The 288,358-nt window shown below is 37.7% G+C and overlaps 3 protein-coding genes and 1 pseudogene across 7 annotated transcripts; 2 read left to right on the top strand and 2 right to left on the bottom strand.

Annotated features, from left to right (window-relative positions):
* The first annotated feature begins 95,463 nt into the window (after positions 1–95,463).
* GRIN3A (glutamate ionotropic receptor NMDA type subunit 3A) lies at positions 95,464–249,866 on the top strand. The gene is made up of 9 exons (XM_012768941.2): positions 95,464–96,837; positions 139,791–140,395; positions 159,545–160,592; positions 195,529–195,674; positions 199,770–199,885; positions 208,314–208,465; positions 239,173–239,337; positions 240,567–240,643; positions 245,132–249,866. The coding sequence occupies exons 1-9, from the start codon at positions 96,139–96,141 to the stop codon at positions 245,469–245,471; spliced, it is 3,348 nt and encodes a 1,115-aa protein (XP_012624395.2). The 5' UTR covers positions 95,464–96,138; the 3' UTR covers positions 245,472–249,866.
* On the top strand, positions 226,159–227,017 carry PPP3R2 (protein phosphatase 3 regulatory subunit B, beta). Its single transcript, XM_012768942.3, has one exon. The coding sequence runs from the start codon at positions 226,257–226,259 to the stop codon at positions 226,767–226,769; it is 513 nt and encodes a 170-aa protein (XP_012624396.1). The 5' UTR covers positions 226,159–226,256; the 3' UTR covers positions 226,770–227,017.
* Positions 249,867–256,709: 6,843 nt separating the features above from the next.
* RNF20 (ring finger protein 20) lies at positions 256,710–283,433 on the bottom strand. 5 transcript variants are annotated; one of them, XM_012768948.2, is made up of 20 exons: positions 283,242–283,433; positions 281,943–282,097; positions 275,456–275,623; positions 275,188–275,335; positions 274,853–275,035; positions 272,270–272,388; positions 269,592–269,738; positions 269,351–269,428; positions 269,032–269,151; positions 266,764–266,943; positions 265,684–265,819; positions 264,706–264,827; positions 264,209–264,579; positions 262,962–263,079; positions 262,172–262,321; positions 260,258–260,470; positions 259,265–259,390; positions 258,957–259,097; positions 258,043–258,144; positions 256,710–257,790 (listed from the first exon to the last, which is right to left on the bottom strand). In XM_012768948.2, the coding sequence occupies exons 2-20, from the start codon at positions 282,069–282,071 to the stop codon at positions 257,614–257,616; spliced, it is 2,928 nt and encodes a 975-aa protein (XP_012624402.1). In that variant the 5' UTR covers positions 282,072–282,097; positions 283,242–283,433; the 3' UTR covers positions 256,710–257,613. The 5 variants fall into 5 exon arrangements, with proteins under 5 accessions (XP_012624402.1, XP_075864998.1, XP_012624403.1 ...); XM_076008883.1 differs by having other exon boundaries at positions 283,254–283,433; XM_012768949.3 differs by having other exon boundaries at positions 283,308–283,432.
* Positions 283,434–287,470: 4,037 nt separating this feature from the next.
* LOC105873824 (calcyclin-binding protein pseudogene) lies at positions 287,471–288,106 on the bottom strand (annotated as a pseudogene).
* Positions 288,107–288,358: the final 252 nt, after the last annotated feature.

Here is a 288,358-nt window from a genome sequence, read left to right as displayed (position 1 = left end):
GGCTAGACTTCTATTCCACGCTCCAATAGAGGTCTCTATTAAACTAGTATTGACCTCTTATGTGTTATCCAAGTGATTCTGAGAGGTTCTAACCCAAGTAGGCTAAAAGGATTTATTTATTTCTATACCAATGGCCAAACTCAAATCTCTGTGCTCTTACCTGTCTAATGCAAGTAAAGATTAACCCTAAGCATGTAATCAAGTGGAAATAAGAAGAACAAGAGAGTTTTTCCAGTGCATAAAGCATAGCTGGCAAAGTCTACAAAATCAGACATACTCAGTGCTTTCTTAGGCAGAAATATAGTTCACATGTGGGAAAAGAAAAATTATATTGGGAAATGACAGCTGAAAGTACTCAAACCTTAGTGCTTTCTTTCAAAGTTATACTTGCTGAAAATGTTGCCCAATAGATTATCTCAGAATAATAATTGTTGGTGATATAGTCAATAAACTTATGCCTGATTAATAATTACTTATATTAAATTCCTTCTGTTGAAAGAATTGGTATGATTTCTGTGTCCTGATTTGATCCTGATGATGGCATTTAAGCTAGAGGCTAGAAGCATCAACCAAAAGACTGAATAAAAATAGAAAAGTAAAAGTTCCAAGAACTGAGCCTTTGAGCACTCCAACTAATTTACAGGTTTAAGGAGATGAGAAAAAAAAGTAGCAAAAAGAAGAAAAAAATTAGAAACTAGTGAGATTGAAGAAAATCTAGATGATATGATATCCTGCAAAACAAAAAATCATATTTCAAGGAAGAGAATAATCAATGTAGTAAAGATAAAAGTGACAAGTAACCTATCAGTGGTGGGGAAAATGCTTGATAAGAATGTATTTTCAAAAATCAGAGATTATGATCCTAATATCAGATAAGTTTGAATTAAAAGGAAAATATATAAAATTAGAAAAACAGAGTGCTTTATAATTATAAAATGTACAATGTATAATGAATGTACAACAGTTATGAATATATACTGTAAATAACATTTATAAAGCAATAATCATAGAAGATTCAAAGATTAATAGACAAAAATATATTTAAAATAATAGATTTATATTTTTCTCTCTTGGTTCATAGGAAATCAAATGGACAGAAAAAATTTTTGAAAACTATCATAAATAAAAAGTAGATGTAATTGATATATATGGAGAGAGATGTATATATAAAATTATATACCTTGAATATAGGTAATATATCCTCTTTAAATATCTGTAAAATAGTCATAAAATTAATCATACATTCAACTACTAAGCAAACTTCAATAAATTACAAATTTATAAAGTGTGAAGAGTATGGGTAACTTTCTCTGATCACAAATAAACCAAGAAACAAAAACTCCTGCAACTCCTGATATGTTACACTAATGCTGCTCATCAGTATTTTCAATATTTCTACTTCTCGTCATTTTAGGACACAATAGGATGTGTTTCTCTACATCCTTGAATTCATGCTGATGTAACTTGCATTAGCCAATAAAATCTGAGCAGAAGTATTTAAGGGTGTGTTGCAGTAACCAGCAACATTCCAGATGTTTCTATGGGAGGATTAATGAAGCATAGCTTCCGATTGACCCTAATAAATATGTACTATGAAAATGAAGTTAGTGTTAACCTATCCTGAACTGACTGACCCAAACACTTGAATTTTTAAAAACTCCAAATTAGAATTACAGAATGTTTATTAAAAATATGTAATAAACACTACATATCATAACCTATGAAAATATACTTTTTAAAAAAGTCATGCTTTAAGTACACAAAAAATATTCCAAGAAGAACCTCCCTTGTAAAGTATTGCCATTAATGTGATCCAGCTTCAAAATTTGAAGTATCTCTGCCTCTCTAGTCTGAGATTCACATTTCCAGGAAATAAAATCCAGTTGACCCAGCTTGGATCAGTTATCTGACCAAGAACTATGGGGTTCAACACACAGACATGGCCTCTTCGGCTTTGGGGCAGTAAGCTGTGCTTTGAGGCCATTTCCAGAGGGGAATCTTTGTAATTTTATTACATTTCACCCCTTGGACATCTGATGCCTACAGTGACTCGACTGTCTAGTTTCTGGACTCCATTAACAGTGGCACCAAGACATAGTTGCTGGATGGAAAATCTCCACATATTGTTCAGTTGTCTCCCATTGAGGAAGTAATTGGCATTAGTTATACAGTGCAGGTAGGAAGGGTTATCACTTGAATAGGAAAGTAAATAACATACATTGAAAAATGTATGTTGCATAGTTTCTATGAATTGTCATGAATTCTAAACTGAGAGTCTCCAATTTGATCAAATTTTATTATAATGCTCGTTTCCTGTGTACATGCTATGTGACAAAAAATTGTTTTATAAAGAAAAATATGGGAAGAAGCAACATACGTTTTTTTGAATGCCTCAGTTGAAGTCATTGTATTCCAACTTTGTCTTGGCATAGATTTTTTTGTATGTCCTAACTCCTAGAACCACTACAAATGTCTAGGGTAGGTTATCCAAGCTTTTTCTCTTTTCCTTGCCATCCAAACAGAATTTTTCTCCAACTTGACTCTTGCCTTTGATGGGACAAAAGCCAGTTATACTCTTTTTAATTCAACAAGGCCCATTCTTTAAACAGCTTCCAGGAGCAGAATATGTACTCCAAAAGGAGTCATAGACATTGCTAAACCCTCTTCAGTGGCAAAAGCAGGGGGGGAAAGAGTATCCAGATGGTTATGCTGGAACTCTTTTCTCTCTTCTGGGTCTACCCAGGGATGGATTTCTGATCACACAAATGCAACTGGACTCCTTTCAAGGCATTAAATGTAATTAGCTGTTAATTGTTATCGTTAAAGAACTCTGCTGAGTGGCTATCAAGGCACCATCTGGACAGCTCATCACATTCACCAGGGAAATCTTGAAATCCCCATCCAAAAATGTGTGTGTCACTTGCAGACATTTACAATACCTGTCAAAAAATCTTTGTATCCAGTGGGAAACTTGTCACAGATGGTTGAAATTAAAGACAGAAATGCTCTTTTTGTGGGGTTGAAATTCTACTTTCGAGTATTTTTACTTCTTTAAGACAATTAGGCTTGAAGGAGGGTTAAAAAGTAAAATGTTTTCTTATATGTTAATCACTATCTATGTCATCCGGGCATTTGGTTGCAAATAACAGAATATGAATCAGATAAACTGAAGAGAAAAAGAAGAAAATTTAGTGGAATGATATTGGACAACTGAAGGACCAGCTTGAAAACTTGAGAGGTACCAAGTGAGCTCTGGAGGGCTATTTGGAAGGTAGTCAGGGAATGTCAGATAACCTTAACAAGTCATTGTATTGTGCTATTACTCGCTCAAGAGCCAAAGTCCTACAGAGAACTGTTTGGGCCAAAGAACCTGTTGCGCCAAGCCTATGTCATAGTTTTATCATCTTATTACGGGATGAATAGAGAGGGAACATGTCTTCTTCAGCTTCCACAGTGGATGGCCACTGCCTTCAAGTAAGTGGTCTCCAAATTAAGTTTAAGATACAACTATGAAGCAGATATGGAACCTGAATGCCCCAAAAAGTCAAATCTTAACTAAATGATTTCATTATAATTCAAGCCCCTATAAGAGAGGCGAAAACAACTGTATTCCAGTGATATTTGGAAAATCATTTCTGATCCAAGCATTAACTAAATCTATATTCACATTGTGTTGAGAAGGTATTATAATTTCTTTGTGCCCATGTATGCCCATCATTTAGCTCCCATTTATTATTATACAATGTATCCATGTGACAAAAACATTTGTACCCACTTAATATTTTAAAATAAAAAGAAGGTATTATAGAGAAATCTAGAGGATTTTGGATGAGGTACATTCCTCCTTATCTTTTGAGATAAATACTACAAAAAACAAATAAACAAACAAAAAAACACATTTTCTTCTCCAAGATAGAATACTGGCTTCAATAGACCATTTTAATGACAAATAATGGTGTTTTAAAAGTTTCATTAACTTTTTTCATTTATTCATTCCATATGGATCTATTAAGTTGTTTATGTGTCACTGTGTAAGGTTTTGGTGGGTGGATACAAAGTAGTATTTAGCACTATCTATACTTAAAGTCTCGGTAGGAAAATAAGATATATCTACCCAAAATAATTAGTAAACAAGGTAAAATATATACTTTGACGGAGGTCAATTAAAATTCTATACATCCTGATGCCTACTTAAAATTTCCTCTGTATACAGACAATATTCAGTTCCTAACAAGTTTTTCTGTGCTCGGAAAATAAATATGACATAAATCCAATTTGATTTTGTCCTTCCCAACTGTTATCCGATGACTTGCCAAAATGTTAGAGGCTTGTTCCTTTTACCCAGATATTTGGATATATCTTATCTAGTTCCAGCAGCCTATGTCCTCTTCCCTTTTCATCCTATTAACTCCAGTTCATCCTTCAAGATTTAACTTAGATGCACCTCCTGTGAATTCCATGATGCACACTCAATGGTTGAGGAATTCCTAATCTGTGTTCTGAACATCCTGGCTCAAGTCTTCTTAATGATGCCGCACTCTAATCACACGGGAAAGTCATGCCCACTCTGGTTCCTATTCCACTTCACTCCACTTCACTCATCCCTTAATAGAAGGAAGAGTACCAACAGAAATCAAGGACAAAATGGAGTTCTCAGAGTCATACACATAAAGCAGCATAAACCACATACCCATGGAGACACCTACAGTAGGGAAAGGGGAGGAGAGTAAATCATTATAAAGAGAATTTGATGGGAAAACGCTGGCCATGGAGATTTGAAAAGGCCCAGAAGTTCTGGACAAGTTAAATAATGACACTCCTTACATAATCCAACGTGTTTCCCACCTTTAGCATGCTTAGCTGATTAACTATCTAGTATACTCTGGCAAGACTTATGGATTAATACTGTCATTCTATTTCAGCATGAAAAAGATAGGAGAGGCTCAGGCTCTGCATCTCTATGGCAAAACCAGTGTAGTACTGGGGCCTACTATGACCATGCCTGCAAAATAGATGCATTAGTACCAGTCACACTCACCAGTGATTTTAACAGAGACTTAATATAAAGAATTAATGAATAGTATAAAAGGGGTAAAAAGGCAAAAAATAAACAGTGAGATATCACAGAAATGGTTAACTGAAAAAAAGCAGCTACTGCCCAAGAGTCCTTAAGAACTTAAAAGCTTGGAAGAAAGGTCCTAAAGAACTGGATGTAGATCTCCAAGGAAGGGGTCCTGCTAGCTGGTCTGGTATCTCAGCAGCTCAGAGGAAGGCCCCTGCAGAGCTGGGACTCAGACTTACAAAGAGAGGCACCATCTGCCTGCTGTGGGCAATCTGAGAAGATACAATGAGGCTGGTACAAGGAATATAAAAAAGGAAATAGAAACTGGAGCCACCTGCTGCTACTGGAACCAACTGCTGCTTTCAGAATGAAGTACCATTACTAGGGTGGCCCTGACAGAATTCAGGAAACAAAAAAGAAGAAGCAATCCTCTTCCCTTCTCCAGCCTTCCAATTTCTCTCTAGTTACCCATAGTAATAATGCCCAATAGGAGCCAGCTGGCAAAAGGGGACTTGTAGTTTACAGAGTTCCAGACACAGTACTATGAAGCCAAAGCTGGGAGATAAATGCTTCATACCAGTAGGAGAGTCAGTCAGTACCAGGGAAGGACACTCTCCAGTTAAAGTTAGCTTTCAGTTCTTCGTCCATTTGACCCTTTGTAGATTTCATATTCTCTTAAATTGTCACGACTTCTAACTGAGGCTGTCCCAAAGATACTGTCTGTCACAAGTCTCACTTTTAACACTTTTTTACCAGATCTCTGACATGAACCAATTTGTCAATCTTCTAGGTTACCTTGCTAGTTAAAATAAGGGGAGAGGGGAAAAACCTTCATAGACAGACACTGACGCGGCGAACAGTGTGGAGGGGAAGGGCATACCTCTAACCTTTGCTAAGTAAAGGCAAACTTATAAAATCTAACCAAAATATTATAAAAAAAATACATTTATCGGGTGTCAGGCAGGTGGGGGGAGGGAATGGGTTTATATATATAGATTATAAGTGCATTGTTCATTGTCGGGGGCATGGACACTCTTGAAGCTCTGACTTGAGGGGTGAGGGAAGGTAATAACAATGTATGTAACCTTAACATTTTTACCCTCATATTACACTGAAATAAAAAATATCTTGTTTAAAAAAATTTAAATATTCTTTAGTTTCCAGTCACAAGGCTTTCTTGATTTTTTGCAGAAATTTAGGGACCCATTTCACTCTGACCCTTTGGGTAAAGGAAGAGTTATCACACTATCTAGGGAATACTGAGCCCCATCTCTAGGCAGCTATGAACTATTATTAGTCACATTTGGCTTTCAGACATTTTTATCAATCTCTGTTTTTTAAAAAAAAACAAAATTTTAATCCCTAATACCTTTTTCTGAACAGTATTAACCAATATAGGCAAAAATGAATAGCAGATATTCCATGAGCCTCAAAAGTCTGTGCTCCAGCTAAACACTGAGCACAGTTTTATCAGCGAAATAATGATGAGTGATTTTTTTCCAGACTTAAACACAACATTGAGTTAAAAACAGTGCTGCATGACTCAGTTTTAAAACTCTTCTGACAGTTCTATCCTGTAGCTTGGCCTTAAGCCTGTCTTGCCTTTATGGGCTATCAGATTTGTTCAGGGGTCTCCAACAAGCAGTGGTCCTTAGTACCTGCAACATAGTGACTCATGATGCAGGAAACATTCTTGCCTGACTTTGAATCTACTAAAGCAATTTCTCCCTCTCTGATTTTAACAGCTAGTGTCCAGTTGGTCAGTCAAGCATGTCTACAATAAAAGGAAAATAGCTTTTGGGAAGTAACAGGGACTGCTTAGAGTAAAACAATCAACATAAGAAAGATCCTATGAGGCTTATTCTCCCTCAATTTTTAGAAAACATCTTTTATACTTCTCTTCAAATATTGAACAATATAAAAAAATCATTGTTTAATTTAATAAATTCACTTTAACAATGACAAACTAAGGCATTGTGTTAAACACAGCAAAGCAAATAGTCTCACTATTCAAAAATTCTTGACTATCTAGTAGGAATGAGACAGTTTTGTTTTCTTCATTTAACATTTTAATCTAACCATAGAGATGTAGGGGCTTACGTCCTTTCTCCTTGATTTTGTGTGTGCTCTGTGATTGTTTTAATAAACAGAATACTGCAGAAGTGCTGCTGTATCTGTTTTGGGGCCTCAGCCTTATGAAACTGACAGCTTCTACTACCTGTCTTTTGAAACACTCATGCTTGAAAAATGGCCACCATGTTGGGAGGAAGCCCAAGCAACCCCATGGAGAAGCCCACACAGGGAAGAACTTGAAGTCCCAGTCTGAAATCCTGCTGAGTTCTCAGATAACAGTCAGTACCAACTTGCTAGTCATGTGTATGAGCTAGCTTGTAAGTCGATCTTCTGGACACAAGGGAGCTTAATTCTTGATCTACAAAATCATAAGCAAAATAAAATTGCTGTTTTAAGAGATTATATATTGGGGTAGTTTAACAGGCAATGGCCACCCACTATAAAGGGCTCTGTCACCTCATGTGGGATAACATCCTCAAGACACTTTGCGGTTTAGTCCAGCTCACTAGAAACCCCCTTTATCTTCTCTTTGAGCACATACACATTTCCTACCTTTGAATAATGTATGCTCTGAGAGGAGGAAAAGGCATTGAGATACAACAGTACATTATAAGATAGAAAATTCTAACTGCCATTTCCTATCAATTACCCTTATGTGAGCAGCCATCGTTTTATATTTTCCTCTCATCTTTCTTCTACTTCTACCTTAGCAATCTTGTGCATGCCATCTTCTAGCCTCCTCACTCATTCCCACCTCGTCTCTATTTTTTTTAATCGCAACAAATTCAGAGTGAAAACTATGAACTTAAGAAGGGCGAGTGGAGCAGGAGAAGGAATGTCAAACCACCAAAAATAATCCTTCAGAGTGTTGCTCTTTTTGTTTGTGTTCATGGCTACTGGCCCATTTCTTCAGCCACTGCAGTGAAAACCACCTAGTTAAAATCGCACTCACACTACAACACTCCATACCCCTTCCCTGATTTGTTTTTCTTCAAAGCACTTATTGCCAAATACCATACTACATATTTATTTATACATCTTGCTTATTTTGGTTCATCCTAATAGAATGTAAGCTCCATGTGGACATGGATATTTGTCTGTTTGTTCAGTAGTATATGTCTATCTTCTAGAATAGAGCCAGGCCCATGTGAGGTTCCCCAGAATTGTTTGTTAAATTATTGTTTAAATGTTTGTTAAATGTGCTCTTGAGGTTATTCTCAGAATGTATCATTGTCGCTTTTGGAAAAATCTGCTCCCAGATCCAAAGGGCCTAATTTAAAAATCAAATTTTGCAACTCAGTCTACTCAGAAATGGATTTGTTTTTTATTTATATTTGTAGCATCTATTTTTGTAACACAGCAGCTTTAAAATATTCTATAAATTAATGTTAAATAATATCAAATGCATAATTTTCTTTTGGGTCTTTCTCAATTTTGGCTTCAGTCAAGTCAACTATTAATAACTAGCTAAGGAAAATAATCTTTATTGTTTGCTACTTAAAATTTTCTACATGTAAGTGAACACATTCTGGTAACTTTACTCCATATCTACTTTTCAGCATTGGGCTTTCTTCTACAGTTCCTTTTATATTTTTTAGTAGTTATTTATAAGTGATAAGAACTTCTAAGATATTTGGATGAATAGAGTGAGTGCTCACTACTATATACTAATATATACATATTAATAATATATATTAATCACTTGGAGCAACAACAAAACAAACATTGACAGAATAATTTGGACACATAGATGGGTGCTAGAAATAGCTGAACTCTACATCTTATGAATGTTCTGTTTCATCATCTCCAATAGCCCATTTACCTTAAGAATTTTTAACTCATATTTGTACATTACATCACAGTTTGCAAAACACATTCATGTTCATTGTCTTAATCCCCACACTACCAATGAAGTATTTTATCAGTTAGCTACTGCTGTGTGACAAACCAGCACAAAACCTCTATGGCATAAAACAACAGTCATTTATCTTTGCTTACAAATTGTGCTAATGGCTGCACAGTTCATCTGAGCTCAGCAGGGTTCATTCACGCATCTTTGATCAGTTTCAGGTTATCCAGGCAGTTTTGATTACCTTCACTGGGCCCCCTCACATGTCTTGGGTTTTAACTGGACAGGGTGGGCTGTCTTGACTCTGCTTCACATGCCTATTGCCTAATTTGTGCACATTCTCATGATAAAGATAGAGGAGCAAGAGAAAGAGCAGACATACATTATCAAGTCTCAGATTGCATCAAGTTTGCTACTGTCCCATCGGCTAAAGCAAATCATATCGCCAAACCAGACTTGTGGTATGTAGGAAAGGATATTTCTACAGAAACACTATTAATTATGGTCATTAATGCAATCTTCCACAAGTGTGTGTTATTATTTTTATTTTTTACAGATGAGGAAATCAAGACTTGAGGTGGTTAAATAATTTCACCAAAGTGAATCAGCCACATGACTGACCTTCTGCTCAGGTCTTCAGACTCCAAATATGTTCTTTCCTTTAACCATGTCTAGCCTATTTGTTTACATTCACAGACACTGAATTGATTGATTCCAGGAAGACAGAACCATTTTATATTAATATGATAACTCAAGAATTCTAAAAACAAAAGTCGGAATGCCAGTCAGATTTCTTACCCTTTTGTAAACTGGATAAATGCAAATCATACTGTTTTTAATTATCAGATTGCTATCAACCCTCTGGGTAAGCATTGCTTGTCTCTTCAGCTAAATTGCCACCTCCTTCAAGACAGAAACCCCATGTTCTATGTCTTTGTATTCATTTCTCCCAATGTCTGACACAATGCTATACAAGTAGTAGGTATATTACTTAGTTGATAAAACTGAAAGAACATGACGTTAAATTGACAAAGTTTCCCATTGGAGAAGTGAAAACTAAACGGAAAAATCTAAATTGATGTTGGATAGAGTTAAAGGTAAGAAATGAATTCTAACTGTGCTTACATAAGAAAACAAGAATACATTTATGTTTTATTTTTTAAAATCTTAATGCCAGCTAATATATATGAATATTTCCCTTACTTTTATTCGCTCTCAGAATTAAAAATCAACTGTGATGAACTGCCAAGAGCTAATCGATGAATTGTTTTCTTCATTGTAATAACCATCACAAATGTTGGGTTCAAATGAGGTACTCACTTTTCCATTACAAAAATTGAATCCAGATTTTATTTATTATACTTTGAGAGATAACTGAGTTATTGCCATCCTCTTTATGGCTTTTTTATTCAATAACTTGATCATACCTGGAAAAGGTAACGGATTAAAGAAATTCAAAGTTTTACCAAATATTTTTGTTTATGAGCAAGTCAGGTTTCCCCTTTTACCATGTCTGAGTAACCCTCAGGACGTGGAAGAAGAAAACAAGAAGGTAAGGTAATAATTTTCCGTGAAAAGTCTAAATAGGCCATTCTTTTTTTAGCAGTGTAAGTTTTAAAGGAAAACACCAGGTGATGCATGTTGTTTAGTTTCCATTGACAAGACCCTCTACAGAGAAAGGTAAAAGAAAAATTCTACACTGTGAAAAGATACGGTCATCAATTTCCATATTTCAGTGGAAACTGAAATTCTTTCTTTAACATTGAGTTTTAGATCTTCAATCAGAGACTATTCAAATGTATATTGGTACCTCCAAATCCTTGAAAGGGGGAACTTGTCTTTCTCATAAATAAGCATCTCAAAAAGAACCAATTTATAGTCAAAGCTAACTTCACTGTCAAAACAACAATTAAGTGGCTATATATGTGAAAAATGCTTCACATTACCTATAAATAGTTGCATACTTTCTGAAAGATATTGCAATAATGTCTGCAGATAATACTATTTGCCTCTGTCTTAGAATTATATCGACTGAATTGTTACAGATATTGATAGGGACAGGCAAACCAAACTGCTATACAAAATATGAGAAAAGGGTAGATTTAATAGATTGTTTCTCAACAATAGGACTAGGTATACACTAGAATTTTGAGTTCAGAGTTATTCTCAATCAATGCTAGTTTCTGAAAACAAAAATAATCACTAACAAGATTTTTTTTTCCCAATGTGTAGACTGGAAATGGAAGACTTCCTCTAACCAAGAATACTTAAATGAAATGCACCAGTAGAAGCAGTCTCACTGTGGAATAACAGGGAGAATAGTATAGAGCTAAGATATTTTCTTTCAAGGCTCTTCTTAAGTTTAGCACCACGTGTACTCCCCAGCAAATTAGTTACATTGATCAACACCTAAGTGCACATATAGAAATAACATTTCTTGGGCGTCGGGCAGATGGGAGGGGGAAGGAGGTGATGGGTATATACATTCATAATGAATGTGATGTACACCATCTGAGGGATGGACACGCTTGAAGCTCTGATGGGGGGGTGGGCAGGGCAAGGGCAACTTACGTAACCTAAACATTTGTACACCTATAATATGCAGAAATAAATAATAATAATAATAGCAAGGATTTCTGTACATAAAAATGAGAAAAGTCCTAAAGGAAATAAGACTTCCTATGAGAATTTTTTAATGTATAATAATGAAGTGTATTTTAAGTCATTGCAGTTCATTGCCCCCAGAAATATTTCATGGTAATAATGATGATGTTGAAAAAGATGTCAAAATTTGGTAAGATAATAACTACAACAAGCATGGTTTAATAAACTGTTTTAAGACTAGAAGACAGAAGAAATGGTTGCTGCATCCCTATATGCCAGCAACAAGCCTTAGGAAAGTCATATAAACTCTCTGGCCATGGTTTTCTCTCCAGCATAGTGAGTAGTTGTATATACATCCAATCAACAAATCCTTTCTGCCATTGAGATCCATTGACCTTTCTCTGCATGGGTTTTGGGAAACCATACAGTCAACCTCATTATTACCTTGTCTAGTTTTCATCATGCTTTAATTTATTCTCTATGCTAATTTTCATAAGTTATATAATGCCAGGGAATATTATCTCCTATTTGACTCATAATGATTATGTGGTTTTAAATCTCTAGCATTCATTTAAATTGCTTGGGAAAAAGCAATAAAAAAAGGACATTTTATACTTGAAATGCTATTATATAACGACTATGATTTTTTTTAATAAAGTCACAATTATTATAAAGACAAGTTACTCTTATTAATAATAAAATATTAAAATATTTTTCAAATATTTTGTTGCTAAAGATTATACAACCAAAGTTATACTTTCATAAATTATTAATGAATGATATAGATTAGTTCAAGCTTAGTGAAATAAAATTTGATAGGCTGATTAAGAATCAGGAAAATGTTCAGTATTTCATTCCAATGTGGGCTATATAAGTCAAGCAATTGGGTCCTACATAAATAAGCAATTTAGAGCTCAAATCTCTATTATTATATTTTCATATTTTATATTTCATATATTATATTATCATATTTTTAAAATGTGTTGAGAAGATAAAGAACAGAATCAGCAGAAAACTAGGTTATATTTGAGATTCGCAGGGCCGCAAGACAGAGAGACAGAGTCACCGAGGCTGTAATTATCAAAAGGAGTTTTATTGTCTAGCTCGAGGTAGGGTCCAAGCCCCCAGAGTGCCAGCGCAGTGGCCTCTTCTCCGGGCAGGGACCCTCCTTTGTGTGTTAGGCCCCTTTTTATAACTCAGTTGTTTACACACTGGTCATGCATCCGCCTCCACGGTGATTCTTACTTCATCCTGCCCCTGATAGGCTCTAACCTATTCCGGGTCCTAGCTGAGAGACTCCGGTTTCCGCGTTCTTTGTCTTTTTCCTCTGCATCCCATAATGTACTCATAATGCCTTGCGGTTAGCAAACAAGCAGTAAACAGAAGCTAGAAGGTGTCCATTGTCCTTATAGCCCAGTATCTTACAACTACACACTTGGCACATTGGCTCATGTATATTAAAAGGTGTTTCCCAGGATTTCAGATCCAAAGTTCAAGGTGTTTCAACTATAATATTCAAAACAAAAGTCACCACACCTGAAGTCCAGTAACAGAAGTATGAAGAAAAGGAAGGGACAAGAATAAATTCATACATGGAGAAGAATGTCTGTTATTGCCTATGTGAGCATTGCCTTACATGATTATGGAGGCCAGGAAGTCCCACAATATGCTGTCTGCCAGTTACAGACCTAAGGACACTGCCAGTGTTGAATTCGGTCTGAGGGTGAAGACCTCAGACACTAAGGGGCCACTGGTGTAATCCTGGAATCGAAAAGTCTGAGAACCTGGAGTTCTGATGTCCAAAGACAGGAGAAGACTGATGTTCTATCTCCATAAGAGAAAGTGAATCTGCCCTTCCTCCCTCTTTTTGTTCCATGTGGACCCTCAACAGATGGATGACATCCACATCAGTGAGGGCCCATTTTCTTTACTCAGTCTATCGATTGCAATGCTAATTTTTTTCTGGAAAGACCCTTATGAACATATCCAGAAATAAAGTTTTACCAGGTCTCTGAGTTTCCCTTAACTCAGCCAACTTGACACCTTACATTAACCATCATGCCAGTTGATCTGCAATAAAATCCATTTGATTACATTGAAAAATAATGACATTTTTGTTGATGTTGTTATTGTTTTTAAGAGGAGAGTTGGCAAAAAAAATATTATAGCTGGTGGCGGGTAGGTGGGGGTGTTGTTGGTAGCCCAATGGTTAGGAACAAGACATCAAGTGCTCACCTAGGCCACCAGATATTACCTCTGGATGAAGGACTATACCTGTAGGAACCCTTTACGTTTTCAAAAATGTTACATCTTCTTATCACATGTTATTTTTTATTTTCCCCTTTTCTGTAAGATCAGCAGCTAAGATATCAAAACCACAAAGTGCTGGTTGCCATCTTCAACCATCTAGGGAAGGCTAAAGAGACTGTTCTACTTCATGGCTAATTCCTGAGAAAGCAGATATCCAAGAGGTACAATAGATGATAGACCAACTACAAGGAAGAAGAGAAGATAGGGATCTAAATCTAAAAAGTAGGGAGACTTAGCTGGAGAAACATTGGGGTAGGGGCAGGCAAGAGAGTCCAGGCAGCCTAAAAATGACCATAGCACTTTTAGAAATTGATTTGAAATGAGTCCAGAAAATCAATTTGCTACAAAAGTGAAGTAGCCGTTTTTCTGCCAGAGTTTACAGCTTGATTATTTGCACACATGATATTAAAATTCTTCCATGGCCATGTTCCCTCCAGGGACTCTCCATTATGTCACACCTCTAGCACACACTATTGAAAGCCAACTTTAGATTTCACCTCAAATGAAAATGTTCATAGTTTGAATTTACAAAGTAGTGGCACTATGTCTCACAAGGCAATAACTACCTATGGGAAGGTGATAAGAAAGTTTATGTTTTTAAAATTTCTGAGATCTGATATAGCAAATCTGGCATATATATGTATATATATGCATGTATATACACAGTCATATATACATGGATATATAACACATATATATGCATACATACACAGACAACACACATTCTAGACAACTTCAGGGAAGTGACAGAACCAAAAGGTTTGCAGTATTTTCTTATTTTGCCTCTAGGAAGGATTAAATAAAATCACTTACTATCCTGCCTCTAGGTAGAACTAGAGAGAAATAACCCAGAAATTCCATTTCAAATGTGTTTCAGGGGGAAAAATTAGTTTAACCATGACTTAAATAAACATAGCACCAGCCACAGATGTTGGAAAAGCAGTATTGTCCAGGAATATTGCTGCCCAGAAAGCAGGCACTGCTGACTTTGAAGAGTAGCCTCTTGGATGTGGTTGACAAGCACACTTCACTTTGAGAAAAGGGGAAATCGCAATTGTGAAAATAGAGCACAACAGAGTTTGAAATGCTGTGAGATGACATTGCCTGAGGTAAGTAAACCAACAAACCTCCTACTATAATTGATTCAGGAATAGTAATCACTAGATTTCTACAACATAAACTAGATAACCAACACTAATTAACATACATTTACTATTTAAAACCCACTTTCCTTCCTATTTTTAGGGGCAATTGGGAAAAATTTCTTGCCACTAGATAAATATCTACTTAATGGTAAACACCAAAAACATTTATATTTTTCAAAGCATCCAGTCTCCTTTAATAATATTTAATATTATTACTAAATGTCTTCAATTCTTTAAACAATTGTGCAATTTGTGCTCTGCATAAATGCACTTGGCCAAGAGAGTGCAAAAGCAAAGAAATCCAGCCTTTATTCCTCTTCCAGTCGTGTGCCATGGGAGGGGCTGCCTCTGCCAGGAAGGAGGGACGCCTTTTTCTAATTCACCTATAGACATCCTATGAGCTAATATCAGATCTGCACCAGTCTCCTACAATGATACATAAATCTCCTTTCTCTTTCCTCCCTTTCCTTTTCTTCTGTCCACCTCCAACATTTTCTTTTATTCTAAGGCATACTCTTTGAGTTGTCAACCTATTTTCTTGGCCCCTGCTGACCTATTTCCACAGGATCTGACTTTATCCAGAGGTCTCTTGTTTTGATGTTGATTATTTTAACACCATCTATTTTAACCCCGCTATTTTTACATCTGCCTAGCCAGCTCCTTCTGCGGTAACATGGCTTGCTAGCCACAGCTCTTGCAGTGGTAGAGCACAGTCCTGACTACAGTGAAAGGCAATATGAACAACAGGCAGAAGACTGCAACCTGAGGGCAGGAACCCATGCCAGTGACATCAGATGGAGTCAGATGCAGTGTTGACATTGGTGGGAATCTCAAAAAATGCAACACTTCCTTTGTGGCCATCAGAGTCCTTGGGAAAACAATACCTCAGTGATTTCCAGAAATAGTTGCAAGAGTACTGAAGATAAAAAAGACTGGAAACTCACAATGATTAGGGAGGGTAAATCTAAAAATGTAGATGTGACCACATTTGGGAATCTAGTTTGCCTCCTAGACTGGTTTGACCTAAAAAACATAATTCACTTTTTTGTAGGAAGATTATATAAAGTATATGGTAAAATATCTTAAAAGACTAAGTTAAAAAACATTTACTTAGGCAATAACTTGTACAATTGTGACCAGTAAAGAAATTAGATTGTGCAAGTATACCTAGTGCTAGAGTATGAATTCTGAATTCACATTTGAAATATTTTAAAAAAGGTTAAAAAATTTGATATGGCATTATGGAAGGCAGACATGGTAACCTACATAAAGAGAGGGACTAGTTATAAAAATATAGCTGATGAACATGCAACAGATGGAGATTATAGGCCAGTGGATTCAGTAGGTGATACTATCTATCCTCTAGTGGGTAAGGCCATCTTTGTAGTCTCAATTTAATCTATCCTTAATTTAGGAGAGACACTCCCTAAAATTAAACAAATCTATTTTTATCAAATGAACCTTCTGATTAAATGTTGTAGGCTGTCTATTGTCTACAGGGAAAGAATATGCTGATCTGCTGATAAGAGTAATTCAGTCTTAGCTAGTTAAATTTCTCATTACAAGCAAGTCAATCGATATTCTAGTTTATATATTTCTCTATTTTTATTGAAATAAAGCAATTTCTTAGGGCCTAATTACCTCCGATTTCTGAGGACCAAATTTCTGGCCTTGCAAGGCTGAGGACTAAACCCGAAATGTGATGGACTCAACCACTGGGCTCTTTCCCTAAATGGCTCGCATAAGCTACAGCCAGGATCCCTAGTGGACATTCCAGGTTTATAATGGATTTTCCATTATAAACCTCGAAAACCAACACATGTGACTGCTAAATTTCATTTGTTTTCTGAATCTTTTGATTTGGTGTCTTCACTAAAAGTTGTTCACCACATTAGCAGTTAGGAGGCATATGTAGTTATTATAATACATAGCAAAGAAGTTAAATCAAAGAATAATTTATACAAATGCATAATTTAAGTTAAATTCCAAGTATTTCTAGCTAAGATTGAGGGTAATATTTGGTAACATAAAATAAGGAAGATCATGGAGCCAATATCTTTTGCATCATATGCAAAACATTTTTCACTACTCAATCTGGAAGTCATTCTCATTTAATCAAAACCTAGCACAGACTATAAAGTCCTGTTATATCACTAAGTCTGAGACAGAAAAACATTTTGAATCAAAAGCACCTTCAGTAAGAATATGTCAAAGTTTGTATCAAAGAAAAATTAACCATCTTAGTTTCTAATTTAAAAATCTAAGGCATTAAATAAAGAATTGAAGAGGACTGTACTTGAAGCCTTATAATAAAGAAATTACAGCTAAAGATTGGGAATTCTCTGTAATTAGTGCAATATTAAAGATTTAATAATCCCTGAAAAAAAAAAGAAGTGTATGGCCAGGTAAATCAGTACACCTTATGTATAAGCCCTGAATGAATGGGTTGCCATATGTTATACACTTCAGTTTTCACATAGACCACTAGGCAAAAATCTGTCTAATATTCCATTCTAACCACAGGGAATTTACCTCCCTACCAAAAAAGAAATTCGACTACAAGAGCTCTTAGACAGGTTTGCAGAATCATTTTCAGATGTATCTACATAGCACACTGTAGAATAAGGGAAGAATAAAAGCCTACCATTGCCTTCTGGCTTTGTTTCAGTGAAGAGCTCATATAATGCACCTGTGTTCTCAGATGTGCAATGAAAAGAATTGAACCAAATGATCCAAGGTTCCTTCCAGCTCTGACTGTCTAAGATGCTCTAAGACCCTTAGACATTTCAAGGATTAGTTGAAGAATAACCATAGGGCCTTCTAAAAATAAATATTGAAAAGACATTATATAATCATGGCAACTGAGAATTATGTAATTGAGAATTGTGAACAATCTCAATTCATAGTTCTTCATCAAATGTGATCATCTATGGTAAAATTCTCCTACCTATAACAGAATTTTCAGAGTACAGTCAATAGTAAAATATTAAATAAAGTATTTTCACTAACATCTTCACAAATACCTTTATTATCTCTTAGAATTTTATTTTTAAACTCAAAGGTTTTATTTGAAAGACATATGATAGATTTTTTAAAAGTATTTAGCATTTCCTTTTCTCCTATATAAATAATGTTTATAATATTTTACTAAATTTGGAAAATGTATAAAGATAAAAATCATTTGAAATCTCTTAGATGACTCCGACAAAGATTTGATATTCACTAATAACATCTTTTAGTCTTTTCTCAGTAAAAATAGTAAGGAGATCAGATGGAGCAAGATGGCCAAATGGAACCCTTCATTGATCATCCCCCTGCAGGAACACCAAATTGAACAACCATCCACACAAGAAAGTACCTTTAGAAGAACCAAAAAATCAGGTGTGCAATCACAGAACCTGGTTTTAACATCATATTAAGGAAAGAGGCACTAAAGAGGGTAGGAAAGAGGGCAGCCCCACTCCATGGCCAGATGGAGAAAGAATCTGTGTGCTTGGGAAGGGAAAGTGAAGTATTGTGCAACTTTGCACTGGAATTCAATGCTGCCTTGTCATAGTGGAACACAACACAGGGCCGAATTCTGCCAGTGCCTACAGAGGGACCATTTAGACCAGTCCTGATCAGAGGGTAATGCTTAGCCTCTGTAAAAGGAATCTGAGTTTAGGTTAGCTCCATCGCTGGCTGACTAAAGTGGCCTGGGGCCCAGAATAAATGTGACTAACAGTCAAGCTATAAGGAGTACAGTCCTTGGGCAAGTACTGGTCCTGTGCTGAGCTCAGGGCCAGTGGGCTTGTGATGCACATGACCTGGTGAGACACCTGCTGTGGTGGCCAAGGGAGTGCCTACGTCACCCCTCCCCCAACTCCAGGCAGTACAGCTCAGGGAGAGACTCCTGCCTGGGAAAAGGGGAGGGAAGAGTGCAGTGGACTTTGTCTTGCAACCTGGGTACCAGCACAGCCATGGTCAACAAAAGCACCAAGCAGATTCCTAAAACCCTCAACTTCAGGCCTCAGCTTCTAGATGGCATTTCTAAACCCACTCTGGGCCAAAAGAGAATCTGCTGCCCTGAAGGGAAGGACCCAGTACCTTCAGCATTCACCACCTGCTGACTATAGAGTCCTTGGGCCTTGAGTAAATCCACAGGACTTGGCAAGACTCAGTACTCTATTGGCTTTAGGTGTGACCCAGAGCAGTGTCCATTATGGTGGCCACAAAGGTGCTCATGTCACCTCTCCCCCAACTCAAGGCAGTCCAGCTCAGAGAAGACTCCTGTTTGGGAGAAAGTGAGGGAAGAGCATGAGAGACTTTGTCTGGTAATCCTAGCACTGTGAGAAGCCAAGGCAGGCTATCTTGAGGCCAGGATTTTGAGACCAGGGTGGGCAACACAGTGAGAACTTTATAAAAAAAGAAAAAAGAAAATGTGGTACATATACACAATGGCATACTATTCAGCCATAAAAAAAGAATGAAATCCTGTTATTTCCAACAACACAGATGGAACTGGAGGACATCATATTAAGTGAAATAAGCCAGGCACAGAAAGATAAATTTCATATGTTCTCACTTATATGTGGGAGCTAAAAATTAAAATAATGAACTTCATGGAGGTAGAGTGTAAAATGATGGCTACCAGAGGCTGGGAAGGGTAGCAGGGAGAACGGGAAAAAGCAGGATGATTAGTATTTGATAATATAGCAGATGACTACACTCGGTAATAATTTATTATATATCTTAAAATAACTAAAAGAGTAAAATTGGAATGTCCCTAACACAAAGAAATTACAAATGCTTAAGGTGATGTATACCCCAATCACCCTGACTTGGTCATTACACATTATATGCCTGTATCAAAACATCACATGTATCCCATAAATATACACACCCATTATGTAACCATGATAATTAAAAATAAAAACCAAAAATATTAGAAAAAGGACAAAAAATAATTAAAGTGGTCTGTTTCACTTGAAAAATAAATAAATAAATAATTCAAATTCCACTTATAATTAAGCAAATGTAGAAAATGTAGATATTTATGAATCAAAATTAAACATTCTATAAATATTCTTTTATAACTTACATTTTCCATTTAAAAATATATCTTAAGCATTTAAATATTATTAATAAACATAATTTTGATCACTGTAGATTATCTTATCCAATTCTTACTCTGTTTGTTTTTACTATTTGAATATTGTAAATAATGTATTAATGAAGATTCTTGTATATAAATTCTGCAGTGAATCTCTTTGGATATTCTAAAGAATATGTTCTTAGAGGAAAAACTAGTCAGAAAGTGCAAGGATTTTAAGGCTTCTATGCCTTTTCCAAAATTTTCTTCCAGAATAGTCCTAATTGTACCCTAGCCAAAACTGTGTATTACCAGTTTTCAAAGAATGCAAATTTTAAAATTTAGAACTGGTGACATACTTCTATTTATTTTACTTTGATTACTACTGGGGTTGAATATGGTTTTCTATATTTTATTGGCTAGTTTCCTTCTTGTGAATTATTTGTTCATGTTCTTAACTCATTTCTCTATTAAAGTGTTTGTCATATATTGATAGATAGCACTGTTTTTATATTAAGAGTATTAAACAATGTCTTCCACAAAATATTCCAGATACTTACACTAATTGGCCATGAGCTCTTTTGTAGGTACAATTTTCATTATTTATATATTTTTAGTAAAATGTCATCATTTGCTCATATATTTTTTGTTTGACTTTATGTTTAGAAAGTACTTTTCTACCATCAGACCATAGTCAATATCTTTTTCTATTTCCTTATAGTTTCCCTCTTTTGCATTTAACTCTACTTATATTGAATTTATTCTGATATAGGATCTGAAATAGAGAGTTAACTTTATCTTAATTCCAAAAACTCTATCAATTATAAAGATTATATTTGCTTACTAATTTCGTTAATTTGAAAAGCTAGTGATTTTTCCATTCAACAGATGTGCCTATCATGTTTCCTTTTCTGTCATACACAATATTTACATATTCTGTGGTCTGCACCTAGACTTTATTTGGATCTACTGCCATATCTGATTATCTTCAGGCCAATAACATACTCCTTAATTATTGTAGCTTCATGTCTCACTTAAAGAATTGCTCTGTAAATATTCTTCTTATAAGTAATTTTTAGTCATCATTTGATTTGAATTCTGTCTCAATACTTATTGAGAATGATTTTTTTAAGATTTCCCACATAGATGGGTTTGCATTTGTATGGGGGGTATAAAAACTTACTTTCTTTTCAATTTTAGCACATATGGCTAAAGAATATGGCCTATTAATTCCTGGTTTGGGAAAGTAATTGATTCTTCTTTAGCCTACTTAAAGAAATTTTTGCAAATGTCTATTGGATTTGAAAAAGAAAGTATATTCTCTGTGCATACAAAGTTTACTAGCTGTTAAGTTACTTTAGAAATTTTTTTCTTTAAATACTTTTCAAATAATTATTAGTTTAACTTATTCCTTTTTCTTAAACAAGTAATTATTTAACTCTACCAGGCACTGGATTGAATGTGAGCAAAAAGCTACATGGCCCATATCTTCAAATATAAAACTTGGATATTTTGATGTTTATCTGAATGACATATATTTCAGTCTGAACTTTGTTTTTTCTCCTCTTCTATTAGTTCTAATTGGTTTTAACTATTTTTCTTCCCCTCTAAATCCAGGTAGAGTTTCTCAGTTTATTCTCCTATCATTGATATGATTATCTTAAGATTATTCATTATTCATTCATATTGCTTTTTCCTGTCAATAATTCATTGTGGTTTTAGACCCCAGATAACCATGTCTCATATCATTAATCTCAATTTTTATCTAAGCTGATTTTCTATTTATAATTTTCTGCTATTTTTTCTTAACCATATATATTCCTACATTGTATTGGGAATAACAACCATTTGTGTCCTACAGTACAAATTTTTAGGAGTATATTTTTCTCTGAGCCTTCAGAATGTTTTGCCCTTTCTTCTGTTTTGCTTTATTCATTCACAGGTTTATTTTTTTCTCTTTACTCATATTCAAACAAGATTAGTAAAATTTAATTTTTGTCATTAAAGAAAGTATGTATTTTGCCTGTGACTTTGATCAGTTTGCCACTTATATGACTGCTGAGTTCCAGTCTCAGATCCTTCATCTGGAAGACAGACTAGCAATTTTCAGCCCAATTTCCAGTTTCTAGAAAAACATATCTATTCTATTATGTTGCACTGAGGTGTAGTCTTCTTCTACATATTCAGAAAACCCATCTGTGGAACAGTGGTCAAATAAATTATGATGTATTTACTGCATGGAATACAATGCTATTGTAAGAATTAGGTAGCTCTGTGTGCAGAGACATATAAAAGTTCCAAAGAATGGTAAGTGAACAATTAAGTTCAAAATCATGGGTGTAGTATGTTTTATCTTTTTTAAAAAATTCATATTGTACATATACATGTAGATATGTATAAAATGCACAGAAAAAGGTGGAGAAAGATGGCCAAGTAGAACCTTCCAGTCATCATCCCACTGCAGGAACACAAGCCTCAGTGCATTGAAGAAATATCTGCACTGCCATGTTTATTTTAGCACTACTCACAATAGGTAAGATGTAGAATTAACCTAAGTGTCCTTCAACAGATGAATGGATAAAGAAAACGTGGTACTAGCCAGGCATGGTGGCTCATGCCTATAATCCTAGCTTAACTAAAGAGCTTCTTTTGAGTTTGATGATGTATTTTTCTATATGTACTCATAGCTATATTAGTTTTCAATGCTTTGTAACAAATTACCAGAGTGACTTAAAACTATATACATTTATTATCTCATGATTTATCTGGGTCTAAAGTCTGGGTATATAGCACAGCTGAGTTCTCTGCAAGGCTGTAAACAGTCTATCAGCCAAGACATGGTTGTCATCTAAAAGCTCAACTAGGGAAGATTTCTCTTCCATGCTCCCTCAGATTGTTGGCAGAACTCATTTCCTGGTGCCTATAGCATTTATGGAAGCATGCTTCTTCAAAGCTAGTGCAGGGAGAGATTCTAGAGCAAGTCTATTAGTAAGATGGAGGCTTAAATAACAGCATAATTACATGAGTGGCATCCTATCTCTTTTGCCATATGCTATTAGTTAGAAGTCAGTCACAGATCCCACTCACTCTCAGAAAGGGACTACACAAACTCATGAACACGAAGAGTTGGGTCATGAGGGCCACTTTAAAGTCTGTCCACCACGATAGTCAATATTAAAATAAATACTTATTTTATTAGGATTAATATTTGATATTTAGTGATAGAAGCATGCTAAAAAAAACTTGAAGAAAAGCTGCTTATCCAAATCATGTCTACTATCTTAATGAGTATTAGTTATTATTGTATTTATTTAATGTCAATTTTAAGAAAACATAACAGCAACTCATAGACAATTTCAGAAAACTGAAAATGTTTTCCAGCAATGATTTGTCCCTACATCCACATGCAGCAATAAGGAACATGATTATTTTCATGCCTGTATCATTTTATCTTCTCTTTAATGACATATTGTAAGTATATTATCTAGAGGAAGGTGTTAAGCTATAAACAGGCAAATGATACTGAGCAAAGGGGATAATCTAATACAGATTCTTCACCTGGATAGATTTCTGACTGTGTGGTGGCATGGTTTCTACAAGTTCACATATTTATTTATTTATTCAGCAGATATTTACTGTTCATTTACAATGTTCCAGATTCTGTGCTGGTTATTAGATACACAAAGAGAATAAGGCAGCTCTTTTCAGATCTACTTTTATAATAATCCCTAAATACTCCCCTAGAAAGTTCCTCAAGTCTACTGACTTGTTTAAAGTCCACATTCTTTACAAATTATATTTTCTATTTTTATTAATGATTTGGCAAGATCTGCATTACTCTCTAATTAGCCACATTTATCCTCTTTCCTTTTCATATTGATGAACAGTGGACTCATTATTGCCTCCATTTTAGAATCATTAATGTTGTACTCTCTATTTCTTGGAATAATAGAATCAGATGACAGAAAGGGACTTCAAATGTCATTTTAGTAACATGACATTTACTAAATTAACCATCTGATCCTTGAATCTTTATACAATGTCTTGGCCAGCTCCATGTTCAGTCCATATCGAATACCTTCCATGGGAGGTAGGATGGAATAACTTCCTCTCTTCTATGACAACCTATTCAGTATGTTTGTCCAGAAAATACTTATTAAAGCACCACCATAAGCCAGGTATTCTACTAGACACTGAATATACCTTACCCCCCAGGGGGGAGCAGACAATCAACAGGAAAGGAATAAATGAAGCATAAATATAAATGGCAGTGGGTGTTTAAAGGAAGTGAACATGATGTTGTTATAGTGAAAAGCAAAGGATCTGTTTTTAAAAAACTCTCTTAGGAAATAACATTTAAGTCAAGACCTGAGGGATGACAAAAATTCAACCACGCTAGTAGTGAAGCAGCAGGAAATTGTCATGTTTGAGGAACTGAGATGAAGCCAGTGTGGCTAGAACAGAGTTCACAGAGGTGGGAGAGTGGCATGAGAAGAGAATGGAGAGGAGTACTTATTTAGAATTGAAATTGCTGTCCCTGTCTCCCAGCTGCTTTGCCCCACTTCGTCTCCCTTTGAACCATTCCAAACAGAAGCAACCTGATCTCCCTCTAAGAGGCAGACCTTCCCCATTCCCTTAAAGCATCTCGCTTGTATGTCCTGTGGCTTCCCTGCACTCTGCGAACCTTCCCCATCCTTTACCCTCCTTCCTATGACTGGCAGGCCATACCGTCAGCGTCAAACCCCAGGGCCTTACTACTTCCTGCTTCATTCCTTGGTTTTAAGAGTCTAGTTTTCCTTGAAGCATCCTCTTTAGACCTAGAGATTTGCCAACCCTCTCCTTACGGAACCTCCCTCTATAGAACTAGCTTCAGCAAAGAGCACCACCACCCCTTGTCCCAGGCACCCAACACTCTCATTTCTGATTTTGTATTCTCTTGCACCTGCTCTCCTCTGTGCCACGTCAAATCACCTTTCTTCTGTGACCCTCTGCTGCCCTCTTTTGGCCATGATCACTGTGAGCTGCTGACAAGACACTACTCCATGCATCCCCCTAGACCCTGAGGGCAAAAACCTTCTACCTTAATATAGAACACCTTCCCTGAGCACAGGCACATAAGAGTCGCCCAGACAAAAGGTACAGTCCCTGCAGGATATTCTAGCCCCACCCACACATATATCCAAAAATATATGTGTACAGGTGTGTGTGTGTGTGTGTGTGTGTGTGTGTGTGTGTGTGTGTGTGTGTGTGTGTGTAGGTATTCCAGTCACTATGACAATTTCTGGAAATATATCAGTGGATAGGAAAATCCATGTCCTTTAACTAGAATGACTTATATATATAAGCTATATATATAAACTAGATATATATAAGCTATATATATAAGGATATAGCTATATAGACTGGCAGCAATATATTTAGACAAGTGTTATGATGGGGAAATTATATGATACTATAGAAGCACTTAAAAGGGTCACATCACTATGACTCAAGAGACAAAGAAAGCTTCAGATCTTAAATTGTGATCTGAAAATAGAGATGGAAGGTGTGCCATGTAGTTCAAAGGTTGGTACGTAGAACCCAACATTGCTTGACCACTCTGCAGAAAATTGGGTGACTCACATAGCTCATGCCATCAATCCGGACCTTGGGTCATTTGTTCCACTTATAGATAAATATCCATCAAAGGATAGGACTCCATTGGCTGAAGATAACTCCCCAAGAAACATAAGTACTCCAGTCACATACAGGGTAGAGCCAAGGCTGACTATCCTGCAACTTTCCCTGCAGTTGCACCTACCTACCTCCAACCCCTGATGTGTTTAGTACCAAAGGGAAACCTCTGGTTTGCTATAGTTTCTCATATCACAATACTATGTGCTGCTTTCTGCTTAACACAATCACATATTGCTCACTTCTGTCCTAAACTTTTCCACTGTGCCAAATCCTGACCTATAAAATCCCTTTATATCCAGTCTTCTGTTTCCTTCATCCTTCTCATGTCTTAAGTTGAATTTGTTTCTCCTCTTGAAATATTGTTTTCCTGCAACCCTCTCAAAATGTTCCTCATTCTCTCACATTGATAACCAGCCATCCAGTCATATCACACTCTCCCCTCCTAGTCACCATCCATCACCATCATCTAACACATAGTCATTCTCCTCCTTTAAAGACCTTGGCAATAACTAAAACCCCATCCCCTCTGCTCTGTCCTGAGGAACTAAAGATCCAGATCCATGTATATGATAAGAGCTCTAATATGTTCACTGCTTGTGAATATGAACTTCATTTCATCCTCATTTATAGGATCTGCTCTGCATATCCCTGTATCAGGAAACCACAATCCTGGCTTCCTTTCTTCTCACCCCATACCCTCTCCCTCATAAATCTTATCTACAACTACGACTTCAATTAACATCTATGTACTAATAAACACCAAATATTTATCTCCATCCAAATATCTCTATTGAGCTCCAGAGATGCATACCTAACTGCCTAAACAGATATTCTTTTTGATGACGCAGAGACATCTAAACTCGGTGTGTCTATAAAAGAATTCATCATCTTTTCTCTAAATGGGCTATTTACCCTGAGAGTAAGACCTAAATTCTCAAGCCAGAAGTATGGGTTTCATCTTTTATTCCTCCTTTCCCAGGTCCTCTGCACAGGCACCTCAAGGCAATCTCTATGTTACTTCTTTCTCCATTTGCCATTTTTCTATGGGTCATTAAATATGAAATGTCCAATTTTGAATCAAAGTGTAATTTATTATATCTCAAACAAGAAGCAGTACAATTAATCACAGTATGCACCTAAACAGTGTTGCCATCTTAAGTGTAGCTTGCTTATGCCTGCAGTGAAGACGCCTGAAGAGGATGTGGCAATGAAATTGCAAAAGGTGTTTTCCACAGTTTGTTGAGAATTGAATATTTCTCCTTGCAAGAAGTGGTCCAAAGCCTGGAAGAACTGGTAGTCAGTGCAAAGTCTGGTGAATATGGTGGATGACAGAGAGTTTCCAAGTCCAGCCTCTGTATTTTGAGCAGCATTGTTTGTGTGACATGTGGTCGAGCGTTGTCTTGCAAGAGCATTGGCCTGTCTCTATTGACCAATTCAGGTGCTTAATCACAAGCATCCTCATCGTTTCATCCAACTGGTTGCAGTAGACATCTGCTGTAATTGATTAACCAGTTTTCATGAAGCTGTAGTGCATAATACCAGCGCTGGACCACCAGACAGATGGCACTAGTTTTTTGGATGCATATTCAGTTTTGGTCTGTGTTTCAGCACTTCATCTTTACTGAACCATTGTGCTGAACACTTGTGATTGTCAAAAAGAATCCATTTTTCATCACACATAACAATACAGTATAGAAATGTTTCGCCTTTATGTCATGACAGCAAAGAAAGTCAAGCTTTGAGACTATTTCTCTTCTGATTCTTGTTTAATTTATTCAGTACCCATCTATCCAGCTTCTTTACCTTGCCTATGTGTTTCAAAAGGTCCAATATTGTTGGAATAGTAATGTCAAACCTTGCTGCTAATTCACATGAAGGTTGAGATGGAATTGTTTCCATTATAGCTTTGAGATCATCGCATTATCCACCTTGGTGTCTGGTCACACACGTGGCTCATTTTCAAGATTAAAATTACCAGAATGGAACTTCTCAAACTATCGATGTGCTGTGTGTTCATTAGCCACATCCTTCCCAAAAACTTCATTGATATTTAAAGCTGTCTGTGCTGCATTGGTTCCACAAAGGAACTCATATTAAAAAAATAACATGAATTTCTGGCTTATCCATGGTTTCACAAAAGTTTCTCTAAAAAATTTTTTTGAAAGATAATCACAAGCCAAAACATGTGTTTGAAAGAATAAAAGATGTACCTTCACAATAAAAAAAAAAAAACAAGAAGTGTTAAAGTGAAGTGTCAGAGATATCAAATGTCAAACTTAGTACTAAGGAAATCAGACATTCCATACTTAATAACCTAATAATTCAGGTCACTATCATCCCTCCAGTCCATTGTCCTGCATCTCGTCCTGCCATCCCTCCAATCCACTCTTCACACTGCACCCACAGTCACTGTCCAAATATGCATCTTATTGCACCATTTCCCTGACTTAAAAATAAAACACTTAGTGGAACCCTTCTGCCCTCAGCATAAAGTTCAAATGCCTCAATGTGGCATAACATACCCTTCTAATGTGGCTCCTCAATAACGCTCCAACCTCATCAACTTCATCTCTGTCCTCTCAACCCCAGTAGATCCCATCCATGCTAAACCACTGTGTGGCACACTTCAGGAAGATGAGATGACAATAAGTTTCTTGGAACAGTTATAATTCTATATTCATCTAAAGCTAGAAGACTTCCTTATTATGTGTCCAAGGGTGAAAGATAGGGGTTTCTAAGGAAACCCATGTCAATGAACCCCAGTTGTGTGAATAAAGATAGCCAGATACATGTAGGTTTGATTTCTGTAGAATTCTGGTAAGTCCTGAGGGGACCACTAGAGAAAAAGGGGGAAAAATCCAATACTAACAAGAAAATTTTAGCTTCACCAGGCTCCTTAAATTATGACAACGCTTACACATGATTGGCCCAGAATTTAGACTGCAGTGAAGCATTCCTAATGGCTCAATTCCAAGGCTAATAGAGCCAAGCAACTCTTTAAGGATCTTCTATGTCTCTCCATTTTTAAATCCCCAGATACTGGCACATAATCAATGCTTAACGATATGCTGAAGGTCCCTTGCAGGGATTGTGCCCACACAACCTAAATTCTCCAGGACAATTGTGATTTCAAATATTCTCCTTGGTATTCCATGAAAATGTTCCATAAATTACAATTTTTATAAAAATAGTAATGGAAAGGATCGAGTAAGTAAGCATTGCAATAGAATTTTACATGTTAAAAGATGAAGCACTGAAAAAATTTGAGAAATCAGGGGCCAAGAAAGCATTGTGATATATCATGAAAACAATGCATACTGTCCCATATCATGCATGCCTAGGTGCATAATGTTAAATGAATATAACGTGTGGCATGCTCAGATAAAAATAAATCACACTAAGGTAACATTCTGCAAGGAGGCACTTTCCTGGTTGGCACAATCTGAGGATCAGAATTGATATGCAAAGTTAGATAGGGATTTCCTTGTTTTATTGCTTTTGGGTTTTTATAATTCTTGGGACTTCATGAAGAAATTAGTTGAGAAAACTGAAAACCTGAGTGAATTACATGAAAAGGAAACAATATACATTATCTGTGGAATTAAGTCCAACGTAGTAATTTACAGAAATTTTGACCATTTTGACCACTGCAAGATGTTTTGGTAGACTCTCATAGGCTCATTTTTTACTCATTTAATGAATATGGAGCATCTTCTATGTGTTGGGTACTGTCCTAGGTACTTGGAATATGAACCTAATGAACATAACAAACAGAGTTCTCTGTCTTCAAGAATCTTATATTCTAGCAGTGGACAGACAGTACCAATAGGCTTTATAGATTAGTAAATCACATAATATGTTAAAAGATGATAAATTTTATGCAGAAAGTAGTTTAGGGCAAAGGGATTCAGAGGGCCATCAAAGGGTTAGAGACTGTAATATCAATAGGGTGATCAAGTTTGGCTTTATTTGGAAGACAAGATTTGAGAAACCACTTGAAAAAGATGAGGGAATTAAACAGACAGCTGGGGAAACATGTTCTAGGCAGAGAGGACAGCTGCAGCAAACACCCAAGGATAAAAGGACTTTTCACAGTTGTGATTTCACATTTGTGTTTTGATTATTTTATTAATCTGGCTCTTTCCTTAGATGGCATTCTGCAAAAAAAGCAAGAACCATATATGCTTTTCTCTCTAGCATCTACCCAAGGATGCTCAGAAAATGGATGTTGAATGATTAAATAAATGAAGGAGATTAATTTGCACATTTTTCCTAGTGAACTAGAAAACCTCTTCACCAGGTTTGAATGAGACAACACTTTCTGTTCTAGTCTCTTCCAGATTTTGCTCATTCGTTCACTTTTGGCTGATTCTGGTCTTTGTGTCCAACTCCATTCCTAACCCATACTAGTCTGTAATGGGATGGTACTCTCTCGCATCAGGATACCTAATGCTAATTTGAGAAAATCTTTAGCCTCATTTTCTACCTGATAAAACTTAACATTAAGTACAAGAGTGCTTAGAAACCTTCCAATACCATCTAAATAAATGTCTGCTACAGATTACTTTTTTCCATAGGAATTCTTTTTGCTTTCTCCTAGCATGGCTGTGCAGATTCTGTTCTGTTTCTTTATTCCTTGGCTGAGTGCCTGTGTTCTGCAGAATCAGTATTCTGCTCTGCTGTTTGATAGACAGGGGGTTATCCCACTTCTTGTTGGCAGGAAGAGGAACTTCAAGTTTGGCTCTGAGCTGAAAACAGATAACACATAGAGAAGAAATAAGGTCACCACTTATCTTCCTGCATAACTCACTATTAAATATTTTCTTTACATGAATTAGCTCAGGAATTTTGCTACTTTAACTATTTAAGGCCCAATACCATAAAAGATATAAAGGTACAGTATGCTGATTAAGCTCTATGAATTCCACAGCACATATGGAAACCTGAGCAACCATGGTTGAAAGGAACACAAAATTACATTCTTGTAGTTCAAATTTGTGTAAAGTATATTTGAAAATATTTCATTATTTTATTGTACAAATAAAGAAAATGAAACAAAAATACACAAGAGAAATTTTTTAATACATACAATATGCCAAAAGGATTTTCCTAAATAATATGACTGTTTATTCATAACATTTGATATGATGCATAGTTATGATGGAAACAAATTTCACAGAGAACCAACTATACGCTAAAGTATTAAATAATATAATACATGTAAAAGGTGTCTGCTTACAATGGACACATAATAGATGTAGTATATTATCACCATAGGTTCACCTGTATGCTTAACTCACCCATGGATTAAGCATAGAATAAAACTGAAGTAAACCTTATAGAAGAATTTGATATCATTTGACATATAAAATCTAAGACATACTGGCAAGCTCTCAAATATGTAATATACAGAGACTTGAAGGTATTTTTATATCAGAATATATCTATATATATTAGATGGTATATATATGCATGTATATTTTAGATGGTGTGTATGTATATATATATATATATGTATATGTGTGTGTATAAATATATATATACACCATATCAAAGATGAGTTTGAGTTTGGTCAAATGGAGTTTGTATCAAAGGAGGAGATAATTCTGTATTGCAACATTTACATTTATCAGCTTTGCATGTTGAATAAGAGTATACTTAACAAAAGCAGCCTAGCCTCCCTGAGTTTGAAACTCATTTCTGTTACTTACTATTCCTATGTTCATGAGCAAGTTATTTAATCTCTCTGAGCCTCAATTTATTTCATCAGCTAAAAATATCACCTACCTGTGATGGTCAATTTTATATATGACTGTGACTAGATTAGGCTGCCAATTTGTTTGGTCAAAAACCAGTCTAGATGTTTCTGTGAGGTATTTTTTAAATGTAATTAGCATTTAAATCATTAGACTTTGAGTAAAGCAGATTACCTTTTATAATATGGGTAGGCCTCATATAATCAGTTGAAAACCTTAAAAGAAAGGAGAAAAGAAAACCCCCTGAGAAGGGAGGAATCCTGCCTTTGTCCTGTCTTTACATTCAAGACTGCATCATCATCTCTTCTCTGGGTCTCCAACTGCTGGTCTGACCTGATATTTCAAATTTGCCTGCCCCCCACAATCATGTAGCCAGTTCCTTAAAATCAGTCTCTCTTTCTATGCACACCCCCACACCCGCACATCTTATTGTTCTGACTCTCTGGAGAACCCTATACTCACACTTAACCTCATAGGAATATTGTGAAAACCTTTTCTCTGAAATCTACTTTGATATTAATATAGCCACTTCAGCTTTCTTGTGGTTCTTGTTATCATGTTTTTCATTTTCTATCCTTTTACTTTTAAACCATTTGTGCCTTTATATTTAAATTATATTTTATTTAGGCAATAGATTCTTGGGTCTTGCTTTTTTATCCAATGTAACAATTTCTGCCCTTAATTGAGTATTTAAAATATTTCTTTGTTTAGTTTCATATTTCCATACAGTTTCATTTTCCTTCTACCTCCTTTCATATTCTTAGAATACAAGAGTCTTTAGTTCACCTCTGTTTTCAAAAGATATTTTCACTGTTATAATTCTAGGTTGGCAGGATTTTTTTTTCTTTCAAAACATTAAAGAGGTTACTCCACTATCTTCTCACATGTATTTGTTCCAACAAGAAATCTGCTGTCATTCTTATCTGTGTTCCTCTGTACATAACGTAAATTTTTGTCTGTTGGCTTTTTAGATTTTCTCTTTATTACTGGCCTTGAGAATTTGTTTCAAATAAATTCTTTATTTTGATTTAGTGTAATTTTCTTCATGTTTCTTATGCTTGGGGTTCACTGGTTTCTTGGATCTGTGGGTTTATCTAATTTGGAAACTTTTCAGTCTTTATTTCTTCAAATATTTTTCTGCTTCTTTTCTTTTAAGAACTCTAATTACACACATATTAGGTCATTTGAAGTAATCCCACAGCTCTGTTTATTCATTATTACTATTATTACTATTGCTTTTTCCCTATACTTCTGTGTCATGAAGTTTACTAGTCTTTTCATCTTTAATACCTAAACTGCCATTAATCCCGTCTAGTGTATTTTTCATCTCATTGTATAGAAGTAAAATTTAGATTTTTAAAAATATCTTTTATGTTTCTATAGAACATAAATTTATATTTTTAAATATCTTTGATGTCTCTATTTAATATGTTTAACATTTTTCTAGCTTTTTTTTTTTTTTTTTTTTTTATTGTTCTTTTTTTTTTTTTTTTTTTTTTTTATTTTGGCATATTATGGGGGTACAGATTTTAAGGTTTCAATAAATGCCCATTCCCCCCCTCCCCCCAAAAGTCTGAGTCTCCATCATGACCATCCCCCAGATGGTGCACATCTCACTCACTATGTATGTATATACCCGCCCCCCTCCCCCCTCCCACCTGCCCAATACCCTATTACTGTAGCACCTATGTGTCTACTTAGGTGCTACTCAGTTAATACCAGTTTGCTGGAGAATATATCTGGTGCTTGTTTTTCCATTCTTGGGATACTTCACTTAGTAGTATGGGTTCCAGCTCTAACCAGGAAAATATAAGGTGTGCTATATCACCATTGTTTCTTAGAGCTGAATAGTACTCCATGGTGGACATATACCACATTTTATTAATCCATTCTTTGATTGATGGGCACTTGGGCTGTTTCCACAGCCTTGCAATTATGAATTGTGCTGCTATAAACATTCGAGTGCAGGTGTCTTTTTTGTAGAGTGTCACTGGATCATTTGGGTAGATGCCCAGCAATGGGATTGCTGGATCAAATGGTAGATTCACTTGTATCGCTTTAAGGTATCTCCATATTGCTTTCCACAGAGGTTGAACTAGTTTGCAGTCCCACCAGCAGTGTAGGAGTGTTCCTCTCTCTCCGCAACCACGCCAGCATTTATTGTTTGGAGATTTTTTGATAAAGGCCATTCTCACTGGGGTTAAGTGATATCTCATTGTGGTTTTGATTTGCATTTCCCTGATGATTAGAGATGTTGAGCATTTCTTCATATGTTTGTTGGCCATTCTTCTGTCTTCTTTAGAAAAATTTCTGTTCAAGTCCTTTGCCCACTTTTTAATGGGGTTATTTGATTTTTTCTTCCTAATTTTCGTGAGTTCTAAGTATATTCTAGTTATCAGTCCCTTATCGGATGCATAGGATGCAAAAATTTTCTCCCATTCTGTAGGCTGTCTGTTTACTTTCATGACTATTTCTTTGGCTGTGCAGAAGCTTTGTAGTTTGATCATGTCCCATTTATTTATTTTTGTTGCTGCTGTGATTGCCTTTGGGGACTTCTTCATAAACTCTTTGCCCAGGCCGATGTCTAGGAGAGTGTTTCCAACTTTTTCCTCTAGAGTTCTAATAGTTTCATATCTTAGGTTTAAGTCTGTTATCCAGCGTGAGTTGGTTTTTGTGAGAGGTGAAAGGTGTGGGTCCTGTTTTAGCCTTCTACAGGTGGCTATCCAGTTTTCCCAGCACCATTTATTGAAGAGGGATTCTTTTCCCCAGCGTATGTTTTTGTCTGCTTTGTCAAAGATGAGATGGCTATATGAGGATGGTTTTATATCAGGATTCTCACATCTGTTCCACTGGTCAATATTCCTGTTTTTGTGCCAATACCATATTGTTTTAATTACTACAGCTTGGTAGTATAGTTTGATATCTGGCATATTAATGCCTCCCATTTTGTTTTTGTTGCCTAGAATTGCTCTTGATATTCGGGGTCTTCTTTGGTTCCATACGAAGCGTAAAATTATTTTTTCTATATCTGTGAAGAATGCTGATGGGATTTTAATAGGTATTGCATTGAATCTGTAGATCAGTTTGGGTAGTATAGACATTTTGATGATATTGAGTCTGCCGATCCACGAGCATGGTATGGATTTCCATCTGTTTACATCCTCTGCTATTTCCTTCCTCAGTGTTTCATAGTTCTCCCTGTAGAGGTCTTTTACCTCTTTGGTTAAATATATTCCTAGGTACTTTAATTTCTTTGTTGCTATTGTGAAGGGAATTGAGTCTTTGATTTGGTTCTCAATTAGATTGTTGTTGGCGTATATGAATGCCTCTGATTTCTGTGTATTAATTTTGTATCCTGAGACTTTACTAAATTCATTGATCAGTTCCAGGAGTTTCTTGGTTGAATCCTTGGGGTTTTCTAGATACAATATCATATCATCAGCAAACAGTGAAAGTTTGATCTCTTCTGCCCCTATTTGGATACCTTTGATTCCATTTTCTTGTCTGATTGCTGTAGCCAAGACTTCCAGCACTATGTTGAACAGAAGTGGAGATAGTGGGCAGCCTTGTCTGGTTCCAGTTCTAAGTGGGAATGATTTCAATCTTTCCCCATTCAGTATGATGTTGGCTATGGGTCTGTCATATATGGCTTGTATCATTTTTAGGTATGTCCCTTCTATGCCTATTTTCTTAAGTGTTCGTATCATGAAAGGGTGTTGAATTTTGTCAAAAGCTTTTTCTGCATCTATTGAAAGGATCATGTGATCTTTGTTTTTGCTTCTGTTTATGTGGTGAATTGCATTTATAGATTTACGTATGTTGAACCATCCCTGCATCCCTGGGATGAAGCCCACTTGGTCGTGGTGGATTATTTTTTTGATAAGTGTCTGTATTCGGTTAGCTAAGATTTTGTTGAAAATTTTTGCATCTATATTCATTAGGGATATTGGTCTGTAGTTTTCTTTTTTTGTTGCATCCTTTCCTGGTTTTGGTATCAGGGTAATATTCGCTTCATAAAAGGTGTCGGGGAGGTTTCCGTTCTTCTCGATGTTGTGGAATAGTTTCTGCAAGATAGGTACTAGTTCTTCTTTGTAAGTATGGTAAAATTCAGGTGTGAAGCCATCTGGACCGGGACTTTTCTTTTTAGGGAGATTTTTAATTGCTGTTTCTATTTCAGCTGTTGAGATTGGTCTGTTCAGGGAATCTATTTCTTCCTGGTTGAGCCTAGGGAGGCTGTGTGTTTCTAGAAATTTGTCCATTTCCTCCACATTTTCCAGTTTGTGTGCATAAAGATTTTTGTAGTATTCATAAATTGTATCTTGTATCTCTTTGGGATCAGTTGTGATATCTCCTTTTTTATTCCTGATGGAGCTTATTAGAGATTTCTCTTTTCTGCTTTTCGTTAGCTTAGCCAACGGCGTGTCAATCTTGTTTATTTTTTCAAAGAACCAACTTTTTGTTTTATTAATCTCCTGAATAGCTTTCCTGTTTTCAATTTCGTTTAGTTCTGATTTGATCTTGTTGATTTCACTTCTTCTGCTGGGTTTGGGGTTGGTCTGTTCTTCTTTTTCCAGCTCTTTGAGTCGTTTCATTAGATTGTCTATTTGTGATCTTCTTGCCTTTTGGTTATAGGCATTTATGGAGATAAACTTTCCTCTCAGAACTGCTTTAGCTGTGTCCCAGAGGAGTTGATAACTTGTCTCTCCATTGTCGTTTTCTTCATAGAAGTTTTTTATTTCCGTCTTGATTTCTTCATTTACGAAGTAATCATTTAGTAGGAGGTTGTTTAATTTCCACGTTTTTGTGTAGAAATGTGAGTTTCTGTTAGGGTTGATTTCTAGTTTTATTCCACTGTGATCTGAGAAGGTACATGGTATGATTTCTATTTTTTTAAATTTCTTGAGATTTTCTTTGTGTCCTAGGATATGGTCAATCTTAGAGAATGTCCCGTGAGCTGATGAGAAGAACGTATATTCAGTGGATTTTGGGTAGAATGTTCTGTAGATGTCTGTCAGACCCAATTGTTCCAGAGTTTTGTTTAAGTCCATTATTTCTTTATTAATTTTCTGTTTGGAGGATCTGTCTCGTGCCGTCAGTGGGGTGTTGAAATCCCCGGCAATTATGGAGTTGCTATTAATCCATTTGCTTAGCTCCAGTAAGGTTTGCTTTATGAATCTGGGTGCACCTAAGTTGGGTGCATATATATTTAAAATTGTTATCTCTTCTTGTTGGACTGTGCCCTTCACCATTATATAATGACCCTCTTTGTCTTTTACTACTTTTGTTGGTTTAAAAACTAAATCGTCTGAAATTAGAACTGCCACACCAGCCTTCTTTTGGCTTCTGTTTGCTTGGAATATTGATCTCCACCCTTTTATTTTTAGTCTATGTGCATCCTTGCAGGTTAAATGTGTTTCCTGAAGACAGCATATACTTGGCCTGTATTTTCTTATCCATTCAGCCAGCCTATGTCTCTTGAGTGGAGAGTTTAAGCCATTCACATTTATTGAGAGAACTGATAGGTAAGGTAGATTACTGATCATTCTGTTGGGTTGGATGTTGTTGCTATGATTTGTGTCTTGAGCCATTGTAATATCTGGCCTTTAATATCTTTGGGTTTTGGTTGTTTTTATATCCGTGGATTATTATTATGATGTTCCGTGCATAACGCTGTTTTAAGTACTTCTTGTAGGGCTGGTCTTGTCTTGGTGAATTCTCTGAGCCTTTGCTTGTCTGCGAATGTTTTTATTTCTCCTTCATATATGAAGCTTAGTTTTGCAGGGAATAATATTCTAGGCTGGGCATTGTTTTGTTTCAAAAGAGTGAGAATGGGGCCCCAGTCTCTCCTTGCTTGTAAAGTCTCATTAGAGAAGTCTGATGTTATTCGAATTGGCTTTCCCTTGTATGTCACTTGCTTCTTTTGTCTTACAGCTCTTAGAAGGGCCTCTTTAGTTGATACTTTGGTCAGTCTGATGACTGCATGACGTGACGTCTTCCTGTTTGCATTGAATCTCCCAGGGGTCCTCTGGGCTTCTTGAACTTGTATATCGAGATTTTGAGCAAGACCTGGGAAATTTTCCTCTATTATATCTTCAAAAAGCTTGTCCAGCCCTTGAGTGCTGTCTTCCTCCCCTTCGGCTAAACCTATGACCCTCACGTTAGGTTTTTTCACATAATCCCACAGCTCTTGTAGACTTTGATCTTTTCTCTTGTTTCTCTGCTGTATTTCTGTGACTGATTTATTTAATTGGAAGGTGTTATCTTCAAGCTCTGAGATTCTTTCTTCTGCTTGATCCACCCTGTTCTTGAGACTTTCCACAGTATTTTGTAGTTCTCTGAGTTGATTCTTCATCTCCAGGACTTCGGTTAAAGTTTTCTTCACTGTGTCAATCTCTTTGTTGAACCTTTGTTCCATTTCTTGGAGGTTTTTTGTGTTTTCTTGGTGTTGGTTATTGAGTTGTTGTTGCAGCTGGGTGAGTGTTCTTATGATCCACATACGAAATTCCTTTTCTGTCATATTGGTTGCCTGATTTTGGTCGGTGTCCGTTTCTAGGGGGCTGGTGCTCCTCCTTGGGGGTGTGTTTTCCGTTTGGTTCTTCATATTTCCTGAGTTCTTTCGCTGATTTCTTCCCATGTCGATCAGTTGTTGTTTCTTTCCTTAGGTTATTGTTTGGGTATTCACACACCTTGTTTAGTTTCTGAGGCGTTAGGTGGTGCCTGTGGGTGAAATTGGACCACTCCCTGTATATTGAGTCAGTGGGTGCCGTGGAAAGGCTGTGCAAGATGCTGTCCCTCTCAGTAGGTGGCGTTTGCTTGGAGGAACAGGCTATGGTGTTGATTTTGAGTCCTGTTATCAGCTCTCGTTCTGGGCGGAGCTGGGTTGGGTAAGCCTGCCCTCAGGCTGTTAGCAGGGGTCAAAGTTCTGTTCTCTGCTGTCAGGGCGGGGCTGGGATGGTCCCGCTCAGCCAGAAAGTCTGGGTGTGGGGGTGGGGCTGTCTGAGACCCACAGTCTGCAGCAGGCCTCGCTTCTTTCCACCCTCCCCAACTCCGCAGCTACTCCTGAGCCTCTGCCAGCAGGCCAGACCACAAGCCACCAGGCCTCCCCGGACTGTGATGCCGGCGGGGAGGTTCCCTGCACAGGAACGCCACCTGGGTTGGGCGCACGGCCTCCTCCTGGGACGTTCTGCCCGATCCGCCCCTGGAGGCACACAGATCTCTAGGACTCCGATCCGCCCCTGGAGGCACACAGACCTCAGTAGGCTGTTCACGTATAATCCTTCTGTGCCCCGGGCAATGCTAGCCCTTGGTGCAGGGGATCTGGTCTGCAGGTCCGACCTCTGGGTCCCAGAGTTCAAACTGTATTCCCACCAGGGAGAGGGTTTCCGGTCCTAATTCACCCACAGGGAGCCCAAGCTGGGTCTATGTCTCTCAGCCTCTGAGTCGGCACCGTTTTCCTGGGAACAAGGTGCCAGCAGCACCTGGGAGGGCGGGCGGGGTCCCAAACGGGAAGGTCCCGTTCCCTGGAGGTGCCTCCGGCTGGTGGCTGTATTGTCTCTCTGGGCAGCCGCGGGTAGGGTCGGCGGAGAGGAGGAGGAGGCAATATGGCGCCTGCCGCGCGGCTCTCCGTGCACACGGAGGTGCCCGGAGGAAGTTGGGAACCTGGTGCCACGTCTGTTACAGGCTCACCGTTGGCAGGCGGCGGCAGTCTCTGGGCTGATGTCCGCAGGTCTCTCCACCCGCTGGGGAGCCCACCAGCAGTCCCGAATGCAGGGGAGGGGAAATAGCAAATCCACCTACCCTTGCCGCTGGTCTCCGGGCTGCTCCGGTGGTCTCAGCCTCCAGTTCTCCTCCGCAGCCTCCTCCCGTGGAGTCTCCCGGGGTCTCAGGTACCCCTCCTTCCGGCCCTTGTCCCAGCTTTTTGAACACATAAAATATTATAACAACTGTTTTAACATCATTGTTTGCTAACTCTAATATCTGTGTCTGATATTCTGTGTTCTGAGTCTAATATCAGTGTTCTGAGTCTCTTCCAATATATTGATTTTTCTCCTTGTTATAGAATATATTTTTCTGCTATTCAAATGCCAGTTTTTTTATAAGACGCCAAATTTTGGTAAATTTATCTTTTCTGGTGCTAGATAATTTTTATGTCAATAAATATTCTTAGACTTTGTTCTAGAATGCATGTAGAAATAGTTTTATTCTTTTGAGCCTTGCTTTTGAGATTTGTCGGACAAAACCAGAGCAGCATATAGTCTAAGGTTAGTGATTTCTCACTCCTGAGGCCAGACCCTTCTGAGTACCTTATCCAATGCCTCATGAATTATGAGGTTTGCCAGTCTGGCTAGTGGGAATAGGCACTATTTTTGGCACTGTATGATTCCCTCTAGTTCTTTCAATTTGTTCTCCCTCACCCACTGCCCCCATGTTTCCATAGTTTTCTTCATATGCACGTGCTGATCAGTACTCTGCTGAATACTCAAGGAGGAATCTCTGCAGATCTTCAAAATTCTCCGTGCAGCTCCCTCTTTCTCTGCTACTCTATCCTATGAACTACAGCTTCCTGGGACTCACCAGACTCTCATCTGTGGCTTTTCAACTCAAGAAGTCTTGTGGGGCTCACCTGGATTTCCCTCTGTACCATAGCATGGAAATGCTTTCAATAAGCTATGGAAATGATAGGGCTCACCTTGATTATTACCATCTCGTAGGGATATCTCTCTTCCAATTGCCTCATGTAGAATGTCGTATAAACTGTTCATATACTGTGTCTGGTTTGTTGGGTTTCTTTAGTTATTTAAGGCAAAAGGATAAATTTCATCCTTGCTAGTCCATCCTGGCCAGAATAAAAAGTCCAATGATGTGAAAAATCAAAAGAAAGAAAAGTGTGCTTGGAAAGAGTCCATTGAATATTAGCTATTATCATTATTATTATAATTATTATTATTATCATCACTGGAGTTTTGAGCTGTTTAGACTGGATTTTCACACAACCCTCTCATTGTATTAACTAAGTTTTTACAAATATGAGGAAAGTATAGAGCAATGAAAATATTAACAGCCAATAACAACTGGGCACTAAGTGCTTTAAATTAATTGTCCATTTAATTTCAGCCCAACCCTATAAAGTAAGGTAATATCATGTGCATTTTATAGATGAGAAACCTGAGGATTAAAATGGTTAAATAAATTATTCAAGGTTAAGCATCTTCTAGGAGGTTGATAGAGAACAGAGCCAAGGTCTGGTCTAACCCCAAAGCCCAATTTCTTAATCTTCATATATTACAGTCAGATCACTCCTAAGCAACTGTAAAAAACATCCTTGCTTCATAGACCCAACTCTTTGAAAAGGAGTTGAATAAAACTGTGTCATAGTGCTGTCAGAAATTTTTCTAACTACTAATATCAGAAAGTCATTTCCACAGACGTTATGAAAGTACAGTTTTCAGTGTGGCATTCTTGAGTTTGAAGTCCTGCTACCCAGGGCAAATAACAAATTTAACGATGTTTACTATTCTTAGAACATAGCAGATTTGCTGATGAAATTTTTAGTATGTCAATGATTAACATGGGTTCCAGCTTCAGTAGTGCAAAATGTAAAGGTAATAAGAACAATTTCATGACGCTGTCAGCAAACTGCAACCGAACAAGAATAGGACTAAAGGATAAGGGCCATGAATGCATTTATTATGCCAAATAATTCACCTGACGTCTTTCCAGTTGATACATACCTATTATAAAATATTCCATTGTTTCCATAGATATACCATATGAAAAATTAAACTTAAGGCATTCTGTGAAGTTATCTAAGACAGAATATTTGGCATGCAAATCTAAGATTTCTAAAGCCTTATCCATGAAATAATACCAATATCACACTTATTAGTTATTTTAATAGAGAAAATTTTAAAGAATAAAAAGGTACCCATAATTCTATTGTCCTCTTAACTTAAGAAAAATTAATCCATATACATGGTTAAAAAATTCAAACAATAAAGAAAAGTTCAAAAAAGTGTAAGCATTTCTCCTATGTTTCTTCCTTCCAAGCATATCTATTCTTTTCAGTTCTCCTCAATGTAATTATGATTAATTTTTGTTGTGTTCATTTGATGAAAACATAGAGAGATACAGATATAGATATACAAAAGCTTTCTTCTTAAAAATGTACTAAAAATATTTTCATTATTTTTAAGACATTTTTGAAGATATTATATTACCACATACATTCTGATTTCTATCACTAATTCAATTTATTTCAATTCCTTTTAATGGTAATGTATCCAAAATGTGCAGGCAGAAATGTAACAGCCCAGAAAATCAAATACAAATATTTTTGCTTATGTTGACATTTAAACTTTACTGGTGAAAGTGAGAAAATTGAGGATGTATATGTTTCAGTATGAGGAAATTTTATGGCAATTGTATAAATTGTCCAGATCATTAAAAAAATAAACAGTACCATCTTATAGTTGATAGAATTATAATAATATAATCTATGAAAATATTACATCTTTTATCTTTTACATTGTTTCTTTTTATTTGCTTATTTCTCGATCTTTTACTAGTGGTTCTAGCAAGATGCTCTTATTTAGGCAATCATTGGGATTTTTGTGGGAATCTTTAACTGTCTTACCTTTTGTAATATTCAATTAATGAGCCCTAGCATTAAATAACATCATGATGAGATATAATTGTCTATTTGGGAATCATTCTCTCTTTAGATAACACTGAATTTAGAGGATGCTGATACTTTGAGATGGAGTCTGCCAAGCTCCTCATTTGCCAGCAAATTAACAAACTCCTCTTTCCTTCTCCTTAAATGATTTGTCCTTGTTCTTCTGATGCAACCTTGGGGACATGTGCTGAACTTTCAGTAACAGAATTTGGAGTCCCTGGGTGAGTTTATCGGCATGCCCGTGGAATGGCAACTCATGACTGCTGGAAGAGGCAGGGAGCAGCCCTGGGGTCAAAGCCATAGGTCTTTGCAGGTAGGGAGCAACTTCTTTTTGAGGCAAAAGAGGAAGGGACAGCTCTATCAGCTGCTGGAGCCTGTTTTAGCTCTGGGGAACTCCCATCTCTCTCTCCCCAAAGTAGAAGTAGATGCAGCTCCCCACAACCTGGACTGAGTTGAGAAGAAAGAAACAGATCTGGAAGACATCTAGACAGCCTGGGCCATTTGCTTGTTGAGTAAGTTCCCTGGGGTGTACCCCAAAATTCCACCCATGTGGTGGATTTTCAGATCTTCCTGTTGATTTTGTTTCTTTTGAAGTGCCTTTGGGGAATAGAAGTCACAAGGTTGAGTGGAACTAGGGAAGCTGGTTTGAATTTGGAGCTCATTTGTGGCTCCCATGGAAAAGGGAGGACTAAACCAATATTTGGGGAGGGTTACCCAGGAAATGGGGAAATTAAGCCACCTATTTGGGAAGGGTTTTGAAACTTCCAGCCCTGCAGGGCATTTTTTGAAGGCCCAGGGGATAGGGGGATTAGGCCACCCATTCTGTTTGGGGTGGCATTTATCCCCTTTGGGTTCCCATTTGTGAAACTTCCAGCCCTATGTCAGGAAGCACCATATGGCAGGAGGCACCATCTGAGGTGCCATTTGGGGTGGCATCTATCCCCTTTGGATTTCCATTTGTTTGATAGGCCCTGGCATTTTTGTGTTGAGGTTCCCTTATATTGTCTGTTATTGGAGAGTTTTGTTGCAACATAAAGAGGCTTCATCTCAAAGTCCCTTTGGAAAAACTTTGGCTAACTGGTTAACTTGTAGCTACAAGCCCATGTGTAAAGAGAATGGTGTTACTGTAATCCAATGTACGTGCTGGAGCATGAGGAGCAGCAGCTGTTAAATGAAAATCTCCATTTGATTGATAGGTCTTGGCATTTTAGATTATTTGTGTTGGGATTTCCTATATCGTTTGTGTTTGTTTGTGAGTGTTTTGCCTGCTGAGTTTCTGTACCTATGTTTAAGATTATTGTGATAACACTTGTCTAGAGCAGGCATCCTCAAACTACAGCCCGTGGACCACATGCAGGTGTTTTTGCCTGTTTGGTTTTTTTTTTTTTTACTTCAAAATAAGATATGTACAGTGTGCATAAGAATTTGTTCAATTTTTTTTAACTAGAGTCTAGCCCTCCAACAATCTGAGGGACAGTGAATTGGCCCCCTGATTAACAAGTTTTAGGACCCCTGGTCAAGAGTGTGAGGAAAAGTGGTGGTTGATGATCTATAGTTTTTTCTGAGCTGTTGGTTCTTTTAAAATTCAGAGCTCAAATGTTCAACCTGGTGCTATAAAGTTAAAATGTTGAGTCTCAGCTCTCTGTTCAATATAAAATCTTTGTTTATGGTTTACAAAATGATCTGTGTTTATATGATTTTTGATAAATGGGATCCTCCTGCCCCTGCCAGAACTCTGCAAGCAGCCACAGTGAGGTGCTGGGCGGGGCCACAACCTGGAAGCAGACCTGGAAGGAGGGAGGACTGGCACACATGGCCTGCTGCTGAGTGGTATGTAGTAAGGGGGAAGGGGTGCCTACCGCCACTGCCATCTTAGCACCATGGGAGGGGCTGGGGAGCATGCCACCTGAACTAACTCTTTAGTCCCACGCTCAGTGAATTATGACTCAGGGTTCAGAATGTTCTCTCTCAGCAGCAAACTCAATTTAGGCCAGAGAGAACCCATAGCCAGGGCAGGCAGTTTGTATCAATATCAGATGGGGGAGGAAGTAGAATGTGCAAGAACAGCCAAAGGGTCCTTTGAGGCAGTCAAAAGGAATGGGTAAAAAAGCTGCCCCAGACTGACTTTTTGTAAAGTAGAAGGACCTTGAAAACAATTTTGCCCAAAACTGTAAGGACTCCAGGGGGCAGGAAGCCTCCAGGAAAACAAATAGTTGTTTTTGATTTTTAAGTCCAGGACTCAGATGGTAAAGAAGGGGGCCCAGGGAGCCCCCTGTCTCCAAATACCCCCACAGGAGCCCTGGGCAAAATTGACAGTGGGGATTTGATTGGCACTAGCCATGTGGACAGAAGCAGTCCAGGGGAGCCCCTTCCCCCAGCAGCTACCCCGATCCCCAGCACCACATGTACCTGGTGTTCTGTGAGCCAGGCAGGGGTGGGCAGGGCAGGTGGCAGTAAGGCAGCCATAGACAAGTGGTGGCTGAGAAACTCAACACAGCAGGCCTGGGAGGTGGACCTGGGTGAGCAACAGGAGAACCAGGGTTGTTTCAGAAGTTCACCTATGGATGTGGGGCACGGCCAAGCTCCTACTGGATGAATGCCAGGGCCTGGTGAAGTACACAGGAGACTGCCATTGTGCCTTGAAGTTCGGGCAAGCCTGCATATCATTCAGTCCAAGAAAAGAGGCCAAGCAGATAGAGAATGGCACGCTGGCAATGGACACCTTGGACAGACAGCTACAGAGATGGCTCAGCAGCTCCTCCTGCTACAGCAAGGATGTCAGAAGACACCCCATTGTCAACAGGACCCAGGAGCACACTCTGCAGAGTCCTGGACATTTCACAAGAGTGATAATGGACCCTGCTTTGCAACGGAGGCCACCCAACAAGTAAGCAAATCCCCACACCTAGAATAGAAATTAAATGTATCCTGGAATTGATACAAGAAACCCATCCAAAATGAGATAGGGTGTTGCTGCTTCCCCTCCTCGGGATAAGGGTAGCCCTTTAGAAGCAGAGTTAGGTTAAGCCTCTAAAAAATAGCTCATAAGAAACCCTTCCTAATACCCCAAGGTAAGTACAGTAATATAACCATAAGTAAAAGAGAACAGAGTAAAACTGTGTCAAATGAGTTGGTCAAGTGCTAACCACCATACATGAGTTTGCCTCTCAGGTCCCTGCCCCAGTTGGAAGCAGAGAAGTGGAAGGGACCCTGTGCAGTGCCCCTAATAACTCACACTTTGTTAAAATTGTCAGAAGTGAAACCTTGGGTCCATCATACCAAAGTAAAGAGGTGTAGCTTCCAGTAGAGGGGTCAGCCTTAGGCAATCTAAAGTATTTGTTCGAGAAAAAGGAAAAAAAAAAAAAAGAAAATGTTGATGTTTTCACTAATCTTTTTTGGTTCTGTCCATAGGGTAGAGGAATAACTCCTCAGGGAGGATTTTCCAGGGCTATCACGTCTTCTGTTGATCTGTCTTGCAACTGGGTGTGGTATCCTAAACCTGTTTGGTACAAGTATTTCTGCACGATTTCTGAATTTGCAGAAGCTAGTCTCTCGCATCACCTACAGGGTACAACTAGTAGCTCTGCACTCAGAGGTCCCATGTTTCTCTTTTCTAACCCAGCCCTGGATTAGACATTCTATGCAAGGTGACAGTCCATTTCACCTTGTCAGTCCTCATGGTTGTAGTTATTGCGTATGCCTTTTTTCACCTGGCAATCTGTACCTTTCATCTAAAACATCACCTCAATTCAGCAGAAAGTAGATGGATGACTATATTGCCCCTCGTCCCATAGATATGGAAGGGTAAAATTGACAGTGGGTAATATGTAACAGGGAGAATGGCCTGAAAAAGAGTAAAAATATTTTCTGTCTCTTCAAAACCCCCTCACCCTATTTGAGAACTAAAAGCTACATCTCTGCCTCAAGCTGTGGTCAGGAAGGGCAGCAGAGAGTCCTTTGTTCTTTGTGCCGCAGGACATGGCTCAAGAAAATTATCTAGGCAGAGGTCATGAGATTGTCTTAGCCAAAGATAGGACTATGGAATAATCAAAACCTTTAAAAACTGTACTTCTGTTCAGAAATAGGACGTTGGTACTTTGAGACGGGAATCTGCCAACTTCATCATTTGCCATCAAATTAATAAACTCCTCTTTTCTTCTCCTCAAAAAACAAAAAACATTTGATTTAGTCTCAGGATTTACATTAATTTGATCACTGATCTGAAACTTATTGACCCACCTGAACCAATTCTACTTTTTGCAAAAATTAAGAAAAAAAATTGAGACTTTGACCAGGCATGAATTCTATTTTTTTGTTTTTCTTTTCTTTTTTTGTACAGATGGGTTCTCCCTGTTACCAGGCTGGTCTCAAACTCCTGGCTTCAAGCAATCCTCCCTCCTTGGCCTCCCACAGTGCTAGGATTACAGGCATGAGCCACCATGTCTGGCTGGATTCTATTCTTAATTGCCATGATTTTATACTTATTCTCTCCTTTGAAACCAAAAAGAAATTTCGTGGAAAAAAAAAGTAAAATGGGGAGAAATTGAGATGTTCTTTCTATCCTGTTCGAGAATCAATTACAAAAATATGAATGTAGAGGACTTCCAGTAAATAATTTAAAAAGTCAATAAAGAGGCTGAAAAACTCAGTTCTGGCATTATTTGGAGTCTATAACTGATTAAGGAATAGAATTTTGAAACATCTTTAAATCCTATACTTATTTCCATTTTTCTCTGTATTACATCTTGTAATGATCAGTAGAATATCCAAATAAACAGTATTCTTGTGCTTAACAAGGACTTAGTGATGCTATCTTACTAGGTAGATAGTTTTCTAAGCCAGGTGATTTGAACCTGGATTCATATCCTGGCCTTGTGATTTAGCACTTGTCTTTGGAAAAGTTACTTAATTCTTCTAAGTCTTCGTTTCTTTGAATATGAAATAAAAATAATGATTTCCTCACATAATTGTGAGAATTATGTGAGAAAAATACACAGTGAGCATTTAGTAAAAAGGAAAGAGAAATAAATATAGAAATCTAATGGTTATGTATGTCAACTATTATCAGATATTAGGTATGCTTCTTCCATATATGGCCTCTAGTTCTTATACATGGTAGATATGACATTTTCATCTCAAAGATTGGGAAACAAGTTCAAGATAGATTGCTGAAACAAGTACACATACCTAGCAATTGGTGTAGTTAGGATTCAAACTCAGATCTTTCTAACTCGAGAGGTTTTCTTCCCATTATACTTCAGTGTCTCCCAAACAGGTCAAGTGGCTTGTGAATGTGGGCTTAGTTTTTACCAGGAGATGGTACTAAACTTCATAAGGTTATTTCTGAATGTTTTTTAAAAAATAAAACATATAAAGAAATTACACTAGTACTTAACACATAATGGGTACTCATCATCATCATTATAATCATTATTATCATGGTGTCCCATTTTGCTTCCTAAAACTCCTGTGAAGTGTGGGATTCTGTCTTCCATACCTGTATTGATCAATCTCTGCTGAGCTTCTTTTTAAAGCATATCAAAGTGGATCACTTGACTCACAGGATAGATAACTAGGAATTCTCATTCTCGTTAAATATATAATAAACATATATTATAAGTAAAATTGATGATGTTGATCTTAACATTTCATTAATTTTTCTCAAATACACACATATACCAGGTTACCCTGTTACTTCAAAGAAGCCAAACCTAAGGGAATATCTTTAAGTGAAGGACCCATCTTTGCATATACATATTAATATAAAAATATGAGGAAACACAGAAAGAGTTCATACCATTCATAATATTCAATGTATCTAAATTTATTAAGACATTTTATTTATAGTATCAAACTCTTCCTTAAAAGAATTGGAATGCATCTCAGAGCATATATCTGATTTTGTCTGATTTTGTTCCTTCTAGATCAGTGGTTCTTTGCTCTGGGGGCAATTTTATCCCCCAGGAAAATTTGGCAATTCCTAGAAATTTTTGGCTGCCATAACTTGGGGGATGGGAAGTATTACAGGCATTTAGTGGGTAGAGATTAGGGGTGCTACTAAGTAAGCATCCTAAATACACAAGACAATACCCACAATGAAAAATTACCCAGCCCAAAATGTCAGTAGTTCTGAGGTTGAGAAAACCTGGTCTAGATCAGTAGTTTTTCAACCTTTGCTGCACACTAGAATTACCTAGGGAATTTTTTTAGATGTCAGTGCTTAAGTATCCTCAAATCTAGAAATTCAAAATTAAGTGATTTGGGGTGGGCCTTGCATACATATATTTATCCCCTAACCTCAATGATTACAATGTGCTGTACAACCAGGGCTGTAAGCCACTGGTCTAGATAAAGCTAACTAGTTTCAATAAAGAATTGGAAAAGATGATTACAATGAGAGGAAATCTTTACTGGGATTTTTCCAGAAGAATTCCTGTCCTTCTCTCTCTCTCTGACTGTACCAGGAGAGTGTTAAATTTTACCAAAGATACCATTAGAATTCACTTTTTGTTATAATATGTTCCAAAAGAGTATTCTGACTCAGAAATAAAACTCATTTTAAATGAACCAGACTCAAAAAACAAAAGCAGGAACCTCAATCTCGCCCCCATAAAATATATCCCACTACTGACAGCACCATACATACGGTTTTTCCCATAATCTTCCTGTGAACATTCACAAGATTATTTTTTTTCTTTGTCTCTAAAAGGCTTTTGTTTACCTTTTTTAACTTAAATCTGCAATGTGACTATCCTTCCTGAAAATTCATCCTGTTCCTGGCTCCTTCTTAGGCTCTCTTTGGTCCATTGTTTAATTGCCCCCCATTTGGGAAACAAACCCTCTGCCAGCTAAATTTTCTCATGGAATCTTAAATCAAAGTGTGGAAGAATGTAGGGTTCCCCATTAAATATCAGTGCTTCTGAATCCCTGCAGAGTCTGTCTCTGTACAAAAGTAGCTTATTAAATTACCACGGTTATTGTTTAATGGAAAGCGAAAAGGTGTGGGAAAAGAGGTTATTTAATTTCTCTAATTTAAGTGTCTCCACACAGATTAACTTAGAAATATCACCAGGCTGAATGAAAGATTTAAAAATATACTATGGAAGATGATCTCAGGCACATTTGTAACAAGGCTGATGATTGTGAATGTTATACAATAAATATACAGATCATTCCCTCCTCTAGATTAACAACCTGACCATCAGCTGCTGGAAGTCCAATTTCTGCCAAAGAGGAAGATTATTTTAAGTTATTTGACAAAATGGTTTTAACTCCCAGAAATAAGGCAAGCCGTTTTCATGCATATCAGCTGTAGACCTTATTTCCCTCTCATGTCATATGCTTCTGCAGAGTAAATAGAAAACTCCTACACTGCATGGAACTTGGATGTTTTCTGTTTTAAAAAATGGCAAATGTAAATGGAAGAGGCAACATAGTTAGAAATTTCAGAACGCTGTTGGTTGCCATGCAGCAAAGGTAATCTCAGTAACACATATTGAGGAGAGCACAGTATTAAAAATAATGTGATTTGTAGCATGAAAATATTGATCATCAGTGCCAAAGAGAATCCAAGAAGTGTTTGAAGAAGAAATAACTTAGAGTAAATAAACACCCACACTCATGAATTACAAAGGAACTATACTTTTCTTAGCAATTTTATTTCTCAACTCCCTGTATTGGGTAAACCCTAAAGGCGTTGCTTTACAGCAGAGGTCGTTTAGGTAAAGGGCCAAATAGTAAATATTTTAAGCTTTGTGGGCCATATTGTCTCTGTCAAAACAACCCAACTCTGCCGCTGTAGTATTCAAGCAGCCATAGACAACACATAAACAAATGGACTCAACTGTATCCCAATACAACTTCAAATATATTCCAGTAAAACTTTATTTATAGACACTGAATTTTGAATTTCATGTAATTTTCACATCATGAAATAGTCTTCCTTGATATTTTTCACCCTTTTAAAATGTTAATATCATTCTTAGCTGTAGGCCACACAAAAAGAGGCAACAGGACTCTATTTGGCCCATGGGCGCTCTCTTGCTGATCCCTCCCTTATGGTATGTTTCTTTACCATTATTGAATTTTTGAAAATTTTATTAAAAATTCTTGGAAAGAATTCATGAGACTTCCATTTCTGGCAATAGGGTATTAGAGAGATGCTAAAAATGTCCTGACACAAACACCTACAAATGCTTGCTAAAATTTAACATGGGGAGGGTGAGAGAAATAGATGCTTTAAATAATTGAATGAGCTTACAAGAAAGTAGGGAAACCTGGTGAAGACAGGAACACAATGGAAACATTAATCAAGGATAAGCAAGCACCAAAGCCACTGGGATAGCCTGAAGAAAAATATGGATACCTAGGCATATAGAACTTTACAAAATGATGGACAGTGGGCACAGTGCTTCAGGCTACACATAGCAGGAAACTGAAATAAGCCACACAAAGCTCACAACAGGGGTTACCTGTAGGGAAAGAGGCACCAGAAAAGAAAGAGAGAGGCAGTCAGCAAAAGATTCACTTTCAAGGCCCATGCCTTTGTGCAAATACAGAGAAATTTCTCCCTAGTAATTTGTAGACACCAACCTGGACATAGGTGGTTTGGGGGACTGAATATAGACTATCTGACAGTTCCAAACATTGCACGTTAATAATTGCTATTTACGAGTCTGAATGCAATCACTGGCAGAGGCAAATACAAGTCTGTCAGGTAGAAGAACCCACATTTCAAGTTCACAAAATTTTCACCTAATTTTTCTTGATAAAAAAAAGATTCACGAAATGCACAAGGAAGCAAGTCACAATGATCAAGAGAAACAGAAATAAAAACTCCATTCTTGGGCAATTTCTTAAAATCTGCTTTAGTTTACTAATTCTCTCTTTCCTTGTATCTAACCTGTTGCTTAATCTTTCATTGAGTTTTAGATTTTATTAATAGATATGGAGTATTATCTATATTATCTATTAAACTAAAAGTAACTAGCAAAAGTTTTTTCCACAATTATTGAAAGATATCATCTTAAAATTTTTATTTCCTAAAATTTTCTTGTGTTCTTCTTTATAACTTTCTTGTCACCTTTGAGGGCTTTTCACTGATTTATCTTGTTTTCAATTCTTTCTTTTTTGCTTTAAACTTATCTTTTATCATCTGATAATTTCTATATAGGAAGTATTTCTGTAGTGTATATGTTGAAAACAAGATAAATCATTGAAAGGCTCTCAAGGTGCTACAGGTGAAAAATATCAGAGCGACATTAGGTAACATGAAGAACAGAAGTACAAATTCTAATGATTATCTAGCCAAAGTTCCAGGATGTCTGGAAAATGGGCATTATCCATATTATCTGTTAACCCAAAAGATATTAGCAAAAGTTTTTTCCAGAATTATTGAAAAATATCATTCATAGATCTAGGAAGCTGAACAAATCTGAAGAAAGATAAATTTTAAAAATCCACAAATACATACAAAATGAAAAGATTCCTAAAATACAAAATATAAACCAACCAGAAATAAAAGATAGATGGCCTCTAGTGTCCATGTTGGGAGGGGGATTGGCCTTAGATGGAAGGGTTCAGAAAATTCAACTCTAGTGCCAAAATGGAAAGCCAAAAATATGAGTACAGATCACTGGTGGGTGGGTAGACAGAGTAGAGGAAGCTTGTAGAAGTTCTAGTCTGAGAACAACTTTCTTCATGAAATTGGAAGCAAGGCCATCAACTGGAAGCAAGATGGTGGTTGATGGAATAATTTGGGGGTTTGAGAAAGTATGGAATAGTTGCTAGATGAGCTGAAGAGTGAATGGGATAGGAAAATATATTATGATTGCTGGCAGCATTAATAATCTTCTTGCTGATAGGTTTATGGTCAGGAATTTTAAGTGAGACCATCTAGCTTCAGAAGTACAGGAAGAAAATAGGCAAAAAGTTGAATTTAACTAGGGCTGGTTTTTTATAAACTGAATTGAGATAGAAACAAAGAAAACAAAGCTGTTTGCAATGGAGTAATTATAATGATATGGCTAGATAAAAAGTGAGAATATGAAGTCGGTGAGGGGCAATTAAAATATGGTACAAACAATAAATTTTAGGGCCCCATGAAGTATCATGATTGAAATCAGAAGAGCGGAGTGAAGAGCTTGGAAAGATAAAAGGCAGTTGTCAAATGATAAAAGGCCTACTCAAAACAGTTTATGGAGGGCTTGTAGTATTGATAATAACAAATACCTTCCAAGTGAAGACTGTGGAATTGATGAACCGGAGGCCAAGTTCATGGAAAAGAAGTACAAGGAACTGAGAGCCCAAGGATGTTGGAAGGATTTTCTATGTGGATATTGAAATCAACACAAATTAAGATGGTAATTATTGGAGAGAATGGCAGTGAACCAAGAGGTAAAATATTCTGGAAATGAGGGGTAATAAATGGTGGCAGATGACTACAGTATAGAGACAGTGGATGTTAGAGATATTAATAGATAAGAATAATTCCAAAGCTGAGTCTTAGAGAGGGGGGATGGAGACTGGTCAGTGAAGGCTGCCGTTGTAATATGCTTATCAGCATTACTGTTCTCTATCACCTAGTTGCCAAGAGCACCCCTTTCTCCCAGTTGTAACAATCAAAAATATCTCTCAACATTGTCAAATGTCCCTTTAAGATGGAGAATTACTCCAATTAATAACCATTGCTCTGTAACAAAACCTTTCCATTCTTGCTGACTTCAGTTCTTCTCCTTTTATTTTCTCATAGCTTTTCTGTCATTCATTTCCAACCGTCCACTAAATATGCTTTAATGAAGGCCACTAATGACCTCCCCATTGCTAAATTCAATGTTCAGTGTTTGGTCTCCCTTATATTCCTCCAAGCATTTGACAGAACTGATCATTCCCTTCTCCTTGAAACACTTTTCTCTCTTCAATAGCAGAATACCTGCCTCACCTGATTTCCATATTCCCTCAGTAGCTGCTACCTTTCACTTTCTCTCTGATCTCTAAACTTGATGGTGTGCCCTAAGATTCAGCCTTTTGGGGCTCTTCTCTTTTCTATTCTCACTTTTTGGTGAGATCATCTAATCTCGTAGATGTAAATGCCATCTATATATTGATGACTTCTAGTCATAGGCCTCTATCCAAGTCTTCTTCACAGCTTGGAGACTTATACAGCCAGTTACCTAATTGACATATTCATTTCCATATTTAATTGGTATCTGAAATTATATTAAAAATGAATCATCTAATGTCTCCCTCAAATTTGTTTCATGGCCTTTTGCATCCCAGTTGAAGGCAACTCCTTTCTTCCAGTAGCACGGATCAAAAATCTTGTCTTCTTTACTGTTCTCTTCCCCCATATCACCTCCAATCCATCGGAATGTTCTGTTGACTCTACTTTCAAAATAGCCTTAATATAACCACTTTCCACTTTCCTTGTTTCTACCCCTAATCCAACATGTCATCTTCTGGCATCAGAACTATTTTAGTAGTAATAGTATGCGATAGTTTCCCAGTTCATCTCCCCTCTTCCTATCTCTGCCCCCTCCAATCTGTTCTAAATGCACCAGCCCCAGGAATCCTTTTAAAACTTAACTCAGATCATATCACTTCTCTGTTCAACACCCTTGTATGCCATCCCATCCACCTCATAGTAAAGGTCAAATGTGTTATACCCTACAGAGTCCTAAATAACAAATGGCTCCTTGCTAATTTTTTTAGGCTTCATTTCCTGGTAAGATCCTTGTTAACTTTTTATTCTGGGTTATAGAGTATTTCCAAAAAATTCATGTCCACCTGGAACTTCAGGATCTGACCTCATTTGGAAGTAGAGTCTTTGCAGATATAATTAGTTAAAATGAGGTCATACTGGATTCGAGTGGGCCCTACTCAATGACTGGTATCATTATAAGAAGAGAAAACAGAGACACAGAGATACAGACACACAGAGAGTGGGAGGCTGGGAATTCCATGTAAAGATGGAGGCAGAGATAGGGCAAGGCATCTACAAGCCAAGGAACACCAAGAATTGCTGGCACCATCAGAAACTAGGAGGGAAACACAAAACAAAGTCTCCCACAGAAAGGAACTAATCCTATCAACACCTGGACTTCAAACCTCTAGTCTTCAGAACTATGAGAGAATAAATTTGTGTTGCTTTAAACCACCTAGTCTGGGTTACCTTATTACAGTGGCCCTGAGAAAGTAATACTTCTTTAATTTCAACACCTTCTGCTCTTTCCCCGGCTTAATCTATTCCAGCTGCAAGCTGCTTGCTGGTTCTTGAATACTTAGGCAGGCTCCAGCCTCAAAGCCTTTGTATTTCCTATTTCCTCTGCCTGGAATACCCTTCCCCAGATGCTTGCAAACCTCCTCCACTCCTTCCTCATGTCTGCTCCAAAGTCACCTTTGCATGTTGTCTGATATATTTAAATAAGTGCTTATAACACTCCCTTCCCTCTTTCCAGCTTTATTTATTAACCTAGCAGCTTTCACCTCCCATAAGTAATATACTTATTTTTTAAAGTGTCTGTCTCCTTGTACCATAAGGTAAGCACAATGAAGGCAAGGATTTTTGTTTAGTTTATTCACTGACATTCCCAATGTTTATAACTACGTTTATCACATTGTAAAGTGTACAGACTATCTGCAGTGTAGTGTTTTCCTGGTTTCTCACTTAGAGTTATTTTTACTCATTATCTTTATTATTTAGAAGGAGTCTAAATAATCTTTATTATTTAAATGCAGTCCATGGTATTGGGGGATGGTTGGGAGAAAGGTTAAAGTTTCACCTCTCGGAGGTGGTATATCTACATAAATTATCTGGAATTCTTCTGTAAGAAAGCCTTCCCAATTTATTTATTTTAATCATGTATTTGTATCACTTTTTACTCACGCAGATATATTTATACTTTGAGTTATAATCAATAATACATTATTTATTTTCTTGCTCAAATGTTCTAGTTGGGGCCACTGGAAACTCTTTCAGATTGACCCCTGCAATGAACTGAATGTTGGTTTTCCCCTAAAATACATATGTTGAATCTCTAATTCTCAATGTGATGGTATTAGGGCGTGGGGACTATGGGAGGTAATTAGGTCATGAAGGTAGAGACCTTGCAAATGGGATTTCTTTCCTTAAGAAAGGGACCCCAGAGAGCTCTCTCGCCCTTTTTCCACAATGTGAGGATGTAATGGTTTGCAGCCATTTGTAAACCAAGAAGTAGCCCTCACCAGACACCAAATATTTTGGCACCTTGATCTTGGACTTCTAGCTTCCAAAACTGTGAGAAATAAATCTTTGTTATTTAAGTCACCCAGTTGATGGTATTCTGTTATAACAGCCCTTATCGATTAACACAGCCCATGTGTCCTGTTGACATACCTTCATTCTTTTGTTTATTCAGCACTTCCTTACCATCTGGCACTATAAGATGCCCCAGGTTCCTGTTGCATTATCCTTGTCCATTCTTAGAATCAGCCATATATCCAAGCATAGTGGGAGAATTTAGTATGTCTCTCTCAATAATTAGAAAACAAAGAAGATAAAAAATCAGTAAGAATGTAGAAGATGTGAACAGAAAAATAAAGGAGCTTGATATAATGGACATATATAGAACATCACAATGAAGAATTACAGCCTTCACATCTTTCCAAGCATGGGATAAATATTTGTAAAGATTGATGAACTACTGGGTCATAAATATCGCTTCAATAAAATTCATAGAATTGTATCAAACAGATGACATTTGCTGAACACAATGTAACAAAATAGGAAGTTAATTATAAAACTATAACTAGACAATCCTACACAGTGGTGGAAATATAAAAGTATTCCTTTAAATGATTCATAGGTCAAAGAAGAAATAATAATAAAAATCTTAAAACATTTATAGTTGAATACTAATTAAAATATGATATATTACAACTTGTTGAATGCAACTAAAGTAGTACTTGAGGAGAAATACAGAACCTTAAACACTTTAATTAAGGAAAAAAATTTCAGTTAATTCTCTAAACATACAAAGTAAAACATTAGAATAAAAAGCATCAGAATAAAGCCAAAGAAAGTAGATAGAAATAAATAAAAGCTAGAGTAGAAATAATGAAATGGCCACCAAATATGGAATAAAGAGATAAGCAAAGCAAAATTTTGGTTTTTGAAAAATATGAATAAAACAAAAAAACAAAATTAATCAGAGAAAGTGAGAACATATTAGAGAAAACACAATATAAATATTAGGAGTGAGAAGGGAGACAAACCAGAGATATAGCAGAGACTAAAAATAAGTAAACATTATGAATAATTCTCCTTTAAATCATAGATGAAATAGTCAACTTCCTGAAAATTTTAACTTACCAAAATTGATTCAAGAAGAAATAGATCATCCTAATAGTCCTATAACCATTAAAGAAATTGAAATAGCTAAAAATCTTTCTATCAAAAAACCCAGGAAGTTCAGATAGAAATTCAGATGACTTCTATCAAACATTCAAAGACAAGTATTACACAAACTATTTTGCAACATAGAGAACTCCCTAACTCACTTTATGATGCTAATATAACCTCCATACCAAAACCTAACAAAGACAGAACCTGAAGACAAAATAAGAGTCAATTTGAACATGAACATACACACACAACAAAATCATTTTAAGCTTTAGTAAACCAAACCCAATAATGCCTAAAAAAGGATAACTAACCATTACCAAATTGGTTTATCTCAGCACTGCAAGCTAGTTTCATAGGAGTAATCAAATAATGTAATGCACCATGAATGAATTAAAACAGAAAAATTATATGATCATCTCAATAGATGAGAAAATTATTTCTGAAAAAATTCTTTTCCTTTCATGATATTTTAGGAAATCACAGAAAACAAGGCTAGAAGTAATCTTCATTAACATGATGATGGGTAGTTATCAAAAACCTACTGCAAACATACATAATGGTGAAATGGTGAAAGCATTCTCTATTCTATAAGATCAGAAACAAGATCAGAAACAAGATCCCTAATTTTTTTTTTTAATTTTATTTTAGAGATGGGATATTGCTCTGTCACTCAGTCTGGAGTGCAGTGGCACAATCATATCTCAGTGCAGACTCAAACTCCTGGACTTAAGTGATCCTCCAACCTCAGCTTCCTGAGTCTCTGGGATTATAGGCATGAGCCACTGCATCTGGTTTACTATTACTAATTCTATGCAATCTTGTATTAGAAGTCCTGCAGTGCAGGGTTTAAGTGAAAGTAAATGAAAGTTATAAGGATACGAAATGAATAAACCAAATTGCCAATATATGCAAATGCTGTAATTGGCTCTGTAGAAAACCTAGAAAAGAGGCAAATTTTTAGAAATACTAAAAGATTTTAATAATATCACTGAATATAAAATCAATACACAAAAAATCAATTGCATTTTTGAACACAAACAACAGTTTGAAAATGTCACTTTAAAATATAACCATTTATTATAGCAACAAAAATATAATGTACCTAAGAATAAATCTATCAAAATATGTGCAGGACCTTTATAAATAGAACTATAAAACTTTATTGAAAGCTATTAAAGACAACCCAAACAAATGGAGTAATAAGCTATGTTATCGGATAAAAAGACTCAAAATCATAAAGATGTCAATTTCTTTAAGTTGATCTATGGATTCAATGCAATTCCAATCAGAATCCCAACAGGATTTTTTTTTCTCATGGAACGTGGCAAGCTGATTCTGGAATTCATAGGAGAGAGAAAGAAGCCAAACTTATACAAAACATTTCTATACAAGAAGACATGAGTTATGGACTATCGATACTTTATCATAAAGTTTTATTATGTATTAAGTCAGTATGCAGATTCAGCAGGGCTGGAAAAATAGACCAATGGAACAGAATAAAGAGCTCCTACCACACATAAATGGAAACTGATTTATCACAGATATAGTATTGCAGAGCAGTAGGAAAAGGATATACTATTTAATAAATGGTGCTGGGACAATTGCTTATTCATACAGACAAAATAAAATTGGATTGTCATTTCACATGATATACAAAAATCAATTTCTAGAGGATTAAAAATAAATGTGAAATGCAAACTCATAAAATGTTTAGAAAACAATATAGGAGAATCTTTATAAAGGTATGGTAGGAAAATATTTCATGAAGGAGTCAAAAAGTACAAACTGTGAAAAAAGGATTAATAAATTTGACCATATTAAAATTAAAATTAAGACCTGCTAATTAGAGAGGGAAAATATATGTATATGTGTATGTATGTGTACACACATAAATATTAAAGGAGTAGTAGGCATAGAAGATAAAGATCTCCAAATCTGAAAAATTTGAATAGGCGTTTCATTAAAAAGAAAGCACAAATGGTTCATAATCATATGAAAAGATGTTCTATTTCATTAATCATGATAAAATGCAAATTAAAATCCCAAATCTAAGCTTTATATTTTATATATTCTTTTATTTGTATGATGAAGTTCACAAAAGTTTATTTTTTAAAAAGAAAAATCACTCTAGAAACAAGGTAAAGACCTGACTGGAGAAAGGGGAAGCCAATAGATTCACAAAATCACTACCACAAGCAAGAAATAATGAATGACTAAACTCTTAAGGCAATACTAATGAGAGAAACAGGAGAGGGCATAGCAGTGAATGATATCAAGGAAGATCTTATCTATTTTATTTATCATTTATCCTTAGGACCTACAGTAGTAACTAGAATACAGTAGACATTTAATGAATATTTGCTAAAATAGTAAATAAATGTAATGGATGAGAAAATATGAGAAATATGAGAAATAAAATATTCAAAAGCATATATAGTGACTGTTAAGTTATTTTTTCATTTTGTTACTTTCATAGGTATAAAATTATACCTCCATATATTTTCTTTTAATTTTTGTACTTGGATGAATAAAGAGGGTGAACACTCTTCCATATGTTCATAACTAAGGAAGTAGAAATCTGCCATATGTTTGTTTATAATTGTTAATTGTATCTCTCTTTTTCATGAATTATCTCTATGTCTTCTGCCAATTTATTTACCAAACTTTTACTATTTTGTAGGATAACGTTGATGTGAATTCTTTGTCTTTCATATTACACAAATATTTCTAAATTTATTGATTTCCATTTTGCTTTGGTTAAATTAATTTTTATTTTACAACTGTTTTAAATGTTTATATAGTTGAATATGATTATATTTTTCTAAGTAATGTATAGAAAGTATCAGCTCCCCAAAATTTAATAATTCTATGCAACTCTAATCAAAACCAGGTAGATATGTCTAGAAACTATCCAGCCATTGAAAAAAAAAAAAAACCCAGGTAGATAACAGTCCAGATTTTCTTGTTTGTCTTTTATAGTTATTTCTTCCATCTATTTAAGTTTCCATCTATTCAACATACTTAAGGTAGAAATTTGAATTACTTTTTTCCCAGACTCCTCAGGTTTTCCTCATTTCACAGTATTATCACATAAAAAATTATTATATAAAAATCAAAGTCATTTCCTGAGTTTTCCACATTATTGCATTAATCCACATCTCTATTTCTGAATTGTAGCTCTCTAATAAATTGTGATATCTGTTTTCTATTCTTTCTCCTTTGCTGATATCTTCTTCTTTTTGCACTTTAAAAATTGCAAATGAAATAAAAAAAAGATTTTTAAAAAATTGCAACTTTCTCCTCAGCGCTCTTCTTCATCTTTTGCATTCTCATCCATCCTGTACTTGTACTGTCAATCATATCTCAACGACACCAACATCAAAATCTGTAACCCAAAGCTTTTTCTGAGCTCCTTATTCATGTATCCAATGGCCAACTGGACATTTATTTAACATGTGCTAGAGGGTCCTCAAGAGTAACATGTCCAAACAAAATCCATTTTCCTTCCTTGTTTTCACAAACATATTTTGCCTCCTACGATTACTGTTCTGGGGAAGGTAGCACCTTTGCTTCAGTTACTTGGGAGTGAATGATCCAAAACCTGGAAGTACACTTTTCCTTTTGCTTCACTACAAACATCCAGGCAATCACAAAATTTTACCTATTCTGTCTCTAATTGCCTTTCACATAATGAAAACAGCAACAGCAATATCTATCTAGCTCTAGGGTAAAAAAAAAAAAAGTGCTAAGCTAAGCATTTTAATATATTATTTCATTGAATTCTCATAGCAACTTATGATAATGTGTATTAATGGCTCCTGTTGCATATATGAGAAAATGAAGACTGAAAGAGTATGCCAGGTCAGGCCCTTCACAAACAGGCATCGGGACAAGATTAGCAAGAGATTTATTGGGAAAAACGTGTGACAGGGAAAATGGGATTGGGAGCCAGAGGAGGCTGGGAAAGGTGTCAGACCAAGATGTCACTTCTGTGAAGGATGGAGAAAGGAAGGAAGGTTGAGTAGGAAATTCTTAGACTGCAGTACAGTCCTAAGAAAGTTTTGAAAAGCAAATGGGGAGTCCTCAACCTAAATTCACTGTCCAGAGGGTGACAGAAAATTCACCATCCAGGCCCCAAGAAAGGGCCTGTTCTGGTCTCCCTGCCATGTTCAGTCACTGGCCAACAACAGTCCAGGGAGATGTGGCCTCAGAGGGAATGTAGCGATGGATTTTGGAGCACAGCAGCTGAGGCTGCTACAGTCCCTGCAGCCAGAGATCTGAGAGACACATTTTCATAATCACCTAGCAGAGCATAAATAATTTGCCAACATTTCATGGATGAAAAAATATGAAGCCATCATTCCAACCCGTGCAGCACGACTTCACAACTCACACCCTGACCACCAGGCAAACCTCCTTCCATCACTCCCACTTCAAAGGATATTGGAACATACATCCAACTCCTCTCCTTATTTCCAGCCTTATTTCCCAATCCATCCTTCCACACAGAAGCTAAATAACATTTCCTAAATCATAATTATGAATGCTACCCACCTTCTCAAAATTATTCAATGCCTTCCACACTCTTTCTTTCAAAACAAAATCTAAAGGTTCTAACACAGCATGCCTCCCCAATGATCTAGTCTCTGTCTACCTCTCAAGCCTTATTTTCTGTCACTTTCACTGTTTTTCAGGTCTGCAAAATTATGCCTCTTTTCATTCTTCACTCATCCATTCAGTAAGCATTTGTGAAAAATCTACCACCTGTGAAAATTCTGTTTTAACAATAAGAAATTGACCAAAGTTAGAAGATGTCCCTATTCTCATAGTCTTTAAAGTCCTTTTCATGAGATAATAAGCAGCAGAATTAACAAATTCAGAGAGGGATAAATGCTATGAATAAAATAAATTGGAAATATATTATGGGAGTAATGGGACTGGGAAGGTAGTCAGGAAAGGCCTGTGATAAGAAGTCAACATTTTGTAATCTGGAGGGAGAACCCAGTAGGAGAGAAAACAAGAGTCAAGGCTATGAGAAGGAAAAAGATGAGTAGCTTCAAAACAGAAAGAAGGACAGTGTGTTGGAAGAGCAGTGGGTGGGGAGAGTGGACCAAGAGAGATAAGGAGTTTGACACTGTGAAGCCAAAAGGGGGTACCAGGCAGAGGATTGGCATAGCAAGATTTGTATGTTTTAAAAGGAGCACTTGACTACTGAGCAATAAGTGCATTATAGGGAACAAAGATAGAAGCAGAATTTGTAGGTTCCTGGGCATACCACATTTGCTCACGCATCTCTGTTTTACACCTTTGGCAAAGTTTTGTTAATCCTTGAGATCTCAGCAAAAATACTAGCACCTCTGTGGTGCCTTCTCTCATTCATTCAGGAAGATCTGAGTACTCCTGCCTCCAGAATCCCATTGCATCAGATGGAGTCCAAGCAAATTGCCAGAGCCCACTATCCTTTAGAGAGACCAGAGAATTGTGTTTATATTATTTTCCTTTATATACTAGAGAAAACCCTGGTACTGTCACTCTGCCCCAATTAACTCCAGCTCCTCTAGTTGAAGCTGGATGAAAGAATGAGTTGGCCTTTTAAAGAGGTCATAACAATTTCTATATAAAACCATCATGCTAGGACAAATGTATACAAAAACTCAGCATTAAAAGGAGAGCTTTCCAATGTCAAGTGCTAAAAGAAATGCATATGTAATAATATTTTCGGGATTTTGTTTGTTGCTTTTAATGCTGATCTCAGCATTATGTAACAGACACCATCCTGGGTATCTACTACTGTTATCTTACTGGAACCTTCAAATAGCCCTGAGAGAGAAGTCTGCCCACTATAGTCCGCCCACTGTCAACACCAAGTTGATTTCTTTAAAGTACATCAGAATTTTGACATATTTATAAAACTAGTGCTTCCCAACTTTCCAGTTCAGTCTCCAGCAAGATGTAAAGTATATCATTGATGGCTCCTAATAGTAGAAATATTTTTTCTCTGACTTTCCTAACAAGTTTTCAATTTTTCTCTTTTGTCCTCAGGATACTCCCTTGTGGATTTTTTTCATTTTCTAGCCATGGTCAAACTCTAATCCTTCTCACAGGCATCAATACCTATATGCCAAGCCCATAGACAAAAAACAATTTCTTTCGGAAGCTTCCTGATGGGCATCACAGTGGACTCACAAGAACCCATGTTGGGAAGCATTATGGAACCTACAAAGCATTGCACCAGTTCCTCCAAGCTGCAGAATGACAAAAACAAATCAACACAAGTTGAGTGTTTGGAATTAAAGGGACTCTCCAACCCGCTCCCTTAAAAACCAGTTGTAAAGCTGCACCAAAACTCTAACAGTCTAATTTTGAAATGCATTACAGGGAAAACTCACATTCTTTGGTTAACTCGTGGCACTTCCCCTTCACCTGCCTCCTAATGACCAGGCCATCCATTGCCTCAGTGTCCAACCATCGCGACTTTGAGTTGCCGCAAATGAGAAGGCCTTTGCATAAACACGGTTCCCTAAGTAGGAAAAGCAGCATAGACTCACCAAGTTGTTCAGGGCCAGCTGTCAAATCAGAGATGAAAGGACTGATTTTTAGGGGTTTGCAGAGCAGACGAGGAAAACACTTTTAAGGTGCCATCAAGGTGCAGCTGTCCTTGAAGAAATGGCTTCCTGACAGCTGCCGATGCCTGCCTTCCTGCCAATGTTTAATTTCTCTCGGAGAGCCGGGGCTTTAATTAGGTTCCTAGGGCAGTGAGCTCTGTATCTTTGACCTTATCAAGGATGCAGGATTTCAAAGCACAGGCTTAGATAGGTCTCCCTTCATTACTGATCAAAAGTCTCCCCAGGAACCCTCCTGGGCTCAGACTTCAGTTCCTCGGAAAGCGAGGCTGCCTTTTCATGCTTCCTTCTGAAGGGTAGTCTTACAGCAGCATCCTTGTCATTGCCCGACTCTTGACAGGAGAAGGGAGTGTTTAGGATGCAAAAACTAAATGCAATTCATATAAGCAACTTTATACATCTGAATGTTCTTGCGTACATCACTGTGAAGGCCGCCTAATGTTGGCAGAGGTTTGTGTCTGCCTTATTGACTTGATTTTCAAAAGTGTAACATTCTGAGTTGAAAAAAAAAACAAAAACCAAATCCCTGTAGTTGAGTACTAGGACCTTACTTCCAAACTGGTTGGGAGTATGCAATTCCTCTAAAAAAGACAGATGTTGAATTTTAATAATAGAATTTTTTTCAGCATGTAAAATTAAGCATACAGCATCTGCTTTTACAATACCAGCATCTGTTTCTTTGACATCTCTGCTTTCCCTTCTGCTAAATCCAACTGTGAATTTGGTATAGGATCTTATATATTTAAGGAAATGGATGAAATTGTTCTTGACATGCTGGATTCTACAGGGCCAGCCTGAACGAGGCTATCAGGGTTAGACTCTCGTTCTGAAAGAATAAAAACTTCTGAGTCACTCTTGTTCATGATACTCAGGTTTCCAATTGAAAGCAACAAATGCAAAATTTTTCAAGGAAAGAGTTATATCATTTACAAATGACATTGTGTGTTCTGAGGCTTTCTTTTGGAAAGCTTTTTGAAAAATTGTTTAAAAGGTAGCAATTGAAGACTGTTATTAACAGTATCACTTGGTATATGTTATTCACATAACACCAAGAAAATTCACCCAAGAAAAGAAATTTCCTTGATGATAAGCTTTTATGAAAGACATTCAGAGAGACTAAAATCACTAAGAACAGAATATAGTAAATATAGTAAGAAGAAAATTATCATTAGATAACCATAATGATCTTGTATCGACGGAAAGCAAACGCTCAGTTCAATAACTGTCTTCCCAATGCCCTACTCTTCCACATCTTTAATTTTCATGTATTTACTTATACATTCATCAGATGTTATTAAAAACTAATTCTGTGTTAGCAAGGTTAGGTGTTAGGTATATAGAGATTACTAAGGCAAAACTTAAGCCATGACTATAAGGTCTAGTGGGGAAAACATATTTAACAGATAGTCATGCAAGCAAAGATATTATTAAAAATTCTATTAAGGGCTCTGAGAAAGAACTACAAAGTGTTCTAAGATAAAGCAAAGGAGGTTATGTATTTTAGAATTATTAGTCAAGAAAGACATTAAAAGGAAAGGAAGTTTAACCAAAAATCTGAAGAATGAGTAGAGAGTAAGGTCTTTAAAGGGGAAAAAAACTTAGGGTGATGCTTAAGAAATTGAAAATATCCAATGTGGTTAGAAAATGTAATGAGTAAGAGCAGAGAAAATGAGATGAGACTGATGAAAGAGAATTGGATCCATGTAAATCCCAGCAAGTGTTTCAGACTTCCCCTAGGTTCAGAAACCCCTGTTGATTTTGATCTGTGAGAACGAGGAGACCGCAGAGCAGAGAATCACTGGCTCACTGACTGGTGGTACAACCTCACTGCTGGGCTTACACTGCTCATGTGCCCATGGCCACAAGTCCAAACTTACATCCCAGTTTGAATAAGAGGTCATCTGTCATTTCCCCCTTGATGGAGTAGTCTTATAATTAGGACTCCCATGACTGTACCCAGTTCTGCTAGGCATGAAGTCAGCCCAGCCCTGGCAATTCTCCTGAGCTGGCCATCAAACCTCTTTACCATGGTTGAGCACTCTTCTAATCTCTGGGGTTACAAAAAACAGCCATTCATTCAAGTTCCTGCAGGCAATGGAAGTGGCACATGGAAACCTGGACATCGCAGAGACTTGTTTTGGGTCCATGGCAGCTGCATGAATCCCATGCCTTTTACAAAACTCAGCTACTCTCTCTCAGCCTGCATCTCCCTGCTTCTCCACGTGCTTTGCCGTCTTCCACTCCATCTCTTTCCTATACCTCCTGTGTCTAATGCCCATGGCTTCTGCTCCCTCAGAACTTTGCCTCTACATGACTCTGCCATATTCTATTGCAGAGGTCCTCAAACTTTTTAAACAGGGGGCCAGTTCACTGTCCCTCAGACCTTTGGAGGGCTGGACTATGGTTTAAAATAAACTATGAACAAATTCCTATTCACACTGCACATATCTTATTTTGAAGTAAAAAAAATAAATGGGCAAAAACACCCACATGTGGCCTGTGGGCTGTAGTTTGAGGACACCTGTTCTACTGTATTCTTTTAGAGAAAGAATCTAATATACTCAATTTGTCTTTTGCATCAGGCCAATTTATCAATTGCTTGACCTTGGATTAGTGTCATCTTTTAATCTCATCAACTATGTCCCCAGGGCATACAGCCTGATATCAAAAAACATAGTTGCCAAGGGGTTGTCTGTTTAGAATAGATTGTATTGATAGCATGGCTGCTTAGAAAGAACTGTTTTAATTATTTAAACACTTTTTACCTCAATTTCCTTGTTTGCAAAATGAATGCAATGCCTCCTTTTACATGGGTGGTGAAATCATCTAAAAATCTAAACGTCCCATACTGTGATTCAGTTATTATTGTGCCTAAAATATCATTATTATCATTATCAAATTTAAGACATAACAACAAAATCTCATCACATTGATATAATATATTAAGGGAGAAGGATAATATCTGTGGCCTTTATTCTTTACTTTCAGCATCATCTTTCCTTCTTGTTCTTGTATCATGTATTATAATATATATCTATATCTCTATTTCCCTTCATTAGACCATTAACTTGGCAAATATTTATTATTGATCCAGGCACTATGCTAGGAATTTGGCATGCTACAGTGGGAAACAGACTGGTCTCTGAATGCAAGGACCTTATTGTCTTACCAGAAAGGCAAACAACTAAAAAGCCATACCTATAGACAGTGATAAGCACGAAATAGCTTCATATGTCCTTGCTAATACAGAGAAGTATCATTCATGGAAGGCAGTGAGCCTGGTAATTCTTATCATCATCCATTCCAGTCGATAACACAGTCCTGTCACCTACAGAGGTTGAGTATATGTTTGATAAATTTAATGTTCTGGAACCCAGCCAGGGAAAAGATACAGTCCAGTCTGAAAATAAGAGGAGGAAATCTCAGGGAGAAGACCTTTATCAAGGTAGAGGCCACTGCCAAAGAGTCAAGTGTTCAAATCAAAGCAGTAATCAATGGGGTAGCCATTTTGTAAATATTGAATAGATCTTTCTGTTCAAGTGATGAAGTAAAGGTCAAACCACCAGCAAAAAAGCACAGAAATAAGGGTAAGTGGAGGGCATTTTTCAGATTAATAACTCAAACACTCAAATACTATATATCTTTAATAGCATTCTTCTGACACTGTATGTGTGTGTCTGTATATATTTTCTATAAATGGGAGTAATAGGCATATAGTAAGCATCTAATATGTATTAGCTGTCATTGTTATTATTAGTAGTATTGTCTCTGGACTGCAATTATGACGTCACAGTGAAGAACCAAGCCAAGATTTGAGAGGCTTTTTACATTATATTATGAAAGCTGCAACATAAACTGTGAACAAAGAGCAAATTATTTGACTCACATTGTAATTGAATCAGGGCTAAAGTGAGATGTCTCCTAGTGGGGGCTACAAAATCATTTTTATTTCCCTGATTGCCTTTGAAAATGATCCTGTAAACATATGATAGAAACAATAAGGACCAAGGTGGGGGTGACAAAATGAGCTATATTATGTAAGAACAATGAATGTCCCTTGTTTTTAAATTTCCAGGAATGTGATACATTGCATAACTGTTGTTTCACTTTCATTACATTCCATTATATTAGGAAGGTTATTGGTTAGTTATGCTGAGTGCTTCTTTTCATTATCCTTAGAGCACAAATAATAAGTTGATTTTCAAACGGTAAATGCTTTCTTTTTAATCAAGTTTTTGCCAGAGTGGAGTTTAAGTTCAAGAGTTGTTATTCCTTTAAAAATCTGTTTTAACAACACAAATCACTGTGGTTTCTAAGCACTCTATTGCCTCCAAATCATGTTAACATGTGCGCCCAGAGATGTGGGTTTTAGGCCAAATCTTATAAATCTAAATGACAAAGCAAAGTTCAGTGACTATAGCTAGAAAAACAAATATTGTGAATGCCCTGACTTGAAACACTTCTGGTTATTTTAAAAGATCATGCAGACAAATGTGAAGATACTTTATACATAATTATTCTTAAATTACTGGTTCTGAAAAGTACAAAGAATGTCTTTATTGGATATTGGCCTGTGTGCTAATTTTTTAAATATTATTTTATAAAAATAAGATCCTCATAATTTAGGAAGACATCATATGAATCAACTCTTGGCTTCATTGAATTTGATTGCTTGGGAGATTTAGAGTACTATTTAGAATAATAGTATTCAATTAAATGATTAGCCTAGGGTCCACTATCGAAGCTAATGGTAGAGTTTGTATTGCATTGCTTTTTCCAAAAATTCAAAATATACTACACTGTATTTTATGACTCTATATAATATTTGACTAACATTGAGAACTTGATGAGTCTAAATTCTGAGATGGCAAAGTTCCTTGTGGTAATATCTAGGGTTCCCATTTTATCAGATTCCTGAATCTTCCCTACGACACCCTGTGGAACAATCATCCTGCCTCTGTTTGAACAACCCCAAAAGCAAGGAAATTTCTACTGCTAAAGATATCTATATCTGAAAATCCCCTTCTAAACTAAGTCCAGAACCTCTATAGCTTTCCTCTGGGGGAAAAAAAATGTCCAAACAGTATCAAGTGATTACAACTGAGTTCTCCTTAAGTCCCCCTCTTCCTCTTGGTTTTTTCTTTGGACTCCTGCAGCCACGGTTATACCAGCCTTGGAGATTGTACCACTCTCTCATGGCTCTGGCTCTGGAATACATGACAACCTTCTCTCCAAACACTTTAGGATAGTTGAGCTATATGAGGATTTCAAATACTCTTGAGTGTACAAGACACACATGTAGAGTCTATGCAGATTACAGCCTGGCTCCTGTCACAGCCAGAGCTCTTCTTGCTCCGTTTATGTCAAGCCTAACAAGACAATGCTGTCACTCCTTTCTTCTACTTCCACAACACTAGATCCCCAAAAGCACCTGGGAAGATTCCAGTGGCTACAGAACTAAAAAGGTGGCCTGTGGGCTATGATGCCTTGAGCACAAAACCCCACTCTCACCAACGCCAAAAATCGACCATCATATTGACAGAAGAAGGGGAAAAGGAGAGCATTTAATGAAGTAGCAATAAAAGATTCTAGAGAACATCTGTAAAATAGTGTGTCATGACCATACCTGGTCTGAGAAATACACGGGTAATTTGGGAGACTTAGGCCACTTTAGCAACAGTGTCCCATGTTCTGGTTTTTAATTTACCATAAACATTTCTTGTGTTTCCCTCATCCAAATCTCTAGCATCACATTCACTTTATTTATAGTTTTTTTTTCCCAGGAAACTTCTGGCCTGGAACCTGGGAAGCATTTCTTACATTATTCCCACCTCTGCCTCTTGGATATGGGACAGATTTCTTCTCATATCTTGACCTCCTATACCTCTCAGTTTCAGTTGACTGCTACTCCCTTTCTCTAGTAGTTGAAGTGCTTCCTAATAGTTTTTCGAAGTACACAGTATTTGGAAGCTCACCTGGTCCATTTTGGGATCATGGCTTGGCCTGAGGTCAGAAACACAATATCATGGAATATCGAGGGGCTATAGATGGGCTCATTAGAGGTAGCATTGGGAACCATTGAAGAGACCAAAGGAACATCTGAAGTCCAAGGTCTAAGCTTATTTGGTATTCAGGTGAGATAGCTAGCTAAAAGGAAAAGAGTAGATCCAACAGTTAGAGGGCCAAGTTGGGCAGCAATACTGGCAACTGGGTAATATAGATAAAAAAGTAGTGTGCCATGGGGCTAGGGAAATTCAAACAAATTATGCAAAATAATTGTTGCTATCCCCATCACTTAAGTTCACTTTGCCTTGGAGATGATGTGCAAACACCAGAAATCCTTTGGCATTAATTTCCCTTCATCACAGAATAGAGTCTCCTGAGTAGAAAGAAAAAGACTGGAGAATAATCCTCATCTATAGTTCTCTTTAAAAGCAAATGAAACAGGGAAATATGATACGGAAGATACAACTCTTTATAAAAAAAAGACATATTTATTTGATTGATGATTGATTTTTTTAACGTACAAAAAGAAAGCTGTGAATGTATTTGTATATGCATGCTTAAAACCTTCAAACAGCAGTGTCTTCCCTTTCCAGATACTTTTCCCAAGATGGCTCCTACTCTATTTGATGTCTATGTGTGTGGCACACATGTTCAGGTAGAAGTGTGTACTGTTGCATTTCTTCTATAGGTGTCTTTATTTATTTTTCTAAAACTTACTTTTTCAAATTATAATACTTTCTGTCCAGAAAGTATCCAACCATTGTTAATATAACACGAACAATTTGCATGGCTGGATACTTGCGGACAGACCTCTTATATCTTGGGGCTTTTCAAATTTCAGTACATGTGTATTGATCGGATTGTTTGGAATTGCTGAATATATGGTGTTCTACCAAGGTGGACACCATAATTTATTAAACTAATTATCAATTGATGGATGTTTGCTCTTACTAACAATGCTTTGGTAAACATCCTTCCACTTACAATGTCCACATTGAATATTTCTCTAAGATAGATACTTGGAAGTGGAATTGCTGTTTTATAGATTACACATAGTTAAGTTTTTGCTAGATACTTCCAAATTGTCATCCAAAAAAGGCTATAGCAATTTATACACCCAGCAGCAAAGCATAAATATAATTTCTCAGTCACTTGTGACTTCCTAAATATCAATCTTTTAAAATTTTGCCAATTTGTTAGGTGGAAAAAATAACTTATTGCTTTATTTATATTTTCTTGACTATTAGGGTTGAACATCTCTTCATAGGTTTATGAAGTATTTGCATTTCTTCTTCTGAGTCATGTTCCTTTTTACTATGTATCTTCTATTGGATTTGCTTTTCTCCTGAGAAGACAATTAAAAGAACTGGGCTGTTAGGGGAAGAATGATAGATACTTCAATGGGGAAATGAATTCAAGAAAGGAAAGAGAAATGTAGCAAGCATACCTTACATTGTTACTGTATTGTACCCAAAACCACCTGGGCTAAGCATAGTCAGTGTCATCAGCGATAGAGTAGATTTAATGCACTGATATAAGATAGTTAGAATGCTGTATGAGTTTCAATTAATAGTGTTTCAGGTAACCTTTGATAAATTACTTAGCTTATCTGCAGGTCAGCTATCCCATCTGTAAAATGGAGACAATTTTACCTACCTGAGAAGGTTGTTTTAAAGATTAAATGAAGGCTGGGCATGGTGGCTCATGCCTATAATCCTAGGAGCAAGCACTCTGAATTCAGGGATCTAATGACTCTGGATATGACACTAAATATCTATTCATCACGCTAGAGTCCAGGGTTCAAAGACGTGGACTAATTTTATCAGATATCTAATCAATGGACATCATAAATTAACTTGTTTCTTCTGCTCAAGGAAATGCCCCCAGTTAATAAATGTAAACATTAAAACTATTTTAAAGCTGTAAATAATAAAAGATGTTGTAAATAGTAGAAAGAATCAGAGATTGTGTTTGTCCTCTAGACCATAAAGTGAAATCATGAATTTTCCTAAACTAAGACAGCCACATAAAAGTGTGCCTCCGTGCCCTTCTCCTGCCACTTCTAGTCTACGCTTTGTATGTGCAGTAAGTTATCTTTTGTTTTCTTTTTTAAATTCTGTCTTAATATTTAAGATTGACACATCCTCTGAATTATTCCTGGAAATTTGTTTTTTGGTATTGTGACCTTTCAAAGTTTGACATATTTGTGTCTTATTGCAACCTTGCAAGGGATTTTCTATGAGTTTAATTTTAGTTGTAGGATTAATTTTGAGTATCAGGTCCTTGCAATTATAAAAATATATCAGCAGTATAAGTTTTAACAGCATTTTGCGCATATTTTGTCAAGTGAGAAGAGAAGAGATGGAAAAGAATCAGGTTGTAGGAAATTTAGAGTCAAAAGATCTGCGAATGAGTATCACCACTTACCAGCTAGATGAATCACTGAACTTCCTTTCTTATATTTATAAAATAAATAACTGTGAGAAGGATTAAAATGATCAAGTGTGTGAAATTTCCCCATAAACAAAGCTGACACTTTGCAGTGCACACTGTGTGCCAGGCACTCAGCTAAGTGCATTACATGGATCATTTCATTTAATCCTCACAACAACCCTGTGAAGGAGGAATTATTAGTTGCATCATTTTACAGATGAACAGCTTAGAGAAGTTAAAAAATTTGCCCAAAGTTACAAAGCTTGTAAGTGTAGTAACTGGGGTTTCGAGCTCAGCACTAACTCCAAAACTAAACTTAATCACTGTTTTATGCACTACTCTCCTCTATGTTTTACTGGCTCCTAAGACACATGTCAGCACAAAGTAAGTTTTAGCTGTTGTACCCGTTCTGACTCTACAGTTCTGTGCTTGACAAGGATTTTTCTCAATAGACTAGTATTGCTTGCTAAAACACTGTGCTAAGTGTTTTACATATGTTTTCATTTAATCCTCCTAACAGCTCTATATTGTAAGGTTATCCCCATTTTACAGAGGGAGAAAATGAAGTATAGAGAAGTTAATTGAAATCCTCAGAATCACACAGCTATTTTTGATGGAACTACAATTTGAGCCCACATTTACCTGGCTCCAGGGTCCATTCAGATAAAGACAATGCTACAGGGGGTAACATCTTGTTTGGAGGTTCAGTTCTAAAGTCAGCACATAAGGCAAAAATTGTATATGATCAAAACTACCACTAAAAATCCCTTTAATCACAGATCAAGTATTATATATGGTCCTATTTTATACTGTGTTGGAAACCAATAAGTTCAACACCAGAAATTTTTCCTCCAGGATTAGAATAGATTGCTGTTTCTTCAATTCAGCACAGATAAAATAGTTTGTGTTTAGAGGCTGTGTTTTTGAAAAGTATCTTTAACATAAGAATCATGCCCTGCTTGATAAAGTGTACATATTATAAGAAGTAATTGGAAACTGAAGTCAACTGACTGAATAGCAAAATAATGTCTTCCATCTCATATTCTCTCTGGGGCATAAAGCCATCGCATAAAATAGCTCACCTATATTACTAAATTTTTACATTTTATTTTTTCTTTTGAGCACATATAATGTGCTTCTACAGTATGCTATGAGGCCACATCAAGGGTCAGGACGAAATAGGGTCACCATTAATGATTCACATAGGTTATGAGTCCTGAAGTGGAAGTTTTTGCCATAAATCTAGTAGGTACTTAAGTATTAACTAAATTTGAAGCTCACTCTTCCTCTTATATCCACTTGGCTCATATTTCTGTTTTATAAAATTTAATGAACTTTTCTTATTTGAGCATAAGTTCACAAGTGCAGGAACATTGACTGTCCTGCTAATCACTTTATCTCAGAGCCCAGCAGAGTAGGTGGAACACAATAGCTCAACTCATAAAATTTTTGTTGGCCAATGAATGAATAAACAAATAAATAATTATGTTCTCTTTAAAGTTAGACTCTTGCTGCAATGTCAGAAAAAAACCATAATATTTTATGGAGTTAATCTTCACTCAGTTTAAACCTCTCATCCAGAAGTCCTGGAGAATGCAATCTATTTGATTTCCTGGACCTCTCCATATTGTATACACTTAGCATTTTATTATAGAAAATGTTCCATAAAAGTAAGAGATGGAATCAATAGTCAAATTGCCTGAGTTCATATGCCTTGGCACTTTAACCTCCCCAAGCCTCAGTTTTCTCATCTGTAAAATGAGTAAGACAATAATTGTAACTAACATTTCTTAAGTATAATGACTTTGTGTGTTACTGTATCCTAAATACTTTATACTATTAAGCTCATTTAATATTCCTAGACACCTTATGAGATAGTGTCTATAAGGATCTTGTTCAGGGTTGCACACCAAAGACTCAGGAAGCTGTGCTGGCATTTTATGTACTTTGACTCCAAAGCCTGTGTTTGTAACCAGTTCTTTATATTGCCTTGCAGGGTGATCACACTTAAAGTGGCCAGCCTCATAAAACATTAGGCACAGTGTTCAATGCCTAAAGAGGTCTCAATAAAATGCATCAATAGGTCTCAATACATGCTAGCTCTGGTCATTAATAATAACAATGATAATATAATAATTGTGTGCTCTGTATTCCACAAGGCACATGGTAACTGCAGAAAATACTGTAATCAGGTCACCCTATCCCTCCTTCAAAACAGAGACCTCAGGATCCCAGTGTACTAGATGGAGTTCTCCAAAGAAACAAAACCAATAGAATTTTCAAATGGTCCCCAACTTACAATGTTTCAACTTATGATTTTTAAACTTTACAATGGCGCAAAAGTGATATGCATTCAGTAGAAACCACACTGTATTCATATGACAATTCTGGTTTTTAATATCCATACAATATTCAATAAATTAGATATTCAACATTTTAGTGTAAAATAGGCTTTGTGTTAGATAATTTTGCCCAGCTGTAGGCTAATGTAAGTGTTCTCAGCACATTTAAGGTAGGCTACACTAAGATATGCTATTCAGTAGGTTAGGTATATTAAAGTGCATTTTCAGCTTACAATATGTTCAACTTACAATGGGTTTATTAGGCTACAACCCCACCTTAAATCAAGAAGCATCTGTATATTAAGATATTTATTATGAGGAATTGACTCACATGATTATGGAGCCTGAGTAGTTCCACAGTTTACTGTCTGCAAATTGGAGACCCAGGAAAGTCAAAGCTGTGGTTCAGTTTGGGTTTGAAGTCCTAAGTACCACAAAGGCCCCAGTCTGAGAACAGGAGTAGCTCAGTAAACAAAAAGAGAGTGAATTCTCCCTTCCTCTCCCTTTTTGTTCTATTCAGGCCTTCCACAGATTGGATGATGCCCACCTCTATTGGAGAGGGCAATCTGCCTTACTCAGCCTACAGATGTAAATGCTAATCTCATTCAGAAACATGCTTACAGACACACCCAGAAATAATGTCTGGCCAAATATCTAGGTACTCAATGATCTAGTCAAGTTGACACATATAATTAACCATGACACCCAGCTACCAGGAATGTCAATGGCTGATAACTCATGACCAAGTCACATTCTGACAAATGCCCTCTGATGAAGGGAGCAAACTTGCCCAGGGTTCACTCCCCCTCTCTTGAGGCAGCCCTCTTCCAATGCCTGGTAGATAAGGAGCAACGGGCCTGTCCCTTTGCCTCAATTTGAGGCTCCTTGTGTGATCCACTGAGTCCTCTGTCACACCTATACCACCTTCTCCCTCTGCTCCATCCTGCTTCCCTCACCTCCAACAAATGCTATTCCTAAATACATTCCCCAGTAAATTCCCAGCATGCAAATCTTTATGTCAGAATCTGTTTCTGTAGAAGCTGAGCTAAAACTGGACAGAAGACTACACAGTGCCTCACAGCTTCCTGAAGACACAGGGAACACCACGAATGCTTGGTGTCTCACAGAGAATTGTACCCCAGATCTCTCACAGACGACAGAGGGTTGGGCTGTCCCGTCATGGGCCTACTCTGTTCTTAACATCATTGTTCCCTGTCTGTTATGCTATCCTCCTATTTCGGTATTGATTCTGTTATAAAGTTTTTCATTAAAAAGCTGATATCAAAAGTATATAAAATTGCTTCAAAAGTATAGCCTCAAGTCATCTACTATAATGAAAATAAATAAAGATATTAAAGCATGCCAGAATTATAGTTTCTAAGGAAATCCAAAATTTTATCCAATTTAAAATGTTCTTATATATTTTTTATTTTGGTACCAAAATTGGAGCATCATTTTCAATTTTTTTTTTTTTTTTTTTTTTTTTTTTTTGAGTCAGAGTCTTGCTCTGTTGCCTGGGCTAGAGTGCCATGGTGTCAGCCTATCTCACAGCCTAGCTCACCTCAAACTCCTGGGCTCCAGTGATCCTTCTGCCTCAGCGTCCTGAGTAGCTGGGACTACAGGCATGCGCCACCATGCCCAGCTAATTTTTTCTATATATTTTTAGTTGTCCAGCTAATTTCTTTCTATTTTTAGTAGAAATGATGGGGTTTCACTCTTGCACAGGCTGGTCTTGAACACCTGATCTTGACGGATACTCCACCTTGGCCTACCAGAGTGCTAGGATTACAGGCATGAGCCACCACGCCCTGCCCAAAGTAATCTTAACTTTACTTATACACAAATATCAGCTCCCATATTTGTAACTTAAAAACTCAACTTTATGTTATTAACAAAAAGCTGTTAAATCATGCAACTTCCCTGAATTGTATTATAAACAGAATCTCCATCTCAGACCCATCTTTGCTGGAGCCCAAGTAAGGCTGTAATTTCACAAACTATGGGCTAGTTGAATTGAGCTTCTGTGACCTGTGCCCAGCAGTCTACAACCTCCATAGGTTATACGAAGAGTTATGTATAGGTTAATGGAATTAATGGAAAAGAAAGGGGGAAAAAATCATTCTTTAAAGCCTGAGTACAAAAACAAAATGATTTACTTTTAATTATGGCTAAAGATTTACATGGGTCAACCCACACTCTGGCAAGTGATATTGTTTCACTTGACAATTGATCAAGTCTGACTGGAATATTAATTTTTGAGTGACCTTGTATTAATATTCTTCTGGAAATAAAAAAAAACCTGTATAGATACAAAAACTACAATGAGATATCACTTAATTCCAGTGAGAATGGCTTTTATCAAAAAGTGCCAAAACAAAAAATGTTAGCATGGATGCGGAGAGATAGGAATACTGGTAGAGTGTTGGTGGGACTGCAAACTAGTACAACCTCTATGGAAAGTAACATGGAATTATTTCAAAGAGCTAAAAGTAGATCTACCATTTGATCCAGCAATCCCATTACTGGGCATCTACACAAAGGGAAAAAAGACATTCTATAAAAAAGACATCTACACTCCAATATTTATAGCAGCAGAATTAACAATTGCAAAGATGTGAAAACAACCCAGTGCCCATCAATACATGAGTGGATTAATAAAATGTGGTATATGTATACCATGGAGTACTATTCAGTCATAAAAATGGTGTACTAGCTTTTGTCCTAGATGGAACTGGAACCCATACTTTTAAGTGAAGTGTCACAAGAATGGTAAAAAAAACACCACATGTACTCAGCATTAAATTGGTACTAATTGATCAACACTAATGTGCAAATATGGGAAGTAATGTCCATAGGGTATCAGGCAGGTGAGAGGAAGGAGGAGGGGATGGGTAAATTCACACCTAATGGATGCAGTGCACACTGTCTGGGGCATGGGCATGCTTGTAGCTCTGACTCAAGCAGTACAAAGGCAATTTATGTAACCAAAGCGTTTGTACCCTCATAATACTCTGAAATATTTTTTTTTTAAAAAAACTGTGTATTTTTTTCCTAGATCCAAACACTTCCACATGCGACAATGAAGTAATTTTACACTAATTGGCTAACTGAACATGTGATGTGATGAAGTGATACTAACAAAGCGCAAACATAAGAGAAAGAAAAGAGCAAACACAAGCTGTCATCTCAAGATGCAATCCTCAGTGGAATGCAGCAGGCATTTGCCCATGAAGAAAAGCCCTTGGTCTTCCATTTGGAGGTACCCCTCAGCCTATTTTTGGTACTGTTACAAATTTAAATTGGGAGACACAAGGAACATTTTGCATATGGTTCTCACATCTAAAGGGCTCTTCTCTAAGCACCCACAGACGCTCTACAAAGGAGTAGTTTAACTACCAAAATAGAGTGAAGCCTTTCTGCATTTCCTTATCAGGAAAAAGGAGTGTCACAACCATTAACATGTGACTCAAGGTGTAGAAGCACAGACTTCACCACTATACAATTCATCCATGTGACAAAAAAATTTATACCTTCTAAATCTACTGAAATTACGCAAATAAATAAAAAGAATGAACTATTCACACAAGGCAATTCTTCTGAAGAGACTCACTGAATCAGGATTTGGATGATTCAAAGGGAGAATTCTACAACAGCAACTGTCTCGGCACAGTCCAGCAAACCCAGCTGTGATGAGTGCCCGTTCCCACACAGAACCAACCATAACTAGCAGTTTTATTTTCACTGGCAGCTACTTTTATGATTCAGATGTCCCCAGTTCCTCAGTTGGGTTTTCCAGGGCTGCTAAGCAATCTTTCTATATTGTCTGCAACTTGACTGTGTAGCAGGGAAGGTGGTATATATAATAAGTAACTGACAAACCTCCATGCACTTTTGCTATTCTTTACAGCTACAGGTATGTAGGTCCTTGTGTTTGGGATTAACTGTTTATCAAGCTTCTAAATCTTCTGGCCAGCTGCAGTGGCTCACGCCTATAATCCTAGCACTCTGGGAGGCTGAGGCTGTGGATCGTTTGAGCTCAGGAGTTCGAAACTAGCCTGAGAAAGAATGAGACCCCGTCTCTACTAATAAAATAGAGAGAAATTAGCTGGACAACTAAAAATATATAGAAAAAAATTAGCCTGGTGGCACATCCCTGTAGTCCCAGCTACTTGGGAGGCTGAGACAGAAGAATCACTTGAGTCCAAGGAGTTTGAAGTTGCTGTGAGCTAGGCTGACACCATGGCACTCTAGCCCAGGTGACAGAGTAAGACTCTGTCTCAATAAATAAATAAATAAAATTTTTTAAACCTGCTACATTTTGAGTTCAGGCCCAAATTTAAATAATAACAAAATAAATTCTTTTACTTTTTTTTCAGGGCTAATGATCTTAGAAAAGTTTATGAAGGCATAAATTAGATGTTATTTTTAGATAGAAGACAATTCTTACACATCAGCATTTAGATGAATAAAAATTATTCAGAAACAAATCGTTTGAATAAACCTTAAGATATTTATGAATGTATAAATTATGAGAAAAATAAAAGGAATCAAAATACTTTTAATTAAAATTATTTAATATGCTGTGATGCATATTATCATTATTGAGTATTCCTACCTTAATTTAAACGAGCCTCCTTTTAATATGTTTACTTATCACAAGACATACAAATAGAATAATTATACACTAAGTTGTATAAAACCTTTAGAAAATATGATGGCAATGAGGATTCAAATGCTAAGAGCCAGATTAAATGTGTAAGTAAGTGACCTCTGAAGTCCTTTCAATCCTAGCAGTCTAACATCTAGAAGTTGTTTGCATTCTGGTTGAGTATTTCTCTCATCCAATTTAATAAGTTGAGATAAATGCATAATGCGTCATTTGCACATTTCTTTCTTAATTTAAATAGAATATACGGGACAGGGTGGAATTGATTTATTGTTTGATTGAATTTTTATTTTCTATTTTCCACAAAGGATTTGAGGCAGCTGGTAGTTAAAAAAAAAAAAAAAGCACAAAATGCAGTAGCAGAATACATATGCATGTAAAGCACAAAATCAGGAAATTGATACAAAAGAGAAAAATAATGTCAACACACTTGGTTTACCTGAATTTCTAAGTTGGCACTGAGGTTCCTGCTAAAGATAGTGAAAGACAGTGAAATGGCTAAGTTAGGAGATCAAGAAAATCTTCAAGCTCATTTCCAGCAAATGCTTTAGCAAATTATGTTGTAGCAATTAAAATAAAAGACAAGTATGTAATATTAGCCATACTTTATTACATGCAATTCTTCAAGAGAATGAACTAATGTAATCCAAGTGTGCAGGTTTGTGGTGATTCAATCTAATTGAAGGGAAGAGTTAAATGATCTTTGCCCTTTTTTCACACTCTGTTGAAATGCAGTGGTGCTCTCAAAAGACTTTCGAGTTACTTAATGCAGTTTGCCTACATACTGAAGCCCTGTGCTTTTCAGAGCTCATTTTGTTTTTTATGGTATGTAGAGTTTCTGTTTTCAGTCAGTAATAATAATAGCTAACATTAATGGAGTGCATGCTAAGTGCCGATGTAACAATTCAGGTGTTCAGAAGGTTTCTCCATTCAAAATTTGAGCCTTCTCTTAGATGTAGGTCCTAATATTGATATTTGACCCCACTCTTTCCCCTCCACACACCACACTGTTGAACTTTCTCTTTCTGAATTTGCCAAAAGCACCAGTAACATTCCCAATCACTTGTCACCTGAACACAGGGAAATATGTATTAGAACATTTTTACCTAAGATTGGGTCCCGGCTAAGACTTAGCTGTCTAGTTGGCCACAGTAATGAGCTCATCTGTATATCACAAAAGGGAAGACAGTGACTGTCACTTTGGAGAGACTGTCTATGTCTGTAGGCCCTGACCCTAGCACCTATTACCAAGTGCTTCTTTGTCTTATTTATTTGTCTGTGGGTGACGGTTTTTGTTTTGTTGTTCTTGTTGGTTTTGTTATGAATCACTTTTAAATTCTTGCAGATTGGCAGAGGCAGGTGGGAAGGAAGGCCAGAGCTGGAACCCCTAGTGGCACCTGCCACTTACTCATGTGACAGTCCACGTGTGTAATATATCTATTCTTCTAATTGCTACAAAGGAAGTAAAATATGGTTAATTCAGCTGTTACTTAGTCTGCTGCAAGTTGTAAAATTCTAATTTGCCAATAGTTAGTATATATCTATTTTGAATAAGGAAATTCAGAAAGGTACCAAAGAGTTAAGCTTTACTTATCATCCAAGGAAGACAGGGTCCCATTATCTCTTTATGCACAGAACCAGATCTATTTTCTTGGCTTCAAAGGTTCACTTATTAAAACAAAGACACGTCTGAAATTCAATACAATGTGTTCAAGACAGTAAATGCCAAGGGTGGGTGGTGTGTGTGCCCGTGTGTGCTTATGTGTATTTTGAAAACTTTACCAGCCCCCAAATTATTTCCCTGGGCAGTCTTTTTGTGGTTTCCAGGTAACCTAGAAAATACCAATTAATCCTGCCAAAAGGACCTTAGAAAATATTAAGTACCTCATGAAGCCAAAAGACAGCAATGAGAAAGAATAATGTGATATCTCAAGCTTACTTCAAAAAAAGTACCATTGGACCAGGTTAGTAGAGGTCACAGAAGTCTTTTCTCATTATGGAAGCTTTCGATGTCCATTTTTGCAGGGCCTGGTTTTCTTTCTAACATCCATGATATCAAGCAGCATCAACTAAAATTCTAGATGTTTCCATTCATTAAGCTGTTCTGGAATGAAAACTGAAACTTTTATATGAAAAGGCCCAGTTTTGCTAAGTTTTTTATTCCATGATGGGAATGTGAACTATAGAGGCTGAGAAAACTGTGAATATGCAGAGTATCCAGGGGGTTCTAAAAGAAAGAAACCAACTTCTACACAAATGTATGACCATAACAGCCATTTTGCCTTAAAATAATGTCAAATCCCAAAGTGAATATGTAACAAACTGTTTGTTCAGTTTGCAAGGTGGAAGACACGGTGAAGGTGAAGAGAACAGGAATTTAAAATACCTGAGTTTTAGTTATAATAGGCTTGGGCAAAAATATTTAAACACATGTATTCTTCTGTAAGTTGGACACAATAAAAAAATTCAAAAGTTTTTGTGTGAATTAAATGAAATAATGAGTGTGAATGTACTTTACTAGCATAAGATAGTGTATGAATCTTATTATTATTACTTTTTAAAAGTTTGTTCCTCTTTTCTCATTATCTCTTCTAATCTGCTACAATATAGCATTCAGGTTTGTTAGAATGCCCTGAGTGAAAGTTGGAAGTGTTCCTCTATAAATAAAATGCAAGAAGGTCAGAGCATTGATACCCCAATGTGTATTTTGGCTCCTTTGATACGTATTTGCTTATCTTTTGGTTCCTAAATATGTTTCAAATGTGAGAGGTAGCTGAGTAACTACTTGCTAGATTAGCTGTACTTTAATTTGTGTATCATTGTTTCACTTTATAATATGTAAATATGTAACTACTATTTTTTTAAATGATAACTATTTCATATTAATATTCCTATCAATGTTTAAATGAAGATTTTTACATATAGAATTGTAATGAATGCGTATGCAATCTATACTTGATTTTTTTCCATATGTGATTTACCAAGCTAAAATTTTAACATTCTTATTTTAAATGACTGAATGAAATTACATATAACTAATAGGCCATGAGTAATTATCCCCCTATTGTTAAATATTTATATTGCTTTCCAGTTTTCTACAACATTGAAATTATACTGTTATAAATATTTTTATTTTATACTTCTTAGTTTGTCTTTCTTTTCTTATTTCTTTTTTTTCTTCTTTGTTTTTTGATATTAATTACCATGGATGGGATCATTTTGTCAAAAAGGATCAATAGTTGTGTGGCCCTCTACATGGGTTGCTATCGTGATTTTATTATCAGCATGGGAATATTTCTATTTCTTCAAAGCATCAACAATGTAACCTTAGGTTACATTAGATACTTATGTACTCTGATCTATCTATTTAAGTGTTCTTGTGTGATAATATTTCATTCTTTGCTGTAACTAAAGCATATTAGGTAAAAAGTGAGTATTCTCAATGTTGATATGCAAGCTTCCAAGAAGCAGTCATTAAATGATAACAGCATTCTCCACTGTTTTTATGCATATAGACAACAATTAAATTTTGAAATATCACCTGTTATATTTCCCTTCTTGATAATTAATTTTTTTTTTAGTTATATAACCATCCCACCATTAAAATTAGAGAGAGTAAGGTTTATTATTTAATTTAAAGGAAAACAGAGAAATTAGAATCATATTCTTGGCTTTTTAGCTCCTTGGTAGACTTTTACAAAATGACAGCAGAAGATTATATTTTCAAGAGCCAGGCTTGAGAGGGAAGATTTTCGTTTCTATTTTTGTTTTGGAATTCTAAAAACCTTGAAAGATTTAGAGCCCAACCCTTGAAAAGGTTGTAAATTTTATCCATAGATGGATTGAAAAAGCATGCATGATGATGTAAGAGTTAGCTGGGAGAATAAAAATGTTGCCAGTTGGCAGGAAAAAGAATTAGAGGGAGTGTGACTACAACTTTTCTGCAGCAGGTATCTCACAGTGCCCAGCTCTTTGCCTCATTTTGGGGTTTGTGATGGACAAACTTCAGGGTGGTTTCATTAATCCCCTCTTCTTCATGTCCATCCCTTTGAATGATCCATCTCCTTGAAAGGGGAAGGACCTGTTACTTGACTCTAACCAACAAAACTGTCAAGTTAACAGGATGCCACTTCCATGATTAGGTTACGTTTTGTGGCAAAGCTGATGGGACATCACTCTTACTTATGTAAGACTATCTTAGTAGAGATTCTTCTCAGGGGATTTATGGAATAAATTGCCATGTTGGAGAAGCCTACATGGAAAGGAACTGCAGGTGGCTTCTAGGAACTACTTGTGGTCTCTAATAATTGAGGGCAGCCAACAACCAACAGCCAGGGCCTTAATTCTACAACACCAAAGAACTGCATTCTGCCAGCAACCTTAATGAGATTCTTCCCCAGTCAAGCCTCCAGATGAGAATACAGCCTAGTCAACAGATTGATTGATTGGTGATACCCTGAGAGAGAATCCAGGTAAACTGTTCCTGGACTCCTGAACCATGGAAATTGTTATGTAATATACATGTGTTAATTTAAGCTGCCAAATTTGTAGTAATTTTTTACTGCCTTCGATAGAAAACTAATACAGGGTTGAAATCTTCGAGAGGGAAACAGGTACGTTATATAAATGCCCAATTAGGTTAAGAGAATTACATATTAGAAGAAACGATTCTTCAATAACTTGGAACATAGCCCATCAGATTGAGAGCCTTATACAAAAACCTCAAGTCCAACAGGCCCCTAAGATATTAGAACAGTGGCTAAGTAAAGGGTCCAGAGATCTGAGGGCACCCTCCTCAATGTTGCATGAATGAGTCTCGGGAAATTCTCATAGCTCCCTAAGAGAGGTACAGAGTGGCTGAAAGAGCCAATGGCCCAAAGAATCCTGGAGTTAGAACAGGGAGGATGTGGTCCTTAAGGCTTCAACAGAAGATTCAGGTCTACACCAGGATTCACCAGAGCAGAGAATTATCCACAAAGCTAACTCCCTTCCTCTAATATCATGTCAATTCATAAGCCCACTTCTGTCCTAGAAAAAAGAAGGAAAATGGGAAAGCAAGAACCCTAAGGAACTGTGCTTAATCCAAATGAACTACATTTTTTTAAATTGACCTATTTAAGTTTTCTACCATCAGTAGAAATGGCAATTTAAAAGCTCAATTAAATTTTAGTGATAGAGAAGTAAAGTAGCATTTTTGCAACCCAAAATGCCACCCACTTGGGGACCATATAGTTTAGAAACCACTATATTTACTAAGACAAGTAGAAAATATATATTCATGTGTCTATATACTTCTTAATAGTCTGTTTTGGCTCTATTTTATCCTTTTATTCTATTTTGTGATTTCTGGCATATACTGTATTTTTCTATTATCTAACATTTTTTTTCATTGGTTCTTTTATGTTTGGTATCCATACAAAGAACCCAATTGCAATTAAGGAAGCTTTATTCCTTCTATCTTTTTAGTGCTTTGTTCAAATGATGAAATTCTCCAATACCAGTGAGAGCTCAAAGCAGAGACCTTTTTATCTATTTCTGCATTCTATACCAACATCTATCATCTTCCTAACTCAGAGCTGATTTGGTCTCCACAAGTGATGTATCAACAGTTATTAAATTATGAGTCTTCTCAGCCTTTATCTTAACTCTGGACACTAAAGAAGACTTTGGCTTGAAGTCCTCAGAGTACTGTCAACAGAATTGGACCCATTCTCTTGTGGTTTGTTAAGCAGAATCAGGAAGAAAACTGTAGACCATGAAAGACTAGGAGGCCACAGGCGATGGCTGGGGAAATCTTCAAACAGAGAAAGATTGAAATATTTTATGTATAGTTTAGAACTTTAAAAAAATGTGAAAGCAGTTGCAATGAATAAAGAAAATGGACAGGAGAAATGACAAAAAAATAAACATTACTGTGATGTATATATTTCTTTGTGCTATTTTTAAAATGGAAATAAAATATTAATATTTGTTATTTCAAGATTATTTTGAGACTGGACATGTTCATCTTAAGGTAAATACCACTGATTCTCAGCACTATATGAGTGTATGGAATTTTTTTTTCATATATTTTTTCAGCATATTATGGGGGTACAGATTTTAAGGTTTCAATAAATGCCCATTCCTCCCTCCCCCCACAAGTCTGAGTCTCCAGCATGACCATTCCCCAGATGGTACACATCTCACTTATTATATATGTATATACCCGCCCCCTCCCCCCTCCCACCTGCCCAATACCCTATTACTGTAGTACCTATGTGTCCACTTAGGTGCTGCTCTGTTAATACCAATTTGCTGGTGAGTATATGTGGTGCTTGTTTTTCCATTCTTGGGAAACTTCACTTAATAGTATGGGTTCCAGCTCTAACCAGGAAAATATAAGATGTGCTATATCACCATTGTTTCTTAGAGCTGAATAGTACTCCATGGTATACATATACCACATTTTATTAATCCATTCTTGGATTGATGGGCACTTGGGCTGTTTCTACAGCCTTGCAATTATGAATTGTGCTGCTGTAAACATTCGAGTGCAGGTGTCTTTCTTGTAGAGTGTCATTGGATCTTTTGGGTAGATGCCCAGCAATGGGATTGCTGGATCAAATGGTAGATTCACTTGTATCGCTTTAAGGTATCTCCATATTGCTTTCCACAGAGGTTGAACTAGTTTGCAGTCCCACCAGCAGTGTAGGAGTGTGCCTCTCTCTCCACAACCATGCCAGCATTTATTGTTTGGAGACTTTTTGATAAAGGCCATTCTCACTGGAGTCAAGTGATATCTCATTGTGGTTTTGATTTGCATTTCCCTGATGATTAGAGATGTTGATCATTTTTTCATGTGTTTGTTGGCCATTCTTCTGTCTTCTTTAGAAAAGTTTCTGTTCAAGTCCTTTGCCCACTTTTTAATAGGGTTATTTGATTTTTTCTTGCTGATTTTCGTGAGTTCTAAGTATATTCTAGTTATCAGCACCTTATCAGATGCGTAGGATGCAAAAATTTTCTCCCATTCTGTAGGTTGTCTGTTTACTTTCATGACTATTTCTTTGGCTGTGCAGAAGCTTTGTAGTTTGATCATGTCCCATTTATTTATTTTTGTTGCTGCTGTGATTGCCTTTGGGGACTTCTTCATAAACTCTTTGCCTAGGCCGATGTCTAGGAGAGTGTTTCCGACACTTTCCTCTAAAATTCTAATAGTTTCATACCTTAGGTTTAAGTCTGTTATCCAGCGTGACTTGATTTTTATGAGAGGTGAAAAGTATGGGTCCTGTTTTAGCCTTCTACAGGTGGCTATCCAGTTTTCCCAGCACCATTTATTGAAAAGGGATTCTTTTCCCCAGCGTATGTTTTTGTCTGCTTTGTCAAAGATTAGATGGCTATATGAGGATGGTTTTATATCAGGATTCTCACATCTGCTCCACTGGTCAATATTCCTATTTTTGTGCCAATACCAGATTGATTTAATTACTACAGCTTTGTAGTATAGTTTGATATCTGGCATATTAATGCCTCCCATTTTGTTTTTGTTGCCTAGAATTGCTTTTGATATTCGGGGTCTTCTTTGGTTCCATACGAAGTGTAAAATTAGTTTTTCTATATCTGTGAAGAATGCTGATGGGATTTTAATAGGTATTGCATTGAATCTGTAGATCAGTTTGGGTAGTATAGACATTTTGATGATGTTGAGTCTGCCGATCCACAAGCATAGTATGGATTTCCATCTGTTTACATCCTCTGCTATTTCCTTCCTCAGTGTTTCATAGTTCTCCCTGTAGAGGTCTTTTACCTCCTTGGTTAAGTATACTCCTAGGTACTTTAATTTCTTTGTTGCTATTGTGAAGGGAATTGAGTCTTTGATTTGGTTCTCAATTAGATTGTTATTGGTGTATATGAATGCCGCTGATTTCTGTGTATTGATTTTGTATCCTGAGACTTTACTAAATTCATTGATCAGTTCCAGGAGTTTCTTGGTTGAATCTTTGGGGTTTTCTAGATATAATATCATATCATCGGCAAACAGTGAAAGTTTGATCTCTTCTGCCCCTATTTGGATACCTTTGATTCCATTTTCCTGTCTGATTGCTGTAGCCAGGATGGAATTATTTTTAATAAATACAACATGCTGAGTGTGTTCAAGATTGTGCTGGATCATGCAAAGAGTGTGAATCTTCACTGTGTGAGGTGGCAGGTGACCATGTAAGTGCTTGGCCTGAATGTGGTCTCTCCAGAATACACTATAGTGAGGTTTGAGAATTTTTTCATTGACCCATAAATTTCTGATCTATCTTTGGAATATTTCTCCCAAAAGTGAATGGGATATCTCTAATTAAAGTTTTTCCCTATGGATTTAGACATGTATATCAGTCATTTTGCTGCATATTAGGTAACCACAAAATCTTGGGGACATAAAACAGCATTTATTTTTCACTAACTGGTTTATTGTTCACTAGGATCAGGTGGACTTGGCTTCAAGCCGCAAATGTGTTCAGGTCTGTTTACAAGCCCTCATGGTCTTTGGACTAGTAGCTATCTAAACAATGTTCTTTGAATGAAAGACAGGAGCTCAAGAAAGGAAGCCCAATTGTGCAAGCACACTTCAAGCCTTTGCATCATGTCCACTAAAATCTCACTGGTCAAAGCAATGGGTTGACCAACCTCCAATTCAAAAACTACACCTGGCATACACTACACCTAGCATAAAGTTATATTTTTACTACAGAGGAATGAGGATTTGAGACTAATAACTCAACATATACATTTTGGTAAATTATATTTTTATTATATGTTATATTTTTAATTATACTAAACATATATACATTGCTAAAGCCTTTTCTAATATACTCATAGGATTCTGTGTAATCCTCTCATTATCATCATAATTTCTGATCTTGTAAAAAATATGGCCAAAGGTTATATTGGCTAGTTTCTTTTCTTTAAACCATATGCCCTGACTATCTATGTAGACAAATGAGACTTGTTAGCATTAGCATAACCAGAATGAAATGATGTATAGAGAACCTATAGACATTATTAGTCACTTGAAAACTGTGGAAGCAAAAGCAAAAAAGCTATAGGAAATGTCCCCTACCCATCCCATACACCTACCCATGTCTGCACCACTAACTGTGGATGCTGTCTTCTACCTATTTCTGGCCACCCACTTTTGGAGTGAAGATGATATATTTTGGTACCGAAGACAATACTAGTTAAGAAAAATTTTGTAACAACAAATTTAAGCCCCAGGATGAAGAGGCCAATAAACCAGGAAAATCACACCTTGATTTAGAAAGCAGGAAGGAGCTAGTAGAGAGACTTAAAGAAAAAGATTGAATAGCTGATACAGTAGAAAAGGAAGCTTACTCTTTCCAAAGACCATTTTTGAAGCTCCACAAAAACATTACTGTGCCACCAAACAGGTGAAGGACTTGAGGAAGAAACCACACCAAGACAGGAGGAAATTGCAAATTTCCCAGTTAGAAAATGTGAATGAAGATTAAGGCATGCATGGCCATTATAAACAAATGGACAGTTGACTGCTTTAATTACCAGAAAACCTCAGCCCTCAGCTTAATGGCATTAAATGTCAGAACCAAATTGGGGTCTTCCCTGTGAGCAAATCAAAGAAGAAACACCAACCTACACAACACCCACTCCTCCATCTGTGGAGGCAGTAGTAGTAAATGTTGCCTCCAAGTTTTGACTATTATAAAAGAAATGAGATTTTAGTTCTGCATCTGCCTAAAGCTATAGAATCTTGGGCTATCCATTTATTGACTCTGTCTCAGGCATCAGCTATTTTTAATTGATTTTAAATATATTAATTAAATATATTAATATGTCTACCCTCTTCCTACTTAAGAGAGAATGGGGAAAAAATTGTGCAAAAATGCATTAAGCTCCTCAAAAACAGAAGTGTCATCTCATTTCACAATGCAGTAATCATTATTATTTACATCCTGCCTCATCCAAATCAGTCTCATTACACCAGCATTTTTAATGGATGGAAATGTTTTCCCATTGAGTTCTTGGTAGAGTTCCATGTGATCATAAGCTAATCACTGCTGCTATTGTTTCAGTCTTGACCAGTCTGGTCTCCATTGTGTGTACTGCAATGATATAATGTTGGGGGGGGCAGATTGTGGGGTTTTTTTAACCTAATGATGGCTCTAGACCTAAAGAAAAAGGCATGGTTTTTTTTTTTTAAGGAATTTCAGATTCCAAAGGAGGTCATTTCTTCTTCAATAACAATATCTAGATGACTAGCCCTTATTTCAGGGTGATTTGGTTCCTAGAAAATTCAGCACACTGAAATTATATCTCTGCCTGCATCAATAGTAGCGCCTAGAAATGGCATGGAGAACAATCTTATTTAGCAAAAGCTCATACATCATGATATGAATCATATCCAAACTCATTTTTGAGTGAGGTAGCTTTTTTACAAAATAGATTTAAGGGGAACATGCGTAATTTTGTTACATGGATATATTACCTAGTGGTGAAGTCTGGACTTTTAGCGTACCCATTACCCAAATAGTGCACATTGTACCTAATAGGTAATTTTTCATCCTTCATCCCCCTTCCACCATCACAACTTTTGGAGTCTTTAATATCTATTATTCCACTCTCTATGCCCATACAGAACCATTGTTTATCTCCTTCATATAAGTGTGAACATGCAGTATTTGACTTTCTGTTTCTGAGTTATTTCTCTTAGGATAATTGCCTCCAGTTCTATCTATGTTACTGCAAAAGCCATGATTTCATTCTTTTTTATGCCTGTGTAGTATTCCAGGGTGTATGTATATATACCACATTTTCTTTATCAAATCATCAATCAATGGACACTGGGGTTGATTTCATGACTTAACTATTGTGAATTGTTCTGCAATAAGATACAAGTACGGGAGTCTTTTTGATATAATGATTTCTTTCCTTTGGGCAGATATCCAGTAGTGGGACTGCCGGATCAAATAGTAGTTCTGTTTTCAGTTCTTTGAGAAATCTCCATACTATTTTCCATAGAGGTTGTACTAATTTACATTCTCACCAATAGTGTATAAGTGTTCCCTTTTCAGTAAGCTAGATAATACCATGCAAACTCTTCAATCCTTTGATCAAGACAAAAGTCTTGTCAATTAGAGTATTTGAAAGAGAGCTTCCAGTCTGCCTTATAAGAGAGTAAGGGCTTTCCTAGAATTCAACTTTTTTCAGGGAGAACATTCTAGAAGCATCATTCCAAATCATATAGATTTTCATATATTAAAATATTCCTTGATATCCTGAGTATGTGGTTCCTGCACAGAGACCCAAAGAAAGATGAATTATAAAAGAATATTCCCAATGATATTTAAAACTGTAGTGAAGATAGGAGTCATTTCACACATGAAATAAATAAATGATATCTGACTGTATGTTTTGTGTCCCAATAAGAAAATCAAAAATGATAATGATTCATGCCCATTTATTTATAGTATTAAATAGTAAGGAAATAATTTCCTAAGATCATCTTAAATATTAAAACTTTTGGAGTTTTCATTTATGCACTCAGATAAGTAATAAATAATTAAATAACTTTGTAATTATGTTCATCTTTGTGTACTAGTCAGATAATGGTTCTAGAGTCATCCAGGCCTGGTCATAATGCTTCCATTCATGCTGGAAGTGGAGATGAAAAGAGCATGGACTTTGGAGAAGGAGGATCAAATCTGGGTTTGCTTCCCAGTTCTCAGCAAATGACAACCTCGCTAACCCTCAGTTTCATCGTCTATAAGATAAGGATAACAGTCTATTCATGAAATTAGAAGAGTAGGTATGTCAAGGACCTGATATGTAGAAATCACTCAAGATAACAGCTCTAGAATAATGAAGATTTCATAATCCTTGAACCTCTTCTTTAAGTCTTCCTTCAAGTCTCTTTCTAAAGAAATAAAAATTATTTTTCTTAAACAGATGCTTTGACAGATGTGAAGCATGAGATCCATGAAGGCAAATAAGCTTTTAGAAAATTTCCAAATTCTCTTGGCTGCAGTTATAAAACTAGTGCTACAAACTGGGGAAAAAAAAATCCTTTAAAAATGTCCCAGTCTGTGGTAGGCCACATTTTATTCCATAATTCATTTGGATAAACACTAAATTGGAATAATTGTCACATACAAAAGAGAGAGAGGGATTGAGAGAGACTGACATATTAGCCTCTCCAGCCTTATTTGAATTCCCTTTAGTGTATGGTTTAGGGAAGGAATCAGGAAATCCAAACACTCAGCTAATAATCCTGGTGGATGTTGAAAAGGCCAAGCACTTGTCACAACTGATAACTGACTCCCCTGACAATAACTAGAATGAGGACACCACAATGTTCTTTTTCATAGCTGAAAGGTAAACAACTATTGGCAGCTTCTAGTTTATAGATAGGTGATAGCCCTGGCTTGAATTTGGTTTCTTGGGTTTAGGTGATCATCTGATGCAAAAGAAAAGACATTTTTCCTTTATGTTTTCCAGTATCAAGGCAAAGCCTAGGCAATATTTTAAATTAGACAAGATAAATTTTTGCTTCCCTTTTTTCACCCCATTTCCTTATTTTCTAATGCTCCTTTTCTCCTGCTTCCAGTCCCTTGGGCCACCCAAAAATCTTTCTGTGAGATTCCACCTGGGTCATGTATGCAATATGCCTGGCACATAGAAATCACTCAAGACAAAACTTTAGAATAATGAAGATTTCATAATTCTTGCCCATCTTCTGAAAGTCTTCCTTAAAGTCTCCCATGTCCCCCAAATCCTTTATAATGCAAAATAAACTTCTTATTTCCCTTCTCTCCATCCAAAACTTCAACAGGATGGTACTTTTACAACAATCAGCATGAAATAATTTGTACCAATCTGTGATTAACTAACAGTCCCATAATCATGAGAGTTATTTGCTTTTTTAAAAGAGGATGATTATGACCAAATCGTAATGCCTAATTAGTAGACTGTAGGACAGTGTTACAAGTATCAAGTCTATATTGGATTTTTTTTTAATTGGGAGAATGAGAAAAAAATAATTAGGCTGGTGATAGATGAGTCCTCAGGGTCTGCTCCTCTAAACTGACCTGATTTTTTCTAGTTTCATTCCCTCCTAAAATTCGGCTACCATAGATTCTCTAAAAGCTCCACATATTTTTTTGTTTGTTTGTATCCAGAAGGATTCCCATAACAACCAGGTCTTTGACAATAGAGACAAAGAAGTTTATGTATAAGAGTGCATAATTTGGGTTTACGGGTATATATTAACTAGGGGTGAGCACATTTTTCATCTGAATATTGATACAAACCTGCATAGTTACTATTGTAAAAAAGGTTGACCCAGAATTGGAGACATGTCATTTAATATTATTGTCATTTACAAAAACAAAGCTAGATGTGGATGCAACTTGTAAAATGTCAAGTTATAGGGAAGAAAAAGGATAGTTTTCCATATCATTATAAATATGTGCCTGAACTGGTAACCCTACAAGAAGCCTCTGATTCCCACCGAACTTAAAATGTTCATAGGAGTCTGCATGCTGCCATGTCTATAAAGACGATTGCCAAGAGCTGTCACCACAACGAAAGAAGAAGCTCCAGCTTCGAAAGATTAAATGTCATACCCAGAGAGAAACAGTGCTGAAAAGAGAATCCAAGCTTCTAATCCTCATGGCTTCTTTTACTGTAGTCTTTCCTGAGCTGCCTCCAATGTATCTCAGCTTTTAGTCCACCCATACCAGAAAGCACAGATGTGCACAAAAGTACATTTTAAATTGTGAGCATTTGGATTTGTTTTTGTTTGTTTGACTCTCCAACACGAGTTCGTGTATCAGTAGTTCTCATTTTAAATCAGGTAATAAAAAGAGTTTCATCTACTCTGGGTGAGCTAATTTTGAAATTTGACTGATTTTTGCTACCAACAATGCAGCTGGGATGAACTTAAAATTTTGAAGCCACACTGTCCCTCACTATGTGATGACTTTGTACAAATAACTCAACTTTTCCCAAATAAAATCTCCTCTCTTTCAGAATGGGAATAATCACACTAACCTAATAAAGTTGTTTAATATGATTTGACAGTAATGTTAATTTTCATGTGGATTATTGCAATAGCCTCATATTTCCTTTTCTGGCTTCTGCTCTTATCTACTTTTCATCAACTATCAATAGAACAGTAGAGTGGTCCTGTTAAAACATTACTTTACCACTCTTCTGCTCAATCCACCTGCCCTCATGCCTTCTATCCCACTCAGAGTACAAGCCAAATTCATTAGCTTACATTGCTGCCACCTCTTCATTGCCTCTCTGACCTGCCACCACTCTTAACTTGGATCATTTTGCTGTAGCCACCATGGACCCCTCACTATTTTTCAGATGCTCCAGAAATACTTCTGCCTCAGGGCTTTTGCATTTACTGTTTTCTCTGCGTGCAAAATTCTTGCCTTGAGTATTCACATGAATCACTCTCTCACCTCCCTTTAGGTATTTATTAAAAAGTTATCTTCTCAGAGAGTTTTTTCCTGGCTTTCCAATCTAAAATTACAAGCTACCCTCCTAAAACCACCTCTTTACTGCTTTATTTTACTCCTTAACACCAGCTAACGTACCTTACATTGACTTATTTTATGTTTTATTGTCTGTCTCTCCCACAAGAATGGAAGTTCTATGCTAGCGTTTTGGTCACTCATTTACTGTGTGACTTTGTGAAGAGGGGAAGACTCAACTTCTCTCAACTAGAGTTTATTCATCTATTTCCACGATGGTCCTACAACAATACCTAACACATAGTAGGAGTTTAACATGTGGTCATTGAACTGATGACTAAATCTAAAAGAGCTTTGAAAATCATGAGCCTTGGCATATGAAAAAGGAGGAGACAGAGAAAGGAAAAAGAAAGGGAAAATGTGGAGAAAGGAGAGAGTAGAATCATGTCAGAAATGCTTAGACTACAGTGACATGGAAAAAGAGAACCAAGAAGCAAAAGGAAAAAGGAAGAAGGGAAGAAAGAAAGGAAACCAGTGACCAGTGTAATTGAAAAGCCCAGCAAAGAAACCAAAGGAAGACAAGAAAGAAGGGTAATTTGTTATTGTCTATTCAGTATTCACAAGATTTAAGTATAGCTTTATTATGACCTGGGCTAGTGTTATCCTCAGAAATTTCGGAATCTCTTTTATGAATGACCATTCATTCCCTCAGGGTAGTCATGAACTTGTTGAGAGTCCTAAAGTATACACAGTGATTCTAGGATGGCATTAATAATCAGATCAAATGATTCTCTATCATCACATATTTTCTTGGGAACCTGATCTGAACTTATGTGTAATGCCAAGTACTAAAATTGCCACACTGAGGCATGATCTTAACCTGGAATGCTATACTCTTTTAATGCACACATACTCAAACTCAGACAAATACACTTCCTTACTACACAATTAGTAGACCCTCAATCTTCTTGCAATGCAAGGATCAGAGAGTTCTACACTTTTCTTATTCAGATCTCAATCAGTGGAATCCTCTGGAATATGAGGGAAGTTGCAGTAGGCTAGAGGCAGCATATCTCCATTCATGGGATGCTCTCCCAGGCTCCAGGAAGTCCTCTTCCCTCCTGATTCAGCCCCTACCATGATTTTCAGTTTTCCCTCATGGGAGCCTTTTCTTTACTAGCAAACCCATCTTGCAAAAACTATTTTGAATGTCTGGTCAGTTTTGCTCTGAGACGTCTTTAAAGGTCCATGCTGACGAAAACAGTGTTCACTTTGCAACCTTCTTGGGATTTTTATTTAGCTAGAGCCTCTTCATCCCAGGATTTAAAGCATGATGAAAACTTTAGCTCATGAATCAAAACAACTCTCCAGAGCTAAAAGCTAGCTGTATTTGCATAACAATTTAGCAGATCCAAACTGCAGGGCAAGGTCGAGTGAAATAAATTGCTAAGGTCATGCTTCTCTTGAAGTGGTATTACATTCACAATTGCTGGGCCCCCAGTGCTTGCTCCGCCCCATGGATCTCTCTCCCACCCTCCTCCTAAATGATACTGTGGCGTAAAATAAAATAAAATTAATCTACTGTATGTGTGCAAACCACAGGCCTGCCCTTAACTGTTTCCTTTCCTTCCAGTTCCAGATTATTTAGATCATGGAGGAAAAAGATTAGATCATGACCTATTGACCTCACTGTATTAACATACAAATGAAATAACTTAGTAGAAACAATGATCTGGGGACTCTTGGTCTAAACTGGGAACTACTGTTGACTTTATTTGAAATTCTAAAAGTACTTTGAATCTCTTTAGTTTATTGAACAAACAATTGCATTGAACTCACTTTGTTTTAATTCTGAGAACCTGAAAACGTAAGGATCCTTAAAAAACGCAAAGGCTCACATACCAGAGAGAAGGCAGCTGGGGAGATTAAATGTGTAAATAATTCTTGCTTTAATACCCTTAGCTAGAAAAACCTTTAAAGTGACACATCGAGAAGCTCCTTAAAGTCACAGCCTTTTTGAACCTATATCAGTGAACCACTGGATTTCAGATGCCTGGGACACGACTCCGAATTCAGAATTCTCTGCGGCTCAGAGTCATTTCCCTCTGAGGTCTCAGGAAATTTTGCAAACTGCGGCTCCCGGCCTTTTGAGGGGAGAGGACTTTCCTGGGGCAGTGGATGTGCCACTCGGGGATCTCACCAACAGTGGGCGTTTAGCGCAGCCAAGCGACAGGCTGGCGCCAGGGCGCAGCAACAGGGAGGCGCCGGCTGAGGCGGGGAGAACTTTGGCGCTCCGAGCAGAACCACCCTTTGCTGGCCAGTCGCGTTGCTCCTCCGAGGAAGCAAGCTGCGGTGGCGACTGGGCAGAAAAAGAACGAAAGAAAGGAAGAGAGGAAGTAGCGAGGGAAGAAAGAAAATGAAGCCAGCGCTGGGGGAGCCTGCAAGAGTGTGGCCGACAGTGGAGAGAGGCGGATTTGGCTTCTTTTCCGCACCCCGGGCGTGAACGCCCTCTCCAACGCGACCCCAGGAAATAAGTGGGTGACTCTCAGGCGGAAAAGGAAAAGAATCCAAGTGAGAGCGTTGCTCCTCTGTCACCCTTGCTCCCTTGGAACTCCGGCTGCTTCTCAGCCCAGTCGCCTCTCGCGCCGGACGCAGTGCCCGAGGCGCCCTGCAGATGGGGCGGGCAGGGAACAGGCGCCCCAGCCGCGGGTGACAGGCGTCCGCCCGCTGCCTGCCCCGCTCCGCGCAGTGACCGGGCGGGCAGAGGATGCCAGGCGGAGGGACCCTGGAGCGGGATCTGAGACTGCCAAGGGTGCGCTAGGCTTCAACTTGGATGGCCCGGAGACCGCTCCAGCTCCTGGGACCGCTTCGCCGAGTCCAGTGAAGCCGCGCGCGGGACCTGGAGGCGGAGACCTTAGGCGGCAGCTGCAGAGGGGCGAGCCGGGCGCAGAAGGGGGCGCGCTTTCTCCCTGCGGGTCTCAGTAATGAGGAGACTGAGTTTGTGGTGGCTGCTGAGCAGGGTCTGTCTGCTGCTGCCACCGCCCTGCGCGCTGGTGCTAGCCGGGGTGCCCGGCTCCTCCTCGCACCCGCAGCCCTGCCAGATCCTCAAGCGCATCGGGCACGCGGTGAGAGTGGGCGCGGTACACTTGCAGCCCTGGACCACTGCCCCCCGCCCGGCCAGCCGCGCTCCGGACGGCAGCCGGGCAGGCACCCAGAGGGATGAGCCGGAGCCAGGGACTTGGCGGCCCCCAGCACCCTCTCCGGGCGCACGCTGGTTGGGGAGCACCCTACATGGCCGGGGGCCGCCTGGCGCCCGGAAGCCTGGAGAGGGAACTAGGACAGAGACCTTGTGGCCGCGGGACGCCCTCCTATTCGCAGTGGACAACCTGAACCGCGTGGAAGGGCTGCTGCCCTACAACCTGTCTTTGGAAGTAGTGATGGCCATCGAGGCAGGCCTGGGCGATCTGCCGCTCTTGCCCTTCTCCTCCCCTAGCTCGCCGTGGAGCAGTGACCCTTTCTCCTTTCTGCAAAGTGTGTGCCACACCGTGGTGGTGCAAGGGGTATCGGCGCTGCTTGCCTTCCCCCAGGGCCTGGGCGAGATGATGGAGCTCGACTTAGTCAGCTCAGTCCTGCACATTCCAGTGATCAGCATCGTGCGCCACGAGTTTCCGCGGGAGAGTCAGGTGAGAGGAGTCTGGCGCGTGCAGTGGAGATGGGCGCAGCTGGGGGCAGGGGCCGTAGTGTGGGCAGAGAAAAAAAGGGCCCAGTGACGTCCTGAGGGACTTGGTGTTTTATAACTTTGATATTGTTTAAGGATGGGACCATATGCATAGGGGATAGGTAGAAGGACCTCAGTAGAAATAGAATAAAACACTTTAAGAGTGGACGAAAATAAAATGCGAGGTGGGGGTCGTGGGTGGAAGGAAGTGGGGAGAATGCATGGGCGAGGGAAAAAAAAATCTTCACGTTGTGACCAGCTGGGAAAAATCTTCTAGATGCCCCACAGAAGCAGAAGTCGATATTCAGGACCGTGGAGAGCGGTCACGGTTCTGAAGACAAGAGCAGGGTCTGGGGGTGGGGTGTCCTGTCTCTCTGCTGGAGTCTTACTCTCAGGAGAGGAACTCTGAGAGCATGTGTTGGAAAAAGCAGCATCTGCTCTCTGTGACTTCAGAAGGTGTGCCTGAGCCTTAGGCGTTGGTGTAAGGAAGGAGACACATCCCTCTGAATTCCTTTGAGTAAATAGAAAATCTGCAACTAGCACAGAAGAAGCAATAGGTATAGAAGAGTGGTTAATTAGTTTGGGGTACTGGAAAGCATTAGAAATACGTAATAGTGTAAAAACGGATGGGTAGATTCATTTGAGGATTGTTTCTTTGTCCCTACTTTCCTTCTATGTGACATAGACTTGGAGGCTGGTATGCAATTGCTGTGTTGAGCTCATTCCTGCTCCCATTATCTAAGAATAAATGAACGTGAATCTAATGATACAGTTTTTTATTGCTAAAAAAAACTAAGTATATTTTTAATAAAAGAAGCTATTTGTGAACTTAACTATTGACAAGTAATAATGAGGAGATAAATATTTAAGGACAAAATAGGGTCCTTATAGCAAAAGGAGTTTTCTGCATTTTATACATTACTTTTATCATAATAACCAGTTGTATTAAGCCTTGCACAAAGTATTTATGAAGCAAATAGGTAACTGGCATTGGCCCCATTTCAAAGATTGAGAAACTAAGGAAAGTTCTGGAGCTTGATCAACATTGGTTAGTGTACTAGTAAAAGAGTCCAGACATTGGAGGATTTCTAACTCTACATCATTTTCACTGTATTCCTTTAGCTTGACACAATATATATATTTCTAATCTCTCTTCTTCCACTTTTGATATATATGCAGAGGAAAGAACTAAATTGAATAAGGGCAATATACAAGCCAAAAGTTTGATAGAATCTATGCATAAAATATCAAGGGAGTACTAAAGAATCCTTTTTCTAGAAAAATAAATCTTACATTTTTAATCTTAGGAAGGGTGAATACAAACTACTTTCAGCAGTTATCCAGAAGATTCCTATTTAATGCTGAACTATAGAGATTTGATCTGCAGAGTGCAGGCTAATTAACTTTTATCTAAAATATTTCTGTCACCTGAATCTGAATGACTGTAGGCAGCAGATGGGAAGGCATGGAAAACACAGGTGCACAATGCTGCCAATGGCCAAAGTGTTATAAACATGAAATTGCATCCATAGGGTGCATCATTATTAATATCCATGAGGAATCAGACCTAACAAAATGCAGGAGTCAGCATCACTAGCTTCTCATCATTGCTGTCTTATTACCCAATACTTCATAAGTTGCCAATAATGGTCACAGTCTCTAGACTCCTTTCCATTTGCAGATTGTTTGGCAAGAGTCTTAAATAGCAAGACTTCCCCCCCCCAAAATTAGTGTTTCTTAGTTAGAAACTATGTGTTCCATAATGGATGTGAGTAGCATATAGCACATTACAACAAGAAGATCAGGAAAACCATGAAGCAGAATCTAGAATCAGTAAATTTTAAAGCTTTAAGATGACTGAGAGAATAAAGTCCACCAGAGACAAACCAACAATAAAATAAATACTCTGCCAAGCACATTTACTTCTGCATTTCAATTCAGAAACATTTCAAATCACTGTTGTCACTGTTACTTTCATGGTACACATCTTGAAAGGGAAAGATTATTGTATTAATTCAGATCTAATTTGTCTAGTGACAACACTTTCTTTCATCTCCCTTTGTATCTTAAATTCAAACATATCTAACTTGTTTTATTTTACTATGTCATTTAAATGGCATTCTATAATATTTAATATTAAGAATGTCTTGCTCAATGCCAAGTCACTGTAATATGTAATTTTAGGATATGACCATAATCTGCTTTCAGCAAAAATAGTAACTGATCTTTCTCTTGCTTCTCCTTTCACTAATACACTGATGTGATTTAAAAAAAAAACAAAAACTAAAAGGATGTCAAAGTCATTCCACACAGTAAATAAAATTGACAATTTAGCCACTGTCCTCAAATTCTACTGCCCTGTGACTTAACTTGTTGATTGTGTCAATACCTGAATAAAGGACTCTAGAAGAAAGTGGACTTATTCATATAACCAAGTAAAATAAAATTGTGTCTCTTATTCAAAAAAATAAAAATTGCTTTTACAGCAGGAATAGCAACAGCTGTTTTCTCTCACTTTCTTTTGGGCTGATGATTTCTTTCATATGAAGGTTTCAATTAATAAGTAATTGTGTTGGTAACATCCTGCCACAACCCTTGAATGGAAGGAGATACCACCAAGATGATCAAACCCCTAAGAAAAGCATAATAGTTTCATTTCAACATACTATTTATTCAAAACATAAACACATAGGATCATCAGCTTGGAGGGGACCAACTTCCCTCAGGCAGGGAAATTCATTAAAAGTTAGTTAACTTTTAAAACGTATGTATATTGTCACTACATTGTAAAAGCTTAATACAGCATTACACTTAGGATGGAGTCAAAGCATGTTTCCATCAAAAAAAATCTGACTTCACTATCACACTCAAACCCCCCACTTGCTGCTAACCCATTTTATTAAAATGATCACTTCTTAGTTGTAAATTCCATTCCTATGACCTTCAAATAATAATGTTGCATATGGACCTAGTTCCATTTAAAGTTACATTAAGTTCCTACAGTTATACTTTCTTTCTCTTATCTTTCCATACTAGTTTTTCTTCTAGAGGTTTTAGAGGGTTTATGTAGTTTCTTCAAAGTTACATTCTTAAAATTTACCTGCTGAGGAGGTGACAAATACACATTGTTCTAAAATATATATCTTATGTTAATTCCATTTCAGTTCCATTAGGCAGAGTTAATGAAGTAATATAATTGGCTTAGAGCCAAACCGATGCAATTCAAAAGTGACTGAACTCCTATTTTCAACTCTTATTGAATGTACCTACCACAATTTTGCCTGTTTCATTAGTCATATATACTAACAAATTAATATATGATTTTTTGCAATGGAAATATAAGTATTTTAGATGGTCCATTTTCTCTGCCAACACAGGGCTGAGTACTGAAGTCTGTTTATTAGAATTTGGCTAGCACAACACTACTTTTGTATAGCACAAGGAAAGAATGATGAAATCACTACATAACCTGGTTGCCTCATGAGGGGACCAGGAAAGGACATTTATTTTTTAAATATCTGCTCTCAACTGTGTTAGTTTTCCTTGACTTGCTCTGTGCAAAGCACAGCTCTCTCTCCTCTGGGGGAAATGTATTCTTCTACAATTTATGATGAATGGCTGATAATAGCACCTAATTGTTGCTCACTTGAAGATAAACGATTTCAAATTAAATGTCAAGTGATGCAAAACTTTTCCTAGTAGTGATCTTTTTACAGATTCTTCTTGAAGACAGAGACATGGGATTAATTTGGACGTCTTTTTTAATTTGGTAATTTACTTACAATATTTATTTATTTTTCTAGATACATAGAAGAGAACTAGCAGACACTGTGTATTGAGCAATTAGTCTGTCTCTCCCACTTTTCTTTGTGCTTACCACTGCAGCATCATTTATTCTATAAAGAATATATTTGCTTTTGATCTTACCTGACCGTTATATCTTAGAGTTAATTTGTGATTGAATCAACTGAGCTATCTAAAGACCAATTTCAGTGTCTAATTCCTTAGTCTTTTATCTTTTGGTATTGAAGAAAGCACAATGGATTTTGTACCATTAGATTTTATTTCATGAATATCCCCAGTCAATTCAAATCACATTAGTTAAAAGAACACAGTGTAATAGAAAGTATGTGAAATCATAATCAAAAGATTACCAGTCTGCCTCTGCATCTTACTAGCCATGTAATCTTGGGCAAGTGACTCTATCTCTGAGCATCTACGCTTACCAGTCAAAAGAAGGTACTTTACCATGTTGACAGAGCTGTTTTGTGAATCAAATGAGAAAGTGGAAGTACTTTGGAAAAATTTATAGTGTAAACCAAATAATGAGTGGGGAGGTGTTGGTCACGATCTGATAAGAATCAATTAAGTCCTAATTCTCCATTAGCAATTACTAATCAAAATGGGATGTGATTTACACACACTATGTCTCCATCCCCCACCTTTTTCTTTACCCTCCTCCTCATTTTTTTCTCTTAGAAAAAAGTAAGTAGGTTTAGCCACAAAAAAAAGAGAAAAACCTAGATTCCTAAGTAGGTTGCACACTTGCCTAGGAAAAGAAGTCATGCCCTAGTACTGTTTCTGTACCAAAGGCAACTGTTTACCTATGACACACCCAATACAGCTTCTATAGCCTTAGGTTTTGCCGCAAGAAATTCAATAAGATGCCCAAGGTTTTTGAGAAATGTTGGCCCTTCACATTGGCCTTAAGTTTCTTCTATAGGCAAACTCATCATCCATTAAGAATATGGCCACACAGAGTCTACCCCATCTCCACCCCTTCTTCACCAACTCTATACTAAGCACACATTGGCTCATTCAGATTTTTTTTTTACAGTAAGTCTCCCTTGATAAAGAAACCAGTGTGTTGGTTCATACTGTCAAAGCTCCTTATCTCATCATGGACAGATAACAGTTTGCAAACGAGCCACTTTGAGTACCATTGCCCTAGACAACTATGTGGGGCTCATAGCAAGGTGTTGCTCACTTCAGTGGCACCACTAAATGTAGAGATGAGAAATCTCATTGTCTTTTCTCCTGCCTGCTCTAGTTGCTGCCATGTGCACAGAGAGTAAAGGAACTATACAGCCCCAGAAATGTGATGCCAAATCTATAAAACTAGATGAGAAAAAAGAACATCTCTTAGCACCTGCCACATTGTTTTATGAGTGAATGCGTGAATGACAAACTAATAGAAATCTTTAAGCCATTCAGTTGTCTTTCTCTGATATTTTCTATATGGGATTGTGGGGGGAAAACGAGCCATTGGGGGAAAGGTGAGCTAAAAGTTGAGCCAACTCTCTCTCCTTCCCTCAGCCTGACCTCAGCCAAATTCTCAGATCTTTTTCTTAACTGTGTAAGATTCATGCACTTTTAGGGAACACTCTCCACTGTGTTTGAACTTTGGCATTGAGGGAGCAGGTTGGTCCCTGGCCTGGGATGGTATTATCTCAGCAGGAGAAAACCCTGATACTAAAAGGCTGGTATCTGATAGGCCAGGGCCCGTGTAGTGATAGAGATGAGTTTGCAAGGGTTCAAGTGGTAAAGAATTAGGCAGGATGACTCCTTCTTTAGTTAGTCTGAATTATGTTTCATCATTATTCACTTGAAGCATAGATTGAGGAAAAATTTTAATCATATATATTTTTGTAGCATTTATGTTTTTCAAGGCTTCCTCCTAACATCCCTGTAAGGTAGATATCAATGTATAGACAAAATGTAGGGAAGTAGGAAGAAGTATGCATTGTAGGACGTGAAGAATCATCAAGAAGAAAAAAGACCAATGGTTCCTTCTGAATTTAGTATATTTGTTAGCCTACAACCAAAGAACAGACTGGATCCATGACTGCTTTTATAATAGCCCAGAGGAAAGGATAAAAGAAAGATATATCTATTTCCGGGTTTGATTGCTAAAAGTGTACTGTACACTAAATGTTAAACAATGGGAATTTAATTAATTAAATCCTGATGTATTTACAATGGAATACTGTGCACTCATTCAAAATAAGGATATATTTATTGACACAAAGAGGTAAAGACTATTTACAAAAATATATGCAAAATGCAACTTCATTTTGGTAAAATATAAAGTCTGAAACTTTATAAAAATGTTAATAGTGATTATAACTAGATGGTAGAAGTCCAAATTTTTCCTTATTCATGCTTCTATATTCCTAAAAATTATGTATTACCTATACAATCAAAAAATAATAAGAGAAAAAAGGTAATAGGTATACCATGGAATTCTACTCAGCCACAAAAAACAATGTTGATCTAGCCCCTCTTGTATTATCCTGGATAGAGCTGGAGTTGATCCTACTAAGTGAAGTACCACAAGAATGGAAAAACAAGCACTGCATGTACTCACCATCAAATTGGTATTAACTGATAAACACTTAAGTGCACATATAGTAATAACATTCATCAGGTGTCAGGAAAGTGGGGGAGGAGGAAGGAATGGGCATATACACACTTAATAGGTGCAGTGCACACCGTCTGGGGGATGGAAACACTGGAAGCTCTGACTTGAGTGGGGCAAAGGCAATCTATATATAACCTAAACATTTGTAGCCTTATAATATGCTGAAATAAAAAAGAAAGAAAGAAAAAAGAAAATTACAAATTTCAAGAGAAATAAATTGTTGATCATATTTAAATTTATCAAAGTCCTTTCTCATCCATTTTATCATTTTATCCTCACATTTACTTTGTGAAGTAAGAGGGACAAATATTATTGCCTTCATAATGCAAATGAGACAATAATAATATCGATGAAGGAAAGATAAGGTGAAAATTAAGAGACTATGTTTTTGAGACTCTCAGAGCTATGTTAGAATCTTAGCTGTACAACTTACTAGACATCCTACCTTGGGAAACAAGCTTGATGTTGTCTCCATGTTTCAATTCCTTGAATCATAACATTTTAATATCTCCTATGTTTATGGTGAGGACTACATCATATGTGTAATATACTGAACACAGTATCTAGAGCACAGCATGTTCTGATGATGATGATGATGATTGTTCTTTTAGCACGAAGTGTTGATATGGCAAGATTAATATAGAAATAATCAGGATATAAATGCAAGTATTTTTGCTTGTTTTCCAGAGAACTTCTATATGCATTTTCAATATATGCATAATATTCAGGCTTAGAACATCCAGTTCCAGCAAGCAATCCAGAGAAAAATGAAGAAATATGCTGTTTTTAATTTTTTTTTCTTTTGAGAAAGGGCTCTTGCTATGTTGCCCAGGCTGGCCAACTTTTGGGCTCAAGGTATCCTCCCTCTTCAGCCTTCCAAAGCAGCTAGGACCACTACCCAGCTGAAATATGCTATTTTGAAACCCCACTTAGAGTTCTGGTTCACTAAAGTGCACTTGAAAGTTAAGTGTATGTAAAGTTGGTCCACAGTGAAGTGAACTTTGAAATCTGGTTTTAGAAAGTTACTTCTTTATATGGGTTCAGGATGGTCGAATTTTTACAGCAGTTATGTCAGAGATTAAGAATGACGTTGTGGTCTATTAGACAGTATTAATGAGGAACTCACATATTTTTCCTCATCTACTACCTTAACATCTCATAGGAGGCTCTGAGGAACTAAACTCAAAAAATGATAGAATGGAAATGATGGTTTCCCTTCATTAATAAATACATTAATGGACTGTTTCATAGCTCTTTAGAAAAAGATTCGGTTGGAACACACATCTTGGGTCTCAAGTTTCTGTGGCATTTCCTAGTTCTAAATTTTGACATCTATCACCTTCCGTCTGAGCAAATAAAAGAAGAAAGTGGCAGAAGAGATAGAGGACAAGAGTCTGTGGTATACAAATTGGCTTATTTTGCTGTGGTAGGCTGAATATTGCCCCCCCCCCCAGATTCCCACATCTACCTTCTATGGCAAAAGGGATTGAAGATGTGATTATGTTTAGCATGTTAGGATGGGGAGGGTATCCTGGATTATCCAGGAGGGCACAATGTAATCACAAGGGTCATTATGAGAATAACACAGGAGTCAGAGTCAGAAGAGAAGGTAATATGATGACGTGGTGAAGGAAGCAGAGATTGGAGTGATGCACTTTGAAGACAGAGGAAGGGGCCATAAATCAAGGAATACAGATAGTCACTAGAAACTGAAACAGCGAGGAAATTGATTCTCCAGTTAGAGGCTCCAGAGAGAATGCAGCCCTGCCCATACCTTGACTTTAGCCCAGTGAAACTGATTCCAAACTATTACCTCCAGTCATAAGTAATGAGAAGAAATTTGTGTTGTTTTAAACCACTAAGTTGTTGGTAATTGGTTACACCACCATAGGGAACTAATGTACTTGCCCATACAGTCTCATGCCAGAAGGTGGAAAAGAGATAGAAGGTGATCTTGACCTCTTTATCCTGGGAAGGCAGGTTCTATTTCACTTTCTTACACACTTTGCAGCTGGAGAAAAAATTCAAGCAAGTTTGAGCTTGAGTTCCTGTCTTCTAAGACACAGTGATTCCATCCATTAGTAATCACAACCCAATTGATCTTTTAGGCTTTTAGTTAGAAAGGGTAGAGTCTGACTTGACATGGATCAAGTATTCAAAAGTTTCCCCTTTTTCATATGGGCTTTCTCTGTATCAGTGCAACTGACTATGGGTACCTTAACCTAAAGTTTAAGGGACAGTAGCATAGCTATATAGTAAGGCTTATAAAAATGTGACACCCATAAAGCAAACTCTTTGTGTTTTATTGAATGCTGACTATATCAAAACTGTTTGATCCACACAACTTTGAGGGACTTTTTAAATGCATATTGCTTTTCTGATTATAAAAGTAAAACACATGCACTATTATCCATGCATGTCCACAGATATCCCTGAATAACATTTTGATGTATTTTATTCTCTCAAGGCTAATGGTTTAGCAACAGTAAGAGTACAATTAAGGAAATCCCTATTGCCACCCTAATGAGGCATTGGCATCAAAGAATAAGAGAAATAAGAAAGTCTTATATTTTTATTATTATCATTTTTTTATTTCAGATTATTATGAGGGTAAAAATGTTTTGGATACATAAATTGCCTTTGCATGGCCCAAGCCAGAGATACAGGTGTGCCCATCCCCCAGACAGCAAGCCCCACACCCATTCGTTACGAATTTACCCATCCCCTTCGTACTCATCCCCAACGAAGAGTAAATTCGATTTACTCTTCCACACCCGATGAATGTTACTTCCATATGTGCACATAAGTGTTGATCAATTAGTACCAATTTAATGGTGAGTACATGGGGTGTTAGTTAGAAAAGTCTTATTTTAAAAATAAATTTCTGAACACTCAAATTTGACATGGCTTTTGAAACTTAAGCATTCTGCTATTTCTGTATTAAAAGGTGAGATTTTCTTTTGTGTTTGCAGTCTATATTTTCATCACTCTGCAAGTGGCTAAATCTGTACAGTTCCAAACAATAGCTCAGCCTGTATCTTTTGGTAACATTCTTAGGAATGACTTAGAAATGAGACGCCACTACTCTCTGAGAGGTGATCATTAACTAAATTTACTGAACATTAGTACAGTACTAAGCACTTTTGTGGCTGCACAGCCTACATGGAATTTATTGGTCCTTATTGTATTAAAGGCCTCAACTAGAAGCCAAACAAAAATTGCGTTAATACTCTCCAGATTAAAAAAAGTTTTTATTTTTAGAAACAAAGTTAAATGCTCAGCATGTCTTTATCTAACAGAATCACAATCTGGCTCTGTTATGAAATGCTATTTATTCAGTTCCAACCAGAGATTCATAAATGAAGATTCCATTAAACAAATAATTTGCTTCTATATATTGTGAATGTAATAGGAGCAGGTATACACACAGATTCACACACAGATATTCTTGGTGCTAGAGCACTTAGTTTGAGTCTTGTCACACATTGTGTTATACACATAAAGAATTACTTCAATAAGTATCTGAAAATGAATAAATCTATATTTGAATGAATCCAGTGTGACTTCACCTGGTCAGAGGCACAGAGAGCCATCTAGTGGTCCCCAAAATATAGCTTTAAGATGAAGCCTCCTAAGAATCAACCTCACAACACAGGAAGGGATTCAAAGCAGCTATTAATTCCTTCCTGGTCTTTTGCCTGTGGGAAATCTAGGTTAATCCATCAAAGAGAAGACCTTCTTCTGCCTTCTACTAAGAAGATTCGACAACTTCTGCTGTACTGCCAACATATCTATACTTATAAACAATAAAGCAAGATATCTCTAAGTATGTGTCCAGAGGGGTTCGGAGAAAAATGTGAAGGACTCTTACTAACTTTAGAAATGCAGAATAGTTAATTTTTTAGTAGCCGTATTTAGTATCACTTTTGTTCATAATGCACTGTGAAAAGATGCAGCCATTTTATTGTATTAAGCACATCATTTATTCCTTTATTTCTAATTACAAAAAAAATGTATGTTCCCTGGGAATAATTCTGGAAGTTAATAAAATGCCAAAGAATAAAATTAAAGTCACCGATAAATACTCAACCTGAAGATCTACACATATGTGTGCTTTATAAAATTGGATCATACTATTTGATGAATTTTCTTTTTAACTTGGCCATACAATATAGACATCTTTCTATATCATTAATACTTTTCTCCATTATTTTTAAGATAATTTGCCTTTAAATGGGTTGTTTCATGATTTGTTAATCTAGCCCCAGTTGTTTAAAATCAGATTTGTTTCCCCATTAAAAAAACAAATAACACTGCTCCTAATGGGACCTTACCAGACTCTCTTCCATAACGCTTCCCCAACATTCTTACAGCCGCTTACGCCATAATAGTAATTCACAGAAATGAAGTGGGGTACACCATCCTTAAGAGAATGTATCGAATTCTCCAGGTTTTGTGAATATAGTTCAAAAAAGCATTCCATCCCTCACTGACATACCAAGACTCTGACATGCCTCCCCTATAGGCAGAGAAATATATTAAATAGGTCAATAATTATCAGCAAATCTACAGAACCTGATCCTCAAGGCCTTACACAAACATGTACAACTGGCTCTTCCCAATTTATGACATTCTGTTGAGATATAGGTACACAGAAAGCACAAAATTTCTAGAAGTTGAAATGTATGATTTTTTTTAAAATCAATAAATGTAAATCACTGTATTAAAGAGCATTTATTATATATCTATACAGAAAGACAGATATATACCCAAGTTGTCATGATTTGCAGATGAATTATGCTCTAATTCAGAATTGATTTTTCCATTGAAACAATGTTATCTGTGCTTTTTAAGACCTCAGGCCAGGCTACCAAAGCCTGTTTGTCCCATTATATAGCACAACTCCAATATTAATAGTTTTATAGTCAACTAAACCCCATCTGTAACAGATTCTTTCTGTTTGACACCAAGGGGATGTGGAGTAGCAAGGAGAACTGGAAACATGGCTTCAAGTTACAGTTCCCAAATCACCAGTAGAGCCTTGAAAAACCTCTCTGAGCTTCAGTTTCCTTCCTTATAAATTATAAACAGTCACTCATTCAACAGATATTTATTGAATGCCGACCATGTTATTTTCAAGAATTGATAAGGTTTCAGTGAGTTAATGTACATAAAAACACTTTGTAAATTCAAATTTAAAAAATAGGTAAGAGGCATTGTTATTGAAACATCTTTTCCTTCAGGAAAACTCATTCCTATTTCCAGTTTTGGAGAGCCAGGATACATCTTCCTCAGGACTAATTTGGCAATAGGAACAGCCCATCCTTGTTCGACTCTCCTACCAATGACCAGAGTGGTCAAACTGTGACTTCTACGTGGTCAGCAGCAGTTGGACATGGAGGGAATGAGAGCAGAGTGTCACGCTTCCCAAACAGGGACTTAAAAATGTGTTTATCTTAGATGCTCCCATAGTCAGAAAGAGAACCCAGTGAACTCAGCAGCTCACCCTAGGTCTGAAGATAAAAAAGAGAATTTGGGGAGCTGACAGGATAGGAGGACTACAACCAGAACACAAGTTAGAATTAAAAATGATTGGGAAATCAATTATTAAAGCTAGGATTGCCAGTTTATATACATTAAGATTTAAGATTGCAGCAATTTCTAAATCAAGCTGCATAATGGGTTGGGATAGTGGAAATGATCATATCCTATTCTTTTTTATTTAAGCATATTAGGGGGGTACAAATGTTTAGGTTACATATGTTGCCTTTGCCCCACCCGAGTCAGAGCTTTAAGCATGCCCATCCCTCAGATGGTGCACACCACATACATTAGGTGTGTATATATACCCATCCTCTCCTCCCCTCTCCCATTTGCCCTGCATCCGATGAATGTTATTACTATATGTGCACTTAAGTGTTGATAAGTTCTAACCTTCATTCCAAGTCCACCTTTAACACATGCATTGCAGCAGCCACCTGAAAGACCTTTGCATCTCCAGCTCTCAGAACTGCTTCAGGATTTAGCCCCAAGCCCAGGCCAGGGGAACCATTAGGACCTCCTTGCAGAATGAGAGAGGGAAGTAACACTAGGAAAGACCAGTGATAAGTCAACAGCTTAACCATGGCTATACCATCTCTGCCTACAGTACTTCAGTGGCCTCCTAACTAACTTCCCTGCCTCTATTCTTGGCCCCCTCTATTCTATTCCCCAAGCTACTGTCAGGAAGAGACCCAGTTCACTAGCCTGTTTAAACCATTCGCTACTCCCCCCAAATGACAGCAGTGTATCCCAAACTTTAGGCATGCGTGCATTGCCTTCATAATTTTTGCCATGTCTCTGTGTTATCTATTGCTATTCAATTTTTAAAATTAATTTGCTGTTTTAAATAAATTCATTTTTAAAAATCTTTTCATCACAATGTTAATGAAAAACCAACACCACTTGCCACAAATAGAAGTTAACTGTAATAATAAGTACACAATGCAAACAAAACAATTCTAGCTACGTACCCTTGCCTGCTGCAGGTCTGCACCTGAGTCATTTTTTAATAAAGGAAATTTCCAGGTGTTACAGACGTGTTAAAGACATACTGACACCAAACTGAGGCTTTCTCCTTGACTAAACAGACAGATTAAATGCTAATTGAAAAAGGATTAAGTTTCTCACTATGTAATTCAGTGTTATTAATGTCAAGTCCCTAAACAACATAAAATCATCTCATAAACTGCCTACACTCTGCCAAACACTAACTTAAAAGATGAATTCTAAGCATCTTAGTGCAGCATTCAAGACCCTTCATTATCTCAGCCTTGCTTACCTCTTCTCCTCATTTATTCTTGATAGTAACCCTCACTCTTTGCACTTTCTGCTCCAGCAAAGCCTAAATGTGCTCACTGTTCCAAGCCTTGGCACATGCTGTTCTCACTGCTTGGCATGCCCTTTCCTTTTGGGTCTGCCCGAAATCCTATTCAACCTTCAAACCATTGCTTAAACATCACCTCTCCTGTGCATGGTACACTGCCCACCCTTCCCTTACCACAATCAATCACTTCCACTACTATGTGACTTTTCTACCTTGTGCATTTGTCTTTTCTAGTTCTATCACAGAGCAGTGTAATTATTTGTTAACATGTATGTCTCTCTCTTCTTCACTAGACTGACCTGTAAACTCCTCGCCCAGTGTCTGGCTCATAGTAGCTGCTCCATGCCTATTGACTAAACTGAATTAATGGTCCATTTCCATCCCTTCTAGCATAACAGAGCTAAGTAACACCTGAGGAAAACTCACCATCTCTCAAAGTGGGGTGATGTGAACATTAAGGTGTGTACTGCCTAATGAAAAACAGTCCTCCCTCACTGTGGTGGATAGAGTTCATGACCACCCAGAATTTAGTATAAGATATAGAACAAAGCTGGAAGAGTAATTCCTTGGGGAACTTGATTTCAAAGGAAATAGAAAACCTGTTTCTACTGCCCTATTAAACTCTTCATACTTCCTTCATTGTCCCCAAATCATTTTTCAATTTTCTATAGACCACAAGTGACAGAAAATGACATTGTTCTCATGTCTTTGAGCCATTGCTCTCCCAAACACTCAATCCCCCTCCAGCCAATTTCACCATATTGTGTAGCCAAGGATTCTTGACATTTAAAATTAGAGAATGTCAAAGTTGATGAAAAGTAAAGTTACTGGAAATAATCATCAGTGAAAATGGAAAAATGCTGGAATTGTATTTTTTATCTTGTCATCTCCTGTCAAACAAACTATCAGGAAATCAAACAAAAGTTCAGATTTGCCTAAGATTAGCCAACTCTATTCCTAGCTTCCCATTGTGCTCACTGCTTGTCTGTCATTAAGTAATAATTCTTTAGGTTTCAGCCACTGAGAGTGGTGGCCATCTGTGTGTTGACAGCACCCGTATAACTTCAAAATATAGATTCCCAGATTTATCAAATTTGACCCCCAAGGGTTGGAGCATAGCAATCTCCTTAAAAACAAACAAACAATTTCACAGGTGATTGTTTCCACAGGTGATTCTGATATCATTTGGGGGGAATGACATTATCCTAAGAATCTCATCTAATGTGGTTTTCAAAATGTGACTAGGACATACCTGAAAAATAAAATCACATTTGGTAAATTTAAAGTGTAGATATTTGGCCTCCCTAAATTCCACTAAATTATATGCTATTTTAGTGCATCTAATTGTATGCCTCATAGCTGCATTTTTTTAAAAAAAGAAACTCCTCAGGCGATTCATGTATGCACAGTACAGGTTGAAAACCAATGACCTGGAGCAGAGATCTCAAACTCAGATGACTTATAGGGGCCAGGAAGGTAATGGAAATATGAAAAAGCAATCCCAAATAATACAGTACAGAGTAGCAAAATTGTGTGTCACTGAAGAGGGCCTGACCTTTCGAAAGCAGCCAGCCAGCCACGACTCAGCTGCAACCAGCTGTTACTCACAGGGAACATTGCCAGATATTCTGACTTTTCAAAGGAAGCTAGACTGAATTTTTTTTCAAAATGTAAAAATCTCCTTAAATGTTGACAACTCACTCATTCACTGTTTAAAAAACAAACTTCGTGCCTGCAAGTGCTGGAAGGTCACCAGTTCGACACCCTTTGGAACAGGAAACGTCAAGGCATTTGTAGCAGACAAGCATTAACCAGAAATGCCTCAATGCCTAGCTAAGGAACAGGAGGTGCCTAAGCCTGTAACCATAACGAGCATAGTTCCTTTAAGGTGCAGCTAGAAAGAGCTAGAATGAGTATATATTGTAAGGGATAGGTGGATACCCTCATGTGAAAGCAAGAGAACAAGAGGGGAAAAAAGGCACTAAAAGATAATGAATGTAATTCATTCCATTCATAATGAATGAGTCTTAGAAACCTTACTCATAAAATTGAACAAATGAGATAATGGGAACTACTCATAGTGTTTGGGGTATCAATTAAATAGAATAGTTTATATCAAGTGGATTAATGACAGCATCTGACATAGAATATGTATTCAATTATTGAAAATACTAGTTTCCTTATTCTCCCTTTTCTTAGATCTCTGTTTCCAAAAATTCAACAGGCACTAAAGAAAAACAAGCTCATGGAAAAAAGCCAACAAATTCCTTTGATTTTCATGTGCGTGTTTTTTGTAAAAAATAACTGATAACATATCTAGGATGAGATAATTAACAAGATAGTGATAACAAAGTAATTCAAGCCCCTCTTAAGAAATGTCATTTCAAAATAGGAAATTTTTTTCCCTTCATCACTGAGTTTCTTCTCTATCCTGTTCAGTGTTTCCAAATCTTTTGTAAAGGAAGTTGTTAAATAAGAGGTCTCCAGAATTCTCGTGGGTAATTGGGAAAAAGCTGATAAAATTCTGGACCAGAGTGGCCTAGGAAGATTGCCTTTACTTTATTGCATTCTGTTATATATTGACTTTTTTAAAAAGTAATAATTTTTACATCAAATAATGTAATAGTGATGTTAAACAATGTATTTACAATTTTAAAGACCAATAATTTCACCACCTTAACACACATTTCCTTCCAATTTTTGTTTTCCTGCATACATGTTTTTATCTCTGTGAGATTGCTGTTTTCTGTTCTATTTGCTGTTATAATCCAAAGGCCTATCATAGAGCCTTGCACAAGTAGTCACTCAAATATTTAAGGAATGAATGGCCTTCTGAAATTATAATATACAATCAACTTTGTATTTTGCGTAGCTCACTGCCTCTGTGTCATGAAACTTTTATAAGTCTCCATAGACTTCCAAATGAATCATATTTCTCTATCCATTTTGCTGATTTTTTTCTGATTATAAAATCAAAAAACTGTAAAAGCTTAGAAAAAAGTTTTTAAACCCACTATCCAGAGACAGTCACTCTTAACTTGTGATATTGTCTTTTAGTATTTGTTATATTTAACTTTTTCTTTAAACATGGAGAATTTCTATTCAGATTCTTTCATTTAATACAACATTGCTAGTGCTCTCTCACATAATAGAGAGCCCACTGTCACCATTATTTCATTAATTGCACATTTTTACAGGCTATTGTATATGCCTAGAATGTTGACGTTTAAGATTTTTACAATTTTTGTCACAAAATGTTCCACAATAAAGGTCTTTGTTCACAGAATCGTCCACTTTGTAAATTATGTCTTTAGCATAGATTCCTGAAACAGGAAAATAAATACTAGTTAATTAGAGTATCTCCAAGGATCCTTTTATTAGGGGATATATGAATGGCATATTTTCTACATCCTTATATATTCCAGCATGTCTTTGTTATTTTTCTTACAAATAAAACACAAACCGACAGAACATAAAAATTCTTTCCCAAACAAACTCAGCTAGATATCACTTCACTGTCATTGGCCATTTAATGTAGCAGACATGAGGAGCTCATGATATTAATATTTATCTGTTACCTTTTTAATTGTTTTTATCCTTAGTGCTTGACAATTTTTTTTTAATTAAAACACTTTGGTTGTCAAGGAGGATTTGGGTCATCTCATCAAATTGAAACTTTAACTTCAGAAAATTTTTCTTCAGATATGTCTTTGATAGGTACTTCTGTTTCTGTTGTTATAGTTACTATGGGTCACTATAATTCTTAGTTGGTACTCTCTTGTTTATCCCCCATATCTAGGTGATGAAAACCAGGTAAATTTTGAAAGTGAAACAGGGGAGCTGATAATATTTGTATGGGACCATAGGCATAAAACAGGAACTAAGTACTAACCAAGACAGCCACCCTGCTCCTCCTTTCTCTTATTTACAGGTCTTGATCTTTTTGTTCTGTATCCTGGAATATATTCTTAATTCTGTCTTCCAATTCACTAATTCAATGTTTTGCAATATTTAGCATGCTTATTATGTTTCCAAAGCATAATTTGAAATCTATTATTAGATTTTCAGTTTCCCTGTTTCTTTCCATATAACACTATTCCTTTTCATTCCATCCTATTATTGTCTATCTCAACATGTTCTCCTCTTATAAATTTTTCATGTTTCATAAAAGTCAAATTATCCTGCCTGCTTATTGTATGAATGCCAGGATTTTTTTCTTTTCCAATTTTCTTTTGGCTTCTAAATTAGATTATTTTTTTAATATGTCCTTTCTCTTCTTTGCTTTGTCCTGCAGCATTTGTGAAGGGCCTGTGTTGGTTTTTTTTTTTTTTATTTTTTTTTTATTTTTATTTTTTTGTCAAGATCAGGAACTTCATGGGGGAAGACTTTTTATTCTCATACTAAGAAATCTATGCATGCCTTCCGTTTACCAACAAACAGGCTGATTAGACTGCAAATTGCCTAACTTAGGATTCACTTATGAGCTGGCTGAATCTCCTTCTAATGCATGGGTGTGGACTCTGGGTTATTGTACATATTACCAAAACCGAACCCCAGTCCTTAGCAGTCAGCAGGCACATGACGTGACTCTGCGACACCAAGCTGGAAATGGCTTATCCTCTGAGGCATTGCTTTCTGACCAGTGGTTCTTAATCCAGTCCCTCAAACCAGTCAGCTTTTTCAAAATACATAGCCAGGCTCTATCCTAGACTTCCTGGATCAAAATCTTAGGAGATATAAGGTTTTATATGTAAAAATTTCCCAGATATTTCTGATGTGCCCTCTTGGTTGAGAATCACTGATCTGAACCAATTAAGTGCATTTTTAAAAAATGATAGCTTTCAGTTTGCTTGTTTATTTAGGTGATTTCTGATTCTGCTACTTCCTATAGTGCTTTTCCTGTGGGAATTAAACCTCTTCTAAACACACTCTTCTTGGATATGCAGTTTCTGTCTATATTTATGAATAAAAATGCTCATCAGAGGATGGAAGTGTTCAAATTCCATTCTGACTGCCTCAAAAAATAGCGTCTATGCAATAGAGAAGCTGTGGTGACTCTTCCAATTGAACTAAGTGACAGAAGGGAAAAGATGACAATCTTTAAAAGAATTAAGAGCCAGAGGACCCAGATTACATGGGTTTGAATCCCATGTCTGCCTATTACTAGCTAAATGCAACTGAGTAAATCATTTAACCTCTGTATACTTTGGTTTCCTCATCTATAAGATAAGAATAATAGTACCTATCTCACTGAGGCTTAAGGAATATTAAATGAAATAATTTATAGAAAGTGTTAAAGATTGCCTGGTCCATAATAAGTGTTCAAGAAATATTAGCTATTATCATTGTTGGATACAATATCAATTTCATATTTTTAAAATTCTAATTCCACCTATTTGTAGTTTGTGCAATGTCCTTCCATTCTAGCAATAAGCTGATTGTTAGTAGAGGTTTTCAGAATGGTGAACTTTCAAATTTTTGTGTCTAATTTGATATTTTAGTGGAAAGTTGAGAGATGCTGCATCAGATCGGTTCCTGCATTTTATTGGAATTTTATGGTTAAGTTCTAGAATGGTAATCCGTCACTGTAATTTTGGGTTGAACAAGAAGTCAGTCATTTCAGGTCTATCCATGCTTTCATGCCATTTCCTACTCACTGCCTTGTCTACCTTATTTGTTCTTCCACTTAGTTCTGGGACTTTGGAGCAGCCCTGAAGTGGTGAAATGTATAACCTGGTTTAACACATGCCAATACTAACTAAGCTAGTCAAGTCCAGGAAGAAAGTTGTTTTCTGCGGTTCAGAAGGACCCTGCAGGTGATAGTCACTAAGAGACAAATTTTGGTCAAAACTAAGATCTTTCTAGGCTGTCCAAAGGATTAAATAAACTGTTAGAGCTGAAGTGAGACCTTTTGGGGGCTTTGGGTCCAGATCTTTAACCAGCTGGCTGGTGTTGGTATTTCTGAGGGCACAGGATAAAGTGGTTCAGCAGGTCTTGGAAAATCTACACTGGATTCAGCTACTGCCCTCGAGAAGGGATAAAGGGATGAAGAAGCATTGCTGGGATGATGCTTGCAAGAACTGCAAACAGACAGAAAACCCACAGGGAGCAAGTGGAAAACACACAGGAAGAAGCCAGCACCTCTCTTCTTCAAGCCTTGGAGTCTCCCCACGTGGCCTCTATTGGCAGAGCCTACTAGGACCCACCTGGCAAAGCAGAAATGTGGTTTGTTTAGTAGTCCCTCCTTCTCTGAGGTTTTGCTTCCCAAGGTTTCAATTACCCATAGTCAACTGAGGTCCAAAAATATTAAATGGAAAACTCCAGAAATAAATAATTCATAAGTTTTAAATTATATGCCATTCTCAGTATCATGATGAATCTCATTCCCTACCACTCTGACACACCCAGCATGTGAATCATCCCTTTGTTCAGGGAAATCAGGCTGTATAAGTTACCCACCTATTACTCATCCATATCACTGCTCTTAACGTCCAACCATCATCATTATGGCTTGATGATCCTCCTTCTGATATCATTAGAAGGTCAGTAGTAGCCTAACGCTAGGTCACCATGTCTACATTATTCACCTCACTTCATCTCATCATGTAGGCATTTTATCATCTCGCATCTTCACAAGAACAAGGGTGAGTGCAGGACAATAAGATATTTTGAGAGAGAGGGAGAGACCACATTCACACAACTTTATTGTAGTATATTGCTATAATTGTTCTATTTTATTATTAGTCATTGTTGTTAATCTATTATTGTGCCTAATTTATAAGTTAAACTTTATCATAGGTGAGTATGTATAAGAAAAAATGTAGCATAACTGCTCAGAGCTATGGAGACTGGGAAATTTTCCAATTTATCTGAACTAAACAGGTAGTCGAATCAGACAATTCAAACTTCAGAAGAAATATGCTAATGTAAATTGTTTGCTTTGGCCATCTACTTTGTCTTTCAGATTGCCTGGAACAATGCCTGGTTGCCAGTTGACTTTATGCCACATAATATCACTCTAATTGCTTGCCAAAATGTCCCCCTTGGGTACCTCACCAGCAGTTGGCTCTCCTAGGTAGCCCCTCCCTTAGGAGAGCAACTTAAGTAAACTGATTATACAATTTTGCCATAAATAGAAATCCTTGAGTTACAATATGGATCTATGGAACAGGGTGGATATTGGAAACTATCAGCCTACTGCAGGTCTCACTAGTAGAGATCTCTGTTTAGAGGACAGATTACTGCTCTTGACTATAGACTTGGGGCATCAATCACCTGACAAATCCTAATATATCCACTGATGCCACTGATATCTGCAAAATATTACCAATATTTACAAATACTTGGCATTCTTCATATAACAATAAATGAATTCTTATCTTAATTGGTTGTTATGTTTGAGATTAAAAATAGTAAGAATTCTCTGAGATAGATTTATTGGAATATAAATTAGCTACTCTCTGTCATTTGAGATTTTTTTGATAGTTGAGACTTACAGCCTTAATTATCTTAGCTCACTAGTTTCCACTCACCCACCTCCACTCTACCTAATTACCATTTATCTACAAATACCTCTCCAGTTTTTAAAGACTGGTCTGATACTACCTGTACTTCAAATCTAATACCTTTATATTTCCTTCTCCCAGACCCCTAAATCACTGGGATACACCCAGAGTTCTCTAAAACAGAGGATTTCCATGAAAAACAATATAGAAAAATAATAGTAAAAGTCACATATTATATGTAGAATAGGTTTAAGTTTGGAGCATCCAAACTGTACTTTTTGAAAGGCCTTTTACACCATCTTATTGGTTCATCATAAAAATACGATCCATCATTCTCTAACAGAGTCTTTCATAACTGAAAGAAGAATAGGTGTAGTGTGGAGTTAAGGTATAACATTTCATTCCCTTGGGGTCTTGGGTACAGGGGCGAGCCTTTTTTGTACTTACATAATAAAAATCATCATTCATATTTGATACGAATTTTACAATTTACAAAGCAATCTCAGTCACATAACCTCACATACAGATAACAACCTACAACTCCTGAAGGAAGGTATTATTCCCCCAAATTACAAATGAAGAAACTGAGCCTCAGGTGGTTGATTTTACCAAGTATTAAAAAAGAAAATTCTGATTTTAAGTCCAGTCCTCTCTCCTAAATCTCTGCAGATCCTGAGATTCTTCTTCTGAAAGCTTAGATGGCAAGTATGTGAGCTGCTATGACACCAACTTCAGAATTAAAAGGTCCTGATTTCTCTCCTGAGACTGTAATCACTCAGGCTCTGCTGTCTCAACAAAACCAGGGATATTCTATCAAAGGTCCCATAAGCAAAAAGTTGTACTCTGTCTCAATAAACACTATATTCTTTAAAGCTGCCTTAGCACCTTAAGACTTTATTATCATCTGAAGTTGCTGAGGTGGATAAATAATGAAACTTGTTTTTGACCAGAAAAGATTTTATTTGAATTGAATTTTCTGAGACCTATTTGACCTTGAATATATATTAACATATTTACCATTAGCTTCCTTTACTTATGTTCAGCCTCTAGAAATGTTAAGCAACCCATCTTCCTAGCTGCAAAAGAGAAAAATGTGCTTAAAGACCTTGAATACAGGTTATGGCTGGGAATATGTGAGCATGCTGTTAAAAGAGTGCCAAGATTCATAGGAGCATTTTGAAATTGCCTGTGTGTTATAATCATTTTAAATCCTTTTCAAAGGTATCTAAAAACATTTACAACAGTTAAAAACTTAATCTTGAGCTTTCCACTATTATGTGGGATTCACAAAATAAGTCCTATGACATATTCATATGTTGGAGAGTTACTGAAAAATGTTATGTAAGAGTCTGCAAAGTTACTTTGAGGACTTTTAATAAACATCTGGGAGATGGTAGTGTAGACTTGATAATGTGAGAGGTAGATGCTCACTCATCTAGCATAAAAATGTCAGGTTAGCCATAGAAATTCATAAGATAAATCATTACTCTATTATTCTGAAGATTTATGCCTTGAACAGAGATGATAAATTTAACTCTGGATCTCTAAGCTAAAATGACTCATTATTATACTTGTATTATAATGATAATATAAACATAACCCTCTCATAGTAGGTATCACATAGATATTTCCTAGGCCACATTAATATCTTGACCTTGAGCTCATTTGAGGGGCTAAGCCACAAGACCCCATCTCTCCTTTTGTAGAGAGCTTTCTACTCTTACTATGGTTTAACAATACTATCAAATAACCCTCTCTCCCTAGTGCCAATGGAAGAAAACATGCTTTAGTTGGCTCTATCTATAAAGTCATCACAAAACCACACCATCTTGTTGGAAAATAAAAGACATATGATGCTAATCTACCCAACACAGAATAACTCATTGCCAAGATAAAATAATGTTAAATCCCTGAAAATCATAAGATCCACTTTGCTATTCAAGTCTTAAAATCAAATCACATTAGTTGCTTAGTGATCCATTGACTACTATTAGTGGCCATTCACTGACATGGCCTCAGGACCCTTTAGAATGAAAAATACATTACTTTCATCAACTCATTTTATACTCTTCATCCAAATTGTGACCTTGTTCTCATTCTCCTTTTATCTAAGTCTATTGCATATTTAGTACCTCCATACTGCCCCTGGACCTTTTGCACTGAGAAACTCCCCTTTTCCCTCGTTGATAATAGGCAGGGTGCAATGAGTCAACATTAAGAGGAAAATCTTGCCAGAGAACTATCAAAAGAGAAGTGAGCAACTTCTGGGTTCATGCTTCTTTCCACTCCCTTCCCCAGCAGAAACATTAAGCATAAACAATTGTAGAACATAGCTTTTTCTAGGGTGCTCCCAAAAGAAGGTATTTCAAGAAGGAAACAAATGTTCACCATTCACTAATTCCAAATCCTTAGGATGTGTTGTTTGCCAGAGTTAAGAATAAAAACAATTATCTTGATATTTACTGTGTTAAAATTTGGGGCATGTATATAGTGTTAAAAATGTCTCTGTTATTACTGGGAACAACTGCAAAAAGCTAAAACAAAACAAAATCAGAGTTTATTAAACTATAAACATATTAAAACTGGTTTACTTTTTCAATAATATGACATCCATATATATCCATTTCTTATTTCTCAGTAGCTTCCAATCTGGACTATGTTAGAGGACATATGAAGAAGTCATCACCAGGGCAACCAAAAGGGAAGTTTTTTTAACTGTGCCAAAAACATGCAGAATCAAACAATAAAGTAGCAATAAGGAAGAGCAGTCAAATGGGTGTATTTAGGAGTTGGGTTTGAATTCCCTTGCTAAAGCCTATTAGATATAAACAATAATTAGTGATAATGAATTAAGCTAGCTATTATGTTCCCCCAGTTCAGTTCATTACACAATTACCAGGGACAGAAGAAAAAACATTTTTGCTGATGTTGCTACAACCCTGGGGCTACTTATGGACTATTGTGCATAATGCTATACTCTGTAAGACAAAATATACTGCTGGGAAATTTTGCACTGAATTTTTAAACTGCTGTTTCCACAGTTGACATTTCAACATCATGATTGTTTACTCTCCTGGGAGTAACTTGCACAGGTACTGGCATCTTTTGCAAATTTTAGCAACGGTTGAATAATTGCTTTGGGGATGTTTCTTGCTTCTCACGTGCTGATTTAGTCTTACCACCTCATTAGAAATCTGTGATTTCTTTTCTGAAATCTGTGCGTCTCATCTGCAAGTGAGACAGGAAAAAAAGGAGATCAATCTACTTAGACTTGAGAGACTATAAAACTCGGTCATTTGACAACACATTCATTCTCGTTCTTTCTCTTGGTCTCCCTTGTGTGCAACATTCTACATTGTTAGATAAGTGCTGGGGTGAAGAATGAAATCTGTGTCCAAGGTACAAATTGAAGTTTCCTGGCCCATCTGGGAATTAAATGAGCTGTTGCTTAGAAAGAACCTACATTGACCTCCTCTGGCAGCACACTCTAGTGCTCTGACACATGGACAGTGAGGAAGTTTTTCCTAATGACCAGCTTTAAAAGGAGAGGCACTATTTCCCTGACATTGTTTACTATGTAAGTGTCATAAATTAGATTCAATAATGTCAGTCTTTGCAGTGTCCTGATTGCATAATCTGATTATGTCTCAAATACCTCCAATCCCTCACCAACAATGGCTTTATCTATAAGTGGCTAGAATGGGTCACAAAAGAATCAGAACTAATATTATTCACTTCTTACGGTTACTGTTGAAGGTCTCAGAAATTCACATTCCTCCTGAAGACAGATGACAGCCACCAATTGAGTTCATTTAAGTGCATCTGACCCACATTCATTTGTTCTGACTTGGCAGTACGTTCAGCAACAGCAGAGACTGATTACATTGCAGGAAGTGGAAAGGTCAGAAGAATGAATTAACTCCCAAATTGTCAATGAGGAGTTTTTATCCGTATTCCTTTGAAAAGTAGGTTCAAGTAATATTAGGTAGGGCAGAATGGGGCTATAGGGAATAAAATATAAAAAAATTAAATTATTCCCATCTCAGTTCTAATATCTAAGACAATCTTCCAATTCCCCAAACCCCAGGTCACTTCTTATATTCCTTACTTTAGGGTCATCGAACTTATCATTATAATTATGAATTTACCTGAAATGATTCTTGCCACTCATTTATTTTAACTGTATCACCAGGCAGTAAAATGTAGCCCTTGAAAATATGGACTCTGAGGCTAGGCACTGTGGCTCACACCTGTAATCGTAGCACTTTGGGAAGCTGAAGCAGGAGGATTGCTTGAGCCCAGGAGTTGGAGGTCTCAGTGAGCTATGGTCAAACCACTGTACTCAATCCTGGATGACAAACACAGACCCCATCTCAAAATATATATTTCTAGAAGTCTGATTTCTGAAACCCATCTTGGCTTCTTACTGGTTGTGTGGCATTAGTTTTTTCCTCTGTACAATGGGGTTATTAGTAGTTTCTATATCATAGAGTTGTTATGAGGATTAAATGAGTAAATAATTGTAAAGCATTTAGAACAGTACCTGGCACACAGTAAATATGCATCCAATATAAGTGTTAGCTTATATTGAATGTATTGTTTTATTAATATCTGTCACCTCCTTAAAACTCCTTGGAGGCAGAAACCACGTCTGTTTTGCCCATTCCTATTGCATTCCCAATACAGATGCTTACAATGATGTTGCATCCGAATAAACTCATAACTTGAAAATATCCTAAATTGAAAATGCATCTAATATACCTATGCTACCAAACATTATAGTTTAACCTAGCCTCCCTTAAACATGCTCAGAACACCTTTGTTAGCCTAGAGTTGGCAAAAGCATCTGGCAACACAGTACTATACAATGTAGAGTATCGACTGGTTACTCTAGTGATCCTGCAGCCGACTGGGAGCTTTGGCTCCCTGTCACTGCCTAGTATCCAGAGAGAATCATACTGTATATCTCTAGCCTGGGAAAAAAATTCAAAATTAAAAATACAAAGTATGGTTTCTACTGAACATGTATTGCTTGTGCAACATTGTAAAGCCAAGAAGCCATAAGTTGAATCATCCTAACTCGGAGACCATCTGTATATGTCACAGTGCCTGGCACATAGTGGGAATTCAGCAAATATTTTCAGAATAAATCAATAAATCTAAAATATATTGCCTAAAAACATGAGTTACTCTAGAAGTGAATATGACCTCAAACACAAAAGAATTAAGTTGGGCCTCTGTATGACATTATACTAAGATATGGAATAGACTAAACCTATTCTACCAGGACATCTTCCATGAGAATATTTTAGGAAACATGATTTGATCCACAGGAGACCCAATCTTGTACTAAAGAGCTATCCCCTAATGAGGCTTTTTTTAAGTAATAGCTAAAATGTCTCATCTGTTTAAGACATTAGCCAAGCAGCAAGCTGTTAGAATATGATGATAATGGTTTCTAATGCTTAGTAAATACAGTGGCTTGCCATTATTATGTTCTTTTTAAAGGAAGCCCTTTGGCTTGTGCTTAAACAAAAGAGAAAGACAGAAATAGAGCCACAAAGGAGATAAGTGATAAAGAAATTAGAGACCGAGATACAGACCAAGATCAAGATTGAAATGTTGACAGAGATCGAGAAAAAGGCAGTAGCAGTGAAAGAGGAAGGAGCAGACTGGGATGGATGGAGACAGAGGTACCAAAGAAAGACAGATTTCCACAGGTCAGCTCGAAATGATTAATAATAAACTCCAAAATAATTCCACTGGGACAATTTCCAAGAAATGTGTTATCAATCAAAACATGAGCTTTTCAGTAACAAGATACCTTTTGGTACATGATGCAGAGACATCCTGCATGAGCGAGTCAGTCAGCCACCAAACACCACTGAAATCATTCTAGGCCCTGGGGACACAGTGAGGAGCAGGTGTCTGCACCCTCTAAGGACTTACAGTTTAGTAGTGAGAAATTATTCAACAAACTCATAAAGAACTATGATAATTTCAGCTATTGACCAGTGCTCTGAAGAAGATAAAATAGCGCCGTATGAAGCAGATGATGGATTTGATGGTGGGGATGCGGTGGGAGGCTGCTAATGTCAGGGTGGGCAGCTCTTAAATGTGAGCTGAGACCTAAATGTGGAGAAAGACTCAGCCTTGCAGAGACCTGGAGGAAGAGCTCCAATCAGAAGGAGCAGCAACTACAAGGCACTGAGACAGCAGTGAGCTTGAGCATCCTGGCTTTGCAACCATGTGGGTGGAATGAGTGAGGCTAGAACAGTAGGCAGGGCCAGATCATTCAGGGCAGAGGGCAAAGACCTTGCATTTTGCTTTAGTTGCAATGGGAAATTAATGAAGTGTTTTAAGTCAAGGAATATGTGAATTTAGATTTTCTTTTTTGTAAAGATCACTCTGCCTGCTATCTGTGCATTGAACTGATTGCTGGGCAGGTAGTGGTGGAGGCAGGCACACTAGTGTGTCTGTCACATTAGTATGTCACTGTAGTCCAAGTAACAGACGTGGAGGCTTACTTTAGAAGCAGTGCAATGATCAAAGTGATTGGATTCAAGATATATTTTGGAGTGAATGAGACTTAATGATAGATTAAGGTGTGATGTGAAGAAAAAAAGGGATTAAAAACTGACTTCTTAGTTTTTTGGCCTCAGGGATTGGTGTGGGTGGTGGTGCCATCATGGTGACTGGGGGAGGGCTTTGAAGAAAGTGGATTTGGCAGGGGTATCTCAGGTGGGGATAGTAGAAAGAAAGTAACATATCTCTTTGGACTTGTTAGGTTTTGGATGCCTAACAGAAATCCTAAAGGAAGCATCAGGAAGGCAATACAATATGCTAGGTCTAGATGGGAGAATAAAGGGTACAGGTGGTACCTAAATTTAGTAGGTGGGGGTGGAGATGAGAAGAGAGGCAAGGACAGAGCTCTGGGCACATCACATTTAGAGAAATGACAGACAGAGAAGAAATCAGCTGGTGAGATAAAAAGAAAACAAGGCCCATGGGACTGAGAAGCCTAGAGGATGAAGTGATTCAAGAGGAGTGAACAACTGTGCCAAAGGTATTTAAAGATGTGTCACATGTAGACTGAAAATCAACCTTTTCAGCAAGATTTGGCTATTCATTGGCTTAATAAAAGTTGTTTCTGTGGATGGTGAATGTAAGGGCCCGATTGGCTAAGAAAATGTAAAATGAGGAAGTGGAAATTTTAAGTATAGCTAAATCTCAGACTTGTACTAAAAGAAGAAAAAGGAGTAAAATACAGAATAGAAGCGGATGATATTAAGTCTATCTACCAGCTGATGAGAGGTCTCAGGGTAGAGAGAGAAACTGCTGATGCAGATTCCAGAACAAGGTCACTGAGGAAGTAAGAGAGAGGAATGAAAAAAACTCCCCGTCATTTGTATAATTGAAAGTTGCTGTGTACTCCAGGAACGAACCTCACGTCACTTCATGGCAATCTGAACTTTATTTCCTTGTTAAAGAACAAACATCTTCACCTTTCCAACATATACACCCAGTGATGAACCAGAGTGATCCGGGACAAGGAGACAGGAGAATTTATAGTATAGTCGTTCATGTTTCCCTCTCCCCACCCTCCATGTCCTCTATAGTTGTGTCTCTAAATTCAAGTAAACAGAAGCTTGCTCGCTTGCTTATGTAAAATACTAAGGTACTTTCTGTGATGCATAATGATAAGAGGTATGTTATTTTAACTTTTAAAATCTAGATAAAACTTCTGACATCTTCCATCATCTGTCCTCTTCCTTCCCTTAACATCGTCTTCTTTATTTATTGTTATTTCCATTTTTACTTCACTGGGCTACTGTTCTGTGTCAGTCACTAAGATTTCAAAGTCGTGTCTCCAGTTCTCTCACTGAAGAGAACAGATAATAACTGAGAGGTTGACAAAATAATGATACCTTCCTATATTGAATCATGTTTTAAATATACATCAGTGTTGAGCGTTTAAACAAATTCAATTATGAATAATGTATAAAGCACCATAAATATTTTCCTCACAACCATCTTTGGCGTAAAGAAAATGAAGGCACACGTTGAGTTTGCGCATATGGTGATTCGCTTGTATTTCTAACCAGTGCCTCAGGCACACGTGTGCTGGAGTAATTCTGTCACTCCTCTCTGCATTCAGGTGCCACCTTTCTGATTGACAACAGAGAAGATCTGTGTCATCTGAAAGGATAAGATTTTATGGGAAAGCAGATAATAATTACTCCTGCCTCTAGAGAGAAACCACATTAGTTAACTCAGAAGGAAAATGCCTTCTGAAAAATAGACACACTGTTCAGCCAAAGGTCAGCCTTCTCTGTCTAAATCTAAACTACACATCACCACTTACTCATTTATTCATTCAACCAACAAAGCTCCTCCGTGAGTCTGTTATTTTCTGGGCACCATTACTTAGAATTTTGCTATTAAAAAAAAAAAAAAAAGCATCACCGACCCTGAAACAGTTCAGAAAAGGAGAGAAATGAGTAGACTAATAATGACTATGCCATGTAATAAGTGATTGCGGGATGTACAGAGTGTGGTGGACCAGGAGATAAACGAGAGGCAGGCAATGTAACTTGGGACTAAGGCAGGTCAGGGTTGTGTAACTGGAGATGTGAAGTTGGAACACAGCCTTGAAGGATGACTGGGAGTTAGCAAGGCAAAAAGAGAGGCAAAGTGTGTTCTGCATAAAGAAAATGAGCTACCCATGGAAGTAGAAGCAGGAGAGCTTGAAGCACTTGGGGAATTCCAAGGTTTCAGAAGGGCTTACAAGGCCATCAGAAGCTGAGATATGTTTAGACAATTGAATAAACAGGACAAGACAACATTGCTGTTGTGCTTCAAAGGAGGTATACACAAGAGCTAGCATGCATAGAGACGTAATAGTCTGCTCTGATGGATCTCACATAATCTGGGAAAGGAGGCAAGAGATCCTGAGTCTCTGGGATTATCCATAACTCAAACAAGAAAGACATAAAATAAAATCATCAACATTGTGAATTTAGCATTTTGAGATGCTGGTCAGCAATTCTGTCTTTATCTGGAAATACAGTCATGCAGTGCTTAACAGCATGGATGAACCACATACACGGCAGTGGCTCCATAAGATCAAGACTAAAACATTCCTACTGCCTAGTATTTACTATATTATATACTTTTTATTATTATTTTAGAGTGCACTCCTTCTATTTATAAAAAAAAAAACATTGAATACAAAATAGCCTCAGGCAAGTCCTTCAGGAGCATTCCAGAAGAAGGCATTGTTACCTCAAGAGTGGCAGCCCCATGTGCGCCATTGTCCCTGAAGACCTCCCAGTGGGATAAGAGGTGGAGGTTATCAACCAAAAGGAAGAAACTGGGACATAAAATTAAATTTTAAAGAGTTTACTTGACCCAAGATGAGGACAGCTGCCTGGAAGATTCAGAAACAAGTAAACTTGCACGTGAGCTTTGGTACACACAGATTATTAAAGGCAAAAATGGGGGGGGGCAGGAATGGGTGGATACAAAGTTGGTTGTCAAGAATTCCCATTGTTTTACAGAAATAACATTGATTAGTTGTTGGCTATACGTTGTTTAATTATAGGGCATGAGTTATGATGTCCAGCATGTGGCATTGTTAGGTTAATTTATAGCCACTTACAGTGGCAGTCATTCTAGAGTCTACATAGCAAGCTCAGCTCAAGGGGGGAGGTAGGATGACGGCTGTCTCATTCCCATGCATCTCTGGTCTGATAATTTAGAGGAGGATCACATTCCACAGATAAAAATGTTATTTTTTTTTCTCAATGTGGAAGACATTGATATTGATGATCCTGACCCTGTGTAGACCTAGGCTAATGTGTGTGTTTGCGTCTTAGTTTTTAACAAAATTATTTAAAAAGTAAATAATAGAAGAAAGCCTATAGGATAAGGAAATAAAGAGAAAATATTTTGATTAGCTATACAATGTATGTTTTACACTAAATGTTCTTTCAAAAGAGTCAAAAAGTTAATAAAAATTAAAAGTTTCTAAAGTACAAAAGTTACAGTAAGCTATGGTTAATTTATTATTAAAGGAGAAACACTGGTGTGCAGTGTTTTTTATTTTATTTTATTTTATTTTTTTGAGACAGAGTCTCGGTCTGTTGCCCAGGCTTGGTGTCATAGTGTCAGCCTAGCTCACAGCAATGTCAAACTCCTGGGGCTCAAGTGATCCTCCTGCCTCAGCCTCAAACTCCTGGGCTCAAGTGATCCTCCTGCCTTAGCCTCCCAAGTAGCTGGGACTACAGGCATACGCCACCATGCCTGGCTAATTTTTTCTATATATTTTTAGTCAGCCAATTAATTTCTTTCTATTTTTAGTAGAGATAGGGCCTTGCTCTTGCTCAGGCTGGTTTTGAACTCCTGACCTTGAGCAATCCTCCCGCCTTGGCCTCCCAGAGTGCTAGGATTACAGGCATGAGCCACCACACCTGGCCATGTGCAGTGTTTATAAAGTATACAGTAGTATACAGTAATGTCCTAAGCCTTCACATTCACTCACTACTCACTCACCGACTCACCCACAGCAACTTCCAGTCCTACAATCTCCATCATGGTAAGTGCCCTATACAGGTGTACCATATTTTTAGCCTTTTTACCACATTATTACTATACCTTTTCTATATTTAAATGTTTAGATACATGAGTAATTACCATTGTGTTACAATTGCCTACAGTCTTTAATACAGTAACATGCTGTACAGGTGTATAGCCTAGGAACAATAAACTATACCATATAACCTAGGTATGTAGTAGGTTCTACCATCTAGATTTCTGAAAAGATACTCTTTGGTGTTTGCAAAATGATGAAATCGCCTATCAAAGCCTTTCTTAGAAGGTATCCCTGTTGTTAAGAGATGCATGACTATAGTAAGGACCTCTCAAGGTCTCTGCTTTCTTTGTGGTTCTGAGCCCTCTGGACTGACTTAAGAAACATAATAGTCTTTAGACCATTTTAAAGCCCAAAACCTTTTAGTGTAATATGCAAGAGTTTCAAAGAAAATAATGCAAATGGGTGTGAAATAATGCTTACAAAACGAATATATTGGATAGAAAATAATTTCCAGGATCCATAAAGTAAATCACATGTAAACCCAGAAAACTCATTTGATTTGATTCTGTTTTACATTAAACATATTGCTAATTAATATTTCTGTGCTCACAAGACATGATGATTGTATATGTTTGACATAATAGAGAAGAAAAGCTAGTAAATTCATAAATCAGTAGTACTCTTCCTGTCTTTCTTATAAAGGGCAATTATCTGTGGCTTAAGCACTATAGAGAGGTGTTAAAGTGTACAAATTTTAGCTGAGCCTGAAACTTTCCTTCAAAATTTTGGAGATAAAAGTAAGCATAAGTATACACTTAGACATATTAAAATTTAGTCATATTCACTAAAGATTATATTGAAGACAGACCATTTAAATTAAACAAATTATTAACCTTTGTAAAAGAAAGAGAAATGCCTCTAATTCACTTCTACCCCTTAATTTGTGGTGTTCTATAAACTGTACAGGAGTTTGAAGTAAGTGAGTTTTAAGTTGCCTTCCAAACCAAATGACAAAATCTTAAGGCACTAATTGGCTTCTGGTGGATTGTTCAAACTTAACATTTCTGCCCTGTCTGATTATATTAGGTTTGAGTGGATATGGGAATGATTTGACAAGTGAGTTCACTGCAGAGCCAGATGAAACTCAAACCTTAAATTTGAAAACTAGCCAACCCAGCCTTTTTTCATTTCATATTTCATGAAAATGCTCACATAGACCTTCCTGAAAGAACACAGACCTGTTTATTCAGGATTCATTGTCCTGGTCCTGAGGTTACCAGAACTGCTTAAAGAGCCTTTGAGTTTGATCACTAATTCATAGGAAAATACTGCCTCTGTCACCAAAGACCTTAAGAACTAAATTCAACATTTCCAATGTCTTCTTACTTTCAACCAGGATTTGAAAGGTACAAAGAATTAATTATACGAATGTATTCCTAGCGATGCAAGTGAAATAAAATGTCATTGCAGCAAAGCTTAATCATAATTAGTAGATCACAGTTTTGAAATAAGATGTTAAAATGGAAATGCACTGAGATACTGCTTAATGGCATGCTAGTACTATTTAATACCATTTCTAGTATTGAACTGGTCAATGTCAGGTAGCAAGCAATGAATGTAAATCAATAAAAAATTTTGAATTCTGAAATGAAATCAGAAGCCCTTATACTACTAAGCAGATTTAATAATTATGAAATTAATTTGGAGTGATAAATCAATATGTATAAAAGGTGTATTACATCACAATTACTTTAACCATGGTTTAAATATACAAAGCATGTCCTTATATCAATTTTAAAAATGGCTTAAGAGAAAAAGTTTATGTCAACTGTGGTATCAGTTCTAGAGGGTCTTTAAAATAGAAATAATCAGAATTTAGCTGAGTTTTCATTCTTAATGCAATAAAGCAAATTAGTAATGTGACATAAGCTCTCTTTATAATGGTTTCAGGCTGCATTGACATAAAGTAACCAAATTTCTGTAGGAAATTTAAAGTGCATACTACACAGTTTAATTATCTGGTGCATATTTCAATAGTTCCCATTATAAGAAAATATGCTCAAGTTTGTCACCAAAAATGTCTATAACAATAGTCTGAATGTTTGATAAATTTTAATTATCTTGTAAATTATCTGCCTGTGTATGTTCTTTCAAATGTTACTGAATTTAACCAAAACCTAGGTGTTGAAATAGGAACTAATCAATCCTAAAGCAACATCTTTATTCCAAAAGTTCTTAAAATTTAATAAATAATCTTGCTGTTTATAAAATAAAGATGAAAAGGTTGACATAGAATTTGAAAATTATATCCCATAGCAGAAATGCCTCTTGACCTCTCTCTTACCCCTAGCTAGGTTACTGATTCCACCATCCCTACAGTCCAAGAAACAGATATGTAAATGCTTATGCCTTCTATTTCTATGGTGCTCTCCACTTCATCAAGCATGTCCAAATGCATAATATCATGTGATCCCCACATTGCCCTGAAGTAGTTGGTTGACAATTTTATTCCTCTGTCATAGTTGAAAAAATGGAAATCTAAAGTTCCCCAGAAGAGTCCTAATCTCAAAACCAGTCCTTGCCCTCCGCAATGCTGCGAAAGCTGATCCATTTTGCCCATAGGATGGTCCTCGATATATTTTACTCTTAATTGAGACAAAATTGTAACATGCTGGTTATGCTCTCTCTTTAGCTCAAAACATATTAAAAAGAACTGCAAGGGATTAATGAAGGTAAGCACACTGACATAGCAAAAAGGGATAGTAGATACCTAACACCGGCACAAAAGAGAGAAAATTCATTTTCCAGAGAGGCTCAAGAGCTCCAGCATTGCCACAAGCTCAGCTCCACTTTCGCACTCAACACGGAGACCAGCCACATCTGTAGCCCCTGAGCACATTATGATATTGACAGCCAGGCACAATGACTGGTGTTGACATCAGGATACCGTGAGTCATCAGGAAAGGATCAACTATGCCAGCACAAGGAAGTACGCCAATTAATATTAACAATAGTTATAATAAGGCTAATATATACCAAACACTTCCTGTATTTCAGGCACGTGGGGAGCTTCCCTGATTGTCAGACTCTACCTTCTTCCAGCCTCCTTGTCTCTTCTCACTCTTCTATAGTCCTTGACTTCCATGTGCAGACTTGGTCTTGCCCCAGAAACCAGGGCTAGTCCAGGCAGGGGCCAGGAGATCTATGAAGATATTTGCCTTATAATCTAAAATTCAAAATCCAAATCACCATTCCTTTTAGTCTGACTGTGGCTTTGGGCCCTATTTCTCGCCTACTAATTCCTTATTCCTGATCTATCCCTCAAACTGTATCATCATGCTGATAATACTACTCTCTACCTTTTGAAATCCTGAAGGAAAATACATATTGATCATTTTCACCACTGTAGCCTCAGCATCAGTACCCAGCAACTGGCACAAAATAGGTGATAAAGTGTTTGTTAAATAAACTGAGTGCACCACCACGCTAGCCCTTGTGTGTCAGGTCTCTTCGTATAACCTTCCTAATCTCAGCAGCACAGTCACCATCACTGTAAACTTCTACTTGCTGGGCAGGTACTATGTTCTGATGCTTTGGATACATGACACTGTTTAGTCCTCGCAAACTCTGTAAGGTAGGTAGTATCATTTTCATTGCACAGAAATAGAAAATGAATCTCTGTGAGGCTAATGGATTTTCACAGTCGCGCACACACACAACTGATAAATGGTAGAGCAACAATTCAAATGAACATTGAGAGACTCTAAATAAAGCCACCCTGTTCTCTCTTCTAGACTCTCCTGAAAATTGAAGTGACTTTCTGAACCCCAGACCAAGGTTTTAGACTTTGTTATTTATTGATAGTATTTCCTGATATGCCCACATTTCCAGTGACTACCTATCCCTCCATCACCCTTTCCTGTGTTGAGATATCTTTCCTAAACTGCCTACTTTCCCCAGTTACCAAATGACTAAATATCTTCTGGAGCCACACCCTCTTGATCAAAGCCGTCCCATCCCCAAGTATGCCAGTGGCAGCTGTTAGACCCCAGAGGCTGCATTTGGGTGGGGTATAATTTACATAAGTGGGCTGAGAGAATAGGACCCGGAGACTGACAGTCAAAGGCTTTCAGGATTAACAAGGGTTAGGTGAGAGAAACAAAGTGTAACCATCCAGAACAAAAGGTAGAGGTGGGGTAGAATATAGAATGAGTGGAATTTCAATAATTAGGTGGAATTAGAATGGAAAAAAAACTACGATGAAGATCCCAGTGCAGGAAGCTTGAGTGATTGCCACTAACCAACCTATTATGCCCCAACATTTCTTTCTATAAATTTGCCTGGGGCTCGGGTGGTTTGAGTTGACTCAAGGGTACAGTCTCATGCTCCTGCTATTTCTTCTGCCTGAAAACATGCATATTTGTATCCATGGCCTGGCATATGATGGTCTTTCAACACATGTTTTGTTGTATGACTAAATCAGCCAGTTTTCTTTGAATACAGTAGAGTTGTGCATGCCAAACTTTTTCCTAACTGGGACTGAGCCAGTCTACCAGTGTCTGCTCTATTCCAAGAGGTGGGCCCCATTCTAGATCTCCACACCCCTCAGATTTCCCACACTGCTGCAGTGAAAGAGACCACACCCAGCATGATCAGCAATAATTATGCCAACTGCACCATGCATCAATAGTCCTGCCTTCTGAAGCATTTATTGTATTGATTGTACTACTCTGTTATGTGTTGTACTACATATTAGACACTCAAAAATCCTGAGGGATGTGTCCTAAGATCTTTGTTGACATGTCCATACATAATGGCTGAACACCATTATATAGTTTCAACCATGAAATTCAGTAGAATCTAATTGAAAAATTTGAGCTTTTCTAAACTTTCTTATTTTACCAAGCACAAAACTGATGTCATTAATTATGCAACTATCTTTGTTGTTAATGAATAGATATAAGTTTTATCACTTCACAAGAGTTGCTATACATAGGGAGGATGAGGGAAGACAATAGCTCGGAAGCTATGTGCCCATGTTGGCTCCCCAAAAAGGTTGTACCCAGTGGTCCCCAACCTTTCTAACACCAGGGACCAGTTTCATGGAAGCCAGTTTTTCCTCAGGAGTGGGGGGGGGTTGCCACCTCAGCTCTGGCTCAGATCATCAGGCATTGGATTCTCATGGAGAGCGCAACCTGGCTCCCTCACATGGGCAGTCTGCAGAGGGGTTCAGGCTCCTGTGAGGTTCTGATGCCACCACAGATCTGATGAAGGGGTTCTGGCGGTGATGGCAGCTATGGGGAGCAGCTGTGGGTACAGGTGGGGCTTCCTGCTGCTCACCCTCTTTTGTGAGTCTCCAGTTCCTGGCCAGCAGAAGAGGACCAGTGCTGGTCCATGGCCGGAGGGTTGGGGATCCCAATTCTAACCCATGCCTTAAAACATCTTAAAAGTAACTTCATTTCACAGGCCTTTAGGATTACTTGCAAAGAAATGAAACTGTAATTATTAAACCTACAAATGTCAAGGGTCTACTTCACATGTTGTTATTATCAATTAGAGGGAGCAGTATAGAGTAGTGGTGAAAAGCACAGCCTCTCAAGTCTGACAAATTGGGTTTTGAATCCAGGCTCCATTTCTTAGTAGCTGTGCCACCTTGGGAAAATTACTCACTCTTTCTGAGCCTCAATCTCATCATCTGGTAAAGGAGGCTGATCATTGTAGTCACCTCCATAAAGCTGTTGTAAGGATGAAATAAAACAATATGCCTAATGCACTAGAGGCATCAGTAGGTATTAGCTTTTCACTTGCATAATTATTATTAAATTACAATTTCTGGGCAGGGATTATGCCTTATGTTTGCCTGCATCCTTAATACAACTATAAAAACAGTTAATTTATTTAAAAGCCTGGGCTTCTAAAGGAATCACCTTTAATTTTCAGAATAAAAGACTTCTATATAATGTAGGTCAAATGAGGTATGAGCTAATGAGAAACAGAAAACCTCCTGCAGCCTCTTTGGCTGAGGAGAAGTGATAGCAGTGTAGAAAGCCTCTTCTCAGCTTCTCCAATGTGTGCAGTAATCAATCAGCAGACTGATGAAAGGAAGGGAATTTCATCCCCATTAAAAGTAGTGGAAATATTATGCTTACTTGAGCTTTCCAAGCTTCCACCTAGCTCATTTGGGTCTGATTGCACAGGAATGAGTTCAGAGAATTTTATTTTTTTCTCTGCTCTTAAAGTAACCTCAGCCTGGTAGCCTATGTTCTTCTGTCAGGGACTATCTCTAAGCTCTCTGGCAAGCTCTTTACCATGGTCAATCTTGTTTTTGAAAGCTTTACTGATCTAGAAAGTAGCTGAATCTGTGCTATCTAGGAGAACAAAGATTGATGAGGAATCTCCAGAAGTTGTCACCAAAAATTCTTTAACGTGTAAAGCGGCACTGGAACTTGTTGCCACAAAAAGAGTTTTTGAAGGTGGGAGCAGAGGGGCCTCTGTGAATATTTACTAGTACCTCCCACATAAATAGCCTCTCCTAACATGAGATGGAACTTCTGTTTTCCTGCTAAGAAGTTGGTGCAATTGTTATTTTTATATATACCTATTGCTGAGACTGGAAAACAAGAGAAAGGAAAAAGAACAGCAGCAAAGAAAAATATTGTATTGCAATCGCTTCAGCAAACACTTCTAACACGATGACTAAACTCTACAAGCGTAACAGCTGCCGCTCACTGGGCCCTCACTGCACCAGGCCCTTCCATGCATTATCACATTCTTACATTTAATTATCATAATGAATCTACAAAGTAGGAAGTAGCACTGTCCTCATTTTGGAGATGAGGAATATATGACTCAGAAATACTAAATGACTTGTAGAAGGGCACACAGCTCATCAATGATGGAACCAGACTTTAAGCATATATTGCCCTGACCACTAAGTCCTAACCACTATACTGCTTCTGCTTACTGAAGAAGACAGTAGCCCCATCAGCAAGCACAGCTTGGGACTTAAGTAAAAACATCACAGACACTACTGAAAAGGACAATGCAGAATCAAACAGAGGGAATACAGAAGCAAGTGGTAGCTCCAAGCATTCATCTGCGACTAGACAGATAGTACCTGGTAAAAGAAGAATGAATGGTCAAATGAGACCACATTTTTAGTTAAATGTGTATGCTTTTATGAATCATTACATCTGTTTACCTATGTGGTGATCAATTGTTTCAAATACATCTCATTTTTTCTAAAGACCCAATTCGAGAGTGCTTGTACTGTACAAATACTTGCACTTGCCTAGTCCTACTAATAATAATTACTAAATGAATATTTCCTAGGATGCTCTCCTCCCTCTCCTAGTCTTGCCACACCTTATTGGTTTCAATTACAGTAATTTTTATAATTTATAGGTATATGAAGTGTTTATTTGTCCAGTTACTTACATATTGTCTATCTCTCACCCATTATATAGGCAACAAGAAATACCTTGTAGAAGACATGGCTCATAGTAGGAGATTAAAATTATTTTTCTAGATTGAATGAGACTGTTCAGTGAAGAATTCTATTTCCTTATTGACTAGTAAATATTCTTTCTATTTTGGGAACATTAACTCTTTGCCTGCCAAATTTGTTGCACATATTCTCTTGTTTTTCATGTTCCTTTTTTATTTATGATAGGTATTCAAAGCTAGAAATAAGGTGTGTTGTGATATTTAGCTTAATCTTTTCATCATTATCATTTCTTCTTATCATTGTATTTACCTATTTGATCTTTTAAGGATTTGATACATTTTTAATTCTTAGATGGTCTGGAATTTATTCTTAATATATGATATAATTAGGAATTTAGCTCTTATTTTTGTAAATAATCTTCTCAAATCCTAATCTCATATTTTTTTCCATTTTTTTCTGATTTTTAATGTATATTAATACTTTTGTTCTATTTATTTATCTTGTTAGTACTTCCCTATTTTAATTATTATTGCTTTATAAAAACTACATTTTTAACGTGATCTAATATCCTCTAAAGCAAGGCCTAGCACTTTTTTTTTCCAATTTTTTTAGCATTCTTGCCTGATTTTCTTTATGTGAAACTTTAATATTTTAGTAGTTATAAATACACTCTGACCCACAGCAGGTTAACCAATCTTCTCCCACACCATTGAATGATCCTCTGACACTTTGAACCAAATTGCTGGTGACTGATCTCCCTCTCTAGCTCTGCACTTGCCTCAGGATTTCACTCCGTGAGTGCATGGCAGCGTGGACATTCCCCGTCCAGACTTCATGCCCTCTGCTTTGGGGAATTTCAGCCTCTAAACTAGTGTAGAAGCAAATGATGATGAAATAAAACCCCAAAAATCAATATAGTGGAGTAGAATGTCATCTTCAATAGAAATGAAGATTCGATTCAAAGTGTAGGAAAATTACATTTGGAAATCTTCTAAATTACCTGTTTGGTTTAACATATATCACTTTGTGTATACAATATGTATAATAATATGTAAATATTATAGTACATAACATATATAATATATAAAATATTAATATAATAAATAATACACTCATTTAGAGGAGTGATAATTGTCAGTCCTATTTAAATTCATATTTTCTCTCCCTCTACCTTCATCTTCTGAACCTGTTGGTTTTAAAATATATAAATTGAATATACTTATGAGAAGCCAGAAGCTACCTTTAGGATATTATCTCCTGGGTTTTGACATCTTTCTCTCTTTTGCCTCTCATATTTTATCACTAAATTCTTTTTAATTTTAAAAAATCTTTTCCCATCGCCCTCCCTACTATTACCAACAGTAGCTTCCAGTTCAAACACTGAGCACCCAACCATGATCCTGGAAGGCTTTTCTCCCCCTCCCTGCTGAATGTTTCCCAAAAGTGACCCTTCCAAAGCTCTGTTTTCAGCATTACAAGCCTTGCTCAAAAGCTGAATTCCAAAGAACAAAAGACAAATTTCACTCTATCTGCATGGTAGACAGAGGCTTCCTGCTTCTTGAGTTTTCTGTCATTAGATCTGATTTAAGAGACAAACAATGTGGAAATTATTTTTTAAATCTTTATATCTTCTTTCAGGCCATGGGTCTGCTCTTTTGCAAACAGCAAATCATATGTAAGACACACATATTTTGATGCTCAGTAAGTCTAATTTTTGCCTCAGATTTTAACAAAAGTTTTACCATCAGGCATAAATTTTAGTGTTAGAAGACTTTATATAGTTGTGAGGGTGCCTCTGCCATTATAAAGGGAGAAACTGGAAGACACTGCATCTAGGGCCACTGAATAAATAATATATCATTAGATGCTTCTAAACTATTATTTAATAAGTATTTGAAGAATTGTGTCTCTTAAGGCTGTGAAAAGATTAACTTCAACATCTGGAATTTCTCAGCGGGATTGTTCATAGGGATGAATGTAATTAGATGAATTAATCATTGCCCATTGGTGGGGGGGAGGGGTCTTCACTTCACTCTCCTGTCTCTCTCACACCAAACACATTTGTTTCTCTGTCTGGTGCTAAATGCTCACTATGATTAGCTAATTTAACTTCTTATTAAGCCATGGGAGAACAATCTCATCCCTGCCTCCTAAGCCATACTATTGATTTTGAAATTTGTCCTATGGGTGACTTAGAGATTATGGTGCATGAGAATAATATTGTTATATTTGTGTTTTAGAAAGAAAACTGGCAACAGAATAGGGAGCTGAAGCCAAGAAAACAGTTGGGAATAATTTGTTCCTGCCAGCTAAATATAGAGCTTGCCTTCCATTGCTCTTTGCTTCTAGAAGAGGGTTAAGACAGAGGAGGAAATTAAAAAAAAAGAAAAAGAAAAGAAAGGAAGGAAGAAAGCTGAAAGAGGACGACAGAAAGAACTCTCTGGAACAATTTATATAAATCAAAAGGAGGAGTGAGGACGTGAAGCTTCCATTCCTCTCACCTCAAGGTCCTGCCTGGTATCTCAACCCTAGAAACCAAAAGCTACTACAGGAGACTATCTCCTGGGTTTTGACATCTTTCTCTCTTTTGCCTCTCACATCTTATCACTAAATTCTTTTTAATTTAACAAAACTTTTCTCATCATCCTCCCTATCATTATCAACACTAGCTTCCAGTTCAAACACCGAGCATCTAATCTAATCAGTATCCTGGAAGGCTTTTCTCCTCCTCCCTGTTGAATGCTTCCCATAAGTGACTCTTCCAAAGCTCTGTTTTTATCATTACAAGCCTTGCTCAAAAGCTGAATTTGGAAGAACAAAAGACAAATTCTCAGAATAAATTTTAAGACTCCATCCTACCTACTACCCAGAGTGCTCTCATTTCCAACCTGCAGTCACAGTTTTCCTCCTGCAGACCTCCTTAGAATCCTTTTTTTTTTTTAAATTCTACACATATCAAAATCCTTTCAATCCTTCAAAGAGTTCAAAATTCAGCTCAAATCCTATTTCTTGTTACAAATTTTTTTGGTAGGTAGGGACAAGCCACACTTTTTTCATTTAATACAAGGACTTGAAATTTTTACCAAGAAAGCCCTCTTCATTTCTCAATGCATATTATTGATTTGAATTTTGGCAGGCTCTCAAAAATAGCCCAGTAGTTCCCAATAAAAATATATTGAGTTCAATTTCATCAATATTTATTGTGTACCTAACATATGTGAGGTATTGTGCTAAACATTCTCAGGATACCAGTATTAAATGATAAATATGCCAAATGTCTGCCCTTGGGAACAACAATTAAAAAATTTATTCATTGAAAGAGTATTTCCATTTCACCTATATTATTAACAATTTGCAACTTTTCAAATAAGAAACTCTTCCTCTGTTGAGTTCCATAAGTTGATGAAATTGTGATGGAAGTTAACATAAATGTTAAGTGGCACACATTTCACTTTTCACAGCAAGAATCCAGGCTCAGCAGACACAGAATGTAATCAAGCCTTTAACATTGGACTTTACACTTAATTTTGATGTACAGATTGCTAATTATTCTCTATATATTAACAGTACCTTCCTCCTGAGGTCAGAAGTTTAGGAAACTGGGATGCTGCCATCTTCCATACCACCCTTACACAAGCACCTGCACTGTGTTAAGATTTCTCTGCTACTAATTTTTAAATAAAGCAAAAGAAATTTCTTTTAATTATTTCACCTGAGAGGAAAGTTTAACAAGTGAGTTGTTAAAAGCGATACTAAGAAATGGATCCATAAAGGAAACTGTCTATCAGGAAGTAGACAAACCTGACCAAATGTATGACTGTGTCACCCCTGATACTTACACCAAGAACCATGTGTCCTCTGGTACTCTTAGCAAAATTATTAGGAAATCAACTGTAGGGAATTAATAGTTCCATTAGACAGGAAGCATAGTTTTCCAAAGTATGGAAATGTTATCCCAGAGGTATTTCAATATCACAGGGAAAAATAAAGGATTAAGCCTTATAAGAAAGCAAATATATATCCTATGTTATATATTGTCTTTGGCCAGTGCTTTCTAATTCTTCTTTTTCATATCTTTAAATACAGAATCCCCTTCACCTACAACTGAGTTTAGAAAATTCATTAAGTTCTGATGCTGATGTCACTGTCTCAATCCTGACCATGAACAACTGGTACAATTTTAGCTTGTTGCTGTGCCAGGAAGACTGGAACATCACCGACTTCCTCCTTCTTACCCAGAACAATGCCAAGTTCCACCTCGGGTCTATCATCAACATCACTGCTAACCTCTCCTCCACCAAGGACCTCTTGAGCTTCCTGCAGGTCCAGCTTGAGAGTTTGAAAAACAGCACACCCACAATGGTGATGTTCGGCTGCAACATGGAAAGTATCCGGCGGATTTTCGAAATTACTACTCAGTTTGGGGTAACACCCCTTGAACTTCGTTGGGTGTTGGGAGATTCCCAGAATGTGGAGGAACTAAGGACAGAAGGTCTGCCCTTAGGGCTCATTGCTCATGGAAAAACAACGCAGTCTGTCTTTGAATACTACGTACAAGATGCTATGGAGCTGGTTGCAAGAGCTGTCGCCACAGCCACCATGATCCAGCCAGAACTTGCTCTCATTCCCAGCACGATGAATTGCATGGAGGTAGAAACTACAAATCTCACTTCAGGACAATATTTGTCAAGGTAGGATACAAAGCCTGGGTTATGTCCCCATTCATAGGGCTGTGGCAGGTAGTAAACTTTCCATATCTATTCCCTTGCAGAAATCTTAACTCTGAGTAGCTTTAAACTCTAATACTAGTTCTTAAAGGATTTCTGGTTACATAAAGCTAGTATCTCATGATCTGTTATCTATAATTTGATCTATAGCCTTTTAAGTGCATGGATAGGCAGAGCACTCAATTCTGCTTTTAAATCTTGACTTAGCCCCTCACTACCTGTTGTGTTCCTGGAAAGTTATTTAAAAGCTCTAAGCTCTATTTTCTAATTAGTAAAATAGAGTGATATTTAATAGCTTGATGTAGTACAATAAAGATACCATGAAATTATATACAAAAAGTATCTAATACCATATTTGGCTCATAATAGATGCACAAAAATATTTCTTTTCTGGCCTACTGCTTTCCATATCAATAGACTTAAACAAATCTCTCTAAATCTATACAGAGAAAAAAATAGTCAAGCAAGAAACGAACTTTTCTTTCTCCTCCCAGGACTTGAAGCTAAAGGCAGTAGGCTAGAGTAGTGGTTAAAGGCATAGACTCTGGAGCCAGACTCTCTGAGCTTGGTGTTCAGCTCTGCCACTTACTACTTGTGTGACTTAATCAAGATCCTTAACTTCTTTGAGCCTTAATTTCCTATATGTAAAATGGATATAACAGTAGACCCTATTACCCTTTCAATTATTATGAACAGACAGATAGAAAATAGAGGGACCAATGGACGGATAGATACAATAGGTGAGTAGACCTAAGAGTTTCACAAGAGTATTATTATTATATATATTTACATGTTTTATTTTCTATATAAGTAATTGTATATGTATATTTTTAATTAAATACCTTTCTGATTCAGTACTTCAATCTGATTCAGAAGGTAGTATGAAAATGCCCATTAAAAATAAAGAATAACCCATCATATGGAAATGGTTTTCATGATCCTTGGAAAAGGGAAATATCATTAACAGATATTTTATAGGGGTTTAAATTTTCTTCTGGAAAAGGCCCACCTTAAGTCAGAGAGGGTTAGAGGATTATTGCCATCACAAAGATGAAGGTTTACCTGTAGACGAGGCCCCATTTTTAGTCCTCTTGGAACAATGATGTCTGACTATATTAAGGAATACAAGGCAACCTCATAGTGTCTTACATTTAAAAAAAAAGACATGAATATTTGATAAAAGTTCAGGGGATCCTAAGAATTTTACATTTAACATTTAATTCTACATATATGGATTGAACACCTACTATGTAAAAGGCAATGTGCTAAATGTCATATAGATGGACAGAGTTAAAGACCAAGAGCAGCCTATAAATTCCTTAAAGAATGTTAATAATTCAAATTTATTTATTAGAAATTTATTAATAAAATTAGATGTTCTATCATTTGAACTTTTCAATTTTCCCATATTGTATCTGAATTTCCACAAGATTAAAGTCTACACATATTTTATTTCACAGCCACTATCCAGATTTAATCCACTATTTGTGAACTACCATGCAATTGAGGCTCAGGATTTTATCTCAGATAGGAAACAGTCTCCTTCACAACAAATATTTAAGCAAAGCTTTGATTTATCATTTCAAATAGTCATTATTTTGTAAGGACAGTCTTAAACAGCAGACAGGAAAAACCACTTATGAAAACTACATTGAGTTATTTAGCATCTTTCTGTCTCATGTAAAATGGAGGGCATAAGAAAAATGATTCTGTTTGGATCCTAAAAACGTTTAGAAACTACAGGGAGGAATATTTGTTGACTTCGGTTGTATGTACTTTAGGGTCTCATTTTATCAAGATCAAACTGGTCTTTCTGGCTCCTGAAAGTTTAATTTATATTAAAATTATGTGCCTCCTTCCGCAAGGGTCCCATGACATTTTGTACATAAAATTCTATGGTGGTACTTAGCCCATTCCATCATCATTATTTGCCTATTTGTCTGACTTCTGAGCTAGAATATAAATTCTATTAAGCGGAAACACTATTATTCAGCCTAGTCCAATGCCTAGCATATAGCAAACACTTAATGGATATTTATTGAAATTGACATAGCAAGAAAGAAAGGCAACTTTCTATTATATTTACATCCTCCATCATCTGCTGCTATAGAAGAAAATGGCTGGTTGGTAGATAAATATTATCTAAATTAAAAACATGCTAGTTTTTTAAACTTAAAATTTCCTAGATACTTACTGACTGGTTTGCATCTTATTTTCTTTTCCTTCCTCTTCCTTTTTTTCTTTTCTTTTTTTTTTTTTTTTTTTTCGGTGGGATGTTAAGTTAGTAGATAGCCTCTGCCCTCATGGCTGTTTATTCCATAAACTTGGAAGGTTGTAAAAGAAGAGTGTGAGGTTTGGAGCCCAGCAGTAATTCACAGTGTGTAATGGTCAATGAAAATATTTTCACCCCTATGGATAAGTTTGAAATGAACTCAAAGAACTTCAGAAAATATGCCTAGGACTTATCATTATTATTATTATTATTATTGGCAGGGTCTTGCTCTGTCTTCCAGATTAGAGTACAGTGGCAGGATTATAGCTCACTATAGCCTCAAATTTCTGGGCTCAAGCAATCCTCCTTCATCAGCCTCCCTAATAGCTGGGACTACAGCTGTACAACACCACACTTGGCTAATATTTCTTATTTTTTTTATAGATACAGTGTCTCGATATGTTTCCCATGCTGGTCTCAAACTCCTGGATTCAAGCTATCCTCCTGCTTTAACCTCCCAAAGTGTTGGGATTACAGGCAGCAGCTACTATACCCACAAATATGCCTAGGACTCCTGAAACTCCTGAGGGTTACAGGCAAAGAGAAAGTTTGAAAGTGTTCAGGAAAGGGTCAAGGGAAGTAGGCAAAGCCCTGGAAGGAGTCTTTATAATGAATAACTGAAAAGTTGCCTTAAGCCATAAAACATCTGTGGATTTTTCATCATCTTTATTTATTTTGTTTAATGCAGTCTTTTAGAAAGTTATTCTCAGTCCATAAGTCACATCTGCATACAGTAATTTACTTAATTGTTCCTAAATTTTATAAGGCTGACCCTACTTCCTCACTGCATAATGAAAGTCAGGAAGATAATGAGCCATGAATAGCGGGGTGTCAGAGTTATGCAAGCTTTCATTCCTCACACAGTCATTTTCAGTTTGTGCAGACAGAATTGTTAACATCTTAAAATGTTAATGAAATCACCAAAAACATGGCATTTTCAGCTTGGCTTTTAGACTAGAAAAATCATTTCTCATGGCAGACTACATAGATATAATTACAGGGATAAGAGCTTTTATTCTTGCTAGGTCCTCACATGCCAGAGTAAATGTCCATCATAACTAAATGTAGAAAAAAAAATTGGGGGAACAAGTTTATAGCATGATCAATTTGTTTACAAGTTGTTTTATTAAATGTCAATTGTTTGGAGCAATTATAAGTGGTATATTATTTTAGTAACACCTCCCTAAGTACATATGCATGGGTGATTTTGTCCAGCCAATAACCCTTTGTTGAACCAGGGTGAGGTAGACAAAAGAAGACTTGAATTCTGCCATTTGGAGCTGACAGTCTAGTCCAGGAGGTCAAAAGTAAGTAAATAGCTATAAAACAATGGGATATATGATTTTTAAGAATAGGGATATATTCAGATACAGAGAGAAGGAAATAATTAACTCTTGAGATTTGGTAATGAAGGAAAAACACTGGAGTTGGATCTCAATAAATGAATAGGGCTTCTCAGGTTTGGAACAAATTCATAGGCAGTGGAAATGGCATATGCAAATTCACCAAGATCTGAAAGAGAAATTTAACACGGTTGGAGCATTAAATGCATATGAAGAGGATTTGAGATGATTCTGGAAAAGTCATTAATTTAATAATATACCACACAGGGCTTTTATGCCAAGCTAAGGAGTTTGCATTTTATATGCATCAAGGATGTCAGCTGAATGGCAGAACATTGGCCATGACATATTTACAAAATCATAATCCTGTAACAAATTAACCAAATAAAGTAATATAGTATAAAAGCCTTCCAAGTAATTTTTAAAAGCCATTAGAATATAAAAGTTTTTATTTATTTTTCAAAATTGGTTTTAGCCTTGCCCACATTTACTCCTTGCTGCATTGTGAACACTGAAATCTGGCGAAAGTGAATAGGATTTTGAGGATCTACCTGCTGTTCCTGGGATTAGGATTTGCACATGCTTATCTGAAGGCCCTAAGTGCTAATGAATTCATTGTTTCTAGAGAAAGAGCTCCCTGGTTGAGTTAGTCATAGTCTGGTCAAGGGCATTTATCCTTTTATTAAGAATTCCAAAAGTCTAGACACTGACAGACACCTTGTTCTTGCACTGAAAAGTCCCTGATTCTTTGACTAATTAACCACAGTCCTGATAGTTTATTCTAGCTACTAAGTAAGCTGTAGAATAATCTTGCCTTTTTTCTTTGAATAGTTTCTACAGTTCTGTTCTGTATCTCATGAGAATTATATTAAGTAGGCAGTGATTAATTTATGCATGCATTCACAAATATTTGTTGAAGTTTATGAATATTAGGTTAAGCTTTTGGCTGGAAACACAAAAAATAGAGGACAAGGGGCCTTGTTCTTATGAAGCTTATAGCCCCCTTCTTCTGTTCTTTCACCAGAAGAGGATATACTCATCTAATTATTAATAGTTTTATCCATTTTCATTGACTTGGCTGTTTGGCTATTATTCTTCATTGGGACAACATCCATTCTACCAGTGATTATCCTCTGGCACTTGTTGGCATTTCTAGGCACCCCCTCAGTTGACCCAGAAGCAGGGTCTAACATGTTAGAGACTCTCTCCTCCAAGCTATGTTCATCTTTATGCTTACATGGTCAAACAACACCAATAATCACTGGCCTTTTATTAATAATATTCAGTAAATGTTTTAATTATTGATTCTGCACATATTATTAAGAACTTATAATGTGCCAGGTATCATAAGGCACTAGGAAATCTTCAGGAAAAAAGATTAAGACAACCATTCAAACAATCTAACATATAAATTAATTATGATCCCCAATTCATTCCTGGACATTAGAAGAGTTCCAGAAGAACTTGGGCCAGCATGCTATAATTCTAATTTTGAAGATTCCTGTCTACCATCACCATAATTTAGTGGCATTGTGACCAAAGCAAAATTATTTAAACTCTATAAACTTTAATTTCCTTAACTATAAGGATATCTATCTCAAAAAATTAGTATGCCTAAGTAATATGCTTTAAGATCATTCAGCTAGTACCTTGTGGAGGAAGATTTAAATCAGTTCATCTAAATCCACATTCTGGGCTCTTTTGGAATTAATATAAATCTTCCTTAATTGGGATCCTGTTACTTTGTAATTTATTATTCTTTCAACAAAAGGGTATATAAATCAGCAGGCATGATTACCCATGTATAAGCATTCTCACTCTAAGGAACTACCAAGCCAAACTGGTTAGTCTGTATGTTTCAACGTGTATTTAAAAGAAGTGCAGTTGCACTGAACATGGAAGCCAGAGATTGAATGCTGCTTAACGTTGGTTCCCTAGAGCCCCAAGGGGAACACATTGTTTCTGGGTGACCCAGTATACCCAGCTATTTATTACTCCTAGGTTAATTATCTCTGCTAGAGCTACTGAGGAGTTGATACTTCTAGAAAACACATGCCTTGGTGTCATGAATCTTAGGGATCAACATTTAAGGTATATGTCTCCAGATATTTCCAATAGGAACCCCTATCACTAGACTAATTTGGCCAAAATTCTTTTAATTTACCCATCTATCCAGGCCACTTAAGTCATGCAAGGTTGAGTCTGAAATTTTCACTAAGTCATGAAGGGACACTGGAAAATGTGTATTCCCTCAAGACCCTATTTTGATGAATGTGGCTTGAATTTACTTCATCTAAGATCCACCAGGTTTCAAACTGTGGAATTTTTCCAAATTAGGAAAGCGTCCAAGCTTTTATTTGCCTGAGAGGAAATTGTATCCTTTGTTGACTTTTTTCACTTTGTATGCATCTACTGTAAAATTTAAAAATATGCCAAAAAGGTATAAAGCTATAGAGGGTAATACTGCAACTTTAGTCTGAATTCTAGATCTCTTTCTCAGGACCACAGCAATCTCCATACCATGTAACCTTTCGGATGGATGCTTGGCTAGTAAATACCACATAATGTCCCATGGCCACAGCAATGCCAAGGCAATACTGGAAGGGATATCAGCACCTTGGCTAGCGCCAGACCAGCTCCAAAGAGCCAGAATGAATTAAGTTGGGATATTATACAGAGTGACCAGGAACAGTTCAGGGTGTGAGCACAGACCGTAATTGTGGAGAAGAGTCAAGGTTCATACCAAAGAGCAAAAGATAAGGACAAGAACATAGGCATATGGAACAGATAAGACTGTTGTGTAACACATGGGAAAAGAAAACAGAAAAAAGTGCCAGCTTGCCAGTCACAACACATGGAAGCAGGAAAAAAAGAATGGCATGTCCATGTGTCTGATTTCTTGATGTAGTGAGCCCTCTCACACACACTAATAGTAATGCAGCCCCAAATATGTGTTAAATTATGACCCAATCACATAGACTAGTATTTTTCTTCTCTTGGGAAGAAAGTTAAGAAGGGCAGGAGCTCTCCTTCCATCCTACAGGTTTACTTGTAACTAACTAAATTTTGCAGTAATTGGCAAAACATAGACCCAAATGATTCATATATGTGTAGGTATAAATATTTAACATATCATTAAATTTATGTTGCCCATTAACTGATAGAAATCTATTTTCAAAGATGAGCCTTGTATGTTGTTTTAAAAGATGATGTAATCAGTGATTACAGTGTGTGGGGCCGTCTGTTCTGAGAATGAAAATTTAGCAATTTCCAATTCCTATTAAATTCCCTGTCATCAGAAATGTTTCTCATTGAACTAACTTCTATTATATTTTTGGCGAGGCGCAGTGGCTTGCACTTATAATCCCAGTACTTTTGGAGGCCAAGGTGGGAGGATCGCGTGAAGCCAGGAGTTCAAAACCAGCCTGGGTGACATAGGGAAATCATGTCTTTATAATAATAATAATGATAATACTAATTTCGACTTTTGATACTATCCATTATTCAGAAAAAAAATGTATTGGAATTTTAATGCTTCAAACAATCTGTAAATTGCAAATGCAAATGCTTGCTGGCTTATTGAGTCTCATTCGTCTTCTGGCAAAGTAATGAAGAGTTCTTTAAGAGATAACGTGTCTGGTTTGAGCAGAAGACATGTGTTTAATTGCATTTACCCCACGAATATTACTGAGCAGTTACTCTGGCTAGGCACTGTGTTGTGCCTAAGAGTCAAAGATGACTCAGCATGATAGGTGCTTAGATGAATGCTGAAGTTTCTTTCAGATTGACAACTGCAATGTTACGAAGCATAGCAGTAGGAAAGGGAGGATTTGTTCATGCCTAGCAGCAACTCTGTGGAAGATGCTGTTGTCCAAATGTAGAGTTTATCAAAACTCCATGCCTTTGAGGATCTCACAGTCTAAAAAGTCAAAGATGAGGTTAATCAACTGCCAAATACACTTCAGTGTACGAAGGAGGATTAGAGAGGACAGCCAGGGAGTCATTTTACATACAGCTCAAGAAATCATCTATATGTCATGTTTAATTTGGGGAGCTGCCCCATGTATAGGGAACAAAATCAGGCAGAATTGGACCATAGGTAAGCTCTGTGGCTAAAATGGCCAGATCCATGTTATCATAAAAGGAGGCAGATACCACGGGGCTCTGCTTCTGTGAAACAAGCCACAAAGTGAAGCTGAGATAATAAAAACTGGCCACGTGAGTAGAGAAAGGTTCTCCAGGGTTGTAAGAAAAGCAGGAAATGGTAAAAGAGAAATCAAACAAACAAACAAAAAACCTCAAAAGGAAGTAAATAGATGGATTTCAGAGAGCAGAGGGAGGGGAGCTGGAGAGACAACAAAAAATAAATTAAGTAAGTAAGGACGATCAAGAGCCAATTTAAGAAAAGATTTCTTACTCACAAGACAGAATATTGGCTGTTTCCTTTGTACAACGTCCACCAATAGCAAAAGGGGGGCGAGGAGGGGAGGATAAGGGAGAAGAGAAAATTCAGAAAAATAAAATAAGAGAAAGACTATTAAAGAAATAATTAGATAACTGTAGATTAACCCACATACCAGAAAATGCTAAGAATACTGGACGGAAGAGAAATAACCTAGAGCCAGAGGAAGAGATTTAAATGATAATCACTTAAGAAATAAGGAAGTTTAGGGAAAAACCCCGAAACATTAAAAAATATCACATATATGAATTAAAATACAAAGAGGAAATATAAATAGTTAAGAATTCACACACCTGGAGGTCTGTGGAGGTTGTGAAATATCAGAATTGAGTGTAAGATTTGTAAAAGACTATCCCAAGAGAGAATTATTTGGAGCTCTTCAATGGAAAAAGCAGGAAAAAAAACTATATAAGTGTGAGCTTGTGACAAATGCAAAAGTGTAGAACTTTGGAGGATGTGAGTTTTTGATTGGAAGAGTCACTATAGATATGAATCACATGAAGAAAATATGGGATTACTGAACATCTATGGATCTCTTCCCAATTTCCCTCCTCTCCCAGAAAAAGAAGGAAAAAGGGGAACTTTAATATTCCTTGGTCTCATAGGAAAAGAACTTTATCGAGAAGAGTTTTGTTTCTTTGTTTTTGGTTTTGTTTGGTTTTGTTTTGGTTTTGTGTTTTTGCTACATATCAACAGTTGGTAGGGCCGGGCGCGGTGGCTCACGCCTGTAATCCTTACACTCTGGGAGGCCGAGGCAGGCAGATTGCTCAAGGTCAGGAGTTCGAAACCAGCCTGAGCAAGAGCAAGACCCCTGTCTCTACTATAAATAGAAAGAAATTAATTGGCCAACTAACATATATAGAAAAAATTAGCTGGGCATGGTGGCGCATACCTGTAGTCCCAGCTACTCAGAAGGCTGAGGCAGTAGGATTGCTTGAGCCCAGCTGTTTGAGGTTGCTATGAGCTAGGATGACACCACGGCACTCTAGGCAGGGCAACAGAGTGAGACTCTGTCTCAAAAAAAAAAAAAAAACAGTTGGTAGATCTGGAGCTAAATTACAAGTGACCAAGAAACAAATATTTAGATTCAGTGATTCAGTGCATAGGAGCAAGTAATCCTAACAACTGAACCCAGAAAACCAAACAAGAATTAGGTGGTGCTAGTGGGAGGGGAGTTTGAGAGAATGCCACTAGTAGTAATATTGTTAAACATTTCTAATCAGGCAAAGACAAAAAAAATCAAAATCAAGTTCTCATAGGCAAAAAGAAAATTGATAGAGCTTTATGGAAGATGAGCAAATTTCTCATTCCTTGGGGGGAAAATATTAAATATGATGAGATGATCATGGAAACAGAAATTCAGCTCATTTTTTAAGCTATAAGAAGATGAGAGTATAGGTTTTTTAAAATGATACCAAGAAAGTTCCCAAGGGGAAAAATAAATTTTAAGGCTGTACAGAGCAAAATAGATATTCCCATGTACAGATATGATTAATGGAAGGCAACAAGAGGGAAGCAAAGATAATAGGGCAATTTAAAAGAAACAAAAACACAAATGAGAGAAGTAGACATATAAAGACAGAAGTTGATGAGTGAAAAAAGATCAAAGTAGAAATAAAAATATGATCTATCAACAATTAGAGCATGGAAGAAAACATTTGAGGATGACGATGCATTTAAATAACACAAAAGTAGATTGATATACTGCCAACATGAAGAATGAAAACAAGATGATTATTACAGCACTATTTAAAAAGCAAGAAAAAATATAGATTTCTAATAAACATAAAAACATAATATTTATAAAACTATATGCTGACTAAGACAGAAGAAAAATCAAGGGACAATGATTCCTAAAGTCTTTAAGGACAACATTATATAACTTTAGCAAATTTTAGAGCAAGTTAAAAAAAAGTAAAAATAGGACGTGAATAATGCAATTAATCAGATAAATTAAGATAAACATTGCAGCTAACATTTCACAGAGTATATACTCATTTCGATTAGCACATGGACTATTTAACCAAAATGACAATATTCAAGCACCCAAAATAGGCTATAAATTTAAGCAGCGGATGTATATATGTCAAAGTACAATAAACCAAAGCTCAAACCATTTAAAATTATTAGAAAATAACCTCCTGTATCAACACAGGACATCTAAATCAGTAATACAATTATTAACTATTTAGAAAACAAGAGCTTAACATACCAAAATCATGTACATGTAACCAAAGCAATAATTATGGTTAAATTAATAGATTTTAGTGATCAAATTCTAAAAAGAGAAAATGAATAAATCAGTGAAAAAGAGAAAATAATCATGGGAAATAAGAAGAAATAAATTTTAGATTAACACATAAGACATATGATAAGAAATCAAAATAATGTAATCAATAAATCCAAGGATCACTTCTTTTAAAGAAGTAATTAAAACAGACAAATCTCTTAAAATCTCATCTAAAAATAAAAAATAACATACTGATAAGTGATCATAACATATGAAAACAGACTTTTCTAATATAATTATATACATAATTATAATAAATTTGGAAATGTCAATAAAGCTGATGATTTTCTACTAACATTGACAAGCAGAAAGTTTGATTAGACCAAAAAGGTAACAGATACCAAATTGCCTACCACCACACACAACAGAGATTATTGTTTTAAAAAATGCCTGAACTGAATAATTCATTGATATAATGTTTCAAATATTTAAGAAACGGTTCCAGCAATATATATCCTATTCTGATAAAAAGAAAAGATAATAAGTGACCTGATTCTGTGCCAAAGAGTATTTATTTCATAATTCAAGGTTAGCTATTTAAAAAATAATTTCTGTTACTATGTATTAGATAATTTGTCCTAAAAATCATGCCAAGAAATTTTTATACATTATCACAATTTAAATACTATGACAATCTAAAATAGTGGTCACAAATTCTAATGCCAGACATGTAATATTAATGAGCAGGGTAGTACTTGGAACAAGTGCATGTGCTCCCCGTGTATGAGGATGGTACAAAGTCATGCCCCACCCAAAGAGGCAGCCACTCCTCAGCTCCAACAAATTGCTATCTTTCAGGAATATAGGCCCATTGCTAACAGATGTTTTGTTTATTTTTAATTTTTTTCAAAAAAATCTAGTTTTATCATCCATCAGTTTTTAAACATTGTCTTAGAAGATTATTAAAAATATTGTCATCAGTCATAAAAAACATGTATGTTGCAAAACTGTAGGCCACTATTACACAACTTTTGATCTAAAAAAAAAGGAGGCATTTCTGAAAATACAGATCTATCTAATGTATATATTAAAAGACATCTAAAAAGGACAAGTAGAATAATATTTCTTAAATTGCTAAAGACTATCTATACTAAATACATGTATACCAAGCAATATGGCAGCTAAGATATAAAAAAAAACAAGAGAAGATAATTTTAACACACACACACACACAAAGTGAGAGATTTGTATATGCCATTTATCAGATCTACTAAGAAAAAACACCAAGAACACAGAAGGTCTAAGAAACACAGTCAACAAGCTTTATTTAATATGTACAACTAGAATAAATTATTTTCTTTTGTCAATTGAACATTTACAAGAATCAATTAAGCATTTGGCCACAAAGGAAACCAAAGTACATTTTTTAAAATAAAAAAATAAACATTTTATAATCTATTTCCTCTAATAGAATTAGGATAATAAAAAAAGATAATAATTCTTAATCACCAAAAAATTAAAGATAACTCCAAAATCAAAAAGGAAAACAAATTGAAATTATAAACTATCTAAAAATAATTTTGAAAAGAAAGCTTAATACTAAAACATAGTTTATCCTATATTCAATGATATACAGTCATGCACCACCTAACAATGTTCTGGTCAATGACACACTGCATGGAGGATGGTGGTCCCATAAGATTATACTACTGTATTTTTACTGCATCTTTTCTATGTTTAGATATATTTAGATACACAAATACCATTGTGTTCCAGTGGCCTAGAGTATTCACGACAGTAACATGCTGTACAGGTTTGTAGCCTAAAGGCAGTAGGCTAGACCATATATCTAAGTGTGTAGTAGGCTACATCATCTAGGTTTGAGTAAGTACACTCTATGATGGTCACACAAAGATAAAATCGCCTAATGACACACTTCTCAAAATGTATCCCTGCTGTTAAGGGATGCGTGACTGTATTTATAGCCTTATTTTATTTATATATATTATATTTTTATATGTATTATATTATATACTATATATTTTATATATATTTGTGTGTGAGTGTAAAGATGGGGTATCCCGATGTTGCCTAGATTGGTCTCAAACTCCTGGCCTTAAGTGATCCTCCTACCTCAGACCCCCAAATGCTGGGATTACAGGCGTGAGCCACCACACCAGATTTGTATTTATAGCTTTAAATACCTCTAATATTGAAGAAAAAATTGTGAAAACAAATATGTCCTCATCTAAAAAAACTAGAAGTTAAAGAGGTAGAGGGAGACCTAGAAAGAAAGAATTAACAAAATAAAAATTAAAATCTATTGAGGAAAAATCCTTAAATTAGCATAAATGATATTATAGGCAGCTGTATAGGGACAAATTTTGAGAAAAAAAAAATCATTTGCCAAAATTGACCCAGAAAATCTGAAAGCTGAATAGAAGATATTGGAAAAGTGATTAAAGAATTACCATTTGTTAAAAAGTGCCAGGCCTAAATAGATTTACGACTGTCTCCTGCAAACTCAAATAGAAAAACAAAAGACTAATCATTTCAACTGAAATAGATCTAAAAAAAATTTCTTATGAAAGTCCCTTGCTTTCTATGCTTTTAAGAATACATTTGTCTCATTTTGAAAATACGATAAAACCTCTCTCAAATGAATTATAGGGGAAGAGTATGATCAGATCTATTTACTTTTAAAATGCCCTAAATGAATTGAATCAGAAGAGACTTTCCACAAATTCCCTATCACATCCACCCACCTACTCACCCCTGGGTCTGACATTCTCCCTGTCTTCCCTCTTGGCTGTGCTTTTCTGTCATAGCAAAGAGCATTACACCTCCACTTGCACCTTAGAGCACAACTTCCTTTGCCTCCTCAAGGGCTTTGTCCCGGGAATTCACCCCCTCTCTCCTGCAGCAATAATTTTTCTATTTCTATAGTATCATTTCCATCAACATAAAGCCTGTGGTTTTTTCCCCATCTAAATTCAAAAGATATATATACATATAATCTGTGTAAATACAGATATACATGTGTATAATGTGTATACATACATATTCATATAGATGTTTACTTGATTTTTCCCTTCCATCACTACCCCAATTTTCTCCCTCTTTTTATAGCACAATCCTCTAAAGAGTTACCTTTAGTTTCTCTCTTCCCATTCTCCCTTGAATCTGCTCCACTGAGGTACTTGGCTCCAACACTTCACAGAAATCACTCTACAGAAGTCACAAGTGACCTACACATTTCTAAAGCCAATGATCAATTTTCAGTATTAATTTTACTTGATCTGTTATGTCAATTTGGCATGCTTGATCACTGCCCCCTTCTTGAATCACCTTTCTTATTTACTTGGCTTCTAGATCATGTCACAGCTTCTTGTTCTCCTTTGTCTCTCGTTATTTCTTCTCAGTTTCTTTCACTAGTTCTTCCGTGCTTGTGCTACCTCCAAATGTTGGAGTGCTCCAGGACTTATTCGTCAGACCTCTTCTCATCTGTAATTGCTCACATGGTGATCTCATTTGATCTCTTTAGATACCATGCATAGGCTTATGGTTTTCAAACTTGTATCACTAGTATAGACCCTTCCTGAACTCCAGATGATCCAACTACCAATTTGACATGTGCATTTGAATGTTATAAATTATCTCACACTTAACATTAACAAAATTGAACTTCTAATAGCTCTCCCTCACTTCAAACTGATTTTCCTATAGTTTTCTTATCTCAATTAATGGCAGCTCCATCCTTCCAGTTGCTCAGGACAAAAACCACAGTGGCATCCATGACTCTCCTAGCAACCGTATCTGAGCTATCAGCAAATCTTGTCAGCTCCAGCTTCAAAACATATCAAAATCCAACAATTTTTTCCCACCACTACTGCTACCACCTCAGTTCAAACTACCATCCACCCTCCTTTTTCTGGGTGTTTGAAACAGCCTCCTAACTGGTCTTTTCTGCTTCCTTCCTATTAAAACATAGTTATATCACTTCTCTGCTCAAAACCCACCAATGGCTTTCCATTTCACATAAAGAAACAAAGCCCTTACAATGACCCACAAAATCCTATTGTCACCAAATCTCATTCGCCTATAAATTTTCTCTGACCTCATCTCCAAATCTCTTGCCCCTCATCCCCTCCTCAGACATGTCAGACACAATCTCACTTCAAGGATGTTGGAGTTTTTATTGCCTGTACATGGAATGTTCTTTACCCAGATGGCTAGCTCCTTTTCTTTCTTCAGCTGTTTACTCAAATCTCACCTTCTCAGAGAGGTTATTCCTGGCCTTCCCTGCTTTATTTTTCTTCCTTTGCACTCAGTGCTAAATAATATCCCATGTATATTACCAATTTATCATATTTATTATGTCTCCTTCAACAGAATATAAGCTGTAGATTGTTATCTTCATTCACTACTATATCTCTAGCTCCTAGAACAGTGCCTGGCACATAGTGAGTGTTGTGGAATGAATAAATGATTGAGTGGATGATGTGGTGCTCACTTTTTGATGGACAAGTACATAGATTCTTTAATTAGCAAGTCAAGATTTTGTGTACAAATATGGCTTCTAAAATAAATCATGAATATATTAAATACTGATCTTGCTTATACTGTAAACTGTCTCAAAAACATTTAAATAATTTACGAAGTACAGATTTTATCTCAGTTGTTGTCCAAATCAGCACATATTCTTAGTAACATAATTGGGAGCTTTTAATATTAACTAATGAGCCTCATTCTTTTAAGCAGAGTGGTACCTAGGGAGGTTTGCTTATAAAAAAGCTGAATACCTGAACTGCTTTGTTAAGCACTCACTGCATGCAAGGCGCAGTGCTAAACTAGTTTCTCACTCAGAGTGAGATCCAGACTTTTGTCATACCATGACAAAGGTATTGTAATACCCTTCTACGTGATCTCCTGGTCACCATCTCTTCTTCTCTTTATGTGCATTTCACTTGCTTCCAGATCAATATTACTAAAGCAGACCTCTAGTTATGTCATTATGTTGCTCAGAAATCTTCATGGCTCCCCTTTTTCTACTAAAACAAAATCCAATCTCATAGTCTAATTGCAATCTGCTTTTCCTGTATTATTTCCTAATACTTTTCTACCCTGCTCTCCAATCAGACTGCTGTGCTGACCACTCCCTTTTACATTTCCCTCTTTCTTACCTTGCTTCATACATTCCTGACTCTGGAAGATTTGTTTAGAGTTTATATCCAGGCTGGAGCAGTTATCTAATCAGCACAGAGAATGATGGTATTCTTCTTCCCTCTGATCCAGGCTCTAAATGTGTATTAAAGTAACTTAAGATTTTCTCCTTTTTCATACCCTTGTTGCTCTATGTGCGTACATCAAGTTTATATTAAACTAAACACTGCAAGTCTTATTTATATGACCTTTTGTCAAGCTGAGTTTCACACATGCTTAGTAAGGCTTGTGGACTAAACACGACCCAGTGCATTTGGCTCTCTTAATCACTGTCTTTCTTTTTGAAGACTGAATATCTCCTGGGTATACTATCTCCTCTCCACTTCTGCTACTACTTTAGCCCTGGAAACCTCACGCCCCTTATGAAACAAGCAGGGAGAGAGGAAGTGAGAGAGAGAAGGACCATTATTCCTCACATGTAGAATCATGTTCAGCCCCCTCCTCCTTTCAAACTATTTCCTCTAGAGCCAGCAAGGAAAATAATTCATTCTAAAATCAAATGTAATGATCATGTCCCTCCCCAGACAAAATCCCCTGAATGGCTCCCCATTATCTTCACTGTGGCCTCATTATCTTCAATGTGGCCTGTGCAATTCATTTGCATCCTCCTCTCCAGGCTGTTTTTCATTTCTCATCATCACACAGCTTGCACTCTTTGTCTCTGGCCTTCGTACACGTATCTCTCTGGGTTGACAGCCTCATTTCCCAGCTTCTCCTCCCAGCTTACTGTAATTCCTTTTCCAAGACTCAGCTCTGGCACCTCCTCCTCCAAGGAGCCTTCCTTGGCACCCCAAAGAAAGAGAATGTGCAGGTTCCCTTACTCCTCTGTTCCGGTGGCACCAGGTTTAGCTATATCATGATGCTCATTGTTACAGTTTGAATTGCCTTCCCACTTTCTTTCTTCCTGAAACTTAGACTTTGAGCTCCTCAAGAACAATGAGCTTGTCTTTCATCTCTGCAACCCTAGTGCTAAGAACAGTGCTAAGTATTTGTATCAGTTTATATTGCCAATAAAATTATTCATGATTTTTTTTTGCATGTTTATTCAAGAAGAGTCCTGGCCAAGATAAAAAGGAATGTGATAGATTTCAATGTAAGCAAAAGCAGGATTTCATTCTTCTAATCTTGTAACTAAGGTAAATAAAGAGCACTTAAACTTTGCAATGTGTTGTCATCCCATTAGTAAAGGTGTCTATAAGTAAAAGCTGTCATTGAGATTATTCTAACTTTTCCTCTTAAGACTAAAAATAAAACAGTCATAAATAATCTGTCATAAATGGTGATTCCCTGGGACCCAATTTTTTGCTGTCAATTGCACAGTGAAACAAGTATTGGGTTTTCTCTGCTAAGAAAATTGGAGACATTCAGATCCTCATTTGCTTTCTTTGGCAAATAACTGCCTCAAAGACAACTGAGCACTGTCCTTCTGTTACGCTATCTTAAATGTTATTTAAAACCAATAATCAGGAATAGGTTTTACCGGAATGAGAGAGTTGCATAAACTCTGAAAGATTTCTGAAGATTCCTAATGCCTTTTTCTGAGATGGTTTAAGTATATATTTAGTCAGAGGTAATCTCTCAAGTGCCCATCCAGTTAAAAATCTATCATTATTAAGCTCCAAATATTCTTAAGATAAATGAAGAGCTCCTCTTTCCAAAACTTTCACCTTACTTTCCTGATCATTAAATTGACCAAAACAAACTAACCTATTTACTAGTCTATTTTATTCCCTGGGTTATGTCAGCAAATGTGTGGTTGTTTTAGCAAATATAAAAGTAGGTTTCTTATCAGAGATAAGTAGATTTCTTATCAGTGTAGCCACCCTTCCCTTATAGTACCTAGGTAATTATCAATTGATTAATCTGTATATTTTAATGATTTGGCTCCTTCTCTAAAGAAGCAGAAAACTTCTAAAGTCTAAGAGAGCTGAGACTTCATTACTTATCGCAAAATAGCATTTAAGTGCTAGCATCCCACTGGTGATTGCTAATATGAATAATTACCATTACATGCAATCTACCAAAATAAATAGTTTCATTACATTTAGTGATAGTAGCATCTTCAAATGTGATTTACATTTGTATCTCTAATGAAAATTAGTATATACTTCACACTTTTTAAAAATTTTTATGGCCCTTTTGTGGCAACATAACTTCTATATGCATTTGTAAATTAGGGAATAATATTTATGACAGCCAATGGGTGAATGTGTTTTGCTGAGAGCCCAGACTTCTATCATCTGGTTCTTCAAAATACCTACTATGTTACATTCTTCATTTCAATTTAATTCCTTTTAATTTGAAATGTGTCTTTAGTACATACTATGGGTTTGCCATAATGCAGTACTTTGTGTCTTCAACTAGAAAAATTATAATAAAAGTCTTGGAAAAGTGGCCTGGAAACAGCTCTGATTTAAGAAAACTTGAATGACATTAAATAATAGCTACCATATCTGGAATATATGTTCCATATCAGAAGGCATGGTATGTTCTTTACATCAATTATTTCCAACTCTTGTAATGAAGTATTATTTTCTCCATTTGCTGATGACAAAACTGAAGCATGGAGTTAAGTAAATTGTCCAAGGTCAATGCTTGCAGGGGACTAGGCCAATATTCAAATGTGGATGTGTCTGATGTCAAAGTCTGGGCTTTTACTTTGACACAGGACCTCATTAAGGTACCACAAGCTCATATGTTACCTCTTATTGACTTATCTTCCCAGACTCAAGAAAGACAGAGGCTATGACCAAGCCAAATCAGTCTAGCTTTCCTGTCTAGTCTGTATCAGAACAACATTGAAACCGCCCTAGGTCACAGGGTTAGAAATCAGTTAGTAATTTTCCTTGATTTGACTTCTGGTAAAAGCTCCCTAGAGGCAGGGCCAATTGTTTTTCTCTGATGACTTAGAGGGAGAGTAGCCTGAAGCTATCCTGAGAACTGCAAGTTGATTTATCATCTTTTCCTTTGTTCCACGGTTGATACCCAACATGCAGTTTCCACTGGCTCATGGGGACAGATATGTTAATTGTTTCCACTCTACAAAAAGAAACACTGGTAAAAATATTTGGCTATTTTTCAATGCTCTGAATGCAATTTTTAAGCAATTATAAAAGTATGTACATACTTATTAAAATTCATTCCTCACAACAAAAAATATATATTTATTGAGCAAATATAGTGGCAGTCAAATGTAGTCAACAGTAGAAATTGGACACGCTAAAGATGCCAAGAACCTCCATAGCTTGAAAAGTTGTGAGAATATATACTTAACAGTTTACAACAAGAAACAGTTAACATGTCTCTTAACTAGTAATTAAAAGGTTTGGGATAAGATCAAGAGTCAAGCACCTGATCAAGGTGTTAGAACCTAAGGGTAAGATCTTATTATCTCAATGAAATAGAATTGTACTCCTAGAATTGTACTCCATTTTATTAATTCCTGAAGAAATTATAGGCAATGTCATTTTTAACAATAAGTAGAGCATATTTTTATTAAGACAGAGAAGCAAAGAAGGACAGTGCTTCCTGTCTTTGGCCTCACCTCTCTTCCTTACTTCTTGCCTTTGCTCCTCCTTGCCAGGTTTCTAGCCAACACCACTTTCAGAGGCCTCAGTGGTTCCATCAAAGTAAAAGGTTCCACCATCATCAGCTCAGAAAACAACTTTTTCATCTGGAATCTGCAACATGACCCCATGGGAAAGCCCATGTGGACCCGCTTGGGCAGCTGGCAGGGGGGCAAGATTGTCATGGACTATGGAGTATGGCCAGAGCCAGCCCAGAGACACAAAACCCACTTCCAACACCCGAGTAAGCTACACTTGAGAGTGGTTACCTTGATTGAGCATCCGTTTGTCTTCACAAGGGAGGTAGACGATGAAGGCTTGTGCCCCGCTGGCCAGCTCTGTCTAGACCCCATGACTAATGACTCTTCTATATTGGACAGCCTTTTTAGCAGTCTCCACAGTGGTAATGATACAGTGCCCATTAAATTCAAGAAGTGCTGCTATGGATATTGCATCGATCTGCTGGAAAAGCTAGCAGAAGACATGAACTTTGACTTTGATCTCTATATTGTTGGGGATGGAAAGTATGGAGCCTGGAAAAATGGGCACTGGACTGGGCTGGTGGGTGATCTCCTGAGTGGGACTGCCCACATGGCAGTCACTTCCTTCAGCATCAATACTGCACGGAGCCAGGTGATAGATTTCACCAGCCCTTTTTTCTCCACCAGCTTGGGCATCTTAGTGAGGACCCGAGACACAGCAGCTCCCATTGGAGCCTTCATGTGGCCACTCCACTGGACAATGTGGCTGGGGATTTTCGTGGCTCTGCACATCACTGCCATGTTTCTCACTCTGTATGAATGGAAGAGCCCCTTTGGAATGACTCCCAAGGGGCGGAATAGAAGTAAAGTCTTCTCCTTTTCTTCAGCCTTGAATGTCTGTTATGCCCTCTTGTTTGGTAGAACGGTAGCCATCAAACCCCCGAAATGCTGGACTGGAAGGTTTCTAATGAACCTTTGGGCCATTTTCTGTATGTTTTGCCTTTCTACATACACTGCAAACTTGGCTGCCGTCATGGTAGGTGAGAAGATCTATGAAGAGCTTTCTGGAATACATGACCCTAAGGTAATACTTCCTTTTACTCTGGCTTTCTTTATTGTCCATTATAATTCCACATTTTGTAGTGTGTCCATATTCTTCCATCTAATGCAAGAATATTCTTTCAACCAACTAAAGAGATTGCTCTAAAAGTCTGTGTCCTGGTTGAACTAAATGCTTCATGGTTTTATTAAATGAAAAAAAAGAGTAAGGAGTTTCAAAAGTGATTTTTCTAGAGAATGTCTTTCTAGTAGAAATATTGTATCTATTAGTGCACCTTTTCATTGTATTATTTGAACATCTGATAGAATGACTATTAGGAAATAGTCTTGTAAGGCATTTTCACCCAAAGCAGACCTTAAAAACTGATGAATTACTTCTCTTGGGAATTAATTGAAATAAATAGGGGGGTCTGTATTTTAAAAAATAAAGAATTTTACCATTAAAAAACATGATAAAATGGAAAGAATTAACATTTCATTGTAAGCACCCAAAGTCAACTTCTAGGGAACCCAATGAGTATAGAACAAGCAGTCCTGAACAAACTGAGGTAGCAGGACTAGCTGTACAGCTGGCCACCTGGGGTTGAAGGGAGAGTGCCAGCAGCCCAAGGATATTCAAGAAACTGTGTCTATCTGGGCTGTCTTTGATATCCTAAAGATCTGACCCTAAGAGTGGAAAGGAAAGGAAGTGTGGAGTGTAGGTAAACAGGGAAAGCAGTGGTGATGCTCAGGTAAGTACATCCATGTCTATATTCTCTCTGGATTAAACCAGGGCCCCTCTCAGTGACTAGGGGTATAGAGAACCTAGTCCAATGCAGTGGGATTAGAGAGGAGGGGTCTGTCAAGGTCCAAGGTAATTAGAAGGAAACTCAAGGAAGTACTACAGTACTTATGGATAACAGGATGCAGATCTTAAGCAGAAGTGCATTCCACTGTGTAGGACATACCTAGTAGAGATTAGAGACAGCTTCAATTCAATGGGAACACTCAGGACATACCATGTTTAGAGCAACTAAGCAGAGCATTTCAAATTGTAAAACACTCACCATGCCTTCTAAATGCCCCTTGTCGCACCAAGTCTCAATGTATTGAACCATTTACTATAAATTTCTCTAAACACATAAAATTAATTTCATAGAACATCAACAAACAGGACATTTGTAACTATCTTTAGCAAACGATGGAGTAGCCCAGAGAGCTGGTGGCAGCTTTAGAGAATACTCATAGATGGTTTCGATTAGGATCTAAGTTCTGTTTTGCAACTAAAAGAACATAAGAAATTTGACCCATATACTACAAACTTCCTGAGCAGTGACATGAACCTCATGAGAGGATTCAGCTAATAATGCCTCACTGGCTAAGCAAGGATTTTTATTGCTTCTTAATGAATACTCGGGGCTTTATGTTATGAGCTGGAATTCAGTGAACACAAATAAATTCATTAGCATAAATAAATGCATCATCCTAAAGAGAGATGTTGGTAATGCTTCAGCATTCACATTCTGTACCAGCATTAGCAGCCTTTGTTTATTCTTTGCCCCAATAGTCCTGTAAATCTCCTGAAGGTTCACAGTCTCGCTAGAGAATTACTCAGATTTTTTTTTGTGAGAATCTTGCCAATGTGACTCCTAAACTATAAATGCAAAATGAAAAGTATTCAGTCCAATCTAGTATAAAAAAAATCTAATATATGCCTATTGTGCAGATTTCAGACCATTATCTTATGTAGAAAACTGAACACAATACTGACTAGAGTTTCATTTATCAGAAACAAGGGTTGCCAAAATTATTAATAAGTTATGGATACTGTGCATGAAAAACCTGAAACAGTGATTATACTAAAAGATTAAAAAGAAAATTGTAAAGATAAACTATACACAGCAGTAAAACTATTTTTAAGCAAAATGGAATGATCATTCCACCCCAGAATAAAGAGGTGAAATTTCTAGAAATCTAACCCAGCCCACAAGACAAAGTCAGCAGAAATGGACAAAGTCAACATTACATTAAGTCAGTTCTTAATGAAGTTGGACAAGCTTAAATCTAAACCATTTTCAAAGTGAAATGACAAATGAATTTCCACTAAGATTCCCAAAAATGTATATATATCTGTACTAATGTTGTTTCTATCTTAAAATCTCTCACTTAGAGGTTTTTTTTCCATAAAAAGACACCTAGATTATCTGGCTGAGTAATATTTACCAGGACTTTTGGAGAATAATGTTGATGACAGAATTTTTTAATTTTCGTCCACATAGGTAGTATTATATAGACTACATAATGTCCTCACTCTTCCACAGGGACATAAAATAAAAATGATTTTAATACCCTCTTCCAGTCACTCAGTATCTATTCTTAAATATACTGTAGTTACTTGCGTGAGTGCTTTTCTCTCCTACCAATGCTAACTTCCTTGAGGAGGACTATACCTTTTACATAGACTAAGTGATATAGAGAAATTCAGAGTTACATAAATCAAATTATTTGACTTTAATCAAATAGGGAAGAAGAAATATAAACAAAAGAAGGAACAACCTAAAAAGTTATAAATATGCCAAAGTTTAGAAACAGAAGTACTGTCAAAGTGCAAGGAAAAGATGATCACCTTCAACTCAGTGCATCAAAGGAAAGCTTGCTTAACAAGGTAAAGGTCATGCTTGTTATTGAATAGTCAGCATTTGAACATGTGTACCAGGGGAGGAGAAACGAACATTCCAGAAGGAGCAGAAGGAACTACTTGGAGGTGGAAAGTATAAAGCACAATTAAGATACCACTAAGTGTTCGATTTAGACACAACATACATTACAGGAAGGAAAGGAGGTAAGGTCTAAATCAGAAGAAATTAAGTTTAGTTAATGCAACAGAGAATCTTTGATGTCAGGCTAAGAAAAGTGAACTTCAATAGAGATCCGTTGCCATTTTTGAACAATAGAACAGCACAGAGTAGTAGTCTCTATTTAAAATGACTGCTTCAGTAGCAGCAGGCAGACAAGACTGAAAGAGAAAGAAAATGAACAGAGTGGAAGTTACAGCTATGGTCACTGATAGAAAGAAAAAAGGATGCAAGAAATATTGCACAAATGAGTAGGACCTGGCAATTACTTGGATGGGAGAGACAACAAAGAGCCATACCTGCAAAGCCACAGCCCTGAGTGTCTGAGAAAATGATGGTACCATTCAAGGAAGCAGAAAAGACAGTGATCGGTTCGGTTTCACACATAGCATTTTAAAACCTGTTTTGAACAGCCAGGTAAAATCCAGCAGACATTTGGAAATAGGAGTGAGACTGAAGCTAGAGGGAAGCCCGGGGTGGGGAGGCAATGCTGTGTATTAAAGCCCTAGGGGTATGAGATTTCCAAGGGAAAAGGTGATGGAAAGAAAATAGCTGTTTGAAGGAAAGCACGATCAATAAGGAGTCCTGGGGTACTGAATAGGGGATTTGCAGGGAGATGAGGTGAAAGATAAAGAGAAAAAGGTGACCTGTAGCAGCCACACAGGTCCATGAAAGCCACTCTATAGACTGAATTTTGATTTATTGAGAAGATTGGTATCACCCTACCTACCATGCCTAGCTTCTTGCTGGTGGTTATCAGAAAGGATAGAAGTGGATCAATGAATAAGACAATGAGAATTAATGTGTATATGTGTGTGTATGTGTGTGTGTGTGTGTGTGTGTGTGTGTGTGTGTGTGTGTGTGTGTATTTTAATGTCTGATGAAACTAGGCTTATGTGATTTAATTTTTTCTGGTATTTTTCAAAATTCCATTTTCATTTTTCAAATTCACATTGATAACATTTTAGTTCTGATGAGGGAGAACTTATTGTTTACATCAGAGTTACAGATCTCTGTGGTTCTTTTGGGACATTTGTGGGAGGTTTTGCCATAAGCTAGAAAATCCCCCAAATCTGAATGAGAGGTGACATTTTATGTGGAATATTGGTCATACTCTGCAGACTCTTCTGCTTCTAACTCCTTGTCTCATTTCTCTTCATATCCTGTCATTCCCCTCATCTACTGGATATTAGGATGGCTTGCCATTTTCACCCCATTTTCACTACTCACAAGTCTCCTCATTTAATTCATCTCACATGAGTTGTCCTGTGCCTCCCCATTAATGGTCTTAACACATTGACTGCCATGTGAGTTGTATTTAACTCAGGCTAGTTTTAACCCCAGGACCCAATGAAGCAAAACCCTGCAATTGGTTCATAAAAATCTTGATTTTCTTAGTTACAATTAATATTGGCAATTTAATTCTAAAAACATGAATTGCATTGCATATAACTTACACACAGAAAATAATAAAAAGTAACAAATTAGAAAGGATCATTTTGTTTTAATAAAACACTATGGCCCCAGGGAAAAAATGTTTTTTTCTAATGTGGCAGTCAATGTGTTAAACACCTGCCTTCTCTCCTTCTCCTTTAACTCTTTGGTTACCTTGAGATAATCTCCCCAAATCTTTGTTATAATTGTGTGTCCTAAAGCTTTGAGAATGATAACTTCCAGACTTCCTTAGAAGCATTTTATTAAGAAATGTGGTCCAAGGAATTGATGCCATTAGTTCCTAGAGGCCATCTAGGCACCCCAAGTCTGAAAAAGAGACTCCCCCAAAGTTCCATCTACTCTTTCCTTAAAATGACTTTTCTTTTGAAATAGAATAATATTTTATAATTATAATTGTAATATATTTTAAATTATAAGTGTTTTCTTATTTTGTATAAATAGTTTCTATTTCTAGCCCCAAATTTTGGCTATTTTTTAAATATTAGCCTTAGAATCTAAACACCACTTGTATTTCTCTGGGAAGATATGTTTGTATGAAAACCTATCGACTTAAAAGATTTGTGATGATCTGTATTTCTACATGGTCTGTCTACAAATTGAGTCCTGTCTGAGTAAGTGTCTGTAACTCTGATATCAGATAACTTACAATGAATGTAATAGCTCCATTTTTCTTCTTGATCATAATTGTTTAGCATTCTGGCTATACATTTAACACAATTAATAAAACTGTTAAGAATTAAAAGGGTGAATATTTTATCACCATTTCAGGGCTGAGATTCCTTGGCTTCAACCAGCTACTTTGAATCAGAAATAAAGTTAAAAGCAAAAGGCTGTGCAAGACAGACGAATTTATGATTCACTACATGTTGCTGCAGCCAAGGGAGGTTGAAATCTTTTTTCCCTGATAGGGGGTCAGAGGAAAGAAATAATCTTGTTGCTGGCGGCTCCTGCAGATAACCCCAAGGGAGAAGAACTGGCCTGCTGTGCAAATAAGATTCAAGAGGACGGTTCTATCCTCGCTTAACTATTTTTGCCAGAATAATTTATTTTACACTAAGAGTAATATATATATCTTCTCACAGCCTCCCACCAACTCATCTGGGAGGCAAGCTCCATGCATCAAAGTGGGTGGGCTCTTGAAGCATGAGACCATGAAAGCAAGAATTTATGAGTGATGTATTTAATAGAGCTTATTTGAGTATTTCCCTGACATAAAACTAGCACTACTCATTATAGGTGATGCTGAAATTAAAGTAGACAGATGGAAGCAAGCACCCATTGCCTCATCATTCAAAGTCATTTCCTTTTAGCATTTTGGGATGGTTGACAGATGGATAGAAACTGCAGTATCATTTTTGTTCGGCAAGGTCTCCTTTTGGGTCTATGGTCTGAGGAATAGATCTGGGCATTCTTAGAACCTTCCAGCCATTGACATCTGCTCTTCTGGGATATGAGACGAGATGAAAAAAATCACTTCACAAAACAAAGTTCACTGAAAAATAAAACTCCATCTCCTCTCATAGAGCTGAATTTGTCTGGCTAAAGAGACACATGAGCACTCAAATGAGCTATTTGCTGATTTTAATGGACTTTCTAGTACTTCTTTTCAGCTTCTCCACCTTTAGCCCTGAGTATTTAATACAAAAATAAATAAAAGAAAGAAAGAAAAAGAAAATATCAGCTTCTTAGAGGGAATAGGAGGCTAGTGTGCCATTGTTGTACAGGGAAAAATGACAGTATTGCTTTAGGAAAATAGTCCTAGTGAACATTCAAGTAAATATTAAAAATTAAATAGACATGCTGTGAAGGCAAGAGCAAATGTTAACCAGAAATATTAAAGCAAGGACATTGGCATAGCCCTAGTATGAAATGAGAGGCATTTCCCAAAATAATAAAAGCCACCTTTATTGATCTTCATATAACAAGCATGTGGCTGCCCAATAAAACATATGAATTCATATAATAAAAGCTGGCCATCAAGAAGGGGGAGATGCCATAACTCCAAGGCAAATAAAACACTGAAAATGGGATTTGAGGTGAGAGGAAAGGAAACTTAACTACATCAAACCACTCATTCTTTCTTTACTTCATCCAGTAACAGCACCTTCTGTTCCAGGCACCATGCTAGGTGGCTAGGAATTTAGGAGTAAGCAAAATAGACACTGTCCTTGCAACACGGAATTTAGTGAGAAAGAAAGACATTAATCAAGAGAGCACGTAAGTCAGCCAATGATTAAAGCCATGCTAAACTGCTGTGAAGGAAAATGCAGTGTAATCTGGGAGCTGTGCAGGAGATCTGATCTGAATGGAGAGTCAAAGGCGCCCCCATGGGGAAAGAAGTTCTGGCTGAGATCTGAAGGAGGTAAATGAGACAAAGGGGACTTGGCGGGGGTGTCACAGAAGAGCACTGTGGGGTGACGGGGCAGCATGTGCAGAAGCCCTGAGGCACGAGGGAGGAGGGGGCCATCCTGACCACTCCATCATGAACTACAAGATTGGAAAGCCAGAAAAGGAGAACAATGGGAATCAGACAAGTAACAAAGTAGAGGATTTTGTTCACCAGACATCACAGAGGGAAAACTTCTCAAAAGAAGAGAAGTCCAAAAAATGCCATGGTCTGGGAACACTTCCTACCATGTACTTCCAGGTGGAAAACGTAACAGGAGAAATATCCTATTCACTCTAGCCACAAAAATTCATGATAGAACATAGAAGTACCCTCTATAACAATTGTGTTTAAAAAAAAATTTAATGTAATAAAAGATGGTTTGGACAGAATAACCTACCATATTACCAAATTGGAAGATTGAATATTTAAAGATATCAAAATTTCCTTTATTAGTAATATAGGTTTAAAGCAAGTCCAGTCAAAATCCCAAAAAGCTTTTTTGTTTGTTTGATTTCTGAAACTTTTAAAAATACATGTTAATCTTATAGAAAGACTCAAGGTATGTTTCTCTAGATATTGAAATACTTAATATTCATTGACCACTCCCCATATGGCAGACACTACTATAAGTGAAGTTAATATAGTACTGCCCCCCATTAAGTAGTTATAGAGGTTAAATAAAATAATCCGACTAAATCACCTTGCATAGTGTCTGATACCTAGGGGGCACAAAATAATAATAATAGTTAAAGTCTTGTCAGATATTAATACCAGTAAAAATTATATTTATCTTGAACAATTTCTCCCTCTCTCCCCCACCTCATTGTCAAGGTGAACTGGGTAAATGTCAAGATTCCTTTATTAAGGTAACTTCTTGAGAGTAATTTGGAGACAAATTGCTTGGCCACTAATAGCAGATTTATTGTCACTGTGGAAACAATATTGTTTCCTTTTTATTAGTTCACTCTATTTTAATTTATGCTATCTTGTATTGTTTGTGACCTTTAAGCTGACTTAAATCTTTTTAAGAAAGCAAGGTATATATAAGTAATATAAAAATCAAATAAATAAATAATATTAACAGTAATCCAGTAAATAAAATTGACCAATAAATATAAAAAATGTTAAATCTTACTTGTAATTAAAGAAATGCTAATTAAAACAGTAATGAGATGATATTTTTAGCTATCAAATTAGGAAGTTTTTATTGATAGTTCTCAGTCTTGGTGGAAACGCATTAAGACTGCTGTTGGGAGGGTAAATTTACAATATTTTCATAAATCATTTTGGCCATTTGTTTCAAAAGCCTTAAAAGGGTTCATGTCCTTTCACCCTTGACCTTCACTTCTAGGAATCTGTCCAAAAGAAATAATTTAATATGTGGACAACAATTTATTGCAAAGATTCACTGTAACCTTACTCAAAATAGCAAAAACTTGGAAACTACATAAGTGTCCAGTATATAACACAATTAATTATATTCCTATATGCTATAAAAATGTAGTTAGTAGAGATGATTTTGAAGAGCCTTTTAAGATGTCAAAAAATCAAAATGTAATGTTAGGTGAAAATTCAGGTTACAAAACCATATGCTACATTTCTAATTTTGTAATGTATACTTACATACTATAAAGAAAAGTGACTAGAGGAAATGTATAAAATATCATAGCATTGCTATCTGGGTAGTATAATTAAAGGAAATATTTACTGTATTATTTCTATCCCATATTTTCTACAATGTTTATGTTACTTATATAATGTGAAAGTGCTTAATAAACCAAGTGAGAATGAGGATAACTCAGACATGAGACAATAGTTGTGGCAACAGCAACAGTCACAACAATATTTGCTGTATCTGTGCTGCTGCTGTCTAGAGCCTTTCAAGTCCAGGTAAGATGAGTTCCTCAATGAGTAACACTCCCACAGTAAAATGTTTACATTTCAAAGATACTTATACTGTCCATAGAAACTTTCAGAAGTAAATTCCTATTCTCACCTGGTTTATTCTCTTCATAGGACTTAATCTGTTCATTGTCATGTTACCTATTTGTTTGTTAATTGTCTCACCACTTTGTCTTGCTTACTCCTGTAGCCTCAGAACCTAGCACGGTGTTAGGTGAGCAGCAAATATTACTCAGTAAATGTTACTCAGTTCATCAATGCATGCAAAATGGCAGCATCGTTGGAATAAGGGTACAGGGCTGTGCAGCAGCCATTCCTTTGAAATCAATGTTTTTTATATGACCTTTCAAAATCATTCTCACACTAGGTGGTATGGAATAAATAGAAGGAAAGCTCAGGTAGGGGGCAATGTACTATGATATAAAGGACAAAGGTCTGGCATTGGACACATTTGTTTGATGCCTGATTCCATTACATGTTAGTTTGTGAAGTTCTGAAAGTTACTTAGCCTCACATGGCCTCTGTTTCCTCATGTGAAAATTAAAGAAGATAATGATGCAACATATTCAGCTGAAGTTCTGATTCCATCCACTACTAGATTATAAACTCTGTAAGAGTAAAAACTAAATCTGTCTTATGCTCCTGTATCCCTAGAGTCTTAGCATATGGCAGTCACTTGTTGAGGTAAGTGTTGGATAAATAAATGGACTTTATTTCAAGACCAAGCAGAGGTGGCCAACATGAGACTGGGAGGATAGAGGTGGAGCACCTCTCACCTGCAGTTGGAATTATGCCCAAGGCTGACCTAGAGTGTTTGAGCCAGGAGATTGCTTTGACGGTCTGGTTATATACAAAGAAAACCTAAGACCGTAATGCCCATAGTGGAGCAGGGCTCAGAGATGTAGGACCCTTGAGTGGGAAGGCACTCTGAGGGAACATGAGACACATAATGCTGCCCCAGCCTGGATGGTTCTGGGTCCCTGGCAGATTATAGAGTTGGATCAGAATATTTTATTGGCCCAGAGTAGGTCAGACACATAGTAAGTGACGATTAGTAGGGAGTTGAAAAAATTGGTATATCTCTTCCCTTCTTGAATGTTCTCCAATTGAAGGAACTTTAGGAAAACCACCAAGACTTTGCTAATTCAGGTCGATAAGTTGAAAACTGAACAAGTGAGCATGTGTGCTATTATTTCCTCACCTACTTCTAAAATAATTTTGAGATAGCATCTTTACAGAATTTTTTAAATAACTGCAGTTTTATTACTCTCAAATAGATACAGTAATTCATACTAACTGCGGCGAAGTTTTTTCAATTAGATACCCTGCTGAGTTTGCTTTAATGAATGTCTAAGATCATTCCCTTCATTTGAATACAAACCGATAATGTGTCAAATTTGTACAAACCCTTCTCTTAAAATAGGGGAAAATTGGCTTATAACCTCGTTTACCTTATTAACCTTCTCAGCAAGCATTCTCTATACATAGATACTTTTCTATACCAATGAATATATAATAGGGTGTTTATAAATATCCACATATATCTTATATAATTATAAACAATTACCAGTATACATGTCTATTGACTCTGTGTTCACAAAGATACATTTATATTATATAAAAAGTTAATGCAGGTTAAATGGAAATACATTTGGAATAGGAATAACTAAGTAATGATAATTTTCCCTGTGAAGAATCTTATTTTAATATTCCAAAAATATTTATCTGTGTGTGAAGAAATTGCAAGCAATCCCCCAAAGGGGTTCCTTTTGTGTCTAAAGTATAACTATTTTAGCTCTACCACCGCATTAAGTTGAATGCTAGATTTAGCTTCAACTTGATATTTTGTTCCTTAATCAGGATCTAGTGTGATCCAACCACTGGTGTTTCCAGTGGCAAGTCAGGAATCTTAACTGAGTTCAAGATCATGGTAAACTCTATCTGGAAAGTTTGGGCAATTAGGACTCAATTTTCTCGATTGTAACTAGAAACAACCCTGCTTCAGACAACTGCACAAATATATATGTGTCATATATATGATGTTATTCATAGCTTCAGTTCAGAAAGACATTTTGCCAGAATCTATAGTATTTTTTCAAACTCAAGAAGTGCACTTACCACGATATTTTATCAGAAAGCTGCTTCGTAAAAAATGCCCAATGACAGAAAATTTTAACAATGTCAACCAAAACAGAACCTATCAATGTTTCCTTAAATTACATTTCAAATGGGTTTTTTCCCATGCGTGATCTGAAAACAGAATTAATGGAGGTAAATCCTTTGGCAATTAAGAATGTAAGTCAGTATAGGTGTGTATACACACACACACATCTCCTATGGTTTATGTGTTTAAAATGATGATTAATCATCACCATATAGGTTACAAATGACTGCCTTTGCTTCATAATAGACCATAGATACAATTTCAAGAAGAGAAACTACAAATATCAATGTCAACAAATAATAACATTTGTTAGGATACCTGCTATATTCTAGGGATTATGCTATATGCTTTAAATGGATTTTCTTCATTTTAACTTTATACATACAGATGAGGAAACTTGGCTAAAAGAAATTAGGGATCTTGTCCAAGGCCATATAGCTCATATGTGATAGAGGCAGGATTCATAGCCAATAAAGTCTGACTGAATTATTCCTACTCAGTATGTCATTTACACATGCAGTAAGAATGTCCTTCCCAAGCTGATTTATTCCGACCAGTCCTTTCCCCACCCCTGGGACTTAGGCAGGGAAAGCTGCTCACACCACAAAGATGATTCAGGGGCAGAGACTGCTGCTGAGGCTGTGACATTTGAATCTGTGCATATACGTTATAGGATTTAGTATGGGATAAAGCAGGGGAGAGACACAGATGCAGGAAGAAATAACTCCCAGCCCACACCATCATCACCATCTCTACTACCCTGCCCAGGGAAGAATTCCAGCAAGAACATATCCTCTGGATACTTCATAAACTAAGAAGCTGTTTATCGGCACAGGGTCTTCTATCCACCACCACGTTGTCAGTCCCAGATGCTGCCCCACTCCCCTGCCACCACCCCCTGTGAAACGGCAGCTTCCCTTCCTTCTCCTTCTCCCCTGAGTTAGACATCTCCAGATGAAGCTGCAGTGTCTGAGTGTGGACTCTGGTGCCAACTAATCTCCCAACTGTGAAATCCCTCTATTGCTACTTCACTCCATCTTTAGCACTGCTAATACTCAACTCACATAAACTTCACTCAAAGCATTAAGTCATCAAGTGTTTTATACTATTCAAAGGCTAGAAGTCATCTACAGTCATCGAGAGATTGGTTAAGTACAGTACATTCCTTCATTGGAATACAGTATTGCTGCTAAGACAAAAAAAAACTGAGCTAGGCGTGTATTAGTCAAATAAAAAAAGTAGATTATACAAAATATGAATATAAAATAATATAGCATGTAAAAACATTCTACTGACATTTTTAGTTTAAGTGAAGTGGCGCACATGTAAAAGGGTTGCTCACGACTAGAATATAAAGATGCCAGAGGCACCTCGAATCTCTCTTGCTTCTACAGATCTGGAAATTTCTCTAATAGCTATTTCTTTATATTAAGAAATTTTCCTCCAGAAGACTCCTACATATACTGCCTATATTTTAAGATACAACAAATGTTCCCTGAAAGATGTGAGACTTCGGTTAGTTTCCTATAAGGATTATTAATTTAGACTAGATGGTTCTGCTTACATGGAGAGCAAATAGAATATGTACCACTGGACACTTTGATGAATTTCAGGGAGATGACTCCAACCATAGGATTTATAGAAGAGACCACAAAAGAAGGCAGCCAGCACAGCTTCCTGCCGAGATTCACCTCCCTATCGCTCTGCTTCTCATAGCTCAGATCACTTTCCCTTGTGTTCAAACACTGCCCTCTTCCTTGCTTTTTCCTCAGCCAGGCTCAAGAACTAATCTTATTCTTTCAGGGAGAATTTAAGATGCTCTATCTGGATCCTCTCTCCTCCGAAGTGTGGTCCAAGAACCAGCAGTTGTGGCATCTCCAGGAGCTTGTTAGAAATGCAGAATCTCAGATTCAATCTCAGACCCTACCTTAGAACACTCGACCAGAATTTGCACTTTAATAGATCCCTGGGTATTTTATTTTGTACAATACAATCAGAGAAGCACTGCTATAGGTCGGTTCCCACATGACCCAGTATCAGGACACTCTTGCTGCAGACCTCGCTCTTATCTTTTACCCTTGAATCTGTGACATGTTCTAGGACTAAACTTTACCCTCCATCTTATAATTGGCTCTGTGCTCTGCTTACAAGAAGCTCCATGTTCCAGTGACTTCCATCCTGTGAGCCTGCTTAGCTCTAACCCTGTCTTAGCATCTTGGAGATGAGATGTTTGACTCAGGGTCCTAACTTGTCAGCTACAATTTTAGCCCAGCTGGTTGACATGTTGGATAATGAACCTATACAATTTTCTTATTCACTGTGCACCCATAATTCTCCCACCCTACTGCTAACCTGATCTATACTACCTCTGTGCCTAACCAACAAGCACCAATCCATCCTCTAAGGAATTTCAGAAATGATTCCCTTTTTTAAGCCTTTTTACTCTTGCTCTTTCCTCTGGGGACGTAGTAGACAGCTTTATCAGCTTCTTTGCTGAACCTTTATTAACCCATTTCTCACCATGGTCTTCACACCTTGTAAATCAGTTGATAAATCACTGTTGCCAGCTTCTCTGGAGAGATGAAAAGTGCTGCCCTTGTATTCACATAATTTTACCATTGGCATGCTCTTACATGGGGCTTTCATCTACAACTGAATGCTGAAAGAAGAAAAAGTGTTACAGACTGGAAACACAAGCTTTTATCCTGATCCAGTGACTTTCTTTGCATTTTTACATGCTTTTAGAAAAACGGCTGTTTTGCTTACTTACATGACAAATGACTAATAATGACACACATCATTTGCAAAGCCCTCTATTGCCTCCCACTTTTGCTCCAGCCCCTCGGTTGATTCCCAGCATCTTTGTGAGGCAGAAAAGGCATTTAATACTAGAGGAGACTGAGGCCCAGAGGAGTTAAGTAATTTTTCCAAGGTTCAAGCTGCTACTTAAACCCAAGTTTTCTAATTTCAGATTCATCACAATTTTCAGTACGATGTGCTGCCTCATATTAAACTATATTCAAACACATATTAGGCTAACAATGGTAGGAATGCTCATGACTCACAAAGCTTTGCTCAGCATTTCAAAAGTGTAGTTTGAGGAAAAAGTAATTATCAGAACAAATAGGAAATTCATAATGTTTTCATTTAATTACTGCTCAATGCACATCTAGTACTTGTGAATTACCCTAAGATTTTAGATGGTTTAAGTTTCAGGGAGATGAATATTTTCCAGATCAAATATGAAATCAAGCAGTCACTATACTGAGCACCAAATGAATTCCAAGAATGCAGAATATATTTTGCTTTGTGTCATGTACCAAAAGACTAATAGGCAGCAAGGGCTTTCAGGGTTATAACTTCAGCCCAAGGTTCTGGTAACTACATGAAATCCTTGAGTGGTTTATGATATCATAAGGTGAAATTATAGCTCCCCACAGGCAAAAGTTGTTGAAATGCTTTCAGCCAGTGAGTACCATAATTAACCTGTCTTCTATGGCAATTATAGGAAAAACTGTATTAAATGCTTAGTCATGTTGACTAATGACTTTAAATATAGAATTTTTTTTAATGAGAATGACAGGCAGGAAATTCATTCATCCCTCCAATCCATAAATATGTATAAGCCACCATTTGTTTACCACTAAGATAAAGGCTAGGATTACAACAGTGGGCAAGTCAGATCCCTAACCCCATCCTCAAAGAACTTGTATTTCAGCAGGGGAATTTAACACTAAATGACCATAACCATGAGACGTGTGTAATGATGATGTATTAACAGAAACCTGATCAACTGGGGTAAGATGAGGGGAACAAGTCAGAGAAGCCTTCTTGAGAAAGAAAACAGGAACTCTGAATGATGAATCAGAATTATAAAGGAAAAGGGGAGAGGAAAACAGATAAAGCAAATGAGAGGGGAATAAAAAGACCTTGAAAGGAGAGGACAGAGATCCAACCTTCCTCCAAATGATAGGAAGAGCTATGTGGATAGGCTATAGGAAAAAGTTGGAAAAAATTAGAAAATAATGTATAAAAAAATCTAGCCAGGACATCAATGATAAATATGTATATAAATTTCTCATTATGTACACACATATACAATATATACATATATTATATGCAAATATTACATGCCATGTTTATAACATATTGTATATAGTATAAGCATATCATATCTATAAATTATATGTATATGAGAAATATAAAGTACATGTAATATAGTACATATGTGTATTTTTATACATGTGTATGCCAGAGCAGAATTTGCAATGATAAAACACCAAGCCATTTTCTATAAAATGTTTCATTTTCAGTCACAAGAAAAAAGAATAATTTAAGATTTGAAGACTACAGAAATAATATGCAAAGGGCAACTAATTAGGATGACAAAATCAGATAAGATCATAAGACAGTGTATTGAATAAAACAATAGGTACAGGATTCTAGAAGAGATCAAGAGGTTATTTAATGTGAAACCTTTACCTAGTGAAGATGTCATTCATTTTGGAGAAGAATACAAACTTTACCACCAAATGAAAAAGCTCAGAAAGAGTTACTGAGCACACAATTTATCTCTCAATAATATTTAAATATCATTTCAAAAAATTAAATTATATTATTATTTTTAGTGATAATACAATTTCTATCTGTATTGCATTTGCAGTATCATGTATTTTCTCAGCTTAGGCACTAGGTATACTTACAGTAGAGAGTTAGCATAGTTAAATATAAATAAATCATCTAAAGTCATACATATAAAATAAAAAATAGACATAGGGTTCTATTTCAGAATATCAAACTATATCAATAATAGGTAGAAAAAAAAATTAGAGACACAAACCAATAAAACAAAACACTTACTTAAATATGTGTTCCAAGTTCTAAATATAGATCCTTGGATATAGGAAGAATTCGTTTTGGTTTTATGGTAATTGTTAAATAATTCTGCTCCCCAAAAGTTGGTTTCTCTAAGAAAGCAACATTATTAGAAAATGTCTCAACAAGGTGCAATTTATAAGAGACACACTTAAAACAGACCCAAAGCTAAAAAAATTAAAAGCCTGATTAACATAGTTCAAAAAGTATAGAAATTATCTTTAAATGTATTTTAGAATTCATACAAAAATAGTAAAAGTAACCTAAATATTTATTCCCTCTGAGAATCTGTGTGCTAAGTATTACAATGAAACTATAAAAATAAAGAGATATTTTAGCCATTTCTATACTAAATGCTTTAATATAGTTATGAAAAGAATAAATATAAAAAGAAAGAATATAAATATAAAAAGAAAGAATCTAGCCCTTAGGAATTATAATTCTTTTAAAATCCTACTTGGATATCATTCCTGAGATAAGTGACATGTGATGACTGAAGTTTTAATAGCCATTCATATATGGAATTTTTATGCATTAATAATACTTGGAGTAAAAATGAACAGCATTTTCCAAATATAATATCCCCAAAATAAGACATTTGTGCAAATATTTCATTTTTAAATATCACCTTGGGCTGAGTCTAACCATGGAAAATTTTAGCTCAAACGAAAATTCTTCCTTCTTCCCATCCCCCCCTAAAAATATCACAAGGATGTGAAAACAGAAGATTATAATGGAAGCTGTCTTGCAACATTAACTGCAATGTTCATTCCCCTAAAAGCCATAATTCATGGCTGCTCTGCAGCCTTTTTCTTTCAGCAATTATGCATATTAGAGGAAAGTTTGAATACATAAAAACTAAATGCTGATAGAAAAATCAAGCCTCATAAAAGACACATTTACTTGACTAGTTTTCCCTGAAGGAAAATGTGAGAGCTAACTAAGCTGTCCCAGTCCAAGGTGTCCCTAGTCTAAGGCAGTTGGGAAAAGCATGAGAATGACAGCTGCAGGGCACTACACAGGGCTTACATCCCTGGTCAATCTACTGTAGTCACTCCCTCGGTAGGGGACAGCACCTTTGATGGGAGGGGGATGTTGGGAAGTACTACTGGCTCTCCTGGGAATTTAATGCAAAAGTTGCTTTTTTCAATAGAAAAACTGGTACACAGAGTATCTCAAATACACTCTTATTTCATTTTCCCTTCTGAGATTTATGAGATATCATGGAAAGCACCTCATGAGAACCACCCCAAGCCATTTTGATCACCTTTCTATTTCCAGAATCTAGTATATAGAGCCTGGCACTTAATAGACATTTGCTGGGAAAAAAAAGGGGGGGGGGAGATCTCTAAATCCTATTTCAAGTGAGAAATCATGGGTTTGAATCTTGTCTGTACTGCATAACTGGACTTTGTGACCCCTGGGAAAGTTACTTAATTTTTCTCACCTCATATTTCTCATATTTCTCACCTAACCTCATATTTCTCACCTAACAAACAGAAATGAAAGTAATACCTACTCATAGCACTATTCTTAGGCAATTATGAGATAATGTATATAAAATCTTTGAGCACATTGGCTGACCTGTATCAATGCTTTGTAATTATTTGTTAAATCTAAATTCTCCATTTGCCTGTAATTCCAGAGTTGTAAGTGACCAGATGAATGACAAAGACAAATTATACCAAATATAAGGGCTGAGGATCCACTCTAGTTTTTTTTGTTACGCCTCTAACAATAGGCCAAGACCAAATGCATCCTTGACTTCTCCAGAAGAATTACAACCAACATTCATAGCACTCAGGATTTATGCTTTGACATGCATCTTTAAAATAAAGCCTGTGACCATTTATAAATGGGAAATCTCAAGCCCAGAAGTATTACCAAGGAATATGAAATTTATTTGTAGAATTTACAGACTTATAATAACCCTCCAAGCAAGCAATAAATTTTAAAATCTGAAAGACACTACACACACACACACACACACACACACACAATGAACTTATTGTGCTCCTCATTATCAGATTAATAAATCAACCAGCAAGCTATTCTCTGTGCATAGTCTGTGGAGGATACAAAGTATTATACAAACAATCCTTGTCCTCAGAAAATATATAATCAAGTTAAAATTAAAATGTTGTAGAAAAACTAGGAAAAGAAGAGTGTTCACCACAGAGTATCCAATATGTATATCAGTATCCCTGATCACCCTGTCAAAAGTAGCCTCCCCACCTGACTTTCCATCACATCATACCATTTGTTCTCTTTCTGTGTTTAATTTTTCATTATCTGTAATTATCTGGTTTGCCTTGTGTTAATTGTTTTTCTCCATAGGGGTAGAGACATTTTCTGTATTATTCATAGGAATTACTAACTGATACAGATTATATATTAATGGATTCTTTGTTCTCGAACCTATCTCCTGACCCAGGGTCTCTAATTAACATGGCAGGTAAGATCAAATCTGAAATATGCTTGAAGCATTTTATCAACAAATCATTAATTTCTTCTTCCATATTCTTCTTTCTACCAATTAATATAATTCCCAAAATATCAATGAGGCACTATTATGGGTTCTAAAAGACTTCAGAGAAACATATTTCCTTGAGAAATACATACAAGTAAACAAATAATACACTATATTGTGATTGGTGAAATAAAATTATGTGAAAAAGAGACGTGATACCCAGAAGGATAGTTAACTCCTCATTAGAAAGATCAGAGAAAGTTTCTACAAGGAGATTGTACCTAATAAGGTTTTAAAGGAGTAATAGTTTACCCAGGAACCAGAAATGGCAATTCCAGATAGAAATAACAGCATATGCAAATTCTAAAAGGCAAGACTAAACTAAATGATACAAGCACTAGGCTTAGTGACCAAAGATCTTGGTTCAGTTTCTGGATCCTCACTTACACCTGTTACACCACTGTATCAGTTACCTGCTTCTACAATAATATCATATAACAAACAACCACAAAATATCAGTGGTATACTCCAAAAAGCATTTATACATCTCACAGGTTTGCCAGGTTCAGCTGATCTAGTCCAGACTCACTTACCTATTTGGGGGTCAGCTGGCTGTTGGATGATACAGGGTGGCTTCAATAATTTGCTGGAGTGATGTGATTCTGCACCATATGTCTCATCCTCCAACATGCTAATCCAAGCATGTCCTTATCATGATGCTAGTAGATGGCTATAGCACACAAAGAAAGGTATGAGCACTTTTCCAAGACTCTGTGTACATCATATCTGCTAACATTCCAGTGACCAAAGTGAGTCACATGGCTGGGACTGTTAGGGGTGTGAATATAATAGGAGAGAAGAATTGGAGTCATTAATACAATCAGTTGACTCCACCCACTTAATCTCTCTAAAGTTTGGTTTTCTTTTCTATAAATGGAGAACACAAAAATTCCTCCCTCCTGACATCCCAAGCTGGTTAAAAGGAAATGTATGGAAGATTTCTTGCAGGCTTTTAGCAGAAAATAAATAGCCACAAAAGTTATCATGGAAATCTGAAAGATTGATGTCACTTTGTTCATGTGACTAGCACATCAGCTAGTCACACATTTAAACTTTTACTTCTATTTCATATTCTTGAGGAAAAAAAAAATAGTCTCAAACAATGCTAGTACATTTTCCAGACTGCAATCCAAAAGGAGCATCTAGGTTGAGCCCAGGTATGCTTCAGTGATGTCAGCAAGATGGCAGAATAGAAAATTACCCAGCATCACTTGCCCCATGAAAATATAAGAAACTGTTTGAAGACAAGAATACCATCCTGAATATATCATAACTCAGAGGAGAAGCAAAGAAACCCCCTGGGCCAACAGAACTTACAGAAGTCACACCTAATACAAGAAATAGTTACTTCAAACTGGGCCACCCCTTCCCTCAAACCAGCATAACACCACTCACAGAGAATTTCCCTAGGCTCATGATTGCCAAGGTGAGATAAGGGAATTGGAGGTGGATGTTTCATCTTCCCACCACTATGGGAATCTTCATGAAAAGCCAATTCTGGTCCCATGCCATGGTGCCAGGAGAGCTGAACCACCTGAGATTAACGGGAACTAAAAGTGGAGCACTGCTCACAGTGACTGATGCACAGATCTTGGTGGCTCTTCAGCACTCCAATCAGCAATGACACCATGTTGAAGAGACTGACAGGCTCCAAAGTGCTACAGGAGACACAATTTGCAGGATGGCCTGAATCTCTATCCAGGTTTTCCCCAAACCCTAGATGCTTATGTGGAGCCTTCCCCAGGCCCAGAAACAACTAAAATGTCAGGATTAAGTTTCAGTGCTCATATAAATCTTTTCCAGAGTAGAAAACAATGGCAGGATAGCAATATAGTTCTAGGGCAGCATTTAAACTCCAGTGCTTAAGATAAGTCTTCCTCAGAATGGGAGAAAAAATATCAGGACAGCAATTTAGTTCAAGAGCAGTGTTTCAAGTTCTGGTGTTCACTGTAAGTATTCCCCAGATGGGGAAACAAAGTGCAACAAGTTAGTTCCAGTGCTCTCTACAAGTCCTTAATAGTCCAGCATTTAAGTTCTGATCCAAAGAAGTAAAGGTCTAACACCACTAAAGAGTACTTCGAAAAATTGGAGAAGATGGCTGTATCTTCAAATGCATAAGGCATCAATGTGAAGATGAAAGGATTGCAAAAATTCAGGGACATATGACATTACAAGAAGAAACCAATAAAAACTCAACAATGGACCCAGAAGAGTTACAGATTTACAATATGTTTGACAGAGAGTTTAGAATAAACCTCTTAAAGAAGTCCCAGAAATCACAAGAAAATACAAATATAAAACTAAATGAAATTTAGAAAACAATCCAGGAAAAAAATTAGAAATTTGACAAAGAAACAAACAATTGAAATAAAAAAAATATTATATTCTTTATTTCTAGAATTTCTAATTGAATTAGAAACTCATTAGAAATCTTTGACAGCAGACTCAATTAAACAGAGGAAAGAATTAGGGAGCTAGAAGACAGACATATGAAATTACCCAATTAAAGAAACAAAAAGAGGCCAGGTGTGGTGGCTCATGCCTATAATTCTAGCACTCTGGGAGGCCGAGGCGGGCAGATTGCCAAAGGTCAGGAGTTTGAAACCAGCCTGAGCAAGAGCAAGACCCCGTCTCTACTGAAAATAGAAAGAAATTAATTGGCCAACTACAGATATATAGAGAAAAAATTAGTAAGGCATGGTAGAGCGTGCCTGTAGTCCCAGCTACTCGGAAAGCTGAGGCTGAAGGATTGCTTAAGCCTAGGAGTTTGAGGTTGCTGTGAGCTAGGCTGATGCCAGGGCACTCTAGCCCAGGCAACAGAGTGAGACTCTGTCTCAATTAAAAAAAAAAAAAAGGAACAAAAAGAAAAAATGAATAAAAAAGAGTGAAGAAGGCCTATGAGAATTATGGAACAACATCAAGTTTACTAACCTCCACATAATTGAAATTCCTGAAGGAAATGAGAGAGAAAAAAGTCTAGAAAGCACATTTAAGGAAATAATGGCTGAAAACATCCCAAATCTAGATAAAAATGACAGCATCCAGATACAGGAAGCTCAGAAGTTACCAGTCAAATTCAACCCCGAGATGAATTCTTCAAATCACATCATAATCAAATCAACAAAACATCAAAGACAAAGAAAAAATAATCAAAGCAGCAAGAGAAAAAGAAATATATCACATTTAATGAAGCTCCAATACAGCTTTCAGTAGATTTCTCAGAAGAAACCCAGCAGATCAGGAAAGCGTAGGATGCTATATCAAAAGTACTGAAAGCAAAAACTTCTAGCCAAGAGTACTGTACCCAGAAAGGCTATACTTTAAGCATGAAATCAATATAAATACTTTCCCAAACAAACAAAAGCTGATGAAATTCACCAACACCAGATCTAAATTACAAGAAATTCTAAAGAGAGTTCTTCAAATCTGAAAGAAATGGATGCTAACATGTAACATGAAAACACCTGAAGGTATAAAACTCACTGGTAAAGAAAGAAAACAAATTCAAAATACTTTAATATTGTAATTGTGGTCAATAAACCACTTAAATCTTACATATTAAGACTAAAAGACAAAACTATTAAAAATAACAATAACTACAACAATTAGTTAAGAGATGGCAATATATAAAAGATGTAAATGGGAACATCAAAAAGGCAAAATGGGAGGGGGTGTTAAAGTATAGAGTTTGTTTTTGGTACTTTTCTTTGCAATCAAAGTTAAGTCAAATAACCTGTAATAATTATAAAATTGCTTTGCAAGCCTTGTGGTAAACCCAAAGTGAAAACCTGTTACAGATACACTAAAAATAAATAGCACAGAATCAACATAAACTATCAGAGGAAATCACTTAGCCACAAAGTAAGACAGTAGGAGAGGAGAAAAGGAAGAAAGAATTTACAAAACCACCAAAAAACAAGTAATGACACAGCAGCAGTAGTCAACGGTTACCTATTATCAATAACCTTTAGGGTAAATGGATTAAATTTTCCAATTAAATGAATATTGATGTATCAGACTATGATTATAAAACAAATAACTACCACTTACAATTACTTTTTTAATCAAATGAGATCTATTTAACTTATGTAATTATGTAAATTAACACCATATATGTTTAGGTTCTAAGTCAACTTTTCATTTTTTCTTTCTCTGCACTTTGGGCATTTTCATGCAACCAACCCTTAGTTAAGAATCTGCTGCTACTGTCCAGTCACCAGAGAGACAGTTCATAGAGCCGATCTGCTCTTCCAGTTTTTACCTAGCCTGTTTCTGCACATGAATTATAAACTTCTCATTTTATGCTCCTAGTTCGTTTGCTGTGAGGATTACCCAAACAAGGAAAACAGAACTGCCATTCAGGTTAAATTCCAGAGGCAGCACACAAGTGTAATATGTCAAATGTGTTTATGACATAGTTCCACTTAGCTGTCTAATCTTGGCCAAATTGCTTAATCTTGCTGATCCTCCTTTTTCTCAACTGCGAACTTTATGAATCATTGCATGCTTTTTTTTTTATTGCTGCATGAAAATTTTCTCAAATTTTCAAAAGAGAAAGAGAAAGAAAATGCCTTCTTTACTCAGCTGACTGCTGCCCTCTGATGCTTGGCTCGCAGAGCAAAATGCTACTTTAGTTGTGCTGCTCTTGTGATTCATTTAGCAGGGGCAAATGTGCTGAACAGAAAAGAAAGATAAGCAAACATCAGCTTAGTCATAAACCGGGAGATGGTCTCAAGTGGAAAAGCTGGGAGGAATGCTACAGGCAGGAAGAGGAGCAGAAGGGAGGCATCCTCTCCTCCTGAATGCAGCTATCTAGAATAGATGCCTGAATCTTTGAGGACCCCTCTATGATAATACCATTGATTCTCTGAGCATGCCAGAGCAGAGACAGATTAAGTATTCAGCCATGGCAAACAGAATTATGACATACAACCAAGTCACTCCTCAGGGCTAGCCTAAGAGAAAAATAAAGAGGAGAGGAATTCTTATTTCACTGGTATTCAGTAGTTTATCTTTCTGTTTGTTTAAGGGTTTGCTTTAGCAGCCTAATAGACTGGTTTCCTGGGGTTTATGCTGTGGAATTGCTGACCTTTAGGTTCAATCTCCTAGTGATACTTTTGCACCCAAACCACCTTGAATGAAGGCCAAATTGGACATGCTTTAATATTTAATCCTTCTGAGTTATATAATAAAAACTGGCATTTAAAAGATTCCTGTGCCATGAGGATTTGGGTAGCTATGCCAAAAGGCTTACATCACTTGACTGCGGGTAAATTTATAGCTGTTTTCACTCATTTGCATTTAATCAGCCCAGAATTGCTGACTCTAGGTTCGGCAAGGACCTTCCTGCCTGCTCAGCCTGCAGGGTACAGTATGCTGTTGGTGATGGGCAATGACTCAAGTGAGAAGTTTGAGTTCCACAGTCCACAGGTCATTTTTCACCTTGAAGTTTGGCTGTATAGCAAGTCAATTATATAAATAAAAAGCAAGGGTTATTCTGATGCCATGGGCTTAAAGGAAGCTTCCTTTTTTTTTCTGTAAGAGGCTGTATAGCTTCAGTTCTGACCTCAGCTGACCTAGTTCAAGCCCCAATTCTGCCACTTACAGTGGAATCACATTGTAAAAGGGATTATAGGTCTAAAGTAATTGCATTATGACCACAATTACCTTTGAAAACCCCATGTAAGACAGTATCTTACATGGTCTATGGGTTTTAAAGTCAGTTCATAAGTATGTATAACAACTGTCTCCATCAATACGGACTGAAGAACCTAGGGAAAGGTGTTTCATGTCCCTGAGCTTCATTTCCCCCATGTGTGAACTGAAGTTATTAACAGAACCTACCTCATAGGGGTATAGCAAGGCTGAAACGAGATGCTGCATGTGCAGGGCCAAAACACATAATCAGTACAATAAGGGATAGCTACTAGTAGTGCCAGATTGTTATGGGCTAATTAAGCTCCCACAGTGGGCTGTTGGCTCCATGTACAATGGCCAAACCCTTTACATTAGCCATTTTGCAGTTAATTGGAACTGAGACTTATAGAAGTTAAGGGAATAGCTGATAAAGCCAGAAATGTTTGTACAGTGCACTATAGTGCTCCAGAACATAAGCTGTGGAGCCAGCTGCCCATCTCTGCCCAGCTTGCCATTTATTGGCTCCATAAGCTTGAACAAGTTAGTTAGCTGCTCTAAGGATTTTAAAAGTTCATATTGATAAAGCATTTAAACAGTGCCTAGCACATGATGAACTTCATCATCATCATCATCATCATCATTATTATTCCATGCTTCTTTGTGTGGAAACACCAGTAGTGAAATAATTAGTCCTACATGTAAGGGAGAAATGGACTTAGCTCCACAAGATTACCCAAAATAAAATGGAATTTCAATAGGATTTTCAGTAAGACAACTAGAAGGGGCTCAGAGAACCGAAAAGCAGAGACTGCTCCAGATGAATAAAATAAAGAATACATTGAGGCCCGTGTCAGAAAAGAAGCAAAACAAAATGACTTGCAGGGAAAAAAAGGAAGAACAGGAAACAAAGATAGATAGATAGAACATTTGGTAGATAGAACATTTGTAGCAGAATAGGAATGATTCCTTTGTAGAAATTCTCTAATTCTTTGCTTTGGACTGGTCTCTGTAGTATCTAAAGGCAGATACTTCACTTGAAGACCATGACCCTACTCTGTTATTACTACAAATGAGACAGAAAAATACTGAGGACTTACAGAGGCTCGGTAAATGAGGACTGCAGTGCTATTATTTAGATGTTGCTGAACAAATTTAATTTAGAAAATTACCCCCTAGAGAAGAAAATAAATACTGGAAACTTATGATTTCATAAATAGTAGATGGGGAAGTGCTGTTGAAGATAGGATACTAAAGAGAAGATATAAAGGACAATTATTTTTATCAGCCATAGTCATGTGGGGAGGTGACAGATTGTATTTTGGACTGAATTGGGGTTTTTCAAGTTCACTTTTGCATTATTTATGTGACCTGGAACAATTCCCTTCTTCACCTTTCTCATTACAGGCCTAAATATCTTCTTTGTATAGATCAGGAAGTAGAATAATGTCTACATACAAAGGCTCTGGAGTCAGACTAAGTTCAGAACACTCCTTTACACTTATTGGCTGAGTTACTGGGGCAAGGCTCATTTTTTGGTGTGAAAATTGGATATGATAATAAATACTGTGTGGTTTACATTATATAACCCATACTAAGGTGTTAGAACAATGCTTAACCCATGGGAAGTACTTAATAAATAAAAACTACCTGTTTTGTTATCTTTAAAAATAAATGGAATAGTAAAAATAAATAAAAATAAAATATATATTTATGTATAAATATATAAATATAAATATACATATAAATAAAAATAAAATAAAAAATAAATGGAATAAAAATAAATATTTGTACTGGCTTAATATAAATTAATACTGACTATTATCATGCTACATAATTTATGTGGAGAAAGTGTCAAAAAAGAATTCAATACTATAAAAATATGCAACACAGAAGGTTGGCTTTTACCTAGGCTATGGTTCCTAGGCTGTGAGTTTTAAGCACCAATAAATTTATCAAAGACATTTTTTAAATTGGGGCGTTTAAGTGTTCTTGGCTTTTAATTTTGCCAGCTAAGGACATAAAACAAAAACAGGAAAAAACCAAACTACCATCTGCTATTAACATCATTATGTAAGAGAAAATATATTTTAGCACCAAAAATGTAGCAATAACATGATTTCAGAATAAAGGAGGATCATTTAAATGAAATAAATTTAGCTTTTTGAAAAAAAAATAAATAAATAAAAAATAAATGGACTAAAAGATCTCTAACATCTCCAGTGACTCATGTTTCCTCTAGCCTGAGCTCCATATTTTAACAGCCTCATGATTTTATCTCGTTTCTAGATCATTCCCTAGCCCTCACCTGTAAACCAAGCAGAGTGGTCTACTCAAGTGATAAAATGGCCCATGTAACAGCTGAAATCCATGTGAAGGGGTGTGTGTGTGTGTGTGTGTGTGTGTGTGTGTGTGTGTGTGCGCGCGCGCGCACGCGCGCAAGAGAGGAAGAAGCAGTGGCTCAGTCCTCCTAGAGCCACTACTCAGATCACTGGATGTTGAATACAAATATTTGAACCCATAGGACACAGGGTGACTGTTTTATTTGAGGAAACTTAGCTCATCCATCTAGCTTGTTTTTTTTTTTTTATCTTTTATGAATGAATAAAACACAGATATCATCAGACTGCTTGTGCCTTGTGAATGGAATAATATGCATGGGTGAGTTTTGTAAACAGCACAGTTCAAATGTTGCTGTTATTGCTGCTGTTGCTATAACTATGACAAACATTTTGTTTAAAAACTCAAAGGGTATGGGCTGCTTGTCTTATTTCTGTAAACTGGCACTAGTCGTTTGGATTAAATTGATCATAGATTTGAGGAATGTCAGTCTTATCTATAGCTTCTGAAAGAAGAGAAACCTTTCCTGAAGGCAGTTATATATTAGAGAAAAATAATATACTACCAATTATAATATATACTAGATATAAGTAAACTAAAGATTAATAGTGCAAGTTCTCAGGTTTCTGAATTCATTTCCTTGATCTGCCATTGTCTGGTTATGTATCTTTGAGCAAGTTGCTTAGTTACTCCAAGCTTCAGTCCCTCCATCTTTCAAATGGGGATAATGACTATATTACCATTGAGATGCTGGGAGGATTAAATAAGGTCACCAATTTAAGATCTTGGCACAGTGCCTGGAATGAAGGAGGTGCCCAGTGAAGGGCAGCTGTTATTATTAAGATAATAGAAGATAAAATATAGAAATAATATTAATAAACTCTAGCTTTGATGAGATGGCAGATACAAAAAGTCTGAATCAAAAGAATGATGAACAGAGAAAACTGCCAAAGAAGAAGAATGAGCAACTAATTCAGCTAAAGGAGTAGGTGTGCCATGGCCAGTTTTCATAACCTCAAGCCTATGGAGGCTGCTCCAAAAGCACCTGCCCCTGGGACAGAATTCTAAATTAGTCTAAGTGTCATATGATAGCTTCAATTTGAAATTCCGTAACCAGAGCCTTCATATTTCTAGTCCAAGAAAGAAACAAAGCAGTGTAGTCGTCAAGACCTCCAGCTGGGAGATTGATACCCCAGTGGGGTTAGAAATAAGGTGTGTCATCATACTAAAACCTAAATCTGAGCAGTGCCAGGAAGCTTTCTGGCATTTATCAAACCTGCCTCTGTGTATCCACCTGCAAAGGTGGCTCTTCCTAAGTGGCCATTGGAATTTTAGAATAGAAAAGAAAATTTGATATATGAGAATCACAAAGCTAGTTAGATTCATATAGTCTATACCAGAGGCTGACAAACATTTGCTGTTTGGGTCAGATAGTAAGTATTTTAGGCTTTGTGGGCCTATGGTCTCTTTTGTACCTACTCACCTCTACTGTTATAGTGCAAAAGTAGCCATAGATCAGGAGGATTGCTTGAGCCCAGGAGATTGAGGTTGCTGTGAGCTAGGATGATGCCACGGCACTCACTCTAGCCTGGGCAAGAAAGCGAGACTCTGTCTCAAAAAAAAAAAAAAAAAAAAAAAGTAGCCATAGACAATGTGTAAATGAATGGGCATGACTGTGTTCCAATGAACTTGATCAACTAAAACAGGTAACATGCTGAATTTAGCCCATGGACCAAAACATGCTAACCCCTAGTCTGTACAAAGGACTTGATACAATGACTCAAGTTGTCAGAAGAAACTGGGCTAAAGCTCATACAAATCAAACATGATTTTGTGGAATGTTGTTGACTAGTGATTAGCTGACCTAAAGTAAAGGGCTTCAGACTGGAAATGAAGGAAGAGGCAGTAAACTGCTTAAATTTAAGTGGAAGTAGTAGCTTCTGTAGAAGAAAATCAGAACAACATGAAAAAGAATCACAGCATAAGATGGACTCTGTAATTCACATTAGAAAAATACCACATGGGGCTCAGTAACATTATCTTCACCCTCATATTCCTGTATTCTAATGTTTAGAGCAGGCGTCCTCAAACTACGGCCCACGGGCCACATGCGAGTGTTTTTGCCCGTTTGTTTTTTTACTTCAAAATAAGATATGTGCAGTATGCATAGAAATTTGTTCATATTTTTTTAAACTATAGTCCGGCCCTCCAATGGTATGAGGGACAGTGGACTGTCCCCCTGTTTAAAAAGTTTGAGGACCCCTGGTTTAGAGCATGAGAAATAACTAAGGTAAATCCACAGGACAGTCCTAATGTGACTCTCATCCCTGTGTAATTATCAATAGTGCCCCCTTTTAAAGAAGTGTCCTAGTTTGCACTATAAATTACATGACCAAAACTATAAAACCATAATGATTTAAAACTGTAGCACAAATAGGTATATGTGATCTAAAGTTTTTCCAAGACTTGTACAGTAATACAAATCTGTAATGTTAGAATATAGTGCTAGATAAAAGTACCTTAAGGGCTTCAAGTCCGACAGACTTGGTTTCAAATCTAACTTTATCACTTTTGGCTGGTCTTAGACAATGCATTTAATCTCTCTGAATCTCAACTCCTCCTATGTATTAACAAATAATAAAAGTAGCAATCCCAGATTTAAATGTATTAACATTAGTAAGTATTCAAAAATGTTAGCTGTTATTTTATTATTATTATTATTCAGATGGAATAGATTAGTTGGGCAGGGACATAAAGTCACCCTTTATATACACAAACTATGTCTCAAGAGGAGTGTTTCCTTGTCATTGGAAACATTCAAGCAGAGACTTAACAGGGACTTAATAGTGATATGATAAATAAAGCCTTGCTATTCAAAGTCTGGTCCATGAACCATGGCATCAGCATCAATTAGGAGCTTTTTGACACAGAATCTCAAGCTCCAACTTAGACCTAATGAATCAGAATACATTTTTAATAAACCTCAGCTGGTACATTTAGACTTGCTATAAGAATTCAGACATTTATGGATGATTAGATGTGCAAAGCCCTTCTGAACACTGAGACCACCTGATATTATAGAGCCCACAAGTTTAAAGTGGATAAAATAATGCCATGGAGAGGAGTTATGGCCTCAATACCTATTATATCCCATTCCACTGGGGAAGTTAAGAATGACCCTTCCCACCCAGTAACAAAGAACATTATACCAAGTCAAATGACGACATTCCATTGAATATTTAAGTACCAATCTCAGATAGGTACAGATGTAGACCTTAAATGAACACACTCAAAATTGAGATTGTTTTTTAATCCAAAGCATCTTGCATGTAGTTTGATTATTTCCTGAGTTTACCTCTATTTGTTTTCAGCCACTTCTCCAATTTCTGGGTAATGTTTGATTATTTTTCATGTAGGTGCTCTCAGTAGAGTTCAGTATTCCATTAATATTGAACAATTCACATACAAATAGATAGTTTAACCTTAGATATTTCCCCAAGGTCTAAAGAGATTGATGCAAATATAAATAGAATTGGAAGAGCTGGTAAAGTATTTAGCTGAAACTTTAAAGAAATGTTTCTCTCCCTGGGACTCCCTGGCGATGGTTGTAATACAGCTCAAATGCTTTAGCTTTCTGCTTACTTTTATCCCCTCTCCTTGATGCAGGCTTTCTGACATCCCTGGCTGTGTGAATTACACACAAGGTGGACTATGCCGGCCCACCGGGTTACATCAATAGCTTCTTAGATCCCTTTTCTGATTCTATTATTCTGTGACTGCTGAGTACCCCATTGTTATTTTCTATTAGAATCTCACACAGAAATAAAAAAGAATATACTATCTTGAAATAATTAAGGTAACAACTAAAGGGAAAAAATAATTTTAAGGGAGAAAGAAAGGCAACATGAGATATGAAAAATCTGTAATATATCTAACCTAAGAGAATTTCATGTTAATGATTTAATTATACCAATATTTATCAAACATCTACTTTGTCTAAGCACTGTGTTTGTTACATAATAATAATAATAATAATAATAAGAGCAGCTAACATTTGTTGAAGACTTATCACCATATGAATGAGTTAGGCATAAGTCCCACCTATAATCTAGCAGGGAAGGCAGACTGAACAAATAATTCCAAGTGTTGTCAGTGCTATGTGAAATTGGAGGTATCTTGGGAGGGTGTTATAGGTGGCCTGACCTAGTCTAGGGGTCAATGAAGGCTTCCCTGAAAAAGTGACATCTAAGAGTTAGCCAGACAAAAAATGAAAAATAGTAGAGAGGAGGAAAATGAGCATCCCAGGTAGAGTGAAGACTATATGAAAGAGTTCTAATCAAGCAAAAGGTATATGTGGGAAGAACTGAGAGAACTGGCTAAAGCTTGAGGGCCAGAGGGAGAATGGGGAGAAGAGGCTAGACTAAGAAGGCAGATGCCAAATCTTTAAGGACTGTAGTTAGAGGCCATATGAGGAGTTTGGACTTTATTCCAAGGGTAATAGGGAGCCATTGATGGGTGTTAAGCAAGAGAATGACATTTACCAGATTTGAGTTTTAAGATTATTCTGAGTGGATTAAAGGTGAAGAAAAGGAATGTATGGAGGGCAGAGATGATGGTGGTTTTAACTAGGGAGGTGGCAGTGTTCGTAAAACAGCTCCAAGGTAGAGGGGTCTCTGTCAGGCTAATAGAATACTTTTCTCCTGAAGTCAGATTATTTATTAACTCTTGAAGGAAGTTCCCATTCTCAAAATCTCAGTACTGTTGCCTTCACAGAGCCAGTGAGGCAGATGTGGGAACTGATGAGCAAATGCAGCATAAAGTCATACAGAGGAAAAAACACAAAGGGGAAGTCCTCCACCAGAATTCTGAGCCTGGGTCTGTTGGTTCCTGACTCCTTCCAATACTTTGGGGAAAAAATGATGTACTGGGGCACTCGGCAAGGAAAATGAGAACCAGAAAGGCAGGTGTCTCTAAAAACAGGTCATAGGCCATAAAAATATTGTCACAACATAATATGAAATAATAGACTTATGGAAGAAATTCTTTTCATATAGGACACAAAAGTATTTTAATTAGTTATCCTACAGCCCTTTTACCTTAGAGAGAGGGTTTACTTAGAAAGCTTGAGTTGTGAACTATACTGTTGGAAGTTTTTGTGCTGAGTGGGATGACGAAGCTCTCATCTCCCTCTGGGTTCAAAGAATAGTTATCAATTGATCAATCATCAAGCATTTTATTGAGCAAATACATGATGAAAGGCATTAGAAATACAGTGATAAATTAAAATTGACATGATCCTTATTTACATAGAGCTTCTAGTTTAGTGAAGAAGCTGAGTCTAGATACACATGTGTAATCATGTGATTATACAATTAAATTTAATATTGCCACTGTGATAAGAAAGAAAGATATGTGTACTCTAAGAACTTATGACAAGAGGATCAGGCCTAGACAATAAGTTAGGTAAGTGTTGACTGAACTGAGAGTAAGTTAAAGGATGGAAGAATCATGCTAAAATGAATTAATCTGACCAACAGATACAGACTATGTGTCAGGTGCCAAGGGTCCTGATAGGTAACTGCGATATGCAAATGCATGAAACGTGGTCCGCAAGTTAGGAGAAACAGCATGGGCTGAATCCTGCTAATTGCTAGCTGTGAGAACTGGTGTTCCTTTACCCAAACCTCAGTATTTTAATCTGCAAAATAAGAAAATAACATCTATCTTTCAGGATTATGGGGAGGATTTAAAAAGCCCTTAGCTCACTGCCTGGCATATAAGTAGCAAGTGTTGTAATGATCAGAATGAGGGAATCAGTATACTGTAGTGTCAGAAGCAGTGTTCCGCAGTGGTCAAAAGCTGAATGTCCCCTTAATATTTTGAAAAAAAAAAAAAAAAAGCTGATGTTTTCTATCAGACTGAGCTTGAATCCCAGGGCCAACAATTACTAGCTCTGTGACCTTGGGCAAATATAAAATTGTTTAATCTTCAGGTTTTTCATGCAAAAAGAAGATAATAGAAATATCTACCTCGGGTTTCTTGGTAGGTGTAGCGGCCGCTTTTCGCTCCTGAGGTTGGTAGCGAAGGAATGAATAATTACTCAAACACATAGTGTTTAGAGAGAAGGGAAACGGCCAAAGTCTGAAGGAGAAAATGGCCCCCTCAGCTCAGTTCCCGTATTTATTTCCAAGGACACGTGCAAAGGGTCAGGGCCGTTTGCTAATTTCTTTAACAACTTCCGTACAGGTCAGCTGTTTTCAGCTGACGTTTGCACACAGCAAACAAGCAGCTTCGGGCAGGTGTTTTCACCTGACCTTTCATTCACCCTGCTCACGTTCTTTCTATCCAGCCATCCTTTCTTCTAGGCCCAGCCCCCACAGGCAGGATGGAAGAAGATAAGGCATGGAAAGATGAAAGGTTGATTAAATATTTTGGCTACATATTTTGTATGTAAAAGGGGCTGTATTAGCACAGATAAATAAGCAGTTGATTATTTTTGTTGTTATTGTTCTGGGTAGGAGGGTGAACCTAGGTAACACCAAAGACTTCTCATAGAAAATTTTGATCTAACTCTTGAAAAATGAATAGGTGTTGGACAGACAGAATGCTGATTGATTTGACTTGCTCAAGCTGTAGGACTGCAGTTTGCTGTTATGAGAATTGCCAGGGGAATTAAAGGCTCAAGGAGAATATTTTTAAAAGGCTGATGAGTTCTTTCTAAAATAATCTTCATTCCAATTGTTGCTGGGAGGCAGGATGATGTGGTAGGTAACAGCGTGGACTTTGAAATCAGGTAGACATGGGTTCTAATCCAGTCCCTACTACTTACAGCTGTGTGATCTGAGGCCCGTTACTTCACTTCTCTGAGCTTCAGTTCACTCATCTTTTACAGGAAGTAACAATAGTGCCCTCCTCATGAAGCTAGTATGAGGATTAAATAAAATAATCCAGGTAAAGTGCTAAGTACCAAGTCTGGCACATAATAAGTATTTAAGAAATGTGAGCTATTGTCATTATTGATGTTGCATTAAGGATATACAGCCATAAAACACTGGGATTTGTTCAGTGCATGGAGCAAGGACATTAAATGCAAGGGTATGCTGTATCACCTACTCAACAGTGAGGTATCCAAAGAAATACCATGAACTACCAGGTGGCAAGAGTTCCTATATGGCAGTGACTGCGGATATTTATCTTTGTGGCTCCAGTGACTTTGAGAGTGGTACATGGTAGGCTCTCAATACATGTTGAAAAATTAATGAGTGATTTATTTTGCTGATTTAAAAAATAAAGATTTTTCTACTTATACATATGATACATGTTTCTGTAGACAATCCACAAATAAAAAATAAAAAAATCAGTAACTTCACCACCAATGAGTTTTCATCCAAGGTGTGGGCATGTGTGTGTATAAAATATATATGAGAAATGACAATATTTAAATAAATATAAACATATTTAATTTTGACCATTCCATATAAAATCTTTTTTCCACTGATCATATGAGCATTTGCCTTGTTTTACTAAGTCCACTGATCATATGAGCATTAGCCTTGTTTTACTAAGTATACTTCACAAACATGACTTATATATTACATGACATTCTATAACGATGTGCCACATGGTTTATTTAACTATTTCCATACCAGTAAACCTTTAGTGTGTGCCAAAACCAATTCGTCTTCAAATATATGTTATTTGTTACCATATTCCGTGAGTTCTTTGGGGGTTGTATACAACTTAAAAATATAATTATTTAAAAAAAAACCTGTATATTATCTCCCTCCATAGAAGAAAATTACAAATACATATTTACATAATATATTGCATCACGTTTCAGAAGGTTAATAAACTCCATGAAGCCCATCCATAGATTCTTGTCCCCAGGGCTTCAGGTCAGAACCAACAATATAAAATATATTAATAGAAAGCAGAACAAAACAGTGCAAAGACTTCATTGTATTAATTGCAGAGACTAAAATATTGCTGACCACAGTAAAGTGGCCCAATCCCAGTTCATGTTTTAAATAGTCTGTGTTTTAGATTCCACATTAATGCTTCTCTACAACTTTTGTTGAATAATAATGGGTCACGTGATATATCTTTATTGCCCTTAGTGACAGAAAGTCTCTGCAGGACTCCCAATGCACAGTCTTTTCTCACTGTGAGGTCTTGCATCCTAGAAACCTATGACACTATTGGGTCTACTCCCGCCACCTTTCCCCCATCACTCCTAATTATCTTACATACCATTCCATTTGAGCAAATATACATCTTGACTCAGCGTTGGATAATATAGTTACTTCAAGGAAAGAGAGCATATTATAATAACAACAAAAATAAATTCAACAAACTTAAAATGTAATATAGCATAAAGATGGATCAACACAAAAGTGATGTATTCACAGCAATCTCAGGACTCAAGGTTTAACTTGGCCTTTGTGTAGCTCTAACCAAGGAGGATCATAATCTTTATTATCTGAATCGTATACTTTGATATACAATTTACAGTAATGAGGCTGATTCTACATGCCAATTTGTACAGCTTCTAAATAATTCTAATAGGTTCTCAATAAAAAGCAAAAAACTGGTTTTATATTTTGGGTTTGTTGTTCCCATCTGTTTGCTTCTGAAGATAGAACAATTTCTGATGTAAAATCTGGGATATGAAAGGGCATATACCTATGTCAGCTCATTTCTATGTGCATGTTTATGTCTGTGGGTGTTAGCAAAGTTCTAAATTATTATTAGGTTTCAAACAGTGATTGAAAAGAAAAACTTTGAAAGCAGTTCTAAGAATAATTTATACTAAAGCCATTTGGTTTTCTCCTTCATAAGCTGCACCATCCCTCACAAGGCTTCCGCTTTGGAACTGTCCGAGAAAGCAGTGCTGAAGATTATGTGAGACAAAGCTTCCCGGAGATGCATGAGTATATGAGAAGGTACAATGTTCCAGCCACCCCCGATGGAGTGGAGTATCTGAAGTGAGTGTCACCCTCTTGCATCCAAAAGTTCTCACTGAATACAAGTCATTTAGATACCAACGTAGTGTTTGTTAGCTTTTGAAAATGACAGATAAATATACCCACTATGTGTTCAGTAACACCTCAGACTGTGTGAGATCCGGGAGGCAGTATGGAATAGCATGTATTTAATTATGTGACCTAGATTACTAGTTACCTGCATCGTTTCAAGTTGGCAGCAGCTTTGTTCCAAGAGCCAGTGGGACCATTAGTGGAGCAGATGGTGGGGGAAGAAAATGTCGGCTTGGCATCGCTTGAGAAAACAATGATGCTGAAATGATCAAACACACAGGGAATGTAGCCAGAAGATAAAGTGTCCCAAGGCAACTCTTTCCTGCACAGTGAATCTCTGAGCCCATGGAATGCCTCCTCTGGCCACAAGGAAATGGGATTTATCTTAGAGATTTCCCGTAGAAAGGAAATAAGATAGAAGGCAATGTTTCCCATGCCTGTATCCTTCTCATCAGAATTTATGAGAAGCAATCTAGAGAAATCACATTTCCATGGCAGATTATCAGAGCCTGTAATCCAGTGAGGCTGAATGCAAAGGCGGACGGTGCAGGCATGGGTCTGCTCCTGTAGTGTGCCTGGCAGAAGGGATGAATGGCTCCTGATAAGCCCCGATGCACGAGGGTGAGCAGTCCTCCCTCTCCTTCCCCATGGCATCAGGACAATAACAGACATCCAATCCTCCTATTCCTAGAATGATGCAGTATCAGGAAACTGGTTTTTCCATGGTCAGCTGTGATAATCTCCCCAAAGGACCTGCCACCTCAAATTATTGTTTAAGAAAAAGAGAAAATAAGTAAATAATTTCATAGCACATAAGGGCTCTGTCTTTCTCAAGGGCTTTCATAGTAGGCCACTGAAACAATTTTATGGACTTTTAACTGTAGCTTAGAGAGAAAACGTTGTTCTCTCCTATTAGCAAAGTTATATATGATGTTTAAGTACAGTGAAATGCCACTCTTAATTTTGTAAGAACATCAAAACATTACAGCCCCTCTCTGACTTGGAGTGTAGAGCTCCTTTGCCTCCAAGATCCTCTTCTGTATCCTCTTCTTCAGGCAAATTCATGGTTGAGGGAGAGAACAAGATTTCAGGGAGACAGCCATGCCTTGCAGTTCGATAGGAATGGCTGACAAACTGCTGGCATGGCGAAACGCTGGCAGGGTGGAAAGGATGAGGTGAGCCCCTGCTGCAGTCCCCAGGAGCTCCACTGCACTCAGGGTATTCATGCATTCCAGGGCCCACCTGAGAAGGTCCCCATGCCCAGTGGTGGTCCCATCATGGCCTGCAGAAAACAATCATTAGGAAAGTAGGAACAGATGAAGAAGGCCCCAAAGAAGTAAATCTTCCATGGTAATGCAGCTAGTCAGTGGTAGAGTCAGAACTAGAACCAGGTCTCTGGCATCTAACTACTGCTTCAGCCTACTCTAGGCTGAACCATGATGGAAGAGTAGGTCCTTGCTGTTCAAAGAACAGTCCATGTTCCAGCAGCATCCACATTCCAGTTAGTATCTGGGAGCTAGTTAGAAATGCAGTATCTCAGGTCCCATCTCAAACCTGCTGTATCAAAATCTGCAATTTAACAAGCTCCCCAGGTGGTTCACTGATTGAAATTGGAACATAGGCAGAGCTGATCATGAATGCCCTCTCACTTCTTTTCTCTGGGCCTTCTCTCTCTACCTTTGGCTTAGTCATTTCCTGTGTGCTTAGCCACCACTCCAAGTAATCTCGGTCTTCATGTCACCCCACTGGCATCCCAGAGCTCCGACCTGCAAGGCACATCCCGTGGAGTTGCCTATACAAGACAGGTTCCTATGTGCAGAACTTGTCCTTCCTCTCTCCCGTGAAAATTCCTCTGAGTTTAGTGTTACTCTCTCAAGGTCCGACTTTCTCAGATGACAGTTTGTCAATAAATTCATCCCTATCAAAATGCTCATTTATTTTAGTATGTTAATATGTTACTGGTTCTTTTTGTGGTATGTGATATGTATTTGCAAATGGATGCTCAAAGAAAGACAGATCATGATTCTATAATAGAAGAAACAGCTGGAGGCCCTGCCAAGTACAATGGTGATTCAGCCAGTCTAAAAGCTACTTATACCTGGATCACACCCGGCCACTTCCTCACCAGTGACTCAGGGTTCCTTGGGAGTCTGTGAGCTGATTGCTTCTTGCCTTCTTATACAACAGAAACTTATGATAGCTAACTGTACTTTGGAGCCCCAAATCAGGAGTAGTTATTTAAGGATACCAGTAACACTAGACTTTAGAAATTATTGGTTCAAAACAATGAATTGATCCTCAATTTTTTCTATGATCATATTGCTATCACAAATATTTGTGGAATATTAGCAAATGGTAACTTGTTGCTATGTAGCTCCCAAGGTACATTCTGCTACGGTGGCAATAAAACTTTGACTGGAGAAACAATTTTCAGCTCAATTTTGGTTTTACTGCCAGGATTGGATTCCATTAAGTTTCAACTCCCAGGAGACAATTCACATCCCCAACCCTTTCTGAAGCTTCCCACTGCTGTGGAGCTGGGAAGTGCTTTCCTTTTTCTTGAAGTTAGACATAGGCCTCCTTGTAACTCAAATCCAATACCTCCTGGAAACAGGGATGAATTTTCAATTGGCTAGTTCACTTCCTGAAAGAGTAGGAAAAAGGAGCAATGGTCATTGGCATCAAAAAGGGAAGTTGATCTACTTACTTTGTGTTCCTATGTGGCCCAGGCACAGCCATCCATGTAAAGATGTGTTTCGTGCCCAGCGATAAATCTTCCAGGTGTCTAGGGATGTCTTTCTCATTTAAATTTTTGATGTACCCTAGCTATATTCTACTCTGAGCTTAGAGGACACTCCTCTGTGTTGAATTCCAGCAGCCTCATTCCCGACTCTAAGAGAGGAAGGACTAAGCTCAGATAGAATAGAGAATTGTTCTCTTTGCAAACTGTTTGGACAACTATGAGAGTAGAAAAGCCTTCCTTAAATGGATGTATGTCCTATACCATCCCAAAAAGGATTTGAAGTGGCTGAAAACAAAGAAGTCTTTTCATATATCTTAAACAGTTCCCTTTAAAATTCCTCCTTCCTTGCCCCCTTTATAAGTGGGAGCTTAGCCTGTGCTGAGACATTGCCTTCATCTGGACCGTTTCTGTACCTTTGTTCAAAATATGGGAAGAGTTTTATGAATGATGCCCAAGCTGTCTGATGGCAGCTTGAGTCCAGCCCATTGCCAATTCGTTAATACAGCCCAGGGACACCTACCTTAAATTATTCTTGCCTGAACTGCCTACTGGGATGGGAGTGGAACATGAATCTCTGGGGATATATTAATAAATCAGGTCAGTAAGATATATTACATAAGCTTCCCCTTCCATTTAGTGAATGCTAACCTATGGACTTTAAAGAAATCATAACTTCCTTTTCCCCAAAAGTGCTATATCTCTTATATGTATTGCCTTAATATCTACTCCTAAATATAAAGTAATATTTGATTTCTGAAGAATATGATAGTGATCATGACAGAAAGAAATAAAAATTTCAGTGCTGATTAATGAGACTACCTGGCTCCAACACTTCCTAGCTATGTAACTTAGGTCAAGTTACTTCAATTCCCCGGGCCTCAATTTCATCATCTCTTATGTCATAGTCATTATGAGTGATAAAATGTACAGAGAACCATAAACACAATGCCTAACACAAAGAAGCTGCCCTGACAATGGAAGAGAAATGAAACTTCTTTGTGCACCTTCCTATTCAATTCAGAGTTTCTCTGGCTTTGTTGTTAGATTTAGAAATAATGAAAGGGACTGGTAGATAAACCCATTTGAAAGACATCATGGTCTCTTATAAGGGTATCAGTTTCCCCTGGTCTGAACTCTAGAGGTCGGTGAGATGCCAACAAAGCTGAGTCAGCAGCTAGCTGGCTTGTCCTGCCCTTAATGTCCAGCTTTCTGTCCCCTAAACAAAAGCCAGCTGTCAGCCTTAGCACTTCCTGTCCATTAATGAATCATTTTCACTTTTCTTCTCTTGGTCTTAAATATAGGAATGATCCAGAGAAACTAGACGCCTTCATCATGGACAAAGCCCTTTTGGATTATGAAGTGTCAATAGATGCTGACTGCAAACTTCTAACTGTGGGGAAGCCATTTGCCATAGAAGGTATTAATCAGTCACCTTTGATACACTTTTACTCAGGATGTGCTCAGTTTGCCAGCCTAGCAAGTCACAAATGCCAAAGTCAGAAGCAAAGAGCTATTCATCTTCCCTTGTTTTCGTTTTCAATTCATAAGCACTTAGCTATTAAGTTGCTGAAGTTAGGAATTTGTTTTTCACCTACTCAACAAACATTTATTTACCCAGTTGTCAGGGGAAAAAAAATCATGGTTACCCAAATGATGTTGCTTCAGATATCTGGGAGTAGTGGCACAGTGTAATAAATGGGAAGTCCATTTCTTATACCAGATTTATTTAATCTGTATTTTTTTAACAGCCAAATACTGTAGTGAATCTGATGCAAAACATAGAGTGATTATATTTTACAACTGGAAAGACTTCAACATTGATCTAATCTAATCTACTCAGTTTCCACACAAGAAAGCCCAGGAACATTATATCACATTTACTTAATCATATAATTAGACAATAACACTAGGATTAGAAATCTAAATCTCATAGTTCTTACATAAGTATTCTTCTACTAGTTGGAAAATAAGTAGAAAAAAAATGTTCTGTAGTTTAGTACCCTTTAGGGTCCTAAATAAAACCTTATTTGGGACCTCAGGTTTGCCTTTCTCCCTACTGGCAGCAAATTTTTGCTTCCAACTTGATCAACCAATCAATCAAACTTTAGGACCAAAGAAAGATTGCTTTGTCAGTAGCTTCTTTCATTTTGAATGACAGTTGATATATGGAGCTGATAGTTTGAACCAGCAAATTTCACATCTCCCAATTCCCAGCTTCTCTTCCCTGCGAGTGCATGCTGGCTCTCAAGACAGCCATGCTCACTTGTCAGAAAACACTTTGGCTTAAAACAATCCCGTGGGGGTGCCCAAGTCCTATTTCCAGAAATCTGTACTTTCCTGTATGTTAACGAGGATATCAAGGCTAATCTGATTCCAATTTCCCAACCACAGTTGGTCTCTGTCTCCCCTAAACACTTCAGCAGAATTTTTTACTTTAGTCTTTGTTTTGTGATAAATGAGACTGTAATAGCTGATGCTGTTTCTCTGAGCCTTCTCCTAGGAGAAATCAGTCTCCTCTCCAGGCAACGTGACCCCCACCTGAACCAAGGATGGAACTCAGGATGAGAGACAGTGGTAGTGGTCTTCTATTAAGACCACAGTCTGGGATAGCAAAAGCAGAAAAAGAAAAAGCTAGAAAACCAAATGACATTCAGGATATAACCTCATTTTTATGTAACAATGGAAAAATTCCCAATTTTTGTGGCATCTGGGGATGTTACATTTTATTTCTGTCCTAGATCCACTGGGTAATTGAGGTCCCTTCTGCTATTAGTAGCTACTAACAATGAATCATCTGCAGAGGGCAGAAGAATGAGGGGCTCCATTTTCCACCTTTGTCTTCAGGGGGCAACCCTATCTTGTCAAAAGACAGTGGTAAGATGGCTTGTTTGCCTCTGCTAGACCCCAGTGCCAGATGCCACACAATTAACTCCCCACTGGTTTCCTGTTTATGTTTCCATCTGTGCTCCTGAGACTTACTTAGTGTCTTGCGGTTCCCGTCATCTCTAGACACACCACATTGTTTTCAAAGGGGATAAGCACAAAATGGCGCATGGAAGAGCTCTCCCTGCAAGGGAGCAGGAAAACTGCAGATTTTAACTGAGAGAGTTAAATAATTGTTGGTTTATTCTCAAAATGATGGGGTACAAATCAGAAAATTTACTTTGCAACTGCGCCTGCCAACAAGTTCACAACTAAAAACATAACTCGATAAACCTACAAAGGGAGGATACTTATAAGTTATACACAATAACGTGACAGAGATACTATTAAAAGTCTTATTTTTTGTATTTTTTATTTTTATTAAACTAGCTAATTGATGATAGTAGCAAAAGTCTTGATTGCTGCTTTTTAAAAAAATGTTAAGCGCATAGATTTTCAGGGAAATATTTCTCTCAATGAAAATTTTGAAAACATTGTATGGTTTCGTTTAACAACATTTAAGTTTTTGAATTTATTAAAATGTGAACTTTATTAAGTTAGACTGTATAAAACAAAATCATCAAAACAGTTTATGAACAATACTTTTCCCGTTTAGCTTACAGAAATGTTTTATATGACTACCAGTACCTCTTCACAGGGCCCAGTACAATGCTAGGCATATGACAATTATGTAATAAATAATGTATTATCTATTAAATAACTCATTAGGTTGGATTTGAAATAAGTACCTAATTTACTTACTAATGTAGTTAACCAACAGCATTCTCTTAGTTTGCACATACTTTCCCAAGGGTTTAAATGATTTCAGCAATTTAGACAGGAGAGGAAACAGAGTGCAATGATTCCTTCATACTGAATGTACCTTCATTGTACAAAGTATTGATAGTATACCTACTCAGTTTGACACTGTTATGGTCTGAATGTTTGTGTCCTTCCAAAAATCATATGTTGAAAACTACTTCCTAATGTGACGGAATTAGAGGTAGGACCTTTTGGGAGGTGATTAGGTCACGAAGGCTTTGCTCTTATAAAACAGAATTAATACTCTTGTAAAATAGGTCCAAGGAGCTCATTCATTCTTTCCAGCATGTGAACACAGAGCAAAAAGGTGCCATCTATGAACCAGAAATCAGGCTTTGGCCTTCACCAGACACCATATCTGCCAGCACCTTGATCTTGGATCTCCCAGCCTCCAGAATTATAAAAATAAATTTCTCTTGTTCATAAGCCACCCAGTCTATGGTATTTTGTTACAGAAACCTGAACATACTCAGATAACTACTAAATACCCCTTCTAATCTCACCATTCTTCATTTATTGGACTTAAAAAGTAAAAGAAAGGCAAATGAGAGAGAGTGGCTCCACACTTAGTTTGAAATTCTTCCTTGAGTATTCATTGATGCTAAAGAGTATGTGGTAGAACAAACCAAAACTATTAGGAATTCAAAAGCATGTGGAAAATTTCTGGTCAAATTTAAATACCATACACCAAGACACAAATACATATTGCTGGGGGGGGGGGGTAGAAGGAATAAAGTGTTGAAATAAATCAATACACGTCCCAAATGTATGCTTCGGAGTTAGCTGACAATAACGGTCAAACAAGGAAAAAGAGTAATGTAACTGCACAATAATGACTTTTGACCTTTCTGCCAAAGACATTTGCCTATTTTTAAGTGTGTTCTTTTACATGCTTTCCAATAATTACTTAAAACAGCACTTGGAATGGTAGCTCAGGAGTCTGAGTGCTTGGGTTAGAATAGAATTGCTGTCGCTAACTGCAAAGTTACTTAATCTGCTCTTCCTGTTCCTCTTCTACATAATAGGGAGACAAACAGTGCATCTATGATAGGTTGTAGGATTAACTAAAATAATCAATGTAAAACATATACTGTAGGAACATGCCTGGCACATGGGAAGTGCTCAGTAATTTATTATTATTCAGTGTATTGAATTAATACATTGAGACCAATTCACTATACAGTTCTCCCAGGATAGCCTCCATAGGTCTCAGCTTCTCCCACACATTTCTCTCTCCACTTTGATGTGCTGGGGATAAGGGAAATACATTTTTAAAGTCTCCTTTTTAGTTGGAACCATTACAATATGTTCTCAACCATTGTCTCAGAGCAGCTAAATATGGTACTCCAAGGACAGACTGCAAAACTGAATAAATCTTTCCTCCTAAAGCCTTTTTAACCCTATCTGAGATCTTATTTTCAAAACATCTATTTCCAACCACAGTTCAGGAAGATTCTTTCAGTCTATGAATTTCTAACTATACATTTGCTAGCCTCAATATATTTCCACCACTTTTAGTTGAGTAAAGCTGATATATCCATGGGAAAGAGATCAGGATTCTATTCTGAAAATTGTTCTCTTGGGCTATTAAGCTGTATCCAATTTCCAGGGTGCCTGATGCCTTCATCTTTGGGGTTGAAGGATTCCATTTTGCTTCATCCATCAATCACAAAATAGTCAACTCTGTCTTTATTACAAAGCCACGTTTCTAATGATAATGAAAGCAACTCGGGCTGCTAAGTTGAGTCAGCAATTTAAAAATAAGAATTCTTTGACCAATGAACATGAGCAAATCTGGAAAGCAACTGATAAAGAAGACAGAAATAAAAACCTGAACATTTTACTATTTTATGTTTCTGAATAAAATGGATTTTTATATCTTTTAACAAATGCCTCTTCTCATCACCACATAATCTTTTCCTACTTTTCCCCTCATTCTGTATGCACAGATTGTTTTAATTAGCTAATAGTAGTTATTATTAATGCTAGAAATCATTAAAATATCAATATTTGATATATGTATTAAAATATAAAATTTAAAAGAGTTGTAATCTATTTTTAGCAGTCAACTACAAATTACCGTAGACATGATGGAGTGGAATGATTTAATATTTATTATTTCCTTTATGGCAATTTTTTATAAATGTCTCTATAATTTCAACATAGGTTTTATTCTTAAGGAAATTTTAATACATTTGTTGTAGTACCAAAATTCTATTCTTAGAATAAGTAGACTTATCATAAGTATGAATTTCAAAATTTAAAAAACTTCCCTTTTCATGTAGTTTTGTCTTATCTACCAAAGATACCACTATCAAAAATCACCCCAGTTGCCTCTCTCATCCTCTCATCTGGTAGCAATTTCTCAGTCCTCTGAACTTCCACAGTTTTATCTGTTCTCCTCATTGTGTCCTAGTCATTATATTTTTTCCTTTGTTGAATGTATGCCTCACTCATCTTTTTTTTCCAAGAAAAATCATGTAACTTTCTCCCATGTTACATAGTCTGTGTATACCTCATCTCCCTCATCTCTCATCCCCCTCATCTCTCCTCCTACCTTAAGCTTCTTATGGATGGATTCTGCGCTGTGTCTAATTCAACTGGGTAATTTCCATCACACTTGGCAGAGAGCCTGGCACAGAATAAGCATTCAACACATGTTTGTGGAATTAATGGATAGATGAATGGGTGAGCAATAAATGTTTATCAAATGAAAACAAGTCTGCCATTATTATGCTAATATGGTTTGGAATTATTAGATTTAAGAGAATTTTTTAGAAGAAACAATATGATTCGTGAGGGTCCTTGTTAATGAATTTCCTCACCTATATAATCATATACAAGTTCTCACACTGTATCTATACAACTTACTGAAAAGTTTTTAAATAAAATCTGTGAATAATATATACTTGTTTCTGCTGAAAACAAACTACCAGTTTAGATGATTGTGGTTTTTTTAATCAATTACCTAGTTTGGGGGATTACATCAATATGCCTACAGTAATGGGGCCCATATCAAAAGGGAGGAAACAGGTCAAGTATTCCCTTGACTTGGTCGAATGTTGTAATGAACATGGTGGAGACAGAATTGGATTTAGAACCAAACAGACCTACTTTCAAATGCTGGCTTTGCCAGCTACCAGCTGTGTGATCTTGGCAGTTTATTTATTCAATCTTTGTCTCTAAGTAATACATACTCTGGCACAGGTTCATGTAGGGATGCATGTGGAATAGTGCCTGGCACATAGTAGAGCTCAGTATGTCCTAGTTCTTATTATTAGAATCCCAGAATGATTTAACTGAACTATGTGCAAATAATCTTGTTCTAGCGAATAATCTTGTTCTAGCGAATAATCAACAAAATGGGGTAAAGTATGTAAAAAGTTTCTTATAGAGCAGTACTTAGTGTATCAAAGCCCTCAATAAATATTAGAAGTTTTTGTTGTTGAAAACTACTGCCCTGAGGAAGAAAAACACATTAATATTCAGCCAACCTGGTTAATTATTCTGACCATCAACTCTCTCCTACCAGATAGTCCCAAGTCCTCCTACACTTTATTCTTATATGTACCAGTCTTCTTTCTTGTGGAGCCTATCTCAATTATAATAAATAATCATTATTCTGTGCATTGTTTAGTATCTCTCTTCCCAGTAGAATATACATTGCATGACAGCAGAAACCGTACCTGCCTTGGTTACTGCTAAATCTTGACCACTTAACACGGTGCCCAGTCCCTCAGGATATATTTGTTGGATGAATAAATGAGTGAATGTGTGAGTCAGTGACTTGGTATATAATATTATTATATTTGTGTCCAGTACTGTGCCTGACATGTAAATAAGTACTGAATAAATGTATATGCAGTTGAATAGTCAATAGCATTTATTATAAATTTCTAAAGAAAACTGGTTACTTCCTTATAATAAGTTACCCATTCTTTAAAGAATGTTATTTAAAGATAACATCAGTGGAAGAAAGAGCTGCCCATCCAAAGTCTTTTATTTTCAGTCTTTCCTTTCAAACCAAAACTACTAGGCACAAAACAAGCACTCAAAATAGCTCACTGAATGGAAAATTCTAATCATGCTTTTGACATTGTCATCATTTCCTTGACTCCCCATTGTTAAGGAACAAACAAAATCATCAAGAAAGAAAAAACATACAACTCATAAAAACCCCAAATTTTTCCACATTATTTATTTCTTCTCTTTTATTGGTTATACACACATCTCAAGCCTTGTTATTGTTCTAAAAAAAGATTTATGTATCTGCATTAAAAAAGGATCAAAAACCAATGTTCTTGGAATTGAGTTATAAGATAGAATAATTATAGGAGTTATTTGTTCCCATTAAGTATCTTTGGAACCTTGACAGCCTTTTAATCTTTGTCTGTGAAAAAGGAACTAACCACATTTTTAATTTTTCTTCCTCAATCATGTTGAAGGCAAAAAATCTTTTATTCACTATGCTATCCGACAGCTAAAAACAAAATGTAGTTAATTAGCCTCTTTGACATGGCTCACCAAAGAGATTAACAGTGTAGTAACATTGTGGAAAGCAAGTAAAGCCACACAGTGTGAGGATACAGAGAGTCTAAGCTGTCTATTAAAACTCTGACAACAGGCTGGGCACGGTGCCTCCCTAGCACTCTGGGAGGCCCAGGGAAAAGGATTGCTTGAGCTCAGGAGTTTGAGACCAGGCTGAGCAAGAGCAAGACCCCATCTCTACAAAAAAATAGAAAAATAAACAGGGTGTGGTGGTACGTGTCTGTAGTCCCAGCTACTTAGGAGGCCGAGGCAGGAGGATAGCCTGAGCCCTGGAGTTTGAGGCTGCAGTGAGCTATGATGACACCAACACACTCTAGCCAGGGCAGAGAGCAAGATTCTGTCTCAAAAAAACCAAAAATACTCTGACAACAAATTAATTCTATCTTTGTGCTCTTCCCCCATTCCTTCCCCTGCCTCCCTTGCCCTGAGTAACCACTATCCTGGATCTTTAATTTACCATATCCTTGTTTTTTTTCTAAATATAGTATTATCACATATATATGTATTCCTAAAAACATATTGTTTTGAATATGTTAATATTTATACAATGAATTCGTGCTGCAAGTAATCATCTGGGACTGACCTTTTTTCACTCTATAGCATATTGCTAAGAGTCATCCATATCATTACATCTAGTTCCAATTCATATATTTTTCATTATATAATATTCCAACCATATAAATATTCCACAATTTATTTACCCATTCCCCTGCCAAAGAAAATTTGGGTTGTTGCCAAATTTTGCTTTTATGAACAGTACGTCTAAGAACATTCTCGTACATGTCGTCTGCTATGCTTGTGGAGCAGTTCTTGGGGAACGTTCTTAGGAGCAGAATTATTGGTCTTAAAGTATGTAAATGTTCAACTATACAAAATAATACCAAACTGTTTTCCAAAGTGGTTATATCAATTTGCATTCCAATAAGCAATATATAAATGGTCTTAGTGATCCATGTCTTCTCCAACAATTGATATTACCAGACTTCTTTAGGTTTGGGGGTAGTTGGTTTTTTTTTGGGCAATTGAAGTTAGTTCTTATATGTTCTTGTTGATAATTTAGTTCTCATGCTGTATTGTATGTTCACATTGTCTTATTATACAAAAATAAATCAAAAAAAGTAAAAGAAGTTCATGTGTTAACAGTGATAAAATAATCTCATAAACCAAAGATTATGATTAATCCAATTCTGTGTACTGAAGGTCCAGAGGAGGGATTCTGAGAGAAGTGGATAGAGAATCCTAACCCTGGTAAAGACCTCAAAGAATGCTTCTAAGAAATGCTTTGAAGGGAAGGGCAGAAGATCTTGACATAAAATGTTCCACCAGTACACTGCACACAACCCATTCCTCTCCTTTTCATACTCATCTCATTGACTCAGAGATGCAGCCAATCTAAGAGTAATCATATCTTTGAGTCCTTTGAAGAAAAGATGATGAAAACTCACCATACCCTTGTTGTCAGATATGATGGCAATATCACCCAAGTACAAAATACAGTGACCTCCTCTCAGGAACAGTGTAAGAAACTCATCTGAGATTGTATTTTCTCCTAGGATACGGCATTGGTCTCCCACCCAACTCTCCACTGACCTCCAACATATCCGAGCTAATCAGTCAATACAAGTCACATGGGTTTATGGATGTGCTGCATGACAAGTGGTACAAGGTGGTTCCCTGTGGCAAGAGAAGTTTCGCTGTCACTGAGGTATGGAAATGCTGCTGATAATGTTGACACTTTGACAGCTCTACCTTAAAGAACATAAGGAAATGCTGATACCTGTGCCTCATACTCCAGACCACTGCATTTATTAATACTAAGACTCTCCATGATACTTGGATTACTTTTCACTTCACCTGAAAAGTACTCATTCCTATAGGAATTTGCAGTGAGTTTGTCTTTGATGTAAATGTGATGCTATTTTGATGAGTTAATGTCTAAATTCCTACTTTTCCCCACAACCGATATTCACAAATACAGAAGAAAGGCTGTTCTGAATTACAGCAATAGTGTCTGACGTCAACATTAACAGTGTTTGTTTTAATCATTAATTGCTGGTTGTGATGTGTATGTCAAGATATCCTTCAATATATAACCAATGCTTTGCTAAATTCCCAATGGTGACTATCTAGGGATAAATCCTCCATAAGTTTAGAAAAACAGACACACTTTAACTAGTACTTCTTAGATTACAGAACCATAGATTTTTTTAGAAAACTGAAAACAACAAATTCCCTTCTTTAACAGTTGGGAAACTATTACACAGAGGTACGAAGTGATATGCCAAAGGCACACAAATATTCAGAATATGCTTCTTTTGGTTGCAATATTCTGCCTTTACAACGTGATTAGAAGTAAATCTACAAAATAAGGCAGAAATTGAATGATTAAAATAGGAGACTGAAAGGTATACTCAGAAACAGGCTCAGATGTTTAACCCTTTACATTCGGATGTCAAGTGTGGATAATGTCGAATAGATAATGAGAAAAAAGCAAGTGAGTGCAAAGGGTTAAAAAGAGAAGCCAAATAAACTTATACAAGGTCATCCTAACATTAAAAAAAAAACTTAAAGCCAAAAATAGTATCTTCAAATAGATTCTGTTTGCTAAGAACTCACAAATTTGTATTTCAACACAGCCTCTTCTTCTGAGCTCCAGATCATATAGGAAGGTATTCCTATTTGACATCTCCACTTGAATAACCTATAGGCATCTCAAATATATCTTTTCAAAAGCTGAACTCTTGATCTTCCCTCCTAAATCTGCTTTTCCTCCTGTGCTTCACATCTTGGTAATGGCACCTCTGGCCATCTAGTTACTCATTCCAGAAAATGGCAGGGAGCCTTAATGCCTCCCACACTTCACCTTCGGCTCTATCAGCAAGCCATATCTTTTCCTCCTATGAAACATGCCTCAAATATGTCCATTTACTGTCATCTCCACTGTCATCACTCTAGTATAAGTCATCATCTCTCACCTGGACCACTACAAAAGTCTCCTAACTAGCCTCTCTGTTTTCACTCCTGCCTTCCTCCAATTTGTTTTCCACATAGCAGACCATTATTCTGCTCAGAAGCCTGCAATGGCCTCCCATGTTAATCAGGACAAAATCTGAAATGTTGGCATGGCCTACAATACCCTGTGGGACCTGCCCCAGCCTCATCTCATGCCACTTTCCTCCTGGCTCATTACAGCCCCACCACAATGGGCCTTGTAGATGGGGATACATCAGTGGCTTCCTACCTTGGGGGCTCTGCACATGCTGTTGCCCCCTCTTCCTCAAAACTCTCCCCTCTGACATTTGTTCAGCTAAAGCCTTCACATTATAAACTTCCAGCTAAAATATCCCTTCTTCAAAAAGACATCTGCACTCTCCTATTTAGTGCAGCACTATTCACAATAGCCAAGATTTAGAATCAAGATTTGGATGAATGTTCCATTTCAGTTTCCAGGATAAAAGAAAAAAAAAAAAAAAAAGATTTGGATGAATGGATAAAGAAGTTGTAGTACATATACACAATGGAATGTTATATATCCATAAAAAAGAATGAAATCTGGATGGAACATTATGCTAAGTGAGATAAGCCAAGCACAGAAAGACAAATCTCTCATGTTCTCACTCATATGTGAGAGCTAAATATTAAAAACAATTGATCTCATGGAGACAGAGAATGGAATAATGGTTACCAGAGGCTGAGAAGGGTCGCAGGGAGGAGAGGATAAAGTGGGGATAGTTAATGAGTACAAAAATATAGTTAGATAGATAGAATGAACAATACTTGATAGCACAACAAAGTGACTATAGTCAACAATAAGTTGGAGCATATACTTTAAATTAACTGAAAGAGTGGAATTGAAATGTTCCTAAAACAAAGAGATGATAAATGCTTGAGGTGATAGATACTCCAATTACCCTGATTTGATTAACTCACATGATATGCCTCTGTCAAAATATCACATGTACTCTATAAGTATATGTGACCATTATGTACCCATAATAATTAACAATAAATTTTTTAAATAAAATAATAAAAATAAAATCCCCCTTCCTCAAACCCTGATAATCCTTGACCAGTAAAAATCATATCTCCCTTTATAATCTCATATACCTCATATTATTTCATAGCACTTGTCATAATTTATAAATTTCACTATTTTTAAATATACATTTAATCAAATTGTTATTTTTTAGCATATCTCTTCTTCATTATACAGTAAGAGCTCTGGGGGAGTGGGCAAAGGCTTTGTTTACAATTGCGTTCTCAATGCCTTGCGTATAGGAGGCCCTCAATAAATAATCATGGAATAAATGAATAAGAGAGACTGAACAACATACCTGAGAAGAAGTTGGGGAGCAGAAGGTAAAAGAAGAATCAGAAGTGACATTAGTAGTGTATTGGGATGAATAATGCCCACCCAAATTTCGTGTCTACCCAGAACTTCAGAACACGACCTTATTTGGAAACAAGGTCTTTGAAAAGGTAGTTAATTAAGTAAAGATGAGGCCACGCTGTATTTGGGTGCGTCCTAAGTCCCATGACTGGTATCCTCATAAGGAAGTCATGTGAAGAGAAGGCCTTGTGATTGGAGTAAGTAGCTACAAGCCAAGGAATGCTAAGAATTGCCAGAAACTATCAGAAACTAGGAGAGAGGCATAAAATAGATTCTCCCTCAGACCTCAGAGCCTCCAGAAGGAAGCAACCATGCTGACACATTGATTTCAGACTTTTGGCCTCCTAAACTGTTAGAGAATCAATTTCTGTTGTTCTGAGCCATCTAGTTTATAGTAATTTGTTATAGCATCCCTAGAAACTAATACAGACAGACAGATAGACAATGATGAATATAGATAATAGATAGACAGATGGATAGATAAACAGATAAAACAAGGGCAAATAACTCCAACTAGAAGCTGAGGCAAGCTGGTCAATGCTTTCGGCAACTAAGTATACCTCTGATCTTCCTGGAAGCCATGACAAAAAGATTGTAAGATGAGTTGGGAAGTTTTTAAATCAGAAAACAAAGTGGAAGTGAACCTATCTTTAATTCTAACTTCTAAAATAATTCTTTTTTTAAAAAATGACACCAAATCACAGAGTTGACAATATTTATAAGAACCAAAAATATTGCTTCTCTAATCCTTATATTGATGCTTCATAGAAGTTGAAGGCATGATGTTAGATGTGACCCAGTGAAAGCCTCTTGAGGGGCAGTGACATGCAATTCATAGCCTCTGTTTCTTTATGACCTACTCAAGCTGTTTCTGAAAGCTTAGGCCACCTGAAAAAATGGACTTGCTCATTCAACAATATTTATTGAGCACCCACTATGTGCTAGACATTGTTCTAGATACATTGGATATACCATTTAAAAAAGAGACAAAGATCCCTACCTTTGAGGAGTTTGCATGCTAGCAGGAGGAGACAAATACATAGTGGACATAGCACATAAGTAAATTATTACTAGTATGTTACAAGGTGAGAAGCAGAATAGGGGTGGTGACAGCCATCATGGAAGGCCTCATTGAGAAAATGATCATTGATCAAAGATTTGGGGGAAGCATAAAGGAAAATGGGGACATAGGGAACTAGCAGTTGGGAAATTTTAGATGTAGTCTGCTGGAGACATGGAATAAGGGGGTGATATCAGGATCAAGTGGTACTTGTTAGGACAACCTTGGGCCCACATCCCAGGTCAGCTGAATTCAAAAGGGAGAGAGAAGTAGGAGTGAGGAGAATGGAGGAGAGGTGTGTCCTTAATTGGAACTCTAGAGACAGAAATAAAAGAGAGTACTGGTAACATCCATATGTGTACAGAGATAGGAGGGCCACCCCTATCCTCAGGGAAGATTATGAATACACATAGAGTTATTCAGTCTATACTGTGGCATATCCTGGTCTGTGCAGTAACACACTGTTCTAGAACGTTGCTCACCTGTGTCCATGTAAGCAGCAATGCATATCATGGTGCACTGACATATTCATCTTGATCAACCTAAGACAGAATTTCAGGATCATCAGAACCTAAAGATAGATCATAATTAAGTGGAAATAAGTGTCAGCTCATTGGCTGAGCTTGGTCTCCTGCGCAGAGGCCCTTTGCCTGGTGCATTTCCCATGGCTCAATACACTGAGTCTCCACCTGCTTTTTTTTTTAACTTTCTCCCAGAAAAGGTCAGAAGAAAGCAGACTTTTAGTGCTTTTCTTGCCATTCCTTCTGCCTCAAATGCCAGGCACTGCTGGGCTGTGTTAGTGTAGGTGGAGAAACCAGGATTGGCTTTGAAACCAGACAAGCCATCTCGGAGGCCTCCCTCTATCATGAGCTTACCTTTGGCAAGTCATTTAATCCAGCTCAGCCTCAGTTTCTTCATCTCATCAGTGGCTCCTGTGAGGGGTGAGTAAATTGGAAGTTTAATAAACATGGCCCTCATTCTCCCTCTCTTCCCAGGGGAGGGGTGCAGGGCAAGGAGCAACAGATGCAGGCATGCTCTGGGTGGCTCCTCTCCCACAGGTGCTCTTGGCCCTTGAGGAAGCCATGCCTTGGCTTATTTCTGACCTTACTTTCCATTTTGCCAGTTAGTGTCTTAGTCCTTGTCTGCTGCCACAGAGGAATTAAACACCTTCTTTCACTCTGAAAATATAGTCTAGTCTGGATAATGAATTATACGATCACTGAGTAATAAAACATGAAAGATGCTTTTTTTTCCCGTGTTTCTGGCAGTTGGACATTAATACTTGGCCCTGCGTGAGAACCTTGACCTATTCACCTCCCATCTCTTTGCAACCCCAGAGCTGTCGAGCTGCAGTTTCCCTGGAAGATAAACTCTTTTTTAAAAAATTCCAGGGCTTTACCTGCTCCCCAGAGTCACCTAGGAAATTGCAGGTCCAATTCTGTAGACCAGACCTGGCAATTTTGGAAAAGAAATTTGAAATTGACTTCAGATGTTTTCCCACAATCCTCTCAGTGCACCTGTGCCTCTGCCCACGGTGGACTCATTGGCGAACAATTCCACTGGGGAAAACGTATGGCAGGGTATAAATTTCCTTCATTTTCCTTTGACTCAGCAACAACACACAAAAAAAATGTAATTTTTTCAAGTCCCTGAGTGAATTTAAGAGCTCCAGGGCAACAGTTTTATGAAATCTGTTATTCACAAACCAGGAAAGCAAGGCAGCAGACCACACTTTAGCAAGCTCCAAAATTCTTCAAGGAATTATTAAGATTTATGATGATACCTCATTTTGTAAATCTCCTTTAAATAATGGTTTGAATAATGTACCTTTTAACCAAATGGGACTAGTCAAGAAGGAAAAAGAAACAGTGACCTTGGCAGGGAACAGATAGCACACTCCAATGGTCAGAGGAGAATTTCAAAGAACTTATTTGCAAAAGTATGGTTTAAGAAAACCAACAGAGATAGTGCAGTCTCCCAGGCCAAGTAAAGTGAGGGTGCCATTAATTGTGCCTGGGGTCAAAGGAAAAAATGAAGAGAGCCATTTCCTAAACCCAGGGGACATGGGAGAGGACTTTCTAGGAGCTCTGGCCATTTGGTTAGTGGTACAGCCATCCCACAGTGACCCAGACAGAAGACAGCCAGGCAATAAGAGCCCAACCTCAGGCTCCTCCCACCCTTGCATCTTCCACCATGGCCCTAGGTCAAGGGAGCCTATCGACGTGGTCCAGAGAAGTCAGCTTACCAGAGCACAAAGCAGGATAAAGATAGGTGGAGAGTGGATCTAGAAGGGCAAAAGAATGTCCAGCACTGCCCCTCGTGGCACATGAAAGGGGGTGGGCCAGCCACGGGACAGCATCTGCAGTCTGACCATCTGAGGATGAGAGCACTCTGCACCGCCAGACAGGGGGCCAGCCGGGAGGGAGACAGATCATGACTTGCCCCGGTCAGGAAGGAGAGAGAAGTCAGCCAAGTCCACTGGAATGACCCTGGTCTTGGGAGTTGGACCCCCCTGGCTCTACCATGATGAGGCAGCTCCATGTCCTTGAGAAAACTACAATACTTAACCTCTCTGAGCCTCAGTTTACTGCATATCCTACTGCGTTGTTACAAGGTTTTCTGACTGAATGCAGGAGTCTCCTCTTGTTGTTAAGTACTGAGGGAAGCTAATATGTACTGAGCAAGAGACTAAGCATTGGAGTGAAAGGAGCTCTATCCCTGGAACCCAGAGGCCTCGATTGCATGGGGCGGGGAAACGGAGAAGCATATTTGAAACAATCTGAAGGTAAATCATTAAACTTTTCAGTGATTTTATTATCAAGGAAAGTGCACAACAGGAAACGTTGCCCCATTCTTGCACTTACCCCATCCCTCACCTCACCCCATTCCTGACAACCAGCCCCAACCTGACCTTTGGTCCATTCCTGATCCCTCCTATCCTCGGCCTTCCCCGAACCTCACTCTTCACCCCCTAAGGAATGGGGGTCCCCTAAGAGATGGAGTGAAGGTGTCTGTTCAGCTCATTATGAGGTCATTTTAAAAGCAGATGTTTAAATGGTTTGTTTTTTTAGAGCACTGTATAGGTGCAAAAGTAAATATAACTATGGTATTGAAACATCCGCATCAAAAAAGGCACATGAAAATGTCATGAACCCAAATAACTGAACCTCTCTGAGTTTTCTCCTCTGCATAATGGAGGCTCAGTATAAGGAACAGAGGTAATGTACATAAAAGTGCCTGACACAGAGTAGGTTCTGCATGATTGGTAGCAATCATACACTTGCCCTGACTCTGCCAAAACCAATTGTATGACCTTTGAAAAATCACTTCACTTCTTTAAACTGGTTTGCTTGGCTTAAAGAGCCATGTACCATGGCCAGCAGAGCTGTGATTTTCAAGTAGATGCGTTTAGAGTAGAGTCCTGGCCCACCCAGAAGAAGATACGGATCCTGGGACACAGCAGACAGTGACCCAACTGGCCTCCAGCCTGGGCTGTTCATCCCCCAGCCTTGATTCCCAAGGACCACCAAAATGTGCACCTGATATGTTGATGTGTGTTCACCTATTCATATTTATTTAATGAGGAAAACAGAGATTACTAGTAGCAAATCCATTCTTACCCATTAATTTTTAGGTGGAGAAAGGGAAGGATTAGTCACTTATATATTGAAAGCCAAAGGAATCACACAAGACACATCAAGAAGTTACAATTCTGGTCAGTTTTCTGCCCAGTTTACCTTTAATTCATATTAAAAACCCAAAGGGAATGGTTAGGGCAATGGGGGAAGGCTAAGTTTTAATGCAGTCTTTCTTGCTCTTGACAATGAGGCCACATCTCAACACCCTACTGCCCCTCTCTCATTCCTACCCCTTCCCTTTTCAATTTAAAATGTCACTGTCTGCTATTCAACCTGAGGAAAGTTATGGCGAGGCAAGGAGAGTTAATGACTGTGAATTGCTTTAAATTGAAAACTCGTGTATGTCAGGAGCCACCTTGACAGCTGAGTGCTTCCCTTGGAATAGCCTAAGTAATTAAGTTTAATATTTAAGCCAAGCATAAGGTCAGATGGAACCCATCCAGGCAGTGCTTTCTGAAAACCTGAAGAAGCACAAAGCTGTGCATATGTCCTTTTTATGACATGAAGTAGGATTGGGCATGAAGAACGGGAAGCCAGTCTCAGAAAGGCCTCACCTTCCTCTACCCTGTCACCAAAATAAATTCACTCATACATTCATCCATTCATTCATACACCCATCCGCAAACGTGTTTTGAATTCCCATGTGCCAGGCCCATGCCAGGTGCAGCCCATGCAGAGATAAATACAGAGCTCACAGAGAGGGAGAGACAGACTTGTGAGCAAAGCCCCTATTCTACACTGCCACAGTGGTAGCAAGAGAAGATACAAGGTACAGCAATGACACAAGCAAGACCCTGATTCATTCATGGAAGAGCTAGAAAGAGCCAAAGCAGACTTTCTAGAAGGGGTAAACCCCGCAGGGGGAAAAAACTTCCAGGTAACACATGAGCAAGACATTGAGATATAAAATTATAAGTGATACAATTTGTCCTTGCCCTCCAAAAACACTGGACCTGATCATGCTGGATGGACAGAATTTGATGCCCTATTTATATGCACCTATTATGGGTCCCCCCTCCCCCAAGGGTTCTAAAATTACAGGTGGCCACTTCCCCTTGGCCCACTTGTTATGCAGCCACAGCTAGACTCACAAGTCAATTACAAGCTTTTAACCTTTCCTGAATTCAGTCTTATAGCCTCTGTATTACCGTGAGGTCAAAAAGTTCAGCTCTGGAAGTGACATACCAGGGTTTAACTCCCAGCTCCACCACTGTGTGCCTATGCCAGCCATGCAGCATCTAAAATTTCAGATCTTCTTCAAAACTGGGGATAATAATAGGGCCTGCTTGAAAGTGTGAAATATATTTAATAAGATTGTTTATGAAGAATACCTGGCTTAACAAATGCTCCCTCCTCCTTCCCTGATTATAGAACTATGCATACAGAAGAAAAAATATTTAGTGAATAATAAGCACACACAAGAAATTATAGTTAATACACCAACTTGGATCCATCTCCAAAAAAGCAGGAGCATCTTATCATTACAAGCATCTTATAACTCCAACATTAAAAACATTCTTTTATTTAATGCTTACATATTTACAGAACCGAAGACTTTTTTATTGGGAAACTTGAGAAATGCATGATTCCAGAATTTTCCACTTTGCAAAGTACCAGGTTAACTAGCTTTTATAATATTGCACTTTTTTCTTCCAACTCCACATCTAGATATGAGTGGGAAAACATGAATAAAATGTATTACAAACCATCAGGTTGCACCTAAAACAGATCTTTACAGAAACAATAGTTAACTATCATCTTTAGCACATGACTGCCACACTAGAAAAAAAAAATTCCCTAGGGCCATTGTGTTTTATTACAAAAATAGAATAAAAACTTTGACAAAATGATCCTTTCTAATTTAATTAAAAAATGTGGGTTTTTTAATTGTTTTCTGTGGGTGAGTTATATGCAACTCACAAGGTGCTAAAATCAATTTTTACACTGCATGACAATTGAGTTGTATGTGACTCATAACATACTTATTAAATTTGTTTCAAAGAATTGAGTCTTCCTATGTTTCACGAAGCCCCAGACTCAAAACTAGTGTGAGTTAAATACAACTCACATGGCAATTAATGTGTTAAATGTGGTCAATGGTATTTCAGGGTCAGGCCACTGGGTGGGCAGGCCTGGGTCTGTAGTTTTGTTTTCTGTCACCCCACATGATCACAAAGTTAGGGCTGCTTCTCTGTTGCTCTCTGGCTACTATAAATGACAGAAGTTTGAATTCTGATACAGGGAAAACGAATAACAGCAAGTGTCCCCTAGACCACAAACTGTTAATAGTTCTTGCCTTTCCCCTGGTTAAATTCAATGAACTCATGAATATTTATGAAACGCTACTTACTATGAAACTAAAAGGTACGAACGGTGCTCAAACTGATTAGGACTATGGCAAGAGACAGTCTTCCTTCAAATTTTTTAGACTTCCATGCACTTCAATCTGTGGGGAATCGCATGAAAATGGGACTCCTCCCTCATCTCTGTTTCCTGTGCAAAGAGTAGTTGCCTCCAGACTGAAGATTCTGGCTTCAGAAAACAGAGAAAGTGCAGAAACATGTGAGGATTGCCATCTAGTGGCTCTCATGTGCGGTGTGACAGAGCATTGAGTGAGCAATCCTTTTTTGTCCCTCACAAACAGCATGCACCACACAAACACCTCACAAACACCACGTCTAGAACTGTGAGAAATCGCCCCAACACTTCCTCCAATGCATCTGAGGACAGCGGTCCCCATGCAGGATGGGAGTTGGTAGAATTCCAGGGCGCGTTGGACGAGAAGGCGGCGTCACGGAGGAAGCCTGGAGCCCTGACAGGGGAGCCCCTCTCCTCACACAGCACTGCCGGCTTCCGGCAACATGGACGCGCGGGGATGGCCAGCCCGGGAAGCCAGTGTCTGCACATTTGGAGCCTCTCTTTGGCCACCTCCTTCTATCCCTCCATCCAATAAGACCTCAGGCCTAGTGTTAGGGGTTGAATTGTGCCCCCCCACCAAAAGATGTTGAGGTCCTGATGTCCTAACCTCCAGCACCTCAGGATGTGGTCTGGTTCGGAAATAGGGTCATTGCAGACGTGATTGGTTAGGTTGAGATGAAGTCATACTGTAGTAGGGTGAGCCCTGAATCCATTCTGACTAGCGTCCTTGTCAGAAAACTACCAGCCAAGAGCAGTGGTGCACGCCTGTACTCCCAACTACATGAGAGGCTGTGGCAGAAGTCGTAACAGTAACTATCATCTTTACTGGAGGATTGCTTGAGCCCAGGAGTTGGAGTCCAGTCTGGGCAACATAACAAGACCCCATCAAAATTAAAAAAAAAAAAAAAAAAAGACCACTACTATGCCAAGACACACATATGGGGAGAATATGTCAGACAGACAATGGGGAGAATATTCATCAACATGGGATGATGAATACAGAGATTGGATTTATGCAGCTGCAAGCCATGGAATGCCAAAGATTGCCGGCAATCACAAAGAGCTAGGAAGAGGCAAGAAAGGTTTCAGAGGGAGCATAACACTGCCAACTCCTTGATTTCAGACTTCTAGCCCCCAAGACTGAGAGACAATGAATGTCTGGTGCTTTGTTACAACAGCCCTAGCAAACTGATACACCCAGCCTTTCATTTCTAGTGCCTCTTTAATCCTATCTCAGGCCCTTGTTTTCCAGACAAGCATGTGTAGTTGTCACCATTCCCTAGATGCTCTGCCAGCTGCTGGTGCCCTGCCTTGTTCAATCTACTCTGCACAACACCAGATGAATCTCTCCAGAATCTGATTCTGATTAGGTCACTCTTCTGATTTTAAAGCCTGTGCTTTCTCTACCAAATAGAAACCAAATTTTTTAGCCAAACATTCAAAAGCCTCCTTGGTCTGGTTCCTTCCAGCTCATTTTCTGCTACTTTGCTCGAGTACTTCAACCACAATCAACAACTTGCTGATACCCACACCTCCCCTCTTCCCACATCTGTGATTATGGGACTTGCTTCTCCCCACATTGCCCTCAGGATCAAACACGTCTTGCACAAAACGTAAAAAGCCATCTATCTTTCCCTATTTGTTCCCAGCAAGAAGTAAATTATCAAATCTCTGAGTTCTTTAGCTCTTTACCCTCACCACTTTAGGGACATCTTTTGTTTTCCATCCTGTGTTGTTATCAATTATAACTCTCGAATGCCTCAATTCGCTCAGGAGTCATAAGCTTTCTAAGGAGGGACCATTTCTGAATGCCCTCAAACCTTTACATGTTAAAACATCCCTGAATAAATGATGCCCTGTAAGGAAAAAATCAGTAAATGTTGCCCTTTCTTCAGTATCTGCAGAATGGTCAGACTCTAACACCATGCACTTCCTTGACTTTCCTGTTTCAATCACACTGGCCTTCTTTAAGTTCATCCTCCTACTTGTTTTGTTCCTCCTGCTTCTTTAAGTTCATCCTCCTACTTGTTTTGTTCCCCCTGCCCTAGTGCCTTTGCACATAGAGTTCCTGGAACACTCATCCCTTCCCAGAACACCAGCTAACTTTTACTCCTTCAGATTGCAGATCAATCATCACTTCCCCAATGAAGGTTTCCTCTTGTGCAAATTCTCCTGGTACCATATACCTCTCACCTGTAATACTCAAGGCAGATGTTCCTTTCTATCTATGAACATGATACTTTGGTTAATGTCTACCTTCCCTACAAAGCTACAAGCTCCATGAGAACAAGGACAGCAGGAAAAGTATCCAGTTAAGTCACTATTGTATCCCTCTCACACAGTACATGCTTGATAAATATTTATTGAGAAAACAAATGAATAGTTGAGAATATCTGCATGTGTAAGGATGTGAACAGTCTACTGGAATTTTTCAGATAAGCCCACAGTGGGCAATAATTATAACCTCTACCATTTTTGTACTTACTATGTGCTAGGCATTGAGCCTAGTTCTTTGTTTAATCCTGAAAATGACGCTATGAGTTAGCAATCATTGTCCTTGTTTTACAGATGAGTGAACAGTAACTCAGACAAGTAATTCTGCCCTAGGCCACAGGTTTTTAAACAGCAAAACTTTGATTTGAAACCACACACTCCAAAATTCACATTAAATAAGCATCCCAGTACAATGAAAGAAAAATAAGTGGATTATTCCTAATCCTTTTGAATATACATGATAAACATAAAAGACTGACCAGATAGGGTTGCATCCTTAAAGCCATACTGCTTATTAAACAGTAGGTTTCTCAAAGGCAAAACTATATTTCTCAAGGAACTGTTCCTTACTCATCACAGAAACCCCACCATTTGCCATAGAGCCTGGCACACAGTATGGGCTCAATATATTAATATATTTGCAAAATGGATTTAAACTTTAAAGTTTGTCACATCCAAAAAAGATAAAATACATATAGCCAGAGTCCAATTTCTGCCTCAGAGAAAGCAAACAAAGATGTAGGAAAGGGAAAAGAAAGGAGGGTACAAAACATATTGAGCACCTACTGTATGCTGGTGCTATTTTAGATGCTTTTTAAACATTTTTCAATTTAGATATTACCTCATGTATACCTACAGTAAGGCTTAACACCATTATATTTTGTCTTATTTCAGCATATTATGGAAGTACAACATTTTAGTAATGTGAATTACTTTTGTACAGTTTGAGTCAAAGTATAAAACACCATTATATTATTCCTGCATTGCAGTGGAGAACCCTAATGCTAAGAAGCGGGTCAAACTCAGGGCTATGTGGGTCCACGGTCTATACTGTGGCTAACATCAATTCAGTTAGATGTTAAATATGCTGACCAGCAACGCTACAGAAAGGTGAGAACATCCAGCCAAAGGTCAGGGACCATTTGTGCAGCTCCTAGAATGGCTGTGTGACCTTGTTCAGGAACCCGGTCTCTTGACTGGCTTCAAAGATGAAGCTTTCTTTATATGAGCCTCAGGTTTCATCAGTTCCATTTCTGTTGGTTTTATTTTCCCGTGTCAGTTATTTTTTGGATGTGACCATCTCCTAGTTCTTTATCTGAAAACCTTTGAGGAAAAAAGAAATGACTTGCTGAAATAGAAGTGCCGTCAGGCTCCCAGTTCCTTCCAAGACAATCAGTCAACACTTTTAATTTACTTACTGCAGTGAACGTCCTACAGTCCCCATCAATCCGCAGTGATAAACAGGAAAAGTAACAAATAGTGTTTTCCATGGAAATGACTAAGAATAATGGCCAGAGAAAATTGAAACAATGGCATTGAGTCCTACAATAATGCTGAACTACAAAGTTTATGAAATTAGAACAATGGGAACTCAACTTCCCATTTACTCCAGATCCAGGGAAACGTTACATCCTCTACAATGCAGGAGTAAAGTGATTCTGCTTGTGCACTTGAATTATTTCAACAAAATGGTACCATCTTCTTCGTATTGTCAGTTCAACCATTCAATTAATTAACTCTTGTGACAAGATTTCTCCTATTATGTAACATTTCTATGTACATTCCCTCATCTGACTTTCACAATAGCCACAAGCAGTAGGTGAATTGTCACTATTTTAGAGATGAGGACACTGAGGATTCTCTAAGAGCTCATAGGTAATAAGGGAAGAGCTGAGACTGGAACCAGGTCTATTCTACTCCTGTGCTTTCTCTACTACCCCTCACTGCCTCCTAATAACACAGTCACATAGAGGAATACAGCTTACTAAGAGATTCCACGCTGGTAACTCCTTTCTACATAATGACCACCAAGGAATTACTCAGGAGGTCAGTGAGGAACCCATACAAATACCTGGTGGGCCACTGATGTCAGTTGCTACTTTTCTCAAGCTTGCAATGGGAAGTCTGCCATCAGTCCTCAAAGATCTGTGAACCGGAGGAGCCAAAGTTAGTGCTGGTAAGGTACTTAGAGCAGTGTGTGCATACTGTCACCAGTATACCAAAAGGAGTACACAAAAGGAGTGTTTGTTAAATGGACATACACACACTTAAGTGTCCAGCATGGGGAGGTAATCTTTCTTTAAAACATCATCTCTACTAGCAGTGTAAATAATAATAAAATTAGTAACAGGAATAATGATAATGATGTAACATAGTGGCTAACATCAGCATTAGTCTTCATAAAATTGTCCAAAATGTGTATTATTAGCCCTGTTTTTCAGATGGGAAAACTAACATCAACCAACTTGTCCAAAGTCTTACTGCTACTAAATGGACAGTTAAGATTGGATGCTTGGTTGCCCTATTCTAAATTCTTTTCATCCCATCATGCTTCTTTCAAATCTAATTAATTCAACCAATTGGGATAATAATTTGATCATTAAGTATTTTACCCTCCAAACCTTTCTTTCTCCCTTTAACTGTCAAAATCTGTGTTGTCTAGTATGATAGTAACATATAGCTATTGAGTGCTCAAAATGCTGAGTCCTATTTGAGATGTGCTGTAAATATAAAATATATACTTAGCACAAAAAAGTAAAATTAACTCATTAATAAATTCTAATGTTTACTACATGTTGAAATGATAACACTGGGTATATTTGGTTAAATTAAATATATGATTAAAATTAATTTCACTTTTTGCTTTTTTAATGTTGGTACTAAAAAATTTTAATTACATATACAGTTTTTTTTTTTTTTTTTGAGACAGTCTCTCACTCTGTTGGCCAAGCTAGAGTGCCGTGGCATCAGCCTAGCTCACAGCATACTCAAATTCCTGGGTCAAGCGATCCTCCTGCCTCAAGCTCCTGAATAGCTGGGACTACAGGTGTGCACCACCAGGCCTGGCTAATTTTTTTTATTTTTACTAGGGATGGGGGTCTCGCTTTTGCCCAGGCTGGTCTCAAACTCCTGAGCTCAAGCGACCCTCCTGCCTCAGCCACCCTGCATGAGCCACCACACCCAGCCAAATTACATATATAATTAATATAATATTTTTATTGGACAGTACTGCTTTAGATTATTATTTCAAGGTCTACCTACTTTATCTTCACATACTAATCTCAGAAAGAGCTAACTAAGATGAAAATGTTTTTGTCTTTGAATTATTTGCATGGCATGGACACGAGATGTCCAAACACTGAGTTCCATGATATCTGTCAGATTGTTTTTATTTTCTACCATAATCCATAGCAAGAAAATACATAATATTGCAAACCCAGAACATCCCAGTATTCCTTTATTATACATATACTTCATTTAGTTTTATATATATACCAATATAACTAAAATAACATCATGCAGTAATAGTAATTTCCCTTGCTAATGATATTTTCTGTTCAATGATCTGCTATTCTATTTTTTATGTTGCTTTTAATCCACCAAACTAACTTCACTAGCTACTAATATGTAGCAACCTACAGTTTGTAAAACTCAGTAGAGTGCTTACAAGTGAGATACTGATTCTGTCTACACAGAGGTGAAGGGATATTTTAGTAAATAAAAAGACGGACCTAGCAGAAATGGATGAGCTAGTGGAGGCCTGTAGCTATAGCAGGTTCTGTGGCCTGTTCAGTTGACAAAATTGAGGGGATCTCATCAGACTAAATGCTTCCTCCCTCCTATGGAGTCAGACCTAAATGGACATATCTAATGTCCATCTATTCTTCTGTCTGCTCAGCATCAACCCTTATTAAGGAAGAGCAAGTGCTTCTTTTGGTACCTGCTCTTCCTACCTACCACCCCCTCCCAACCCCAGCTTCAGCCATGAGGTTCAAATAGAAGCTCACACATGTTATAGGCCATGTCCAATGGCTTAGGGGTAGGAACTCAACCCAAGTGAGAACAATCAGGGCCTGTACTTGGGATTTGTAGACATATAACTAGAATAGGGGAAAGTTAATCTTTTCTGATGATAAAACCCCCATAGTCTCAACTTGGAATCTATTAGTGGTTGTGTTCTCTGCCATACAAAAGAATTGCTTTATCACAGGAGAGAATGAAGGAAAGAGAAGCAAGGTGAGAGATGCAGAGAGGTCAATATGCCCAAGTCCTTGCAGGGCCAGCTTCTTGGGTATATACCATGCAGTCACACAGGGTCCAATACCTGGTTTAATGCTCTGCTGTGACCATCTTGAAATTCTTAATGATTTTCAAACTAAGGGCCCTGCATTTTCATTTTACACTGGGCCCTGAAAATTATGTAACTGGTCCTGAGGCCTTGGTTCCAATTGTTCCTTAAGCCCTATGTGATCCTTACCCTTCCTAAGACTGAGTTGTTCAGCACTTCTTTTGATTATGTGAGATTCTTCCAACAAATTCTCTTTTTTGCTAAGCTTCTTAGAGGTGGGTTCTCTTACTTGCAGCCAAGAATCTGTACTACACTGTAGTCAAAGACATAAGATTAAGCCAATAATGCAATCCCAGAGACTTCAATCTACTCCTTGGTGTGCCCAGAGAATAGAGTTCTCTGAGAGCACCTTGCAGCCATTCTCTGTTCTGCAGGACAGCTGCCAGGCACCAAACTACAAAGATGAGGATTGGGCATGAGATGATGGATTTGAAGTCATAGAGTAATAGAGACTATGTACCTAGGACCTGTGTCCTCTTAAAAAATGTTCCGAATTCAGGAATACATTAGTGCCTGTAGGTGATCCAGGTAAGAAAGTCTGTGTGATATCTGGGTGGTCTCTTACCAAGACTCTGAACCCCATGTCCTGGAAACGTTACAAAAGGATGTTAGTCCCAGAGAATTACAGGAAATACATATAATTTCAATGCTTTGACTGTCATCTTGTTTAGTCCTTACACTGGGCCTGTACATCAAGCATAAGGAGTCTTTGGTTGCAGATCAGTCATTTGACATACATTTATTAGCCTCATCCTGTACGTCAGGCACTGTGCTCCCTGGATACTGCAGTGAATAACACAGGTGTGTCCCCTTGGGGTTTACTTTCTCAAGAGAAAAAAGTGAGGAAATGAGAAAATAAAATAATTGCGAGGGAAACGGGTTATAATGGAAAGCTACAAGGGGATTGAGAGAAGGGAGAGAGTAGGGTTAGGTAGCCCAGCTCTTCGCCTCTGCCTCTCCCGGGCACGCTCTGGCTAGCTACCCTTCCCTCCTTCCCCTCCCATCCCCTCTCCCTTTCCTCCCTCTTTCCCTCCCCTCTCCCTTCCCTCTCTCCCCTTCCCTCTCCCTTCCCTCCCTCCCCTCCCCTCCTCTCCCCCTTCCCTCCCTCCCCCTCCTCTCTCCCTTCCCTCCCTCCTCCCTCCTCTCTCCCTTCCCTCCCTCTCCCCCTCGTCTCCCCCTCCTCTCCCCCTTCCCTCCCTCCCCCCCTCCTCTCTCCCTTCCCTCACCCAGCCCCGCCCGCCTGCGTTCCCCTGCCCACTGTCCCACCCGCGCACCCACCGCCCACGGGCGCAACCGTCCCCGCGCGAGCCCCTCCGCAGACGCCCCTGCTCGCCTCTCCCACCTGCCAGCCGTTGTCCGGGGCCCACGATGGGAAACGAGGCCAGCTACCCGCAGGAAATGTGCTCCCACTTTGACACTGAGGAGATTAAAAAGCTGGGCAAGAGCTTCAAGAAGCTGGACCTGGACAAATCGGGCTCGCTGAGCGTGGAAGAGTTCATGTCCATGCCCGAGCTGCAGCAGAACCCGCTGGTGCGCCGGGTGATCGACATCTTCGACACCGACGGCAACGGAGAGGTGGACTTCCGGGAATTCATCCGCGGGACCTCGCAGTTCAGCGTCAAAGGAGACGAGGAGCAGAAGCTGAGGTTTGCGTTCAGCATCTACGACATCGATAAAGATGGCTACATCTCCAACGGGGAGCTGTTCCAGGTGCTGAAGATGATGGTGGGGAACAACGTGAGGGACTGGGAGCTACAGCAGCTCGTCGACAAAACCATCATCATTCTGGACACGGATGGCGACGGGAAAATATCCTTTGAGGAATTCAGCGCTGTGGTCAAAAGAATGGAGATCCACAAGAAGTTGGTAGTAGTTGTGTGAGCCTTTTTCTTCAGAACGCCACCCAACAACAACTTTTGCTTTCTAATCTCTTTCAAGATTTGCTCAAGACGTCCAGCAACGCCCTCTCTGACTTCCCTGGAAGTATTTCTCTTCGTGAAGCCACATTTTCTAACACGTTTCACCACCCATTCGGTGTTATTAATTCTTCTTCTCTCGGTGATTTGGGATAACACCCTGAAGTGGGGAAGAGCAAGATAAAGGAGCATTGGTGGGAAAAGAAAAGGAAATAGCTTTTATAACCCTATTTTTCTTTGTTTTGATTCAGAGATCAAACTGAAAAAAATCTTTAAAAGTTCAAAAATAAGAAAATATGCATCTTTGCCTTTATTTTTCATTATTTTGTATATGGGAGGAAATTCACAATTTTCGTGGGTGTTAGGTGAACTGTTTTCATTTACTTTCAGTGGTTAGGTATCTTTTGATGGATTGCCAACTTCCTACAACAGATTGTAGCAACAGGGACAAATACATTTCTCTTTGCTGGGCATCTTTTAATCCTTGGGAAGAGAAGTCCATCTTTCCCCTTAGCAGCGTGCCCCACCTTCTCCACGATGCACCCAGAAATCCCTGAGCATGTTTTAGGGGTAGCAGTCCAGTTGGGCTCCTCCTGTCTCATTGCTCCAGCTCCCAATAGAATCTAGCTTCAGGGTGCTTTTGAGAAATGCTAAATCTGGATTAAGTGCCCAGCCCAGCTATCAACCTCAGTGGCAGTGGGTTTTCAGAACTGGTGGCCCATTCCAGTATTAAGTTCAGCAAGGGGATTTCCAGTCAAATAGGGCAGAGACCATCCCAAAAAGTGCTCTCACTTCCAGTACTAAGGCCCTCCCAGTAAGACGGAATGGGACAGATTCAGTCAGTCTTCCCATGGTGCAGAGGTAGTTAAGATTGAGGCTGCAGGGGGCTCTCCCCAGGGTGCTGAAGTGGTGCTGCTTCTGGTTCTCAGAGATGCAGAGACCGACAAGCATGTCTCTATAGCAGAGGTGAATACTGGCTACACTAGCTAAGCTTGGTTTTGAAAATCAGATCTGGGGTCTAACAGGAAAGCTGGGAGCTCTCTCATCCCCTAATGTGACATTCGGCTCAAGAGTCCTTCACACCTTGATAGATGCCCACCCAGGAGTGTGCTGGAGCCTGTTGGTCCTGGGCCAGATCTAACATGTATATGTCTCTCCCCACCAATTTATGTCATGTTAGTAGCTTTAGGTTGGCCATGTGAGAAAAGAAAAAAAATGTATTTGTTTTGTTTTGGAAAATTAGTTTACCAGTGTCACTGCCTGCACTCCAAATGTTACCAGCTCTCTGAGGCCCTACATAGTGCTGTCATTCTCAGAGCATTGACTGTCCTCAGAAGAGCAGGGCCAGGATCGGTCCCAGTGTCTGCCACTTTACACCCTTCCTCTGTCTCACAGAGGACCACTCCCCATTCAAGGTGCTTAAAGCTCTCAAAACACCAGGACAACAAGACATACTCTCCCTACACTTTTTTAAACAAGTGATACCTCTCAGGTGATTTTTCTCAGGACAAGATCTGTTTCAAGGAGATTTAGTATTGTTATATTTTGAAGAATCTGGCAACCAGTCTTCACCAAAAAAAAAAAAAAATGAAAAATAAGTCCACAAATTTATTCACTGGCAGGACACTCATTTACCAAGGCACCATGCCACTCTTTTTATATAATAGATCACTTAGGAACCACAAATGATAGGAATTCCTATCCCTTTAATTCCTTTGCAGTCCTAAAAAATGTATTAACAATCAGTAAACATTCCCAACCCTGTAGTGATGTAATGATGTGAATCATAACTCCATTTCAGGGCAACATAGTTCAAAGACTCAGACACACTCAGGTTTAGATTCAGTAGTTACAACTGGGTTGTTATCACAGCCACTTCTTTTTAGCTGTGTGAGCATGAGCAACTGACTTAGCCCCTCTTGTCTTTCCACCTAATTAAGAAGAGGATCCATCTCAGGGTTACTTTGAAGATTCAAAAAGATATATCATGCAAAGTACCTCAAATACTACATTCATTCTATTAATTCCCTTCTCTCTTCCTCTCATTCCGTATCATCAAATGTTAAAGGACACATGAGGTCTATTGGTTCCTTCTGTACCCTTACTTAGTTCTGAGCCACACTCATTCTAAAATTAACTGGACATTTGTGCAATTCTAGCCCAGAAAGAAAACAATGGGAACAACGTCAAGGAACAACATCCATGCCCCCTCACTATGCAAAGGGGACCATAGACTTCTTGGCTGGAGACCTAGAGAAAGTTTAAAAGAGAGAGACTCATTTCTAATCCAACATATTTCACCTTGTGGAGGAAATTTTACATGAGGAAAGTGAGCACATGTCATGCTAGCCAAAAGGAGCTCTTAAAAAGAGACATTGTTTATATGGCCTGAAATGTGCACATTAAAATATGGAAAATTTAAAATTATGATCAAGGGTTTGAAACATGTTGGATTACATGTTCAAGTTCAACAAAGAGAGGAAAAATATTTCAGCTTCTACAGTGACTGGAATTAAAAAGCTAATTGCTCAGTCAGTCAATCTAATATAGCCACCCACAGCTTTGTGGCAATGATCTTGAACCAAGAGCCTATTTCTGGCTTCAGCACTGAAAAGATCTGACCATGGATATTAGGGGAAAAGAATCACATTTACGTCTGAGTTAGAATGCTTTGTTTTTTCTCTAAGTTAATTGCCAGTTGCCAACAAATATAGTTCTGTGCAATTCCTTGGGGTAATAATAAGAGTTAACATTTATTGAGCAATTCTCCCATAACTTTTGATATAACATTTATTATATCATTTAATCTTCACAACCTCACTGTGAGGTGGGTGCCATAATTTCAGCATTACAGATGATGCCATAGATCTAGAATCTTCTCCAAAGTCACCCAGGTGGTAAGAGGCAAAGCAAGGATTTGAACCAGGCTTTCTGACTCAAAACCCCAAGCTTTGTTTCCACCTCATTGCATTCCTTCTATTTTTGTGGGTCCTATATTTACCTGTCTCAAATTATTTCTGATAGTCTTATTAATGTAATCAAATCAAGCTTCAATTTTCATAACAGAGGAAACTGAGGCCCAAACAGGTGAATTGCTTGTCAAGCAGCACACCCCCTTTCGTTCTATGCATTGCAAAGAAACAGATAAATTAGGCAAGATAGTTTTAAGTCATCTTCCATCTTCAACTCATCCTTTTTACTTCAAAGCTATGAACCCTTTTCCCAGTATGTTGTAGATGTTTCTACAGGTGACAATATTTAAACTGCGAACAGCAACCAATATGCTTTGAGGCTATAAAGATGAGCAACAGTATGCTGTCACGAATTTTATATTAATGGACTGTGTCTGGTCTCTACCGTGTGTTGCAATCCTTAGACCATTATACACTCTTTCTGAAACAGAAAAAAAATATGACCTCAGCATGGTTGGTTTATATATTCCAACTCTATTATGCTTTAGAAACACTATCATGGAAAAACCTTCCAGACATTTTTTTAAAAATTACAAATTCCATTCTTCACTTATGCTACTGATTCTCTGTTAGGATGCAGAGTAGGTAGGTAGATTGACTATGGGGTTTTATCTATTTTGCATGCTTTGAAAAGGAGAGGCCCAGATGTTAAGATAGGGTGTCACCATGGTCCAGGAGCAGGGCCACTAGACTGAGAATCAGACTAGACTCCTGCTGAATTGGCTGCCATGCCTATCCCAGTGGTCAGTGACTGCAAATTTATAAGTCATGCATCATGTCACTTTTAAAAGAACTAGCTGACTCATCATGAAAAAAAATAACACCAAAGGGACACCGGCAGTAGCAATAAAGCTGTGTAGAGCAGAGGACAGTATCTGACAGCTCATAGGATAAATCTGACCCATTAGAAAATATTTTATTATTAATATTTTAGAAAATAATATCAAATTGTTTTTATATTTATACAGAATGGTTATATTCTATTATTCTACCTCTGGAAAATATATATACATATAGTTCAGAAGAGAAAATAGAAAATTGAAATTGTTTTTATAGTAAAAGGATTATAGGTAATCTCACATTTGGTTTTTAAAAATATTTTTCTGAGTTGTTTTAAAAATAAATTAAAATTTTCAAAAGACTGCACAACAGAGCTAATGCAGCAAATTAAGTACCAGTTCCAAGCATAAAAGATGGTTGCCCAAGTTTAGAAGGGACGGGACTCCCAAGGGACCCCAAGACACAGGGACAGAGGGGGCATCTTCTCAGCAACATGGGCAGCGCCGTGTTGAGGAGCCACTAACCAGTTTCCAGGTTACAGAAGGCAGATGTCTTTCCCCAGCTCTGGGAAAGTGATGGGAAGTTCTAGCAGCCTCTGAGTGCTGTCAAAATCCTCTAGTGTGAGCACTGCAACTTAGGCTCATGCAGTGTCTCCCTGGAGTTGGCAAATCATCTCCTCTTGTGTTTCTTTTGTTAAGTGACTTTTCACTCTGTCTTGGTTGATGAGAAAATTCAGGATTCTCTGAGCGAACCTCTTCTTTCTTCTTCTTCATGGTTGTGTTAAATGTATTTTTGTTTGTTTTTGTTTTGGAAACCTCAAATGATTATACCATACAATCTTACCCCAGCCTCTCCAGACTAAATCTCTTCCCTAGAAACTCTGTCCTTGGTACCTCCAGGCCCCACACTTCCTGCAAGTATCCATCTCCTACCCCTCTCCCCACAAAAGGCCATGTGTATAGTATAGACACAACAATGAATCTGAGAAACTTTTTTAAGCTACTGATCTTCTGGGAAAAATAATCACGAGCCAAAAAAATAAAATAAAATAGATATCAGGCCTTCAAAATTAGAAACAGCATTTGCTTCCTTTTCCTGCTTCCTGATATGTATGAGTCATCAATATTTCAAAAGCACTATAGCCTTTCTTTTCTTTGCCTTTCACTAAAATCATTTATTTCTCCCCCAACCCCAGTTTTTATTTAAGAAAAAAAATTTTTTTTTTGAACATCAGGATTTGTGTTTACAAACTTGGAGGAGATCATGCAGAGCTTAATGCACTAGATCACTGAAAAACAAAAGGATTTCCCCAGGTTCTTGTAGTCATTTTGCTCTGGGGGACAGTATTTAATAGGAACTCTTTAGAGTACTTGTAACTAAGTTTCTTTTCAGATATATGCCTCATTTAACAAGCATTTAGTGAGCACCTACTGTACACCAGGCTTCTAGACACAGGCAAAGAAAGGCACAGCCTCACCCTGTCAGAGAAGTCTTCCTAGAACAGACTACATCCATTCATTTCAGTGTTCTGTGTCAGAAAAAAGTCTACCTCAAAAGAGGTTATGTTCACACCTGAGAGCTAAAGGATCTTAATCCTCTAAACACTACATCTATCAAGTCAGATTCTTTGGCTACAAGCAGATGAGGCCTCAGGATCCACAGACTCAGGGATATTAGTGGCAGGCAGAACCTAGAGGACTGTGTCTTTGGGGCACTGACATTGGAAATGACTCAACCCCAACCACTTTTTTTTTAATTGTTTTGGTTTGTTTTTGTTTGTTTGTTTGCTTGTTTTATAGAGACAGGGTCTCACTATATTGCCGAGGCTAATCTTGAACTCCTGGCCTCAAGTGATCCTCCTGCCTCAGCCTCTCAAAGTGCTGGGATTACAGGTGTGAGCCACTGCACACAGCCTCCAACCACTTTTGATGCGCAATGTCTCCGCTTCATATCCAAATTGGCCTACCTTGGGTCACAGACGTGGCCCCATGACCAGGGAGCATAGAATCTGTGATTGCTGGACACACCAAGACCACACAAAGTAGGAGGAGGGCAGCTCCTCAAGGAAAGGATCCTAGGAAAATAAAATCAGTACATACTCCCACAACCAGCTGGAATTATTGCATTCAATCTCCAGTGCATTACTTTGTTAATTTTAAATATATTGTTGTCTCCTTTCCAACATCAGATCCCCAGATCAATGAATACTAGCATTATCAGGTCAAGCTGGCAAGTTCTTCAAGCCCTCTGGGCCTCAGTTTTCTCACCTATTGAGAATACCCATCTCTACCCTTCTCCCTCACAGAGCTATCCTAAGAAGCCTCTGAGATATGAGTGTTTGGGGGGAGAAATACATAAAATATTCTAGCTTTAATATGCTTTCATTCATTCATGTAAAAAGTATTTGTTGAATGCCTACTTTGTGCTAGGCACCGTTCTAGGCAATCAGGGTATTCTTGGAGCAAAGTGGACAGAAGTTCTGGCCTCCTAGAACTTACATTCTACTCAGGAAGGAAACTGGGCAATAAACAAATACATATAATGTCAGGTGAGAAATAAAGCAGGGCAAGGGAGATTGTGTCTGAGAAAGGAGGAGAATTTACCTTTTTAACCACAGTGGTTAGGGTAGACTTTGCTGATGGGTGACATTTGAGCAGAGGCCTGAAGGAAATGAGGGAAAGAGGAATATTGATTCCTGGCAGAAGAGTTTACAGGCAGAGAACAGAAAATGAAAAGACCCTCCAGCAGCAACTTCTTGATACATTTAAGGAACAATAAGGAAGCCCAAGTGGCTGAGCAGAGTGAACAAGTGAGAAGAAGGCTGTGAAGTTAGGACACGTGGGAATAGATCTGTCAAGGCCTTATAACCTACTGTAAGAACTCTAATATTTACTCTGCATGAGATGGAAAACAATCGCCGGGCATTCAGCACAGGAATGGGAAGTCATTGGATTCTGGATGTGCTTTGAAGGTCAAATCCACCATATTTGCAGACACACTAGGCAATGGGATGCTAGAAAAATAAAAGAGTCAAAGGTGACTAAGCATTTTGTCTATGCCACAAGGATAGAGATTTATTGAAATGAGAAAGACCATATAAGGAGCAGGTTTCAGAGGGAAAATTAGAAATTTGCTTTTGATATGTTAAGTTTGAGATGTCTGCTGGATACTCAAATAGGTAGTTAGGGAAGAAAAGTCCCCAACTCTCTGGGGTCATTGGCATATAGGTGATGTTTAAAGCCATGAGTATGGATGAGAATGTGAGCGTAGCTAAAATATTGAAGGCATGCCAATGTTTACAGTCAGAAAAATGGGGAAGAACAGAGAAAGAGACTAAGGTAGAACAAAGAGAGGTATCCCCAAAACAAAGTGAAGACATTATGTTAAAGAGGATGGAGTAATCAACTGTGTACAAGCTGCCAATATATGAATAACATAAAAATTGACCATTGGGTTGGCAATGTGGAAGTCATTGATGACTTCAACAGGAGCTGTTTGACAGGTGATGGGAGGGAACAAAAGCCTGATTGGAGTGGATCCAAGAGAGAGTGGGAAGAGAGAAATTTGAAGCTATGAGTATAAAAACCCTCTTGAGAACCTGGGAAATTGGGTGGTTGCTCTATGTTGGGAGGTGTGGATTGGGCACAAGGGAGACTTAGCTACACACCATAATCAGTAACATCTAAGGCAAATGATGAGTGAAATACTTTAACTGCATTTCTTGCAGGAGGCTTGAAAACTAGTCCCTTATGTAGCCAGTTGTCAGATGTTTCAAGTGTCCACATCTGAACAAAATGCAAAGCAGGGTTTGGGCAACAACAAAATTGGTAGTCTTGACCTCTGCATGTTACTGGAAGCACTGATGATCTGGTCCAAGACCACACTTATGATAGTACAGACACCTCCTTTATCTGAATCTAGTCTGTTCCTGGGAATGTACTGCCTAGTGAATTTCCAGATGGCAGAATCCCTTTCCATTAGTTTAAGTGGGAAAAATAATAAAGCATCCTACCTCATCCAAAACCCAAAAACCCCAACCAACTTCCCTAAATATCATTACAACACTCTTAGACACCTATAGGTGTTTAATATCGTAGTGCAGAATATATGGATATATGACAATACACCAAGAATTTCTACATAATAAAAAGCATTTAAAACACCAATTATTTAATGCATAATTAGTGGGTATTCCTGGATGCAATGTGAAGAGTACAGTATCAGATATGAACTGATTCCCCTCCACAGTGTAATACATATGTGCATATATATGTATATATACTAATGTAAATTAATAAAATAAAATGCTAAAGAAACATAAGGAGTATAAATAACATATAGAAAAATGAAATTAACAGGATAATTTTTTGAATGTTACTAATTAAAGAGTTGCCTGAATGAGATGGGGTGTGCTGGCGTAAGCTTGTGGAGGACCAAGTGAAGCCATAAATGCCTGAGATTTGGCCCTGGCTAAATCTTGGCAGAGTTTTCTCTCCTTGGCACTTGAGTCTCTGGAAGTGTGTGGCTGTGAGCTATCAAATGAAGCTTCAGATAAAGCAATAGGATAGAAAAAAAAAAAACCCTCAAAACTTATGTTTGTTTGCATTCTTTTGGCTTTCATTTACATAGTGTTTCACAGTCTGAGACTGGGTTTGTGATTGCATTTCTGAATGTGCTTCCACTCACATCACTTGCAACTGCAATCATCATTTCGTCTGCATCGCCTAAACTTATTTTAAAGATTTGACATTAAATGTTCATTATGCCTCCCCTTCTTCTTCCTCTGACCAATGATGAGTGTCAAGCTGAGCAAGTTCCACTGGATTAGAAAAAGTTTTCACTTAATAATGTGGGGAAGATGCACATGTCTAATGCATAATACATTTACCCGTGATCCTAGAGGAAGAACAGCTGAATTGCAACTGCAGCCGTACATCTTATCACTCAGACTCAGACACAATTTCACTGGTGCTCACAGGCAGATTATAGTGGATTTTCAATTCCAGTGGTGAGCTTTGAATAGAAATTTTTGGTAGTTATTATAGTGAATAGACAGTGAAAATTCAGTCAGCAAAGGATACCTGTAAATATTTGCTCGAGAAGAAGTACGGGCTTTGACATTACACAGTCCTGGATCTGCAGCCTAGCTCCCCAGTTATTAGTTTGTATGATCTTGAGAAAGGAAATTAATCTCTTTGAACCTCTGTTTTCTCAAGTGTGAAATGGGGATAATTATACTTCACTTACAGGGTTATTGTAGATCATAACATGAATATATGGTGTCTGGCACACATTAAATGCTTGATTAAAAAAAAAACAATAACTACTTCTACCAGTCTATTAGCATATGGGTGTAAACAACAGAAATTTAAAGAGAGACATGTATAATATAAACTGAATACGGCCTATTTCTTATTGAGGTAATTAGAGGAAATGAGACTAATTATTGTTATACACAGGAAACAGAGAAGCCATGTGCTTAAAGGCAAGATGACTCACTATAAATTACATTTTTCTTATCTTGGCAGTATCTTATAAGAAACAGTACTTGTCAGTATCTTATAAGAAAGTGCCTGTATGTTTAGAGTTTTACTGAATGTTTGATGATGTTAAAGTCCAAAATGAATTTTCCCAGTTTGTTCCTAATCTATAGCAATAATTCATTGAAATCTTCTATAATCGCCATGTCCTTACACATTAAAATAGGTTCAGACCAAGGACTATTTTCAAACACATTTGTATGTACTTTCTGGAGGTTAGGGTTTATACAGCTGGTCACTGTTTGTACAGAGATGTCCCAGGAAAAGCCCTAGAATCTCTGCAGCCCTCAGGGCCCAATGAACCTCCTCACTGAACCCTTTTCCTAGACTGGCTTTCTCTCTTCCCTAGGGCTGGACTTCAGCCAGCATTCCCAGGTCATCTGCCCAGTTTTCCTGCCTTGTGTCTCAGTGTCCCAGAGCTGGTGCATGCTCTGAGCCTCTCCTCAGCTCTAGTCTGTTCTTCTCCAGGGATCCTAACACTGGTTTTAAGTCACAGCCACTGCCTGAAGTACTGTCATGAAAAAGAGATTCCATGACCCAGGCTCCAGCAAAGCCTAAAATCTCTGAGCTTTGCCTCTGAGTCCTGACGCCCAGATTGAATTCCCCATGCCCCCCAGGCCTGAACCATTCTCCAGGATTGGGGTGGACAGAGGTGGGGAGAATGAAAGAAAGAAAACCCCTTAAAGAGGGTGGGAGGATCCACTTATATCAGATAAAGATAAATGAGGCAGTGAACAGTGTGGGCTCTGGAGACAGATTACATGAGTTTGAATCCCAGCTCTAACCACTAGCTGTGTGACCTTGGACAAGTTACTGAACTTCTTTGTTGCTAAGTTTCTATACCCACCCATAAAATGGAGGTCATAACAGTATTTACCACATAGGTCGTTATGAGGATTGGGCAAGTTGCTACATTGATAAAGTGCTAAGAACTGTGCCTTGCATATATGAAGTGCTAAATAATTGTCAACGATAATGATGCCCAAAAGCCTCCAGCCAAGGAATGACACCTACACTTCTTAGAATAGCATCCAAGGACTTGCCTCAGTGTGGCCCTATTGCTCCCTACTAAATATCTTAGTCCATTTGTTCTGCTATAACAAAATACCTGAGATTGGATAATTTATAAAGAACAGATATTAACTTAGTTCTGGAGGCTGGAATTCAAGATCGATGTGCCAGCAGGTTTGATGTCTTGCTGAGGATACAGTCTCTGCTTCCAAGTTGGTTCCTTCTTGCTATATCCTCACATGGTGGAAGGGTGGAAAGGAAACATAAAGAACTAGCTAGTTCCCTAAAATCCTTTTATAAGGGCTGTGCTCCCTTCCTGAGGGCGAAGGCCCAACTCTTAATATCACCACCTTGGGGTTTAAGTCCCCACATATAAATTTAGGAAGAACTCATACATTCGAACCACAGCACTACACATGCCTTGAGCACCCTCCCCTAAACTACAGCAGTCTATTTCTCAACTTCCTACACCTGTGAAAGTCGTGTCTTTTCTCTTTGTTTATGCTACCCTCAGCTTAGTGTGTTCACTTTCCCTACCTTACCTCCCCATTCTGCCTCTCTTATTCAAATCTTATCTCATGAGCCAGCTTATCCACAAAACCCAAGAAACATGGATCAAGTGTATCATGATGGCATACACGTTTGCTTTCTCCCTAGACTAAAGCTGCTTACAGGGAACTAGAACTTCCTTCTATCTCCATCCCATAGTATGCAGAAGAGATGGGTACACCTGGTGCATAGTAGACTCTCAATACATTAATTTTTTTTCCTTCTGCAGCAATGACTCTTGCCATTGATGTCAGGGACTGAATAATACCTATTGCAGAGTACATGTGAGGTTTTCTTAGCATATTGTTCAAGTTGAATCTCTAAGTTTAAACCATGATTTGGGAATCAAGAGTTACCATTCAGGGCACACACACAGATTAGATAGTCTGCAGCATGTCTGAAGAATAAAGAAAAGTTGGTGGTTTTATAAAAAGAAGAAATGCTACACGTTGTTTTGAAAGAAAGTTCATTGGCATTAGTAAAGTTTTGAGGAGCTGGCAAGCCCTGATGGGTAGGGGATGGTGGTGGGTACAACACATCTTACAGTCACAGCAGATTGTTTAGTAGCCATTAGATAAAACTGGTTTCAGGTTATAAAAGGCAGTTTAAGCAGCTGGGCTTTTGGAAAAATTAACTCTTGGAGCAGATGCTATGTGCTGAGAGAGCTTTTGTCCCCTGGCCACCTGACTCTGATATAGTTGGGTATGGATAAGAATGACCCACTCTGTATAATTAACTTTTACAATATGTAAATCTCATAGCAAAGTGTGTCCACATATAGTTATTGTAACTGTTGTTATTGCTGCCATTTTGTGGTATAGCAGAAAGAGCCCAGGATTTAAAGCTGAACAGAGATGGACCATCTCTGTCATCTAGAAGATGGGGATTATACTACCTGTCTCAATGCAAAACAACTGGCAAAAAATAAGCAACCAATAAATATTAGGTTCCTTCTCTTTCGCCTCTATGGCTGCCTAATTTGTAGTCTGACTTGATCTACTACACCTCTCTGGTCTCAGTTTCCTTATTTGTACAATGATGGCATTGAACTAAATGATCTCCATGTTCTGTGACAGATTCAAAGTCCGTAATTACTGAATTCATCATCTTTTCCCCTTAAATCTACTCACTCTCTGTCCCTGAGGAAGATTGTTTCCTTGATAGAATGTTTGAGCATATTAAATTGTTTCAATTCCCTTACTCTCTCTCTCTCTAAGAGACTGGAAGGTGGTGCAGACCCAGGACCCTGGTACAACTCCAGGGACAGTTCCCACAGTGGAATCAGCATGTGAACAGCACCCCAGGCTTGTGCTTCTCAGCAGCCCTCAGTCCAGCACTAGAATTCCTTTCACAGCTCAGTACAGTGAAGTTCACAGAACACACTGGGGAAAATAGTCTCTAGCTTTCCTTAGGTCCAGAAAAAAAGGAATCTCAGTCTAAAAAGAAAAGGAGTGAACAAGCATTGGGTCAAGTGGGTCATTGCATTCATGGCATTTTCTTTCCTGTTCTATCACAGACTTTGCAAATGGGCATCAAACACTTCTCTGGACTCTTCGTGCTGCTGTGCATCGGATTTGGGCTATCCATCTTGACAACCATTGGTGAGCACATAGTGTACAGGCTGCTGCTACCACGAATCAAAAACAAATCCAAGCTGCAATACTGGCTCCACACCAGTCAGGTGAGTGGCACAGGTGTCTTTCTCCAATATTCTTAAACTGTAGAATTCCCAGTGATGGGAGGATCCAGAGCCCTATATCAGACGGACGAATGATAAATTACCACAATCACAAGGGTGGTATAGGCACTCTGATTGTATTAATAGAAGAAGGGGTTCCCTCTATCCCATTAATTCACTTTCCCCTTAAAATAAGCTATCCCCTTCCTTTCTTATAACCTTCCATTGTCACCCATAATAGAAGCAATAGAACCGTTTTTAACCAGGCTTCACTTAACAGTGACAATCTGAAAAAAAATGGTGTGAAAGATTTGTTTCCTATATTCTTTTCTTACCAAAATTGAAACCCACAAAATAAGTTTGAAGTCTCAATTCCCCTTTAAGTGACCCCACTTGCCTCTGTTCTCTCAGCTTGTCTCCTGGTCTGAGGTTTGAGCCCCACTGGTGCCCAGGTCAAGCCTCACAGGGCCGCAGTTCTTTCGTGAAATCCAGACACCAACACACTGATTTTACAGGGAGAACTGAAACTGTTGAGTGGACTGGCAATTCGAGCACACTTGTCTCTACATCTCTCCCTGAAGGAAACTGGCGTGGAGAGCCAAAATACAGTCAGAAGTCTTCTAAATGACAGACAAACTCTAACTGGGCAGTTTCACCTGCCACAGAGATGATCCACCCTGGCTTCCCCTGTGATGGGCTCCCTCCTGCCTCTCAGTGCACCCAGTTCTGCCCCATTCATGTATTCTCGCGCTGATCCCCCTCACTTTGTTAACACAATGCTTTTTCTTTTTCTAGATAGGTCTTCTCTATTATATGCTAATAGGATTAGTTTAATTCTCAAGTCCGTCTTCCCTTCTTTGTTTTGGTTGCCAAGAAGTTCAGGCTTAAGTTTTTGATTTATCTTTAGCAATTGTACAAGACCTTTTGCCACACATTCGTTATGATGGAGCCACCTTATGTCACATACCGTTTACAATCCAGGGCATTTCTAAGCTTTCTATCAGATCACTTTCTTTTTTCCTCCAGGAAGAATAATAACCTATAATTAGAATTCCTGTGCTCTTGAGATTTGGGGCTAAATGTTGATCTGTTTTTAAGGCATTCCTGGAAATTTGTTTAAAGTGGTCAAAGTTTGAAGTGACTACATACATCATTAAGTCTCAAGTAGTGTTTTGTCCCCTGACCTATGTGTTTCTAATGATCTCTGCCTGTGAATCTGTTCTCTCCATCAGAGATTACATAGAGCACTAAACACATCATTTGTAGAGGAAAAGCAGCAGCGTTTCAAGACCAAACGTTTGGAAAAGAGGTAAGTAGAGGCCAATGCCAGCTGTCTTTACATTTGCTAAAAGTTTAGAGATGTAACTGTGTAATTATTTAGATCAAATCAGGACAAATTGTTGATAAATAAAATAAGTATAAATACATGTGTTTTCAGATAAATAAAAGAGATAAAATAAACAATAAATATGGACATTGACATGCAGTACAGGCAATAATACACTGTCATGGGTAGGGTGTAGGCGTGGACTCTAGAGTCAACCATCTGGATCCAAATCCTGTCTCGACACTTACAATACATGTTACTTTGACAACTTGTTTATTTAAACTCCCTGTGCCTCAGGTTCCTCATTTGTGAAATTGAGATAAAAACAGTGTCTATTTCCTAGAGCTGGTATAAAGATTAAATGAGATAATACATGTAAAGCCCTGAAGACAAAGCAAATGCCTAATAAATATTAGCTATTATTATATATGAAAGACTTCATTCATGAGCAGTGCAAGCAATTAATTTCATGTGATATCATTTGGGCATGTTTGCACTCCCCACCCCTTTCCAGCACTCCTAGGAATATATTAATAGTATTTGAAATATGTACCAGACATGTCCTGCCTAACCCTTTGTACTCGCTTTTTTCTTGATTCCTTTATTCTACTCGGGATTTAATTTTTTAAATACCCCAGATTTTACAAAGCGCGGCAGTAGAATAAAAAACTGGAGTTTCTTTTCATACAAACTTATTTATTTGGATTTTTTAATATTTCAAATTATTGATACATTCAAAGAGTAATTTTAATCTCTATAATTTTTGCTAACCGTGTTGAGTCATACTCGACATCCAAGTGCAAAGGGTTAAACCATTTCCTGGCATTCTTCTACCAATTCCCTAGGAGAGAGCATCTCATTAATAGGAATTAACAAGTATTTAATGCATCAGTGATATTTGAACATTGAAACCCTGCACCTTCACCACAGCCAGCCTGTGGCTGACTGGTGCCTTATTCACGGTGACTAAAGATGTCAGAAGCTTTTGGGTCTGGTTCCTGACTGGCCTCTGTTGCCTGCTGCCTGGGGCAGCCCTCCTGGTTCTTTCATACTCCCAGAGGCCTCGGACAAGGGCATCAGCTCCAAGCAACTCTTGTCATCTATGGCATATCCTCAGCTCAAAGCTTGGCTTTCTGGATAGTTTTAAAAGCTGATATTCACACCTCTCATCATAACAAAAGAAACGGGGATGGAAAACATGATTTTTTTTCATTGTTTGTATCTCCTCTGGGACTGCTGCCATCCTCTTCTCTCCAGTTTTTGCATCTAGCCTGTCAGAATCATTTCCATTATTTCTTACAGGCTCTCTTTCCAGTCAATGAGCACTCCCCAAACCCCTCTCAGTCTGTGGTTTTCCTGTGTCATATTGCAAGTCTGTTCCTGACAAGCTGTGGACTAATCAGGTCACAGCTGTTCCAAGTCATGTTACATATATTTTTTCTATTTTAACATCAATTTCTAACCAGAAGAACACAACAAGACAGCAGCAAAGTTATCATCTTACAATGGCAAAACATTTGTGTTCCAGCTACAGAAACGGAGCCCAGTGATCCCATCTCCTACTGTGATGTGATTCATATCCACATATTTCTAACTTAAATCAAGAACCTAATGTGCCTGTTCACTCCACTTACCCACTTTTCTTGGCGGATTCCCTTCCTGAACCCCCTATTTTGAGAAGGAGCTAAGGCAGAACTTGTTCTCTTGCTTTATCTTGGGCCCACATTTCCTGTGCCTACCTCTCTACAGCCCAACATTTACAACCTTTTAAACACAATGAGTGTTTGGGGTCCCACAGCCTTCAGGTCTCTTTTAAATGGTCCAGTGGAGCATTGAACCTCTTTGTTATATAATTGCTTCACAGAAGCCTATTTTGCTCATTTATAATGTTAAAAAACAGTTCATTCACTGGTCACATTACACTCTAGGAAGGCTTAATACAAAACACAACCTAAATGTTATTGAGGCCAAGATTGTAACCCCCTCATTCGTTGCAATTAGACACTAAATCTTATATTCACCATCTGTCACCTGACACTCATAAGTAGCCCAGAACCACACAACAATGAGCATAGCATTGGTGGCGCATGCAACTAGAGTTTGCCATGGAGTTCAGCTTCTGTTTATTCTTCTATATTACCAGATAGATATATAAAGCTTTGAAGATAACCAGATTGGCTATCTCTACTTACCTGATCACTGTGGTTGCCTGAATAGTCCAAGAAAATGTGCAGATGCTCAACTCCCAGGATTTCCCTGCCACGAATCATTCTATGGTACTAGAGAGTTAGGTCTGAGAACACCCTCTCCCTCTCATTCTTGCAAATGCCCTACTTGACATCACTCCCCTATGCTCCATATTTACTGAATGAATAAAATACATAAATGAATGAATTGCTAACATAAGAGTTTGAGGAAATGTTAGGGGAAATTGTGGTCCATTGTATAGAAGCAGATGTTGCTCCTTATTTAATGCAGAGAAAAAGTGAATATTGCAAGAGACTAGTTACAGATAGTGCTTAGTTCATTCAACATGTGATTTCAGGGACATTTTGGTCTATCCTTCACCTCACTGGCTTCCCAATAGAGCTTCCTTTTCTCTTTTGTTTCACTCTAAGGCACACAAAAATTGCAAACCATATAACAAACACCACAAATAAGATTGCTTTGAAATTATTCAAACTCAGTAAGAAAAGATTTGAAGGGAAAATTAAGGGGAACTGTAAAGCTGGAAGGAAAATTATAACTGTATCTTTTTTCTGATTTAAGTCTAAAGCCTTCTAATTCCTTATAGAATTTTACCCAGCCCAGGACACATGAAAACTGAACTCTGGTGCCCTCTGCTCACTTTTGATAAAGAACTACAGGGTGGTTTGGAGTGTGTTTGTGTATTTTAATGGCTTGGGGCATGGATCAGTTGGTCTTTGCCATGTGAGAAATCATCCCAATACTTAACGTTTTAAACAACAGTGAGGTGCTTACTAATCTATGGTTCAGCTGTGCAGTCTGCTGATCTGAGCCAGGCTTCGCTGATTTGGGCTGGGTTTGCTCATACGTCTGCAGCCAGCTTCAGGGGGAGGGGAAAAGCAGCTAAGGGCTGCCTGGCCTATGATGGCCTCAGCTGGGTCAACTGGGAAGCCCAGGGACTCTCTCCACATGGTCTTTCACCATCCAGCCGGCCAGTCTGGACTTGTTCACATTGCAATAGCAGGATTCTGAGACAGAGTGGGAGTGTGCAAGGCTTCATAAAAGCTTAGGCTTAGAAATGCCTCCCTGCTACTTCTGCCACTTTCTATCAGCCAAAAAAGTTATGAGACCAACGCTAATTCAAGGGGAAAAGAAACCTGATAGGGATGAGCTGCGAAGTCATATTACAGAAGGGCATAGATGAAAGGAGGAATGGAGGTTTATGACCACTTTTACATCAAGACTTTATTATCCTTCTCCTTCCCCTTTGCCCTCCAGTTCCCTTCTCCTCCTGGCAAGTAAGAGCCCAGGAATAAAGTCGATTCAGTTATATGCATGGAAACGAAAACATGAAGACTTAATAGGGTGTTTCTATTTTGCTTTGTCCTGTGGTAGATTGCAAAAATGGTCATAATCCTCCTCCTCCTCTGCCTAGGGTAAAAGAAATCAGAAGCTACGCTGCTTGGGGCTTTAATCTGTTCTTGTAGCAAAGAAGTCCTCATTGCATCTAAGTGTCAAAGTGTATTTCAGATACCGGTTCACCTCCTCCTATGAGTCTCTATCAGCAACTCTCTTGCTGTCCAGTGTCATCTCCCCACAATGGTATAGGTGGTACAACGCAAGCCTAAAACAGGATTGCAAATCAGGTTCTATTTGATTTTCATCATCCCAGCAGGAACCTGAGAGCTTCTTTTATTTTTTTAAGCATCAGAACAGACCTGTCATTCTCAATCCACATAAAATCATCCCTACAGTGAGAAACACTTTGCTGAAACCTGTGGTTTATATGCTTTTATTCTCCCTAAAATCAAGTAGTAAACATTGGAGTGGTCCTGTGGGACTAAGGATGGGCTGTATTATAGGGTCTATCAATGGGCTGCTGCTTAGCGTCCAACATCTGAATAAAAGATTTTCACTTTTACTAAGGCACCATCTTTATAGCCCACAGAATATTTCAATGCAGTGCTGGTCTCTGAGCTTCACCCACAGGAAGGGAATATAAAGGCACAGAAGAATGTGCCACACACCATGCCATCAGCCTTCCTTCCAGGTGATTCCCCATTCCAGTTTCAGAGCAGCATAAGACTTGATAAGACCTTGAATTTCAGTTCAAAGTTCATGGCTCCTTTTGTCCCCATGACACTCTAGCAGGCAGTCTGTCCATGAATTTGTTACTTCATCCCCAAATGCATATTATTCACATAGGCAATGGCTAACAGATGGAGAACAGCACTTTGAGAGCTGCAGAATGGAAAGTAAATCTAAAATGTCTCCGCTTCCTAGGTCCAATATGGGACCCCGTCAGCTCACCGTGTGGAATACTTCCAATTTGAGTCATGACAACCGACGAAAATACATCTTTAGTGACGAGGAAGGACAAAACCAGCTGGGCATCCGGACCCACCAGGACATCCCTCTGCCTCCAAGGAGAAGAGAGCTCCCTGCCTTGCTGACCACCAATGGGAAAGCAGACTCCCTAAATGTATCCCGGAACTCAGTGATGCAGGAGCTCTCCGAGCTCGAGAAGCAGATTCAGGTGATCCGTCAGGAGCTACAGCTGGCTGTGAGCAGGAAAACGGAGCTGGAAGAGTATCAAAGGACAAATCGGACTTGTGAGTCCTAGGTGATCACACTGCTCCCCTTTCTCAGTTCCTGGCATTCCTCTGAGCCCTTGAGACACTTTGTAATGCTCTTTTGTAACTACTGACACAGATGTGGGCAAGCTGAGGGCTAGGTCTTCTTAGAGGTCAAGTCTGCTCTCCCTAGCCTAACATGCGGCAGCAGCTCTCCCAAGCTCACTCCCTAGGTCTCCAGGATAGGGGTCGTTTTCATAGCAAGAATCTTAAATTAATCAGGAGTAAGCTCTTTGTAAGGGATCTGTGAATAACCAGGCAATCCCAGCTCCTTTCAATCTTTTCACCAGGTGCCACAGTAATATTTCTGGTTTTTAGCCCTTTCTCTGCACTGTCAACAAGAGATAAAATTGTTACTCATACCTATGTCTTACTGGTTTATTGGTTTTAATCTTAATATAAAAACAGGATTATCCAGGGTTGTAGGTTTTGATACAACTCCCCAGTCTAGATTTGTTCCTACATTCTGAATGGGGAGCAGGGTAAGAGCAAAGTACCCCACTCTTGGAAGGGGTACTGAAGTCATCAGTATCACGGCAGGCCAAGGATTGACTGGATCAGGCAGGAGCCATGTGTTTGAGGTTCTGGATCTCTGACTCCGTCTTAACATTTAGGAGGAACATGCTTACATGCCACTAGGAAAGGAGACAGGGATATGGTAAGTGAGGACAGAAGATGGGCAGAAGAGGTATTAAAAATGCACAGCATGCTTTTAGAACAAAAGCTATCGGCCAAGATGGCAATCTGGCTAAGGAATGAATAAGACTATATTTCTAATCTAGCTAAGCATCTCCACTATAATGTGTGCCTTTTATAAAGGAAGAGAGAGAGAAAAAAGCAAAGAAGGTTGTGGCCTTAAGATGGACCTGGAATATGCCTGCTTATTGCCTATAACACGATATGTGGGCTGGCACTTCGGGTTAAGTGAAACGTTCTGCACACCATATACTAGGCCATTATCAGATCCGCAGTCACCTATCTCTTGGCATAGAAATCCCAAAAGTGAACCTGCAGCCTGTGAACATCACAAGTTCAACCTTCAGGAATCTGCCCTGTGCTTTGCAAATACTCACCAAATCAATCTGCCATCCTCACACTCACTCATCTCTGAGGAGCTATGAACAGGTTAGGTCCCATCTAATTATCCTCCAGGCCCCAAATAATTCCCCCAAAGACTAATAACCCAGCTGCCTCTCTGCCTAGGCAACCCTTTCCCAGAATACAACTGCTTGGCCATGTAGAAAGGGAAAGGAATATGGGAATTCTAGAACTTCAGTTCCCAAATGTTAGTGTACGTAAGAATCATCTAGGGCAGCGGTCCCCAACCTTTTTGGCACCAGGGACTGGTTTCATGGAACACAGTTTTTCCACAGTCTGGGGACTAGGGGGAGAGCTCAGGCAGTGATACGCAGCCGTTTCCTAACAGGCCACGGACTGGTACTGGGCTGCGGCCCGTGGGTTAGGGGTCACAGATCCAGGAAACTCATCAGAATGCTGATGGCCAGAACCCTACCCCATGGATTGTGGAGAGGGAGTCTGGCAGTAGGCTCAGAAACCTACTGCTAACCAGTATCCCCAGGTGACTAACACAAGTGATCCAAAAATTGGCCTTCCAGAAACACTGTTCTAGAAGTTTGGAGGAATTGTGAAGAGGGAGACTTTGAGAGTTTTTTTGTTGTTTTTTAGCTTCAGCACAAATCTGATTCTCCTTCCACATCCCCACTCCTCCCACTCCCAGTACCATTTAGGACAAGATTTGTTTATCAATTACTTGCTTTGTCTACTTAGTACTCAATTTGAATACCTACAATGAGTGCACTCCCAGTGCCAAGCACTGTGATCTTTAACAGCTGCAGGTAATTAATTGGAAAGGTGTCTCAGTCACAAAATTTCTCCCCTTACTTTTGGGTAAAACATCTGCATTTCCACCAAGAGCTACTTAGTCCCCCAGGGAAAGATAACACCTTAAGCAGTAATTAGATAACACCTTAGCAATTAGTTAATTGGCTGAAAAAACCCTGGAGTGAAGGTAGGCTCAGAGATACTGATAAGGAACATGTGGGAGGGCTCTAAAGTTAGACTTAACCCCACAGATCAAACAGTTCAATGATGAGGTAAGAGGTGAGCCCTGAAAACAGAAAAGGACAATTCTGCCTTGAAATGCCCTATACCCCTACATCCTCGCTCCAGTCCCAGAAGTAGGTATGCAGCTGCCTTTGGAAGATTATGCCCCTTAGCCATCTCCACCCATCTGCAACAGACAAGGATGCTGTAGATTCTGCCATTGTAGTCTGCACACCCCTTAACCTCTGCACAGCCTAGAAGTCTGATGTACAGGTGTACCTCAATTCACATTACAGCCATGCTCCTAATGTTGTACATGGACATTTTTATAACTCATATTCCGACTGTATTTGAGAAGCTGGCTATTTAAGGGAACCCAGAGGTGAATTCTTTTGTAAAGTAAAGAACCCTTTTGTAATGCAATTAATTATCCCTTAATGTATCTGTTTTGTAAGTTTGGGTTTTTGTATATCGGGTTTACCTTAAGCTTCTCTACTGAGGCATTCTGAGCAGTGGTGATCACATGCCAGACCGAGCTGCCTATCCACAGAGTAGATGACCAGTGCATGCTCCTCAAGTATTTTCTGGGGAACTACCTGGCCAAAACAGCAGCCAGGATGCAGCAAGAAGCAGCAGGGACTGAAGGCAGACTTACTGCCATCAACATTGCTTGAAATGCCTCCACGTTCTGAATAAAGAAAAAAAACAATTGCTTGTGGTGAAATGAAGCAATCTTCATGTTAAATAGCAATGGTTATTTTTATTGGTAGTAATTGAACAGTGTTTTGCAATTTGTGAAACAGTGTGTTGTGTTTTGTAAAAAGATGTCATGAGATGGTGGGTCCTTGAAAACCTCCTTTCTGTTCTGCTCCACCTCTGTTCTTTCAACTCCCCTCAGGCTCAAAAAAACCACAAAAGATCAGAAGCCTTCAGGTGGAGGGTGGTATTTTGGTAAAGGAAAGAGAGAGCGATGCTACCTTGCCTCCTCTCCTGGGCTCTCATTTCATGAGATCAGAAGGCCCCCATTCTCTTCCAAGCTCTGGTGCTGGGAAACTTGGAATACAACAAACTCTGTCACACACCCTAACCCTGTTTTCCAAGGGGGAATTCCTGGCACAAGCAGCACACAGTAAAGCATGACTGGGTGAGTTGGAACAGATATAGCTACTTGGTTCATGTAAATAAGAATAGTAAGAGTTGCAGTGAGTGTATGCCTCAAGGTAAAGGAGAAAAAGGATTCCCCCCAAAATTGAAAACAAGTTGGAAGAATGACCAGGACAGCCAAGTGAGGCAGTCACAGGGACGTAAGCAGTTGAGGTCTTTAATGTGCCTGGAGATAACTCTCCATTATCCATGAATCTTGCTATTGCACAAATCCTATACAGGAGCCACTGCTTCCCTTCCAGACAGAGAAGTGGTAAGTGGAGCAAGTGCCAAGCAGAACAGACTGTATCATATGGGTAATAGACTTCTCAGTGTTAGTGCTGAGTCTATTAGAGCCTTGGAGCAAGTGAAGCATTTCCTTGGTGTAGCTAAAGAATACAGGGGAAATTAACTATTTTAGAGCCTCTTTTCCTCCCAACTCATATTTTTGATAGGCAAACCAGAAAATCCAACCAGTTTTCAGAAATTGCTTTCTAGTCATTAATACCACTTCACTATCTACACTGTTTAGTTATTCCTTTCTTTACCCACCTAAACCATTCATCTAATCCAGGATTCCATCACTCTTTTTTTTAGGTTACTAATCATTTTATGAAAATAATGTACTTATAAGTATTTTCTTAAGGTTTGTGAAGAGTATTTGCATTGTGTCTTCATTTTAATGTGTTTGCAATCGCTCCGCTCCAGGAAGAACGGAAATGCTGTCTTGTGAGCATGAAGTGAACAGGCTGTTTTGCTCCAGCCACTTTTCTTGTACAACCACGTGGATGGACTAGATGTCCTCAGGTCTTTTCCATCTTTAGTTTCTATGACTGTGGAATAAATGTTCAGATAGAAACTTTACTTTGGATGGACTGCTGGCATTGTCTTTGGGGATTCAAATGTTGACATGATACCAGCTCCTTCCTAACAGGAGACCCATTAATATTATGGCTTATGATTGTTTCCTTAGCATAGTCCAAAGAAGTAACACAAGATATGGTGAGAAAACTCAGAGCCTATGCATCATGAAGTGGAACTGAAATGGCTTCATCTGAGAAAGACATTATAGAAAAAAACCACAATATTCAAGGATCTCTAAAAATTCTGCCCTGATTACACTTCATTTAGTAATTCAAAAAACATTTGCTAAACAGCCTCCATTTATGTGCCAAGTGCTAGAGACACAACAGTGAACAAGATGGGTATGGTCTGTAACTTCAGAGACCTTCTCACAATCTGACCTTTTCATAACCTGTAAACAGGCAATACTACAACAGCTAACATTTATTGGGCACTTATTACAAATCATGATCTCATTTCATCTTAACACCGTGAGATAGGTACTATCAATGTATTCTAGAGCAGATAAAGGAGATCTCTAGAGAACAGATGAAAAAACTGAGGGTCAGAAAAATTATATAACTTGCTCAAGGTCACACAGCTAGTAATAGTAGTAGCAGAGATCCATACAACCACACAATATTGAGAGGACTCTAATCATTGCCTTACAACTTCCTCTTCTTCCTCTAATCCCCCGTTAGTCTTTCTGCCTCATTACCTCCTGCCCATGCCTCAGCCTGGCCCCCAGCTCCACAGAACACAAACGGAAGCTGATATTATAACTGCACCCGCATTGGTCCATTTAACTCAACACAGCACTCCCTAAGTCTCACAAAAATAGTGTATCTTTTCTTTCTGCTTTCTAGCCCAATTGAGAACTGGTGCAAACACGGTTACAAACCACTTAGCAGCCCTGTGGTCTCAGGCATCTCAGCAGTTTCTGACAATCCAGGCATTTTAGCTGCTGGCAAACTTGCCTTCAGAATATCCCAGCCTGATGCATTCTTTACACACATTCTTTTGGAGTAGAACCAATTCAAATATCATAAAAATATAAACCTATTATAACCTAATTCAATTGCTGACTTACCTACCTTTTTTATATCATTCAGTCATTCATTTTTTTGGATGCCTATTTGGAGCCAGGCATTGGGCTAGCTGCTGGAGACAGAAAGATAAAAAGAATAGATTCTGATCCCATGGAGCTCAGTCTAGTGAGGGGACACAAACTGGCAACACTGTGGGGTGTGTATTCTGATAAAACACACACACCGGGTGCTATGGGAGCAAAGAAGACACTTACCATGTGTGCACACATACATGAGGTGTAGAGATTAGGTGGTAACAGGCATCCCATATAAAAGAAATAGCATGTGTAAAATTTCAGATTTAGGAAATCATGGCAATCAAGAAACTGGGAACTCAAATAGTTCATTATGACAGAAATATAAAGCTCAAGGTAGGTGACCAGCTATAAAAACTGGAAAGAGAAAAGCAGGGGCAAGATCACTGTGCTAAATTGGATTTGTGTTCTGAAGACTGTGAGAACCATTAAAGGATTTTAAACTGAAGAAAGAGAGATTAAAAAGACCAGGATCCACACCACTAGGTGGAGCTGGCCATCACACACACATTTTGTTCATTTGCAGGGCAGTGAGCAGATAGATAAAGGTAATATTTTCATGTTATGGAATGAGTTGGCCATGGCATCATTTAACCAGGACAGACAAACTAGAGATAAACATGGATAAACACATGTGACATAGATTTCAGGGAGGATGTCAGTCTTATTTTTTCCTGGATATAGGAAGAAAATGTAGGCGGGAAACAAAATTTGACCTATCAATTTATTTTCAATAATAATAATAGTATTTTATGAGCATTTACTAGGTGCCAGGCACTATGCTGAATGTCTCATATATATTGATTCATTTCATCCTCAATACAACCCTATGATATAGTTATTATAGATGAAGAAATAGAAACACAGAGAAGTGAAGTAATTTACTAATACATGGCAGAGCCATACTCATACAAATCTGACTTCATAAGAAATATACTTAACACAGTGCCTGAAATCACAATAAGCACTCAACAAATGCATAATAAGATTGAGAGAGCAGGGAGAAATCTAAGATCCCTTTGGTTCAATTCTACTCCACAACAAGGTGCTAAATGAACTCTTAATGAATTTCAGAAACAAAATGCAGTCCTAATCCAGGGCCTGACAAAGAGAACCTACTTAGATTAGAACTACCAAGGATAGTTCTAATACTATACTAGGTTTACACATCTTCAGAAAGACTTCAGAATGACTCAAAATATTTTAGCTTATTAACTGCCTGGTGACAAGTACTCTATTGGTACAGGTCTCCACTCAGGATAAAAGAAGGACAGTGAAGGTCTGATAGTCACATTTCAATTCTGTGGCTAAACTGAGTGACCATGGAGCCTCATCTGTAAAGTAAGGACGTAGTTTGAGGTCCCTTTGAGCTCTCACATCCTACCTTTCAAATTATTCCATTTCATACATTTCTATAACTTGAAATCCTTAGAATATATAATTATATTAATGTAAATAAACCTTCCCTCAAAAAAAGGTAATCTACAATAAGAGAAGCCTCAGCTGTCATGGGCTGCCTCTATAGAGGTGTTTCTTAGTTTCAGAATTTGTAATAATTCTTTACCACCACAAAAGAAATTTAAAATGCAGCCATATATTTTAGAATAATCCAAATTTGAAGAGTTACCTCAGTATATGAAGAAAAATTGTTTCCATGTAGGGAATGAAAAAAAAAAGAGTAATACGGTTTGAATTCACACACTGGCCCAATAAAGATTTGGCAGCAGAAGCATGGAGCTGAATTAAGTTACTGATGGAAACCTTTACTGAGTACTCTGTCTCTGCTAGATATTGGGATTAAACTATTAAGGCACTGTCTTTTCCATGTCCTAAATTTAGTAATTGTGAAGTATGCTATAAATAAGACCTTAATAGCTAACAGTAGGAAGAGACCAAACTCGGGCAGAAATTCCCAGAAGTAAAGCTTAATTTTTCTATTGTGATGGGACAATTTTTAAGTATTTCCATGACAGGGATTTCCTATTGTGTAAACCCAACACAACATGCACAAAACCCACCAGTTTTCTACTTAATCTCAGTGTAGCTGTCTTACCATAAGTCAGTCAAATAGACTGTTGTAATAAGAACTAATCAATTTTTCTGCAGACTCACTGGGACTTGGGTTTATCAATCAACTGAGAGTCCTCAGAAAAATGTCTTAAGCAACAATATTTAAAGGTATTCCACAACAGCAAATAAAATGGGAATAAAGGTGTGAGCATTATATGCTTCTTGCAATAATAAGTATCACCGTCTAAAACAGATGACCGTTTACTTTCCAGAATCTTCACAATATCAAATCAAGCAGCATGCACATTATACTATGTGCCAGAACTCCTACTCTTGATGAACAAGGATGTCTGAAGATCTGGGCAAGAACAAGCAAAAGCAAGGAATCGCAATGGAAATTCATATAAGAATGCAATAGCTAGCAAAAATAGCTCAATACCTTTGAAAAAGATTGCTATAGTAAGATAGAAGGTAAGGACCAAGCCATATAGCTAAGACATGTGCCTCAGAACGCACCTGATTTTGGTCAAAATTGCTAAGAAATTTCCAGAGTAACAACAAAAGAAAGCAAAAAAAGGGGAGGGGGCATGGGAAGAGGATCTCTACAAGATCTAAAATTCTTTTTAAAAAATGGGAAGCCTCTAGTACTTCTACAATAATCTTTGAAATTGGCATTTATAGGTATTACTTCTTTTTAACATACATATACATGTGGTGCTTGTTTTTCCATTCTTGTGATACTTCACTTAGTAGAAAGGGCTTCAGGTGCATCCAGGATACTATAAGAGGTGCTAGTTCACCATTGTTTTTTGTACCAAGTACTCCATGGTATACATATATGATATTTTATTAATCCACTCATGTATTGACGGGCACTTGGGTGGTTTCCACATCTTTGCAATTGTTAATTGTCCTGCTGTAAATATTAGAGTACAGATGTCTTTTTTATAAAATATTTTTTTTCCTTTGAGAAGGTATCCAATAATGGTATTGTGGGCCCAAATGGTAGTTCTACTTTTAGCTCTTTGAGGTATCTCCATGTCACTTTCCGTTAGAGGTTGTACTAGTTTACAGTCCCACCAACAGTGTGTGAGTGTTCCTATCTCTCCACATCCACACCAACATTTGTTGTTTCGGGACTTTTTGATAAAAGCCATTCTCAGTGGAGTTCAGTGATATCTCATTGTGGGTTTGATTTTCATTTCCATGATGATTAGAGATGTTGAGAATTTTTAAATATGTTTCTTGGCATTAGTCTGTCTTCTTTTGAAAAGTTTCTGTTCATGTCTTTTGCCCACTTTTTAATGGGGTTGATATTTTCTTGTTGATTTTCCTGAGTTCTGTATAGACTCTAGTCAACCTTTTATAGGATGTGTGGTATGGCAATATTTTCTCCCATTCTATAGGTTGTCTGTTTGCTCTCATGATAGTTTCCTTGACTGATCAGGTCCCATTTATTTATTTTTGTTGTTGCTGAGATTGCCTTTGGGGTCTTCTTCATAAATTCTTTCCCTAGGCTGATGTCTGTAAGAGTTTTTCCAACATTTTCTTGTGGAACTCTTTTACTTTTTTTGAGACAGAGTCTCACTTTGTTGCCCAGGCTAGAGTGACTGCCATGGTGTCAGCCTAGCTCACAGCAACCTGAAACTCCTGGGCTCAAGCAATCCTTCTGCCTCAGCCTCCTAAGTAGCTGGGACTACAGGCATGCACCACCATGCCTGGCTAATTTTTCCTATATATATTAGTCGGCCAATTAATTTCTTTCTATTTATAGTAGAGACGGGGTCTCACTCTTGCTCAGGCTAGTTTCGAACTCCTGACCTTGAGCAATCCACCCACCTCGGCCTCCGAGAGTGCTAGGATTACAGGTGTGAGCCACTGTGCCCGGCCTCTTGTGGAACTCTTATAGTTTCACGCCTTAGGTTTAAGTCTGTTATCCATCATGAGTCAATTTTTGTGAGAGGCAAGAGGTGTGGATCCTGTTTCCATCTTCTACATGAGGCTATCCAATTTTTCTAGCACCAGTTATTGAATAATGATTCCTTTCCCCAATGTATGTTTTTGTCTGCTTTGTCAAAGATCAGATGGCTATATGAGAATGGTTTTATATCTGGGTTCTCAGTTTTGTTCCATTGGTCTATGTCTCTGTTCTTGTGCAAGTACTAGGCTGTTTTAGTTACTATAGCCTTTTAGTATAGCTTGAAGTCTGGTAAATTGATGCTTCCCAATTTGTTTTTTTTTGCTTAAGATTGCCTATACAGGATCTTCTCTGGCTCCAGATGAAGCATAGAATTATTTTTTTCTAGATCTGTGAAAAATGATATTGGTATTTTAATAGGGATTGCACTGAATCCGAAGATCATTTTGGGTAGTATGGACATTTTAGCAATGTTGATTCTGCCAACTCATGAGCATGGCATGGTTTTATATCTGTTTATGTCCTCTGCTATTTCCTTTGTCAGTGTTTAGTAGTTCTCCCTATAGAGGTCTTTCATATCCTTAAATATATTCCTAGGTATTTTATTTTCTTTGTTGCTATTGTAAAGAGTATTGTGTCTTCAATTTGGTTCTCAGTTGGATTGTTGTTGGCATATAGAAATGCTGCTGATTTCTGTACATTGGTTATGTAATCTGAGACTTTGCTGAATTTGTTTATCAATTTCAGTAGTCCCATGGCAGAATCTTCAGGATTTTCTAGATATAAGATCATATTGTCAGCAAAGAACCATAGTTTGACCTCTTCTGCCCCCATTTGGATGCCCTTGCATTACTTTAAAGAAATTACCTTTTAAAGTTGGATCAAGATCTGCAAGGCTTCAAAATTCCTTTAAGAATATGAAACAAGCTACTACTAATGTATAAACAACATTTGGTATGCTATTTGGGGATATTCCTGAAGCCCATTCATTGACCTCTTCTGTAGTGACAGAAGGTTACTACCAAAAAGGTAATCACCACCGTTTTTGGTTATTATCTGAAAAATAACTTTGAGAGGTCACCTTGTATTTCCTGGACCTCGAGCTAGTTGGGATTGAGGTTTCTCCCTGCTCTTCTCAACTAGAGGAACTTCCTCTAAATCCAGCTTCCCATGGATCTAGCGGTTTCTCTCCACAGCATTCTATGCGCCACACAGTCCTCTGGTGCTGGGCAACTGGCTTTCCCAGGCAATTGTCATAAACCCAAGCCACCTGCTGTCCAAGTAGTCTATTTACCCCCAAGCCAACAAAATTATGTTCAACCGTGCCCTATAAGAAGAATGAGTAGCAAAGAGAAAGTATCCTGTACTAAATGCAAACTCACTATGTGTGAAAAGGAGCAGGGCCTAACCCCATCATGGTTGTGTGTATATGTTGGGCAGGGGTATTGAGTGATCCATGACCTCTCTTGATGACCTTGTAAGGTTCTCCAGTTAGACTCATTCCTTAACCCACATCACACAACTCTGTCGAATTCATCACAAATCCCACTGATTATAGCTAGTGACCACAAAAGGACATGGAATTTTCCCTTACCAATTTTCTAGGACAGGTGGTGATTAAAAAAGATCTACTTTGCTAACACTAGGTTGTAAAAAAGAAAAGAAAAAAAAAAAGATCCACTTTATACAACCCTTACCAGAGATATGGAAAACCTCTGGTTTGCTGGTTACTATAAACATAATACAAGAACTCTCAAACTAAAGCACCAGGCAGCATTATATTACCTGAAAAATAAATCACAATCTCTTACCTCCACCCCACCATAGTAAACAATGGAAAAGAATTCAGTAGTCAAATAAATTATTATTATTATTATTTTTTGACTACCTATTCCCAAGTTCTAAGTCAACATCTTTTAGGCATAATTCCTCCTCAGAACAGACTCAACAAAACACCTGGGAGAAAAGTGCTTCAATTAATCAAAGAACTAGACATTTTAAACACAGCCATCTCTTAATCTAAGCTAATTATTTCTGCTCATGAGATCTGATTTCAGAACAGTAGGTATAAAATCAATTAGTAATTACAAAGACAAAAGTTTCAAAGAGAAACCACAAACACAAAAGTAAACTGAATCTTGCTTTAATTGAAGCTTTTGGAGTATAAGGTCCTACAGAAATATTACAGAAAATCTTCTGGAAACAGGGATCACAAAAACCCCCATGGAAAGAAGGATGAGAGTAATTCATAGCTCACCAAGGCATCTCTGTATAGTTCCCAGAGTACCCGCAAGACCTCTTTACCATCTCAGGCCTTTTCTGCGCCCTCTCCAGTCTTGATTTCATTAGAAGACAAAAGGGGCTACATTATTTGAAATCATTCCGGAATTAAGAAATTTAAAGACTTTAAGCAGAACATTCAAAACTTAAATAACTTTAACAAGAAAACTAGCTGACCTTAATAAGTTTCTTTGCTAGTAAATGGGAAATGGATTGAACCATCCTGGACATAATTTCATCAGGGCTTCAAACCATCCAGGGAAGAATGGCACAATTATACCATTTTATAATAATCCAAGTTTATAAAAAGTTTACTACCCAAATCAAGAAAAGTTTGTGTCCATGGCTAGCTTATTTCTAAAAGATCACTTCCCCCCAAATAGTCATGTTTCCACTTTGTTTCCTTCTCTATGTCACAAATACCATCTTGGCTTCTTCAGGAGGAATGAATACAGTGAGCCAGAAAAAGAAAATGTTGAAGTCTAAAAGCAGGAAATAAACAAAGCTGGTAGGGAAAACAAATAAGAGTTGCTTGTTTCTAATTCATTCTAAAACCCAAGATTTGCATTTACCAGTCCTTTCTGCTAAAGTCATCCACCTACTGGAGAGGAGAGCCTCGACATGAAATCTGTGGAAGAAAGGCAGTTGACAGAAAAACTGTCCTGAAGATGACTGTCAAGGAGAGAAGAGGTAGAGGATCGGTGGTTAATGAATAAGTGCCTGTCTAGCCAGCTCCTCTTCTTAACTTGGGTCAACCAATATAGATGCGATGAAAATCATTGGCACCAAAAGCAGCATTACACTTGGGACATTTGCGCTGGCGGGTGTCGTAGCGTGTCTTCACACACTCAAAGCAGAAAACATGAAAACACTTGGTAAGTACAGCATCCTTTTTACGCATGTTACAGCATGGACAGGTCAGGCGTGCCTAAAAAGAAAAAGAAGTCAGAGCTTAGCAACCATAAAGGTTTGTGATCCACACGGCTCTCATATATAAACAAACAACCAACAAGAAAGCCCACAAGGCACTAAGACAAGAGTACCACTTTCCACCACTTCCAAAATAAACAATTCTCTGGTTACTGTCATGTAAAGAAGTGTAGTATTTACTCTCCAGTCCATTCATAGGCCACTTCAGACCTTGACAAAAAACACAAATCACTGAGGCCGTTTTTCTAACCTTATAATCTTTAATCTCCTCCATCAGAATCTCATCACATTTGGGTACATTGTCTGGTTTCTTAGTGGTCTCCAGCTTCCTTCGAAGTCTAGAGATGTCCTCCTGTGGTAGGATAGCATACCTGTTAGACACACTTCCCCAAACCTGCCATTTGGAAGAAAAATAATTGCTCCAACTTGAACTTTCTGTAGTGGAAAGAAAATACTTTCTGTCCTTTCATGTCCAATTGTATTTTAGAATTGTAGAAATGTACAAATGGCAAGATATTTTGTTTCAGAACAGGTAACTATAATCATATCCCCAAATTAGAGCTGAATGTAAGTATTGCCAATTCAGTCCTGTGAAAACACAGTCTAAGAATTTAGAGGCTAGACCATTTTATTTTATGGTAACTAGTTTTAGGCCAAAGGTAGATTGGTTTAAAATAATTTACAAATTTGTAAGAAAGGACAGAAAGGCATCATGAGAAACAGCTGGCAAGACAAAAATAGAGAAATTGTGGGAGAATTTTTAAATCCTCTAATATTGCTACATTGCTACTTCTTTAAAAATTCACTGACTTATTCATTTAATAAATATTTATTTCATGCCTACTAGGTGCTAAGCACCAGAATAGGCTTTGGGAATAAGGCAGTGAAGAAAGCAGACTTGATCTCTTCCTTCAAGGAATTTTTGCATATTAGCAGATCCATATTTGTTTTAACAGCTACGTATACTCCTTGGTAAGGGTGTATAATTTATTTACCAGTACCTTAATGATGGACATTTAGTTTTCAGGTTTTTTTCCTATCACAAAAAGGAAAGTAGGAAATGATATACATTAGACCAATGACTCATTCATCATATGGGTCACTTCAGACCTCAGAAGGTCTACATCCAAAGGTGAAATGTAAAGAAAAGACAACTGTTCTTACCTGGGCTCGTTTGAAATTGAACATATCCTTTTCTTTGGTAACACTGTTCTCCACAATCTCATCTTGAAAATCATGTAGCTTCTTCTGGGCCAACTCCAATTGTGTTTTGAGGTCATCTGCAAGCTGGGCTGCCTCCATCGCCTATATGGGATGTACAAATAACATCATCTTATTACCCTTCTTTCCCATGAGACAAAATATTAACCCAAGTTCAAGGAAAAAAGCAAACCTATTATTTCATCAATGTTACAGTTCTTTGCTCCTCTGAGACTAACCATCACTTTAGATTACAGAGTACTCAATCATACCTTGCGTTTATTCATCTCTAAGGCTTGCGTCCTAAGACCCAATTCCTTCTCCCCTGTGCCAATGTTGCTCTGTAACAGATGCTCCTTCTCTTCCAGTTTCCTTACTACCTGTAACTGGGCATCGACCTTTGAAGAAGAAAATCAGATTTTTTTTTTTAACAAAAACGGAAGACCAAAACAAAATAAAAAAACAAACACCTGACTATTCTCTGTTAATCTGTGACCCACAAAATGCAATGTTAGGAATCTCAAACTACTACGGATTTTATCCATAAACGCTTTAAAGTACATCAAGGCTACAAAAGTTGAAAGCTTCACTTTTAATATAAAATATTGCTGAAGATTCAAATAAGACTGAGAAACCACTGAAAAGATTCTTCTCAAAATTGCCAAAAATAGGGGAATAACAATAACAGATATTTATCTTTTCTGGCCATCCCAATGCTTAAAACCTGGCAATTCATACCAGAACATATAAATTATGGCTTAAACAAAGTCCAAGCATATCTCTTTCAGAATGGCTAGAGGTTCTAAAGCAGTCTTTTTCTTGAAAGTGGTGCACAAAGTAGAATCAAACAGCATCAAAGGGTAAAAAGTAAAATCATTCACACTCACTTCCTAACCCCTCACCCATAAACTCATCTCAATATCCAGAGGTTAACCATTCTCAAAGTTTATCACATAGCCTTCCAGAAATTTTTAAAATACACTGCACTTGCACACACACACATTTTAAAACAAAAGAGATAACAGAACAAATCACTATTTTTAGACAGTTTCACATATTAGCAAATCCATATTTGTTTTAACAGCTACACTGCACTCTTTTAGAGATATACAATTATAGGGATGTATAATTTATTTACCAGTACCTTAATGGTGGACATTTAGTCATCAGGTTTTTTTCCTACCACAAAAAATGCCACATCATTCTTTTACATGCAGAAAGCACCCTATTTCAACAGAATAGAAAGCTCTATTCATCCTAATTACCTGAGTCTTCAGAGTCAAAACCTGGTCTGCCAGCTCCTCCTTCTCTTCTTTAAGCAACTTATGGATCTGATTGGACTTGATCCGCTCTGACATGAGCTTGAAATTTGCATCATCCTTCTCCCGCAACTGCTGCATCAAACGAATATTTTGCTCCTGCATGTCTTCAAAGGCCTGGCCTGTGACATCCATCTCAGATAGAAGTGCTTCTTCCTCCTAAAATAAACAGGGAGAGACTTCATTTTAAAGCAATCTTCTAACTCCAAAGAATGAGCACAGGAAACTAAACTTTCCCTCTGTTCATTTAGATATAAATTAACTTAGTGATAGAAGAGACTTAGTTTTAAGAAGCTTAGTTTTGCCACTAGGTTAGTCCTAGGTATACAGAAGAAGTCCTATTAAGCTGAAATCACTGGCACCAATTGTTGATTTAATACTCATTAGTGGATCTGTACTCAAAGACAGTTAAAGCAGATATTATACATACCTTAATCTAGGCAAACTGATCAAGCAGCAGCTGATTAAGAGAACCTCTATAATAAGACTTACATTTTTCTCTTACTTTTCCACAATTAAAATACTGAATTTAATCTACAGATTTCCCTGCACTTGCAAACATCCAAAGTGTCATAGCAATCTGATAGGCGACGAATGGTATCTAACAATAGCTTTAATTTACACCTATAAGTGAGAATGAGCATCTTTTCATATATTTAAGAGCCATTTCTATTCTTTTATGTGAACTACTCATATCTTTTGCCTATTCTTCTACTGGGCTGTTGGGTTTTTTCCCTATCATATTTTAGAGATTTCTGTATTAGAAAGATAAGCCCCTTTGTGAGAAGAATGAAAAATTTTTTTTCTTTTTTGTCATTTAATCTTTTGGCTTTGGTAACAGTGTTTTCTGTTGTGGATTGTTTTTTTTTGCCATGCAGAATTTTTATGTCCTTTTTTTTTTAATAACTCAACATTACCATCTTTCATGTTTTGTAGCCTTTGATTAATAATTAGAAAGATCTTTTCTACTCCAAATTTATAAAGGAATTTACTTGTTTTCTAGCTTTTTGATGGAGTCATTTTTTAATACCATATCTATGATCCATCTGGAAATCATCCCAATGTAGAGTATTCAAGTACGTATCCAATTTTTTTCTAATACCATTTTTAAATTTTTATCCCACCACATTTAACAGCCTTCCTTTTCCCCACTGATTTAAGACTATATCTGTAGCATACGTTAAACACCCATGTGTACTTTGACTTCTTTTTGGAGTTTCTATTCAGTTCCAATAGTCTGTTCAGTAGTCCCAAGCTATTTTACCTACTGCAACTTCATGTTTTAATACCTGGAAAAGACCCTTCTGCTTTTCTTTTTAAATTTTCCTCATCACTCTTATTTACTTTTCCATATGTACTTTAAAACTAGTTTGTCTAGTACCAAAATAAAAAATAAAACAAAATTTTATAAATATGCATTAATACAAAATATCTAAGCATATATGTATATATAAAAATTTATATAATTACATATTTATTTATAAGCATAGTTTTCTTAGTTTCATATATTTATAATCATAATGTATGTAAAATATTCTATCTTGATTTTCATTTTATACTCATTATATCCCTTGATTCCAGGTCAGCAGAGAAAGAACAGATCCTTAATAAACAATGTCACAATGTTTGAACAACTGTCTATCCATTGGAAAATAAAAGTAAATTTCCTGCCTCACAAATACATAAAACAAAATAATGACAGAAAGAAAGATTCCAATGTAAAAACAAACAAAAAACATATAGGAGAAAAAAATATTAACAAAAAAAGACTTGAATGAAAGAGCAAATTTCACTGGCAGTAACTTACTCACAAAGTAACATTTACTTAATAAGTCAACTAAATAAAGAAAGTGTGCCCACCTGCTTGGCCATGGCCAGTTTCTTTTGCAGGTATTCTATCTGCTCCTCTACTGCTCGGATCTTCCTCAAGGCATCTTCATCAGCCATTTTTTTGTTCTCTTTCTTCTCCTTATCTTCTAGATCCTTGAGTCTTTGCCTTAGATCTTCCAACTACAGGAGGAAAGGAACCATACAAAAACAAAGAATAAGTTATTTACACATTTTCAAAAATCAATTAATACTGTGCACAGATGGAGGGCCCATAACACCAAAAGAACCTTTACAGAAGTATGGAACAAAATAAATTATATATATCACATTATAACATTGGAGGTTTTATTTGGGCTTTTTTTTTTTTTTTACTGTCCAAAAGGTGTATAACATTGTTTTAACATCACTCCATTCCAACATTAAACACTTCTTGAGCAACATTTTTTAAGGAGTACACATCTATCTTTCTTTAGAATAGTGGTTATCACCCTTTTTTCTAGACCCCCAAATTTTAAAAGTATATAAAATTTCTCCCAAAAATAATGAGAAAAAGAGAATCATTATAGCAATGATTCATACAGGTCAAGCAAGGAATAAAGCGTTTGTAAGCCTACTCCTAATTCCAGTAATTCTGATGTAATCTTACCATCTTGTGAAGAATCTTAAAATATCTACTTTAGATGGCCTTTGAAAGAGTAGAAAATGTTGCAGTTAAACACTAACTTTAAAGATAAAAGAAACTACCTCCTTGAGAAGTATGAAGGAAAACCCCACAAATGAAGATTTTAACCATAAGGACAGGTAATGGCAGACAGATTACCTCTGCCTTAGACTTCTTTTCAGCTGCCATTAGCTGAACTTTGTCTCTCTGTTCCTTTGGGGCAGAGCGGTACATATCTAGCAACAGCTTCATCTCCTTTTGGCTTTCTTGTGCCTTCCTATGACAGTGGTGGGAGAGAGAGGTGAACAATGTAATGAGAAAACAGGGCATCAGAGTAAGGTAATTTTGAATTGAGCAGTATATTTTAAAAGTTTTATTTATACTTTATATCACACCTAAAAGACAAAATTTTATAGACTACCAAGAGACTTTTGGATATACTTAGAAAGTACAGAAAAGTAAGCTGTATAAAAGAATCATTTCCCCTTTCAGACAAAGTTCTCTAATAACATTACAAAATAGACATCTGCCTATTGCATAAGCAAATTTCTATGGTCCCAATCCTTAAAAACTCAGATTCGGTAGGTCTGGGATGGCATCCAAGAATGTCTTTAATAAGTAGCTCAGATGATTCTGATACCACACTTATTTGACAGTTGAATAATTAATCATCAGCTGAAGAATAAAACATCTCTTACTAAATTATTAAACCTCTTAACTATACTTTTATATACAATTTCAAGCATTTGAGCACAGTGGTCCATCAAATACAAATAACAAAGCATCAGCTATTAAAAATGAGGAGCAAGAAGTAACCAGTAACTGCGTTCTATTGTAGAAGTTATTGGTTATGCAGGAAGAAAGGGGCAATATATGAGGTTATGACAAAGATAATGTTTCACTTGGTTAAAGGTCTATCCTACAGTTCCAGTGCCTGTAGGAGTAAATCTAAGAAATCTCTTAAAAAGATCTGGCACTAACTAGTTAACTATCAAGCAAATAGATCAGATACTGTTCAAGTTACAGTGATACATACGTGCTCCACTTAGTATAACTGTAGTTATAATTAATGTCAGCAATCTGCTCAAATCCAAGAACGACCAGTAGTTAATTTCCAGTAATTCTCAGGAGTATTACTCTAATCATGACATCTCTTCCTTTAATTTGGATTCATGAAAAATAAGGCTACAATGACCAGATTTACTGATACCTAACCACCGAACCAAACTACACAATGGTCATGCAGGCCATCCTGGCTATACACTTGACCAAGAGCTGACACCACATTAATTGTGCAATTTAAAATATTACAATAATCAGACAAGAAATGCCATCAACCAAACATTTCATGCATAATGTCCTAACCTTAGCTTCTGAATCAGAAACACTCTAAATATTGCACTTACTTGAGTTCAATCTTTAATTGTTTGATAATTTCTGCTTCCTTTTTCCTTCCATCATCATGTTTGCCTTTCTCTTTGTCCTTAGCAGAATCTCTCTCTTTTTCTGACTCTTTTAGTTTCTGCTTCTCTCGTTCTCTCTCCTTTTCCTTCTCCCGTTCTCTTTCTCGCTCCCTCTCTTTCTCTCTCCTTTCTCTTTCTCGCTCTTCTTCATCCCGTTTGGACTTAATTTCATTAGCATCCTCCTGAGCTGCCTTCGATGCTGAGGACTGGGTGGATAAGTCCTCAGAATCTTGTTTTAGTTCTGTAGGCTCGTCCTTAGCATCCTCAGTACTAGACTGAGACTGAAGGAGGGCACTGCCACTACGCAGACGTGTCTGGAAAAATAAAGAAAAAGAAAAGAAAAACACACATCACGTATGGTAACCACATTGTTTACCTCATTCAAAAGCAGCTTTATAACCTTAAGAGCAAATAATACTTATTCTACTCCTCCAGGTTACCTTGTTCAGGTCAGACTGGGCTTCTCTCAGTTTCCGCTTATACCTAAGGACTTCCCCTTTCAGCTGGTGATTGTGATTCTGGAGGCTACTGATGAGGTGGCGCATCTCCCGGTTGATAGGGCCTTAAACACAGCAATAGCAATATTATAAGGAACTGTGACAGGACAAAGGCACAAAGAAACATCAGGAACCACTGAGAAACAGGGAGAACTACCAAAAGAAACAGTCTTTCTCAAAAAATGAAAACAAAACTGCTCAACTGGAGTTAAAAAACAAACATCCAGGATGTGAACCAAAATGTGGGTTTGAATTACAGGATTTAAGGCACCTAGGACTACTGAGTTCAAGTTAGCATTAACAAATCCTTGGGAATGTTAGGTAGGAATACAGAGGAAGGGAGAGGAAGACATATTTTGTCTATGATAGGAAGATATAAGAACTGACCAACCAGAGAAAGATAGAGAAACCACAAACTGGTGATACAGTCAAGGCAACAAACAGGGTAAATGAGAGCATACACACTAAGGGGTTTCATGTGTCCTCAACTGACTTGGGGCTCATTACCATCTAATCAGCATAGCAGTTTTGATCCCCCCCATGGGCTTTCTTAAAGGATTATGGGAGGATGCATGCACACTGATTAAAAGTTATATAAGAGAACCTGTGAATCACCCAAGGGCAGGAAGTGAAAACTCCACTTAGAAGAAAAGAAGGGCAGCCTCCTTTCTAAAATCATGTGTATACTAAAAACTCAGGGTTGCCTCCACTGGTGGAGATAGACCCATGCCCTCTGTGGAACACACTGTGCTTAATAAATCTTGCTGTGTGGCTTGTTTACATCTGTTTGGCCTGCTCATTTATTCCATGCTCATTTATTCTCAGTAATCATTCTTCGACACTGAGATAAGAACCAGGAAACACATGTTGTGTCTTTCAAGGAAGGCATAAAACTGCAGTGTGAAATGAGAATAATTATACCTGCTTGTTCATTGGCAGCAAGGGTCTGCTCAAATTCTATCCTCAGCATCTCATACTCCTTGCGGACCTGGGCCAGCGTATCTTCTAGCTGGATCACTTCAGTCCTCAGCTTCTTATGAAGACTAACCTCATCTCGCTACATAGAAAAAGGAATCAATCAAAACCTCTTATAAAAATGTGGAAATGTGATATTTTATTATTCTTTCTCTTAAATTTTATTTATAAGGATCTAAAAATAGAAAAAGAAAATGCCAAGAAAAGGATGTATTACTCTGAAAATTTCCAGTTCAATCAATACTTAACACTAGATACCTACAATATACTGATTTGGAAACTGACAAGAAATAAAAGAAATAAAGGAAATGGTCCCAACTCTGAAAACATTGCAATTTAGTTGGAGAACTAAACCATAAAAGAGCATATAAATATATATAAAGTAGTATTCAATTCACTGGTCAGGCATATATTAAAAGATCACCTACTATAAACATTACATTATGGACTGTGGAAGATACAGAAGCAAATATATGAATAATAGTTTCTATCTTTAAAAAAAAAACTATCGACAGGTACCATTATATGCTATAATGTCATGGAAGTAGTGATGCTGCCTCTACCCACTATTTTCCCTTATATACACAAGCTCCAGCCATGATAAACTATTTGTCATGCTCCCTTACATTTTTACACTTGCTGTTCTCACTGCTGGAAATGCCCTTCTCCTACTTTTAACAACCAGTAAACTTGTATTTATCCTTAAGATTCATACTTCACTTTCTTATGTGGAATCAGGAAGGTTCCATAAATTAGATGGTCTGTCTCCTCTATCACCGCACCTTTTCGATATGCTGCTACTATACCACACTGCATTCTAATGGATACTATTCTCCCACTACTATGGAGTAGAAGATCCATAAGAGGAGGAATTCTATTATCTCATCTGTGTACACCCACCATCTAACAAAGACCTACAACCACTCTATAAATGTCTGCTGAATGAATGAGATTAACTGCACTTGAGAGAATAGAATTGTAAAATTTGAAGCAGAAAAGCTCATATACAGAAGATAAGTCTGTTACCTCAATGAGCTCAACCTGGCGCTGATGGGTTCCCCTGGTGCCATGAAGCAGGGTCCGAGCCTCATCCAAGTGTGCTTTCAACTGTAGGCTCTCATTGTATAGGACAGAGAACTGTGATTGCATGCAGCGATATTCTGGAGTTTCCTTAACCACTTCTTCCACTGCACTCCGCAATTCCACCTTAGGATGGCCCACAGATAAGAAAGTCAGAAGCAAAATTTAGTATCTGTGCCTCAGATGCTAGACAGGAAATAAAATTTTGAACTCACTGATGTCCTATACAATTCAAATTATTTTTATAAAGATTATGAAGTCTATCTACTCATTCCTCTAGTTATATAAAATCTACCCCAAATTAAATTAGCCCACCTAAGAGGTGGCACCTGGATATGCTGTATTCTTCTTCCTCAGAATTGTTTTGATGTGTTTTACATTACATGTCAACCTGAGCCACTAGACAAGTCTTATTAAATCTGTCAGATGCTAATTTTAAAAAAATAGTTGAGAAGCCTAGTAACTAACTTGTTCTCTTCATTAACAATCACAGAGAAAAATTTTTTTGGCAGGGTATCAAAATTAATTATGCTTCTCCTAAGCAACTGTTTGCTTTAATCACTCAAACACTTTAACTGATTTAACTTAGGGGTTTTTTTGTTTTTAATTTTTCTGTTCAAACATCTTAATTCTTATCTATTTACCTAGTAACAAATCAAATTATAAAAATACAGATGGCTATGACTGAAAGAGGGGTGAGCAAGACTTCCAGAATCCCCTTGCTTCCCCTAAGGATGTGAGGAGAAAATTCTTCTGGACAGGTTTGAAAACAACAGGATCACATTACTGTGTTTCTTTCTCTGTTTTGGCAGCAAGAAACTGCAGAGCCAAATCTGTGGATCCCTCTGGCAATTACTGACACGTGAGTGGTCCGCCTTGCCACAGCATATGGATGCCCCTTGCATCATCTTGTATACAAGCCCCACTTTTTAATCCTCACTCAATTTTATCCCACTCCTCAATTTTCTCAACAACTCCTAAGTCAGAGCACCATGATTTACTCTTTGAGGTTGGTTTAATCCTTTCTAGAACAATGCAGGGTACAGACAGTAAGTAAATATTTAAATAAATAAGCAGATATATCAACAAAACTTACATTTTTCTCCCCCTCCCAGCTTTATTAAGGTATAATCAACGAATTAAAAATTATACATATTTAAGGTACACAACATGATGTTTTGACATACACGTATACTGTGAAATGATTACCACAATCTAGCTAATCCAATTTTTCTACTACCTCAGTTACCTTTTTTTGTGTGTCAAGAACATTTAAGATCTATTCCCTTAGCATATTTCAAGTACACAATATATTTTTATTCACTATAGTCACTATACATTAGATCTCCAAAATTTCTTCACTCTGCATAACTGAAACTTTGTGCCCTTTGACTAACATCTCCCCATTTCCCTCTTCCCTGGTAACTACTATTTATCTACTCTCTGCATCTGTGAGTTTGACTTTTTTTGATTGCAGATGTAAGTGACATCATGTAGTTTTCTGTGCTTGGCTTATTTTACTTAGCTTGTCCTCCAGGTACATGCACGTTGTTGCAAATGACAGGATTTCCTACTTTTTTAAGGCTGAATAGTATTCCATACATATACAAATATATACATACATACGCACGCACGCGCACACACACACACTTGTTTTTTATCCATTCACTATATATATCTTTCACCTCCTTGGTTAAATTTATTCCTAAGTATTTTATTTTTTTCATGCTATTGTAAATGGTAGTTTTCTTAATTCCTTTTTCTGTGTAGTTTATTGTACTGTATAGAAATACAACTGATTTTTGTATGTTGATTTTGTATCCTACAACTTTACTGAATTTGTTTATAGTTATAACAGTTTTTTGGTGGAGTTTTTGAGGTTTTCTATATATAAGATCATGTCAGCTGCAAACAGAGGTAACATTACTTCTTTCATTCCAGTTTAGAGGCCTTTTATTTCTTATCCTTGCCTAATTGGGTGGCTGGGACTTCCATTATATTATGTTGAATTAAAGTAGTGAAAGTGGATATCCTTGTCTTTTTCCTGATCTTAGAGGAAAGCTTCCAGCTTTTCACCACCAGATAAATGTTAGCAGTGAGCCTGTCATATATGGCCTTAATTATGCTAAGGTACATTTTGTCTACACCAAATTTGCATCCGAGTTGATCAGCAAAAAGTCTGATTTTACTGCCCTTCAAAGATGTGTCTCTTACCTTCAGCTTTTCATTTTGTGTACTGACTTCCTCAAAGTCCTGCCGAAGTTTCTCCAGCTCACAGAGACGATTCTGAGCCAACTCTTTGTTCTCCTCAAGCTCTGCATTCATTTCCTCAAACTGGAAGGAAGCAGGAAAATAACAAAATGAGAGTTAAGAAAAAGGGTTATTAAATCATCCCCATCACTAAGCTTCCTATCTTTCCTGATTCACTCTTACAGCAAAACCCCTCTTTGCCAAGTGTGAACACAATCCTAAGTACCTAGGCACAAGGCCTGACACCAAGTCAAAAAACATGTTCTGAGTCACTGGATTTTACCTTCCGGGCATTGATAGTGATTGTGCCGCCATAGAGACTGCTCCCTGCTCCATACACCTTATAACCTTTCGAATTCACCTATAGAGAAGACAAAGATTTTTCAGGGAGAGACCCTAAGACTTTATTATCAACATACTTTCAAAGGATCAGTTTTTTCCCCAACCACCTCTCCCCAAGTTGCTTCTTTCTGAGAAGACTCCTTAAAATGATTCTAGTCTCTATACTATAAAAGAGCACTGACCCGTTCTAGGACTTCTGCTAAGTGTCGGTTAAGTCGCTGTTCCCTCTTTCGAATTTTGTCAATATCCCACTGCAGGTCATCAATCATGGACTCCAAGACAGATACTCGTGACTCAGCTGTCTCCACTTTACTCTGCAACTTGGAGAACTACACCCCAAAAACAGGCATTCAGAAAAATACAGCAAAAAAAAGACCTAGTTAGAAAATGAATGACTTAGTTCTGGGGCAGTTACAATCATGAAAACTATAAGTCTGAAGTCTATAAGAAGTCTTCACACAAGGAAAAGACCACTTAGTAGGCAATAATTTGCTTACCTCTGAAAAGCACCATTTCCTAGACAGACCACAAATCCATCAAAAATGTGTATTTTTTAAGAGAAAAGATAGTATCTTTCATTTTATCAGACAAATATTTTAGAACATAAAAATTCAAAAAAGACAGTTATCTTTACACTCCAAGTTTCTCTCCCCACACTCCCATAAATGATAATTGCGATACTGTGTTTCCCCAAAAATAAGACAGGGTCTTATATTTATTTTTCCTCAAGAAGACACCCTAGGGCTTATTTTCAGGGGATGTGTTATTTTTTTTTAAGTACGGTCCAACAATCTACATTTATTCAAATATAGTTAAATCATCTTCTTCTGGAACATCATCATAACTCTCCAAACCCCGAATTCCATCCTGAATTTCTTGCGACTCTATTTCCTTTATAACCATTGGCCCCAATCTCTCATGTCAAGCAATAGAGCTCTCATGGGGCAGATGAGAAGGGCTGCTCATCTTCTTTACTACTCCACAATGAAATGCATAGGTTGTGCAGATACGCTGCGTAGCCACGCTCATCACTAGGTCTTATTTTTGGGGTAGGGTTTATATTGTGCAAATGCTTAGAAATCCTGCTAGGGCTTATTTTATGGGTAGGTCTTATTTTCGGGGAAACACGGTAGAACAAAAGGAAAATGTCCATTTTCTTTTTTAAGCCAACCCCAGAGCAATCTAGAATTGGATACTATAATATAAAGACAAAAACGTTTGCTGTTCTCTGTTTATTTAGGAGCTACACACTAGCTAACACTATTTCGTGTTTTAATTACAAAACAGTTACATGTTCACATTAACCTATATGTGCCCTTTGTGTTGGTTGTAAAATATGGCCCCAAAATTCTTTGATAGTACTCACATCAAGAGGTAGAGACTTTGTTCATTCTTCTTGAAACTGGGTCAACTTTAGTGACCCAGTGGAAATAGCACTATATAACTTCAAAGCTATGTCAAAAAGGCCATACAAGTTCTACCTAGTGTTCTTGGGATTCTCAATGGAAGAAGTCAGCCACCATGTAAAAAGCCCAATTCCCTGAGACTGCCACGCTGGAGAGGCAACCTGGAGGCATTCCAGTGGACAACTAAGGTGAGCTCCCAGCAGCAAGCAGCACCAGTCAATCATAACAGTCACCTTGGACATCAACCCAGGTGAGCAAAACAATGTGCCTCCAGGTTAGCAATGCTATCTGAGATTTGGGAAAGGGCTAGAAAAGAAAGACCTTTCCATCTTGGTAGCACCCAGTTTATATTTTACAACATGGCAGAATGTTATTCCTCCTACTGCATTCCAATTTATTCATAAGTACTGCTATATTCTAAGTCCTTTGAAGGTCCATGAGAATCCACATGACTTAATAAACTCCCCAGATGATTCTCATGCAACCAGCCCAGCATGAACCTTAACAGTAGAGTTTAGGAAACAAGAGCATATGAGGAACATGGGCTTTGACGTTAAATAGACCTACATTCAAAACACAGTCCATTACTCTCTTTGTGGTTCTTAAAAAACACACACACAGAGAAACACACACACATAGCTCAATCACTTTCTAGCCACGAGTCCTCAGACCAGTCACCAACCTCTTTGAATTTGTTTCCTTCGCAGTTAAGTGGGATTATTTTACCAACAGAGATAATATTCATAAAGTGCTTAAATGCAAGGCACTAAGTAAATTGTAACTATTAAATTAGTAATTAGCATGAAAAGTCAATGGGCAAATTATAGGAGGTCAAAGTTCCGTAGAATAGCCTTTGAAATAAACCAAAATGATAATCAGGAGTATTAGAAGAGTCTTATTAAGGCCCATCATCACTTTATCTTGATTATTTTATATAAATAAATAAATGCACAAATTTTGGCATGGTTTGATCATGGCAATATTTGTGCCCAAGTTTACACTGAAAATTCACATTCTTCAGGTTTCCAAGACATCATCAATGCAGTAGTTTCTAGTTAGTCATTCTGTACTGAATTTTTACCAAGCCATTCCTCAGTAACACTGTATTAATACATGGTCTTTTATCCTTGGGTAACTCATTATTTGGAGGTTTGGAGTTTTGTTGTATTTTGCAAGATTCCATATGATGGCATTTTTTCCCTAAATACTAAGATTCTAAAATGTCTATTTAAACAGAAGGGTAGTCAAGGGGAAATAATGAATTATTCTCTTCTTCCCTTAACCTTTCCTCAGATTTTGATTTCTCAGAGCTGGCTGCTTTAGCCTGGTCTGCATGCCCTTCAATATAAAAATAGGCCTTCTAGAACAATGGAACCTTTAAAGCACTCAGAATTCTGAGTCAATGTCTGCCAGAGGCCACTAGAAACAGCCACCTCTCCTTTCTGGGCAAGTACCTCCTGAGACATGGTGCGATGCTTCTCCTGAAGGAGGTCTGTCAACTCCTGTAGCCGCATATTCTCTTGCGCAAGAAAGGAATTCAGCTCTTGCACTGCTTCGTCCACTATCAGATTATCTGGGAAAGAAGAACTGTACTTTAATTTAGTATCTATAGTATTAAATTTTAAAACCGTGTATTCCACCAAAGCATTAACATACTATCTCACTTCCTTTTCCTCAGAACTTCAAGAATAGGCTGGTTTTTTATATACAGGATACTTATATTAAAAAAAAAAAAAGTAGTAGTAGTAGGCTGGTTTTAATCACCTCATATGACAGATAAAGTACCCAGAGGTTAGATGACTTGCTTAAGGAAATGAGTCAACTTGCAGCCTACAACACCTAACTCCCATCCCTTTCTATAAGGCCAAAATGCCACAAGAAAAGAAATCGAGGTTCTATAACTTTACTCATATAAGACACAAACCCCCCACAAATTACATTTCAGAATTGAAGACAGAGGTATCTCTAATCAGTATCAGACCTAATAGCAATATAATTCTATTTCACAAGGCTGTCACAAATTCCTACTACTAACACCAACACGAAATACCTCTCTGTTGGGAGAGAGAAGGGGGGCAGGGAACAGAATTTCCACCCTTAAATAAGCATCTATAAAATCATGAACAATAAAGAGTATAGATTCACTTATCATATTCTAAAACACTATGCTAGGAGCACTCCTGAAGCTCAAAGACCAAAATGTACACTATTTAAAAAACAGGTAAGTAAGTCTAAAGAACTTATTAAACCAAGTAAATATGTTTAAAATTAGAGTCATAAATAGAGTCCAAATAGAGTCCAAATCCAAATGTTATATTAAGTGAAATCATATACTCTCAGGATATATATCACCCTTTAGAGAGAGTTATCAGGAAGAAACTTGTGCTCTTTCATGACACCTCTTGGTATCAATCTTAAAAACAATACGGAATAGGTTGGTCATGCAATAGCTTTTATGATTTTCAATCTAGGACTGTCCATTAGAATCACTAGTGAAATTTTTAAAGTAGACTTATCCCATACCTACTGCATAAAAATCTCCATGAGCAGAGCTAAAAACAATATGCTCAGAAAATTCCTAAGGTGATTCTGATTCATAACCTGAGTTAAAAACTAGGGTCTGAATTTTACTACTCCTCAATATCCTAAGCACTGAGGACAGTACCTAGAATATAATAAACACTCAATAAATATTTAGTAAATTACTAAACAAGCCTATAAATGTAATTCTTTTGAATCAAGGACCAAACATGGGGGAAAAAATGAAATTCCAAACAAGTTACAGTTCATGCTACAATTCATACTTCACATTATCTATATCTCTTAGAAAGCTCAGCTTATCAATGGCAATTGATATTGTAACAATATCTCTCACAATTCAACTAGAGCCAAAAGAGAAAGAAGTATATGTGTATATATAAAACACAGCTTGTTCATTCATTTTTCCATCGACTAAGCATACATTAGATACCAGATGCAAAGCCAGAAACTGAAGAAACAAAGAGTAAGCCAAGGCACTGCACCAAGAGGCATTAGTTTAGCTGAGAACACTCAAGTGAATGTAATATATGAATACAAAAGTCACAGAGGACATCAAACACATTGTTTATAATGCCTATCTTTGAGAAGTGAGATGGGGGTAGTAGTCTACTTTTACGAATTTCTGATTTGTATATTTTAAAACAAATGTCTGTTTTCCTAATAATAAAATACAGAAATACACACACACACAGTAATGGAAAAGCAAAAGAAACTCTTGCCCACTAAATTTTCACAAGCATTCTACATGCCTGCTGTTTAATTTTGTTGATAGTTCAGCCCACTTCCCCTTAAAAACAAAATTACAGAATACAATTCTTGCTTGTCCACCTAATGGTTCAGCCTCTAATACATTCAACTTCTATCTTTCACAAATGAATTGTTAAACATCTTAATGATAATCTGGGAAATCAAATAATTTTGTTTCAAATAGACATTTTTCCATACATAGAATATTTTCTATTTTATCCTGTTAAACATAGAGATCATCTGACAACTCTAAAACCTAAATCAACTTTTTTAAAACATTAGCAATAACAGAAAATGAAAAACAACATAATTAAAAATTGATTTTCTGAAGTCAAAATTCAGTATCTAATAAAACATTTTTAAATAACATAATGGCTTACTTAAAATATTTATCATTAATAAATCAATAGCCTATGTATACCATATAAATATCCAGAAATCAGAGCTATGTCTTAAATCATAAAATTAACTCTGCTGTTTACAAAAGTGCCTAATTAATAGAGTGTATCAGAATGGAGCTGATAAAATCTTTCCTTAGCTTCTTAAAGGAGTGTCATGTGGCTTGAAATGTGAAGCATTAATAAATTACTAACATACTATAGTAATGACATTACCAGTAATGTTGAAGATTAGGATTCCAAGGAATTTAACTAAAAATAAATATGTAAGTTTCCAAACTATAAATCAGCATGCAAAGGTGAGTTCTTATTCCTCCCCCACTACTACCAGCCTCCAGGTTCTTGCCTCACCTCCACTATTTAACTTCCGGGATAGGAGCTCCACTTTTTCTTGCAATTTATCATAGACAGTCACAATCTGGGATACGGCTCGGCGGGAGGACTCCACACGCTCCTGCAGCTGAGATTCCATCTCTTCACTAGAACTGCTGGCCAAAGTAGCAAGGAAAGAGAAAGCTGGCTCTTGCCCTTCCCCTGAGAACACAGGGGGAAAAAAAAGCCCCCAAAATTATAAAACTGGAAATAACAAAAATTCATTTTTTTCTCCAAATGGAGAGCCTCAAAGCAAAGCTCTACTTCAAAAACCCAGATAGCATGAAGTAATAGAACGCCTCACACTCACTCACCTCTCTCTCGGTCATCTTTGCGTTCCTGATTGCTATCAGAGTCTGGTTCTGGTTCAGGCACAACCAGGGCTTTTCTTTCTGTTAGTAGGTCTCCCAAACCCTGCTCCAGATCATAACGTTTAAGGATGATACGGATGTTTTCATCAAACTGGAGAAGGGTAGGTGCAATTATGAAAAAACAAAAGGGTACAACTTTGGAAATGAAGACAGTAGTAAGGAGAACTAAAATGCTTAAATAAAAATCCAAGCAAATAAACAAGTTAGCTACCTGACTCCAGTACCGGTTGACAATCAATAGTGAGGCATCATCAGTGGCCTGTCGTCGTTCCAGTTTTTCAATGTGCTCACGGAGTTCATCTTCAATGGCCTGCCGTTGATCCAGCATTTCTGCCAGTTTGCGATTTTTGGTTTGCAGCGTTCGAATGTCTAACTCCTCCTGCCCCAGGAAACCAATCTTATTAGTCTCCACCAAGAAATTAGACAAATGAATTGTTAAACTCAACAAAGTTACATCACTTTGTGAGTTATTTCCAATGAATAAAGCTATTCATCTAAAAAAAAAAACTTACAAGAAATAATTAAATAAGAAGTAGAAGCAGAAGTGATAAAGGAAGGGGTGCATGATGATATGAGGAAAGAATAACACAAACAAATACACTAGAACCTCAACCAAACTCATCTCGTTGCTCTATTCACACGCACATCCACAAAGTAATGCTACTTTGAGGCTCCACCCCGCTACTCCAATCAATACTATCACCTATCTTCTAGGCACTTTATTCATTCAAGACTTGGGCACCTGGGTCCTTCTCTGTCTATCCCAGTTCCTGCCAAAACATCCAGTCACTTCAATATACTTATACACAAACCATCTAATCCTCAAGCATCTAGGCCGTCAATATTCTGAATTCCTTAACTCCAATGATTATCTCCCCCATCGTGCTTCATTCGTGCATTTCAAAAACCACATCTTAGATTCCTGCCATTATCTGAAACTGTGCTGCACATGAAATCTTAAATTTCAACTTCCCACTCCCTGAATAAACAGCATTTTTCCAGGTATCTCATGCCTCTACCCCAATTTACCAGTCCCTTCACCTATTTTGATCTCCAGAATTTTGAATTCTCTCCTTTGTCCCTTGCAGTCCCCTTCTGTCTATACTATCTTCCGTATCTTGACTATACACTCACGATACATTCCTTCAAACATCTGCCTATCAGCTTCCTCATTTCTCTGCCTTAATCCTTTTCTTCAACTCCTGTTAACAAACTCCAATCTGAATTAATTCAGATTATCTAACTATTCCATTTGTATACCCAGTACGCTGAGACTTCTAGATTAAGTTCATTAAACCAGAAAAAACGATGCCTTTACAAAATGAATTCCTAACCTGAACAGATCTTATAATTTGTCCAAAAATGTTTCTTTAACAAGTGAGCTATCTCCCACTCTCCATCAACGCAATATCAAATTCCACCAAGCCCTGGCCCCTTTTACATCACACTAAGCAGATGGCTTTGCTTCTTATTTCAATGAGAAAATGAAATCATCAGACAGGAAGCTCCTTAATTCTCTATCTCTTTGACCCATTCATACAACTCATCAACCTATGCACACATTCTTAAAACCTCAACTTGTGCTCAGGATCCTGTCCTCTTCTGTTTCTACAAACCCCTCACTGCATCAGTAATTTCACTCTTATCAATAGCTCATTCCCCAGGACAACCTGGGGAGGAGCCAGGTAGCGGGGGGGAATATCACAGACAACGAGCAGCATGTAGAAAGGTTTATGTTCTTACTTTACCCGGAATTAATGAAATTAATGAAATGAATATTTTTAAGTAAAAACTATATATAAGACCACCAATTGCATGTTTCACTTTTATTTTCTGTCTTTCATTTTGGGTAAAACATTCCTGATAATGCCAGGGTAGTCAATAGTTTCCCCACTGTACCAGTTTATTAATACTATTAATTATCCTCAAAATATTCTCTGAACACTGCCTTCCCCTTCTTGCTTTAACTGAAAACTGCATGAGAATACTGTTTCCCTGCAGGCTTCTCCAGTCATGGCTATTTCCCTCCCACATCCCTTGAAGCCCTTGGTAGATGAGTGTCCTCCTTATTTTCCACTGCACTTCCAGGCCATTATCCCCCCTTCCTCTCTAAAACCTCCTAGCTTTGAAGCTCATGTATTTAGTCTATACCACCTGTCACCTTGCTTTGAGGAACTCATCTATAATTGCCCACGTCTTTTCCCCACACTTCTCAGAGATTTAGCACCTATCTTATTACCACTCTCTCCAGTACTACTCCTATCATAATTCTTAATGATATCAATTTCCATATAGATGATCTTTCCTGTATCTTGGATCATCAAGGCATTGACCTCCTCTCCACTGATGATCTTGTCCTCTACCTCACTGAGTCACCAACTCCTATAATTAGTCTTACATATACCTATATGTCCTCTATAAGCTCAATTTCAAATAACTAATTCTCCACAACTACCACTTTTCCAGCTCACTCTCTTCAACAATTTTCAACCTACAAATCAGAATCTACAAACCATTGGTCCTACACCTTTCCCTGTCCTTCACTCCTCTCACTTCCCCACTTCCGTCTTTACCAAACTTAAATGCCATGATCAGTCATTAAAATCACTCCCTTTTACATGCTTTCTTCTCCTTCCTTCATCATAATTATCTGGTAAAAATCCCAATCCTGGTAACATCCAACTCTCCACCTGCTCCAAGCCTAGACCCATGCAGCTAAATGCAACTAGAAAAAATAAAGCAGCATAGCATGCTAATTGGTTTCACTTTAAACTCATGATCACAAATTCAAGTAGGCCCTAAGTACTGCCTAGCAACCCTACATCTCTCTGGCCCATTCTCTCTTCTAGATGACTACTTCATACCTTCTCCTATCTCTTCAAACCTCCAAAACTTCCTTACCCATCCTCACTTTCAGATGAGTCTTGCTTCTGATTTCACCAGGAAAAAAAACACAAGCAATCATAAGAGAATGCCCACACCTACCTCCCACAACCACAGCTACTGACCTACCTACATCAGAATCCATATCCCCTGCCTGTCTTCTTATTGTTATAGATAAACTGTCCCCCCTCCTAGTTAAGGTCAATTCCACAACTTGTGATTTACATTACAGTCCCTCTCATCTATTCAAGGACATCATAGTAACTATCTCCTCTTTGCTATATCATCAATTTTATCCTCTACCAAATCAGTTCAATCAACAGATAACATGCTGCTTATCTCCTACCTTAAAAAGCAAATAAACAAAAACCTTCCCTTAACCCTACATTTCCCCCTGGCTATTGCCCCATTTTCTTTGTGCTGTTTTACAGTACTTCTCTAAGACATTGTTTCTACCCTCTTTTCCCTAATTTCTTTCCTCTCATATTCTCTTAAGCTCACTGCAATTAGGCTTCCATCTGCATTACATAGGTCTTCTGGAGTCTCCAATGAATTCTCTGTTGCTAAGTATAACATCTCATCCTCCCTTTACTCAACCTGTTGGCAGCCCCTGATAAACTCCTTGAAACATTTTCTTCATTTGGCTTCTGGGACCCTACTCTTTCTTGCTGTCCTCCTACCTGATTGGTCCCTCTTTTTTTGTATCTTTGATTAGGCTCTTCTCATCACAACATGAAAATGTTACAGTGTACCAAGTCTCTGTCCTCAGATCTCTTCTTTGTCTATGCTTATTCCTTAAGAGTCTCTAGTCTCATGGATTTAAATACCACTTATGAAATGATGATTCCCATATGGACAGCTTTAGCACTGATATCTCATTATTAATATCTCAAACTTACATGTTCAAAACCAAATCAAACACATGATCAACACTCCATGACTCCCAAAAATCTGCTCCTCTCATATACCATACTTCCCTAGCTCAGTAGGTAAAAACTCCAAATCCCAGGGTGATCCTCCCTGCTATCTCTCGTACATTTCATTCAGTCCATCAGCAAATCTTGCCAATGCTACCTCCATGGTGGCCCAAGCCACCATGATCCCTCATTAGGATTACTACAAAAACCTCCGGTAGCAAACACTTTTGTGCCACATCTTGTCAGTCTTCCAGATTTCAGCACAGTTGTGGTGGACAGCTCCATTCACACCACCAGTGATCCAACTTCAAACATACTTTATGAGTCTCTTAATCTTTCTGTCCCACAATCTCAACTGACTCATTACAGCAACCTTGAAATGCACAGGAGTTATTGCCTTGAAAGGCAACTTTCAAACAACCAGGGCAGGGATCAATGGATACATGTCTCAGATCCCTACCTTTGGAGAGGTCAGGTTGAGGGGGGAAACTGGGTGACAAAGAATTAGGGAACAATTCTGCTAACTAGACTCCTGCTTATAACCCTTGCTCCTCTATGGCCTATTCTTCAAACATAAATCAGACCGTGTTACTCCCCTATTTAAGTCAGTCCAATGGCTCCTCATTGATCTTCTGGATGAAGTCCAAACTGAGATGAGTACTACGTGCTTCCCATAGAGTATGTGCTTACCACTGTGAACATCACATACCCCACTCTACTATAACAGTCTATTCCTTTGTCAGGGCCACACTACAAACTGAACTATAGGGGCTTTCCTCAGTATAAAGCACAGTGGCCAGCAAATGGCATATGTTCAACAAACATTTATATTTACTAAGTGAATAATAAATGCCTTTGGAGTGCATGACTGGAGGCAGTGCTAAGTCAAAATCACCTCCTGGCAGCATTATAGAGTACTAGAACCCCAGACAACCTCAGAAATGACACTTCAGCCACAACCTATCATGAATTTTCCTATTATTCCAACTCTGAAAAAAAATCAACCTCCCTAAACCTTAGCCTCAAAATCAAATAAGTAATAGATGTGGTTTTTTTTTTTTTTTTTTTTTTTTTGAGACAGAGTCTCGCTTTGTTGCCCAGGCTAGAGTGAGTGCCATGGCGTCAGCCTAGCTCACAGCAACCTCAAACTCCTGGGCTCAAGCGATCCTCCTGCCTCAGCCTCCCCAAGTAGCTGGGACTACAGGCATGCGCCACCATGCCCAGCTAATTTTTTCTATATATATTAGTTGGCCAATTAATTTCTTTGTATTTATAATAGAGACGGGGTCTCGCTCTTGCTCAGGCTGGTTTTGAACTCCTGACCTCGAGCAATCCGCCCGCCTCAGCCTCCCAGAGAGCTAGGATTACAGGCGTGAGCCACCGTGCCCAGCTTATAGATGTGGTTTTGTAATCTATTAAAATGTAAAGTATTTTAACATCATATTCCCCAAAGCAGAGTTCCAAGAAGCAGAATCTTAATCCAGATAAAAATCTGTAAGCTTTTGATGCCTAATGGATATATAACATTATTAGGAGCTTTTTGTGTATAATACCCTAATGAGATTGTAAGCTCCATAAGAGGAGGATAATATCTATTTTATTCACCATTATAGTACCTAGCCTAATAACTATTAATAGCTCATATTTATTGAATAATTACTAATTTTTTTTGTTTGTTTGGTTGATTTTTTTTGAGACAGAGTCTCACTCTGTTGCCCAGACTAGAGTGCTGTGGTGTCAGCCTAGCTCACAGCAACCTCAAACTCCTGGACTCAAGCAATCCTCCTGCCTCAGCCTCCTGGGTAGCTGGGACTACAGGCATGTGCCACCATGCCCGGCTAATTTTTTCTATATATTTTTAGTGGGCCAATTAATTTGTCTCTATTTTTAGTAGAGACGGGGTCTCGCTCTTGCTCAAGCTGGTTTCAAACTCCTATGAATAACTACTATGTTAAAGGCAAAGTTTTAGCCCTTGACAGGGAGTTTCACGCCATCTTCACAAAACCTAATGTGGAGGGTACTTTAATTATATTTTACAGATAAGAAAAAAGAGACACAGGAAGACACAAGGTCCTGCAGCTGGGAAGTGGTACAGCTGAAAGTAAACCCAACGCAGTCTGGTCTCATACTCTCACCCTTCACCACACACTCTCAAAGATTTTGCTACACTGCCTGCCTCTTAGAATCTGACACTGGAATTTTTCAGTCAATGAAAAAATGAATGTCCATCTTCCCACTACTAAATACGTTAACCACAGTTAACCACTTCAGTACGGCGCTCACCGGCGCAAAACCTTGCCCACAGCCAGCACTCATAGTCCGCACAATAGTTTATGCTGTGCATTGACAACGAATCCGTTTTGCTCTTGTGTGATGAGGAAAGCTTTAAAGCACTAAAAGCTTGTTTTACTTTACAGGCAGCTTTACTTGTAAATCAGAATAGGTAACATAGACATATATGTTTTTATTACGTTATTTTTAAATGTTCACAATTTTTTTTGATAAATGAAAAATTAGAAAAGTCATATCACAGCTGTCAGCTAAAGTCAACGCTCGGCTGTGCGCCTTCATATCACAGCTGTCGACTAAAGTCGATGCTCAGCTGTGTGCATTCATCTGTGGCTATCAACTATAGTCGAGGCTTATACTGAAGTGGTTAATGCTGCATCAGGCACTAGTCGCTCAAAAGAATATAAGCACACCTTGAAAACATAGATCAAATATCAATCTACCTCTCCTCCAGAACTGACCACATCATTTCACCTACTTTTGGCCTGTTTTATTTCCCTCTTCTTTTCAAATGGCTTCCCCTCATTCCAGAAGGCTTCGATAAATTTTTAGTTTCAGGTTGCAACTGACAGAAGAAAAGCACACTTTCATGTCATTGTTTCCTCATACCATTGAAGAGACACCCCCTAGCTTAATTGTTTCCACTGTAGTCCCTGAATCTTCAACAGCTGTCTTCTTCTCGGGAGGCATGGATGTGCCCGGCTCTCCTGCTGCTCTTTTATTTCCAATTCCTGACATCTTGGCATAAGATGATAGCTGTTTTCCTGGTGGGAAAATAAGGCAAAAAAAGGTCTTACTGAGATAAGACATGCAAAGAGAACAACAATAAAGAGAGGCCATTTATGATGTAAAATCTAGCAATTTTTTTCCAGCCAACATTTTAAGCTGAATCCATTAATTCTACACCAATACCACCGTTTCCAAATTCTTCTTGGAGAGAAAAAAACTAAATTGTGGAGTAAACATCAAGGCAGAATTCACATGACCATAGATTTCTAAATAGGATGCTGATAAGAAATAAGACAATGGGCAAAGGATGAAGAGACCAAGAATAACTCTCAGGAATCTCTCTTCCTAAAATGCTGAAATCAGAAAAGGACAGTTAGATCATGAGATATTCATCCTACAGTGTTGGAAGAATCATAAAACTGAAAGAGATCTGGGAAATGTCTACTAAGCCATTAATACAGGACATGTCAGTTATCATTTCTGAGCCTCAGTTCCCTAAACCAGTAGTAACTACAGTATATACTTCGTACGCTTATTACAGGACTGGATGATATAATTATAGAAAAAACTTAGAACACAGGACATAAACAAAGCATTCTGAACCACCAGCTCTCCTTTTAAGGCCTGCAGTGTCTCCCCTATTTCCAAATGCTATCCAACTATTCTGTGCAAACTTAGGTAAGTCAGGTGTGGGCGTGAATCCCCAGTTCTACCTCTTAGCTAGCCATGTTGCCTTGGAAAAGTACGAGTTCTCCAAGAGCTTCGGTCTCTTCATCTGCACAATGGAGGCGAATATATTCTTCGTCTGTCCTACCTGCCTCCCAGGGTTTCGGAGCTCAAAGGAGAAGGAACGGATGCTGAAGCATTTTGGCTACTTTAGAAAGCAACCCTGCCACTACCGAGACTATGACCCTACCACCAAGGAGACTACAAAACGACTCTTCTTCCAATTCAAACTCCAAGAAGGGCGTATCAGCCTCAACAACCTGAGTAGGATCTCGCCTGGAAAGAGAAGAGACAGAAGCGAAGCAAGGGCTGCAATCCCACTCTCCTGGAGCCAAGGACCCCAACCTCAGCGTGGCTAGTTGCAGGCCCGGGAGACGGGGGCCCCAGAACTGAAGAGGGTAGAGATTCCCGAGGGCCCGTACAGTCCCGTCACGCCCTAGGTAGGGATCTAACCTGGGATCTAACCTGGGTTCTTTTAACTCGCGCCGCCGCGACGCAGAACGCGCGGCAGTTGCTCACCAAGGCCAGCGCAGCCGTGTTACTTCTCACCCCTGACCCGCGGGGAAGACAGGGCAAAGCTTCCGGGAGGCGGAACCAGGGAGAGGAAGAAGGGAGAGAAAAGAGGAAGTCGCTTCAATCTTGCCCTGGACTGTGAGACCCCGCCGGGCGGAAGTGACGTAAGGCGAGGGCGCCAGCGACCGGAGAAAGCGCCGCCTCACTAGCTACGCTTGGGAGGGGCGGGAACCGCTACCAGCTAAAACCTCTGGGAGTTTCCGGGCCTAGCTTACGCCGGATTGGGGAGCATCTGACTTTTGTTGATTTGGTGGCCGTTGTTCCTGCGATCTGGTTTTTCTACAGAGTTAAAGTGCCTTGTTCTGCTACCTGTCATTGATCTGCCGAGACTCGTTCAGACTGCAGTGTGGCGGCTGGTCCCGTCAGTCATTGAGCAGGAAAGAACTAGCCCCAGATACCTAATGAGAATGTTCCTTAGAGCCCTTTCATGCTAAAATGAAGAGTTCTGGAGAGAATCTAAAGGATTTGATGTATTTCAGGTCTTGTAGAATTTTCTTACAAGAAACTGTATTCAGCTCTGTCTTCACATTATAATCATGTGGGGAGTTTTTGGTCCCTCTAGAGTAGGGCCTGGATAAAGGCGCTTTATGAAAAATGTTCCTCTCATTCCATCCCATCTCCACCCTCTAGGTTCTGATGTGTAAATAGGATCGACAACTACCATTCTTGTGCTTTGTGCTTTTAGGGAGCAAGAAATTGACCAGGGAAACCATAAGAAATGCAAATCAACTTAGTCTCTGATTTTAATACTAGTATATTTTAAGCTAATTAAGCATTATTTTTGTTTGTTTAATCACAAACTATTTTCCGTTCAGTTAAACTAAATGTGTTTTAAGATAGGAAGGTAATTAATCTAACCTATCAATAAAAAGCTGTATGCCTTGCAGAGCTGTGATAAACTACCTAATAGCATCAGGTAACAGATAAAGGTCCAGATATAAAAGAATGATTGCTGTATCTTTTTTAAAAATGGAATTTATGCATCTTTGGGGGGGAAAAATCAATCCACATTGGATTTCTAGTAGCATGATGACTTTGGTCCCTGTACCTCCTAGGTCTTACCTGTAAATGAAGTAAGACAGTGAACACTGGGAAAACAAGAGTTTGTGTGGTGCCTGGTGCTAGAACACCTTTCCTAACCTGGAAGTAATTAACTGGCTCCAAATGGACTTCACATTTCATTTGGTGATGCAGAAGCCTGTGAACCTGTCTTTGGGGATCCACCTGCTAAAAAGCATGTATGAAACAATGACACTCATTCTTTGATCTCTCTCCTTTGGCTGCTGTGCTCTTAACAAGCCTTGCAGCCACAGAACCACTAAATGGCAACCAATAGTTCTAGACCAAAGTAAGCTAGAGGTTCAGACTGTATTTGGCCAAGAAATATGCTTTTATTTTGGACAGTATTGGCTGTCCTGTGTGCTTAACAACAAGAACAAAAATTGACTTAGTTGCCAACATTTAAAATACATATATTTTATGTAAAAAAATCCAGATTATCAACTTCTCTTGAAAATATTGAAGATCTAACAATTCTATATTCTTGAATGGTCACATTACCTAGAGCAGAGTAGCAGCTTCCTCTTTTATTAATGGGTCATGTTATTCCTGTTTACCATAATCCCACTATTCCTTATCAGTTCCTTGGCACAAGTTTTCATTTGAGTATCATCACTTGAGTGTTGTGTTGTGATAAATCAATTGCCGATACTAGGTAACTATCTGGTGGACATTATTGGTTGCCTACCAGCATCCATTCCCCCTCCTTCACCTTCTTAACAGAACAGAACTGGGATTTTATTCATGTATCCATTTAGCCCCCTTGATTCCATTTGTTAGGGGAAGCTGATTTCAAACCCATCTCAGGGACTATCTTAATATAAATAGGAAGTTCCATTTTCCAAGCCAAAGTCCTAGTCTCAGCAATGGAAAATTTAACCAGGGTGAATTTCTTAGAGTACTAGGAATGAAACAGTTTTTTCTTTCAATTTTTTTTGTGTGAGGCCTGAAACTAAAAATGGTATTTTGCTACCATTCTTGAGAATGGAGCCAACACACAGGGATGGATAGAACTAAGATAATATCTCAGGGAAATGGAGCCAGATCTACTGCGTTAGGTCACCCCTAACTTCAACCCATGCTTCAGAGTGCTAGACAAGAGATTAAGAGAGCCTGTTTTTCTAGAACATTCAATTATTTTCACCATGTAGATAACCATATTCTTCAGCTAATGGTGAGAAAGTACCAGTCAGTCATCTAACATCTTCACAGGTGTCAGGATTCTCTAGAGCTGTGGAACCCCCCCCCCCCCCCCCCCCCGCAGAGGACCGCTATAGCGCCATGGCCTGTTAGGAAGCAGGAGGTGAGCGGTGGGGAGGAACCTTCATCTGTATTTGCAGCTGCTACCTATCACTCCATCACCCACCACATAAGCTCTGCCTTCTGTCAGAATCTAATGTCAGGGCATTAGATTCTCCTAGCTGCCCAAACCCTACTGTAAACTGCGCATGCAAGGGATCTAGGTTGCACGCCATTGTGAGAATCTAATGCCTGATGATCTGAGGTGGAGCTGAGGCAGTGATGCTAGAGCTGCTGCAAATACAGATTTTCATTAGCAGAGAGGTTTGACTACACAATAAATGTAATGTACCTGTATCATCCCAAAACCATCCCTCTCACCCTCACTCCTGTCCGTGGAAAAATTGTCTTCCCTGAAACCGGTCCCTGCTGCCAAAAAGGTTGGGGATCACTGCTCTAGAAAGCAAAACCAACAGGATGTGAGTGCGTGTGTATGTGCCTGTGTGTGGAGAGAGAGAGATTTATTTTAAGGAATTGGCTCACAGATTGTGATGGCTTAACGAATCCAAAATCTACAGAGTAGGCTGGAAGTCTGGATACCCAGGGAAGATTTGCAGTTGGAGTCCAAATGCAGTCTGCTAGAAGAATTACTTCTTGCTCAAAGGGAGGTCAGTCTTTGTTCTATTAAGACCTTCAGCCAACTGGATGAGGCCCACCCGAATTACAGAGGATAATCTGCTTAAGTCTACCAATTTAAATGTTAACTTCATCCAAAAAACGTCTTCACAGAATCATCCATAATGTTTGACCAAATATTTGGGGACTTTGGTCAAGCCAAGTTGACACATAAAGTTAACCACCAGAGTAGGTAACTATATTCTGCAGCTACTGGTGAGATCTGTGTTTTCTGAAAACCCCCATCAGCCATCTGACATCATCATAGTAGCCTGTCCTGATCCAAAGAGGTAGCCTCACCCCAGAGAATTGGGAAAATGGAATAGATGAAGGGGAGGATGGCAGAGACCTCGCTCATTGACCTCATTTCCCATTTCTGACCAGCCACTGCCTGTTCACCAACTTTTTTTAACAAAAGAAAAATTTAACTTTATTGAACATAGGAATAAGATGGACTTCCAAATTAATTATTTTTTGCTTAATGGTCATTACTTTTGTAATCCATATGATCCATGACAAAACTTACTAATTGGTACTATACAAAGATGTTTATCTATGCTTGTGAAGTTTAGATTCAGTTTCTATTCTATATTCATAAACAAATATATTTAAATCTAAATAGAAATAATTGTGATTGTATTTTATTAGTGCATATGCATTGCTTAAGCTAGTAGTAAGGGATTAGCCACTTTACAGCAACCTTCCAGTATAGATAGAGATTTGCATTTTATGCAAAAATTCAGGTTTTACTCTTATCCTTATATTGGTAGGAGCTGATGTCAGTAACTAAAAGGCAAGCAAATATTTTTGTTTTCTACCTCATAGCTGACAAAAATACACACAAGGTAGCATTTTCATTAGGCAAGACTTTTTATATTTCACATGAGAATGCAAAATAACCCTTTCTTGAACAAAATGATCAGGGTACTAATAAAACCATCTTTGTAGTAAATGTTTAATGAGCCTATTTCATTTAAATAAATCCTCCGGTAGGAAATGGAGAATTCATTGCATTTACTTAGAAGGCTGTGTAAATAGTTATCTGTCAAATTTATATGCAACTCATCAACATTCCCTTATTGGAAACACCAGTATTTCCACATCACAGTTCCCAAAGGACTTTAAAGTCTCAAAATTCAGTGTCCCCTTTGGCTTGCTTTTCTCTTTGATTCCACCCAGGCTTTATTAATGGTTTGCTTCATACCATCATCTCCATCTTCATAAATTTTCTTTAGAACATTCATCAATCCCTCACTAGGATCTATTTCAGTGACATAGGAGGGTTTTCTTTCTTCTTCGCATTGCTTTTCAACCTCAGTCAGGTAGTGCCACCATGTGTTTTCTGCTTGCTTTCTAAATAAGGGAAGAACTGTGACAGTCTTGACTTTTTTTGAACTGCCTTTCGAAGACATGGGTTTCAAGAGACTGTTTATGATCATGAAGTAGTAAGTCTTCCCATTCAGATTCTTTACCAGCAGATCCAATGACCAATCTGTGAAATGCGCCTCCACATGTTTGGTGGGAACTTGATAAACTCCAGTTAAGGTAATATAGATTTTCACAGACTTACCTGACTGTGATCCCTCTGTAATTAGTGATTTGATTTTCACTGTGTGTGTGTGTGTGTGTGTGTGTGTGTATCCCATTGCAATGGAAGCAACCACAGCAGTTAGCTTTTCGTTGTCAAGAAGTTCTGCTTTTCTCTGTGATTTGCTGTTGCATCTTGTTCTTGATTTCTGTTTCGATCTTGGGTTTTTCAGCTGTGAGGGCATCATGTACTGTTTTCCTAGTGGCTTTTCCCAGCAACACCTTTACCTCTTCTACATCTTTCCGTAGCTCTTCCTAAGCTGAAGCCATGGTCGGGCTAGCTGGGTGAGGCTGAAGGCCCAAGTGCAGCCACGCCAGGGAGAGAGCAGGAAAAGCTGCACGGAGCACGCGCTCGCCCCAGGGCAGACCCAGGGCAGTCGCAGAATCCCGGCCACCCTACACCTCCACCCCCCCAACCCGCCACCCCCATCCCCACC

The sequence above is a fragment of the Microcebus murinus genome, chromosome 12 (assembly GCF_040939455.1).
Source record: "Microcebus murinus isolate Inina chromosome 12, M.murinus_Inina_mat1.0, whole genome shotgun sequence".
In the NCBI taxonomy this organism is placed as follows: Eukaryota; Metazoa; Chordata; class Mammalia; order Primates; family Cheirogaleidae; genus Microcebus; species Microcebus murinus.
Note: the sequence above shows the minus strand (reverse complement) of the source record. Positions and strands in the feature narration are given on the sequence as shown.

Excerpts from the sequence above, each read along its gene's own strand:
- PPP3R2 (XM_012768942.3), top strand. The coding sequence starts at position 226,257 with ATGGGAAACGAGGCCAGCTACCCGCAGGAAATGTGCTCCCACTTTGAC.
- RNF20 (XM_012768948.2), bottom strand. The coding sequence starts at position 282,071 with ATGTCAGGAATTGGAAATAAAAGAGCAGCAGGAGAGCCGGGCACATCC. Across the intron at positions 269,429-269,591 it reads TAGCAGAAGTCCTAGAACGG|GTGAATTCGAAAGGTTATAA; the intron begins GTCAGTGCTCTT and ends TCTTCTCTATAG. Across the intron at positions 266,944-269,031 it reads CACAAAATGAAAAGCTGAAG|GTGGAATTGCGGAGTGCAGT; the intron begins GTAAGAGACACA and ends GGCCATCCTAAG.
- GRIN3A (XM_012768941.2), top strand. The coding sequence starts at position 96,139 with ATGAGGAGACTGAGTTTGTGGTGGCTGCTGAGCAGGGTCTGTCTGCTG. Across the intron at positions 96,838-139,790 it reads AGTTTCCGCGGGAGAGTCAG|AATCCCCTTCACCTACAACT; the intron begins GTGAGAGGAGTC and ends CTTTAAATACAG. Across the intron at positions 140,396-159,544 it reads TCAGGACAATATTTGTCAAG|GTTTCTAGCCAACACCACTT; the intron begins GTAGGATACAAA and ends CCTCCTTGCCAG.